The sequence below is a fragment of the Halichoerus grypus genome, chromosome 6 (genome assembly GCF_964656455.1).
Source record: "Halichoerus grypus chromosome 6, mHalGry1.hap1.1, whole genome shotgun sequence".
In the NCBI taxonomy this organism is placed as follows: domain Eukaryota; kingdom Metazoa; phylum Chordata; class Mammalia; order Carnivora; family Phocidae; genus Halichoerus; species Halichoerus grypus.
The window spans coordinates 6,469,000-6,757,357 of NC_135717.1; the positions used below are offsets into that span (position 1 = coordinate 6,469,000).

General features: G+C 42.1%; 7 protein-coding genes, 2 long non-coding RNA genes and 1 other non-coding gene across 25 annotated transcripts in view; 4 read left to right on the top strand and 6 right to left on the bottom strand.

Annotated features, from left to right (window-relative positions):
* The first annotated feature begins 24,057 nt into the window (after positions 1 to 24,057).
* LOC118518203 (cytochrome P450 3A12) lies at positions 24,058 to 58,846 on the top strand. Its single transcript, XM_036064786.2, has 13 exons — positions 24,058 to 24,202; positions 28,204 to 28,297; positions 30,638 to 30,690; positions 32,790 to 32,889; positions 39,676 to 39,789; positions 40,043 to 40,131; positions 41,652 to 41,800; positions 45,750 to 45,877; positions 47,533 to 47,599; positions 50,897 to 51,057; positions 52,920 to 53,146; positions 54,440 to 54,602; positions 55,762 to 58,846. The coding sequence occupies exons 1-13, from the start codon at positions 24,132 to 24,134 to the stop codon at positions 55,855 to 55,857; spliced, it is 1,512 nt and encodes a 503-aa protein (XP_035920679.1). The 5' UTR covers positions 24,058 to 24,131; the 3' UTR covers positions 55,858 to 58,846.
* Positions 58,847 to 73,764: 14,918 nt separating this feature from the next.
* On the top strand, positions 73,765 to 137,152 carry LOC118527105 (cytochrome P450 3A12-like). Of its 8 annotated transcripts, none has more exons than XR_013448687.1 (16): positions 73,765 to 73,909; positions 74,781 to 74,853; positions 75,714 to 75,796; positions 77,494 to 77,587; positions 79,487 to 79,539; positions 82,554 to 82,653; positions 88,485 to 88,598; positions 88,860 to 88,948; positions 90,265 to 90,413; positions 103,416 to 103,543; positions 106,087 to 106,153; positions 109,283 to 109,443; positions 111,308 to 111,534; positions 116,841 to 117,003; positions 118,198 to 118,365; positions 137,112 to 137,152. XR_013448687.1 is itself a non-coding variant. In XM_078074364.1 (15 exons), the coding sequence occupies exons 1-15, from the start codon at positions 73,839 to 73,841 to the stop codon at positions 118,291 to 118,293; spliced, it is 1,668 nt and encodes a 555-aa protein (XP_077930490.1). In that variant the 5' UTR covers positions 73,765 to 73,838; the 3' UTR covers positions 118,294 to 119,062. The 8 variants fall into 8 exon arrangements, 4 of the variants coding, with proteins under 4 accessions (XP_077930490.1, XP_077930491.1, XP_035934625.1 ...); XR_013448685.1 differs by lacking the exon at positions 137,112 to 137,152 and adding an exon at positions 128,691 to 128,834; XR_013448688.1 differs by lacking the exon at positions 137,112 to 137,152 and adding an exon at positions 122,030 to 122,048.
* On the top strand, positions 118,342 to 172,549 carry LOC118527106 (cytochrome P450 3A12-like). Of its 4 annotated transcripts, XR_013448691.1 has the most exons (14): positions 133,261 to 133,413; positions 137,112 to 137,205; positions 139,628 to 139,680; positions 142,607 to 142,706; positions 150,298 to 150,411; positions 151,110 to 151,198; positions 152,528 to 152,676; positions 157,743 to 157,870; positions 158,132 to 158,198; positions 161,439 to 161,599; positions 162,994 to 163,220; positions 164,535 to 164,697; positions 171,306 to 171,473; positions 172,399 to 172,549. XR_013448691.1 is itself a non-coding variant. In XM_078074376.1 (13 exons), exons 4-13 carry the CDS (start codon positions 142,653 to 142,655, stop codon positions 171,399 to 171,401), a joined length of 1,248 nt encoding a protein of 415 aa, XP_077930502.1. In that variant the 5' UTR covers positions 118,342 to 118,365; positions 137,112 to 137,205; positions 139,628 to 139,680; positions 142,607 to 142,652; the 3' UTR covers positions 171,402 to 172,094. The 4 variants fall into 4 exon arrangements, 3 of the variants coding, with proteins under 3 accessions (XP_077930502.1, XP_035934630.2, XP_077930501.1); XM_078074376.1 differs by lacking the exons at positions 133,261 to 133,413; positions 172,399 to 172,549 and adding an exon at positions 118,342 to 118,365 and having other exon boundaries at positions 171,306 to 172,094; XM_036078737.2 differs by lacking the exon at positions 172,399 to 172,549 and having other exon boundaries at positions 171,306 to 172,094.
* Positions 136,554 to 136,660, bottom strand: LOC118527131 (U6 spliceosomal RNA). Its single transcript, XR_004912977.1, has one exon. It is a non-coding gene; the product is annotated as a U6 spliceosomal RNA (small nuclear RNA).
* Positions 172,550 to 209,600: 37,051 nt separating the features above from the next.
* On the bottom strand, positions 209,601 to 246,985 carry TRIM4 (tripartite motif containing 4). Of its 3 annotated transcripts, XM_078074377.1 has the most exons (7): positions 246,348 to 246,985; positions 239,671 to 239,766; positions 238,818 to 239,048; positions 234,446 to 234,468; positions 234,112 to 234,209; positions 224,750 to 224,806; positions 209,601 to 211,187 (listed from the first exon to the last, which is right to left on the bottom strand). In XM_078074377.1, the coding sequence occupies exons 1-7, from the start codon at positions 246,738 to 246,740 to the stop codon at positions 211,174 to 211,176; spliced, it is 912 nt and encodes a 303-aa protein (XP_077930503.1). In that variant the 5' UTR covers positions 246,741 to 246,985; the 3' UTR covers positions 209,601 to 211,173. The 3 variants fall into 3 exon arrangements, with proteins under 3 accessions (XP_077930503.1, XP_035934656.1, XP_035934657.1); XM_036078763.2 differs by lacking the exons at positions 209,601 to 211,187; positions 224,750 to 224,806 and adding an exon at positions 228,918 to 230,477 and having other exon boundaries at positions 246,348 to 246,977; XM_036078764.2 differs by lacking the exons at positions 209,601 to 211,187; positions 224,750 to 224,806 and adding an exon at positions 230,486 to 233,508 and having other exon boundaries at positions 246,348 to 246,984.
* Positions 214,315 to 218,502, bottom strand: OR2AE1 (olfactory receptor family 2 subfamily AE member 1). Its single transcript, XM_036078739.2, has one exon. It carries the CDS (start codon positions 215,995 to 215,997, stop codon positions 215,044 to 215,046), a length of 954 nt encoding a protein of 317 aa, XP_035934632.1. The 5' UTR covers positions 215,998 to 218,502; the 3' UTR covers positions 214,315 to 215,043.
* Positions 246,986 to 251,057: 4,072 nt separating the features above from the next.
* Positions 251,058 to 257,868, bottom strand: GJC3 (gap junction protein gamma 3). 3 transcript variants are annotated; one of them, XM_036078782.2, is made up of 4 exons: positions 257,767 to 257,868; positions 251,835 to 252,423; positions 251,645 to 251,725; positions 251,058 to 251,360 (listed from the first exon to the last, which is right to left on the bottom strand). In XM_036078782.2, exons 2-4 carry the CDS (start codon positions 252,420 to 252,422, stop codon positions 251,265 to 251,267), a joined length of 765 nt encoding a protein of 254 aa, XP_035934675.2. In that variant the 5' UTR covers position 252,423; positions 257,767 to 257,868; the 3' UTR covers positions 251,058 to 251,264. The 3 variants fall into 3 exon arrangements, with proteins under 3 accessions (XP_035934675.2, XP_035934673.2, XP_035934674.2); XM_036078780.2 differs by having other exon boundaries at positions 251,645 to 252,423; XM_036078781.2 differs by having other exon boundaries at positions 251,645 to 252,426; positions 257,767 to 257,865.
* Positions 257,869 to 279,289: 21,421 nt separating this feature from the next.
* LOC144382212 (uncharacterized) lies at positions 279,290 to 282,170 on the bottom strand. Its single transcript, XR_013448697.1, has 2 exons — positions 281,775 to 282,170; positions 279,290 to 279,486 (listed from the first exon to the last, which is right to left on the bottom strand). It is a non-coding gene; the product is annotated as an uncharacterized LOC144382212 (long non-coding RNA).
* Positions 282,171 to 282,551: 381 nt separating this feature from the next.
* AZGP1 (alpha-2-glycoprotein 1, zinc-binding) lies at positions 282,552 to 287,929 on the top strand. Its single transcript, XM_036078779.2, has 4 exons — positions 282,552 to 282,666; positions 284,451 to 284,711; positions 286,706 to 286,981; positions 287,604 to 287,929. The coding sequence occupies exons 1-4, from the start codon at positions 282,591 to 282,593 to the stop codon at positions 287,927 to 287,929; spliced, it is 939 nt and encodes a 312-aa protein (XP_035934672.2). The 5' UTR covers positions 282,552 to 282,590.
* Positions 283,261 to 288,358, bottom strand: part of LOC118527128 (uncharacterized) — a 7,850-nt gene continuing 2,752 nt past the window's right edge. The window contains exons 1-5 of one of the 2 annotated variants that reach the window (XR_013448695.1): positions 288,166 to 288,358; positions 287,774 to 288,068; positions 285,206 to 285,287; positions 283,796 to 284,039; positions 283,261 to 283,588 (exon numbers count right to left, since the gene is read on the bottom strand). The exon at positions 288,166 to 288,358 is cut by the window's right edge and continues 213 nt beyond it. This is a non-coding gene — a long non-coding RNA (uncharacterized LOC118527128). The remainder of the gene's footprint in view (positions 283,589 to 283,795; positions 284,040 to 285,205; positions 285,288 to 287,773; positions 288,069 to 288,165) is intronic. The other variant, XR_013448694.1, reaches the window with a different exon arrangement.

The window sequence follows — 288,358 nt, forward strand, 5'->3', positions numbered from 1 at the left end:
TAGTGTTAGCTGTGAACTTGTCATATATGGTTTTCAATATGTTGAGGTATATTCTTTCTGTACCTAAATTGTTGAGAGTTATTATCATGAAAAGATGTTGAATTTTGTCAAATGCTTTTTCTGCATCTATTGAGATGATCAAGCGATTATTTTCCCCATCATTCTGTTAATGTTATGTATCACATTGATTAATTTGCATATGTTGAACCGTTCTTGCATCCCAGGGATTAAATTCCACTTGATCATGTCATATAATCCTTTCAATATGCTCTTGAATTCAGTTTGCTAGTATTTTGTTGAGAATTTTTATATCTATGTTCATCAGGACTATTGGCTTGTAATTTTCTTGTAGTGTCTGGCTTTGATGTTGGGGGTAATGCTGGCCTCATAAAATGAGTTTTGAAGTGTTCCCTCCTCTTCATTTTTTGGGAGGAGAGTTTTAGGAGGATTGACATTAATTTCTCCTTAAACATTTCGTAGAGTTCACCAGGGAAGCCATCTGGTCCTGGACTTTTCTTTGCTGAGAGATTTTTGATTACTGATTCAATCTCTTTATTAGTTATAGGTCTATTCACATTTTCTGTTTCTTCATGATTCAGTCTTGGTAGATTGTATATATGCAGGAATTTATTCATTTTTTTCTAGGTTTTCCAATTTGTTGGTATATAATTGTTCACAGTAGTCTTTTATGAACCTTTGCATTTCTGTGGTATCATTTGTGATGTCTCCTCTTTCATTTATGATTTTGTTTATTTGAGATATTTTTCTTTTCTCTTAGTCTTGCTAAAGATTTGTCAATTTTGTTTATCTCTTCAAAAAAAGCCAGTTCTTAGTTTGTTGATTTTTCTTCTATTGTCCTTTCAGGCTCCACTTCATTTATTTTTGCTCTGATCTTTGTTATTTCCTTCATTCTGCAAAACATTGTGCTTAGTTTGTTGTTTTTCTATTTTCCTTGAGGAATAAAGTTAGGTTGTTTACTTGTGATTTACTTTCTTAATGCAGACAGTTATTCCTGTAAACATCCTGCTTATTACTGCTTTTGCAGCATCCCATAAGTTTTGGTATATTGTGTTTTCTGTTTATATTTGTCTCAAGATACTTTTTGATTTCCCTCATGATTTCTTCTTTGACCCATTGATTGTATAGAAATATGTTGTTTAATTTCCAAAAAATGTGAATTTTCTAGGTTTCCTTCTATTATTTATTTCTACTTTCATATCATTGTGGTTGTAAAAATGCTTGATATGACTTCAGTAGTCTTAGATTGGTTAAGATTTATTTTGTGATCTAACATATGATCTGTTCTGGAGAATGTTCTGTGTGCACTTGAGAGGAATGTTTATCCTACTACTGTTGAATGGAATGTTCTGTATATATGTATTTGGTTCATTTGGTCTAAAATCTAATTCATGTGCAATATTTCCTTTTGATTTTCTGCTTGGATGACCTACCCATTGTTGAAAGTGGGGTATTGAAGTCCCCTACTATTATTTATTGTTGGTTATACTTTCAGATTTGTTAATATTTACTTAATACATTTAGGTGCTCTGATGTTGGGTGCATGTGTAGTTACAATTGTATATCCTCTTGATGAATTGATCCTTTATCATTATATAATGACTGTCTTTGTCTATTATTACTGTTTTTGACTTAAAGTCTGTATTGTCTAAGTATAGCTTATGGTTCTATTTGCATGGAATATCTTTTTCCATTCCTTCACTTTTCATGAGTGTCCTTAAAGGTGAAAGGAGTCTCTTGTAAGCAGCATATATTGGGTCTTATCTTTTTGGTATGTGTGGGGATGTCTTATTTTTTATTCCATTCAACCTCTATATCTTTTGATTTGAGAACATAATCCATTTACACTTAAGTTAATTATTAATAGGTAAGGATTTACTTTTGTCATTTTGTTGACTATTACCTGGGTATTTCATAGATCCTTTGTTCCTTTCTTCCTCTCTTGCTGTTTTCCTTTGTGATTTGATGATTTTCTATAGTGGTGTGTTTTGATTTCTTTTTCTTTATCTTTTGTGTATCTACTGTAGGTTTTTTCTTTGTAGTTACCACGAGGCTTGCATAAACCATCTTATAGTTATAAGGGTCTATTTTAAGGGGCTAATAACTCAGCTTCTATTGCATACAAAAACTGTACTCTTTTACTCCCCTCTCCCCTACATTTTATGTTTTTATATCACAATTTCTGTATTATATTGTGTATCCATCAACCAATTATTGTAGCTATACTTTTTTAAAAAATACTTTTGACTTTTTTTATTTTAGGAGAGAGTGTGAGCATGAGCGGGGTGGGGGAGGGGCAGAGGGAGAGGGAGAGAGAGAGAATCTTAAGCAGGCTCCATGCCCAGCCTGGAGCCCAGCATGGGGCTTGATCTCATGATCCTGAGATCATGACCTGAGCTAAAATCAAGAGTTGGATGCTTATCCAACTGAGCCACCCAGGTGACCTAATACTTTTGTCTTTTAACATTTATGCTAGAGTGAAGTGATTTACACACACTATTCCAGTATTAGTTTTTTTTTTTTTTTTGAGAGAGAGAGAGCACACACACGGGGGGAGGGGCAGAGGGAGAGGGAGAGAAAGAATCTTTTTTTTTTTAAGATTTTATTTTAAAATTTATTTTAGAGAGCACATGAGCAGGGGGAGGGGCAGACGGGGAGGGAGAAGGAGAGGGAGAGAGAATCTCGAGCGACACCAAGCTGAGCAGGGCTCAATCCCATAACCCCAAGATTATGACCTGATCTGAAACCAAGAGTCAGACACCCAACCAACTGAGCCATCCAGGCACCCTGAAAGAGAACTTAAGCTCTACTGGGTGTGGAGTCTGAGTTGGGGCTTGATCTCATGACCCCGAGATCATGACCTGAGCTGAAATCAAGAGTTGGATGCTTAACTGACTGAGCCACCCAGGTGCCCCCAGTATTAATGTATTCTGAATTTGACTGTATAATTTCCTTTAACAATCTGTTTAAACCTTTGTATATTTTCCTGTTACTAATTAGCATCCTTTCATTTTCGCTTAAAGAACTCTCTTTAGATTTCCCTAAGGCAGGTCTAGTGGTGATGAATTCCCTCAGCTTTTGTTTGGGAAAGTCTTTATATTTTCTTCTTTTCTGAAGGACAGCTTTGCCATGTGAGGTATTCTTTTTAAAGATTTTTATTTACTTATTTGAGAGAGAGTGAGAGAGAGATCATGAGCAGGGAGAAAGGGTAGAGGGAGAAGCAGACTCCCCGATGAGCCAGGAGCCCGATGTGGGACCCAGTCCCAGGACCCTGGGATCATGACCTGAGCCGAAGGCAGACACTTAAACAAGTGAGCCACCCAGGCGTCCATCTTCACTCTTTTTCATTCTTTTTTTCTTTTTTATCCTCTGGATAATTTAAAATGGTTTGTTTTTGAGTTCACAGACTCTTCTTTTTAAAAAATTTTTATTTTATTTAATTTAAATTCAATTAAATAACATATAGTGCATTATTAGTTTCAGAGGTAGAATTCAGTGATTCATCAGTTGTATAAAACACTCAGTGCTCATTACATCAGGTGCCCTCCTTAATGCCCATCACCCCGTTACCCCATCCCCCCATTCCTCTCCCCTCTAACAACCCTCACAGATTCTTTCTTCTGCTTGGTCGTGTCTTCTGTTGATGCTCACCTCTTCAGTTTTCATTTCAGTCATTGTATTCTTCATCTCGAACATTTCCATTTGGTTCTTTAAAAAATGATTCATCTCTGTTGATTTGTCTCATGTACTCTTTAAGAGGTTTCATCAAATTGTTTACTTGTGTTCTCTTGTAGATGGTTAGTAATTATTTTAAATTCTTTGTATAGCAATTCACAGATACCAATTTCTTTGGGGTCAGTTACTGGGAAATTATTGTGTTCCTTTGGTGCTATCATGTTTCCTTGATTTTTTTTGTTTGTTTGTTTCTTGTAGCCTTGCATTGATATCTGTGCATTTTTAAAAAAGATTTTATTTATTTATTTGAGAGAGAGAGCACAAGCAGGGTTGAGGGGCAGGGGGAGAGAGAGAAGCAGACTCCCCAGTGAGCAGGGAGCCTGATGTGGGGCTCAATCCCAGAACCCTGAGATCATGACCTGAGCTGAAGGCAGATGCTTAACTGACTGAGCCACCCAGGTGCCCTGATATCTGTGCATTTGATAGAGCAATTACCTCTTAACAGATTTTACAGACTGGTTTCGATGGGGAATACCTTTACCTATGGGTAGGCGTGAGGGTGTTTGCTGGGCAGGATGTGGCAATTTCAGCTCCAGAGAAGGCCCAGCAGCATAGTCTTTGTGCAGCTCCATTAGCTGAGGTGAAGGTTGGTGAAGATAGCAAGGGGTTCTCAACAGTCAAGGCTGTAAATATCTGCAGCAGCTATTGGGGATCTTTCACTACTGGGAACCTCCTGATCTCTTTTTCTCTTACAGGTGTTATCATGGCTGGGAGGACCCCTTTTGGCACTGTATTCAGCTTGTGGGTGCCCTTGCAGTAGTGGTGAGATTGTGTTTAATGTGTGGATGACCATGTGGCCACCATGGAACAGGGGACTGGAATGCATGAGGACAGTGGCTCCAGGTTCAGGGACACTGGATAGTCCACATGGGGATGGCTCTGTTGCCCAGATGCTGGCACTTGCAGAGCAGCAACAGAGCCAGAGTCTGGAGTGCAGGTGCTTCCAGAATGACCGTGGCCGTGGAGTCCTGGCATTGGCTAGCCCACAGTGGCAAAGGCTCTGCTGCAGGAGATGTGAGTGCATACCAAGTGGCCACAGAGGCAGGGTCTAGAGCATGGGTGTGCGTGGAGCAGTGGTGGCTCTAGGGTCTGGGGCGCTAGCTAGCCCATAGCAGTGGTGTCTCTGGTACCTGAGAAGGGGATGTATGTGGAGCAGCCATGGATCTGGGATTTGGAGTGAGAGCACATGCAGAGTGGCTATGGAATCAGGGTCTGAAGTGTGGGCACAGGAAGAGCAGCCAGGGCTCTGGAGTCTGGGGGCATGCACGAGGTTAAGGGAGGCTGGCAGCCCTGCCCTGGTCCTAAGGTGGCATAAGAGCAGCTCCTTCTGGGGGATGTGCAGCAGCATATCCCTTTTTTTGGGGGGTCTTCTGTTGCAATGGCCATTAGTTACCACAGTGTCAAAAGCTTCCTCTGTCTCCTGCAAAGCAGGTCACTGGGGTCTGTACCAATGAACACTATGGAATCTTCCACTAAGAAAGCTGTGGGGAGTCTGCAGTTTTTGAATTAAAGTCTATTTTGTCTGATACTAGTATAGCCACCTGTGTTCTCTTTTGGCTATCATTTTCATGGAATAATCTTTTACATCCCTTAACTTTTAATCTATGCATGTCATTAGATCTAAAGCGAATCTCTTGGGGGGGCACCTGGGTGGCACAGTCAGTTAAGTGCCTGACTCTTGATCTTACTTAGCTCAGGTGTTGATCTTAGGGTTGTGAGTTCAAGCCCCATGTTGGATTCCATGCTGGGTGTGGAGCCTACTTAAAAAAAATAAAGTGAATGTCTTGGGGCAGCTGGCTAGCTCAGTTGGTGGAGGATGTGACTCTTGATCTCGGGGTCGTGAGTTCGAGCCCCAGGTTCGTTGTAGAAATTATTTTAAAAAATAAACTTCAAATAAATAAAATGAATCTCTTTTTTTAAGAGAAGGGGAGAGAGAAGGGGGTAGGGGCAGTGGGAAAGGGAGAGAGAGAATCTTAAGCAGGCTCCACGCCCATCTCACAACCCTGAGATCATGTCCTGAGCCGAAATCAAGAGTTGAACAATTAACTGACTGAGCCACCCAGGCACCCCTAAAGTGAATCTTTTATAGACACAATATAGCTGGATTCTATTTCTGACAATCTCTGTCTTTTGATTGGGTAGTTTAATTTATATTTGTATTTAAACTAATTACTGATAGGGAAGGACTTGCTATTATCATTTTGATATTTATTTTCTGTATGTCATATAGCCTTTTTGTCCCTCATTTCCTACCTTACTACCATCCTTTGTGTTTGGTTAGCTTTTTGTAGTGACATGTTTTGATTCTCTTCTCATTTGCTATTGTGTATATTCCATAGATATTTTCTTTGTGGTTACCCTGTAGATTATATAAAACATCCTGAAGTTATAACAATATTTTAAACTTAACTTCAATCACATAAAAAGAACTCTACTCCTTTATAGCTCTGCACTCCGCCCCCCCATTTTATGTTATTGATGTCATAAATTATATCTTTATATATTGTGTACCCATTAATATGATTTATAGTTCTTTTTTATGCTTTTGTCTTTTAAATCCTATAGTACAATAAAAAGTGGAGTTAAAGCCAAAATTACCATAATACATGTATAATACATGTTTTTATATTTGTTCATATATTTATCTTTACTGGAGAACTATATAGTTTGTACGGTTTTTGAGTTACTGTGTAGCAAAAAAAAAAAAAAAAGAAGAATCCATTTCTACCAGCCTGTCAGAATACTAAGGGAACATTACATACTTCTGGTTTCCCTCTTGAGAAGTATTTGAAAAATTCTGGCTTCTGTCTTTGCTAGAGTAACTTCATCAGCATTGGGGTTTGTTGATTTAAGCCCCCCAGTCCCCCAGATAATTTAATGGGTATGGACCTGTTATATTTCAGTCAACTTCCATAGGGCTTTTTCTTTGGTGAATATAATTCCTGGGCATGCACATAATAGCCTTTAGGTTCTACTTTAATGTATATATTCTGAGAGAATTGAAACTGTCAAAGAAATCTTGACTTTGAGTGGCAGGCATTAGAGCTGTTTCCTAATAGTGTGTTTCTTTGGTGAGCTGAGTTCATATTCTCAACCTGCTTGTACTAGTCTGATTATAATCTGAACTTCCTAAGGTTCATGTGCCAAGTTGAGGTCATTGTTTAATATTCAACAAGGATTATGCCAGCAAAGTAGTGCTGTGGGAAAACATCAGATATGTGTTGTAATTGGTGACTTGATTTGAGTTGCAACATATTCTATCTGGTTATTGATCTCAGCCACTACTCTTGCCTTCTATCTCTGTCTTCTAGGTCTGCAACCTTGGAAGTTTAAAACTTAGTTTATAGAATCCTAGTACCTGGGCACTGAGAACATATAGTACAACCTCCTTACATGATGGACAAGGAGTTGAGAGTGAAAGGGTCTTGCCCATGGTCAAGTGAATGAATAACAGATTGGAGTGGGACCCTCAGATCTAGACTCCTGTGACTTCTCCCCAACAATACTGTTCCAATTGTCCCTTCATTTCCTTTATAATGTCATATCTGGTCTAATCTGGCTGTTTCCCACTTTCCACTCTTTGCCTTCTTCAGTGCCCTGTTTGTAGGTCACTTTGTGACCCAGAGACCTTGACTGTATTCTTGGAAGGAATGCTAAGCCACAATTTACAAAGTTGCTCTGGGTGAAGCTGATGGGAGGCCTGGGCCTTGTCCACTTGGCATCGTTGTCTTCTGACATCTGTTTTCCACCTCCATAGGTAGCCCCCATTTAAAAAGAGCTGTTCCAGGAGGTCAGACTTGACCCTTTGGCTGATCTTGGAGTGCTCACTCAAGCTGCTGCCCAGTTCCTTCCTTTCCATCCTTTTCTCATCCTTTAGACATATACTCTGTTCCAACTCAGCAATTCTGTGTGTTGTCTCCCTGTGGGGACTTTGCTTTCCAGGACTATGCTGGACTCGATGGAGAGAGCTGCAAGTCCATGGGAGTGGCCTGTAGAGGCTCTGGAACAGGAGGTGAGACAGCATTAGCCGTTGACAGGCCAGGAGAGAATGGCTGAGCATAAAAAGGCTCTCACTGTCATCCACGGATAAGCATGTCTTCCCTAAGCTCTCTTGCCGGGCATGGTACTCGATGATGGAGAAATAAAAACAATTTTACTTTTTTAAAAAAAGATTTTATTTATTTATGAGAGAGAGAGAGAGAGAATGAGTCGGGGAAAGGGCAGAGAGTGAGGGAGAAGCAGACGCCCTGCTGAGCAGGGAGCCCAAAGTGGGGCTCAATCCCAAGACCTGAAGTTCGTGACCTGAGCCGGAGTCAGATGCTTAAGTGACTGAGCCACCCAGGCGCTCAAAACAGTTTTACTTCTATCAAGATTTCCAACTCATTAGCTATTAATTCCATTCTTCTGAAAACTTTGAGGGTATATGCTCCAGGCAAAAAGGGAAAGGAGAAGGAAGACTAACATTCAATTATATGCGTATTAGAGTGTGTGCTTTGGGTGTGCCATTCATATCCCTGAAGACAGTTTGCATGCTGAGGGCTTCCTGTGCCTCAGGGACTGGGGGTGCTCTCTGCTCACTGGCATGTGTTTGGCTCACTGAGCAACAAGCAGGAAGTGCCAGGCAGTTAATGCCCAAAGCAGCGATCTTTCACAAATAAGAGGTGGGAAAACATCCTAGCTTCCCTTTCCCTCAATATGGTTCTGAGGCACATTCTGCACAGTCATCAGAAGGTCCCCTGTGGGATGGGGCTCCAGTTTTCCACAGCAGTGACCTGCTCATGAACATACACTGTATTCACATTCCTACCTTCCTTGAGCCATGTCTCCATCCTTTTAGAATGCTTCCTGGGATCACCCCCTAAATTAACTACATACAAATATTTGTCTCAGGGTCTGCCTCTGGGGAAAATTCAAACTAAGAGCCCTCTTATGTACCAGGGGTTTTACATGCATTATCTCACTTACTTTTTGCACAAGCCATGAAATATGCACCAAATCCTTTTTAGAGATGAGGATGCTGAGGTTCAGAGAGGTTGAACAGATTCCTCAAGGTCACACAGCTAATACAGGTAGAACCAGGATTTGAAACTATGTCTGTGTGACTCCTAAGCTTGTCCCATTTCTGCCATCCCAGGATGCTTCGGGGGAAAGCCCATGAGTGAGGGTCAGCAGATCTAAGCTCTGGATTCAGTTTTTTCTCCACATCAACGTGTGACCTTGGGCAGACCCCTTGGTTGTTCTTGGTCTTAATCTCATTTGCATTCCTACCTCAGGGCTTTTGCACAAGCTGTTCTCTTTGTATGAGATGTCTTCCTCTCGTTTATCTCTATGTTAGGGGTCCTGAGGACCATACCCAAGTTCAGTGATTTGCGAGAAGGATACATAGAACTCAGTAAAGCTTTTATACTCATGGTTATGAGTTGCTACAGCAAAAGGGTATAAATTAAAATCGGCAAAGGTAAAAGGCACACAGGATCCAAACTTTCAGTTTTCCCCTCCCAATGAAGTTGTAGAGATAGCCCTGAATCCCCCCCAGCAATGATGTGTGACAGCATGTATGATGTGTTGCCAACAAGTGAAACTCACCCGAGCCTTGCTGCCCAGGGTTTTTGTTGAGGGTTGGTCACATAAGCAGGGAGTGCTCATTTGACTAACCTTAGTTATTCCGTTTCTAGCACTTCCAAAGGTCAAACTAATACAGCATGGCCCAAGACCCCTACCATAATTCACACTGCTGGCATAAACTATCTGGTACGCCGCAGGGCCCAGGTATGCAAAGACTCATAGTAGGCAGCATATTCCAAGGGCTTAAGCATTTTTTCCCTGGAGCTGGTCAGGATCCATCCTTTCTTTGGAATATGTAGGGTTTGGACAACTCAGGCCTGCTGAGTTAGCCCTTTACTATACGCTCTTGTTGCTTTTTTTTGTCACTCAAGACTTAAACATGATTTCCTCAGAGAGGCTTTTGTCAACCAACCATCCTGAACTACCCTCTATCACTTCCTATCATTTTGCCTGTTTGTTTTCATCATTGCTCTTCTGAACACCATATATTTCCTTGCTTATCATCTACCTCCTCCTTCTAGAATGCAAATTACTCAAGAGTAAGGACTTTATTTTATTCTGCACAGTCATCAGAAGCTCAAATGCCAAGAACAGAGAATGGCAAAAAATAGGCACTTAATAAACACTTTTTGACAAATGAAGGAATCTGGACAATGGACTGATTTCTAATATTTTTTCCTAGCTTTAAACTACCATTAATCAAGTGAATTGATTTATATTTTTCTTTTTTTTTTTTAAAGATTTTATTTATTTATTTGACAGAGAGAGACACAGCGAAAGAGGGAACACAAGCAGGGGGAGTGGGAGAGGGAGAAGCAGGCTTCCCGCGGAGCAGGGAGCCCAGTGCAGGGCTCAATCCCAGGACCCTGAGATCATGACCTGAACCGAAGGCAGACACTTAACCGACTGAGCCACTCAGGCGCCCCGATTTATATTTTTCTAGCTAGATTTTGAGTTCTTATAAGGAAAGACTATTTTTCCTATGATTAGGTTACCTGAAAGTTCCCACGTCTGTGTTGGGCAAGAGCAGGTGCCTGAGGAATGCTTGTTCATGCATCACTTCTCCTTTCCTTGAATGAACCACACCTCTCATGCTTTCCTGGGACTTTCTTTTCCCCTGCCTTCCCTCTTTTCCTGTTTTGCTATTATGATTTGTGAATCATGCTGCTTACCCCACCTTGGTTTCTCCCATTTTCTGGAGCTCTTTTGTAGTGAGCAGGCACTTCCTGAGATGACAAGTGTATCTCTCTTTTAAGAACTATGGCTGTCTGATGACCTAATTCTACCAGAAAGTTCAGAAGATGCCCACTGGAAGCGAGCCTTGAGGGGTTTTTTTTGTTTTTTTGTTTTTTGTTTTCTGTTTTTTGGTTTTGCCACAGCAGGCTAGAGATGACACTAGTATTAGTGCCCTAGGTTGCCATAGCAAATTTACCATAAGCTGGTGGCTTAAAATCCAGAAATTTTACTGGAGTGCCAAGGTCCATAGGAGATGGGTCATCAAAGCTAAATGTGGCCATCATCCCCTTTGCCAGTAATTGGTCTAGGAGTGGATGTATCTTTGCCATTCTAGCCAGTGAGACATAAAGGAAATTTTCTAGGGGCTTCTGGGAAACATCTTCCTCCATGATAAAAGAGAAGTGTGTGAAGAGAGAACTCCTTTTACCCCTACCTTCCCTTCCTATGTTTTCCCATATTTGTGTGAAGATGTGATGCTCAGAGCTGCAGCAGCCATTTTGCAGCCATGAGGGGGAAGGTGGGCACTCTGAGGATGACAGAGTTGAAAGATTAAAGGAGTTTTGTTTTGAATGACCCCATTGCACCAATCCTGGCACTACCTACCTCCAGAATCCTTTTTATGGGAGATAACTAAATGTCTTTGTCACTATTATTTGTCTATTACTTGAGGCCAGATGCCTCCTTTCCAATATAGTTGATATTCTGTGTCTCTTCACATTTCCATGTATCCTTGAAATAAACTACCATTACCTAGGACCACTTAAACATATCTCTGTTTTTTGCAATTTGAAAGAAACTACCACCTATTTTTCTCTTTGTGTGCTGGAGACCATGCTTGCATATTCACGTCCTTTCATAGGATTGAAAGGGAGAGGCTGTGTGTGGCCACATCTATTGCTCTTGCCTTCCAGCTTCTCTTCTCCCTTTTTTGGGAAACACCCCTCTCCTACTCCAAGTTCATTTCTTATCAATAGATTGACTCTATTCTTCTGTGCTGGGGTTGGGCAGGTGATCCAGGCCTGGCCAATCAGAGTCAGAGCAGTTGGTTTACGGGTGAGCATGTGCCTGATTCAGACCAATGAGAGTTAGACTTGCAACTTTTGCTAGAACAATTGAGGTAAGAGACATGTGTGTTTTTTTTGTTTGTTTGTTTTGTTTTGTTTTTGTCCATTTTTGGATTACTGAACTATTAGGATGTGAGCTTGGAGCTGCTGCTGGCCACCTTGCGCTGTCAGGGGGAAAATGTTGGGGAGGGAAGCCAACATGGTTACTAGAGCCAGAGAATTCTTTTTTCCATTTATATACATTTACATTGGGTTTTTCTTACTTATAAAAGAAAGAGGCCTCTCTGACACGTAATGTCTTATTTTTCCCTTGTCTGTGTCCTAGGAGCCCCCATTCTTTCTCCCTGCTGGATTATGTTAGTGTTTCAGGTTTACAAAAAAAGATATTACATCAAAAGGGTTTGCAGACTTGGCCCAGCATTTCATCCTCTGGTTTGGTGAGGGTAATTTTGTCTCTGGCCACATAGCTACCCCTTCTTTTCCTTATAAAGGATACTTTGGCTATGACAGTTTAAACCTGGCTGTTTGTGCAAATCACAGTGATGCCCTGAGGAAGCAGGAGAGTCTACAACAGTGTCTGACAGGAATATGATGAGATTCACATATGCATTTTAAATTTTCTGATAACCATATTGAAAACATAAAAAGGAAGAGATGAACTTGATTTTAATAGTATATATTATTTAATGCAATATATATCCCAAAGACTATCATTTTCAACATGTGACCAACATGCAACTTAATAATTAAATATGTTACTTTTTTTATACTAAATCTTCAAAATCCAGTAAATTCATATAATGCTTTATAGCAAATCTCGATCCAGGGCAGCCGCATTTTAAGTGCCCAATAACCCAGTGGCTGCTGTATTGGACAGTTTGCCTGGGGAAGGAAAAGAAGCCTGGAAGAGGTCAAGAATTGGGAAAAGAAAAGTAATGGTCAGTGGATCAATAGGCCCCCCAGACTTAATTTCAAGGGTTTTTTGTGCAACAGTTGAAACCAACTTGAGAAAGAGCCTTGAGTCCAGATTTTTGCCATGGTAAGGACTGTCATGAGGAACATCTTCATGCAGATTCGAGCACTTGCCCTGGAGTTCAACGGCCTGGGTTTAAACCGCACTCCAACAGACCAGCTGTGTAATGTGGGGCAGGCACCTCCTTTGTTGTGTGGGGAGGGCAAGGTCACAGGGAAGGTCACATTAGTTTCAGGTCCAGAGGTTCTGTTTTTGAAGGCTCCAAACTTTTCACCTCCTGTTAAGTTGTCCTCCTAATGGAGTGATGGGTACCAAATCAGCAGAAAAATGTTTCCATTTCCTGCAAAGACACAAAACTTTGGGGACAGCTGAATAGCCCACTCATTTGGAGTGAAGAGAGGAAATGCCCTCACAGGGGAACTGGCGATGCTGGGTATCAGTCTCAGAAACAGTAGTTCTGTGAAAGGAGCTTGGAGCCATCTGGAATATCTTGCATTATGTTCCATAGAATTCCCGGGACTCCAGGATCATGACCTGAGCCGAAGGCAGACGCTTAACGACTGAGCCACCCAGGTGCCCCTCTTCTGCCCAATTTTTAATAGCATTACTTGTTTTTTGGGTGTTGAGTTTTATAAGTTCTTTAGAGATTTTGGATACTATGTTCTTTCAGATTCTTAACCATTTTGGTTGCACAAAATCAAAAAGCCCAGAAATCTTATTACTTCATAACCACTTGGATAGCTATAAAAAATTAAAAAAGAAAATAACAAGTATTGGTGGGGTTGTGGAGAAATTGGAACCCCCATACATTTTTGGTGGCAATGTAAAATGGTGCAACCACTGTGGAAAACAGTTTGGCAGTTCCTCAAAAAGTTAATCATAGAACTACCATATGACCCACCAGTTCCATTCCTAGTTAAGTACCTAAGAAAACTGACAAGTTTCCCAAAGAAACACATCTACCTGCATGTTCATAGCAGCAGCATTCACAATAGCCAAAACGTGGAAACAATGGAAATTAATGGATGGATGTGATGCAGGCTGGTTGGGTCTGAGGACCAGGGGCGAGGTGGGGGGGGGGGAGTCCCTCAAGACAAACAAGGAGGGTCCTTGGCTTTGCACAGGATAGAAATAAAACACAAGCCAACAGGAAATGAGAGCAAAGTTTATTAAAGATATAGAGAGCGTGTAGGTATGGACAGAGTGTCTGGGAGACTCAGAAAGGAAAGAAGAGTGAGTCTCATTGTTGCTGGGGGCCTGGGGTTTTTATTGAGGCTGATGGTCTGGTGCACAGTGTCTTCTCAGTAATCCAGGAGCAAAGATGAGTGTTTAGGTGTTCTCCATAAGTCACTCATGCCCTGGAACCAGGGGTCTTGATGAGTTAGTGGTCTTGGAAAACATTCATGATGACCTGCCCAGTCATTCCTTAGGTGTTATCTATTGTGCTGGAAGACTCCAAAGGAATCATTAACTCCTTGACCTTTACAAGGAGAACAGACATTATCTGTTCTATAAGGCGTATGTAAGATGCGGTGTCAGTGCTAGTGAGAACAGAAGCAGGAAAAGGGGCTAAGAAGCAGTTTTTCATGGAGTCCCCTTAGTTTCCCTGTCTCAAATGGATAAACAATTGTGGTATATATGGTGAAAAATTGATGTGACTGGAGTTGTTTGAAAATAGAGCTGGAGCATTTTTTCATGTGTCTACAACCCATTTATTTGTATGTCTTCTTCGGAGAAATGTCTGTTCATGCCTTCTGCCCATTTCTTGACTGGATTATTTGTTTTTTTGGGTGTTGAGTTTCATAAGTTCTTTATAGATTTTGTACTACTAGGTATTTACCCAAAAGATACAAATGTAGTGATCCGAAGGGGCACCTGCACCACAATGTTTATAGCAGCAATCTCCACAATAGGCAAACTATGGAAAGAGCCCAGATGTCCATTGACAGATGAATGGATAAAGAAGATGTGATATATATACACAATGGAATATTACTCAGCCATGAAAAAATGAAATCTTACCATTTGCAACAATGTGGATGGGACTAGAGGTTATTATTCTAAGCAAAATAAGTTAAGCAGAGAAAGCCAATTATCATATGATTTCACTCATGTGGAATTTAAGAAACAAAACAGAGGATCATCGGGGAAGGGAGGGAAAAATAAAATAAGAGGAAATCAGGGGTGCCTAGGTGGCTCAGTCAGTTGAGCGTCTGCCTTCGGCTCCGGTCATGATCTCGGGGTCCTGGGATCAAGCCCTGCATCGGGCTCCGTGCTCAGCAGGAAGCCTGCTTCTCCCTCTCTCTCTCCCTCTGCCTGCTGCTCCCCCTGATTGTGCTCTCTCTGTCAAATAAATAAATAAAATCTTTAAAAATAAATAAATAAAATAAGTTGAAACCAGAGAGGGAGACAAACCCTAAGAGACACTTAACTATAGGAAACAAACTGAGGGTTGCTGGAGGGGAGGGGGTGAGGGGTGGGGTGATGGGCAGTAAGGAGGGCACGTGATATATAATGAGCACTGGTTGTTATATGCAACTGATGAATCACTGAACCCTAACTCTGAAACTAATAATGTACTATATGTTAATTAATTGAATTTAAATAAAATTTTATTATTTATTTATTTATTTATTTATTTAATTATGTTATGTTAGTCACCATAAAATACATCATTAGTTTTTGATGTGGTGATCCACGATCCATTGTTTTCGTATAACACCCAGCGCTCTATGCAGTACGTGCCCTCCTTCATACCCATCACCGGGTTAACCCATCCCCCCACCCCCTTCCCCTCTAAAATCCCGTTTGTTTCTCAGAGTCCATAGTCTCTCATGGTTCATCTCTCCCTCCAATTTCCCCCCCTTCATTTTTCCCTTCCTTCTCCTAATGTCCTCCATGCTATTCCTTATGTTCCACAAATAAGTGAAACCATATGATAAGTGATTTTCTTTCTCTTGACTTATTTCACTTAGCATAATCTCCTCCAGTCCCATCCATGTTGATGTAAAAGTTGGGTATTCATCCTTTCTGATGGCTGAGTAATATTCCATTGTATATATGGACCACATCTTCTTCTTTTTTTTTTTTTTTTTAGATTTTTATTTATTTGACAGAGAGAGCACAAGCAGAGGGAGAGAGAGGGAGAAGCAGGCTCCCTGCTGAGCAAGGAGCCTGATGTGGGACTCGATCCCAGGACCCCGGGATCATGACCTGAGCCGAAGGCAGACACTTAACAACTGAGCCACCCAGGCGTCCCTGGACCACATCTTCTTTATCCATTCATCTGTTAAAGGGCATCTCGGCTCTTTCCACAGTTTGGCTATTGCGGACATTGCTGCTATGAACATTGGAGTGCATATGGCCCTTCTTTTCACTACATCTGTGTCTTTGGGGTAAATACCCAGGAGTGCAATTGCTGGGTCATAGGGTAGCTCTATTTTTAATTTTTTGAGGAACCTCCACACTGTTTTCCAAAGTGGCTGTACCAACTTGCATTCCCACCAACAGTGTAAGAGGGTTCTCCTTTCTCCACAACCTCTCCAACATTTGTTGTTTCTTTCCCTGTCCATTTTTGCCATTCTAACTGGTGTAAGGTGGTATCTCAATGTGGTTTTGATTTGAATTTCCCTGATGGCTAATGATGATGAACATTTTTTCATGTGTCTGTTAGCCATTTGTATGTCTTCTTCAGAGAAGTGTCTTTTCATGTCTTCTGCGCATTTTTGACTTGATTATTTGTTTTTTGGGTGTTGAGTTTGAGAAGTTCTTTATAGATCTTGGATACCAGCCCTTTATCTGTAGTGTCATTTGCAAATATCTTCTCCCATTCTGTGGGTTGCCTCTTTGTTTTGTTGACTGTTTCCTTTGCTGTGCAGAAGCTTTTTATCTTGATCAAGTCCCAAAAGTTCATTTTTGCTTTTGTTTCACTAGCTTTTGGAGATGTATCTTGAAAAAAGTTGCTGTGGCTGATGTCAAAGAGGTTACTGTCTATGTTCTTCTCTAGGGTTTTGATGGATTCCTGTCTTACATTGAGGTCTTTCATCCATTTTGAGTTTATCTTTTAAAAAATTAAAAAAAAAAAAGGAAAGAAAATAGAGCTGGAGCAGGCACTATGGAGAAACTGTCTTACCAGCCTAGTTTGAACTGGGCCAAAAGCTTTGGACCAGGCAAAATGGCAGTTGCTTTAAGCAATTGCTTGAGAAGTCAGGGGAATCATAAGACTGACAGTTACAAACTTTCTGAAAATAAAACCATCAGTCAGAGTAGCTTAGCTTGTAAAAACCTCCATAGAAAGCCCTGTTTTTCTTTTCTTCAATGCATGTCATTGCCCCCTCCCCTTGTCTCATAAACCCCCTGCTTTCATACTAGAATGGAACCGTGTTTGGGTTTCTACCTGAATCTGCACCCCTTGGGTTACAGTTATTATTTTTTAAAATTATGTTATATTAATCACCATACATCATTAGTTTTTGATGTAGTGTTCCATGATTCATTGTTTGTGCACAACACCCAGTGCTCCATGCAGAACGTGCCCTCTTTAATACCCATCACCAGGCTATCCCATCCCCCCACCCCCCTCCCCTCTAGAACCCTCAGTTTGTTTCTCAGAGTCCATAGTCTCTCATGTTTCGTCTCCCCCTCCGATTCCCCCCCCTTCCTTTTTCCCTTCCTGCTATCTTCTTCTTCTTTTTTTTTTTTTAACATATAATGTATTAGTTGTTTCAGAGGTACAGGTCTATGATTCAAAAGTCTTACACAATTCACAGCACTCACCATAGCGCATACCCTCCCCAATGTCTATCACCCAGCCACCCCATCCCTCCTATCCCCCACCACTCCAGCAACCCTCAGTTTGTTTCCTGAGATTAAGAATTCCTCATATCAGTGAGGTCATATGATACATGTCTTTCTCTGATTGGCTTATTTCGCTCAGCATAAATACCCTCCAGTTCCATCCACGTCATTGCAAATGGCAAGATTTCATTCCTTTTGATGGCTGCATAATGTTCCATTGTATATCTATACCACCTCTTCTTCATCCATTCATCTGTCGATGGACATCTTAGCTCTTTCCATAGGTTGGCTGTTGTGTTATTTGATCCCAAATAAGCACTGGTTTGCCTCTCTTTATGGCTTTTTATTTTCAGGTTGACAGTACATATCATAGGATGTTATTCGGCCATGAAAGGAATGAAGTACTGATACATGCCAGAGCAGGAATGAACCTCAAAAACATTATCCTAAGTGAAGGAAGTGTTCAAAAGAAATAAGTCCCAAATGGAGTCACTTACGTTAAGCCCCACCAACACTTAACACCTAACCCAATTGCAGTTTCTGCCTCTCCCAGGATTGCAGTTTTATACCAGTCAATCAGGAATTTCCTGATCAGCACCAGTGAGAATATATCTGCATGATAAAACCCCTTGCCTTCCTTAAAGGGAAGGTAATTTTGCCTGAAATAATACATTCTTTTTTTTTTTTTCCTGAAATAATACACTCTTAAATTCCTGTCCCACTTCCTTCTATCTGTAAAATCCTTCCATTTCATATAGTTCCTGGGAACTCGCTTCTGTTTACTAGGTGGGATGCTGCTGATTCATGAATTGTTGGATAAAACCATTTAAATCTTCAAATTTAAATTAATAGGGGCCAGACACAAGAGATCATATATTACATGACTCCATTTACATGAAACATCTAGAGTGGGTAAATCCCTAAAGACAGAATGCAGATTGGCGATTTCCAGGGGCCGGGGAAAGGAGAGAGTGGGGAGAACCTGCTTAACAGGTACAGGATTTTATTTTGGAATAATGGAAATGTTTTGGAACTAGATAGAGGTCGTGGTTGCACAACATTGTGACTGTATTGTTAAAAAATGAAATTCAACTGAGTAAATTTGGAGATCTCATTGTCTTTATGAAGCAGTTCATGAATCTTCAGGCCACATCCTCTGTAGCAAGTGAGAGGCTTTGAAGAGTTGTACAAAATGGAAGATTTTTATAGGCAGGAGGGTGGGGCAAGGAAGTTGTTGACAAAGAAAGATTGTTTCAGCAAGATCATCCTCCCTAGGGAGAAGGGCAGGGATCCTATTAGGTGGATTACCTCCTTTTCCTTTGAAGGTTGGAGAAGGGTCCATGTGACAGGTTACCTCATTGGCGCTGACCGGAAGATTCCTGACTGACTGGTTAAGACAACATTTCTGGGAGAGGTTGAAATTGCAATTAGATTAGGTACTAAGCCCTGGTTTGGTGACTCTATATTGGGATTGTGGTTTTTCCCTTGAACAGTACTAAGTGACACTGAATTATTCACTTTAATACGGTTAGTTTTGCTGCTGTGAACATTATTGTTTATAGCAGCAATGTCCACAATAGTCAAACTATGGAAAGAGCCCAGATGTCCATCGACAAATGAATGGATAAAGAGGCTGTGGTATCTATGTACAATGGAATATTACACAGCCATCAAAAATGAAATCTTGCCATTTGCAACAACGTGGATGGAACTAGAGGATATTATGCTCAGCAAAATAAGTCAATCAGAGAAAGCCAATTATCATATGATTTCACTCATATGTGGAATCTAAGAAACAAAACAGGATCATAGGGGAAGGGAGGGAAAAATAAAACAAGATGAAATCAGAAAGGAAGATAAACCATAAGAGACTCTTAATCATAGGAAACAAACTGAGGGTTGCTGGAGGGGAGATGGGTGGGGAGATGGGGTGACTGGGTGATGGGCATTAAGGAGCACTGGGTGTTAAATAAGACTGATGAATCACTGACCTCTACCTCTGAAACTAATAATATACTATATGTTAATTAATTGAATTTAAAATAAAAATTTTTTAAAATGGTTAATTTTATGTTATGTGAATTTTACCTCAATAAATGTCTTAAAATCCAGAAATTACCCTGACAAGTGTTAAGACAGGTTGCTATGGTCATTTTTTCTAGAGGCCCTGCCCAGTCTCCAGCCCCCTGCTGACCAGTGTAGGCCTTAACCTTGGCCTAGAAGCAGAGGATCCTTATCTGGGGCTGTGATCTGATTACTTCTTTATTAGCAGCAGTAAAAATCAGCTTGACTTAGACACTGTACTTTGCAACCAAGAAATGATAAACATACTCAGCAATGATAATGATGGTAAACTGGCCATTCCCACAGCCCAAAATGCCCTTTCTCCTCTTCTTCTGGCCAAACACCCCTCTGTCCATGGTACAACCCATGTCACCCTCCTATGGGAAATACCTTCCCCCCACCCCATGTAGGGTGGCTCCACATCCCACATTTCTCTGCCTTCCCTAAGCTCCTGATACCTTTGGAGGTGTCTGCGTGCAGCAGAGCACCCCACCAGGTCCTCTGTGTAAGTGCCCTTTGTAATAGTCTTTTTTTTTTCTTTTTTTTTTTTTAAAGGTTTTTTTTTTATTTATTTGACAGAGAGAAGGACAGCCAGAGAGGGAACACAAGCAGGGGGAGCGGGAGAGGGAGAAGCAGGCTTCCCGAGGAGCAGGGAGCCTGATGCGGGGCTCGATCCCAGGACGCTGGGATCATGACCTGAGCCGAAGGCAGACGCTTAACGACTGAGCCACCCAGGCGCCCCTGTTTTTTTTTTTTTTTTTTCTTTTTTTAAGTAGGCTCCACGTCCAGCTTGGAACCCAACATGGGGCTTGAACTTATGTCTCTGAGAGCAAGACCTGAACTGAGATCCAGAGCCTGATGCTTCACTGACTCAGCCACCCAGGTGCCCCTCCCTTGGTAATAGTCTTGTTCACACTTTGCCTCCAGGGTGCGTCCTAGCACGGGGCACAGTGAAGACTGATTCAGATGGATAGAGAGGTCCCCCTGGTCCAGGAAATAACCATGTCACCAAGAGAATCTCCTGCTGGAGCTTGGGAGTAGGCCCCAGTTGGCAAGGCAGGGTGTCTGGAAAAAATCAGTGGGCTTGGCAGCTACCATTGTGCCATGTCTCTTTGGGAATCCCTTGGAACTGCGTGCAAAAATGTTTGATGAGTGTTTGTGTGTTTTCTAGGGAGAGATTACATTACTTTTGTCTGATTATCAAAGAAGCCTGTGTTCTAACTAAAGGTCAAGAACTCAAGCTCGTGAACCTAGATAATCTTGGCCAAATGAACCCTCTGGCCTTTTCCTTTCCCCTCTGCCCCTTGCTGAACAGTTCAGGAAGTCTTTCAAGGTAGAAAAATATGTAGTTTTTTCAGTGATTTTTGAACTTTTCACCCTAGGATCCCCAGGCTGGGTTCCTGACAAGAACAAGTAATGATGTTCTTCCCATGTACAGCAAAAAGTTAATTGATGAGATTTTATTATTTTAAAAAAGTTACTATTTTTGAAAAGGCTCTATGTACATAAGGCAAAACATTAAAGTGGTATAAGAGGAAAGTACTTTTATACTATGAAGAATGATATTTCCTGTAGGTTTTTTGGTAGATACTTTTATCATGTTAAGAAAATTCCCTATTAGTACTTTAAGACTTGTTTTATGTCATAAATGGGAATTGAATATTATCAAATGCTTTTTCTTAAAGTATTTTGATGATAGGGCTTTTCTTAATTGGTTAGTGTGATAACTGATATTTCTATTTTTCTTGTTAACCACCTTGAGTTCTAGAGTCAAATCCAACATGGTCAGGGTGTATTATCACAGCTGTATTAGGTTTGCCAGGCGAGGGTCAGGCAAAACACACTAGGAGGTCAACACTAAGGATAACTTCTTTTTGACCCATGAACTGGCCCAGGCAATTGGAGGGTACTCACCCTCTCCTCATCCTTGGAATGTGTGTTTTGCTGCCTTCTGCATCCCAGAAATTGTCCCACAGGCACAGCTTCGACATAGTGATGTGGTATTGAGACTATCTGGATAGTACATGTGACTGAGCCAAGTTAAGGCCTCTCTATAAACTTTTAAGATGTGGCAGTCGGATGTGGAGATCTACTTGTCTTGCAGCTGCCCAAGACAAGACTTGTGAGTAAATTCCCTTTGCTTATTAAAACTGCTGATCTGGGGTGGTATTCTATTACTTGGATCTCTTCCTGCCTTCTGCATATAGGAACCAGTTTCAGATTACACCTGAGTAGGTTGTGAACTCAAGCTTCCTTGAATGTTATTTGAGATTCAACTTGACCAATATCTAAGGAAACAGAGAAAGCAGATAAGCTGTTCCCTGTTGAAGAGAATGCATAGTTACTTTTCTTTGGCTGTACTATAATTGTCTGTTAGTTTTCAGTAGCTACAGCTGAATGATGTCTGGGTCTTAGTTATATTTTTACCTCAGGCATTTAGAGTTTGGAAAGTACATGATGAACATAGTACAGGAAGGAGTAGATGAGAGCCACGGGGTGTGTGGGGTGTTCTTCCAACACACAGTGTCTTCCTTCACACCTCTGTACAACTCTGAGGATGCGAGTCTCCTCGTGTCAGGTGTTCCTTCTGGGGAAGGATGGGGAGCAAAGTTCATGCCTCTATTACTTCCCCTTGCAGACAAGGCCATTTGCACTGGGTCAGTGCTGGCTGCATTTCAGGCCCCAGCAATGACTAGCCTGTCATTGTTGGGATAGATTCCAACCAGCTGGAGCAGGCCCTGAGGTGAATAGGGCAGGTGGGTGCTCACATTAGGCTTAGTTACGAGTCATCGTAGCCAAGCATGAGATTTGGAGAAGTATGAAAGCATATTAGTTTCCACAGGGACTGGTTTCTAAGTAAAATAAGAAAGGCTTTGTGTTTAGGTGAGAGAATTAAATTGTCCAGATTATCAGATGACAGGAATCTTCCTTGTTTGTGTGTATTCTGTGTATCTCTCTGCTGGGGAACATAGGGAGGGAGATCCTACCTAACAATACCCCCTTTTTAAAAAAAGATTTTATTTATTTAATTGACACAGAGAGAGAGAGACAGTGAGAGAGGGAACACAGCAGGGGGAGTGGGAGAGGGAGAAGCAGGCTTCCTGCAGAGCAGGGAGCCCGATGCAGGGCTAGATCCCAGGACCCCGAGACCATTAGGCAGGCGTCTAATGACTGAGCCACCAGGTGCCCCCCCTAACAATACCCTTACTACCATCTTGACCAGTATCTGTCTTCCCTGCTTTCCCTGCTGAGATGTGGTGGAGTCCTTTGTTCTGGAAGACCCACAAGGAAGCTGCTGTGTAGGTCACCATGGAGTTAGGAACAGAATTTTAACCAATTTGTTGTTGCAGCCTGGATCTCACTATTTCCTATAGTGACCCTTATCAGGGAACGGCAAGCATTGAATACTGATGTTGCAGAGCACAGACTTTCAGTCTCTCTTCATGTTCACTTATTTAAAATATGTTCTTGTGATCAATGGCTGTTGGAAAGCCCAATGCAGTCATGAGTCTCAGTTTCTACATCTGTAAACAGGGATAATAGCATGAACGGTGCCCAGTGAAGGCACCAAAAGGGGGCAGAAATATTTCAGAATTCCTGGGTCTTTTTCCCCTATTACCTGGGGATCATCTTCCAGCTTCCTATGTCTGTCCATTGTTGCTATTCAAACTTGCAGCCACTTCTTTCTTAATTATCTCTTTGCAGGGCTCCATTGTCCCAGAGATTCCAGCGGTAGCCACATAATCCACAGCTTTAGGGTATGCAGACACAGAACATGGGTCAGAATGATGATAATGAGCAGTGTAATTTCCAGACAGTATGTGCTTAGATCTCTCCCAGCAGGTATATGGCCGGATCACCAACGATCCACCCAGAATAGACACACAGGAAGGCCAGCAATTTCACCACTACCAACTCAACTCCACCAACCTTTCTGGATGCCCCTCTGAGCATATAGCTCTTGGCTGGGGACTAGGGACATAATATTGACAAGTACTCAGATGGCACCCTTGAGAAGCTCTCTATCTGTAAGGCAAATAGGTGTGTAGGCCAACTGTGGGACTGGAGGGTAGAAAGGATGATAATAGAACTGGGGCTGGGGGGACAGAAATTTCCCAGAGGACGAAGTGGTTATATTTGTTCAAGGAGGTTGAGGAGGAAAGACTCTAACAGAGGAGATTCTGTTGGAGCTGGGTTTGAAGGATGAGTAGGATCCTTGTAGGCGGCACAGGGGTATTTCTAGGCAGAGGAAACTACATGGGTAAAGATGTGCAGACCTAGCTTGTTTGAAGGATTTCAAGTATTTAGGGTACAGGGAGCCATGGTGACCAGGACAGGTTAGAGATTTAAGGAGAGTGGTTTTACATGAGTTTCTGTAACCTTTGAGATTACTGATAACACTGAGTTGTTTATTGATTTCCCACAGAGTATGAACTCATTGGAGGTCAAACTGGGAGTATGCAGGATGCCTTGCCAGCACACATGACGGGGGCCACCTGCGGGTGGAGCTCGGGGGGGCCCTGCTACTGGCTGTAGCTCCAGCCCCGCCCCCTTTTCAGTATATACATTCCAGACTCACTGAATCACCACTAGTGGGAAGGGAAGCTCCGCACACACAGGCAAGCAAAGACTAGCACACACTGCTGAACGACAGTAGAATTCATAGAGGAAAAGTGGCCATGGACCTGATCCCAAGCTTTTCCATGGAAACCTGGCTTCTCCTGGCTATCAGCCTGGTGTTCCTCTATCTGTGAGTAACCGTCCAGGCTCATTGCCTCTGGAACCCTGGACTTGGGTTGCTAATCAGCATCTACCCCCTTTTCCTTGTCTGTTTTGAGAATCAAAAAAGTTAACAAAGGGGAAGCTGCTTAAGTGTTGGGTGCTTCAAATATGCTAGGAACACATAAAGGGTTATTATTGACCTCACCAGATCTGCTGATCTGCTGAAGCCCCCACACCCCAACTCCCAATTTCTGTAGCTAGGAGGTAGAGTGACATTATTTGCTCCTAGGGATGATCTGATTGACTACCAGCTGGGACCTAGACTAATCAAGCAGAATTCAGCAGAGGCAGAGTAAAATCAACAGGTCTGGTGCTCTGGGGTCCTCACCGCTTTCCAAGCTGTGGAGATTCTGGAGGCAGAGGGAGCAGCTTGGGTTTTTATCTCATTATCTTGACCTCCCTGGTCTGTGTCCGCTGCAGGAGACATGTAGACGTCACTCAGGTGGTCCTGTTCCCCTCCCTCCACCACCAGGCATCATGTACACAAGGCACCTGGTGTACCCAGACTTCCAGGGGAGCTGGAGATACCTCATTTTCCTCTTCTGACCGGGCTCTTCCCTCTTTTCTGTGCCCTTCTCCTAGCCATCCCCGACCCTGTAATATGCAGAGCTCTTGAACTCTAAATGAGCATCTTTAGAGCTGAGGAGACTTTGCAGATTTCTTAAAATTTTATTCATATCACTTTTTCCTTCCAGTCTCTGGGAGGGTTAGTATCAGTATAGAGATTCCCCGCCCGCCCCCCCTCCCCCATATGAAATCTTCCAGCAGCCACAAAGACAGATCCTGAAAGCCAATTTGGATTTGATTTTATTTTATTTTTAATTTTTAAAAAGATTTTACTTATTTATTTGTCAGAGAGAGAGAGCACAAGCGGGGGAGTGGCAGGAGAGGGAGCCCGGTGTGGGGCTTGATCCCTGGACCCTGGGATCATGACCTGAGCTGAAGGCAGATGCTTAACCGACTGAGCTACCCAGGTGCCCCCCAATTTGGATTTTAAATATTTTTTTGCCTTTACCTTACAGTACAGGAGAAGCAATCAAAACATCTAGCAGAGGAATTCCTTTCAGTTGTGAGATTCCCAGCATCATGGAGGAGGTTGGGAAAGGACTTAGTTTCACAGTGTGGGTAGGGACAGACCCTCCATGTCACATTTGACCTCTGTCTCAGTATCACTTTCTTTAGGGGCGCCTGGGTGGCTCAGTCGTTAAGCGTCTGCCTTCGGCTCAGGTCATGATGCCAGGGTCCTGGGATCGAGCCCCACATCGGGCTCCCTGCTCGGCGGGGAGCCTGCTTCTCCCTCTCCCACTCCCCCTGCTTGTGTTCTTGCTCTCGCTGTGTCTCTCTCTGTCAAATAAATAAATAAAATCTTTAAAAAATATATCACTTTCTTTAAGAGTGGGAAATCATGAGGATGTAAACATAGAACATGGAAACCTCATTTTCATTTTCTGAGAGAAAGGTTAGGAATGCTGGGTATTGTGGCAACACATTTTCTGTGTGATGACATTTAAGAGTAATTGATGTGGTTTAATTTCATTCTATTTAATAATAGGTTTTTTGCTGAGATAAGACTATTTCCAGTATGTTCTTTCTGAACGATACAAGAGGGCTGTTGGCTCAGCCTTTGTGACTATAAAGGTGCATAAAAAACCTCAGCCTTCTAGAGTAATGTTGGCAGTATGAATTTAGTGTACACATACATGCTTCTATGATACATGTTGTATATGTTTTTAAATACATGTGCCCAGCAGGTTATTTTAACCTCTCAGCACAGGTGAGTAGTGAGACTGTGAGCTCGTACTGATGTGAGAGGCATCCAGGTAGGACTCGGGGATGGAGTGGGAGAATATTCCTCCCTCAGAGCAGACCTCTGAGAGATACTCCTTGATCCTTTTCCTACAGAAGGTTGTCATGGGACTGCAGGGTTAGCATCTCCTCTGCTAGAAGTGAGGGGACAGGACCACCATGTAAGCCACGCTGTGTGTAGTCTGTCTGGTAGTGGGACTGTCACTGGATATTGTCACCACCAGGCAAACAGCTCTGTAGACTTAGAAGACACTGGTGTAGCTAAGAGTCATGTAGACAGTGCCCTCTGCATGCCAGTGCAATGTAATGGCAATAAAAATGAGTGGCTTTATCATTAGCCTCTTCATTTGTACCAAAAGCAGCATGACTCTACCAAGAAGAGGGAAGCTGGAAAGAATCAGAAAAATTCACCCAGCCCACCCTCTGCCTTCTTATGGAGCCATGTGAGTTTAGACACTAGACCAGATCTTTCCACGGGACCAGGGTTGCTGACACATTCACTCACTTGCTTGGCTTCACTTGGGAGTTCATGTAGCACGTTGAATGTTCAGAAACAGGAATTGATTTGTTGTGGTGGTGATGGCAAGGAAGGAATGGAGGTGGGACTAACCGAGGCCACCCTGGCTTCTGGCAGTTGGTACTCATATGTCCAACTGTTCTGGAGGATGGATCCAGACACTCAGCTGGGCCTTGCTAGGTCCCTCTGCTGGTCCCTCAATACATGTCCTTTCATGCAATTTTGTGGGTTTATTTAACTATATAATAATACAAAATTTGCTGGATTTGTACAGAATATTTGGAAACTGTATTGTCTTGAAGGCTAGCCTCCAGAGATGAGGAGACACGGTCTTCATTCCATTCTATGGCACATTTTATCATGACTCATTTTATGTTGCATAATATGTATTCTGCTGTCAATTGGAGATATCTGGACTTTGGAAGGCCCCCTATCTGTTAGCTGAAAGACTTTTGGGGCATGTAACCATTTCTACCTAGCATCCTTTCCTACCATACTTTCCTAATCTGCCTCTATGTGGTTAGCCTTGTAGGCCTAACAAGTTATGGTTAAAATGGTTGCTGGCAGCCTCTTTCCTCATCCTCTCTTTTCACTCCACTCTGCCATCTCCCAGCAACACCTAAGTGGAAGTCTTGCAAGGATGCAGTTGTGGGTTTCCATACATGATACATGAAAGATGAGTGAAGGCAGGCCTACCATAGGGAGCACCATCCATAATGGGTTTCTGAGAAAGTTGAGGCACAGAGTTGGTAAACTAACTGCTTTGTGAGTGACCATCTTGAAGAAAATAAGTGTACTTGGTGGTGTGCTGAGCAGGTGAGTATCTCAGGTTGAAGGACCAGATGCCATGAGGGGAAGAATGGTCTGGAAATGGATTGGTTCCTTACTGATTCTTTTATATGGTATCATTTAGGGCACATATGGGTCAGTCCCCTTTCTCTGCAGCTCAAGAGAACCAGAGTGCCTGACAACAGAGACTTGGGTGGAGCTGAAAACATCTCACTTTTCAGTGAGGCCAGTGGAGCCTTGAACACAGTTTTCATTGTATAGCAATGAGAATACTGTCTTGCTCAAACCCTCCCAATGAAGATAGATATAAGAAGGACCATATCCCACAATGAACAGGGTCTACAAGGAAGAAAAAACACAAAAGTCTCTGAGCAAACCATATGAACATTTTCATTCTAAGTTATCCATAACCCTCAGCTCTTGAGTGGATGCAATTAAGCAAAATCTCTTCATCATAGGAGAGAAACAACCTTTCATCTTTCCACCTAGAATGAGAATCTCCAAAATCATGGAAGAGTCATTTACTAAATAGGCATGAGTGAATTTCCTGGAAGAAATCAGCATGAACCTTTCAGGAGCTCTCAAGTGTGGAAACACTTATCAAGTCTTCATTTTAGGATTGGGACCGTGAGGATTTCAGCTGCTCTTAACTAATCATGCTTACTTTTTGTGAGTCCTAGTGGAGGTGGAAAAGCGGATAATGAGTGAATGTAATTATTGCCGTTGGAATTGCTCTTACTATTTCTTGCCTACATGTTACCTCCCTTCTTACCTGTTCCAATTTTGTGTCAGTGACTGACCAGCCCCAGCACTTATTCCATCATCCCTGTGACCTGGCTTTCTCTTTCACTTTGTAGATATGGGACCTCCACACATGGACTTTTTAAGAAGCTGGGAATTCCTGGGCCAACACCTCTGCCTTTTGTGGGAACTGCTCTGTGTTACTATAAGGTGAGTGTTGCTTGAGCTCCCTCTTTTGCTTCTTATGATTGTCAATCCCAGCTTAGTTTCATTGTAAATATGCTCGTCCTCAGGAGGAAGTGCTTAGGTTTCAGACTTCCCAGAAGTGGTGTCACAGGCCCCACCCAGCATATGGCCAGGTCTACCCCAGGGCTCTATTGTCTGCTGTTAGGAGCCTCAGGGTTTGCCTCAGTGGGCAGCCCAGCTCTCTGGCTGCTTCAACCCAGGACCTGATGTTCTAGCTTGTGAGCATTGAGAAGAGGCTTTTGTTTCTGGCAGGTGCAGATTCCCAGGAAGGCATCATTGTATTTGGTATTAGGAGAAGAGCATCAAGGGGGTCCACGCTAGAGGTCCATTAAGCTGTGTATGCTAGAGTCAGACTTTTCTGTTCATAGTACAAGCTCTGGGTAGCCTTTTGTTTTGCTGGATAGCTCTGGAACTTCAGTTTATTGGGCAGCTCAAATTCACCTTTGGGGAATGCGCACATACTTGAATTCTCTCAAGAATTGCCAACCCACTGCATTTATTTCCAAGCTCTAACTCACCCTTTGCTAATGGTGACATCTCTTGGGATTTGAGAGGTTGACCCAGAGCTCTCTGCTTTACTTCTCTACCTTCGTTGTAGGCACCTTCTGGGTGAGTTGAGCAGGGAGGGAGTTTTGCTGAGGGGAGATGGTGCTTGTCTATTAACTTCAGATTTTAATCTTTGAACGAGTTGTGTGTATGTGTGTGTTGTTTTTCACACAAAGGTAGAACCGCTCATACAAAATCCCTAGAAAAGAGATACTTTGACAAAATTATTAAGAAATTAATGTACTGGGCGCCTGGGTGGCTCAGTTGGTTAAGCGACTGCCTTTGGCTCAGGTCATGATCCTGGAGTCTCGGGATCGAGTCCTGCATCGGGCTCCCTGCTCAGCAGGGAGTCTGCTTCTCCCTCTCCTGCTCCCCCCCTCTTGTGCTCTCTCTCTCTCTCACTCTCTCTCTCAAATAAATAAAAATAAAATCTTTTAAAAAAAAAAAGAAGAAATTAATGTACTGGGGCACATTGCTGGCTCAGTTGTTAGGTGTCTGCCTTTGGCTCGGGTCATGATCCCAGGGTCCTGGGATCGAGCCCCACATCAGGATCCCTGCTCCGCAGGAAGCCTGCTTCTCCCTCTGCTCACCTCCTGCTTGTGTTCCCTCTCTCGCTGTGTCTCTCTTTGTCAAATAAATAAATAAAATCTTAAAAAAAAAAGAAATTAATGTACCGAGTGGAATGTATTAGCGACACACAGACTGATGTTGGTGGAGCCGTTGTGGCTCATCCAGCTCTGATGGCTTGTCTGAGGCCCAGCCGCCCCTGGACAGAAGGTTAGGAGCTCACATCAGAAGGCCAGCAGACAGAGTCTCACGTGCAGGCTGCTCTCTGCTGTGGAGTCCTTTCCCCCAAATCTGAGGCTTGTTTCTTAGATCCCACTTCTCCCCGCTGAGACCCTCGGTGTCCAATTACCACCTAAGAACTTCCTGGACTTTTTCTCTCCAAAAAAGCAATAATTTCCTTTCCTCTTTTCCCAGATCAACTCCTTAGTACCAGCACCCCAAGATCCACATTTCTGGGACCCTGTTTTGCACAGTTAGAACATCAAAATCACAGCTAAAACTTAGGGACAGGAAGTTTTGTTGTTTTTTTCTTAAGTGAAAACTCGTATCAAGTATTTTAATTTGTTCTGCCCTTTGTGGAGTGGTGGCATGGTCCCCTCTTCCTGTGTTTGCTGGATGATTGGAAGGCGAGTCCACCTTGTCATTCATTCACTCATCTCTCACTTACTCACTCAACAAACATGTTTTAGACTTCTGTAAATCTGCTAGACTAAACGAGGTCACTGGTGTCTTAATTTCCTAAATCCCCTGGAATTCTAGTAGGGCTCCTGAGATCAATGAACAGGATGCTGACTGGGGGTTCAGAGAGTGCAGGCCACGCTGACTTTCCCTCAGCTCCAGTTTTCCCACGTGGCCCTGAGGTAATAATTCAGAGGATTCTGAGATTTAGAGAAAACACAGGCACAAGCCAAATAGGCCAGAAATACAGATGTTCTGTAGTCCTCACAGACAGGGTAAGTTGTTCAGTATCTGCAATACTTGGAGAGGATTCAAGAGGGACTTGAATTTCTCCATTTCAATATCCTCTTGTTTTCTCTCCTTTCCAGTAAGACACCTGTGAATAAGAGCTTCCCTCTGACTGCCAGTGAGAGGTAGTAAGCTGCATTTCATGTGATCTGAGTCCTTTTCGTCCCTATAGGAGGTAGGGCTCAGGACATTTAGATTAGTAATATGTTTTGTTTCTTCTTGCAGGGTTTTTCTGTTTTTGACGAGAAATGTTTTAGAAAGTATGGAAGATTTTGGGGGTGAGTATTCTGGAAACTTCCATTGGATAGACTTATTATGATGAAGCCCCCATGGTGTGAACAGTCTCAATCGAGAGCCCCTTGGATTGAAGCCTGCTGTAGTGAAGCTTCTGGAACCTCTGCTTCCTGGGATCCCATGTGTCACCAGGTGTGCAGGTCTAAGTGTGAATCAGGCCTGGAGAGGTATAGTGTGGTGCTGGGCTGCTCACAGCCAGTGTTGTACCTCTCCATACCTCTTTCTTTTCTCTGGTCATGTCCTCAGAAACCATCATCTCTGAGTGGCATTGGCCATAAGCAATATGATGGCATAGAAAGAACCCAGATCTCTGGATCACCACTGATTCAGCTCCACTGCCCTTTCCTACATTCAGTACTGGTCAGCTCTGGATAAAGCCAGTCTTACATCGTGGGCCCCAGTTCTGTCCTTAGTACATGGTTCCCATGCTTGGCTGTGGGTAAGAATCACCTGGGAGAGCTTGTTAAAAATGCAGATTCTTGGTTTCCATCCCCCGGAATGCTGAATGTGGAGGATATGGGGTGGGTCCCAAGAATCTGAATTTAACTGGCAGTGGAAGCAATATTAGGACTGTGTGAGATCATGAATATGTATGGTAACCCAAAAGCACTGTCCTTTGTCCACCCACATGTTTTTGAACAAACATGATGGGATGAGGGGAATCATCCAAGAAATATGATCAGGCTGCTGGGAGAGCAGACCTAAGTGCCACCTCAGTAACTTCTATCACTGCATCAACACTAAATGTACTCATCTCCCACTAAAAACTTCTGAGTGTTAGAATACTTTTTGGAGATGGGTAGCATTTAGTGTAGTGGTCTCATCCATTTTTAGATGTGATGGAAACCATTTGAAATTCCTCTATGAGATCAAAGGAGGAATAGAGGACTTGTGGGAAATCTTTCATTTTGTTCTAGTAAATGCAAATGATTTATTGTGGAAAACAAAATGCCAAAGGGTGGTGTGATTAAGCTTAAAGTAAACCTCATGCTGGTGACAGATTCCCATTAACAGGCCATATTGTCAGTCAAGTCAGGCTGGATAGGAATGAATCACACATGAAGAGTCAACTTTGTGTGAGACGTGCAAAAGTGGGCATGCCCTGCTGCTAGGGGATATCACCTACAGGAAGTCCAGGGAACTCACACTTGGGACCCACATATAAGAACAAATATATGTAATGGAAAGAAAATATGTCCAAAATGAATTATACATGTTCCTCTGTATTTCTTTATTCTCTTTGGTTTTTTGTTTCAAATTTTTCTGACCTAATGCTATCAAGGACCTCTATAATATTTAAAATAATATTTCTTTTAGAATGTAACTAGGAAGTTTATTTTAGTAAATAGGGCAAAGAAATAATTCATAATTTTGCCATCATTTTTGAGCATTCCAAGTCTTTTTATTTGTAGGCACCTCTTACGTATTTCTGATTACTCTGTCTATAATTTTGTCTAATATTCTCTCCGATGCATTTAATGTGTTTGAGGTATTTTTAAAATTATAATTTTTAGTGACTAAGTAGGCGGACTCTCCATTATTGTTTTGTTCTTAGATAAGTTACTTGCCTTCAGTTATTTACCACCCTAACTTCCTTTTTGATAATATACATAAATTGTTTGCAATGTTTGAAATACTTCTAAAAGGGACGCCTGGGTGGCTCAGTCGTTAAGCGTCTGCCTTCAGCTCAGGTCATGATCCCAGAGTCCTGGGATTGAGCCCAGCATTGGGCTCCCTGCTCTGCGGGAAGCCTGCTTCTCCCTCTCCCACTCCCCCTGCTTGTGTTCCCTCTCTCGCTGTCTCTCTCTCTGTCAAAAAAATAAATAAAAAAAACTCTAAAAAAAAAAAAAAAGAAATACTTCTAAAATATTTAAGTATTTTAAACATACAAAAAATTATGGAGAATGGTCCAGGAAATACCCATGTACACACCTAGACTTAATAAATGTTCGAATGTTTTTTCTAACCACGATCTCAGAGAATGGATTAGGTACCATCAGGATGAAAGTCTAGACTTCCAGGCATGGCTGCAACTGCAGAAACTGTCACATTAAGTGTAATCAGGTCTATTTTCCCCACACAGGTTTTATGATGGGCGACAGCCTGTGTTGGCTATCACGGATCCGGACATGATCAAAACAGTACTAGTGAAAGAATGTTATTCTGTCTTCACAAACCGGCGGGTAGGCATGGATTTATTTTAAATTTACATAGTTACTTATAAAACTTTTATTTTGAAATAAGAATAGATTCACAGGAAGTTGTCACAGGAGGTCCCATGTCATGTGACCTTCAAGCTGTTTCCTCTAAGGTTGTATCTTGCTTAACTATAGTGCCGCGTCCAAGCTGAGTTTGACATTGGTTCTAGTCACAGAACTTAAACAGATTTGAGCAGTTTTATATGCACTTGTGTGCGTGTGTGTGTGTGTTGTTCTCTGAACATTTATCTCACATATAGATTTGTGTATCCACCACCCCAATGACGTTACAGGGCTGTTCCATCACCAAAACGTCTCCCTCTTACTATTCTTTTATAGGCACAGTGTGTAGCTTGTCTCTTATTATCTCAGGGTTTTCAGCAGAGCACACAGTTTTGGGTTTCTTTTTTTTGAATTTTGACAAGGCCAGTTTATCCTTTTATCCTTTTATGGGTTGTGACTTTGGCATCAAGTTTGAAAAATCTTCACCTAGCCCTAAGTCCCTAGGATTTTCTCCAAGTATTTACTTTTTTGTTTTACATTTAACTATATAGTTTTATGTTTTATATTTATAATGTAAATCCTATATGGTTTTATGTTTCGCATTTAAGTCTGTGATCCATTTTGTGTCAATTTTTAGTGTTAATTGTGAGGTGTGAAGTGTAGGTCAAAGATCTTTGTTTTTGGCCTATGGATGTCTAATTGCTCCAGCACCATTTGTGAAAAGGCTATGCGTCCTCCATTGAATTGCTTTTGTAGCAGTATCAAAATTGAGTTGGGCTTATACGTGTGTATGTGTGTTTCTCATTCTCTGTTCTGTTCATTGATCTCTCCCTCCACCAATGCCAGGCTCTCTTGATTACTGTAGCCATATAGTAAGTCTCAGCATCATGAACAGTGATTCCTCCCATTTGTTGTTGTTGTTGTTGTTGAAAGTGTTTTAGGTATTCTAGCTCCTTTGCCTTTCCATACCACTTTAGAATTAGCTTATCTAGGGCGCCTGGGTGGCTCAGTTGGTTAAGCGACTGCCTTCAGCTCAGGTCGTGATCCTGGAGTCCCGGGATCGAGTCCCACATCGGGCTCCCTGCTCAGCAGGGGGTCTGCTTCTCCCTCTGACCCTCTTCCCTCTCGTGCTCTCTGTCTCTCATTCTCTCTCAAATAAATAAATAAAAAATCTTTAAAAAAAAAAAAAAGAATTAGCTTATCTATGTTTACATAATATTTGCTGGGATTTTGTAATACATGACTTAAACCTATCCATCAATATGCGGAAAATCTGTATTTTTCCTAAGTCATGTCTTTCAATCTATGAATGCAATGTGTGCTTATTTAGGTTTTCTTTTATTCTTTTCACCAACATTTAGTTCTCAGCACAGGAAAGCCATATATGTTTCATTAAATATACATCTAAAGTATTTCACTTTCTTTGTGTGATTATAGTTGTTCTTGTGTTTTTACTGTGCTTTGACATATTCTTGTTATTATATAGAAACGGGGTTGATTTTTCTGTTGATCTTGTTTCCTACAACCTAGCTTAGCTTGTTTATGAGAATCAGAGGTGTTCTTTTTTATATTCCTTAAGATTTTCTACATTAACAATTATGTCACCTGAACTAGAAATAGGGACACTCCTATTTTTATTTTTCCAATCTTATGCCTTTATTTCTTTGTTTTGTCTTATTCCACTAGCTAGGATTTCTAGTAAGACGTTAAATAAGAGTGGTGAGAGTACACATTTAGTCTTGTTCCTGATGTTAAGGGCAAGTATTCAGTCTTTTACCATTTAAATATTTATTTATATATATATATATATAGTGAAAACTGTATATATTTAACTGTGATGTTTTGATTTGTGTATACATTGTGAAGTGATTATGACAAATGAATTAACATATCTATCACCACCCAGAGTTTCTTTGTATATGTGTGTATTTTTTTTTTTTTAGATATTTATTTATTTATTTGACAGAGAGAGAGAGAGCAAGAGAGGGATCACAAGCAGGGGGAGTGGGAGAGGGAGAAGCAGGCTCCCTGCTGAGCAGGGAGCCTGATGCTGGGCTTGATTCTAGGACCCTGGGATCATGACCTGAGCCAAACGCAGAGCTTAATGACAGCCACCTAGGCGCCCCGATGTGTGTGTGTATTAAAACATGTAAAATCTACTTTTAAATTTTAAATATATAGTACATTATTAATAATTATAATCACCAGGGGCGCCTGGGTGGCTCAGTCATTAAGTGTCTGCCTTCGGTTCAGGTCATGATCCCAGGGTCCTTGGATCGAGCCCCACATCGGGCTCCCTGCTCAGCGGGAAGCCGGCTTCTCCCTCTCCCACTCCCCCTGCTTGCATTCCCTCTCTCGCTGTGTCTTTCTCTGTCAAATAAATAAAATCTTTTTAAAAAATAATTATAATCACCATGCAGTATATTCAGTCTCCAGAACTTTTTCATCTCATTACCGAAATTTTGTACCATTTGATTTCTATCTGCCATTTGCCTCTAATAACTATCATTCTAGCATTTGTTCCTGAGCTTGACTTTATTTTTCTAGATTCCACTTATAATTGAGATCATGCAAATCCTGTCCTTCTGTGTCTGGTTTAGTCCCCTTAGAGTGTTGTCCATGTTGTCCAGGTTCATCCATGCTTAAAATGGCAAGATTTCCTTCCTTTTTAAGGCTTAGTAATATTTCATTTTCTCTATCCATTCATCTTTCCCTTTACATTTGAAGTAATTATTGATAAGGATTTACTATTGTCATTTTGTTAGTCCAGGTGTTTCATAGGTCAATTTTTCGTCCTTCTCATCTTTCTTTGTGATTTCATGGGTTGGTTTTTTTTTTTTTTTTACAGTGATATGCTTTGATTTTTTTTCTCTTTATCTTTTCTGTATCTACTCTATGTTTTTGCTTTGCAGTTACCAGGAGGCTTACATAACATATCTCCTAGATATAGCAGTCTGCTTTAAGCTGATAAGAACTTAACTTCGTTTACATCCAAACTCAATGCTTTTATTCCTTCTCCACCAATTTTATGTTTTTGATGTCACAATTTACATATTTGTATATTGTATATTTAACAAATTATTTTAGCTGTAGTTTTTAAAATTATTTGTGTTTTAAGCTTTCACTAGAGTTATAAGTAATTTGTGAATCACCAGTTTACAATATCACTGTGTCTGAATTTATACATTTATATTTACCGTGAGATTTATACTTTCATGTGATTTCATGTTCCTAGTGAGTGCCCTTTTTGTTTTTCAGCTTGAAGGACTCCCTTTAGTATTTCTTGTAAGGCAGGCTTAGTGGTAATGAATTCTGTCCGCTTTTGTTTGTCCGGAAATGTCTTTATCTCTCTCTCATTTCTGAAAGCCTTGTTTTTCTGGGTAAGGTATTCTTCGTTGGTATTTTTTTTTCAGCACGTCAAATAAATCACCCACTGTCTTCTGCCTTTCACGATTTCTGCTGAGGAATCCACTGACAGCCCACGATGTTCCCTTGTATGTGATGAGCTCCTTTTCTCTTGCTGCTTTCAAGACTTTTTCTTTGGGGTTAATTTTTGAGTTTTATTATAATGTCTCTTGGAGAAGTCTTTTTCAGATTCAATGTTATTGGGGACTTTAAGCTTCATGTCCCAAGATTTCCATACATTTCGCTAGGTTTGAGAAGTTTTCAGCCATTGTTTCTTTCAGTAAGCATTCTGTCCACTTCTCTCTTCACCTACTGGGACTCCCATCATATGAATATTGTTTCACTTGTTGGTATCCTATAAGTCCTGTAGGCTTTTTCCCCCCAGTTCTTTTCATTTTTGTACCTCACTCTGACTGGATAATTTAAACTAATCAGGAGGGCATGATTGGTTCAGGCAGTTGGGGGCCACAACTTCAGCAGCTGCATGATCCTTGGCAGCAAGAGCCGTGGAGGGTTCTTTGTGGCTGCAGTGGCTGTTGGGGTCTTCAGCAGCACCACCAGATCCAGTGCCAGGAGGCTGGGGAAGGAGAATGGTGGCAAGAGTTGGTGCTATGCACACACTCATCTGTAGTGGCTGAAAGTAGGCTCATGCCCAAAACAGAGCTAGTGCCAGTGGTGGGGACTGTCCGCCTGTGGGCACACAGGGAGCCTTGAGTGTCTGGGCTGTCTGTGTGCACTCATGTGGCTTCAGGGCTAGCCAGTAGTGCGTGCGCGGCAGCTGGGGGCTTGTGAGTGGAGTTCAGGCCGGCCGTGTGAAGGTGCACAGCTTCAGGGTAGCTGTGGTCTCATGTGGCAGTGCAGTGACAGGAGTCAGGCCTGGCCTCAGGCACCTGAAAGCTGCTGGGGCCTGGGCTGGTGTTGTACATGTGCTGAGTTACAGAGGCCAGACTGGCTGGTGGTGTCGATTCTGGGGCTCACAGTGTTGGTGGTGGCACGGGCTGAGGCAACTCCAGTGAGTACAGATGGGACACAGCAGGACTGAGGCAGCTGGAGTCTGCAAATGTGAAAACCTGGGGGACTATCAGCAGCAAAATCTTAGAGGGTGCACAGTGCTCGGCTGGCTATTGGTGCCTCAGCAGCTGAGGCTGCTAGGGTCTTCTGCAGAGCAGGACACAGAGAAACAGGGTCACTCCTGCCCGGTGGCTGATACTGGTAGTCCTGCCCTTCTTTGTTCCTAGCTGTGTCTAGATGTCAGCCATGCCAGTCTCTGGGAGGTTTGGAACCAAAACAGGTCATTTGTGCTGTGCCCTGAAGGGCTGGGGCTAACAGTTGTTCACCCTTCTGCTGTTTCCCAGGAAGGGGAACTGTCTCAGTCAGGGAGTGTCCTCTTGGTGCTGAGCAGTGCTGGCCTGGGTCATGGGGTGATGCGGGCAAAATGAAGTTATTTTCCTTGCACAGTTATTCTCAGGAGTTTTCTCCACTCTGTTGTTGAAACTTCTTAAATGGACTCCTAAGCTCTTGGGCCTATTTTTGTTTGTGGATAGCTGTCTAATTGTTGTTCTTTGTGGGGTGACAGAGGCTGGAGTGTCCTGTTCCATCATCTTAGTGACATAATATCAGTCTTTCCTCACTGAGGTGATGTTAGCTGTAGGGTATTTAGATGCTCATTATTAAGTCGAGGAACTTTCCTTCTCTTCCTAGTTTGTGAGTTTTTATCATGAAATGGTGTTGGAGGTATCCATTTTATTTTTTGTTTTGAGGAGGGCACGTGCTGTGGTGAGCACTGGGTGTTATAGTTAACTAATGAATCACTGAACACTGCAGCAAGGACTAATTATGTACTATACCGTGGCTAACTGAGCATAATAAAAAAAGTAAAAAGCTATGTGGGAAAAAATAAAAACAAAACACACATATGACAAAAAAATTTTTATAATTTAAATTTAATTTAATTAACATGTTCTGTATTATTAGTTTCACAGGTAGAATTCAGTGATTCATCAGTTACATACAACATCCAGTGCTCATTACTTCATTACTAAATGCCCATCATCCAGTTACCCCATTCCTCCAGCCATCTCCCTGGGAGCAACTTTCAGTTTGTTCCCTATAGTTAAGCATGTCTTATGGTTTGCCTCCCTCTCTGTTTTCATCTTATTTTATTTTTCCTTCCCTTCTCCTATGTTCATCTGTTTTGTTTCTTAAATTCCACATATGAGTGAAATCATATGATAATTGGATTTCTCTGATTAACTTATTTTGCTTAGCATGATACCCTCTAGTTCCAACCATGTTGTTGCAAATGGCAAGATATCATTCTTTTTGATGGCTAAGTAATATTCCATTATATATATACCATGTCTTAATTATCCATTCATCTGTCAATGGACATCTGGGCTCTTTCCATATTTTGGCAATTGTGGACATTGCTGCTATAATCATTGGGGTGTATGTGCCCCTTAAAATCACTATGTTTGTATCCTTCTGATAAATACCTAGTAGTCCAATTGCTGGATTGTAGGGTAGCTCTATTTTTAAGTTTTTGAGGAACCTCCATACTGTTTTCCAGAGTGGCTGCACCAGTTTGCATTTCCACCAACAGTGTATGAGGGTTCCCTTTCTCTGCATCCTGGTCAACATCTGTTGTTCCCTGAGTTGTTAACTTTAGCCATGGAGATATCCATTTTAAAACAAACTATAGTTTTGGAAAATGGAAGAAATATTCAAACTGGTTGACTTGCTAGGCCAGTCCCAAGATGATATATTGACGAGAGAATTATTTCTCTCTTTTTCCTTATGTCCCTTTGGGGAAAATACAGGGACAAGAGATTTCCATATTACTGTATCATTTCTTCACAAGAACAAATAGATTCCTCATCTTTTTAGTGTTAACTACAATTTTTTTTTAAAAAAATCACATATCAAGACATCCATTTCTCATGCTGTGGATATATGTAAAGGCAGAACTGGTCTGAGGCAACATGCAGTTTTCCAGGCTATCTGGCTGCCTTCTACCAATCCAATTCTACTCTGCACAGCTTAGGAGAATGTACTAGGTGTTAATCCTCCGTATTCCCCTGGAGGAGTAGTTTCCCTGCCAAATTTTCCCATACCACATTTATGTTGAAAAGAGATGGAATATAAAGGCTGGAAAACACATCAGGTGGCTGGATGTGTCCTCAACCTTGCGGGAGGCTAGGCATTTGGGGTAAGTATCTGTTAATCACCTACCATAGGGCCTACTACTAAGTTGATAATCACTAAATATTTGTTGAATAATTTCTGCCTGTTTAACAAAATTTCCACAACCTTTGAGACCTCCAAAACTTATGTAGGGCAAATTGTGTTTTTCTTTGATTCTAGTCTTTTGGTCCAGTGGGATTTATGAAAAGTGCAATCTCTTTGTCTGAGGATGAAGAATGGAAGAGAATGCGAACATTGCTGTCTCCAACCTTCACTAGCGGAAAGCTCAAGGAGGTAAGAAAAGAAGAGGACTTTCAGTGAGAAAGTTAAGGAATGCATCTGGGGGCAGGTAGGAAATAAAATCACAGTCCATCTCTAAAGGGTAGTCTGCTGAATTTGGGCTTCCTAAAAATGGTCTTTTCATGTCCTACAAGAGACATGATAAGATTTGTTATTACAAATCACTGCTCCATGCTTGTGAAAGCCATGTCATCCTAGGACTTGATTCTCAGATTTAACTTCAGGTGGTGTTGTATTTTGTGTGTAGATGTTCTCCATCATTGGCCAGTATGGAGATGTGTTGGTGAGGAACCTGAGGAAGGAGGCAGAGAAAGGCAAGACCATCATCTTGAAAGAGTAAGTAGGAGTGCAGCTGCTGGGATTCTGACTCTGTCACAACATTTCCCAGCTGCTGCCACAGAGCCAAATTCCCACTGTTGAGTTACTCAGTGAACAAGCTGAGGTAGGTGTATGATGTTACAACCCCAGTGGGCCAGCCAAGAAGAGGTAGCTCACCTAAAAAGGCAGAGCAGCCAGGAGAGAAAGGGTTTTCTTTTGTGTACATGAGGGAGGATTAATTTATCTGCTTAGTTGTCACCTTGGATATTCTGGAAGACAAAAATACATTATTTGAAAAGAAGACACATGATTGTACCAAATCTTTGAATGTAGAGAGTATGGAATGGTGGGAGGGAAAGGCACTTGGTACATATTGGTGCGGGGGGAAGGAACATTAACATGTGGAACTTGGAACAACTTAACCCCCTTCCTGATTTTGTTGAGGATATTAGCAAAACACTAAATATTAATTCTTTTTTTTTTTTTTAAGATTTTTTTATTTATTTGCGAGAGAGAGAATGAGAGACAGAGAGCATGAGAGGGAGGAGGGTCAGAGGGAGAAGCAGACTCCCTGCTGAGCAGGGAGCCCGATGCGGGACTCGATCCCGGGACTCCAGAATCATGACCTGAGCCGAAGGCAGTCGCTTAACCAACTGAGCCACCCAGGCGCCCCTAAATATTAATTCTTATGACCAGCTGTCCTTCTTTCAATCTCAAAAGAGAGAAGGCCCTGCTCATGGGATGGGTAAGGTGACCATTTTTTTCCCCTACCTGGAATATATTTTAATAATGTAGGATGAACAGATGTACATTGGGACTGTCCTAGGAAACTAGTGGCATATGGTATCTTAGCTATGGCATCCCCTAAGTCAATTTTGGTGTAATTTAATACATATTTTTACACTAGGAACATTCTTGTTCTTACATTTTCCAGAAATGAGTGAGTCCGAAGGATAATCTCAGATTGATGGAGATGAGACAGAGTGGGTCTTTCAGGAGCCTTAGCAGGGGTGTAGAGAAGAAGGGATGGTGTTCTTGGCAGCACAGAACAGGGTGTTGGTGTTCTATCATGTGCTGAAGAGGAATCAGCTCTGAGTGTAGATACTGTGGTATCCCGGTCAATTTCACCTACTTGGCCCTGAGGAAGGGTTAATTATTCCACCATTTGTCCTTCTCAGACACAGTGCTAATCCACCTTCTACTGCCCATACTCAAAACACACTACTGTAATATGTCCAGCTCTTGGTCTCTAACCCTCCATGACTGAGCTCCTTGCGCTCAGAGGTGTGTCTAACATGTTACAGTGTCCCCATGACCCCTAGCGCAAGGCCAGCTGCATCAGTGGCACCTCCTGAGCACCTCGTGAGTGAGTGTGATGTCATAGAGACTCTTCAGATGATGTAGCAGGTGGTTCTGGAAGTGTGGCTCTTGTCTTGCCTGGTCATTGGAATCTACATGTACTTCCTGTTTCACGTGTTTGATAAGAACAGTAAAAAGGTATCGCTTTTAATTATCTACATCTTTCTTTCTCTACTAAGCATCTTTGGGGCCTACAGCATGGATGTGATTACCAGCACATCGTTTGGAGTGAACATTGATTCCCTCAACAACCCACAGGATCCCTTTGTGGAAAATACTAAGAAGCTCTTAAAATTTGATTTCCTTGATCCATTTTTCTTCTCAATATGTACGTACAGTACTAGTTTTCTCTTTTTCCTTCCTTCCCCTTTTCTCCCCTTCCTTCCTTCCTCTCTCACTTCTTCCCTTACTACCTTTCTACAACAATTTTACTGAGATATAACTTCATATAACATATATTGTCCCCCTTTTTTAAAACTTATTTTTTCTTATGTTAGTCACCAAACAGTACATCATTAGTTTTTGAGGTAGTGTTCCATGATTTCATTGTTTGTGTATAGGACCCAGTGCCCCATGCAATACATGCCCTCCTTAATACCCATCACGTGAAATAAGTCAAGCAGAGAAAGTCAATTATCATATGGTTTCACTTATTTGTGGAACATAAGGAATAGCACGGAAGACATTAGGAGAAGGAGGGGAAAAATGAAGAGGGGGAAATCAGAGGGAGAGACAAACCATGAGAGACTATGTCCTCCTTTTAAAATGTACAATTTAATTTTTACAGTCTGAGTGTTCATCGTCCAAGGAATGGATAATGAAAATGTGGTATGTATATACCATGGAATCTTATTCAGCCATAAAAATGGAAGGAAATTCTGTATTTAGACAACATGGATGGATCCTGAGGGCATTATTAAATGAAATGAGTCAGGCAGGGAAAGACAAATATTGTATGACTTCAATTACACGTGGAATAAAAAAACAATACAAGAAACGAAGTCATACAAAAAGGAGATCAGATGTGGTTCTCAGAGGCAGGGATTGGGGGGTGGGACTTGAATGAAGGTGACCAAAGGTACACACTTACAGTTATAAGATATATGAGTCCTGGACTGGTAAATACAACATGATGACTATAGTTAACACTACTGTATGATGTATTTGTAAATTGTCATCATAATGGCAGAAAATTTTGTTTTTATAACTATATGAGATGATGCATGTTAACTAATCTTATTGTGGTAATCATTTTTATATATGTATGTCAAATATATGCAGTACACCTTATCTTATATAATACTGTATGTCTGTTATAACTCAAGGAAACTGAAAACTCTTCTTGGTGCATTCAAAGATATGTGTAACGTTTACTACAGTTAATTGTTGGAATATTGTTGTCAACACAGAAATCCTGTACTTTTTTACTATCACTACCTACTTTCCTTAGCCCTAAGCAACCACTAATCTGCTTTCTGTCTGATAGATTTGCCTCTTCTGGACTCTTCATACAGATAGAATCATATAACATGTGATTTTTGTGGCTGCCTTCCTTCATTAGCATAATGTTTTCAAGGTTCATCCATGTTGCAGCATGCATCAGAACTTTCTTTTTATGGCAGAACAATATTCCATTGTATGGACATACTGCATTTTGTTTATCCTTCCATCTTTTGAGGGACATTTGGGTTGTTTCCAACTCTTGGCTATTGTGAATAGTACTGCTATCCACATTCATGCACAAGTTTTTGTTTGAATACCTGTTTTTAATTCTTTTGGGTGTGTATTCTGAGATGGAATTGTGAAGCAACTTTGCTGTTTGTACAATGCTTTGCATTGTAACTTACTATGTTGCTAAGGTAAAGTGTGTTTAATTTAATAAGGAACTGCCAAACTGTTTTCCACAATAATGACATCATTTTACATTCCCACCAGTTAAACATGAGGGTTCTGGTTTCTGCTCATCCTTGCCAACAGTTGGTCTACATTTGTCTATCTTTTTGGTGATGGCCATCTTAATGAGTGTGAAGGGTATCCCATTGTGGTTTTGTTTTGCATTTCCAATGACTAGTGAGGTTGAGCAACTTTTTATATGCTTGTCACCTATTTCATAACTTCTTTTTTAAATTTAATTTTTTATTTAAATTCAGTTATCCAAGGTATAGTGCATCATTTGTTTTTGATATAATATTCAGTGATTCATTAGTTGAGTATATCACCCAATTCTCGTCATATCAGGTGCCCTCTTTAATGCCCATCACCCAGTTACCCCATCCCCCCACCCACATTCCTTTCCACAACCCTCAGTTTGTTTCCTGGAATGAAGAGTCTCATATGGTTTGTCTCCTTCTCTGATTTATTTCCATTCAGTTCCCCCCCCACCCTTATTGTTCTCTGTACTATTTCTTATGTTCCACATTTGAGTGAAACCATATGATAATTGTGTTTCTCTGATTGACTTATTTCACTTAGCATAATACCCTCCACTTGCATCCATGTCAATGTAAATGGTAGATATTCATCCTTTCTGATGGCTGAGTAATATTCCATTGTATATATGAACCACATCTTCTTTATCCATTCATCTGTTGAAGGACATCTTGGCTCCTTCCACAGTTTGGCTGTTGTGGACATTGCTGCTTTGAGCATTGGGGTGCACAACTTCTTTAGCTAAATATGTATTCAAATTCTTGCCCATTTCTGGGTCAGTTGTTTGTCTGTTTTTGAGTTTTAAGAGTTGTCTGCATCTTCTAGATAAAAGACCCTTAAGATATATGATTTGAAAATTTTTTCTCCCATTCTGTAGGTGTCTTTTCACTTTCTTCAAAGTGTTCTTTGTAGCAAAAAATTTTTAATTTTGACGATGTACAATTTATGTATTTTTCCATTTTTATCTGTGATTTTAGTGTCATATTTAAGAATTTATTGTAATTTCTGAGGTCATGTGACTTGTCCCAGTAACATTTATTGAAAAGACTATTTTATTCCATTGAATGGTATTGGAAACCTTCTCAAAATTCAGTTGACCATAAACACATGGGTATAATTTTGAACTCCAAATTCAATTCCATTGATATATATGTCTCTCCTTATGCCTGGACCACATTGTCTTGATCATTATAGCTTTGTGGTAAGTTTTGAAACTGGAAGTTGGAGTTCTACAGTTTTATTCTTTTTTTTTTCTCCAAGATTGTTTTGGTCATTCTGGGTCCCTTAGATTCCATATGAATTTTATTTTTTTTAAAGATTTTATTTATTTATTTGACAGAGAGACACAGTGAGAGAGGGAACACAAATGGGGGAGTGGGAGAGGGAGAAGCAGGCTTCCCGCTGAGCAGGGAGCCCAATGTGGGGCTCCATCCCAGGATCCTGGGATCAGGACCTGAGCCGAAGGCAGATGCTTAATGACTGAGCCACCCAGGCGCCCCTCCATATGAATTTTAATTTCAGTGTGTCAATTTCTACACAGAAGCCGGCTAGGATTCTTATAGGGAGTACATTCATCTGTAGATCAGTTTGAGGAGTATTGCCGTCTTGACAATATTAAGTTCTAATCCATGATCATTGGATGTTTTTCCATTTACATAGATCTTCTTTAATTTATTTCAACAATATTTGTGGTTTTCAGAGCATAAGCACTTCTTTTGTTAAAGCTATTCCTAAGTATTCTGTTCTTCTTGGTGTTAGTGTAAAGGAGTTATAGTCCTAATTTCACTTTTGGATTTTTTATCACAATGTATGAAATATAATTGATTTTATTGAGGCTCTAGTCCAAAATAAAAGGCTAAGAGATCCAGGAATGTAATCTTGTTCCTTTGGTCACTCCAAAGATGTGGCAGGAGACACTGATCTGACTGTTCTAGTGGTGGCCCATATGTGTGACTTGCTCTGGCTCAGCCATTGGCTTGAAAGTTCAAGTAAAGGTCATAGAGGGAATAACTCTGATATGAATGAATCCTGGTGTCTTTTTTTTTTTTTTTTTTTTTTTTAAAGATTTTATTTATTTATTTGAGAGAGAGAATGAGAGAGAGAGAGCATGAGAGCAGGGAGGGTCAGAGGGAGAAGCAGACTCCCTGCCGAGCAGGGAGCCCGATGCGGGACTCAATCCCGGGACTCCAGGATCATGACCTGAGCTGAAGGCAGTCGCTTAACCAACTGAGCCACCCAGGCGCCCAATCCTGGTGTCTTTTAATCCTCAGGTTGGTAGACCAAATTATAATTGCTCCAGGGCAATTTTTCATTTTCACTGATATTTCCATTGCTTTTTTTCCTTATAGTACTGTTTCCATTCCTTATCCCAGTTTTTGAAATATTAAATATCTGGCTATTTCCAAAACGTGTTACTGATTTTTTCACAAAATCTGTAAAAAGGATGAAGGAAAGTCGCCTCAAAGATAAACAAAAGGTAAATCTGGTGGTGGTTACATGTGCATGTTCACTTTTGATCTGTTATTGAACTGTATACATCTGATGTACATACTTCTAAGTAGGTTTTTACGGTAGGTAGAGAACTATAGGGTTTAGAGCAGGAGACTTCTAACATTTTAGAGAGAATGAAGAAGGAGGTCAGGGAAGGAGATAAAAAGATGAGTCAGAGAGACAATGTTTAAAATTTAAGAATAAGCTTGCCAACGAGTGTGTCACTGCATAATCTTCAGTGAGAGGAAAAACTATCACTTCCTTTCAATAAATTGTCAAAACTTAAAAATTACTGTGTAAAATATTTTTCCTGGTAGTATGATTTTTCCAGATCTTACAGTGACAAAGAATCCCTTCAATGCTAAGCCTCTTTTCTTACACATTCTCCAGTGGAAGTTCCCCTCAGGCACCTGGTTATGTTAATAACATAATAATAATAATAATAATATCATAATGTGGAGTGGGCAAGTGTCTTCTTTGGACACTGAGGCTGCAAGCTGGCCGAGTAGGCTTTGCCTTCCTGAGACTTGGCGGCCAGCACTAAGATGTGTGTAGGACAAGGAGACAGGGCTGGTTCCCCAGGATGTCTCTGAAGATTGTGCAGAGTTCTGGGAGGGTGGGGCATTGGAAGATGCTGACACAGAAGCTGCCCGTGGACTCTGCAGAGGTCAGGGAATTGGTCTATGTGACCATTCATTAAGAATTAAGGCTGGAAAAACAAAAGGACTGAAGTCAGGGACTCTCTCCCCAGCTAGTAGGTGTGACAGGAGAGGGAGCAGGAAACACTTGGGCCAGGAAGCTGTGTTCAAAAGCCAGAGAAGCTGAGGATCAGAGAGAGCAAGAACCAAAAAGCAATGGGACATAATGGCTGGATTCCTGTCAGGGAAATATCATGCTCTCCAAGATTTGTAGCTGGACATTTTTGTTCACTGATGACTCTGGAAACACTAGTTAAACTTCTGGATGTACAAAAGGAATGAGATCTTGCCATTTGCAATGACGTGGTTGGAACTGGAGGGTATTATGCTGAGCGAAATAAGTCAAACAGAGAAAGACATGTATCATATGACCTCACTGATATGAGGAATTCTTAATCTCAGAGAACAAACAGGGTTGCTGGAGTGGGGGGTGGGGTGGGAGGGATGGGGTGACTGGGTGATAGACACTGGGGAGGGTATGTGCTCTGGTAAGTGCTGTGAATTGTGCAAGACTGTTGAATCTCAGATCTGTACCTCTGAAACGATGCAATATATGTTAAGAAAAAAAAAAAGAAGATAGCAGGAGGGGAAGAATGAAGGGGGGGAAATCGGAGGGGGAGATGAACCATGAGAGACGATGGACTCTGAAAAACAAACTGAGGGTTCTAGAGGGAAGGGGGGTGGGAGGATGGGTTAGCCTGGTGATGGGTATTAAAGAGGGCACGTTCTGCATGGAGCACTGGGTGTTATGCACAAACAATGAATCATGGAACAGTACATCTAAAACTAATGATGTAATGTATGGTGATTAACATAACAATAAAAAACCTTCTGGATGTAAAGGGGCCATATTCTCAGGAAAGAAGTTAGGTACTGCATCCCTGTTTTATTTCTGACATCACAAGTGACTTTTTGTCATTGAAATGTCTCTTTCTGTTTCCAGCACCGAGTGGATTTTCTTCAGCTGATGATTAACTCCCAGAATTCCAAAGAAATAGACACCCATAAAGGTAAGCAAGGAGAGCTCCAGATGGCTCTTGATGGGGTGGCTCAGAGACAGGGGGTGGTTCTGAGATATGGAGGAAGATTTTTAGCAGATGGAATATCAGAATATCAAAGAAAGACACATGTTCAGATACAAATGGTAGCCAGAGAATTTTCCAGAAGAACACAGCCACAGTTTTTTCAAAGCTTGAAGGGCAATGATAGACAAAGCAGTCAGTGGTCTGCCACATGGGAGCGTGTTTCCAATGTCAGTCCTCCAGCCTAATCCAGACCCATTTAATCAGACCCTCAGCCTGGAAATTCACATCAAGGCTCATCACGTCAGGAGGCACCTGGCGCCAGTATTGGCAACCTTCTTTTGGAACACTTGGTTAAACTTGTGTTCACTGGCTTAATCTACTCCCAAGTTTTTTTCCTTTTGTAATTAAGAAGTAACTAGTGCAGGATGACTTTGCGACTGTGTACATGTGGTGTTTGTCTTTAAACCATCACCTACTACTTTTACCATCCGTGGATGGTATTTGACTAAAACTATTATTACTATGATGGTTGCAAAATGATGGCTTTCTACTTCTACCATTTCTTCTACATTTGGAGTGATAGTCCATTGTTAGGGTGGGCTTTCCATTCATCATCATTATTGTATTAGTTTATTTATATATGTCAGTATGATCTTAATATTACTTAGTCTCTTACATCATTTTTTAAAATTTAGGTTGTCAATTCTTTCAGATTTGTCCTCTAGAAGCCATTTTAAGTGGGCTCCTGTGTCCTTTTTTTTCTCTTTCTTCTTCTTTATGGGTTCTATAGACTTTATTTTTTTTTAAGATTTTATTTATTTATTTGACAGAGAGAGACACGTGAGAGAGGGAACACAAGCAGGGGGAATGGGAGAGGGAGAAGCAGGCTTCCCGCTGAGCAGGGAACCTGATGCGGGGCTCGATCCCAGGACCCTGGGATCATGACCTGAGCTGAAGACAGATGCTTAACAACTGAGCCACCCAGGCGCCCCTAGACTTTATTTTTTTATAGCAGTTTTATGTTCGCTGCAAAATTGAGTGAAAGACACAGAGACTTATCCCATATTCCTTCTGCCCCACCTACATACTGCATCTCCCACTATCAAAATCCCTCACGATGTGGTAATTTTGTTACAATCAATGCCCCTACAATGACAGATTATTACCACCCCAAATCAATAGTTTATATTACAGTTCACCCTTGGTGTTGTACATGCTATGGGTTTAGACATATGTATAATGATGTATATCCACCATTATAGCACATAGAGTATTCTGTGTCTTTTTCCCATTTATCTTATGAGCATTTCCTTGCATTCTGGTATGAGACATTCCAGGTTTCTCTTCTGTTTCCCCTGATGAGCCCTGGAATCATCCACTTCTCCAAGAAGCTCTGTTTCCTTTTAGTGAGAAATGGTATTTAGAAAGCAAAATCTGGGATCTAGGAGTGCTCGTTGCTACAAGGATTTCTTTGTTTCTATTTCCTCTCAATGGGCCAAACAAAGAACATCAAATATATTTACACAGAACTGATGAAGATAAATATTTCTATATCCATAACCAGTGATGTAATTATGGTCTCTGCATCTGAAAGAAAAAAGGAATCTTGACTTATTATTGTTTCTATGACTGAAATATTCCCATTGTGGTTAATTTCAAGCTATCTATGGTTTGACAACCATCGCACAAAATTCTTGAATATATAACAGCTGATTCTAGAGAAAAACGATGGGCTTACTCTATGACACCACTCTCTCTCTCTCTACATATATATCTATATATCTATAACTATGCCTACTTCTATTTTTTCTATCATCTATCTATTTATCTCTATCTATCTAGTTCTACTACTTTCTGTGATAAAGGAAAGATTCTATATATGCTTGGTTCTATGAACCACTACACACATGTGGTTATTGAGCACTTGACATGTGGCTAGTGTCACTGAAGATCTGAATCTTATATTCTATTTAATATAACTAAGTAAAACTTAAATATAAATAGCTACATCTGGCAAGTGGCTACCTTATTGGACAGCACAGCTCTAAAGTTTGATTATCATGGGGTTCATGGTAATCGAGAGCAAGAATTTGATAGTTGAATTTATCCACAGCAGCATCACAGAAAGTATGACTGGGAAATCAGAACTCTATAGACCTTTCTTACACTTTTTTATTGTTTTTAGTTGTGAATTATGTGTTTGTGGCAAGTGCCAAGTTCATTTCAGTGCTCTATGTATCCAAATGTCCTGATACAGTTCTGATCAAAGAGATTAGAGCATGACCATGCTATGTTTCTGCCAGGAGAAAATCAAAGGAGATGCCAACTTATATTCAGAGTGGAGCCATTCACTAAGGAATGTGACTGATTCAGGCCATGATTGAATAGGCATTGCTAATTCCATTCACTGCATTCAGTTTGTCTATATTTCTTGCCAGCCAGTACCCCGCTATTGACACATTCTTTCTTCTGCTCCTTTAAGGGCATGGATTATCCTAGTTCTATCCCACTCTTCTCACTTTGTCTGTGTCATAGTTTCTGTACATATTGGAGATCATCCACTTGAGAAGTTGTGTGCCAGGTCTTCTATTAGCTGAGACCTCAGAAAGGTATAATCTGTGCTTCTCAAGGTAGGTTGTGCACACAAATCACCACATCTCATGAAAGGTCAGATTTTGATTTGATACTTTTAGGGTGAAGTTTGAGATTCTGCATTTCTAATAAGCTCCCAGATGCTGCAGATCCCACACTTTGAGCAGCAAGAGTTTATCTGTAGCTCAATTGTGTTCTCTCAAGTTCCTGCAAATATGTTTAGATGAAAGATCATTCATTTTTTCCTGACAATTAAGCCTTAGCATTGCAAACTCTCTAAAGAAATTTAAGTTCTGTTTTAGCTGGAAGGATTTAAATTTTCCTAGGGGAGAATGCTATCCCATGTGACTTAGGACTGAAGTCCTTTTCAGATTCTCCGAAGGACATACAGAAAACTCTGTGTACATTAGACAGAAATGCCAGCTCCTGAAATTGGTGGGGAGGGTGGCATGAGCAGGAGCAGATGGCCAAGAATAGTATAGACCATGGGAATAAGCAGATCAAGACAATTTCTTGGTTTTCTGGCTCTGTAGGTAGACATCAGAGTGCAAACCACTGTGAGTTTGATTCTGAATTGCTTTTACATTTTACCCCAAGGGAATTGGGAGTTTCCAATAGATTTCTCATCATCTAAACTGTGATGTTTTATATTCACCTGCTCTAGCTAAAATGTCTTTCCTCTTCTTTTAGCTCTGTCTGATCTGGAGCTTGTGGCCCAATCTATTATCTTTATTTTTGCTGGCTATGAGACCACTAGCACTTCTCTTTCCTTCCTTGTGTATGAATTGGCCACTCACCCTGATGTCCAGCAGAAACTGCAGGAGGAGATTGACGCGACTTTCCCCAATAAGGTGAGCGGTACCTACCTGAAGAGGGAGTCAGGATAGGCTTGGTTATGTCTCAGTAACACATTAGCCCTCAAACCAAGTGGGTTTTCATAAAAAGGTTTACTTCTAACTCATTAGCATGTCCAACATGGGGATGAGTCTCTGCTTCATATAGTTATTCAGTGATACTGGGGAAAGAGGCTCCACTTTCTTATACTTGCATTATCTGGAACTTGGGGACTAATTGTTGGCTGGGGAACAAGGAACTAGAGTGTTGCTCACTTGCTTTTTAAATGTTTGGCCCCGAACTGACATCCATCTCATCAGTTCACAGCCGATTTGCAAAGTAGTTTCCCCTAAGTTCCCATGGGCTGGGAACTATGGGGGTCTTCATGGTTATTGGGTGGACAGTGAATGTCTCTGCCACACACCCTATGAAATGGCAACCCTGTTATCTCCATGTAACAACTCAGGAAACTGGGCTACAGAGAGACATCATAACGTTTTAAATTATCATATAACTAGTGGTGAAGAAGCCAAGCTAGGAGCCAGGGTGCCTAGATCCTGATCGACCTCTAACCTCTACAGTGTTGGCTCTTAAATATAACACCAGGGCTCCTGGGTGGCTCTGTCGGTTAAGGGTCTTCCTTCGGGTTGGATCATGATCCCAGGGTCCTGGGATCGAGTCCCACATCGGGCTCCCTGCTTAGTGGGGAGTCTGCCCCCCCGCCCCCACCCCTGCTCGTGATCTCTCTCTCTCTCTCTCTCACTCTCTCCCTCTCTCAAATAAATAAAAAATATGTATATAACACCAAGTGATAGGCACATATTGACCACACTGTTTACCGATCCCTGCCCAACTTGGAGTTCCCTACTTATGAAGAGACCTGGCCTCTGGGGATGGAGTGGCTTATTTGGCAAACAGTGAAACCCTGAAGCAACAACAAGGAGACCCTTCCAGCAACAGAGCGTGGGACTGAGAGTAGGGTTCTGATCCTCTATAGAACTTTCCATAGGACTGAAATTGTGTGTCCACATTTGGTAGCATCCAATCTTACCCTCCTCTTGCCCTATTTGGGTTGAAAGGAAGTAGTGTCTCCCCCAATTATTTATAGTTTTTATATAATAGAGTGTTTCTCTCTAAATACTGTAAATATAATTGAAAATGTAGGGAGCAGGATATTTCTGCTAGAAGAGTTTATGTGGAAGAGGGAATATTTTCTGTTGCACATTCTTCTTCCATGGTGCAGATGTGTGACCCCTGTTTTGAAAGGGAACGGTGACTTCAACATATTTCACTTAAGACTAAGGGTCATAGGGAAGGAAAAATAAAATAAGAGAAAAACAGAGAGGGAGGCAAACCATAAAAGACTCTTAAGTATAGGAAACAAACTGAGGGTTGCTGGAGGGGAGGGGGTGAGGGGATGAGGTAACTGGATGATGGGCATTAAGGAGGGCACCTGATGTAATGACCACTGCGTGTTATATGCAACCAATGAATCACTGAATTCTACCCCTGAAATTCATAATACACTCTATGTTAACTAAATTGAATTTAAATGAAAATTTAAATAAAGATTAAGGTTCACAATCTATTAGTCACTTTAGTTCACATGAGGAAGAAAAACCATACCTGGTATTGGGAAGGATTTCAGGCCCTGTTTAGGGGATTGTCCCTGCAGCCTCCCCTTGTCATTACTATTGCACACATGTCAGTGGGCCATTGAGCAGGTCAAAGGACATGGTAGACATTAAAATGTCCATAAATGCCCTTTACCAAAACAAATGATTCTTAGGTGTTCCTAACTCTTCAGTAGTAGTGTGTAGAGTGAGTTGAACGTTGATCCCAAATCTCAATGTATCAAAATCTGTTTCTTTCCTTCCAGGCACTGCCCACTTATGATGCCCTTCTACAGATGGAGTATCTGGACATGGTGTTGAATGAGACTCTCAGATTATACCCAATCGGTGGTAGACTTGAGAGGGTCTGTAAGAAAGATGTGGAAATCAGTGGTGTGTTCATTCCCAAAGGGACAGTGGTGATGGTGCCGGTCTTTACTCTTCACCGAGACCTGGATCTCTGGCCAGAGCCTGAGGAGTTCCGTCCTGAAAGGTACAGGGAACCCTGGAAAGGGGAACCCACCCTCATGTTGGAGGATATTCTGATATTTCCTTAGTATAGATGACAAGCATGTGGTTGTATGTGTGTCAGGGACTGTGCCAGGCAGTATGAAATCCATGTATTAAAAATGCCTATTATGGATAATTTTATTAAAGGTTTTATTTATTTGAGAGAGAGAAACAGAGAGAGAGAAAGACGGGGGAGGGGTAGAAAGAGCACAAGTGGGGGGAGGGGCAGAGGACCAGAGAGAAGCAGACTCCCCGCTGAGCGGGGAGCTCAACGTGGGACTTGATCCCAAGACCCTAAGATCATGACCTGAGCCAAAGGCAGACCCTTAACCAACTAAGCCACCCAGGTGCCCCTACTGTGGAGAATTTTTGACATATGCACAAGCATATTCTACAGAGACAAGTCTATGAAATACTTTTAATGAATCTCTATGTGCCCATCACCTGCCCAACAACCACTAACCCATATCAGCTGCCCCATCCACACACCATTATAATTCCTTATCTGTTTTCCATATTACTTTAAGGCATATCATCTGTAAACATTTCAGTATCTTCTGCATAATATAACGAGTTTTAAATAATACCTCACCACAATGCCATTATCACTTTCCCCAAAAACACGTGTTTCCTTGATATAAATATGGAGGAATGAATTTGGAATAAAGTGTAAGTCTAACCTTCAAGGAATTTATAGCTTTGTGGAACAGATAGACAAAAACTCAGTAATTATAGTGATTATTCATATCCGTGAGTGTGATTATAGTGGAATAGCATCACGTGCCTGTGTAAATCATCTGAAAATCTGATCTGTTTAAGTGGTTGGGGGTGGTCCTAGCAGGGAGGGTAGGGAAGTCAAGGGAAAAAATAACAATGTAAATCATGGGAGGCATTTCTCCTGCTTCCTTTTTCCATGGATAGATGACCAATGTCAATCAGTGTAGGCAGAATCCTACCTCTCCTTCAGTCAGGCTCATTTCTTGCTTGCCTTTCAGAGTGTGAACATCTCACCACCCTAAATATAATTCTAGTGTTTAAGATAAATCTTTTCAAAAGCATTCATCTCTCATCTCTTCAACAAGACTGAATGCTCCCATAGGGGAAGGGGTATCCAACGACCTGCAGCTTATAATTGTCACAGCAGATAAGCATAGCAGGACTTCAGTAACCAGCCTATCAAAGTTTCCTATGTACCCCTGGTTGAGAACCCTGAATATGTAGCTCTTGTGGTTTTTATGTTTCACTAACTTGTTTCCAACCTGTAATGTGGAACCAGGTTCAGTAAGAAGAACAAGGACAACATAAATCCTTATACATACCTGCCTTTTGGAACCGGACCCCGAAACTGCCTTGGGATGAGGTTTGCGATCATGAACATGAAACTTGCCCTGGTCAGAGTCCTGCAGAACTTCTCCTTCAAACCTTGTAAAGAAACACAGGTCAGAGAGAGAATTTTCTTCAAAAGGAATATTTTATTGTTTTTTTTTTTTAAACTAACAGATATGGAATAGGTGTCATGTGTGTGTGTGGTGGGGGGGGCTTGTTTATCCTTAGTAATTTGTTCTATCAACTAGAGAATCTATTCGGAGCCATCTGTGACCTTGAAGGGAACTTCAGCTCTTGAGTGCCACATCTGTGGTTTATGACCACCCAATCATAAGGGTCATGTAGTCAGTACCATTCATGTGACATCATTATGCACAGACCTATGATCCTGAGCAGTATTTTAAATTTCTTTCAAGTCCACTGAAAGGAAGGGAACATGTTGTGCATAGCCATGACGTGCAGTGATAACCACGATGTGACTTTTGAAGGATTCTCTTCTTCACCATAACTTACAGATACTCTGGTGACCGAGGTTCTCAAACCCTCATTGTACATGGGAATCAGTGGGTTTGTTAAAAATCTGGATGCCCAGGTCATCTCAGAAACTCTAATGTAATTCTCCCAGAGTGTGGCTTTAAAAGTGCCCCCATGATTCTCAAGGGCAAGCAAGGTTGAGACTCAATGGTGTGAAGCATGTCTGCCTGATGTGAAGGACTTCCAGGGTCCAGGCCATCCTGGCTACTTGGCTCCACCTTCCGCAAGCCTGGCTCCGGTCAGGCTGTGCTCCCATCCCATCCCAATCTGTCATCATGAATGGATGTTTCCATGGCAGAGGTGACAGGATGTTTAGCAGTGTGGATGTCCACACAATAAAATGTGTAATAAACACTCAAGATTCAACATATGAAAATTAACTCTGGCACTTTTCAGAATTGTTTGCCACAATGGCTAAGAACCTGTTTTAAATTTTAAACACTCACCCTTTTTTCTTAAAATTAAAATCAAAAAAGAACACCAGCCAATATGAGTGTGTCTCCAGCCTGGTACAGAGTAAGTATTCAATAGATATTCTGTTGAAAGAGTGATAGATGAATGCTTCCATGCTCCATCTTGGCAGCTTACAGAGTAATTTTAAAGAATCAGAGATAGATGAATCTAAAAATAGTATTTATATGTTTGTAATGCATTATTGTCCTTCATGTATCTTGCCTGCTTTGCTTCTGTTGTTGGCAGGGTTTCATTTGTTGGTTCTCTTATGCTTAACTGTTGCAGATCCCCCTGAAATTAAGTGCTCAAGGGTTGATTCAACCAGAAAAACCCATTGTTCTCAAGATTGAGCCAAGAGATGGGAGTGTGAGTGGAGTCTGACTTTCTCTAAAGACTTCCCCTTCGTTCTTCAAGAAGCTGTGTCCCAGATCACCAGAGACTTCAATTTTCTTTGTGAGTAAAACCCAGAAATGAAGATGGCCTTCATGTACTGCCTGTGACGGATGACTAGGGATTCTGTGCATTCATTTAGCTTTTGTGGTGTCTGTGTGGAGCATTATATATTGTGGAGAGTAAAGGAGGTGGTAATAGTTGCCGGAGATGTAGACTCAGCCTGTCTGGTTCACACAGACTACCCCCAGTTAGTGCCAGCTACTCCCCTGAGCACCGATCAAGAATAAAACTTTCTCAACAATTTTATCAACAAACTTTAATGAAAACAAGAATTAGTGTCATGACTGTGGTAGTGACATTTATATCACATGTCTTATTTTGAATATTTTACATTAAATATACACTGAGCCAATCAATCAACATCTCTTTACAAAAGTACTAACTGATGGTTTCGTGCACATTAAGGGGGAATCCGTAGAACTGATGAGTGAGAGCCAATGACTGAGTATTTTGACCATATAGTTACTGGGTGGGTGGAGCTTGTTCAGAACTCCAATGTGATATGCTAAGATAGGTGAGAGTTGGGGCACCTGGGTGGCTCAGTCAGTTAAGCGTCTGCCTTCAGCTCAGGTAATGATCCCAAGGTCCTGGGATGGAGTTCCACGTTGGACTCTGTGCTCAGCAGGGAGTCTGCTTCTTCCTCTCCCTCTGTCCCTCCTCCTGCCTCTGTCTCTCAAATAAATTAAAAAAAAAAAAAAAGATAGGTGAAAGTTAATCCACTGTGACTTTGCCCATGGCTCAGAAAGTGTGTTCAGAGTTTAATTCTACAGGTTTTGGAGCACATGTTTTTTATAACTCTCTATTGAGACACTTAGTATTATATGATTCATTTTCATCTCATCTGCCCTTATGTTCTGGTAGGCAGGGAACATGTTTTCTCTTTGTGTTCCAGCCTCAGCTCCCAACTGTCCCGACACAATGAACATGGTTTCAGAGATAGTTGATTGGCCAGTTGATTGGACAGAAAGGCTAAAAGCATTTGCCCATTTCAGCTGGTATCAGAAGCTGCACAGGATTCTTCCTTTTCCTTCCCTCCCCTCCCCACCCCTTCTTTCCCTTCTCCTCTCTTCTCTTCCTTTGCCTTCCTTCCTGGATAATTCAGTCCTAAAGCCATAGGTGGGGCACAGCCAGGTGAGCAGCCCCACATTGAGGGTCAGGGGCAGAGAAGGGAGTCACAGTGACTCCAAATTAGAGACTGAGTAGGATGAAGAGGGTGTCCACATGAAAGAGCAGCCTGGCATGGGTGTGGAAGCCCAAGCTTGGTGAGAAGGGTCCCCACACAGAGGGTTGGTCTGGCGAGAACCCCCGGAGCCTAACTACAGTGTGGAAAACCCAAGTAGCATGGTGGGGGCATACATGAGTGTGAAGGGATGGAGTGAGGGTTAGTTACATGAAAGGGGATTGATCAAATAAGTAAATATATTAAAGCTACATGGTTTCAGGAGTTTCTCAATGTTGGAGAAGTGTCATGCTTTCCTATGGATACATGATAGATTGGTAGAGAGAGATAGAAATGTGTGTGTTTGTCTTTGTGTAAAAACACATATCCCCTACCTCTCTCCACAGACAGTTCTTAGAAACATGACATTATAAGAGCAATGAGCATACCTTGTGCCCATTTTTGGCTTATAAATGTCATTTTCGACTGCAAGGAACTAGGGCTTTTCAGAGAAATGGCTGATTCCAGGCTGGGAGAGCACATGATGAGCCTGGAGCATCTTGTGCTACACAGTGATGGGGACACATCCACAGGACACAGAGCTAATGTGAGGGGTTTCAGCCACCCGTCAGGCACGATTTGGGCATCATGGACACTAACGATAGGAAGAGATTATAACCCATTGAATAAAACTGGAAAATCGAGTACATACATGTGGAAAGAAATACAGGGATAGATTACAATTAAAGAGGACACTCACACAGTTTTAAAGTACTACAGCTGAGACAGCCATGAGTTACTGAGGAAAGAGCAGCTCACAGAGCGGAGACCTGGCAGACCAGTGAGCCTCATCAGGAACAGGAGGAAGTGATGGAGCATCACCTGACAGGATGTGGTGAAAGGAACCCAGCGTCACCTCGGGGATATTCTTGCCAAGGAGGCAAACCTGAAAAGAAATCCCAAGAATTGTCAGACAAACCAAAATAAAGGACTATCTACTCCTAATCTGTAACTGGTGTGTAATCTTCTACAAAGTCACAGTCCTGAAAATGATAAAAAAGAAAAAAACAAGCCAGGATTGGAGTCACTTGCCCCCCCAACCCCACCACACAGCAAACAATGCCTAATTACCTCGATTGAATATCTCAGGAATCATGGAATACTACATCAAAAACTAATGATGTAATGTATGGTGATTAACATAACATAATAAAATAAAATAAAATAAAATAAATGATTATAAAAAATAGAAAAAACCCAAAATAAATCAAGCAAACAAAAAGTATTTATTGCCAGATCTAAGTGAAATACTGGAGAGAATTGTTCAGGTAGAAGAAAAACCTAGATGGAAAGATTGAAATGATGAAAAGAGGAACTGTGTAGGTAAATCCAATGAATGTTGAGTGATTAAGACAGTAACAGTGTCTTTTGGGTGTTTATAATATATGTATAATTAAAGTCTACAAAAATAAAAAATAAAAAAAAAGGATCCCAGGAAGATGACCATTTAAAGGTCGTTTGAAATTCCCTGTTGGCACTAATGAGTTATCTGCAGGATAGAAACCCTGCAAGTCCATCCCCCAGAATGAAGGTGTCCTGGCCTGAAGCAATGCTTTCTTTTCCCTCTGTGTTCTTCCTGCCCCACCCTCCTCCCTAGAAAACCCTGCATTTTGTACACCTCCTGGGAGCATCTGTCTACCTGGCAGGTGGGATGGTGCCGATTCATGAATCACTTAATAAAGCCAATTAGATGTTCAACTTGAGTTGCTGGAATTTTGTTTTTTAACAAAAGCCAGAGACAAACTAAGGAAGCGGTCCAGATTGAAGTAAAGAGACAAAGGAGGGGTGACATGTAACCTCAATGTGTGAGAGGGGTCCTTCTGTTATAAAGGACATTGTGGGGACAGTTTGGGGAATTGAGGGCTCTGATTGTTACTTGGAGTAATGTGTCAGTGTCCACTTCCTGACTTTGTGGGAGAATGTCTTTGTAGGAATTACAGGGGATTATGAAATAGCAGGTCAGCATTTACTCTGGGATGTGTCAGTAACATAGTTCTTGGAAGAGACCCTTCTAGAAAGTTGTGATTGTTTTGGGGAGAAGTGGGTCACAAAAACAGCTTGAGCCTACACAGATCTCCCCGTCCCTTGCCTTAGTCTGACTTGTATTATTTAATACAACGAGGCAGCACCACACAGTGATTGAGAGATGGGGTGCTCTGAAGCTGAAGCTCCTGTGGTTTGAATCCCAGCTCAGTCCAGGGCTGAGTCTAGATCAATCAGTAGCTTTGGGTAAATGAGGCAAAGGTGTTCCCTTTGCATAGCTGGACCCACAGAACTTGGGCCACATTTCAGCACCTGTATGCCCCTTAGCTGAATGCCACTGTGCACAAATTAGCTTGGGCTTTGTCACTGTCTCAGGTCAGGTCCCTAAAAGTAGAGCCTGAGGTGGGGGCTCTGGAGCAAATGGTCTGCTGCGAGAGTGCTCTCAGGAGAAAGGATTGAGGGGAGCTGGGTAGGGAAAGAGGACAAGCTGAGCAAAGCTGTGGTCAGGGTAGCCCGATCTCATGGGGAGCTCTGGAGCCAGAATTGTATTACAGAGTGGATATGACTGTGCAGCAGGGGCTGGCATTTTGTACCCCATCAGTGGGTCATAGACTGCCCTCCCAACCCCAGGAGGCACAAACTCCTAGGTGAAGTGGATTCAGTTTGGCCAAGAGTGATTCTCCAGAGAGTGGGGTAGCTGTGAGCTTGTAAGAGTGAATACTGCCAGCAACTGGGGGATGAGTATGCTGCCCAGCGACAGGAGTCTGGTATCTTCCTCCTCTACGTGGGACCTCGAGCTAATTAGTTAACACTTCCCGCCTTGGTACTTAATGCCTCAGGTTGTGTAAAATAGGGGCATAATGCCAGTGCCTATCTGACATGACAATGAAACCAGATGATGTATGTGTGAGGTGTTTAGGACACAGACCTCGCAGCACGCAGCGAGCACGTAATCAATGTCAGCTATTACTTTCATAGCTGTATTATCCTCTGTCCTCAGGAGGCCACGTTCGTTTGGACATTTGGGTTCCATCCCTGTCGAGTCCAGCTTCAATCTGCCATTTGAGAAAGTAATTGCGGACATCTTTCACAAAGGTTTAACTATGAAGATATTAATGTCTCAGCTGATGTTGTCCAGGAATTTTCCAAGAACAATATAAACATCCCCCTTCTAGAAGGGCCTTTGTCAGATGATAATCAATATGTGAACCTCACTGAGATGGAGTGGGGAGGTTTCAGCAGGGGGCGCCCTCACGCCCTACCAGCCAGACCCAACAGGAAGTGATGGACTTGACCTCACAGGGATTTGACCTGGCTCTACCTTACTATCCCAGCTGGAGGAAGAAGGGCTCTCCTTGTCACCACAATCCACCACCTCTTCTCCCCAAGAAGAGCTCTGCCAATGAGAAGCCACCACACTTCTCACTCCCGGGTTCTCCAATGGGCTCCAGTTTGTAACAGCCTTCCCAGCTTCCCCTTTTCTCCTGAAAAACATACCTCCCCTTTGTTCTTTAGACTTGGCTATGGTTGCTGCAGCCTGTTTGTTCTGGATTGCAATTCTCATTTATTCCTGATTAACCCCCCCTTTTGGCTGATAAAACAACGGGCAGTTTTTAGTTTTATGGTTCATAGTCATCACAACTAGGAGTGGGCAGTCTTGGGGGCAGGGATGCACTGCAGTAAAAGCTCCACTGCGTTCAGATGGGCTCTCTCCAGCCCTGTCTTAGAATTGTTTTTCTGGTGCCAGAGTTCTGCTCAGTGTGTCTGGTCATGTCCAGGCTGTGCAGTGTCCAGGATGCATGAAAACCTCGGATGAGAGCTGCTTAAATCTTTGGGGGTCAAACATAGGCAGGACCAGAGAAATGTCGAGTCAAAACTAGCTAACTCAAGGGTTTGTTTCCTCTCCTGTGACAGACTGGCTTCTGCAGAGTAGGTGACTGTCCATGGGGCTGGAAGGCCCTGTTGGGTATGTGAACTTCCATATTCACTTCTTTTAGCCAAGAATTGCCCTCTCTGTGGAATCTTGTTTGAAGATGCAAATTCTTGTTTGTAAGTGTTGTACTGTAAGTTTGTATGTAAGTGTATAGGATTCTATTTATCATCTACTTACCTGTCTCTATCTCTTTATCATCTAATCATATTTACCTATTTACCTACCTGTCATCTATATCGATATCTATATCTATCTATTATCTATCTATCTATCTATCTATCTATCTATCTATCTATCATCATACGTATCTACAAAGGCAGAAGAGCCTCAGGAGCCCCAGGCATTCCAAGCCCAGCTGTTTGAGTGTCTCCAACCCAGACATATGAAGAGAGCCTTCAGGATGATCCCAGCCTCAGCCTGTCTGCATCCACATGAGACTCCCAGCAAGGGCTGGCCAGCTGAGTCCAGTCCATTATTTCATGGGTAAAATAAAAGATTGTCCAATCCTTTTGGGTGGTCTGTCATGCCACATTAAATCATTGCAATACCCCTCTTTCACTTCAGTGGAGTCAGAAGAGAGGTGACAATTGGGGTAAACTGGAGGAAGCCATCAGCTTTCAGTTCCTGTGAATCAAGGAGGCAGCAGTGTGGTTGTGGGTGAGCGCAGAGAAAGGAGTGTTGGTGTCTAAGAAGTTGGTGTCCAAGTAGGTGTCTTGGAGTCCCATGGATCAGGACAAAATGGAAGAAGGGAGAGGACTGATTTTATTGAAACCTGTCACATGCTGGGCCTCCTTGACACCAAGGCTTTGTGCCCCTAGCATGCTGTAGCTGGAGGGGTAGCCAACTTTGAAGAGCACCCCAGTGTCTCTCCTCCTGGTGTGTAGTCTCCACCCCATGAACAGGGCTGGCCTGAGAAGCCAGGAGGATATTGTGGACATGTCGGTGTGTGACTCTCAGCCGAGTCATAAGAGAAAAAGATGCCTCCACCTTGCCCCTCTTGGTCACTTGACTGGGGGAAGTCGGCTGCTATGTTGTGAAGACAGTTAAGTGGCCACATGGCATGCACCTGAGACCTCCTGCTACAGTTGGTGCTGACCTGCCAGGTCCATGAGTGAGCTACCTGTGATGTAGCTTCCAGCTCAGTCCAGCGTGCAGATGATGGCAGCCCCAGCCAGTAGCTTGGCCACAGCCTCATGAGAGTAAGGTCAGAGCCACTCAGCTGAGTCACTTCTGAATTGCTCACTCACAGATTCTGAGTTAATAAAATCATTGTTTTATGCCACTGTGTTCTAGGGTAATTTGTTACAGAGTAATAACTAATCCAGAGACAGGGGAGCTGGGCTATCTTGGATGCCACAGCAGGGAACTCAGCAGACTCTCCGGAGGTTGACTGTCAGCTGGGCTTGCCAGGCAGGGAGGGAAGTGGTGGTGGTGGTGTGTCTGTGTCCAGGGGTGTGTGTGTCTAGGGGTGTGTGTGTGTGTGTGTGTGTCTGTTTCTGTACAAGGGTGTGTGTGTTTAGATATGTGTTTGAATGTACAGGGGAGTGTGTGTGTCTAGAAGTTGTGTGTTTGTGTGTACAGGATGTGTGTACATGGGGGCATGTGTGTTTGTGTGTACAGGGGTTTGGGTACAAGGGAGTGTGTGTGTGGGGTAGGTATACACATATGTAGAGAGGTAGGGTCCCAGCAATTGCTCTGTTGGAAGGCTGAATATTACTGCCACCACTAGGCTGTGCTGGTTGAGGGGTGGACTCTGCCTGGATCCCAAACCACCTGTGCCAAAAAGAGATGGGGGATCTAGTTATTCAACCCTAAGGGCCTCAGTTTCCCCATCTGTGATGCAGGGATGATAGTAGTGGGCCTGCACATGCCTGTCAGAGGTGGGCTAGAGAACACACAGCAGTGACCGTACACTCTCAGCAAAGTTGGGGGGACGGTGAGGCTGGGACCCGGGGACCAGTGAGAAAGGCCCAGGTCAGTAGGGGCAATTCCCAGTCCTTATAGAGCCATGAACACAGCCACAGACCATCAAGGACCTCTGTAGAACCAGGGCAGAGAGCAGGTGTCACTTGTAAGGTCCAGGGCAGAGAGAGGGTCTGAGGCCCACTTTCCCAGCCCAGAAGTCACATCCCCAGACATCCTGAGCTCATTCTGGGAGGAGCAGGGAAAGGGAAATGGCAGGTGAGGATCAGAGAGACTGAACTCAGAGATGCTCGTTACCTAAATGAGACCAAGAAGTTGTTTTATGATAATAAGAAATCCTCGTCATACAAAGAAATGGAAAAACGTTCCATGCTCATGGATTGGAAGAACAAATATTGTGAAAATGTCTATGCTACCTAGAGCAATCTACACATTTAAAGCAATCCCTATCAAAATACCATCAACTTTTCTCAATGAAATGGAACAAATAATCCTAAAATTTGATGGAACCAGAAAAGACCCCGAATAGCCAGAGGAATGTTGAAAAAGAAAGGCAAAGCTGGTGGCATCACAATTCCAGACTTCAAGCTCTATTACAAAGCTATAATCATCAAGACAGTATGGTACTGGCACAAAAACAAACACATAGATCAATGGAACAGAATAGAGAGCCCAGAAATGGACCCTCAACTCTATGGTCAACTAATCTTCAACAAAGCAGGAAAAAATGTCCAGTGGAAAAAAGACAATCGCTTCAACAAATGGTGTTGGGAAAATTGACAGCCCCATGCAGAAGAATGAAACTGGACCATTTCCTTACACCACAAACAAAAATAGACTCCAAATGGATGAAAGACCTAAATGTGAAACAGGAATCCATCAAAATCCTTGAGGAGAACACAGGCAGCAACCTCTTCGACCTCAGCCACACAACTTCTTCCTAGACACATCGCCAAAGGCAAGGGAAGCAAGGGCAAAAATGAACTATTGGGACTTCATCAAGATAAAAAGCTTTTGCACAGCAAAGGAAACAGTCAACAAAACCAAAAGACAACCGACAGGATGGGAGAAGATATTTACAAATGACATATCAGATAAATGGCTAGTATCCAAAATCTATAAAGAACTTATCAAACTCAACACCCCACAGAACAACTAATCCAATCAAGAAATGGGCAGAAGACATGAACAGACATTTCTGCAAAGAAGACATCCAAATGGCCAACAGACACATGAAAAAGTGCTCAACATCACTCGGCATCAGGGAAATCCAAAACCTCAATGAGATACCACCTCACACCAGTCAGAATGGCTAAAATTAACAAGTCAGGAAACGACAGATGTTGGCGGGGATGTGGAGAAAGGGGAACCCTCCTACACTGTTGGTGGGAATACAAGCTGGTGCAGTCACTCTGGAAAACAGTATGGAGGTTCCGCAAAAAGTTGAAAATAGAGCTACCGTACGACCCAGGAATTGCACTACTGGGTATTTCCCCAAAGATACAAATGTAGTGATCTGAAGGGTTACGTGCACCCCAATGTTTATAGCAGCAATGTTCACAATAGCCAAACTATGGAAAGAGCCAAGATGTCCATCAACAGATGAATGGATAAAGAAGATGTGGTATATATATACAATAGAATATTATGCAGCCATCAAAAAAATGAAATCTTGCCATTTGCAATGACGTGGATGGAACTAGAGGGTATTATGCTAAGTGAAGTAAGTCAATCAGAGAAAGACAAGTATCATATGATCTCACTGATATGAGGAATTTGAGAAACAAGGCAGAGGATCATAGGGGAAGGGAGGAATAAATGAAACAAGATGAAACCAGAGAGGGAGACAAACCATAAGAGACTCTTAATCTCAGGAAACAAATTGAGGGTTGCTGGAGTGGTAGGGGGTGGGAGGGATTGGGTGGCTGGGTGATGGACATTGGGAAGGGTAGGTGCTATGGTGAGTGCTGTGAATTGTGTAAGACTGATGAATCACAGACCTGTACCTCTGAAACAAATAATACATTATATGTCAAAAAAAAGAAGAAGGAGGAGGAGGAGGAGGAGGGGAAGGAGAAGGAGAAGAAGCAGAAGCAGAAGCAGAAAGAAGAAGAAGAAGAAGCAGAAGAAGAAGAAGCAGCAGAAGAAGAAGAAGCAGAAGCAGAAGAAGAAGCAGAAGCAGAAGAAGCAGAAGAAGAAGAAGCAGAAGAAGAAGCAGAAGAAGAAGAAGAAGAAGCAGAAGAAGAAGAAGAAGAAGAAGAAGAAGAAGAAGAAGAAGAAGAAGAAGAAGAAGAAGAAGAAGAAGAAGAAGAAGAGGAGAAGAAGCAGAAGCAGAAGAAGGAAGAAGAAGAAGAAGAAGAAGAAGAAGAAGAAGAAGAAGAAGAAGAAGAAGAAGAAGAAGAAGAAGAAGAAGAAAGGAGGAGGAGGAGGGGAGGAGGATAGTAGGAAGGGAAAAATGAAGGGGGGGAAATCGGAGGGGGAGAAAAACCATGAGAGACTATGGACTCTGAGAAACAAATTGAGGGTTTTAGAGGGGAGGGGATGGGGGGATGGGTTAGCCTGGTGATGGATATTAAGCAGGGCACATATTGCATGGAGTACTGGGTGTTATACGTAAACAAGGAATCATGGAACACTACATCAAAAACTAATGATGTAATGTATGGTGACTAACATAACATAATTAAAAAAAAAAAAAAGAAATCCTCGTCGTGTTCCTGATCTTTTCCCCATTCAGAATGATATTTGCTGTGGGCTTTTCATAGATGGTTTTTATGATTTTGAAGAATGTTCCTTTTACCCCTACACTCTGAAGAGTTTTAATCAGGAAAGAATGCAGTATTTTGTCAAATGCTTTTTCTGCATCAATTGAGAGGATCATATGGTTCTTGTCTCTTCTCTCATTAATGTGTTCTATCACATTGATTGATTTGCAAATGTTGAACCACCCTTGCATCCCAGGAATAAATCCCACCTGGTTGTGATGGATAATCCTTTTATTTAATGTACTGTTGGATCCTCTTGGCTGGGATCTTGTTGACTATTTTGGCATCCATATTCATCAGGGATATTGGTCTTAATTCTCCTTTTTGATGGGGTCTTTGCCTGGTTTTGGGATCAAGATAGTGCTGGTCTCATAGAAGGAGTTTGGAAGTTTCCCTTCTGTTTCTGTTTTTTGAAACAGCTTCAGAAGAAAAGGTATTATTTCTTCTTTGAATGTTTGGTAGAATTCCCCTGGGAATCTGTCAGGCCCTGGACTCTTGTTTTTTGGGAGGTTTTCGATCACTGCTTCACTCTTGTTACTGGTTATTGGTCTATTCAGATTGTCAATTACTTCTTGTTTCAGTCTTGGAAGTTTATAGGTTTCCAGGAAGGCATCCATTTCTTCCAGGTTGCTTAATTTATTGGCATATAATTGTTGATAATAATTTCTAATAATTGTTTCTATTTCCTTGGTGTTAGTTGCGATCTCTCCCCTTTCACTCATAATTTTATTAATTTGGGTCCTTTCTCTTTTCTTTTGGATAAGTCTGGCCAGTGGTTTATCGATCTTATTAATTCTTTCACAGAACCAGCTTCTAGTTTCATTGACCTGCTCTACTGTATTTCTTGTTTCTAATTCACTGATCTCTGCTCTAATCTTTATTATTTCTCTTCTCCTGCTTGGCTTAGGCTTTATTTGTCGTTCTTTCTCCAGTTCTTTAAGGTGTAAAGTTAGCTTGTGTTTTCAAGGTTTTTCTATTTTTTTGAGTGAGGCTTGGATGGCTATGTATTTCCCCCTTAGGACCGCCTTTGCAGTATCCCATAGGTTTTGGACCAATGTGTTTTCATTCTCCTTGGTTTCCATGAATTGTTTAAGTTCTTCTTTAATTTCCTGGTTGACCCAAACATTTTTAAGCAGGATGGTCTTTAGCTTCCAAGTGTTTGAATTCCTTCCAAATTTTTTCTTGTGATTGAGTTCTACTTTCAAAGCATTGTGGTCTGAGAATATTCAGGGGATAATCTCAGTCTTTTGGTATCTGCTGAGACCTGATTTGTAGCCCAGTATGTGGTCTATTCTGGAGAAAGTTCCAGGTGCGTTCGAGGAGAATGAGTATTCTGTTGTTTTAGGGTGGAATGTTCTGTATATATCTACAAAGCCCATCTGGTCCAGTGTGTCATTCAAAGCTCTTGTTTCTTTGTTGATCTTCTGCTTAGATGATCTGTCTATTGCTGAGAGTAGAGTGTTGAGGTCTCCTACTATTAAAGTATTATTATCAATATGTCTATTTTGGCTAACAGTTGGCTTATGTAGTGGTCTGCTCCCATGTTGGGGGCATCGATATTTACAATTGTTAGATCTTCTTGTTGGATAGACCCTTTAAGAATGATATAGTGTCCCTCTGTACCTCTTACTACAGTCTTTAGTTTAAAATCTAATTTGTCTGATATGAGAATTGCTACCCCAGCTTTCTTTTGAGGTCTGTTGGCATGAAAAATGTTCTCCATCCCCTCATTTTCAGTCTGGATGCATCTTTAGGTTCTCTTGCATGTGAGTCTCTTGTAGACAGCATATGGATGGGTCATGTCTTCCTCTCCAATCTGCAACCCTGTGCCATTTCATGGGAGCATTTAGGCCGTTCATATTGAGAGTGACTATTGAAAGATATGATTTTAGTGCCACCATGTTGCCTGTGAAGTCCCTCTTTCTATAGATTGTCTCTGTAAATTTCTGGTGTATATTACTCTTGGGGTCTTTCTTCTTTTATAGAATCTCCCTCAATATTTCTTGCATAGCCAGCTTGGTGGTCACATATATTTTCAGTTTCTGCCAGTCCTGGAAGCTCCTTGTCTCTCTGTCAATTCTGAATGACAGCCTTGCTGGATAAAGTATCCTTGGCTGCATGTTCTTCTCATTTAGTACCCTGAATATGTCTTGCCAGTCCTTTCTGGCTTGCCAGGTCTCTGTGGACAGGTCTGACGTTATTCTGATGTTCCTCCCTCTGTATGTAAATCTCTTCCCCCAGCAGGTCTCAGGATAGCTTCCTTGGCTCTAAGATTTGCAAGTTTTACTATTATATGCTGGGGCATTGGTCTATTCTCACTGATCTTGGGAGGGGTCCTCTCTGCCTCTTGGACGTGAATGCTTGTTTCCTTCCCCAGATTAGTGTAGTTCTCAGCTACGATTTGCTCAAATGTACCTTCTAGTCCTCTCTCTCTCTCCACCCCCTTAGGGATCCCAATAATTCTGACATTGGAATGTTTCATGGCATCATTGATCTCTCTTAGTCTGATCTCATGGGCTTTTAGCTGTTTATCCCAGGCCTCCTCAACTTCCTTCTTTTCTCGCATCTTATCTTCTAGCTCACTAATTCATTCTTCTGCCTCATTTACCCTGGCTGTCAGGGTATCCAGTTTAGATGGCATCTCATTCATAGCAGAAGTCTGCTGAGTGCAGAGCTTGACCCTGAGATCATGACCCTGAGATCATGACTGAGCTGAAACCAAGAGTCAGACACTCAACTGACTCTGCCACCCAGGTGCCCGCAAGAGACCTTTCTGCTGTGACCCAGGTGCCCGCAAGAGACCTTTCTGCTGCTGTGAACAAATGTTCTGTATCTGTGTTGTGCAATATGGTTGCCTCCAGCCACATGAGACTATCACACACTTGAAATGTGGCTGGTGTGGCTGAGGAATTCCATTTCTAATTTTATCTATTTTTAATAAATGTATATTTAAATATAACTTGCCATATGTGTGTCCAGGGGCTGTATATTGGACAGTGCAGTGTATTGGCTTTTCACTCTGGAGACCGTTGTTCTTCAGTCCTGGGAAATTTTTTTGTATTATTTCTCTCAGTTTTAATTTTTTGTTTGTTTGTTTGTTTGTTTGTTTTTGAGAGAGAGAGAGCGCACATGTGAGTGGTGGGGGGAGGGCCAGAGGGAGGGAGAGAGATAATCCCAAGCAGGGTCCATGCCCAGTGTGAAGCCTGATGCAGGGCTCGATCTCACAACCCTGAGATCATGACCTAAGCCAAAATCAAGTCTGACAGTTAACCAACCAAGTCACCCAGGTGCCCCATGTGTCTCATTTTTTTCTATTCTTTCTTTGGAAACCCCTGTTAGTCAAATGATGGAACTCCTGGAATTATTCTCTAGTTTTCTCCTTCCCATTGTTTTTTGTAGCAAATTACATATCTATCTATCTATCTATCTATCTATCTATCTATCTATATATAGAGAGAGAGAGAGAGAAAGAGAGAGAGAGGTTATAAATGGTCAGAGACTTTGTGTCTTTATTTATTTATTTTTTAGTTTATTTATTTAGTTTTTTTAATTATGTTTAGTTAGCCAGCATATAGTACATCATAAGTTTTTGATGTAGTGTTCAGTGATTCATTAGTTGCATATAACACCCACTGCTCATCACAACATGTGCCCTCCTTAATACCCATCACCCAGTTATCCTATCCCCCACCCCCCTCCCTTCTGTAACCCTCATTTTGTTTCCCAGAGTCCAGAGTCTCTCATGGTTTGTCTTCCTCTCTGACTTCTTCCCATTCAGTTTTCCCTCCCTTCCCCTGTGGTCCTCCATGCTATTTGTAATGTTCCACATATGAGTGAAACCATATGATAAATGTATTTCTCTGCTTCACTTATTTCACTTAGCATAATCACCTCTAGTTCCATCCATGTCAAAGCAAATGATGGGTATTCATCCTTTCTGATGGCCAGGTAATATTCCATTGTATATATGGACCACATCTTCTGTATCCATTCATCTGTTGAAGGGCATCTTGGTTTCTTTCACAGTTTGGCTATTGTGGACATTGCTGCTATGAACATTGGGGTGCATGTGCCCCTTCTTTTCACTACATCTGTATCTTTGGGGTAAATTCCTAGTAGTGTAATTTCTGTGTTGTAGGGTAGCTCTATTTTTAACAGCTTGAGGAACCTCCATACTGTTTTCCAGAGTGGCTGTACCAACTTGCATTCCCACCAAAAGTGTAAGAGGGTTTTTTATTTAAAATTTTGATATTTTATCCCTTATTGTTTTAATATTGACTTTTTAAAATATTATATTCAAATAAAGTATATCATTTATATGACTACTGAGATTTTGGCAATTTTGCCCTCAAGTGAAATGTTTCACTCTCCTCTCTGGTCCCGGCTCTGCCTAGAAATCCTAACTGAATTTTATAAAAACACTGTATTGGTAAAGAGAGAATGAGCTCTCCTTACTCCTGTGGTTGGTTCTTTTGGGTTTTAGCTATTATTGACCCACAAGGTACTCTACTTGGGGAACTGTTTAGAGACAAATTCTGCCCACTAGGAGGAGGAGGAGAAGTGCATTCTCATCCTATGGGTGGTTTAAGTCCTAGGGGAGTGGGGAGAAGTGAGGTGTCATGGTCCTGCTCCCCACCATGTATTTACACTGCTGGACAGACATGGCAGGCTCCAATTAGAATCCACGATGAAGTCTCTGATCATGTATAACCTTAGTGCCTCCCCATAGAGCAAGAGGTAGAAAGAGCCATTTAAGCATAATCCATAAGAAGAAAAAAAGTAAGCAGTCCACATCCAGCAAACTCCAAACCTTTACATATGTTTGAACTAAAACTTGAACTTATGTCTCCTCCTCCTGCTAAAAGAAACTACATTGCATCATTTGGGGTTACTCTATAACTCTTGTCCTCTCTTAGCCACCAGTTGAACTGTTTATGAGTTCATATTGAGTGAACATTTCTAAAGGGCTTGTGAGGGTCAGCTATCTGGCTGGGCAAAGTCACCAGATATACCAAAACCATTACTTTATAGATTTTTTTTTTAAGATTTTATTTGAGAGAGAGCAAGAGAGAGAGCACAAGCGGGGTGAGGGCAGAGGGAGAAGCAGACTCCCTGCTGAGCAGATGCAGGGCTCCATCCCAGGACTCGATCCCGGGATTCTGGAATCATGACCTGAGCAGAGGCTTAGCCGACTAAGCCACCCAGGTGCCCCTATAGCAGGTCTTGATTTATAGCTCCATAGTTGTGTGGTTATTTGTTTAGTGTCTCTCATCCCTTTAGAGTGTCAGGTTCATAACGCAAGGATTTTGACTTTTTAATATTTAGTGCTTGGCCCATGGACTGAATGCAGCAGGTAGAGAGACCAACCAATATCGAATGACAATGGGAGAGGGGCCCACCTCCTCCAATGGCAGGAATGTCACTTACCTCACCACTGCCACACCAACCACAGGGCCCAGCCACCAACACTTAGATACCACCTGGTTATCCAGAATTGGCAAGATCAAGTTTGGCCTTACTGAGAAGAATGGGAGCTTGACAGCTTAGGAACAATAATCCTCCTTTCATTTTTGCACACTTGAGATTGTGACCTGTGAAATTTGAATGTGATGCACAAATCATTCCAAAGCAACACTGGCTCTCCTACTGTGAGCAGTTCTCTTGGCCAGTAGAAATCAGGCCCAGCTTCTGAGAAGGGGCACCATGTAGGCTCACGATACAAAGAGATGGAACTATTAGACAGCCAGGGCTCCTTGCATCACTGAGTTTCTGCCAACCTGTCCACCTACACTGATATCTGAGCCTAAGGCTTCCCTGAATGGTATTTGAGATTCAGTTTTGACCAGTAGCTAGGGAGACTGAGAAAGCAGATAAATCCTTCACTGTTGAGGAGGAAGCAGTTACTTTTCCTTGGCTGTGCTATAATTATGTTAGATTCCTCTATCTTCAACCGGAATGATGTCTGGGTCTTAGTTATATTTTTATCCCACATATTTAGAGTAGAGTATGGAAAGTACATGATGAGCATGTTAGTACAGGAAGGAGTAGATGAGAGCCATGGGGTGTTTGACACAGTGTCTTCCTTCACACCTTCTGTACAACTCTGAGGATGCGAGTCTCCTCGTGTCAGGTGTTCCTTCTGGGGAAGGATGGGGAGCAAAATTCATGCCTCTATTACTTCCCCTTGCAGACAAGGCCATCTGTATTGGTCTGGTGCCAGCTGCATTTTAGTCCCCAGCATTGACTAGCCTGTCACTGTTAGGATAGATTCCAACCAGCTGGAGCAGATCCTCAGGTGAATAGGGCAGGTGGATGCTCATATTAGACTTAGTTATGAAATCATCATAGCTGAGCATGCATTTTGGAGAAGGATGAAACCACATTAGTTCCCACAGAGGCCTGATTTCCAAGTAAAATAAGAAAAGCTTTGTCTTTAGGTGAGAGAATAAAATTGTCCAGATTGTCAGATGACAGGAATCTTCCTTGTTTGTGTGTATTCTGTGTACTTCTCTGCTGGGGAACATATGGAGGCAATCCCATACAATACCCTTACTATCATCTTGACTAGCATCTGTCTTCCCTGCTGAGATGAGGTGGAGTCTTTGTTCTGGAAGACCCACAGGGAAGCTGCTGTGCAGATCGCCATGGAGTTAGGGACAGAATTTTAACCAGTTTGCTGTTGCAGCCTGGGTCTCACTATTTCCTGTAGGGACCCTTATCAGGGAAGGGCAAGCATTGAATACTGGTGTTGTTGAGCACAGACTTTTCAGTCTCTCTTCATGTTTGCTTATTTACAATTTGTTCTTGTGATCAGTGGCTGTTGGAAACCCAATGCAGTCACTGAGTATCAGTTTCTACATCTGTAAACAGGGATAATAGCATGACCCCACTGAACGGTGCCCAGTGAAGGCACCAAAAGGGGGCAGAAATATTTCAGAATTCCTGGTCTCTCTCTCCTACTTTACCTGGGGATCATCTTCCTGCTTCCTATGTCTGTCCATTGTTGCTCTTCAAGATTGCAGCCACTTCTTTCTTAATTATCTATTTTTTAAAAGATTTTACTTATTTATTTGAGAGAGAGAGAGCACACACAAGAGTACAGGTAGGTGGAGCAGCAGAGGAAGAGAGAGAAGCAGACACCCTGCTGAGCAGGGAACTTGACATGGGGCTTGATCCCAGGACCCCAGGGCCACGACCTGAGTCAAAGGCAGATGCTTATCCAGCTGAGCCACCCAGGAGGCATTAATTATCTATTTGCAGGGCTCCATTGTCCCATGGATTCCATAGGTATGCTATATAATCCACAGTTTCTCAGGCCATGCAGACACAATTTCACCTATACCAACTCAACTCCACCAACCTTTCTGGATACCCCCTGAGCATATAGTGCTTTGTGAGGGACTAGGTTCATAATGTTGATGAGTACACAGACTGTGCCCTTGAGAAGCTCTCTATCTAAGGCTAATAGGTGTCCAGGGCTGGAGGGTAGAAAGGGTAATAATAGAACTGGGGCTGGGGGGACAGAAGTTTCCCAGAGGATGAAGTGGTTATATCTGTTCAAGGAGGTTGGTGAGGGAAGACTCTGTCGGAGCTGGGTTTGAACGATGAGTAGGATTCTTGTAGGGGGCACAGGGACATTTTTAGGCAGAGGAAACTACATGGGTAAAGATGTGTAGGTCTACACGTTCTTGTTTGAAGAGTTTGAAGTATTTAGGGGTGCAGGGAGCCATGCTGACAAGGATGGGTTAGAGATTTAAGGACAGTGACTTTAATGAGTTTCTGTAACCTTTGAGATTACTGATAACACTGAGTTGTTTATTGATTTCCCACAGAGTATGAACTCATTGGAGGTCAAACTGGGAGTATGCAGGATGCCTTGCCAGCACACATGACTGGGGGCCACCTGCGGGTGGAGCTCGGGGGGGCCCTGCTACTGGCTGTAGCTCCAGCCCCGCCCCCTTTTCAGTATATACATTCCAACCTCACTGAATCACCACTAGTGGGAAGGGAAGCTCCGCACACACAGGCAAGCAAAGACTAGCACACACTGCTGAACGACAGTAGAATTCATAGAGGAAAAGTGGCCATGGACCTGATCCCAAGCTTTTCCATGGAAACCTGGCTTCTCCTGGCTATCAGCCTGGTGTTCCTCTATCTGTGAGTAACCGTCCAGGCTCATTGCCTCTGGAACCCTGGACTTGGGTTGCTAATCAGCATCTACCCCCTTTTCCTTGTCTGTTTTGAGGATCAAAAAAGTTAACAAAGGGGAAGCTGCTTAAGTGTTGGGTGCTTCAAATATGCTAGGAACACATAAAGGGTTATTATTGACCTCACCAGATCTGCTGATCTGCTGAAGCCCCCACAACCCAACTCCAGTTTCTGTAGCTAGGAGGTAGAGTGACATTATTTGCTCCTGGGGATGATCTGATTGACTACCAGCTGGGACCTAGACTAATCAAGCAGAATTCAGCAGAGGCAGAGTAAAATAAACAGGCCCCAGTGCTCTGGGGTCCTCACCCTCTTACAAGCTGTGGGGATTCTGGAGGCAGAGGGAATGGCTTGGGTCTTTGTCTCATTATCTTCACCTTCTCCTCTCTGTCCGCTGCAGGAGACGTGTAGAAGGACTGGGCCTGTGTCACTCAGGTGGCTCTTACTCCCCTCTCTCCACCACCAGGCATCATGTACACAGAGCACCTGGTGCACCCAGACTTCCAGGGGAGTTGGAGATACCTCGCCTTCCTCTCCTGACTGGGCTCTTCCCTCTTTTCTGCCCTTCTCCTGGCCATTACCACCCTGCCCCCCATAATATACAGAACACTTTACCCCTAAATGAGCATCTTTAGAGCTGAGGAGACTTTGCAGATTGCTTAAAATTTTATTCATTTCACCTTTTCTTTCCAGTCTCTAGGTGGGTTAGCATCAGTATAGAGATTTCTTTACCCATGATATGAAATCTTCCAGCAGCCACAAAGACAGAGCCCTGAAAGCCAATTTGGATTTTAAATATGTTTTTGCCTTTATGTTACAGTACAATAGGAAGACTCAACCCGTCTAGCAGAGGAATTCCTTTCAGTGGTGAGATTTCCGGCATCATGGAACAGGTTGGGAAAGACTTAGTTTCACAGTGTGGGTAGGGACAGACCCTCCATGTCACATTTAACCTCTGTCTCAATTTCACTTTCTTTAAGTGTAGGAAATCATGAGGACATGAGCATAAACATAGAGACCTCATTTTCATTTTCTGAGAAAAAGGTTAGGAATGCCAAGTATTGTGGCAACACGTTTTCTGTGTGATGACATTTAAGATGAATTGATATGGTTTAATTTCATTCTATTTAATAATAGGTTTTCTACTGAGATAAGACTATTTCCAGCATGTTCTTTCTGAACGATACAACAGGGCTGTTGGTTCAGCTTTTGTGACTATAAAGGTACATAGATAACCTCAGCCTTCTAGAGTGATGTTGGCAATATGAATTTGGTGTACCCATACATACTTTTATGACACAGATTGTCTATTTTTTAAATACATGGGCCCAGCAGATTATTTTAACCTCTCAGCACAGGTGAGTAGTGAGACTGTGAGCCAGTACTGATGTGAGAGGCATCCAGGTAGGACTCGGGGATGGAGTGGGAGAATATTCCTCCCTCAGAGCAGATCTCTGAGAGATACTCCTTGATCCTTTTCCTACAGAAGGTTGTCATGGGACTGCAGGGTTAGCATCTCATCTGCTAGAAGCCAGGGGACAGGACCACCATATAAGCCACACTGTGTGTAGTCTGTCTCGCAGTGGGGCTGTCACTGGATATTGTCACCACCAGGCAAACAACCCTGTAGACCTAGAAGACACTGGTGTAGCCAGGCGTCATTGCCTGTAGACAGTGCCCTCTGCATGCCAGTGCAATGGAAAGGCAAGAAAAATGAGTGGCTTTATTTTAACCCCTTCATTTGTACCAAAAGCAACATGACTCTACCAAGAAGAGGGAAGCTGGGAAGAATCAGAAAAATTCACCCACCCATCCTCTGCCTTCTTATGGAGCCATGTGAGTTTAGACCAGATCTTTCCTTGGGTCACATCACTAGTTGCTTGGCCTCACTTGGGAGTTCATGGAGCATGTCAAATGTTCAGAAACAGGAATTGATATGTTGTGCTGGTGATGGCAAGGAAGGAATGGAGGTGGGACTAGGCCACCCCAGCTTCTGGCAGTAGGTGCTCCTGCGTCCACTGTTCTGGAAAAAGGATCCAAACACCCAGCTGGGCCAGGCTGAGGTGCCTCTGCTGGTCCCTCAAACCCAGGTCCTTTTATGCAATTTTGGGGGATTATTTGATTACATAATATACAATTTGCTGGATTTGTACAGAATATCTGGAACCTGTACTATCTTAAAGGCTCGCCTCCAGAGAAGAGGAGACAAGGTCTTAATCCCAGTCTTGGAACATTTTATCATTACTCATTTTATGTTGCATAACATGTATTCCTCTGTTGACTGGAGGTATCTGGACTTTGGAAGACCCCCTATCAGTTAGCTGAAAACACCTATAGGGCTTGTTGAGCCATTTCTACCTAGCATCCTTTCCCACCATACTTTCCTAATTTACCTCTATGGGGTTAGCCTTGTAGGCCTAGCAAGTTCATGGGTAAAATGGTTTCTGGCAGCTTCTTCCTTCAGCCTGTCTTCTTCCTCCACTCTGCCATCTCTCAGCAACACCTAAGTGGAAGGCTTGCAAGGATCCAGAACCCCAGTTGTGGGATTCCGCACATGACCCATGAAAGATGATTGTAGACAAGCCTGCCATAGGGAGCACCATCTGTAATGGATTTCTGAGACAGTTGATGCACAGAGTTGGTAAACTAACTGCTTTGTGAGTGACCATCTTGGAAAAAAAAAAAAAAGTGTACCTGGCAGTGTGCTGAGCAGGTGAGTATCACAGGTTGAGGGACCAGATGCCATGAGGGGAAGAATGGTCTGGAAATGGATTGTTTCCTTACTGATTCTTTTATATGGTATCATTTAGGGCACATATGGGTCAGTCCCCCTTCTCTGCAGCTCAGGAGAACCAGAGTACCTGACAACAGAGACTTGGGTGGAGCTGAAAGCATCTCACTTTTCAGTGAGGCCAGTGGAGCCTTGGACACAGTTTTCATTGTACAGAAATGAGAACACTGTCATTGCTCAAAGTGTCTCAATGAACATAGATTTAAGAAGGACCAGATCTCACATAGCGATAGGTCCTACAAGGAAGAAAAAACACAAAAGTCTCTGAGCAAACTGCAACACACTTTCATGGTAGGCTCTCACAAACCCTCTATTATCGAGTGGATATAATTAAGCAAAATCTCATCATTGGAGCAGAAAGAAATTTTTTCTCTTTCTCCCTAGAGAAAGTTACGGAAGAGTCATTTACTAAATGGGCATGAGTGGATTTCCTGGAAGAGATCAGCATGACCCTTTTAGGAGCACTCAAGTGTGGAAACACTTATCAAGTCTTCATTTTAGGATTGGGACCGTGAAGATTTCAGCTGCCCTTAGCTAATCATCATTACGTTTTGTGGGTCTCACAGTGGAGGTGGGAAAGGAGATGATGAATGAATGTAATTATTGTCGTTGGAATTGCTCTTATTATTTCTGGCCTACATGTTACCTCCCTCCTTTGCCTGTCCAGTTCTGTGTCAGTGACTGCCAGCCTCAGCACTTATTCCACCATCCCTGTGACCTGGCTTTCTCTTTCACTTTATAGATATGGGACCTCCACACATGGACTTTTTAAGAAGCTGGGAATTCCTGGGCCAACACCTCGGCCTTTTGTGGGAACTGCTCTGGCCTACCGTAAGGTGAGTTGCTTGAGCTCCCTCTTTTGCTTCTTATGATTGTCAATCCCAGCTTAGTTTCATTGTAAATATGCTCGTCCTCAGGAGGAAGTGCTTAGGTTTCAGACTTCCCAGAAATCATGTCACAGGCCCCACCCAGCACATGGCCAGGTCTACCCCAGGGCTCTATTGTCTGCTGTTAGGAGCCTCAGGGTTTGCCTCAGTGGGCAGCCCAGCTCTCTGGCTGCTTCAACCCAGGACCTGATGTTCTAGCTTGTGAGCATCGAGAAGAGGCTTTTGTTTCTGGCAGGTGCAGATTCCCAGGAAGGCATCATTGTATTTGGTATTAGGAGAAGAGCATCAAGGGGGTCCACGCTAGTGGTCCATTAAGCTGTGTATGCTAGAGTCAGACTTTTCTGTTCATAGTACAAGCTCTGGGTAGCCTTTTGTTTTGCTGGATAGCTCTGGAACTTCAGTTTATTGGGCAGCTCAAATTCACCTTTGGGGAATGCGCACATACTTGAATTCTCTCAAGAATTGCCAACCCACTGCATTTATTTCCAAGCTCTAACTCACCCTTTGCTAATGGTGATATCTCTTGGGATTTGAGAGGTTGACCCAGAGCTCTCTGCTTTACTTCTCTACCTTCATTGTAGGCACCTTCTGGGTGAGTTGAGCAGGGAGGAAGTTTTGCTGAGGGGAGGTGGTGCTTCTCTATTGACTTCAGATTTTAACCTTTGATCGAGTTTTGTGTATATGTGTGTTGTTTTTCACATAAGGTACAACTGCTCATGCAAAATCCCTAGAAAAGAGATGCTTTGACAAAATTATTAAGAAATTAATGTACTGAGTGGAATGTACTAGCAGACACACAGACTGATGTTGGTGGAGCCGTTGTGGCTCATCCAGCTCTGATGGCTTGTCCGAGGCCCCCCCTGGACAGAAGGTTAGGAGCTCACATCAGAAGGCCAGCAGACAGAGTCTCACGTGCAGGCTGCTCTCTGCTGTGGAGTCCTTTCCCCCAAATCTGAGGCTTGTTTCTCAGATCCCACTTCTCCCCGCTGAGACCCTCGGTGTCCAATTACCACCTAAGAACTTCCTGGACTTTTTCTCTCCAAAAAAGCAATAATTTCCTTTCTTCTTTTCCCAGATCAACTCCTTAGTACCAGCACCCCAAGATCCACATTTCTGGGACCCTGTTTTGCACAGTTAGAACATCAAAATCACAGCTAAAACTTAGGGACAGGAAGTTTTGTTGTTTTTTTCTTAAGTGAAAACTCGTATCAAGTATTTTAATTTGTTCTGCCCTTTGTGGAGTGGTGGCATGGTCCCCTCTTCCTGTGTTTGTTGGATGATTGGAAGGCGAGTCCACCTTGTCATTCATTCACTCATCTCTCACTCACTCAACAAACATGTTTTAGACTTCTGTAAATCTGCTAGACTAAACGAGGTCACTGGTGTCTTAATTTCCTAAATCCCCTGGAATTCTAGTAGGGCTCCTGAGATCAATGAACAGGATGCTGACTGGGGGTTCAGAGAGTGCAGGCCACGCTGACTTTCCCTCAGCTCCAGTTTTCCCACATGGCCCTGAGGTAATAATTCAGAGGATTCTGAGATTTAGAGAAAACACAGGCACAAGCCAAACAGGCCAGAAATACAGATGTTCTGTAGTCCTCACAGACAGGGTAAGTTGTTCAGTATCTGCAATACTTGGAGAGGATTCAAGAGGGACTTGAATTTCTCCATTTCAATATCCTCTTGTTTTCTCTCCTTTCCAGTAAGACACCTGTGAATAAGAGCTTCCCTCTGACTGCCAGTGAGAGGTAGTAAGCTGCATTTCATGTGATCTGAGTCCTTTTCATCCCTATAGGAGGTAGGGCTCAGGACATTTAGATTAGTAATACGTTTTGTTTCTTCTTGCAGGGTTTTTCTGGTTTTGACGAGAAATGTTTTAGAAAGTATGGAAGATTTTGGGGGTGAGTATTCTGGAAACTTCCATTGGATAGACTTATTATGATGAAGCCCCTGTGGTGTGAACAGTCTCAATCGAGAGCCCCTTGGGTTGAAGCCTGCTGTAGTGAAGCTTCTGGAACCTCTGCTTCCTGGGATCCCATGTGTCACCAGGTGTGCAGGTCTAAGTGTGAATCAGGCCTGGAGAGGTATAGTGTGGTGCTGGGCTGCTCACAGCCAGTGTTGTACCTCTCCATACCTCTTTCTTTTCTCTGGTCACGTCCTCAGAAACCATCGTCTCTGAGTGGCATTGGCCATAAGCAATATGATGGCATAGAAAGAACCCAGATCTCTGGATCACCACTGATTCAGCTCCACTGCCCCTTCCCACATTCAGTACTGGTCAGCTCTGGATAAAGCCAGTCTTACATCGTGGGCCCCAGTTCTGTCCTTAGTACATGGTTCTCATGCTTGGCTGTAGATAAGAACCACCTGGGAGAGCTTGTTAAAAATGCAGATTCTTGGTTTCCATCCCCCGGAATGCTGAATGTGGAGGATATGGGGTGGGTCCCAAGAATCTGAATTTAACTGGTAGTGGAAGCAATATTAGGGCTGTGTGAGATCATGAATATAAAGGGTTAGTGCAGAGGATCATAGGGGAGGGGAGGGAAAACTGAATGGGAAGAAATCAGAGAGGGAGCCAAACCATGAGACTCTTGACTCCAGGAAACAAACAGAGTTGTGGAAAGGGAGGTGGGTGGGGGGATGGGGTAACTGGATGATAGGCATTAAGGAGGGCACGTGATGTGATGAGTACTGGGTGTTATATGCAACTAATGAATCATTGAATACTACATCAAAAACTAATGATGTACTATATGTTGGCTAATTGAATTTAAAGAAAACAAAGCTAAGGTAAAAGATGTCCTAAAAAAAGGGGTTACCCTAAAGCACTGTCCCTTGTCCACCCACATGTTTTTGAACAAACATGATGGGACAAGGGGAATCTTCCAATAAATATGATCAGGCTGCTGGGAAAGCAGACCTAAGTGCCACCTCAGTAATTTCTATCACCACTTCAATACTAAATCTACTCGACCCCCACTAAAACCTTCTGAGTTTTAGAATACTTTTTGGAGATGGGTAGTATTTAGTGTAGTGGTCTCATCTATTTTTTGATGTGATCATTAAACCATTTAAAATTCCCCTATGACATCAAAGAAAGAATAAGGTCATTAGCCATCAGGGAATTCAAGTCAAAACCACATTGAGATATCACCTTACACCAGTTAGAATGGCAAAAATTGATAAGGCAAGAAACAACAAACGTTGGAGAGGTTGTGGAGAAAGGGGAACCCTCTTACACTGTCGGTTGGAACGCAAGTTGGTACAGCCACTTTGGAAAACAGTGTGGAGGTTCCTAAAGAATTAAAAATAGAGCTACCCTATGACCCAGCAATTGCACTACTGGGTATTTACCCCAAAGACACAGATATAGTGAAAAGAAGGGCCATATGCACCCCAATGTTCATAGCAGCAATGTCCGCAATAGCCAAACTGTGGAAAGAGCCAAGATGCCCTTCAACAGATGAATGGATAAAGAAGATGTGGTCCATATATACAGTGGAATATTACTCAGCCACCAGAAAGGATGAATACCCAACTTTTACATCAACGTGGATGGGACTGGAGGAGATTATGCTTATTATGTGAAATAAGTCAAGCAGAGAAAGTCACTTATCATATGGTTTCACTTATTTGTGGAACATAAGGAATAGCATGAAGGACATTAGGAGAAGGAAGGGAAAAATGAAGGGGGGAAATCAGAGGGAGAGATGAACCATGAGAGACTATTGACTCCAAGAAACAAACTGAGGGTTTTAGAGGGGAGGGGGGTGGGGGGATGGGTTAGCCAGGTGATGGGTATTTAGGAGGGCACGTATTGCATGGAGCACTGGGTGTTATATGCAAACAATGAATCATGGAACACTACATCAAAAACTAATGATGTACTGTATGGTGACTAACATAATAAAAGGAAAAAAAGAATAGGGGACTTGTGGAAAATCTTTCATTTTTTTCTAGTAAATGCAAATGATGTATAGTGGAAACAAAATAAATTTTATTTATTTATGGTATAATTAAGCTTAAAGTAAAACCTCATGCTGGGGACAGATTCCCATTAAAGGCCATAGGGGCAGTCAAGTCAGGCTGGATAGGGATGGATCACATATAAAGAGTCAGCTTTGTGTGAGACATGTGCAAAAGTGGGCTTGCCCCGCTGCTTAGGGATGTCACACGAAGCCCAAGGAACTCACACCTGGGACCCACATATAAGAATAAATATAAGTAATAAAAAGGAAATATATGTAGAAAGAGTTATATATATTTTTCTGTATTTCTTTTTTCTCTTTCCTTTTGTTTCAAAATTTTCTGACTTAATGCTATCAAGGACCTCTCTCGATATTAAAAATAATATTTCCTTTCACATGTAACTGGGAAGCATAATTTAGTAAATAGGGTAAAGAAATAATTCATAATTTTGCCATCACTTTTTGAGCATTCCAAGTCTTTTCATTTGCAGACACATCTTACATATATGTGATCAGTGTATGCACAATTTTCATCTAATATTCTCTCCTATGCCTTTCATGTGTTTGATATATCTTCAAAATTATAATTTTTAGTGACTGGGTAGACAGACTCTCCTTCATTATTTTTTTTTGTTCCTAGATGATTTACTTGCCTTCAGTTATTTACCACCCTAACTTCCTTTTTGTTAATATAGATAAATTATTTGAAATGTTTGACCTACTTCTAAAATATTTGAAGCATTTTAAACATACAAAAAATTATGGAGAATGGTCCAGGAAATACCCATGTACACACCTAGACTTAATAAATGTTCGAATGTTTTTTCTAACCACGATCTCAGAGAATGGATTAGGTACCATCAGGATAAAAGTCTAGACTTCCAGGCATGGCTGCAACTGCAGAAACTGTCATGTTAAGTGTAATCAGGTCTATTTTCCCCACACAGGTTTTATGATGGGCGACAGCCTGTGTTGGCTATCATGGATCCGGACATGATCAAAACAGTACTAGTGAAAGAATGTTATTCTGTCTTCACAAACCGGCGGGTAGGCATGGATTTATTTTAAATTTACATAGTTACTTATAAAACTTTTATTTTGAAATAAGAATAGATTCACAGGAAGTTGTCACAGGAGGTCCCATGTCATGTGACCTTCAAGCTGTTTCCTCTAAGGTTGTATCTTGCTTAATTATAGTGCCGCGTCCAAGCTGAGTTTGACATTGGTTCTAGTCACAGAACTTAAACAGATTTGAGCAGTTTTATATGCACTTGTGTGCGTGTGTGTGTGTGTTGTTCTCTGAACATTTATCTCACATGTAGATTTGTGTATCCACCACCCCAATGATGTTACAGGGCTGTTCCATCACCAAAACGTCTCCCTCTTACTATTCTTTTATAGGCACAGTGTGTAGCTTGTCTTTTATTATCTCAGGGTTTTCAGCAGAGCACACAGTTTTGGGTTTCTTTTTTTTGAATTTTGACAAGGCCAGTTTATCCTTTTATCCTTTTATGGGTTGTGACTTTGGCATCAAGTTTGAAAAATCTTCACCTAGCCCTAAGTCCCTAGGATTTTCTCCAAGTATTTACTTTTTTGTTTTACATTTAACTATATAGTTTTATGTTTTATATTTATAATGTAAATCCTATATGGTTTTATGTTTCGCATTTAAGTCTGTGATCCATTTTGTGTCAATTTTTAGTGTTAATTGTGAGGTGTGAAGTGTAGGTCAAAGATCTTTGTTTCTGGCCTATGGATGTCTAATTGCTCCAGCACCATTTGTGAAAAGGCTATGCGTCTTCCATTGAATTGCTTTTGTAGCAGTATCAAAATTGAGTTGGGCTTATATGTGTGTTTGTGTGTTTCTCATTCTCTGTTCTGTTCATTGATCTCTCCCTCCACCAATGCCAGGCTCTCTTGATTACTGTAGCCATATAGTAAGTCTCAGCATCATGAACAGTGATTCCTCCCATTTGTTGTTGTTGTTGTTGTTGAAATTGTTTTAGGTATTCTAGCTCCTTTGCCTTTCCATACAAATTTAGAATTACCTTCTCTGTGTTTGCATAATATTTGCCCCCCTCTTTTCATTTTTTTTATTGTGTTATGTTAGTCAGAGGCAATCCACAAAATGGGGGAAGATATTTGCAAATGACATTACAGATAAAGGACTGGTCTCCAAGGTCTATAAAGAACTTAGCTATAGTTTTTAAAATTATTTGTTTTAAGCTTTCACTAGAGTTATAAGTAATTTGTATGTCACCAGTTTATATCACTGTGTTCTGAATTTATACATTTATATTTACCAGTGAGATTTATACTTTCATGTGATTTCATGTTCCTAGTGAGTGCCCTTTTTGTTTTTCAGCTTGAAGGACTCCCTTTAGTATTTCTTGTAAGGCAGGCTTAGTGATAATGAATTCTGTCCACTTTTTTTTTTTTTGAGATTTTATTTTATTTTTTATTGTTATGTTAATCCCCATACATTACATCATTAGTTTTAGATGTAGTGTTCCATGATTCATTGTTTGTGCATAACACCCAGTGCTCCGTGCAGAATGTGCCCTCCTCAAAACCCATCACCAGGCTAACCCATCCTCCCACCCCTCTCCCCTCTAGAACCCTCAGTTTGTTTTTCAGAGTCCATGATCTCTCATAGTTCGTCTACCCCTCCGATTTCCCCCCCTTCATTCTTCCCCTCCTGCTATCTTCTTCTTTTTTTTTTTTTCCTTAACATATATTGCATTATTTGTTTCAGAGGTACAGATCTGAGATTCAACAGTCTTGCACAATTCACAGCGCTTACCAGAGCACATACCCTCCCCAGTGTCTATCACCCAGTCACCCCATCCCTCCCACCCCACCCCCCACTCTAGCAACCCTCAGTTTGTTTCCTGAGATTAAGAATTCCTCATATCAGTGAGGTCATATGATACATGTCTTTCTCTGTTTGACTTATTTCACTCAGCATAATACCCTCCAGTTCCATCCACGTCATTGCAAATGGCAAGATCTCATTCCTTTTGATGGCTGTATAATATTCCATTGTATATATATACCACATCTTCTTTATCCATTCATCTGTCGATGGACATCTTGGCTCTTTCCACAGTTTGGCTATTGTGGAATTCTATCCACTTTTGTTTGTCCGGAAATGTCTTTATCTCTCTCTCATTTCTGAAAGCCTTGTTTTTCTGGGTAAGGTATTCTTCATTGGTATTTTTTTTTCAGCACGTCAAATAAATCACCCACTGTCTTCTGCCTTTCACGATTTCTGCTGAGGAATCCACTGACAGCCCACGATGTTCCCTTGTATGTGATGAGCTCCTTTTCTCTTGCTGCTTTCAAGACTTTTTCTTTGGGGTTAATTTTTGAGTTTTATTATAATGTCTCTTGGAGAAGTCTTTTTCAGATTCAATGTTATTGGGGACTTTAAGCTTCATGTCCCAAGATTTCCATACATTTCGCTAGGTTTGAGAAGTTTTCAGCCATTGTTTCTTTCAGTAAGCATTCTGTCCACTTCTCTCTTCACCTACTGGGACTCCCATCATATGAATATTGTTTCACTTGTTGGTATCCTATAAGTCCTGTAGGCTTTTTCCCCCCAGTTCTTTTCATTTTTGTACCTCACTCTGACTGGATAATTTAAACTAATCAGGAGGGCATGATTGGTTCAGGCAGTTGGGGGCCACAACTTCAGCAGCTGCATGATCCTTGGCAGCAAGAGCCGTGGAGGGTTCTTTGTGGCTGCAGTGGCTGTTGGGGTCTTCAGCAGCACCACCAGATCCAGCGCCAGGAGGCTGGGGAAGGAGAATGGTGGCAAGAGTTGGTGCTATGCACACACTCATCTGTAGTGGCTGAAAGCAGGCTCATGCCCAAAACAGAGCTAGTGCCAGTGGTGGGGACTGTCCGCCTGTGGGCACACAGGGAGCCTTGAGTGTCTGGGCTGTCTGTGTGCACTCACGTGGCTTCACGGCTAGCCAGTAGTGCGTGCACGGCAGCTGGGGGCTTGTGAGTGGAGTTCAGGCCGGCCGTGTGAAGGTGCACAGCTTCAGGGTAGCTGTGGTCTCATGTGGCAGTGCAGTGACAGGAGTCAGGCCTGGCCTCAGGCACCTGAAAGCTGCTGGGGCCTGGGCTGGTGTTGTACATGTGCTGAGTTACAGAGGCCAGACTGGCTGGTGGTGTCGATTCTGGGGCTCACAGTGTTGGTGGTAGCACGGGCTGAGACAACTCCAGTGAGTACAGATGGGACACAGCAGGACTGAGGCAGCTGGAGTCTGCAAATGTGAAAACCTGGGGGACTATCAGCAGCAAAATCTTAGAGGGTGCACAGTGCTCGGCTGGCTATTGGTGCCTCAGCAGCTGAGGCTGCTAGGGTCTTCTGCAGAGCAGGACACAGAGAAACATGGTCACTCCTGCCCGGTGGCTGATACTGGTAGTCCTGCCCTTCTTTGTTCCTAGCTGTGTCTAGATGTCAGCCATGCCAGTCTCTGGGAGGTTTGGAACCAAAACAGGTCATTTGTGCTGTGCCCTGAAGGGCTGGGGCTAACAGTCGTTCACCCTTCTGCTGTTTCCCAGGAAGGGGAACTGTCTCAGTCAGGGAGTGTCCTCTTGGTGCTGAGCAGTGCTGGCCTGGGTCATGGGGTGATGCGGGCAAAATGAAGTTATTTTCCTTGCACAGTTATTCTCAGTTTTCTCCACTCTGTTGTTGAAACTTCTTAAATGGACTCCTAAGCTCTTGGGCCTATTTTTGTTTGTGGATAGCTGTCTAATTGTTGTTCTTTGTGGGGTGACAGAGGCTGGAGTGTCCTGTTCCATCATCTTAGTGACATAATATCAGTCTTTCCTCATTGAGGTGATGTTAGCTGTAAGGTTTTTAGATGCTCATTATTAAATCGAGAAATTTTTCCTCTCTTCCTAGTTTGTGAGTTTTTATCATGAAATGGTGTTGGAGATATCCATTTTATTTTTTATTTTCATTTTATTGTAATTAAAATTTTTGGGGGGTGGATGCCTGGGTGGCTCAGTCGGTTGAGCATCTGCCTTTGGCTCACATCATGATCCTGGAGTCCTGGGATCCAGTTCTGCGTTGGGCTCCTTGCTCAGTGTGGAGGCTGCCTTTCCTTCTGCCTGCCACTCCCCCTGCTTTTGCTCTCTCTCTCTGACAAATAAATAAATAAAATCTTGGGTCACCTGGGTGGCTCAGTTGGTTAAGCAACTGCCTTCAGCTCAGGTCATGATCCCAGGGTCCTGGGATCGAGCCCCACATCGGGCTCCCTGCTTGGCAGGAAGCCTGCTTTTCCCTCTCCCAGTTATGTTCCCTCTCTCACTGTCTCTCTCAATCAAATACATTAAAAAAAACAAACAAATAAAATCTTAAAAACTTTTTAAAATTTAAATTCAATTTAATTGATATATATTATATTATTAGTTTCAGAGGTAGAATTCAGTGATTCATCAGTTGCATACAACATCCAGTGCTCATTACATCAAGTGCCCTCCTTAATCCCCATCATCCAGTTAGCCCAGCCCCCCAACCCCCTCCCCACCAGCAACTTTGTTTGTTCCCTATAGTTAAGAGTGTCTGAGGGTTTGCCTCTGTGTTTCCCTCTTATTTTATTTTTCCTTCCCTTCTCCTATGTTCATCTGTTTTTTCTTTTTTTTAATTTTATTATGTTATGTTAGTCACCATACAGTACATCATTAGTTTTTGATATAGTGTTTCTTTTTTTTAAGATTTTATATTATATCATATAAATATTATATATAATATAAATATACAATATAATAATTATGTAATATTATATTATATAAATATATATTTAAGATTTTATATTGTATATAATATAAGACTTTATATATACCAAGTCTTTGTTATCCATTCATCTGTCATGGACATCTGGACTCTTTCTGTATTTCGACAATTGTGGACATTGCTGCTATAAACATTGGGGTGCATGTGCCCCTTCAAATCACTATGTTTGTATCCTGATAAATACCTAGTAGTCCAGTTGCTGGGTTGTAGGGCAGCTCTATTTTTAAGTTTTTGAAGAACCTCCATACTGTTTTCCAGAGTGGCTGCACCAGTTTGCATTTCCACCAAGAGTTTCCGTTTCTCAGCATCCTTACCAACATCTGTTGTTGCCTGAGTTGTTAATCTTAGCCATGAAGATATCCATTTTAAAACAAAATATAGTTTTGGAAAATGGAAGAAATATTCAAACTGTTTGGCTTGCTAGGCCAATCCCAAGATGGGAAATAGAATTATTTCTCTCTTTTTCCTTATTATTTCCTTATATATATATTTTTCCTTTGGGGAAAATATAGAGGGAAGAGATTTCCATGTTACTGCACCATTTCTTCACAAGAGCAAATAGATTCCTAATCTTTTTAGTGTTAACTATAATGTTTTTTAAAAAAATCACCATATCAAGATATCCATTTTTCGAGTTTCTCATGCTGTGGATATATGCAAAGGCAGAACTGGTCTGAGGCAACATGCAGTTTTCCAGGCTATCTGGCTGTCTTCCACCAATCCAATTCTACTCTGCACAGCTTAGGAGACTATACTAGGTGTTAATCCTCTGTATTCCCCTGGAGGAGTAGTTTCCCTGCCAAATTTTCCCATACCACATTTACATTGAAAAGGAGGTGGACTATAAAGGCTGGAAAACACATCAGGTGGCTGGATGTGTCCTCAATCTTGCAGAAGGCTAGGCATTGGGGATAAATATCTGTTGCTCACCTACCATAGTACCTACTATTAAGTTGATAATCACTAAATATTTGTTGAGTAATTTCTGCCTGTTTAACAAATTTTCCACAACCTTAGAGACCTCCAAAACTTATGTAGGGCAAATTGTGTTTTTCTTTGACTCTAGTGTTTTGGTCCAGTGGGATTTATGAAAAGTTCAGTTTCTTTGTCTGAGGATGAAGAATGGAAGAGAATGCGAACATTGCTGTCTCCAACCTTCACTAGCGGAAAGCTCAAGGAGGTAAGAAAAGAAGAGGACTTTCAATGAGAAAGTTAAGGAATACATCTGGGGGCTGGTAGGAAATAAGATCATATTCCATCTTTAAGAGGTAGTATGCTAAATTTGGGCTTCCTAAAAATGGTCTTTATCTTCATGTCCTAGGAAAGACATGATAAGGTTTGTTATTAAATGTCCCTTACTGCCACATGCTTATGAAAGCCACATCATTCTTGGACTTCATTTTCCAATTTAACTTCAGGTGGTGGTATATTTTGTGTGTAGATGTTCTCCATAATTGGCCACTATGGAGATGTGTTGGTGAGGAACCTGAGGAAGGAGACAGAGAAAAGCAAGTCCATCACCTTGAAAGAGTAAGTAGGAGTACAGCTGCTGGGATTCCAACTCTGTCACAACTTTCTAGCTGTTGCCACAGAGCCAAATCCCCACTGTTGAGTTACTCCAGCAAAGAAACATGTGGTATCACAATGCCAGTAGGTCATCCAAGAAGAGGTAGCTCACCTAAAAAGGTAGGGCCACCAGAAAAGAAAGAGTCTTCTTTTGTGTACACGAGGCAGGATTCATTGATCTGCTTAGTTGTCACCTAGGATATTCTGGAAGATAAAAATACGTGGTTGAAAAGAAGACACATGATTGTATCAAATCTTTGAGTGTAGAGGGTATGGAATGGTGGAAGGGGAAGGCACTTGGTACATATTGGTGGGCACTGGGTGGGGCAGGAACATTAACATGTGGAACTTGGAATGATGTAAACCCCTTCCCAGTTTTGTTGAGGGTATTAGCAAAATACTAAATATTAACTTTTATGACCACTTGTCCTTCTTTCAATCTCAAAAGAGAGAAAGTCCTGCCCATGGGATGGGTAGGGCGACCATATTTTTTTTGTGTAAACTGAGATATTTTTTAATTTTACTAAATGAAGAGATGTATGTTGGTACTCTCCTGGAAAAACTAGTGGCATATGATCACATATGTCATCCCCTAAATCAATTTTGGATTGATTTATTTAATGTATATTTTTTAAGTAGGAATGTTTTAGGTTCTTACATTTTCTAGAAATGAGTGAGCCCTCAGAGTGAGCTCAGATCACTGGAGTTGAGACAGAGTGGGTCTTTCAGGAGACTTAGCAGGGGTGTAGAGAAGAAGGGATGGTGTTCCTGGCATTACAGAACAGGGTGTTGGTGTTCTGTCATGTGCTGAAGAGGAATCAGCTCTGAGCGTAGATACTGTGGTGAGAGAAGATCCAGATCAGTTTCACCTTTCTTGACTCCCTGAGGAAAGGTTAATTATTCCACCCTTGGTCCTGCTCAGACACAGTGCTTACTCACCTTCTACTGCCCATACGCAAAAGACACTACTGTAATTTGTCACACTTTGGGTCTCTATCACTCCATGACTGAGCTCTTTGAGCTCAGAAATGTGTCTGATTTGCTCTAGTGTCCCCATCACCCTAGCACAAGGCCAGCTCTATCACTGCCACCTCATGAACACCACATGAGTGAGTGTGATGGCATATAGACTTTTCAGATGATGCAGTAGGTGGTTCTGAAAGTGTGGCTCTTGTCTTGCCTGAGCATGGGTATCTACATGCACTTCTTGCTGCATGTGTTGGATAAGGATAGTAAAGAGGTGTTGATCTTAATTATCCATGTCTTTGTTTCTCTCACAGCATCTTTGGGGCCTACAGCATGGATGTGATTACCAGCACATCATTTGGAGTGAACATTGATTCCCTCAACAACCCACAAGATCCCTTCGTGGAAAATATTAAGAATTTCTTAAAATTTGATTTCCTTGATCCATTATTCTTCTCAATGTGTATGTACAGTACCATTTTTCTTTTTATCGTCCCATCCCTTTTTTTCCCTTCCTTCCTTCCTCCCTCATTTCTTCCCTTCCTACCTTTCTACAATTTTACTGAGCTATAACTTCATATAACATATATGTCCCCCTTTTATTTATTTATTTATTTATTTATTTATTTATTTATTTATTTATTATGTTAGTCACCATACAGTACATCACTGGGTTTTGATGTAGTGTTCCATGATTCATTGTTTGTGTATAACACCCAGTGCTCCATGCAATACGTGCCCTCTTTAATACCCATCATGTGAAATAAGTCAAGCAGAGAAAGTCAATTATCATATGGTTTCACTTATTTGTGGAACATAAGGAATAACATGGAGGACATTAGGAGAAGGAAGGAAAAAATGAAGGGAGGGAAATCAGGGAGATGAACCATGAGAGACTATGTCCCCCTTTTAAAATGTACAGTTCAATTTTTACAGTCTGAGTGTTCATTGTCCAAGGAATGGATAATGAAAATGTGGTATGTATATACCATGAAATCTTATTCAACCATAAAAATGGAAGGAAATTCTGTATTTGGGCAACATGGATGGATCCTGAGGGCATTATGATAAATGAAATGAGTCAGACAGGGAAAGACACATATTGTATGACCTCGATTACATGTGGAATAAAAAAAAACAATATAAGAAACCAAGTCATACAAAAAGGAGATCAGATTTGTGGTTATCAGAGGCAGGGGTTGTGGGGTGGTACTTGAATGAAGGTGACCAAAGGCATAACTGCCAAACTTTTCTCTGCAATAGTGATACAATTGAAAGTACACACTTTCAATTACAAGATAGATGAGTCCTGGACTGGTAAATACAACATGATGACTATAGTTAACACCACTGTATGATGTATTCATAAGTTGCTAAGAGAGTAGATTGTAGAAGTTCTCATCATAATGGCAGAAAATTTTGTTTTTATGACTATATGAGATGATGGATGATAACTAATCTTATTGTGGTAATCATTTTTTTTTCTCATTGCTGTCAGTGGGAGAAATTCTTTTTTTTATTTTATTATGTTACGTTAGTAATCATTTTTTATATATGTATGTCAAGTACATGAAGTACACCTTATCTTACACAATACTGTATTACTGTATGTCAGTTATAACTCAATGAAACTGAACTCTGCTTGGTGCATTCAAAGATATGTGTAACATTTAGTGCAGTCAACTGTTGGAATATTGTTATCAACACAGAAATCCTGTACTTTTTTACTATCACTTCCCACTTTCTTTAGCCCTAAGCAGCCACCAATCCTCTTTCTGTCTTAATAGATTTGCCTCTTCTGGACTCTTCATACAGATACAATCATATAACGTGTGATCTTTGTGGCTGCCTCCCTTCATTAGCATGATGTTTTCAAGTTTCATCCATATTGCACCATGCATCAGAATTCTCTTTTTATGGCCAATTAATACTCCATTATATGGACATATTGCATTTTATTTATCCTTCCATCATTTGATGGACATTTGGGCTGTTTCCAACTCTTGGCTATTGTGAATAGTGCTACTATCCACATTCATGCACAAGGTTTTTTTTTTTAATTTTTTATTGTTATGTTAATCACCATACATTACATCATTAGTTTTTGATGTAGTGTTCCATGATTCATTGTTTGTGCATAACACCCAGTGCTCCATGCAGAATGTGCCTTCTTTAATACCCATCACCAGGCTAACCCAGCCTCCCACCCCCCTCCCCTCTAGAACCCTCAGTTTGTTTTTCAGAGTCCATCGTCTCTCATGGTTCGTCTCCCCCTCCGATTTCCCCCCTTCATTCTTCCCCTCCTGCTATCTTCTTCTTCCTTTTTTTTTTCTTAACATATATTGCATTATTTGTTTCAGAGGTACAGATCTGTGATTCAGCAGTCTTGCACAATTCACAGCGCTCACCATAGCACATACCCTCCCCAATGTCTATCATCCAGCCACCCCATCCCTCCCCCCCTCCCCCCCTCCAGCAACCCTCAGTTTGTTTCCTGAGATTAAGAATTCCTCATATCAGTGAGGTCATATGATACATGTCTTTCTCTGATTGACTTATTTTGCTCAGCATAACACCCTCCAGTTCCATCCACGTCGTTGCAAATGGCAAGATCTCATTCCTTTTGGTGGCTGCATAATATTCCGTTGTATATATACCCCAATCTTCTTTATCCATTCATCTGTCGATGGACATCTTGGCTCTTTCCACAGTTTGGCTATTGTGGACATTGCTGCTATAAACATCAGGGTGCACATACCCCTTCGGATCCCTACATTTGTATCTTTGGGTTAAATACCCAGTAGCATGCACAAGTTTTTGTTAGAATACTTGTTTTCAATTCTTTTGGGTGTGTATTCAGAGGTGGAGTTGTGAAGTAACTTTGCTATGTTTGTACAATGCTTTGCATTGTAACTTGCTATGTTGCTAATATATAGTGTGTTTAATTTATTAAGGAACTGCCAAACTTTTCTCTGCAATAGTGATACAATTTTACATTCCCACCAGAAAGTATGAAGGTTCCAGTTTCTGTCCATCCTTGGCACATTTGGTCTACACTTGTCTACCTTTTTAATGATGGCCACCTTAATGGGTGTGAAGGGTATCTTATTATGGTTTTGTTTTGCATTTCTCTAATGGCTAATGGGGTTGAGCAACTTTTTGTTTTTATTATGTTGCATTAATCACCATACATGACATCATTAGTTTTTGATGTAGTGTTCCATGATTCATTCATTATTTGCGGATAACACCCAGTGCTCCATTCAATATGTGCCCTCTTTAATACCCATCACCAGGCTAACCCATCCCGCCACTTCCCTCCCCTCTAGAACCCTCAGTTTGTTTCTCAGAGTCCATAGTCTCTCATGGTTCATCTCCCCCTCCGATTTTCCTTCCTTCATTTTTCCCTTCCTACTATCTTCTTCTTTTTTTTTTTTTAACATATAATGTATTATTTGTTTCAGAGGTATGGGTCTGTGATTCAACAGTCTTACACAATTCACAGCGCTCACCATAGCACATACCCTCCCCAATGTCTATCACCCAGCCACCCAATCCCTCCCACACCCCACCACTCCAGCAACCCTCAGTTTGTTTCCTGAGATTAAGAATTCCTCATATCAGTGAGATCATATGATACATGTCTTTCTCTGATTGACTTACTTTTCTCAGCATAAATACCCTCCAGTTCCATCCACGTCGTTGCAAATGGCAAGATCTCATTCCTTTTGATGGCTGCATAATATTCCATTGTATATATATACCACATCTTCTTTATCCATTCATCTGTCGATGGACATCTTGGCTCTTTCCATAGTTTGGCTATCGTGGACATTGCTGCTATAAATACTAGGGTGCACGTACTCCTTCGGATCACTACATTTGTATCTTTGGGGTAAATACCCAGTAGTGCAATTGCTGGGTCATATGGTAGCTCTATTTTCAACTTTTTGCGGAACCTCCATACTGTTTTCCAGAGTGGCTTCACCAGCTTGCATTCCCACCAACAGTGTAGGAGGGTTCCCCTTTCTCTGCATCCCCGCCAACATCTGTCGTTTCCTGACTTGTTAATTTTAGCCATTCTGACTGGTGTGAGGTGGTATCTCATTGAGGTTTTGATTTGGATTTCCCTGATGTCGAGCGATGTTGAGCACTTTTTCATGTGTCTGTTGGCCATTTGGATGTCTTCTTTGGAAAAATGTCTGTTCATGCCTTCTGCCCATTTCTTGATTGGGTCATTTGTTCTTTGGGTGTTGAGTTTGATAAGTTCTTTATAGATTTTGGATACTAGCCCTTTATCTGATATGTCATTTGTAAATATCTTCTCCCACCCTGTCGGTTGTCTTTTGGTTTTGTTGACTGTTTCCTTTGCTATGCAGAAGCTTTTTATCTTGATGAAGTCCCAATAGTTCATTTTTGCCCTTGCTTCCCTTGCCTTTGGCGATGTTTCTAGGAAGAAGTTGCTGCGGCTGAGGTCGAAGAGGTTGCTGCCTGTGTTCTCCTCAAGGATTTTGATGGACTCCTGTCTCACACTTAGGTCTTCCAACCATTTTGAGTCTATTTTTGTGTGTGGTGTAAGGAAATGGTCCAGTTTCATTCTTCTGCATGTGGCTGTCCAATTTTCCCAACACCATTTGTTGAAGAGACTGTCTTTTTTCCATTGGACATTCTTTCCTGCTTTGTCAAAGATTAGATGACCATAGAGTTGAGGGTCCATTTCTGGGCTCTCTGTTCTGTTCCATTGATATATGTGTCTGTTTTTGTGCCAGTACCATACTGTCTTGATGATTACAGCTTTGTAATAGAGCTTGAAGTCCGGAATTGTAATGCCACTAGCTTTGCTTTTCTTTTTCAACATTCCTCTGGCTATTCAGGGTCTTTTCTGGTTCCATACAAATTTTAGGATTATTTGTTCCATTTCTTTGAAAAAAGTTGATGGTATTTTGATAGAGATTGCATTAAATCTGTAGATTGCTCTAGGTAGCATTGACATCTTCACAATATTTGTTCTTCCAGTCCATGAGCATGGAATGTTTTTCCATTTCTTTGTGTCTTCCTCAATTTCTTTCATGAGTATTATAGTTTTCTGAGTACAGATTCTTTGTCTCTTTGGTTAGATTTATTCCTAGGTATCTTATGGTTTTGGGTGCAATTGTAAATGGGATCGACTCCTTAATTTCTCGTTCTTCTGTCTTGGTGGTGGTGTATAGGAATGCCACTGATTTCTGTGCATTGATTTTATATCCTGCCACTTTACTGAATTCCTGTATGAGTTCTAGCAGTTTTGGGGTGGAGTCTTTGGGGTTTTCCACATAAAGTATCATATCATCTGCAAAGAGTGAGAGTTTGACTTCTTCTTTGCCAATTCGGATGCCTTTTATTTCTTTTTGTTGCCTGATTGCTGTGGCTAGGACTTCTAATACTATGTTGAATAGCAGTGGTGATAGTGGACATCCCTGCCGTGTTCCTGACCTTAGGGGGAAAGCTCTCAGTTTTTCCCCATTGAGAATGATATTCGCTGTGGGTTTTTCATAGATGGCTTTTATGATATTGAGGTATGTACCCTCTATCCCTATACTCTGAAGAGTTTTGATCAAGAAAGGATGCTGTACTTTGTCAAATGCTTTTTCTGCATCTATTGAGAGGATCGTGTGGTTCTTCTTCTTTCTTTTATTAATGTATTGTATCACATTGATTGATTTGCGGATGTTAAACCAACCTTGCAGCCCAGGGATAAATCCCACTTGGTCGTGGTGAATAATCCTTTTAATGTACTGTTGGATCCTATTGGCTAGTATTTTGGTGAGAATTTTTGCATCCATGTTCATCAGCGATATTGGTCTGTAATTCCTTTTGATGGGGTCTTTGTCTGGTTTTGGGATCAAGGTAATGGTGGCCTCATAAAACGAGTTTGGAAGTTTTCCTTCCATTTCTATTTTTTGGAACACTTTCAGAAGAATAGGTATTAATTCTTCTTTAAATGTTTGGTAGAATTCCCCTGGGAAGCCATCTGGCCCTGGGCTTTTGTTTCTTGGGAGATTTTTGATGACTGCTTCAATTTCCTTAGTGGTTATAGGTCTGTTCAGGTTTTCTATTTCTTCCTTGTTCAGCTTTGGTAGTTTATACATCTCTAGGAATGCATCCATTTCTTCCAGATTATCTAATTTGCTGGCATATAGTTGCTCATAATATGTTCTTATAACTGTTTGTATTTCTTTGGTGTTGGTTGTGATCTCTCCTCTTTCATTCATGATTTTATTTATTTGGGTCATTTCTCTTTTCTTTTTTACAAGCCTGGCCAGGGGTTTATCAATCTTATTAATTCTTTCAAAGAACCAGTTCCTAGTTTTGTTGATCTGTTCTACTGTTCTTTTGGTTTCTATTTCATTGATTTCTGCTCTGATCTTTATTATTTCTCTTCTCCTGCTGGGTTTAGGCTTTATTTGCTGTTCTTTCTCCAGCTCCTTTAGGTGTAGGGTTAGGTTGTGTATTTGAGACCTTTCTTGTTTCTTGAGAAAGGCTTGTATTGCTATATACTTTCCTCTTAGGACTGCCTTTGCTGCATCCCAAAGATTTTGAACAGTTGTGTTCTCATTTTCATTTGTTTCCATGAATTTTTTTAATTCTTCTTTAATTTCCTGGTTGACCCATTCATTCTTTAGTAGGATGCTCTTTAGCCTCCATGTGTTTGAGTTCTTTCCGACTTTCCTCTTGTGATTGAGTTCTAGTTTCAAAGCATTGTGGTCTGAAAATATGTAGGGAATGATCCCAATCTTTTGGTACTGGTTGAGACCTGATTTGTGACCTAGGATGTGATCTATTCTGGAGAATGTTCCATGGGCACTAGAGAAGAATGTGTATTCTGTTGCTTTGGGATGGAATGTTCTGAATATATCTGTGAAGTCCATTTGGTCCAGTGTGTCATTTAAAGTCTTTATTTCCTTGTTGATCTTTTGCTTAGATGATCTGTCCATTTCAGTGAGGGGGGTGTTAAAGTCCCCTATTATTATTGTATTGTTGTCCATGTGTTTCTTTTCTTTGTTATTAATTGGCTTATATAATTGGCTGCTCCCATGTTAGGGGCATAGATATTTACAATTGTTAGATCTTCTTGTTGGATAGACCCTTTAAGTATGATATAGTGTCCTTCCTCATCTCTTATTATAGTCTTTGGCTTAAAATCTAATTTGTCTGATATAAGGATTGCCACCCCAGCTTTCTTTTGGTGTCCATTAGCATGGTAAATGGTTTTCCACCCCCTCACTTTCAATCTGGAGGTGCCTTTGGGTCTAAAATGAGTCTCTTGCAGATAGCATATTGATGGGTCTTGTTTTTTTATCCAATCTGATAGCCTGTGTCTTTTGATTGGGGCATTTGGCCCATTTACATTCAGGATAACTATTGAAAGATATGAATTTAGCGCCATTGTATTGCCTGTAAGGTGACTGTTACTGTATATTGTCTGTGTTCCTTACTGGTCTATGTTACTTTTGGGCTCTCTCTTTGCTTAGAGGACCCCTTTCAATTTTTCTTGTAGGGCTGGTTTCGTGTTTGCAAATTCCTTTAGTTTTTGTTTGTCCTGGAAGCTTTTTATCTCTCCTTCTATTTTCAATGACAGCCTAGCTGAATATAGTATTCTTGGCTGCATATTTTTCTCATTTAGTGCTCTGAATATATCATGCCAGTCCTTTCTGGCCTGCCAGGCCTCTGTGGATAGGTCTGTTGCCAATCTAATGTTTCTACCATTGTAGGTTACAGATCTCTTGTCCCGAGCTGCTTTCAGGATTTTCTCTTTGTCTCTGAGACTCATAAGTTTTACGATTAGATGTTGGGGTGTTGACCTATTTTTACTGATTTTGAGGGGGGTTCTCTGTGCCTCCTGGATTGTGATGCCTGTTTCCTTCCCCAAATTAGGGAAGTTCTCTGCTATAATTTGCTCCAATATACCTTCTGCCCCTCTCTCTCTTTCTTCTTCTGGGATCCCAATTATTCTAATATTGTTTTGTCTTATGGTATCACTTATCTCTCAAATTCTGCCCTCATGATCCAGTAGTTGTTTATCTCTCTTTTTCTCAGCTTCTTTATTTTCCATCATTTGGTCTTCTATATCACTAATTCTCTCTTCTGCCTCATTTATCCTAGCAGTTAGAGCCTCCATTTTTTTTTTTAAGATTTTATTTATTTATTTGACAGAGAGAAACACAACGAGAGAGGGAACACAAGCAGGGGGAGAGGGAGAAGCAGGCCTCCTGCAGAGCAGGGAGCCCGAGTGGGACTCGATCCCAGGACCCTGGGATCATGACCTGAGCCAAAGGCAGACGCTTAATAACTGAGCCACCTAGGTGCCCCTAGAGCCTCCATTTTTGATTGCACCTCATTAATATCCTTTTTGATTTCGACTTGGTTAGATTTTAATTCTTTTATTTCTCCAGAAAGGGTTTCTCTAATATCTTCCATACTTTTTTCAAGCCCAGCTAGTATCTTTAAAATCGTCATTCTGAACTCTAGTTCCAACATCTTCCTAATGTCCATATTGATTAGGTCCCTGGCAGTCGGTACTGCCTCTTGTTCTTTTTTTTGAGGTGATTTTTTCCTTCTTGTCATTTTGTCCAGAGGACAATAGGTGAATGAGAGAACAAAATGTTAACAGGGTAACAACGACCCCAGAAGAATATACACTAAACAAATCAGAAGAGACATGAAACGAGGGGAAAAGAAAGGGAAAGAAAGAAAAAAGAAAAAAAAAGATTAAAAAAAAAGGAATATGATCAAATATGATCAGGCTGGTGCATAGATCAGTGCCACACACTAGATTTTGGGCATATTTTGGTCTGTTAGAAGAAAGTGCCTCCCAAAATTTTAAAGAAAGAAAAACTTATACATGTACAAAAATAAGGCTAAATACGATGAAGGGATGGACTATGACTGTAAAGATGAAAATTATAAAAGATTTTATAAAAGGAATTGATAAGATAAGAAGTTGGTTGAAAAAAGAAAGAAGAGGAATTAAAAAAAAAGGGGGGAGAGAACGTGATCAGGCGGGAGACTAGAACAAAGCCATACACTAGAGATTTAGGGTATATTTTGGTCTGTTAGAAGAAAGTGTATCCCAAAATTTTAAAGAGAGAACAACTTATATATATACACCAAAAATAAGGGTAACTACTATGAAGGGATAGAATATGACTCTAAAAATGAAAAATAAAAAAGATTTAAAAAAAAATTTTTTTTTTTTTTAAGATTTTATTTATTTGCGAGAGAGAGAATGAGAGACAGAGAGCATGAGAGGGAGGAGGGTCAGAGGGAGAAGCAGACTCCCCGCTGAGCAGGGAGCCCGATGCGGGACTCGATCCCGGGACTCCAGGATCATGACCTGAGCCGAAGGCAGTCGCTTAACCAACTGAGCCACCCAGGCGCCCAAAAAAGATTTTTAAAAAAGGGATTGATAAGATGTTGGTTGAAAAAGGGAAAAAGAAAAATTCAGAAAAAGAAAAAAGAAAGAAAATTTTAAAAATTAACTTTGAAATACTAAAGAATAATAGGGGAAAAAGCCATGAATTCTACGTGCTGTATTCCCCTAGTGCTGGAGTTCTGCCGTTCTCATTGATCAGTAAACTTGGTCTTGGCTGGCTGTTCTTGCTGATCTTCTGGGGGGAGGGGACTGTTGCTATGGTTCCCAAATGTCTTTGCTGGAGACAATTGCCCGGCCGGACTAAGTAATCTGTTCGGGTTTGCTCTTGGGAGCTTTTGTTCCCTGCAAGCTTTCTGTACAGCTTTGGAGGATGTGAGTCAAAATGGTGGCCTCCCAATCTCTGCCCCGGAGGAGCCGAGAACTTGGGACCCTGCTCCTCAGTGAGCCCCCAGAGAAAAGCAGTCAGTCACTCCCATCTCCCGGGTCTCCGGCCACACTCCATGCTCACCTGGCCTGTGACCGAGCGTTTCTATCTCTGGCCCCCGACCCCGTGTGGAGTCTCCAAACCAGCAGATTCCTGCGGTGCGGTCTCACACCACTTCTCCTGGGGGAGGAAGGGGAGTCTCCCCGGATCTGTCGCTTGTTGGGTCACTGCTGGAAGAGCAGTGGCCTGACTGTGCTGCGGATCCTGGTTTATGGCAACCCCGGGCTGAAAGCCCGCTCCTCACCTCCGTCTCTGCTGCCGGCTTCCCTGCTCTGATACCTGGGAGCTCTGCCGCACTCAGGCACCCCCGGTCTTTCTGTGACCCCGAGGGTCCCGAGACCAGAGTGTCCCAGAGAGGGTTCCACCCGCTGCTTAGCCACTGGAGTGAAGTCCCTCAGCAGAGCAGACTTCTAAAAGTTCTGATTTTGTGCTCCCCGGCTCTATCACTTGCCAGTAGCCGGTGACGGACGCTCCCTCCCCCCGCCGTCTATCTTCCTGAATATCACCTGGGATTCACTTCTCCGCACATCCTACGTTCCAGAAAGTGGTCGCTTTTCTGTTCAGAGAGTTGCTGCTATTCTTTTCTTCGATCTCCTGTTGAGTTCATAGGTGTTCAGAAAGGTTTGATCCCTATCTAGCTGAATTCCTGGGACCAAACGAAATTTAGGTCTCCTACTCCTCCGCCCTCTTCCTCCTCCCCACCCCAGCAACTTTTTATATGCTTCTTGTCTATTTCATAACTTCTTCAGATAGATGTGTGTTCAAATTCTTGCTCATTTATAGTTCAGTCTTTGCTCTGTTTGTTTTTGGGTTGTAAGAGTTCTCTGTATCTTCTAGATAAAAGTCCCTTATCAGATATATGACTCGCAAATTTATTCCCCCATTCTGTAGGTGTCTTTTCACTTTCTTCATAGTGTTCTTTGTAGCATGAAATTTTTAATTTTGATGATGTACAATGTACGTATTTTTCCTTTTATTGTCTGTGACTTTAGTGTCATATTTAAGAATTTATTGTAAAATCTGAGGTCATTGATTTGTCCCAGCACCATTTATTGACAAGACCATTTTTATTCCATTGAATGGTATTGGAAGCCTTCTCAAAATTCAGTTGACTGTAAACACATGGGTGTAATTTTGGACTCCAAATTCAATTCCATTGATCTTTATGTCTCTCCTTATGCCTGGACCACAACGTCTTGATCATTATAGCTTTGTGGTAAGTTTTGAAACTGGAAGTTGGAGTTCTACAGTTTTATTCTTTTTTCTTTCAAGATTGTTTGGCCATTCTGGGTCCCTTACGATTCCATATGAATTTTAAATTCAGTATGTCAATTTCTACAAAGAAGCCTGCTAGGATTCAGATAGGGAATGCATTAATCTATCTGTAGATCAGCTTGAGGAGTATTGCCATCTTGACAATATTAAGTTCTAATCCATGACCATTAGATGTTTTTCCATTTACATAGATCTTTGTTAATTTATTTCAACAATATTTGTGGTTTTCAGAGTACAGCACTTCTTTTGTTAAAGCTATTCCAAATTTCCCAATTAAACCATTTGGCTCTCAGCTTATATTTATGGAGAGATACCAATAAATACATTTCCTTGTTATAAGAAAAAGCTACTCCTAAGTATTCTGTTCTTCTTGATGCTTTGTAAAGGAGTATATTCCTAATTTCACTTTTGGATTTTTTATTGCAGTGTGTGAAATGCAATTGATTTTGTATGTTGATCTTGTATCCTGAAACCCTGCTAAACTGGTTTATTAGTTCCAATAGACTTCTATTGCATTCCTTTGGATTTTCTATGTACAACATTATGTTCTCTAGTAACAGAGATGCTTTTACTTCTTTATTTCCTCTATGAATAACTTTTGTTTCTTCTTTCTTTCTTACCTTTTTTTTTTTTTCCACACATTTCCTGGCTAGAACTTCTAGTACAATGTTGAATAGAAGTGGTGATAGAGACATCCTTGTTTTGTTTAATCTTAGGGGAAATTGTCCAGTCTATATCCATGAAGTGTGGTGTTAGCTCTGAGTTTTTCATAGATGCCCTTTATCAGGTTGAGGATATTCCTTTCTGTTCCTAGTTTGTTGAGTGCTTTTATTGTTAAATATTGTTGGATTTTTGTCAAATACTTTCTCTGCCTGTATTGAGATTACCTTGTGGTTTTTAAAAAATGTTGTTGTTCTATTGTATTATATGACCTGGAGTTGCTGGGATAAACCCCTCTTGGTTATGGTATAACCTTCTTTTGATATGTTGCTGGGTTCAATTTGCCAGTATTTTGTTGAGGATTTGTGCATCTGTGTCATAAGATACATTGGTCTGTAGTTTTCTTGTTCTGTGATATCATTGCCTGGTTTTAGTATCAAGGTAACACTGGCCAGGTAGAATGAGTTTGGAAGTGTTCCTACCTCTTCTACTTTTTGGAAGAACTTGTGCAAAATCGGTGTTGACTGCACTTTAAATATTTGCTAGAACTCACCTGTGAAACCGTCTGGAGCTGAGCTTCTTTTTCTCAGTAGTGTCTTCACTACTAACGGTCTTTTTATTTGTCTTTCAGATTGCCTGTGTTTTTTGTATGTCATTTTCTAATTTATCTTTTTCTAGGAATTCTTCCATTTCATCTAATTTATTGGCATTCAATTGTTCATAGTATTCCCTGTAGTCTTTTTTATTTTTATAATGTCCTCTTTCACTTCTGATGATAGTAATTGGAATCTCTTCTCCTTTTTGCTTGGTCAGTCTAGCTAAAGTTCTTTTGAAAGAATCAGCTTTTCTTTGTTTGAATTTTCTCTTGTTTTTATTCTCTATTTCCTAAGTTTCTGCTCTTGTCTGTATTATGTGCTTCATTCTGCTTGCTTTTGGTTTAGTGTACTCTTCTATTTTTGGCATGTTTTTGAAAGAAAGCTGGGTCATTGATTTGAAATCTTGGTTCTTTTTAAAGGTAGGCATATATAGTAATAAATTTCTTCCTGGTCATTGCTTTTGCTACATCCCATGAGTTTTGGTATGTGGATTCTTCATTTTTTGTATTCTCCAAGTAACTCTAAAGTGCCCTTTTGATTTCTTCTTTGCCAACTGGCTGTAATAGGAGTGTATGATGTAATTTCCACAGATTCATGAGTTTCCATGTTGTTTGTGTTCTTGTTTTCTAATTTTATTCCATTGTAGTTGAAGGGCATACTATGTATTATTTCCATCCTGACACAATTTCTTAAAAAGAGTGATTAATTAAAGTAGCTTATTATGGTCTGGTGTTTCCAAAGAGGCTCTAGTCCAAAAATAAAAGGCTAAGAGATCCAGGAATGTAATCCTGTTCCTTTGGTCACTCCAAAGATGTGGCAGGAGACACTGATCTGACTGTTCTAGTGGTGGCCCATATGTGTGACTTGCTCTGGCTCAGCCATTGGCTTGAAAGTTCAAGTAAAGGTCATAGAGGGAATAACTCCTGATATGAATGAATCCTGGTGTCTTTTAATCCTCAGATTAGTAGACCAAATTATAATTGCTCCAGGGCAATTTTGCATTTTCACTGATATTTCCATTGTTTTTTTTCCTTATAGTACTGTTTCCATTCCTTATCCCAGTTTTTGAAAAATTAAATATCTCACTATTTCCAAAAAGTGTTACTGATTTTTTCATGAAATCTGTAAAAAGGATGAAGGAAAGTCGCCTCAAAGATAAACAAAAGGTAAATCTGGTGGTGGTTACATGTGCATGTTCACTTTTGATCTTTTATTGAGCTGTATTCATCTGATGCGCACACTACTAAGTATGTTTTTATAGTAGGTAGAGAACTATAGGGTTTAGAGCAGGAGACTTCTAACATTTTAGAGAGAATGAAGAAGGTGGCGGTCAGGGAAGGAGATAAGAAGATGAGTCAGAGAGACAATGTTTAAAATTTAAGAATAAGCATGGCAATGAGTATGTCAGTGCATAAACTTTGGTGAGAGAAAAACTACCACTTATCTTCAGTAAATTGTCAAATCATAAAAATTACTGTGTACAGTCATTTTCCTGGTAGTATGATTTTGCCAGATCTTACATTGGCAAAGGATCCCTTCAATTCTAAGCCTCGTTTCTTACACATTCTCTAGTGGAAGTTCCCCTCAGGCACCTAGTTATGTTAAATTTGAGGATATCATAGTGTGGAGTGAGCAGGTGTCTTCTTTGGACCCTGAGGCTGCAAGCTAGCCAAGTAGGCTTTGCCTTCCTGAGGCCTGGCAGCCAGCACTAGGATGGATGTAGGACAGGAAGACAGGGTTGGTACTCCAGCATGTCTCTGAAGATTGTACAGTGTTCTGGGAGGGTGGGGCATTGGAAGATGTTGACATGGAAGCTGCCCGTGGACTCTGCAGAGGTCAGGGGATTGGTCTATGTGGCCATTCATTAAGAATTAAGGCTGGAAAAACAAAAGGACTGAAGTCGGGCACTTTCTCCTGAGCTAGTAGGTATGACAGGAGAGGGAGCAGGCAACTCTTGGGCCAGTGAGCTGTGTTCAAAAGCCAGAGAAGCTGAGGATCAGAGAGAGCAAGAACCAAAAAGCAATGGGACATAATGGCTGGATTCCTGTAAGGGAAATATTGTGCTCTCCAAGATTTGTAGCTGGATGTAATCATCAAGACAGTATGGCACTGGCACAAAAACAGACACATAGATCAATGGAACAAAATAGAGAGCCCAGAAATGGACCCTCAACTCTATGGTCATCTAATCTTCAACAAAGCAGGAAAGAATGTCCAATGGAAAAAAGACAGTCTCTTCAACAAATGGTGTTGGGAAAATTGGACAGCCACATGCAGAAGAACAGAACTGGACCATTTCCTTACACCACAAACAAAAATAGACTCCAAATGGATGAAAGACCTAAATGTGAAACAGGAATCCATCAAAATCCTTGAGGAGAACACAGGCAGCAACCTCTTTGACCTCAGCCGCAGCAACTTCTTCCTAGACACAGAGCCAAAGGCAAGGGAAACAAGGGCAAAAATGAACTATTGAGACTTCATCAAGATAAAAAGCTTTTGCATAGCAAAGGAAACAGTCAACAAAACCAAAAGACAACCGACAGGATGGGAGAAGATATTTACAAATGACATATCAGATAAAGGGCTAGTATCCAAAATCTATAAAGAACTTATCAAACTCAACACCCCAAAGAACAACTAACCCAATCAAGAAATGGGCAGAAGTCATGAACAGACATTTCTGCAAAGAAGACATCCAAATGGCCAACAGACACATGAAAAAGTGCTCAACATCGCTCGACATCAGGGAAATCCAAATCAAAACCTCAATGAGATACCACCTCACACCAGTCAGAATGGCTAAAATTAACAAGTCAGGAAACGACAGATGTTGGCGGGGATGTGGAGAAAGGGGAACCCTCCTACACTGTTGGTGGGAATGCAAGCTGGTGCAGCCACTCTGGAAAACAGTATGGCGGTTCCTCAAAAAGTTGAAAATAGAGCTACCATATGACCCAGCAATTGCACTACTGGGTATTTACCCCAAAGATACAAATGTAGTGATCCGAAGGGGCATATGCACCCCGATGTTTATAGCAGCAATGTCCACAATAGCCAAACTATGGAAAGAGCCAAGATGTCCATCAACAGATGAATGGATAAAGAAGATATGGTATATATATACAATGGAATATTATGCAGCCATCAAAAAATGAAATCTTGCCATTTGCAATGACATGGATGGAATTAGAGGGTATTATGGTAAGTGAAGTAAGTCAATCAGAGAAAGACAAGTATCATATGATCTCACTGATACGAGGATTTTGAGAAACAAGACAGAGGATCATAGGGGAAGGGAGGGAAAAGTGAAACAAGACGAAGCCAGAGAGGGAGACAAACCATAAGAGACTCTTAATCTCAGGAAACAAACTGAGGGTTGCTGGAGGGGAGGGGGGTGGGAGGGATGGGGTGGCTGGGTGCTGGACATTGGGGGCGGTATGTACTATGGTGAGCGTTGTGAATTGTGTAAGACTGATGAATCACAGACCTTACCTCTGAAACAAATAATACATTGTATGTTAATAAAAAATTAAAAAAAAAGATTTGTAGCTGGACATTTTTGTTCACTGATGCCTCTGGCAACACTAGTAACTTCTGGATGTAAAGGGGCCATATTCTCAGGAAAGAATTTAGGTACTGCGCCCCTGTTTTATTTTTGACTTCACAAGTGACTTTTTGTCATTGAAATATCTCGTTCTGTTTCTAGCACCGAGTAGATTTTCTTCAGCTGATGATTAATTCCCAGAATTCCAAAGAAATAGACACCTATAAAGGTAAGTAAAAAGGGGTTCAGATGGCTCTTGATGGGGCGATTCAGAGAAAGGGGGTGGTTCTGAGGTATATGGAAGATTTTTAGCAGATGGAATATCAGAATATCAAAGAAAGACACATGTTCAGATACAAATGGTAGCCAGAGAATTTTCCAGAAGAACACAGCCGCAGTTTGTTCATAGCTTGAAGGGCAATGATAGACAAAGCTGTCAGTGGTCTGCCACATGGGAGCTTGTTTCCAATGTCAGTCCTCCAGCCTAATCCAGATCCACTGAATCAGACCCTCAGCCTGAAAATTCATATCAAGGCTCATCACATCAGGAGGTACCTGACCCCAGTGTTGGTGACCTTCACTTGGAACACTTGGGTAAACATGTGTTCACTGGCTTAATCTATTCCAATTTTTTTTTCCTTTTGTAATTAAGAAGTAACTTGTGCAGGATGCCTTTGTGACTGTGCACATAACGGTGTTTGTCTTTAAACCATCACGTACTACTTTTACCATCCATGGATGGTATTTGACTAAAACCATTATTACTATGATGGTTGCAAAATGATGACTTTCTACTTCCACCATTTCTTCTACATTTGGAGTGATAGTCCATTGTTAGGGTGAGCTTTCCATTCATCATCATTATTATATTTGTTTATTTATATATGCCAGTATGATCTTAATATTACTAACTTAGTCTCTTACATCATTTTTAAAATTTAGATTGTCAATTCTCTCAGATTTGTCCTCTAGAAGCCATTTTAAGTGGGCTCCTATACCCCTTTTTTTCGTTCTTCTTCTTTTTTTATGTTTTCTATAGACTTTGTTTTTTTATAGCAGTTTTATGTTCACTGCAAAATTGAGTGAAAGACACAGAGATTTATCCCATATTCCTTCTGCCCCACCTACATATAGCATCTCCCACTATCAAAATCCCTCACGATGTGGTAATTTTGTTACAATCAATGCCCCTACAATGACATTATTACCACCCAAAATCCATAGTTTAAATTACAGTTCACCCTCGGTGTTGTACATGCTGTGGGTTTAGACATACTTATAATGATGTATATCCACCATTACAGCACATAGAGTATTCTGTATCCTTTGCCCATTTATTTTCTGAGCATTTCCTTGCATTCTGGTGTGAGACATTCCAGGTTTCTCTTCTGTTTCCCCTGATGAGCCCTGGAATCAGCCATTTCTCCAAGAAGCTCTGTTTCCTTTTAGTGAGAAGTGGTATTTAGAAAGCAAAATCTGGGATCTAGGAGTGCTCATTGCTACGAGGGTTTCTTTGTTTCTATTTCCTCTCAGTGGGCCAAGCAAAGAACATCAAATATATTTACACAAGACTGATGAACATAAATATTTCTATATCCATAACCAGTGATGTAATTATGGTCTCTGCATCTGAAAGAAAAAAGGAGTCTTGATTTATAGTTGTTTCTATGACCGAAATATTCCCATTGTGGTCAATTTCAAGCTATCTATGGTTTGACAACCATCTCACAAAATTCTTGAATATATAACAGTTGATTCTAGAGAAAAATGATGGGGTTACTCTATCACACCACTAGTATATAATAGATAGATAGATAGATAGATAGATAGATAGATAGATAGATAGATATAGATAGATAGATATAACTATGTCTACTTTTATTCCATCTAACCATCTCTCCATCTATCTAGTTCTACTACTTTCTGTGATGAAGGAAATATTCTATATATGCTTGGTTCTGTACAGAACCACTACACACATGTGGTTATTGAGCACGTGACATGTGGCTAGTGTCACTGAAGATCTGAATGTTATATTCTATTTAATGTAACTAAGTAAAACTTAAATATAAATAGCTACATCTGGCAAGTGGCTACCTTATTGGACAGCACAGCTCTAAAGTTTGATTATCATGGGGTTCATGGTAATCGAGAGCAAGAATTTGATAGTTGAATTTATCCACAGCAGCATCACAGAAAGTATGACTGGGAAATCAGAACTCTATAGACCTTTCTTACACTTTTTTATTGTTTTTAGTTGTAAATTATGTGTTTGTGGCAAGTGCCATGTTCATTTCAGTGCTCTACGTATCCAAATGTCCTGATACAGTTCTGATCAAAGAGATTAGAGCATGACCATGCTATGTTTCTGCCAGGAGAAAATCAAAGGAGATGCCAACTTATATTCAGAGTGGGGCCGTTCACTAAGGAAGGTGACTGATTCAGGCCAGGATTGAATAGGCATTGCTAATTCCATTCACTGCATTCAGTTTGTCTATATTTCTTGCCAGCCAGTACCCTGCTATTGACACATTCTTTCTTCTGCTCCTTTAAGGGCATGGATTATCCTAGTTCTGTCCCACTCTTCTCACTTTGTCTGTGTCATAGTTTCTGTACATATTGGAGATCATCCACTTGAGAAGTTGTGTGCCAGGTCTTCTATTAGCTGAGACTTCAGAAAGGTATAATCTGTGCTTCTCAAGGTAGGTTGTGCACACAAATCACCACATCTCATGAAAGGTCAGATTTTGATTTGATACTTTTAGGGTGAAGTTTGAGATTCTGCATTTCTAATAAGCTCCCAGATGCTGCAGATCCCACACTTTGAGCAGCAAGAGTTTATCTGTAGCTCAATTGTGTTCTCTTAAGTTCCCACAAATATGTTTAGATGAAAGATCATTCATTTTTCCTGACAATTAAGCCTTAGCATTGCAAACTCTCTAATGAGATTTAAGTTCTGTTTAGGCTGGAAGGATTTAAATTTTCCTGGGGGAGAATGTTATCCCATGTGACTTAGGACTGAAGTCCTTTTAGGATTCTGGATACTGAAAACTCTGTGTACATTAGACAGAAATGCCAGCTCCTGAAATTACCTATCTGTGTTGGTGGGGAGGGTGGCATAAGCAGGAGCAGATGGCCAAGAATAGTATAGACCATGGGAATAACCAGATCAAGACAATTTCTGGCTTTTCTGGCTCTGAAAGGTAGACATCAGAGTGCAAACCACTGTGAGTTTGATTCTGAATTGCTTTTACATTTTTCCCCAAGGGAATTGGGAGTTTCCAATAGATTTCTCATCATCTAAACTGTGATGTTTTATATTCACCTGCTCTAGCTAAAATGTCTTTGCTTCTTTTAGCTCTCTCTGATCTGGAGCTCGTGGCCCAATCTATTATCTTTATTATTGCTGGCTATGAGACCACTAGCACTTCTCTTTCCTTCCTTGTGTATGAATTGGCCACTCACCCTGATGTCCAGCAGAAACTGCAGGAGGAGATTGACGCGACTTTCCCCAATAAGGTGAGCGGTACCTACCTGAAGAGGGAGTCAGGATAGGCTTGGTTATGTCTCAGTAACACATTAGCCCTCAAACCAAGTGGGTTTTCATAAAAAGGTTTACTTCTAACTCATTAGCATGTCCAACATGGGGGTGAGTCTGCTTCATGTAGTATTCAGTGATACTGGGGAAAGAGACTCCACTTTCTTATACCTGCATTATCTGGAACTTGGGGACTAATTGTTAGCTGGGGAACAAGGAACTAGAGTGTTGCTCACTTGCTTTTCAAATGTTTGGCCCCGAACTGACATCCATCTCACCAGTTCACAGCCGATTTGCAAAGTAGTTTCCCCTAAGTTCCCATGGGCTGGGAACTATGGGGGTCTTCATGGTTATTGGGTGGACAGTGAGTGTCTCTGCCACACACCCTATGAAATGGCAACCCTATAATCTCCATGTAACAATTCAGGAAACTGGGCTACAGAGAGACATCATAACGTTTTAAATTATCATATAACTAGTGGTGAAGAAGCCAAGCTAGGAGCCAGGGTGCCTAGATCCTGATCAACCTCTAACCTCTACAATGCTGGCTCTTAAATATAACACCAGGGCTCCTGGGTGGCTCTCTCGGTTAAGGGTCTTCCTTCAGGTTGGATCATGATCCCAGGGTCCTAGGATCAAGTCCCACATCGGGTTCCCTGTGTAGTGGGGAGTCTGCCCTCCCTCTGCCCCCCGCCCCTGCTTGTGATCTCTCTCTCTCACTCTCTCCCTCTCTCAAGTAAATAAAAAAATATATATATATTTTATATCACCAAGTGATAGGCACATATTGACCACACTGTTTACCAATCCCTGCCCAACCTGGAGTTCCCTACTTATGAAGAGACCTGGCCTCTCAGGCTGGAGTGGCTTATTTGGCAAACAGTGAAACCCTGAAGCAACAACAAGGAGACCCTTCCGGCAACAGAGGGTGGACTGAGAGTAGGGTTCTGATCCTCTATATAACGTTCCATAGAACTGAAATTGTGTGTCCACATTTGGTAGCATCCAATCCTACCCTTCTCTTGCCCTACTTGGGTTGAAAGGAAGTAGTGTCTCCCCCAATTATTTATACTTTTTATATAATAGAGTGTTTTTCTCTAAATACTGTAAATATAATTGAAAAGCTAGGAAGCAGGATATTTCCGCTAGAAGAGTTGATGTGAAAGGGGATATTTTGTGTTGCATGTTCTTCTTCCATGGTGCAGATGTGTGACCCCTGTTTTGAAAGGGAACGGTGACTTCAACATATTTCACTCAATACTAAGGGTCATAGGGAAGGAAAAATAAAATAAGAGAAAAACAGAGAGGGAGGCAAACCATAAAAGACTCTTAAGTATAGGAAACAAACTGAGGGTTGCTGGAGAGGACGGGAGGGGATGGGGGGATGGGGTAACTAGATGATGGGCATTAAGGAGGGCACCGGATGTAATGAACACTGGGTGTTATATGCAACTAATGAATCACTGAATTCTACCCCTGAAATTCATAATACACTCTATGTTAACTAAATTGAATTTTTAAAAAATTTTTAAAAAGATTAAGGTTCACAATCTATTAGTCACTTTAGTTCACATGAGGAAGAAAAACCATACCTGGTATTGGGAAGGATTTCAGGCCCTGTTTAGGGGATTGTCCCTGCAGTCTCCCCTTGTCATTACTATTGCACACATGTCAGTGGGCCATTGAGCAGGTCAAAGGACATGGTAGACATTAAAATGTCCATAAATGCCCTTTATCAAAGCAAATTATTCTTAGGTGTTCCTAACTCTTCAGTAGTAGTGTGTAGAGTGAGTTGAACGTTGATCCCAAATCTCAATGTATCAAAATCTGTTTCTTTCCTTCCAGGCACTGCCCACTTATGATGCCCTTCTACAGATGGAGTATCTGGACATGGTGTTGAATGAAAGTCTCAGATTATACCCAATCAGTGGTAGACTTGAGAGGGTCTGTAAGAAAGATGTGGAAATCAGTGGTGTGTTCATTCCCAAAGGGACAGTGGTGATGGTGCCGGTCTTTACTCTTCACCGAGACCTGGATCTCTGGCCAGAGCCTGAGGAGTTCCGTCCTGAAAGGTACAGGGAACCCTGGAAAGGGGAACCCACCCTCATGTTGGAGGATATTCTGATATTTCCTTAGTATAGATGACAAGCATGTGGTTGTACAATTATTTATTTGTACATCTTTTTATTTTTAGAAGTATTTTTCTTATTACAAAATGATCATTGTCAAAATTTTGCAAACTGTAGTTGAGAAAAAAGAAAATTAATGTCATCACCAGTCACATACATCATTATTAATCATGTGATATATGTCCTTGTGGATATTTTTCTATGCATACATAGATTACTAAAAGTTAGGATGGCATTATATATTTTTTGAACTACTTACTTAATGTAACAGTAAGCTATAAAAACATACTATATTTGTGTTTGTGATTATATGCATATACTTAACCATTATCTCATTTAAGAAAATGGGGCTTTTTTCCCCTTTAAGTTTTTCTGCTCTCTCTAGCTCTCTGAATTTACTCCTCACATTCTCACATTCCATTTTTGTAACCCTGGACCACAGATTCTGATAGCTGTAGGGTGAGAGCAGAGGCTGTTGAGCTGAGTTCACATCGCCGGCAGGAGGAACAGCCTCCTGAGGACGGAGGTGTGCAAAGGTCCTGTGCTGTCTGTGGCTGCAGTCCTGTGTCAGCTCCCACCTCTGTCAGGATCAGGGGTTCATCCAAAGCAAGCTCATCTGCTCTCTAGCTGTCTGAGACATCCTCCTTGGAGGGTTCTTGAGCTTTCTGTTCTGATCATTCAGAGCAGAGTGTGGCTTTGGGTACAGCTTGAATTCTGCTAAAGTCCGTGCTTTCCTGTTTATTGTATTGGTGAGCAAAATTTGGATGAACTTTTTAGGGATCTAGACGTTTAGCCCCTACCCCTAACTCCCTGCTGGCAGAGCCCTTCTCCTGTTGCATGATGTCCCTAGTGCTAGCAATGCATCTACACATAGTACTTGCTGAAAGAACTCAAGAATGACCAAGTCATCCGTTTTCTAGACCAGGAGACCTGATGGTTCCCATAAGCTCAGGAGTTCCCTCTCCTGTAGCTTCTCGAATGGAAACCAGAGAGCACTCCTGGTACTTGTCTGTGATTGATTCAGCCATGAGAGGAAGTGCTTACCTATGTGTGTCAGGGACTGTGCCAGGCAGTATGAAATCCATGTATTAAAAATGCCTATTATGGATAATTTTATTAAAGATTTTATTTATTTGAGAGAGAGAGAGAGAGAGAGAGACGGGGGAGGGGTAGAAAGAGCACAAGTGGGGGGAGGGGCAGAGGACCAGAGAGAAGCAGACTCCCCGCTGAGCGGGGAGCTCAACGTGGGACTTGATCCCAAGACCCTAAGATCATGACCTGAGCCAAAGGCAGACCCTTAACCAACTAAGCCACCCAGGTGCCCCTACTGTGGAGAATTTTTGACATATGCACAAGCATATTCTACAGAGACAAGTCTATGAAATACTTTTAATGAATCTCTATGTGCCCATCACCTGCCCAACAACCACTAACCCATATCAGCTGCCCCATCCACACACCATTATAATTCCTTATCTGTTTTCCATATTACTTTAAGGCATATCATCTGTAAACATTTCAGTATCTTCTCCATAATATAACTAGTTTTTTTTTCTTTTCATTCATCTCCTTTTTTAAAAATTTTTTTATTATGTTAGTCACCATACAGTACATCATTAGTTTTTGATGTGTTCCATGATTCATTGTTTGCATATAACAGCCAGTGCTCTGTGCAATACTTGCCCACCTTAATACCCATCACCAGGCTAACCCATCCCCCGACTCCCCTCCCCTCTAAAACCCTCGGTTTGTTTCCCAGAGTCCATAGTCTCTCATGGTTCATTTCCCCCTCCAATTTCCCCCCCTTCATTTTCCCCTTCCTTCTCCTAATGTCTTCCATGCTATTTCTTATGTTCCACAAATAAGTGAATCCATATAATAATTGACTTTCTCTGCTTGACTTATTTCACTTAGCATAATCTCCTCCACTCCCATCCATGTCGATGCAAAAGTTGGGTATTCATTCTATCCGATGGCTGAGCAATATTCCATTGTATATATGGACCACATCTTCTTTATCCATTCGTCTGTTGAAAGGCATCTCGGCTCTTTCTACAGTTTGGCTATTGCAGACATTGCTGCTATGAACATTGGGGTGCATATGGCCCTTCTTTTCACCACATCTGTGTCTTTGGCGTAAATACCCAGGAGTGCAATTGCTGGATCATATGGTAGCTCTATTTTAATTTTTTGAGGAGCCGCTACACTATTTTCCAAAGTGGCTGTACCAACTTGCATTCCCACCAACAGTGTAAGAGGGTTCTCCTTTCTCCACAACCTCTCCAACATTTGTTGTTTCTTGCCTTGTCAATTTTTGCCATTCTAACTGGTGTAAGGTGGCATCTCAATGTGGTTTTGAGAATAGACCACATACTGGGTCACAAATCAGGTCTCAACCGATACCAACAGATTGAGATTATTCCCTGCATATTCTCAGACTATAATGCTTTAAAACTGGAACTCAATCATAAGAGAAAATTTGGAATAAATTCAAACACTTGGAAGCTAAAGACCACTCTGCTTAAGAATGTTTGGGTTAACGAGGAAATCAAAGACAAACTTAAACATTTCATGGAAACCAATGAGAATGAAAACACATCGGTCCACAACCTATGGGATACTGCAAAGGCAGTCCTAAGGGGGAAATACATAGCCATCCAAGCCTCACTCAAGTAAAATAGAAAGTCCCGAATTCACCAACTATCTTTACACCTTAAAGAACTGGAGAAAAAACAACAAATGATGCCTAAGCCATGCATTAGAAAAGAAATAATTAAGATTAGGGGCGCCTGGGTGGCTCAGTTGTTAAGCATCTGCCTTCGGCTCAGGTCATGATCCCAGGGTTCTGGGATCGAGCCCTGCATCAGGCTCCCTGCTCAGCGGGAAGCCTGCTTCTCCCTCTCCCTCTCCCCCTGCTTGTGTTCTCTCTCTTGCTGTCTCTCTCTCTCTCTCTGTCAAATAAATAAATAAAATCTTTAAAAAAAAAAGCCCTACTATTAAAAAAAGAAAAGAAAGAATTAAGATTAGAGGAGAGATCAATGAATTAGAAACCAGAAATACAGTAGAGCAGATCAACAAAACTAGAAGCTTGTTCTTTGAAAGAATTAATAAGATCGATAAACCACTGGCCAGACTTATCCAAAAGAAAAGAGAAAGGACCCAAATTAATAAAATTATGATGAAAGGGAGAGATCATAACTAACACCAAAGAAATAGAAACAATTATTAGAAATTATTATCAACAACTATATGCCAATAAATTAAGCAACCTGAAAGAAATGGATGCCTTCCTGGAAACCTATAAACTACCAAGACTGGAACAGGAAGAAATTGACAACCTGAATAGGCCAATAATCCAGTAATAAAATTGAAGCTGTGTTCAAAAACCTCCCAAAAAACAAGAGTCCAGGGCCTGATGGATTCCCTGGGGAATTCTACCAAACATTCAAGAAGAAATAATACCTTTTCTTCTGAAGCTGTTTCAAAAAATAGAAACAGAAGGAAAGCTTCCAGACTCATTCTAAGAGGCCAGCATTACACTGATCCCCAAATCAGGCAAAAACCCCATCAAAAAGGAGAATTTCAGACCAATATCCCTGATAAATATGGTTTCCAAAATTCTCAACAAAATCCTAGCTAATAGGATCCAACTGTACATTAAAAGGCTCATCCACCATGACCAAGTGGGATTTATCCCCAGGATGCAAGGGTGGTTCAACATTTGCAAATCAACAAGGTGATAGAACACATTTATAAGAGGAGAGAGAACCATATGGTCCTCTGAATTGATGCAGAAAAAGCACTTGACAAAATACAGCATCCTTTCCTGATTAAAACTCTTCAGAGTGTAGGGACAGAGGGAACATTCCTCAAGTTCATAAAATCCATCTATGAAAAACCCACAGCGAATATCATCCTCAATGGGGAAAAGCTGAGAGCCTTTCCCTTAAGATCAGGAACATGTCAAGGATGCCCACTCTCACCACTATTGTTCAACATAGTACTAGAAGTCCTAGCAACAACAATCAGACTACAAAAAGAAATAAAAGGTATTCAAATTGGCAAAGAAGAAGTCAAACTCTCTCTCTTCACAGATGACATGATACTTTATGTGGAAAACCCAAAAGACTCCACCCCCAAATTACTTGAACTCATACAGCAATTCAGTAATGTGGCAGGATACAAAATCAATGCACAGAAATCAGTTGCCTTCTTATACACTAACAATGCAACTGTAGAAAGAGAAATTAGAGAATCGATTCCATTTACAAGCACCAAAAACCATAAGATACCTTGGAATAAACCTAACCAAAGAGGTAAAGGATCTATGCCTAAGGAACTACAGAACACTCATGAAATAAATTGAAGAAGACACAAAAAGATGGAAAAACATTCCAAGCTCATACATCAGAAGATTGAACATTGTTAAAATGTCTGTGCTGCCCAGAGCATTCTATACCTTCAGTGCCATCCCGATCAAAATACCAATGGCATTTTTCAAAGAGCTGGAACAAACAATCCTAAAATTTGTATGGAATCAAATATAATGAGTTTTAAATAATACCTCACTACAGTGCCATTATCACTTTCCCCAAATACACATGTTTCCTTGATATACATATGGAGGAATGAATTTGGAATAAAGTGTAAGTCTAACCTTCAAGGAATTTATAGCTTTGTGGAACAGATAGACAAAAACTCAGTAATTATAGTGATTATTCATATCCGTGAGTGTGATTATAGTGGAATAGCATCACGTGCCTATGTAAATCATCTGAAAATCTGATCTGTTTAAGTGGTTGGGGGTGGTCCTAGCAGGGAGGGTAGGGAAGTCGAGGGAAAAAATAACAATGTAAATCATGGGAGGCATTTCTCCTGCTTCCCTTTTCCATGGATAGATGACCAGTGTCAGTCAGTGGAGGCAGGATCCTACCTTCAATCAGGCTCATTTCTTGCTTGCCTTTCAGAGTGTGAACATCTCATCACCCTGAATATAATTCTAGTGTTTAAGATAAATCTTTTCAAAAGCATTCATCTCTCATCTCTTCAACAAGACTGAATGCTCTCATAGGGGAAGGGGTATCCAACGACCTGTAGCTTATAATTGTCACAAGAGAATAAGCATACCAGGGTTTCAGTAACCAGCCCATCAAAATTTCCTATGTACCCCTGGTTGAGAACCCTGAATATGTAGGTCTCGCGGTTTTTATGTTTCACTGACTTGTTTCCAACTTGTATTGTGGAGCCAGGTTCAGTAAGAAGAACAAGGACAACATAAATCCTTATACATACCTGCCTTTTGGAACTGGACCCCGAAGCTGCCTTGGGATGAGGTTTGCGATCATGAACATGAAACTTGCCCTGGTCAGAGTCCTGCAGAACTTCTCCTTCAAACCTTGTAAAGAAACACAGGTCAGAGAGAGAACTTTCTGCAAAAAGAATGTTTTTTGTTTTTTTTTTAAACTAAGAGATATGGAATAAAGGTCTGTGTGTGTGTGGTGGGGGGGGCTCATTTATCCTTAGTAATTTGTTCTATCAGCCAGAGAATCTATCTGGAGTCATCTGTGACCTTGAAAGTTACTTCAGCTCTTGAGTGCCACATCTGTGGTTTATGACCACCCAATAATAAGGGTCATGTAGTCAGTACAATTCATGTGACATCATTATGCACAGACCTATGATCCTGAGCAGTATTTTAAATTTCTTTCAAGTCCACTGAAAGGAAGGGAACATGTTGTGCATAGTCATGACGTGCAGTGATAACCACGATGTGACTTTTGAAGGATCCTCTTCTCCACCATAACTTACAGATACTCTGGTGACCGAGGTTCTCAAACCCTCATTGTACATGGGAATCAGTGGGTTTGTTAAAAATCTGGATGCCCAGGTCATCTCAGAAACTCTAATGTAATTCTCCCAGAGTGTGGCTTTAAAAGTGCCCGCATGATTCTCAAGGGCAAGGAAGGTTGAGAGTCAGTGGTGTGAAGCATGTCTGCCTGATGTGAAGAACTCCCAGGGTCCAGGCCATCCTGGCTACTTGGCTCCACCTTCCGCAAGCCTGGCTCCGGTCAGGCTGCGCTCCCATCCCATCCCAATCTGTCATCATGAATGGATGTTTCCATGGCAGAGGTGACAGGATGTTTAGCAGTGTGGATGTCCACACAATAAAATGTGTAATAAACACTCAGTATTCAACATATGAAAATTAACATAATAAAATAAAATTTAAAAAAAAGAAAGAAAATTAACTCTGGCACTTTTCAAAATTGTTTGCCATAATGGCTAAGAATCTGTTTTAAATTTTAAACACTCATCCTTTTTCCTTAAAATTAAAATAAAAAAGAACACAAGCCAATATGGGTGTGTTCTCAGGCTGGTACAGAGTAAGTATTCAATAGATATTCTGTTGAAAGAGTGATGGATGAATGCTTCCATGCTCCAGTCTTGACAGCTTACAGAGTAATTTTAAAGAATCAGAGATAGATGAATCTAAAAATAGTATTTATATGTTTGTAATGCATTATTGTCCTTCATGTATCTTGCTTGCTTTGCTTCTGTTGTCGGCAGGGTTTCACTTGTTGGTTCTCATATGCTTAACTGTTGCAGATCCCCCTGAAATTAAATTCACAACGGTTACTTCGACCAGAAACACCCATTGTTCTCAAGGTTGAGCCAAGAGATGGGAGTGTGAGTGGAGCTTGACAATCCCTGAGGACTTCCCCTTTGTTCTTCAAGAAGCTGTATCCCAGATCACCAGAGACCTCAATTTCCTTTGTGAGTAAAACCCAGAAATGAAGATGGCCTTCATGCACTGCCTGTGACGGATGACTAGGGATTCCATACATTCATTTAGCTTTTGTGGTGTCTGTGTGGAGCATTATAGATTGTGGAGAGTAAAGGAGGTGGTAATAATTGCCAGAGATGTAGACTCAGCCTGTCTGGTTCACACAGACTACCCCCAGTTAGTACCAAAATCTCCCCTGAGCACCGATCAAGAATAAAACTTTCTCAACAATTTTATCAACAAACTTTAATGAAAACAAGAATTAGTGTCATGACTGTGGTGGTGACATTTATATCACATGTCTTATTTTGAATATTTTACATTAAATATACACTGAGCCAGTCAATCAACATCTCTTTACAAAAGTACTAACTGATGGTTTCCTGCACATTAAGGGGGAATCCGTAGAACTGATGAGTGAGAGCCAGCGACTGAATGTTTTGACCATCACAGTCACTGGGTGGGTGGAGCTTGTTCAGAACTCCAATGTGATAAATTAAGATAGGTGAGAGTTAACCCACTGTGACTTTGCCCATTGCTCAGAAAGTATATTCATAGTTTAACTCTACAGGTTTTGGAGCACATGTTTTTTATAACTCTCGACTGAGACACTTAGTATTATATGATTCATTTTCATCTCATCTGCCCTGCTGTTCCGGGAGGCAGGGAACATGCTTTCTCTTTGTGTTCCAGCCTCAGCTCCCAACTGTCCCGACACAATGAACATGGAATCAGAGGTGGTTGATTGGCCAGTTGATTAGACAGAAAGGCTAAAAGCATTTGTCCATTTCAGCTGGTATCAGAAACTGCACAGGATTCTTCCTTTACCTTCCCTCCCCTCCCCACCCCTTCTTTCCCTTCTCCTCTCTTCTCTTCCTTTGCCTTCCTTCCTGGATAATTCAGTCCTAAAGCCATAGGTGGGGCACAGCCAGGTGAGCAGCCCCACATTGAGGGTCAGGGGCAGAGAAGGGAGTCACAGTGACTCCAAATTAGAGACTGAGTAGGATGAAGAGGGTGTCCACATGAAAGAACAGCCTGGCATGGGTATAGAAGCCCAAGCTTGGTGAGAAGGGTCCCCACACAGAGGGTTGGTCTGGCGAGAACCCCCAGAGCCTAACTACAGTGTGGAAAACCCAAGTAGCATGGTGGGGGCATACATGAGTGTGAAGGGATGGAATGAGGGTTAGTTACATGAAAGGGGATTGATCAAATAAGTAAATATATTAAAGCTACATGGTTTCAGGGGTTTCTCGATGTTGGAGAAGTGTCATGCTTTCCTATGGATACATGATAGATTGGTAGAGAGATAGAAATGTGTGTGTTTGTCTTTGTGTAAAAACACATATCCCCTACCTCTCTCCACAGACAGTTCTTAGAAACATGACATTGTAAGAGCAATGAGCATACCTTGTGCCCATTTTTGGCTTATAAATGTCATTTTCGACTGCAAGGAACTAGGGCTTTTCAGAGAAATGGCTGATTCCAGGCTGGGAAAGCACATGATGAGCCTGGAGCATCTTGTGCTACACAGTGATGGGGACACATCCACAGGACACAGAGCTAATGTGAGGGGTTTCAGCCACCCGTCATGCACGATTTGGGCATCATGGTCACTAACGATAGGAAGAGATTATAACCCATTGAATAAAACTGGAAAATCGAGTACATACATGTGGAAAGAAATACAGGGATAGATTATAATTGAAGAGGACACTCACACAGTTTTAAAGTACTACAGCTGAGACAGCCATGAGTTACTGAGGAAAGAGCAGCTCACAGAGTGGAGACCTGGCAGACCAGTGAGCCTCATCGGGAACAGGAGGAAGTGATGGAGCATCACCTGACAGGATGTGGTGAAAGGAACCCAGCGTCACCTCGGGGTATTCTTGCCAAGGAGGCAAACCTGAAAAGAAATCCCAAGAATTGTCAGACAAACCAAAATAAAGGACTATCTACTCCTAATCTGTAACTGGTGTGTAATCTTCTACAAAGTCACAGTCCTGAAAATGATAAAAAAGAAAAAAACAAGCCAGGATTGGAGCCACTTGCCCCCCCAACCCCACCACACAGCAAACAATGCCTAATTACCTCGATCAAATATCCCAGGCAGATGATAATTTAAAGGTCGTCTGAAATTTCCTGTTGGCACTAATGAGTCATCTGCAGGATAGAAACCCTGCAAGTCCATCCCCCAGAATGAAGGTGTCCTGGCCTGAAGCAATGCTTTCTTTTCCCTCTGTGCTCTTTCTGCCCTACCCTCCTCCCTAGAAAACCCTGCATTTTGTACACCTCCTGGGAGCATCTGTCTACCTGGCAGGTGGGATGGTGCCGATTCATGAATCACTTAATAAAGCCAATTAGATGTTCAACTTGAGTTGCTGGAATTTTGTTTTTTAACAAAAGCCAGAGACAAACTAAGGAAGTGGTCCAGATTGAAGTAAAGAGACAAAGGAGGGGTGACATGTAACCTCAATGTGTGAGAGGGGTCCTTCTGTTATAAAGGACATTGTGGGGACAGTTTGGGGAATTGAGGGCTCTGATTGTTACTTGGAGTAATGTGTCAGTGTCCACTTCCTGACTTTGTGGGAGAATGTCTTTGTAGGAATTACAGGGGATTATGAAATAGCAGGTCAGCATTTACTCTGGGATGTGTCAGTAACATAGTTCTTGGAAGAGACCCTTCTAGAAGGTTGTGATTGTTTTGGGGAGAAGTGGGTCACAAAAACAGCTTGAGCCTACACAGATCTCCCCGTCCCTTGCCTTAGTCTGACTTGTATTATTTAATACAACGAGGCAGCACCACACAGTGATTGAGAGATGGGGTGCTCTGAAGCTAGAGTTCCTGTGGTTTGAATCCCAGCTCAGTCTAAGGCTGAGTCTAGATCAATCAGCAGCTTTGGGTAAATGAGGCAAAGGTGTTCCCTTTGCATAGCTGGACCCACAGAACTTGGGCCACATTTCAGCACCTGTATGCCCCTTAGCTGAATGCCACTGTGCACAAATTAGCTTGGGCTTTGTCATTGTCTCAGGTCAGGTCCCTAAAAGTAGAGCCTGAGGTGGGGGCTCTGGAGCAAATGGTCTGCTGCGAGAGTGCTCTCAGGAGAAAGGATTGAGGGGAGCTGGGTAGGGCAAGAGGACAAGCTGAACAAAGCTGTGGTCAGGGTAGCCCGATCTCATGGGGAGCTCTGGAGCCAGAATTGTATTACAGAGTGGATATGACTGTGCGGCAGGGGCTGGCATTTTGTACCCCATCAGTGGGTCATAGACTGCCCTCCCAACCCCAGGAGGCACAAACTCCTAGGTGAAGTGGATTCAGTTTGGCCAAGAGTAATTCTCCAGAGAGTGGGGCAGCTGTGAGCTCGTAAGAGTGAATACTGCCAGCAACTGGGGGATGAGTATGCTGCCCAGCGACAGGAGTCTGGTACCTTCCTCCTCTACGTGGGACCTCGAGCTAATTAGTTAACGCTTCCTGCCTTGGTACTTAGTGCCTCAGGTTGTGTAAAATAGGGGCATAATGCCAGTGCCTATCTGACATGACAATGAAACCAGATGATGTATGTGTGAGGTGTTTAGGACACAGACCTCGGAGCATGCAGCGAGCACGTAATCAATGTCAGCTATTACTTTCATAGCTGTATTATCCTCTGTCCTCAGGAGGCCACGTTCGTTCGGACATTTGGGTTCCATCCCTGTCGAGTCCAGCTTCAATCTGCCATTTGAGAAAGTAATTGCAGACATCTTTCACAAAGGTTTAACTATGAAGATATTAATGTCTCAGCTGATGTTGTCCAGGAATTTTCCAAGAACAATATAAACATCCCCCTTCTAGAAGGGCCTTTGTCAGATGATAATCAATATGTGAACCTCACTGAGATGGAGTGGGGAGGTTTCAGCAGGGGGCGCCCTCACGCCCTACCAACCAGACCCAACAGGAAGTGATGGACTTGACCTCACAGGGATTTGACCTGGCTCTACCTTACTATCCCAGCTGGAGGAAGAAGGGCTCTCCTTGTCACCACAATCCACCACCTCTTCTCCCCAAGAAGAGCTCTGCCAGTGAGAAGCCACCACACTTCTCACTCCCGGGTTCTCCAATGGGCTCCAGTTTGTAACAGCCTTCCCAGCTTCCCCTTTTCTCCTGAAAAACATACCTCCCCTTTGTTCTTTAGACTTGGCTATGGTTGCTGCAGCCTGTTTGTTCTGGATTGCAATTCTCATTAATTCCTGATTAACCCCCCCTTTTGGCTGATAAAACAACGGGCAGTTTTTAGTTTTATGGTTCATAGTCATCACAACTAGGAGTGGGCAGTCTTGGGGGCAGGGATGCACTGCAGTAAAAGCTCCACTGCGTTCAGATGGGCTCTCTCCAGCCCTGTCTTAGAATTGTTTTTCTGGTGCCAGAGTTCTGCTCAGTGTGTCTGGTCATGTCCAGGCTGTGCAGTGTCCAGGATGCATGAAAACCTCGGATGAGAGCTGCTTAAATCTTTGGGGGTCAAACATAGGCAGGACCAGAGAAATGTCGAGTCAAAACTAGCTAACTCAGGGGTTTGTTTCCTCTCCTGTGACAGACTGGCTTCTGCAGAGTAGGTGACTGTCCATGGGGCTGGAAGGCCCTGTTGGGTATGTGAACTTCCATATTCACTTCTTTTAGCCAAGAATTGCCCTCTCTGTGGAATCTTGTTTGAAGATGCAAATTCTTGTTTGTAAGTGTTGTACTGTAAGTTTGTATGTAAGTGTATAGGATTCTATTTATCATCTACTTACCTGTCTCTATCTCTTTATCATCTAATCATATTTACCTATTTACCTACCTGTCATCTATATCTATCTCTATCTCTCTGTCTGTCTATCTATCTATCTATCTATCTATCTATCTACTATCAATCTATCTATCTATCATCGTGGTATGTATCTACAAAGTGCCTCAGGAGCCCCAGGCATTCCAAGCCCAGCTGTTTGAGTGTCTCCAACCCAGACCTATGAAGAGAGCCTTCAGGATGACTCCAGCCCCAGCCTGTCTGCAACCACATGAGACTCCAAGCAGGGGCTGGCCATCTGAGTCCAGTCCATTATTTCATGGGTAAAATAAAAGATTGTCCAATCCTTTCGGGTGGTCTGTCATGCCACATTAAATCAGTGGAGTCAGATGTATAGGATCCAGAAGAGAGGTGACAATTGGGGTAAACTGGAGGAAGCCAACAGCTTTCAGTTCCTGTGAATCAAGGAGGCAGCAGTGTGGTTGTGGGTGAGCTCAGAGAAAGGAGTGTTGGTGTCTAAGCACGGGTGGTTCTTGGAGTCCCATGGATCAGGACAAAGGGGAAGAAGGGAGAGGACTGGTTTTATTGAGCACGTGTCACATGCTGGGCCTCCTTGACACCAAGGCTTTGTGCCCCTAGCATGCCTCTCAGTAGGGCAACATTGTGGCTATAGGGGTAGCCAGCTTTGAAGAGCACCCCAGTGTCTCTCCTCCTGGTGTGTAGTCTCCACCCCATGAACAGGGCTGGCCTGGGAAGCCAGGAGGATATTGTGGACATGTCGGTGTGTGACTCTCAGCCGAGTCATAAGAGAAAAAGATGTCTCCCCCTTGCCCCTCTTGGTTACTTGACTGGGGGAAGTCGGCTGCTATGTTGTGAGGACAGTTAAGTGGCCACGTGGCATGCACCTGAGACCTCCTGCTACAGTTGGTGCTGACCTGCCAGGTCCATGAGTGAGCTACCTGTGATGTAGCTTCCAGCTCAGTCCAGCGTGCAGATGATGGCAGCCCCAGCCAGTAGCTTGGCCACAGCCTCATGAGAGTAAGGTCAGAGCCACTCAGCTGAGTCACTTCTGAATTGCTCACCCACAGATTCTGAGATAATAAAATCATTGTTTTATGCCACTGTGTTCTAGGGTAATTTGTTACAGAGTAATAACTAATCCAGAGACAGAGGAGCTGGGCTATCTTGGATGCCACAGCAGGGAACTCAGCAGACTGTCCGGAGGTTGACTGTCAGCTGGGCTTGCCAGGCAGGGAGGGAAGTGGTGGTGGTGGTGGTGGTGTGTGTGTGTTCAGGTGAGTGTTCATGTACAGGGGTGTGTTTGTATAGATTTGTGTGTCTGTGTACAGGGGAGTGTGTATGTATTTGTGTGTACAAGATGTGCATGTCTGTGGGTACAGGGGTGTGTGTTCAGGGGAGTGTGTTGGGTGTATGTGTGTGTTTGTGTGTGTGTATATGTATGGGGTTTTTGTACACACATGTAAAGGATTAGGGTCCCAGCAGTTGTTCTGTGGGAGGATGAAGATTACTGCCACCAGTTGGCCGTGGTGGTTGAGGGGCAGACTCTCCCTGGATTCATTAGCCAGCTCTGCCAAAAACTGCTGCGGGATCTAGTTATTCAACCCAAAAGCCTCAGTTTCCCCATCCATGATGCAGGGATAATACTAGCATCTACTGGGGGATTTTGTGAGGATTGAGGGTGTTAATACAGATGATGTTCTGATAGGATTTCAGGCATGAGGCAAGCCCCCCAACACTGCTGGCCGTGATCACTGAGATTCATACTTCCTGAGCAGGCTCTCATGAGCTACAGAAGGGATAGAAGTCACCCAGTTTAGCACAGATCAATTTGCTGAAGAGCCAGAATGACTCAGTCACTGGATTCCTAAGGATACTTTCTGAGGTTTCAGTTCTTCCCCTACCTCTTACCTTTGTGATATGAAGTATTTTTCTGTAAGTACACTTTACTGTTTTATATGAGGTCTTATGTCCTGCCTTGGCACCTGACAAACCCCTGCACTGTCCTTTCTTTGGCCCACCCCACTGCCCCCGTTCTGTGGGCACAATTGATGCTTTGGTGGGCTTTCCCATAAGCCCACTTTATGGTTTTCTCAATTTTTATGGAGTTATGCCTCTGTTTTGGTGAATTCACTCATCTTGAATTAAGAGCGAGAAGGAAGTACTGGCTTGGAGCCATCTACCCTCTGGTGTCAATGTTGTCATGGCCGTGGTCACATTGGCCAAACTTGACCTGCTGTACTCCAGTGACTTGCAAGGGCTTACATCTTTAAGCCTCATGACCCTTTCTGTTATGCAACCAGAACTGGTACTGATGATTAATTAATTGGTCTATTTACAGAGTATGTGACTTCTGCACTCTCCATCTTACTGATATTTGAAGGTGGTTGTGCAAAAAGGAGATTATTCCATCATTCCTGTATGCCTTCAAATCACCATACGTTATGGCACTCTTAGACCCAAGAATATAGAAAGGAGGAAGTTGTGGCTCCTACCCAGGAGGATCTCATGAATTAATTTGAGAGACAGAAACATAATTATTGTACAGCCAGTGAGCCCCAGGCCTCCTGCTCCAACCCATGAGAGAAGAATGGATCAGTATTAGTTTGCTGGGCTCCTGTAACAAAGAACCACTGATAGGGGAGCTTCAACAACAGAAATATATTCTCTCACATTTCTGGAGGCTGGAAGTCCAAGATCATGGGGTCAGTAAGGTTGGTTCCTTCTGAGGTCTCTCTTCATGGCTTGCAGATGGCCATCCCCTCCCTGTGTCTTCATATGGTCTTCCCTCTGTGGATGTCTGTGTCCTGATCTCCTCTTCTCATAAGGGCACCAGTCATGTTGGATTAGGGCCCATGCTAGTGACCTCATTTAACTTTCCTTTCCTTCTTAAAGGTCACATCTCCAACTGCAGTCACACTTTGAATTGCTGGGAGTTAGGACATCAACATACAGATTTGGAGGGGACACAATTCAGCCTATGCCAGGATCTGTGGAGAGAACCCATGAGCCTGCACATGGCTGTCACAGGAGGGCTAGGGGATCCACAGCAATGACCGTGCACTCTCAGCAAAACTGGGTGGAGGGTGGGGCTGGGTCCTGGGTGCCAGTAAGAAAGGCCCAGGTCCGCAGGGGCAACTCCCAGTCCTTATAGAGCCATGGACACAGCCACAGACCATCAAGGACCTTCTGTGGAACCAGGCCAGAGAGCAGGTGTCACTTGTAAGGTCCAGGGCAGAGAGAGGGTCTCAGGCCCACTTTTCCCAGCCCAGAAGTCACACCCCCAAACATCCTGAGCTCATTCTGGGAGGAGCAGGGAAAAGGCTGTGGGGGATGGGATCAGAAAGCCTGAACTCAGAAAAGCTCATTACCTAAGTGAGACCAGGAAGTTGTTTTATGGTAGCAAGGAATTCTCCCTCCCCAATGTCACCTCAGAAAAGGTCTCATGGGGATGATGATGTCAAGGATGAAAAGTTAAAAAGTAACATTTTCTTTAGGCATCTGTTTTCAAAAGTAGTGTGTCTCTCATTTCTGCAGTTGGGACCATAACAGTTGATTGATTAACAAAGAAGAAATGGAACAATCAGAGAGCTGGAAAGAGTCTCACTGTTTGAATCGAGGCTTTCATTTTACAGATTTCACATTTAATCCTCCTAACAACCCTCTGAAGAAACTGAGGCACAGAGAGGTTAATGACTTGCTCATGGTGAGAGAGTAGAAAAGGTAGAGCCCTCTGACCTGTGGCCTTGCTCATTATGCTGAGCTGCTTCCAGACAAGCTCATTAGTCCCAGTGCTGGGCTGGAGCCCACTGGCCCCCAAAGGACAGGGATGGCTTTGTGGCTAATGTTGACCCCACAGCTGTCCTCTCAGAGCCTACATACTACTGAACGCACCGTAGGCCTTCAGTAAAATATTGTGGCTCTTTGTGAAACACATCTTGGAAACAGCACATGGACTCCACCAGTACTTCTATTGTTTTGTCACTTGGGCATTTCCCAACACCTGCTATCTGAGGTTCATCCGAACCTCAAAAATACGTAGAGGTCAGCAGGAAGGTTCTTGTTCTGGTTTTTGTTTAGATCCACAAACATTTCCTAGTTACCACTCTGGATCAGGTCCAAATGTGCCCTGTAGATAGGGAAAAGTCAGACCCATAGATAGACAGATTCAATATGGCAGAAGGCCAGCTGCGGTGCTTTGAGAGCACAGAGAATGAACACTTGTCTCCAGAGGGGGTTGGGAGGAGCTGATACCTGGTCTGAGGCTTCTAAGAATCTATCTTTAAGAACGAATGTATAGATGTACATGCTTTAGAAAGTTGAACAGTACTACAGTAGTTATAACGAAGCTAGTGACACCTTACTCCACCTGATCTCTTTCTTGGTTTTCTCTCTCATTTTGGCAGAGGCCATCTCCTTGTAGCTTTCAGAATAGTGATGCAGAGGAGTAAATTTTTCTTAAGAATGTGTGTGTCTGAATATATCTCTACTCTACTGTCTTACTTGATGGCTGATTTGAGCATAGACTTCTAGGTGGGCTAGAATTTTCTCTGTGAACTTGAAGACCTAGAGACTTGTCTCTAGTATCACTGTTGAGAAGATTAGTGGCCTTCTGGTTTCTGATTCCTTGTATGTGACCTGTGTCTTGCTCCCCTCACTCTCTGTGCAAGCATTTGGGATCTTCTTTTTGTCCCTGCTGTTCTGAAAGTTGATTACAGTGTGCCTTCGTGGATCTGCTATCATCCATTATGCTAGGCAGGAGTGTCTAAGAGGCCTTTCTGCAGTGATGCAAATGTTCTGTATCTGTGTTGTCCAACATGGTTACCTTCAGCCACATGAGACTATTGCACACTTGAAATGTGGCCGGTATGGCGGAGGAACTGCATTTCTGATTTTATCTATTTTTAATAAATGTGTATCTAATTGTAACTTGCCACATGTGTCCAGGGGCTGTGTATTGGACAGTGCAGTGTATTGGCCTTTCATTCTGGAGACTTGCTCTTCAGTCCTGGGAAATTTTCTTGAATTATTTCTTTCATTTTATCTTTACTTTGTTCAGCAACCGCTATAGTCAGATAATGGAACTCCTTGAATTATTCTCTAGTTTTCCTATTTTTTCCCCACCCATTTTTTGGAGTGAATTACTTACATAAAGTTAACTTAGTAAACATATCTTTATCTAAAATTTTGATATTTTACTCCTCATTTATATTTTTCTGATTGACTTATTTTTATTTATTTTAGTTTCAGATGTAGAGTTCAGTTATTTGTTAATTGCATATAACACCCATTGCTCATTACATCAAGTGCCCTCCTTAATGCCCATCACCTAGTTACCCCATCCCTCACCCACCTCCCCTCCAGCAACCCTGTTTGTTTCCTATAGTTAAGAGTCTCTTATGGTTTGTCTCCCTCTCTGATTTCATCTTATTTTATTTTTCCTTCCCTTCCCCTATGATCCTCTGTTTTGTTTCTTAAGTTCCACATATAAGTGAAACCATATGATAATTGCCTTTCTCTGATTGATTTATTTTTCTTAGCATAACTATACCCTCCAGTTCCATCGAAGCTCAGATGTCCATTGACAGATGAATGGATAAAGGAGATGTAGTATATATACACAATGGAATATTACTCAGCCATCAAAAGGATGAAATCTAACCATTTCCCTCATTGATTTCTTTGTATGAATATTGATTTTTTAAAATATTGTGTTCAAATAAAGTGTGTTATTTATATGATTATTAAGAATTTGGCAATTTTGGTGGCGCCTGGGTGGCTCAGTCGTTAAGCGTCTGCCTTCGGCTCAGGTCATGATCCCAGGGTCCTGGGATCGAGCCCCACATCGGGCTCCCTGCTCAGCGGGAAGCCTGCTTCTCCGTCTCCCACTCCCCCTGCTTGTGTTCCCTCTCTCGCTGTGTCTCTCTCTGTCAAATAAATAAACAAAATCTTTAAAAAATAAAAAAATAATAATAATAAATAAATTAAAAAAAAAAAAAAAGAATTTGGCAATTTTGCCCTTAGGTGGAATGCCTCACTCTCTTCGCTGGTTCCAGGCCTGCTTAGAAGTCCCAACTGAATTTTCTAAAACACTGTGTTGGTAAAGAGAGAATGAGTTCTCCTTACTCCTGCTGTTTGGTTCTTTTGGAGTTTAACTTTTCTTGACCTACAAGGCACTCCACTCAGGGAACTGTTTAGAGACAAATTCTGCCCACTAGGAAAGGAGGACAAGTGGGTTCTCATCCTAGAGTTTCTTTAGATCCTACAGAGGTGGGGAAAAAGTGAAGTGTGGTGGTCCTGCTCTCTGTCTGCTCTGTGTTTACACAGCTGGACAGACACTGCAGGCTCCAATTAGAATCCAGGAAATAAAGTCTCTAAACATTTATGTCCTCAGTGGCTCCTCACACAGCAGATGGTGAAAAGAGCCATTTACACATAATCAATAAGAAGGAAAAAGGTCAGTAGTCCACATCCAGCAAACTCTCACCTTTTAAATTATGTTTCATTTAAAACTTGAACTCACCTCTCCTCCTCCTGCTAAAAGAAACTACATTGCATCATTTGGGGTTACTCTATAACTCTTGTCCTCTTTCAGCCACCATTTGAACTGTTATTGAGTTCATATTCAGTAAACATTTGTAAAGGGCTGTGAGGGTCAGGTATCTGGCTGGGCAAAGTCAACAGATATACCAAATGCCATTAATTTATTTTATTTTATTTTTTAAATTTTATTATGTTATGTTATTCGTTTTTGATGTGGTGATCCACGATCCATTGTTTTTGTATAACACCCAGTGCTCCATGCAGTACGTGCCCTCCTTAATACCCATCACCGGGCTAACCAATCCCCCCCCCCCCCCTCTAAAACCCTGTTTGTTTCTCAGAGTCCATAGTCTCTTATGGTTCATCTCTCCTCCAATTCCCGCCCCCCCCCATTTTTCCCTTCCTTCTCCTAATGTCCATTAATTTATACCAGGTCTTGATTTATAGCTCCATAGTTGTGTGGTTATTTGTTTAGTGTCTCTCATCCCTTTAGAGTGTCAGGTTCATAACGCAAGGATTTTGACTTTTTAATATTTAGTGCTTGGCCCATGGACTGAATGCAGCAGGTAGAGAGACCAACCAATATCGAATGACAATGGGAGAGGGGCCCACCTCCTCCAATGGCAGGAATGTCCATGGACCTGTCACTTACCTCACCACTGCCACACCAACCACAGGGCCCAGCCACCAACACTTAGATACCACCTGGTTATCCAGAATTGGCAAGATCAAGTTTGGCCTTACTGAGAAGAATGGGAGCTTGACAGCTTAGGAACAATAATCCTCCTTTCATTTTTGCACACTTGAGATTGTGACCTGTGAAATTTGAATGTGATGCACAAATCATTCCAAAGCAACACTGGCTCTCCTACTGTGAGCAGTTCTCTTGGCCAGTAGAAATCAGGCCCAGCTTCTGAGAAGAGGTGCCATATGGGCTCACGATACAAAGGGATGAGACTATTAGACAGCCAGGGCTCCTTGCATCACTGAGTTTCTGCCAACCTGTCCACCTACACTGATATCTGAGCCTAAGGCTTCCCTGAATGGTATTTGAGATTCAGTTTTGACCAATAGCTAGGGAGACTGAGAAAGCAGATAAATCCTTCACTGTTGAGGAGGATGCATAGTTACTTTCACTTGGCTGTGCTATAATTATCTGTCAGTTTCTCTATCTTCAACCTGAATGATGTCTGTGTCTTAGATATATTTTTACCTCATGCATTTAGATCAGAGTTTGGAAACTTCATGATGAGCATAGTACAGGAAGGAGTAGATGAGAGCCACGGGGTGTGTGAGGTGTTCTTCTGGCACACAGTGTCTCCCTTCACACCTCTGTACAACTCTGAGGATGTGAGTCCCCTCGCATCAGGTGTTCCCTTCTGAGGAAGGATGGGGTACAAAGCTCACACTTCTAATGTGTCCCTTTGCTGACAGGTCATCTGCATTAGTTCAGTGCTGGCTGCATTTTAGTCCCCAGTAACAACTAGACTATCACTATCAGGATAGATTCCAACCAGCTGGAGCAAGCCCTGAGGTGAATAGAGCAGGCAGATGCTCATATTAGGCTTACTTATGAAATCATCATAGATAAGTTTGCGTTTTGGAGAAGGATGAAAGCATATAAGTTGCCATAGAGGCTTAGTTTCAAATAAAATAAGAAAGGCTTTATGTTTAGGTGACAGAATTAAGTTGTCAAGAGTTATCACATGAGGGGTGCCCGGGTGGCTCAGTCGTTGGGCATCTGCCTTCGGCTCAGGTCATGATCTCAGGGTCCTGGGATCGAGCCCCGCATCGGGCTCCCTGCTCCGCGGGAAGCCTGCTTCTCCCTCTCCCACTCCCCCTGCTTGTGTTCCCTCTCTTGTTGTGTCTCTCTCTGTCAAATAAATAAAAAATCTTAAAAAAAAAAAAAAAAAAGAATTATCAGATGAGACCGCCTGGGTGGCTCAGTGGGTTGAGCAACCGACTCTTGGTTTTTGGCTCAGGTCCAGCCCCACACTGGGCTCTGAACTCAGCAGGGAGTCTGCTTCAACAGTCTCTCCTTCTGCCTCTCCCCCCACTCATGCTTACTCTCTCTCTGTCTCTGTCTCAAAAAAAAAAGTTATCAGATGACACACATCTTTCCTTGTTTGCACATATTCTCTGTAGCCCTCTGCTGAGGAATATAGGGAGGGAGAGCCTACCCAACAATATCCTTAGTATCATCTTGATTAACATCTGTCTTCCCTGCTGAGATGAGGCGGACCTTTATCCTGGAAGACCCATGATGATGCTGCTGTGCAGGTTGCCATGTAGATGGGAACAGATTTTTAACCAGTTTGCTCTGTAGCCTGGATCTCACTATTTCCCATAGTGTCCCTTCTCAGGGAAGGGCAAACATTGAATATCAATACTGCAGAGCGCAGAGGACTTTTCAATCTCACTTCATGTTTGCTTATTTACAATATGTTCTTGTGATCAATGGCTGTTGGAAAGCCCATTGCAGGCACTGAGTCTCAGTCTCTACATCTGTAAACAGGGATAATAGCGTGACCCTATTGAATGGTGCCCAGTGAAGGCACCAAAAGGGGGCAGAAATATTTCGGAATTCCTGGGTCTTTTTCCCCTACTTTTACTGGGGATTATCTTCCAGCTTCCTATGTCTTTCCATTTTTTGGTATTCAAGCATGGAGCCACTTCTCTCTTAATACCTCCACTGTCCCAGAGATTCCAGAGGTATGCTACATAATCCACAGTTTCTCAGGCCATGCAGACACAGAACATGGGTCAGAGTGATGATATCGAGCAGGTGTAATTTCCAGATACTCTGTCCCTGGATCTCCCAGCAGGTATGTGGCATGGTTCGAGAAAGTTCCACAGAAAGGACACACAAGAAGCCCAGCAATTTCACTGCAAAAACTCAAATCCACTAACCTTTCTGGATGCCCACTGAGGGCATAATTCTAGGGACTAGGGACTAGGAACATAATGTTGACAAGTACTCAGACTGCACCCTTGAGAAGCTCTCTATTTAAGACTAATAGGTGTGGAGACCAACAATAGGGCTGGAGGGTGGAGAGGACAATAACAGAACTGGGGCTGGGGTGGGGGCATAAATTTCCCAGAGGAGGAAGTTGTTGGTTATATTTGTTCAAGGAGGTTGGTGAGGAAAGGACCTAACACAGGATTCTGTCAGAGCTGGGTTTGAAGGATGAGTAGGATCCTTCTAAGGGGCACAGGGGCATTTCTAGGCAGATGAAACTACATGGGTAAAGAGGTGCAGACCTAGCTTGTTTGAAGGATTTCATGTATTTAAAGATAGAGGCAGCCATGGTGACAAGGTGACAAGTTAGAGATTTAAGGACAGTGACTTTACCGGAGTTTCTGTAACCTTTGAGATTACTGATAACACTGACTGTGTTGTTTATTGATTTTGGATAGAAGATGAACTCAAAGGTCAGTCTGAGGAGTGTCCACGATGCTTTACCAACACTCATGGCTGGGGGGCACCTGCTAGTGACTGCACTCCAGTCCCGCCCCCTTTTCAGTATATACACTCCAACCTCACTGAATCACCGCTTGGTGGGAAGGGAAGCTCTGCACACACAGGCAAGCAAAGACTAGCACACACTGCTGAACGACAGTAGAGGAGAGTCACAGAGAGAAAGTGGCCATGGACCTGATTCCAAGCTTTTCCATGGAAACCTGGCTTCTCCTGGCTACCAGCCTGGTGCTGTTCTATCTGTAAGTAACTGTCCAGGTTCATTGCCTCTGGAACCCTGGACTTGGGTTGCTAATCAGCATCCACCCCCTTTTCCTTGTCTGTTTTGAGGATCAAGAGTTAACAAAGGGGAAGTTGCTTAAGTGTTGGGTGCTTCAAACAAGCTAGGAACACATAAGGGGTTATTATTGACCTCACCCAAACCTACTGAAGGAGTAACTCCATCCTCCAATCCCTTTTCTGTAGCTAGCAGGATTGTGTGACATTATTTGCTCCTAGGGATGATCTTCTGATTGGCCACCAGTTGGGACCTAGACTAATCAAGCAGAATTCAGCAGAGGCAGAGTAAAATCAACAGACCCCAGTGCTCTGGGGTTTTCACCACCTTCCCAAGCTGTGGGGATTCTAGTGGCTGAGGGATTGGGTTGCATCTTTGTCTCATTATCTTCACCTTCTGATCTGTGTCTGCTGCAGGAGACATGTAGAAGGATTGGGCCTGGATCACTCAGGTGGTCCTGCTCCCCTCCCTCTGCCACCAGGCCCCATGTACACAAGGCACCTGGTGCATCCAGACTTCCAAGGGGGCTGGAGATATCTCATCTTCCTCTTCTGACCGGGCTCTTCCCTCTTTTCTGTGCCCCTCTCCTAGCCATCTCCCCACCCTATAATATGCAGAACTCCTTACCCCTAAGTGAGCATCTTTAGAGCTGAGGAGACTTGGCAGAAATCTTCAAATTTTATTCATTTTACCTTTTCCTTCCAGTCTCTGAGATGGTTAGCATCAGTATAGAGATTTCTTCCCCCGCCCCCCAATATGAAATCTGCTAGCAGCCTGCAAAGGCAGGCCCTGAAAGCCAATGTGGATTTTAAATGTTATTTTTCCCCTTATGTTATAGTACAGGAGGAGGAATTAAAACATCTAGCAGAGGAATTCCTTTCGGTGGTGGGATTTCTGGCATCATGGAGGAGGTTGGGAAAGGACTTAGTTTCACAGTGTGGGTAGGGGTGGACCCTCCATCACATTTGACCTCTGTGTCAATTTCATTTTCTTTAAGAGTAGGAAATCATGAGGACATGGACATAGAATATGGAAACCTCATTTTCATTTTCTGAGAAAATGAGTAGGAATGCCAAGTATTGTGGCAACATATTTTTTGTGTGATGACATTTAAGGTTAATTGATGTGGTTTAATTTCATTGTATTTAATAATGGATTTTTTGCTGAGTTAAGACTATTTCCAGCATGTTCTTCCGAAGGATAAAAGAGGGCTGTTGGTTCAGCCTTTTGACAGTAAAGGTACACAGATAACCTCAGCCTTCTAGAATAATGTTGAGAATATGAATTTAGTGTACACATGCATTCTTCTATGATATAGGCTGTGTATATTTTTAAGTACATGGGCCCAGCAAGTTATTTTAACCTCTCAGTACAGGCAAGTGGGGGAACTGAGCCAGTACTGATGTGAGAAGTATCCAGATAGGACTGGGGATAGAGTGGGAGAATATTCTTCCCTCAAGCAGACCTCCCAGAGATACTCCTCGATCCTGGTCCCACAGGAGGTCATCACAGAACTGCAGGGTTAGCATCTCATCTGCTTGAAGCCAGGGGACAGGATCACCATGTAAACCATACTGTGTGTAGTCTGTCTGGCAGTGGGACTGTCACTGGATCCTGTCACCACCAGGCAAACAACCCTGTAGATTTAGCCAAGAGTGTAGCCAAGAGTCAGTAGCTGTAGACAGTGCTGTCTGCGTGCAATACAATGTAATGGCAATAAAAATGAATGGCTTCATTGTTAGCCCCTTCATTTGTGCCAACAGCAGCAGGACTCTACCAAGAAGAGGGAAGCTGGAAAGAATCAGAAAAATTCACCCAGCCCACCCTCTGCCTTCTTATGGAGCCATGTGAGTTTAGACACTAGACCAGATCTTTCCTTGGGACCAGTGTTGCTGACATGTTCACTCGCTTGGCCTCACTTGGAAGCTCACGTAACATGTTGAATGTTCAGAAACAGAAATTGATTTGTTGTGGCGGTGATGGCAAAGAAGGAACAGAAGTGGGACTAACCGAGGCCACCCCAACTTCTGGCAGTTGGTGCTCATGCACCCATGAACTGTTCTGGAGGAAGTACCAAACACCCACCTGGGCCCAGCTGTGATCTCTCTGGTGGTCCCTCAAGCACATGTCCTTTCATGCAATTCTGTAGGTTTATTTGATTACATAATACAAGATTTGCTGAATTTCTACAGAATATTTGGAACCTGTACTGCCATAAAGGCTAACCTCCAAAGAGGAGGAAACAAAGTCTTAATTCAACTCTGTGGAACATTTTATAGTCAATCATTTTACGTTTTGTAACATGTTAATCTGCTGTCAATTGGAGGTGTCTGAACTTTGGAAGGTCCCCTATCTGTTAGCTAAAAGCACCTACAGGGCTTGTTGAACCATTTCTACCTAGCATTCTTTCCCACCATACTTTCCTAATTTGCCACTGTGGGGTTAGCCTTGTAGGCCTGGCAAGTTCACGGTTGAAATGGTTTTTGGCAGCCTTTTCCCTCAGCCTCCCTTTTCCTCCACTCTGCCATCTCTCAGCAACACCTAAGAGGAAGGCTTGCGAAGATCCAGAACACCAAGTTGTGAGATTCCTCTTAAATCTCATGAAAGATGAAGTATAGGCAGTTCTGTCATAGGGGGCACCATCCATAATGGGTTTCTGAGATAGTTGATGCACAGAGTCAATAACCTGACAGCTCTGTGAATGATCATCTTGAAAAAATTGAGCGTGCCTGGCAGTGTGCTGAACACATGAGTATCACAGGTTGGAAAATCAGATGTCACACAGGGAGGAATGGTCTGGAAATGGATTGTTTAATCACTGATTCCTTAATATGGTATCATTAAGGGGACATATGGGTCAGTTCCCCTTCTCTGCAGCTCAAGAGAACCAGAGTACCTGACAACAGAGACAAGTGGAGCTGAAAGCATCTAACTTTTCTATGAGCCAGTGGAGCCTTGGACACAGTCCTCATTTTACAGAATAAGAACACTGTGGTTGTTCAGAGCCTCTCTATGAAGATAGATTTAAGAAGGACCAGATCCCAAACAGCAACAGGGCCTACAAGGAAGGAAAACCTCTGAGGAAACTATAAGAACATTTTCATGGTAGGCTCAGTAACCCTCAACTATTTGCGTGTCATCCTTGCGCAGGGGCCATGCTAATCTTCTCTGTATCGTTCCAATTTTAGTATATGTGCTGCCGAAGCGAGCACAGTAACCCTTAACTATTGAGTGGATACAATTAAGCAAAATCTCATCATCGGAGGAGAGAAACAATTTTTCCCCTTTCCACCTAAAATGAGAATCTCCAAAATCATGGAAGAGTCATTTACTAAATAGGCATGAGTGAATTTCCTGGAAGAAATCAGCATGAAACTTTGAGGAGCTCTCAAGTGTGGACACATTTCTCAGGTGTTCATTCCAGGATTGAGACCATGACTTTTTCAGCTGCTCCTATCTAATCATTACTTTTGTGGGTCTCACAGTAGAGGTGGGAAAGGAGATGATGAGTGAATGTAATTATTGTTGTTGGAATTGCTGTTATTATTTCTCGCCTACCTGTTACCTCCCACCCTTGCCTGTTCCAGTTCTGCATCAGTGACTGACCAGCCCCAGCACCTATTCCATCATCCCTGTGACCTGGCTTTCTCTTTCACTTTATAGATATGGGACCTACACACATGGACTTTTTAAGAAGCTGGGAATTCCTGGGCCAACACCTCTGCCTTTTTTGGGAAATATTCTGGACTACCATAAGGTGAGTGTTGTTTGAGCTCCCTCTTCTGCATCTTATATTTGCTAATCCCAGCTTAATTCCATAGTGAATATGCTCCTCCTCAGGAGAAAGTGCTTAGGTTTCAGACTTTCCAGAAATGGTGTCACAGGCCCCACCCAGCACATGGCCAGGTCTACCCCAGGGCTCTATTGTCTGCTGTTAGGAGCCTCACGGTTTCCCTCAGTGGGCAACCCAGCTCTCTGATTCTGTACAGGACTTGATGTTCTAGCTTGTGAGCATTGTGAAGAGGCTTTTGTTTCTGGCAGGTGCAGATTCCCAGGAAGGCATAATCGTACTTGGTATGAGAAGAGCATCAAGGGGGTCCATGCTAGTGGTCCATTAAGCTGTGTACCCTAGAGTCAGACTTTTAAGTTCATAGCACGATCTCTGGGTAACCTTCTCATTTTCCTGGATAGCTTGGAACTTCAGTTTATTGGGAAGCCCAAGATTCATTTTTGGGGAATTTGTACATACTTGACTTCCCTCAAGAACTGGCCAACCCCCTGCAGTTATTTCCATGGCTCTAAGTCACCCTTTGTCACCTGTGACATCTTTTGGGATTTGTGAGGTTGAACCAGAGTTCTCTGCTTTACTTTTCTACCTTCCAAGGAGGCACCTTCTGGGTGAGTTGGGCAGGGAGGGAATCTAACTGAGAGTAGATGGTGCTTGTCTATTGACTTCAGATTTTAACTTTTGAACAAGTTGTGCATGTGTGTTGTTTTGCACACAATGGTAGAACCACTCATAAAAAATCACTAGAAAAGAGACGCTTTGACAAAATTATTGAGAAATTAATGTAACTCAGTGGAATGTACTATCTGACACACACACTAAATGTTGGTGGAGCCTTTGTGGCTAATCCAGGGCTGATACCTCACCTGAGGCTGGGCCTCTGGACAGAATGTTAGGAGCTCACATCTAGAAGGCCAGCAGGCAGTCTGCAGGCTGCTCTCTGCTGTAGAGTTCCTTTTCCACAGACCTGAGGCTTGTTTCTCAGATCCCACTCCTCCCCACTGAGGCTTGCAGTGCCCAGTACTGCCTAAGAACTCCTAGAGTTTTTCCCTCCAAAACAATAATTTCCTTTCCACTTTTCCCAGATCGACTACTTAGTAGATGCACCCAAGACCCATATTTCTTTGTGTAGTTGAAACATCAAATATCCCAACAAAACTTAGCAACAGGAAGTTTTGTTGTTGTTTTTTTCAAGTGACAGAAGTGAAAACACAGAGCAAATGTTTTTTTATTTTTATTTTTATTTTTTTATCATTGTGTTCAGTTAGCCAACATATAGCACATCATTAGTTTTTGATGTAGTGTTCAACGATTCATTAGTTGCATATAACACACCCAGTGCTCATCACATGTGCCCTCCTTAATACCCATCACCCGGTTACCCCATCCCCCTACCCCACCTCCCTTCTGTAACCCTCAGTTTGTTTCCTGGAATCCAGAGTCTCTCATGGTTTGTCTCCCACTCTGATTTCTTCCCATTCAGTTTTCCCTCCCTTCCCCTATGGTCCTCTGCACTATTCCTTATGTTTCACATATGAGTGAAACCATATGATAATTATCTTTCTCCGCTTGACTTATTTCACTTAGCATAATCCCCTCCAGTTCCATCCATGCCAATGCAAATGGTGGGTATTCATCCTTTTTGATAGCTGAGTAATATTCCATTGTATATATGAACCACATCTTCTTTATCCATTCATCTGTTGAAGGGCATCTCAGCTCCTTCCACAGTTTGGCTATTGTGGACACAAGCAAGTGTTTTGTCTTGCTCTGTCCTCTGTGGAGTGGTGGCACCATCCCTTCTTTTCCATGTTGAGGTGGACAACTGGAAGGCGAGTCCACCTTGTCATTCATTCACTCATCTCTCACTTTCACACTCAACAAACATGTCTTAGACTTCTGTAATTCTGCTAGACTAAAAGAGGTCACTGGTGTCTTAATTTCCTAAATCCCCTGGAATTCTAGTAGGGCTCCTGAGATCAATGAGCGGGATGCTGACTGCTGGTTCAGAGGGTGCAGGCCATGCTTACTTTCCCTCAGCTCCAGTTTTCCCACATGGCCCTGAGGTAATAATTCAGAGGATTCTGAGATTTAGAGAAAACACAGGCACAAGCCAAACAGGCCAGAAATTCAGAGGTTCTGTAGTCCTCACAGACAAGGTAAGTTGTTCAGTATCTGCAATACTCGGAGAGGATTCAAGAGGGACTTGAATTTCTCCATTTCAATATCCTCTTGTTTCCTCTCCTTTCCGGTAAGACACCTGTGATAAGAGCTTCCCTCTGACTGCCAGTGAGAGTAAGCTGCATTTCATGTGATCTGAGTCCTTTTCATCCCTGTAGGAGGTAGGGCTCAGGACATTTAGATTAGTAATATGTTTTGTTTCTTCTTGCAGGGCTTTTGGAATATTGACAAGGCATATTTTAAGAAATATGGAAGATTTTGGGGGTGAGTATTCTGGAAACTTCCACTGGACAGGCTTGTTATGATGAGGCTCCCAGCTGTCTAGAGAGTCTTAGTCAAGAGCCTCTTGGGATGAAGCCCGCTGTAGTAAAGTTTCTGGTGTCTCTCCTTCCTGGGATCCCATGTATCACCAGGTGTGCAGATCTAAATGTGATCGGACCTGGAGAGCTGCAGGTCATCACTGATCTCCAGACATTGGTGCCCGCGGAGTCCTAGCATCGCTTTCTACCCTGTCTTGTGATTACCGTCTTCTCCCCTTGCCCTCCTTATGTCCCCTTTAATTGCAAAAATGCATTATTTCAAGCCTTTCTAATATGTGCCTATCAGTGCATCTCATTACCTCTTTCCCACATGATTCACTTTTCATTAAAAGCCAAAGATCCCTTATTTAAAGTTTGGATTAAATATGTCCTTTTGAAAGGTGGGCTGTGGGGGTATTGGTGGACAGAATGGGAAGCCTTTCTGCTCAGTTTTTTCTTAACCAACTGAGCCACCCAGGCGCCCGCTGCTCAGTTTTTTCTTACTTTCTTTGCAAGTGTGGAGTTTGTTTTGTTTTTAATATGAGGCCAAGACTTTTCTTTCAATACAAGTATATACAAGTGTTTCTTTATTCTACAGACATGAAGAGATGTAGAATATTTCTTTTTTTTTTTAAGATTTTATTTATTTATTTATTTGATAGAGAGAGCGAGAGAGCACAAGCAGGGGGAACAGTAGAGGGAGAGGGAGAAGCAGGCTCCCCGCCAAGCAGGGAGCCTGATGCGGGGCTCGATCCCAGGACCCTGGGATCATGACCTGAGCCGAAGGCAGACGTTTAACCATCTGAGCCACCCAGGCGCCCCAATGTAGAATATTTCTTTTTTTTTTTTTTTAAGATTTTATTTATTTATTTGAAGAGAGAGACACAGCGAGAGAGGGAACACAAGCAGGGGGAGTGGCAGAGGGAGAAGCAGGCCTCCCGCAGAGCAGGGAGCCCGATGTGGGGCTCGATCCCAGGACCCCGGGATCATGACCTGAGCCGAAGGCAGACGCTTAACGACTGAGCCACCCAGGCGCCCCCCGATGTAGAATATTTCTAAACCACGGTGTTTCTTGGTGCACTGATGGACTTGGTGATTTTGTGGAGTGGCCACTGCTGCTTGCAGTGGATGCTCCCATTCAGAGCGGCTGGAGGTTTGGTGAAGTAGAGGGAGAGGTATAGTGTGCGTCTGGGATGCTCACAGCCAGTGTTGGACTTTCTTACACCTCTTTATCTTCTCTCATCAAGTCCTAAGACACCGTAGGGTCCTGCTGAATTGGTGTGGCCCATAAGGAACATGATAGAATAGAAAGAACACAGATCTCTGGATCACTACTGGTTCAGCTCCACTGCCCCTTTCTATATGCAGTACTGATCAGCTCTGGATGGAGTCAGTCTTACATCATTGGCCCCAGTTCTGTCCTTAATATATGGTTCTCAAGCTTAGCTATAGAAAAGAACCACATGGGAGAGCTTGCTAAAAATGGAGATTCTTGGTATCCATCCATCCCTCAGCAACACCGAGTCTGGAGGATGTGGGGTGGGACCCAAGAATCTGAATTTAACTGGCAATGGAAACATTAGGACTGGATGAGATCATGAATATAAAGGGTTACGCCAAACCACTGTCCCTTGTCCATCCAGGTGTTTTTGAACAAACAGGATGGGACGAGGGGAATCATCCAAGAAATATGATCAGGCTGCTGGGAGAGCAGACCTAAGTGCCACCTCAGTAACTTCTATCACTGCTTCAACGCAAAATATACTCAACTCCCACTTCAACTTTCTGAGTTTTACTTTTTGGACATGGGTAGCATTTAGTACAGTGGTTCTCATCCATTTTAAATGTGATCACAAAGCCATTTGAAATTCCCCTGTGACATCAAAGAAAGACTATGGGACTTGTGGAAAATCTCCCATTTTGTTTTGGCAAATGCAAATGATTTATAATGGAAAACAAAAATGCCAGAGGGTGGGGTAATTAAGCTTAAAATAAACCTCATGCCAGTTGCCCCTTGCCTTTAACAGGCATATTGACAGTCAAGTCAGGCTGGATAGGGATGGAGCACATATAAAGAGTCAGCTTTGTGTGAGACATGTGTCAAAAGTGGGCGTGCCCCGCTGCTCTGGGATGTCACCTACATGGAGCCCAAGGGACTCACACTTGGGACCCACATATAAGAATAAATACAAGTAATGAAAAGAAAATATTTTGAAAATGAATTATGCATGTTTCTCTGTATTTCTTTATTCTCTTTGTCCTTTTGTTTCAAATTTTTCTGATTTTGATCTTACCAAGGACCTCTCTTTAATAGTTAAAATAATATTTTCTTTAAAATGTTATAAACTAGGAAGGAAATTTTAGAAAATAGGGCAAAGAAATTTTTCATAATCCTACCATCACTTTTTGAGCATTCCAAGATTTTGTCATTTGCAGATACATCTTTACATGTTTGTGATCAGTGTATCTACAATTTTCATCTAATATTGTATCATATGTTTTCCATGTGTTTGATATTTCTTTAAAATTATAATTTTTCTTGTCTAACAGGCAGACTCCCTCATTAATTTTTTATTCCTAGATAATTTACTTGCCTTCAGTTATTTACTAACACAACTTTCTTTTTGATAATATAGATAAATTATTTGAAATGTTTGAAATACTTCTAAGATACTTGAAATACTCTAAACATGCAGAAAATTATGGAGAATGATCCAGGAAATACCGATGTACACATCACCTAGAGTTAACAAATGTTCTAATGTTATTTCTAATTATGATGTCAGAGTTTGGATTATGTAATGTCAAGATAAAAGTCTGGACTTCCAGGCATGGCTGCAACTGCAGAAACTGTCATGTTAAGTGTAATCAGCTCTGTTTTCCCAACACAGGTTTTATGATGGGCGACAGCCTGTGTTGGCTATCACGGATCCGGACATGATCAAAACAGTACTAGTGAAAGAATGTTATTCTGTCTTCACAAACCGGCGGGTAGGCATTGGTTTAGTCTTAATTCACAGATTGACTGATTGATTGATTGATTTATATAGCTTTTATTTTGAAATATTTTTAGATTCATAGGAAGTTGTCTCGGGAGGTTCCATGTCCTGTGGCCTTCAGGCTATTTCCCCTTAGGTAATATCCTGCATAACTATAATATAGTATGGAAATGGAAACTGACATTGGTTCTAGCCACAGAGCTTATTCAGATTTCAAGTTTTATGTGCACTCTTTTGTGTGTGTGTGTTGCTCTCTGAATATTTATCTTACATGTAGATTTGTGTATCCACCACCCCAGTCATGTTAGAGAGCTGTTCCATCACCAAAAATCTCCCTCTTACTATTCTTTTATAGGCACGGTGTGTAGCTTGTCTCTTCCTTGTCTCAAGGTTTTCAGCAGAGCAAACGTTTTTTGTTTTTTAGGGTTTTTTTTTTTTTTTAGAAGGCCAATTTATCCTTTATCCTTTTATGGGTTGTGAGTTTGGCATCAAGTTAGAAAACTCTTTACCTAGCCCTAAGTCCTAAGATTTTCCCAAGTATTTAGTTTTACGTTTTATATATATATTTTTTTAATTTTATTATGTTATGTTAGTCACCATACAATACATCATTAGTTTTTGATGTGGTGATCCATGATCCATTGTTTTCATATAACACCCAGTGCTCTATGCAGTACGTGCCCTCCTTCATACCCATCACCAGGCTAACCAATCCCCCCTCCCCCCTCCCCTTTAAAACCCTGTTTGTTTCTCAGAGTCCATAGTCTCTCATGGTTCATCTCTCCCTCTGATTTCCCTCCCTTCATTTTTCCCTTCCTTCTCCTAATGTCCTTCATGCTATTCCTTATGTTCCACAAATAAGTGAAACCATATGATAATTGACTTTCTCTGCTTGACTTATTTCACTTAGCATAATCTCCTCCAGTCCCATCCATGTTGATGTAAAAGTTGGGTATTCATCCTTTCTGATGGCTGAGTAATATTCCATTGTATATATGAACCACATCTTCTTTATCCATTCATCTGTTGAAGGGCATCTCAGCTCTTTCCACAGTTTGGCTATTGCAGACACTGCTGCTATGAACATTGGGGTGCATATGGCCCTTCTTTTCACTACATTTGTGTCTTTGGGGTAAATACCCAGGAGAGCAATTGCTGGGTCATAGGGTAGCTCTATTTTTAAATTTTTGAGGAACCTCCACACTATTTTCCAAAGTGGCTGTACCAACTTGCATTCCCACCAACAGTGTAAGAGGGTTCCCCTTTCTCCACAACCTCTCCAACATTTGTTGTTTCTTTCCCTGTCCATTTTTGCCATTCTAACTGGTGTAAGGTGGTATCTCAATGTGGTTATACACTAACAACACAACTGTAGAAAGAGAAATTAGAGAAAAGATTCCATTTACAATAGCACCAAAAACCATAAGATACCTCGGAATAAACTTAACCAAAAAGGTAAAGGATCTATACTCTAGGAACTACAGAACACTCATGAAAGAAATTGAAGAAGACACAAAAAGATGGAAAAATATTCCATGCTCATGGATCGGAAGATTAAACATTGTTAAAATGTCTATGCTACCCAGAGCAACCTATACCTTCAATGCCATCCCGATCAAAATTCCAATGACATATTTCAAAGTGCTGGAACAAACAATCCTAAAATTTGTATGGAATCAGAAAAGACCCCGAATCGCCAAGGAAATGTTGAAAAAGAAAAACAAAGCTGGGGGTATCACATTGCCCGATTTCAAGCTATATTACAAAGCTGTGATCACCAAGACAGCATGGTACTGGCACAAAAACAGACATATAGACCAATGGAACAGAAGAGAGAACCCAGATATGGACCCTCAACTCTATGGTCAAATAATCTTTGACAAAGCAGGAAAAAACATGCAATGGAAAAAAGACAGTCTATTCAATAAATGGTGCTGGGAAAATTGGACAGCCACATGCAGAAGAATGAAACTCGACCATTCTCTAACACCATTCACAAAGATAAACTCAAAATGGATGAAAGACCTCAATGTGAGACAGAAATCCATCAAAATCCTGGAGGAGAACATAGGCAGTAACCTCTTTGACATCAGCCACAGCAACTTCTTTCAAGATACATCTCCAAAAGCTAGTGAAACAAAAGCAAAAATGAACTTTTGGGACTTGATCAAGATAAAAAGCTTCTGCACAGCAAAGGAAACAGTCAACAAAACAAAGAGGCAACCCACAGAATGGGAGAAGATATTTGCAAATGACACTACAAATAAAGGGCTGGTATCCAAGATCTATAAAGAACTTCTCAAACTCAACACCCAAAAAACAAATAATCAAGTCAAAAGTGGGCAGAAGACATGAACAGACACTTCTCCAAAGAAGACATACAAATGGCTAACAGACACATGAAAAAATACGTTTTATATTTAAGATATTGTCTTATGTACTTTTTTTATTATGTTCAGTTAGCCATTGTATAGTACATCATTAGTTTTTGATGTAGTGTTCAATGATTCATTACTTATGTATAACACCCAGTGCACATCATAACACGTGCCCTCCTTACTTTTATGTTTTACATTTATAATGTAAATCTCATATAGTTTTATGTTTTACATGTAGGTCTGTGATACATTTTGTGTAATTTTTTAAATTTTATTTATATTTAAATTCAATTAATTAACATACTGTTATTATAGTGTTTTATTAGTTTCAGAGGTAGAGTTTAGTGATTCATCAGTTGCATAGAACACCCAGTGCTCAATACATCAAGTGCCTTACTTAATGCCCATCATCCAATTACCCGATCCCTCCACCCACCTCCCCTCCAGCAACCCTCAGGTTGTTTCCTATAGTTAAGAGTCCTGTTAGTTATGAGGTGTGAAGATCTTTCTTTTTGGTCTGTGGATGTCTAATTGCTCCAGCACCATTTGTGGAAAGGCTATGCGTCCTCCATTGAATTGCTTTTGTACCAGTATCAAAATTGAGTTGGACCTACTTATGAGTGTCTGTTTCTCATTCTCTGTTCTGTTCATTGATCTCTGTAATCTCCCTCCACCAATGCCAGGCTCTCTTGATTACTGTAACCATATAGTAAGTCTTAGCATCATTGTGTTAACTATTCTAGCTCCTTTGCCTTTCTATACAAATTTAGAATTAGCTTATCTGTATTTACAATTTGCTGAGATTTTGATAAGAACTGATTTAAACCCATAGATCAGTTTGGGGGAAATCTATATCTTTAAGTCCTATCTTTCAAGGCATGGATGCAGTATGTTCATTCATTTATTTAGGTTTTCTTTGATTCTTTTCACCAACATTTAGTTCGCGTAGAGATCTCATACATATCTTGTTAAATGAGCACCTAAAGTATTTCACCTTCTTTGAGTGATTATGATTGTTACTGTGTTTTTAGTGTGTTTTGACATATTCATTGTTATATAGAAGTGTGGTTGATTTTTGTGTGTTGATCTTGTTTTCTACAAATAGCTTAGCTCATTTATTAGATGCAGAGGTGTTCTTTTTTATGTTCCTTAGGATTTTCTACATTGACAATTATGTCACCTGAAATAGGATCACTATGATTTTTATCTTCCCAATCTGTATACCTTTTTTTCTTTGTTTTGCCTGTTGCACTAGCTAGGATTTCTAGTAAGATGTTAAATAAGAGTTGTGAGAGTGGACATTTTGTCTTGTTCCTGATCTTAGGAGAAAGCATTCAGTCTTTCACTAATTAAAATTTTTTTTGTTTATTTATTACAACTAAAAGTGTATATTTTTAAGGTGCACTATGTGATGTTGTAATGTATGTGTATATACATTTTGAAATGATGAACACAAATGAATTAATATAACCATTACCACCCAGAGTTACCTTTACTCTGGTGTGTGTGGTAAGAATATGTAAGATCTACTTTTTTAGCAAATTCAAGTATACAGTTCAGTATTAACTATAATGCAGTACATTTAGTCTTCAGATCTTATTCATCTTATAATCAGAAGTTTGTACCATTTGATTAACATCTGCCCTTCACCCCCCTCTCTAGGTTCTCATAACTATCATTCTACCCTCCATTACTGAGCTTGATTTTATTTTTAGATTTCACTTATAAGTGAGATCATGTGCTACCTACCTGTCCTTTTGTGTCTGGTTAAGTTGACTTAGCATGTTGTCTTCCAGGTTTATCCATGTTTTTTGGAGAGCATACGATTTCTTTCTTTTTAAGGCTGAATGATATTCCATTTTCTTTATGCATTCATCTGTCCACTTACATTAAAGTATATAATGATAGGTAAGGATTTACTATTGCATTTCATTAGTCCAAGTTTTTCATAGATCACTTGTTCCTTCTTCCTGTCTTCCCTTGTGATTTCATGGTTTGTTTGTTTTTTATGCAGGAATGCTTTCATTCCTTTCTTTGTCTTTTCCGTATCTACTCTAGGTTTTTTCAGTTACCAGGAGGCTTACATAAAACTTTTTATTTTTATTTTTTTAAAAGAATTTATTTATTTATTTGACAGAGAGGGACACAGCGAGGGAGGGAACACAAGCAGGGGGAGTGGGAGAGGGAGAAGCAGGCCTCCCACGGAGCAAGGAGCCTGATGCTGGGCTCGATCCCAGGACCCTGGGATCGTGACCTGTGCCAAAGGCAGACGCTTAATGACTGAGCCACCCAGGTGCCCCAAAACATTTTATAGTCTTATAAATATAGCAGTCTATTTTAAGCTCATAAGAACTTAACTTTGTTCTCATTCAAAACCTCAGTGCTTTTACTCCCCCTCCATTTTATGTATTTGAACTCACAATTTACATATATTGTGTACCCATAAACAATTCTTATAGTTATAGGTATTTTTAATTGTTTTATCTTTTATCCTTTACACTTGAGTTATAAGTGATTTGTATATCACCATTACAATATTACTGTATGCTGAATTTGAGTATATATTTACATTTACCAGTGAGTTTTGTACTTTCATATGATTTCATGTTAGTAGTAAGTGTCCTCTCTTTTCACCTTGAAGAACTCCCTTTAGTATTTCTTGTAAGGCAGCTTTAGTGGTGATGAAATTTTCCACTTGTGTTTGTCTGGAAATGTCTTTCTCTCTCCCTCATTACTTGCTTTTCCAGGTAAATTATTTGTGGTTGCAAATGTTTGCTTTTTGCTTTTTTGTTTCTTTTACCACTTCGAATATATTATCCACTCTCTTCTGGCTTTCAAGATTGCTGCTGGTAAAGCCACTGAATAGCTTTGTAGGTGTTCCCTTGTATGGGACGAGTTCCTTTTTTCTTGCTGCTTTCAAGATTCTCTTTGATTTTTGACAGTTTTATTATAAAGTGTCTTGGTGAAGTCTTTTTGGGATTCAATTTGATTGGGGACCTTTAACTTCATATCCCAAGATTTCCATATATTTCCCTAGGTTTGGGAAGTTTTCAGCCATTGTTCCTTTAAGTAAGCATTCTGCCCACTTCTCTTTTGTCCTACTAGGACTCCCCTAATGTGAATATTGTTTCACTTGATGGTGTCCTATAAGTCCTGTAGGCCTTTTTTCCCTGTTCTTTTCATTTTTTTCCTGACTCTGAGTGCATAATTCCAAATGCAGAGCAGTGTGGTTGGCTCAGGAAGTTGGGGACCACAACATCAGCAACTGCATGATCCATGGGAGCAAGAGCTGTGGGGGGTTCATTGAGGCTGTGTTGCTATTTGGGTCTTCAGTAGCACCTCCAGATATAGCGTGACTGTGGCAGGCAGAGTGGTGGCCAGAGTTGGTGCTATGCACACATTCATCTGTGGGCACTGAATGGAGGCACCTGCCCAAAATGAGGGCTAGGCCCAGTAGCAGGGGCCAAGGACAAATGGGGGCACATAGGTAGCATTGAGTGACCGGGCTGTCTCTGTGCACTCACGTGGCTTCAGGGCTAGCCGCTGTTGCATGCATGGCATTGGGGCTTATGACCGGAGTTCAGCCTGGCAAAATACAGGGTTTAGCTGTGGACGCATGTGGCAGTGCAGTCCAATGACAGGAGTCAGGCCTGGCCTCAAGCACCTGAGAAGCTGCTGGGACCTGGGCTGGTGTTGTATATATGACCAGTCACAGAGGCCAGGGCTGGCTTCTGGTGCAATTTCCAGGGCTCGGCGTGCTGATGGTGGCACTGGCTGAGGCACGTCCAGTAGGGGCAAAGGGAGCAGAGCTGGACTCAGGCAGCTAGAGTCTGCAAATGTGAAAACCTGGGGGACTATCAGCAGTAAAATCTTAGAGGGTGCACGGTGCTGTACCCGCTGTTGGTTCCTCAGCAGCTAAGGCTGCTGGGGTCTTCTGCAGAGCAGGACACAGAGAAACATGGTCACTCCTGCCACTTGACTGATACTGGTAATCTGGCCCTTCTTTGTTCCTAGCTGTGTCTAGATGTGCCACCCATGCCAGTCTCTGGGTGGGGTGAAACCAAAGTGGGTCATTTGTACCATGCCTTGAAGGGTGGGGCTAATGGTCGCTCATCCTTCTGCCCATTATCCAGGAAGGGAAAATATCTCAGGTCAGAGGGTGTCCTCTTGGTGCTGAGCAGTGCTGGTCTGGGGCATGGGGTGATGCAGGCAAAACGAAGCTAATCTCCCTACTTTTCTTGTACAGTTATTCTCAAGAGTTTTGCTCCACTGTTGTCAAAACTTCTTAAATGGACTCCTAAGCTCTTGGCCCTATTTTTGTTTGTGGATAGCTGTCTAATTGTTGTTCTTTGTAGGGTGACAGAAGCTGGAGTGTCCTGTTCCATCATCCTGGTGATATCACATCAGTCTTTCCTCACTGAGGTGATGTTAGGTGTAGGGTTTTTAGATGCTCTTTACTAAGTTGAGAAAGTTCCTTCTGTTCCTCGTTTGTGAGTTTTTAATCATGAATGCATATTGGAGATACCCATTTTAAAACAAAATATAGTTTTGGAAGATGGAAGAAAGATTCAAGCTAGTTAGCTTGATAGGCCAGTCCCAAGCTGAGAAATAGAATGATCTCTCTTTCCTTCTGTTCCTTTGGGGAAATACTGGGGGAAAAGATTTCCATGTAACTGTACCATTTCTTCACAGTAACAAATAGATTCCTAATGTTTTTAGTCTTAAGTACTATTTTTTAAAAAATCACCATATCAAGACAGCTGTTTTTCCAGATGCTCATGCTGTACATATATGTAAAGACTGAACTGCTCTGAGGCAACATGCAGTTTGCCAGTCTATCTGGCTACCTTCCACCATTCCAATTCTATTCTGCACAGCTTAGGAGAATGTACTAGGTGTTAATTGTGTGTATTCCCCTGAAGGTGTAGCTTCCCTACCAAATTATTTCATACCATATTTACACTGAAAAGGAGATTGGAATATAAAGGCTGGAAAGCATATCAGGTGGCTGGATGCCTCCTTCAGCCTTGCAGGAAGCTAGGCATTTGGGATAAATATCTATTGAGCATCTAGCATATGGCCTGCTACTAAGTAGACAGCCACTAAATATTTGTTGAGTAATTCATACCTATTTAACACATTTTCCACAAACTTTGAGACCTCCAAAACTTATGTAGGGCAAAATGTGTTTTTCTTTGACTCTAGTTTCTTGGTCCAGTGGGATTTATGAAAAATTCCATTGCTCTGTCTGAGGATGAAGAATGGAAGAGAATACGAACATTGCTGTCTCCAACCTTCACCAGTGGAAAGATGAAAGAGGTAAGAAAGAAGAGGATTTCAATTAAAAAGTTAAGGAATACATCTGGGGCCAGGTAAAAAAATAGGAACATATTCCATTTCTAGGGAGTAGTCTGCTATATTTGGCTTCCTAAAAATGGTCTTTTCTCTTCCTGTCCTAGAAAAGACGTAAGATTTGTCATTAAATGTCCCTTACTCTGACTGACTTATTTCACTCTAGCTCCATCCACATTGTTGCAAATAGCAAGATTTCATTCTTTTTGAAGGCTGAATAATATTCCATTTTGTATATATGCCACATTCCTTTTTTTTTTTTTTTTTTTAGGATCTCACTCATCTGTGGAATTTAAGAAAGAAAACAGATAAACATATGGGAAGAGGGGAAAGGGAATTAAAAAAAGGAGAGAGGGAAACAAGCCATAACTGACTCTTAATGACAGAGAACAAACTGAGGGTTGATGGAGGGAGGTGGCTGGGAGATGGGCTAGATGGGTGATAGTTACTAAAGAGGGTACTTGTTGTGATGAGCACTGGATGTTGTATGAAAGTGATGAATCACTGAATTCTACTCCAGAAACCAATATTGCACTACATATTAAGTAACACAATTTAAATTAAAAAAAAAAATGTCCCTTACTGCTCCATGCTTGTGAAAGCCAGGTCATTCTAGCACTTGATTTCCCAATTTAACTTCAGGTGGTGTTGTATTTTGTGTGTAGATGTTCCCCATCATTGGCCAGTATGGAGATGTGTTGGTGAGGAACCTGAGGAAGGAGGCAGAGAAAGGCAAACCTATCAACTTGAAAGAGTAAGTAGGAGTGCAGCTGCTGGGATTCCAACTCTGTCACAACACTTCCTAGCTGCTGCCACAGAGCCCAGTTCCCACTATTGAGTTGCTGTAGTGAAGCAGCTGAAGTAGGCGTGTGGTGTTCCAACTCCAGTGGGCCAGCCAAGAAGAGGTAGCTCACCTAAAAAGGCAGGGCAGCCAGGAGAGAAAGGATCGATCGGCTCCTGCTTACAGGAGCGAGGAATAAATTATCTACTTAATTGTGACTTTGGTTATTCTGGAAGACCAAAATACATTCTTGAGAAGAAGAAACAGAATTGTACCAAAGTTTTTGAGAGTAGAATGTACGCAATGGTGGGAGGGGAGGATACTTGGTACAAACTGGCAGGCACTGGGTGGGGCAGGAAAGTTACAAGGTAGAATGGGAACAACTTAAAAACTTTCATGATTTTTTGTAGATATTCGCAAAATGTGAAATATTAACTTTTACTACCACTTTTCCTTCCTTCAATCTCAAAAGAGCAAAAGTCCTACACAGGGTATGGGTAGGCTGACCATGTCATTTATTGTCTAAATTTGGGAATTTTTTAATCATGCAGGAATAACAAGTGTACACTGGGTTGTCCTGTGAAAACTAGGGGCATATGATAACTTAGTTATGGGCTTCCATGAATCAATTTTGGAGCGATGTACTATTTTTTTTTTCTGAGAACATTCTTAGTTCTTACATTTTCCAGAAATGAGTGAGTCCGAAGGACAATCTCAGATCACTGGAGTTGAGACAGAGTGGGTCTTTCAGGAGCCTTAGCAGGGGTGTAGAGAAGAAGGGATGGTGTTCCTGGCAGCACAGAACAGGGTGTTGGTGTTCTGTCATGTGCTGAAGAGGAATCAGCTCTGAGCGTAGATACTGTGGTGAGAGAAGATCCAGATCAGTTTCACCTTTCTTGACTCCCTGAGAAAGGGTTAATTATTCCACTCTTGGTCCTGCTCAGACACAGTGCTTATCTACCTTCTATTGCCTATATTCAAAAGATACTACTGAAATTTGTCACACTTTGGGTCTCTATCCCTCCATGACTGAGCTCCTTGAACTCAGAAGTATGTCTAATTTGCCGTAGTGTCCCCATCACCCTAGCACAGGGCCAGCTGTATCACTGGCACCTCATGAGCACCTTGGGAGTGAGTGTGATGGCATATAGACTCTTCAGATGATGCAGTAGGTGGTTCTGAAAGTGTGGCTCTTGTCTTGCCTGAGCATGGGTATCTACATGCACTTCTTGCTGCATGTGCTGGATAAGGGTAGTAAAGAGGTGCTGGTTTTAATTATCCATGTCTTTGTTTCTCTCATAGCATCTTTGGGGCCTACAGCATGGATGTGATTACCAGCACATCATTTGGAGTGAACACTGATTCCCTCAACAACCCACAGGATCCCTTTGTGGAAAATGCCAAGAAGCTCTTCAGATTTGAGTTCTTTGATCCACTTTTGTTCTTAATAGGTATGTACACTATTGTTTTTTCTTTTCTCTTTCTCTTCCCTTCCTTTTTTTCCTTCCTTCCTCCCTCCCTTCCTTCACTTTTTCCTTTCTTTCTACAACAGCTTTATTGAGCTATAATTCACTTACTATATATGTTACCCATTTAGAATGTAAAATTCAATGGTTTTTATGGCCTCAGTGTCTATCAACAAATGAATGTAGAAAATGTGTATACACACAGATACACACACACACACACATACATATATATATTCATACACACACAATGAAATCTAGTCAGCCATAAAAGGAAAGGGATCCTGTATTTGTGACAACATGGATGGAACTTGAGGGCATTATGCTAAGAGAAATAAGTTAGAGGAAGACAAATACTGTATGATCTTACTTCCATATGGAATCAACCCCCCCCCAAAAACAAGAGCAGATTTGTGGTTACTAGAGACAGGAGTTGGGGGGTGGGAATTGAATGAAGGTGATGAAAAGGTACAAAGTTTCAGTTATAAAATAAACAAGTACTGGCTTGTAATATATAACAGGATGAGTATAGTTAACACTGCTGTATGATTGAGGATGAGTATAGTTAACACTGCTGTATGAAAGTTGCTAAGAGAGTAGATCCCAGAAGTTCTCATCACAAGGATTAAAAAATTTTGTTTTTGTAAATACATGAGATGATGGACATCTTACTGTGGTAATTATCTCTTGATATATGTATGTCAAAGCATTATTCAGTACACCTTAACTTGTACAATACTGTATGTTTGTAAACTCAAACTGAAAAAAAAATGGTTTTGGTGCATTCAAAAATACTTGCAACCATTACTATAGTCAATTGTTAGACCATTGTTGTCAACTCAGAAATCTGTACTTTTTTTGCTATCACTGCCCACTTTCCTTAGTCCTAAGCGACCAGTAATCTACTTTCTGTCTTAATAGATTTGCCTCTTCTGGACTCTTCATACAGATGGAACCATAGAACATCTGATCTTTGTGGCTGCCTTCCTTCATTTAGCATAATGTTTTCAAGATTCATCCTTGTTGTAGCATGCATCAGTACTTTATTTCTTTTTATGGCCAAAAATATTCCATTATATGGACATACTGCATTTTATTTATCTTTTCATCATTTGATGGACATTTGGGTTGTTTCCCACTCTTGGCTATTGTGAATATTGCTGCTATTAACATTCATGTACAAGTTTTTGTTTGAATACCTGTTTTCAAGTCTCTTGGGTATGTACTTGGGGTTGGAATTGCTAAGGTATGTAGTAATTCTGTGTTTAAGTTAATAAGGAACTGCCAAACTGTTTTCCATAATAGCTACACCATTTTACTTTCCCAGTAGTAAAGTATGAAGGTTCCGATTTCTCCCCATCCCTTCCAACACTTGGTCTACCCTTTTCTGTCTTCTTAATGATGGCCACCTTAATGGATGTGAAGAGTATCCCATTGTGGTTTTGTTTTGCATTTTCTAATGGCTAGTGAGGTTGAACCACTTTTTATATGTTCGTTGGCCAATTTTGGTGTCATATCTAAGAATTCATTGCCAAATCTGAGGTCATGAACATTTACCCCTGAGTTTTCTTCTAAGAATTTGTAGTTTTAGCTCTCATATTTGGGTCTTTGATTCCTTTTGAGTTTATTTTTGTATGAGGTAAGAGTTCAGCTTCATTCCTTTGCATGTGACTATCCTTTTGTCTCAGCACCATTTTTTGAAAAGACTGTTTTTCTCCATTGAATGGTCTTAGAACCCTTCTCAAAATTCCATTGACCATAAACACATGGGTATCTTTTTGGAGTCTAAATTCAATTCCACTGATCTGTATTCCTATCTCTATGCCAGTATCACGTTGCCTTGATCATTATAGCTTTGTGGTAAGTTTTGAAACTGAAGTTGGAGTTCTACAACATTATTCTTTTTATTTTTCAAGATTGTTTTTGGTTGTTCTGGGTCCTTACAATTACATATGAATTTTAAATTTAGAATACAACTTTCTACAAAGTAGCCAGCTAGGATTCTGATACAGAATGCATTAATCTGTAGATCAGTTCAGGGAGTATTGCCATCTTGACCATGTTAAGGTTTCTGATCCATGAACATGTGATGTTTCTCCATTTACATATCTTCTGTAATTTTTTTCAACGATGTTTGTAGTCTCCAGAACATAAGTTTTGCACTTCTTTTGTGAAAGTTATCCCTAAGTATTTTATTGTTCTTGATGTTACTCTAAATGGAGTTTTATTCTTAATTTCACTGTGGATTGTTTATTGCAGGATATAGACATACAATTGATTTTGTATGTGGATCTTGTATCCTGAAACCCTGCTAAGCTTTAGTAGTTCTAAAGATTTTTAGTTCATTCCTTCGGATTTTCTATATACAACGTCATGTTATCTGACAATACAGCTGGTTTTACTTCTTTATTTCTTTTTTTTCTTTATTTCTTATATGAATGTCTTTTATTGTTTTTCTTGCCTACTTCCCCAGCTAGAACCTCTAGTACAATGTTGAATAAAAGTGGCAATAGAGACATCCTTGGTTTATTTTTAATCTTAGGTGAAAATGTTCAGTCTGTCACCGTTAAGTATGGTTTTAGCTATGAGCTTTTCATAGATGCCCTTTAACAGATTGAGAATATTCCTTTCTATTCCTAGTTTGATGAGTGTAATTATTGCAAAAGGGTATTGCATTTTTATCAAATACTTTTCCACATTACTGAGATGATTATGTTGTTTTTGTTCTTTATTCTGTTGATATAGTGTATTATACAAACACATTGCTGGGATAAATCCTTCTTGGTTATGGTGTATCCTTCTTTTGATACATTGCTGGGTTCAGTTTGCTAGTATTTTGTTGAGGATTTGTGCATCCATGTTGTGAGATACGTTGGTCCATAGTTTTCTTTTGCTATGATATCTTTGTCTGTTTTTAGTATCTGGATAATACCGCCCTCTTAGAATATGTCTGGAAATATTACATCCTCTTCTGTTTTGGGAAGAATTTGTTCACAATTGATGTTGATTCTACTTTCAATATTTGGTAGAGTTCACCTATGAAATCATCTTGATTTGAGCTTCTTTTTTAGGGTAGTTTCTTCACTACTAACTCAATTTTTTACTTGTCTTTAAGATTGTCTACTTTTTAGGTCAGTTTCCTGTTTGTGTCTCTCTGGGAATTTTTCTGTTTTGTCTAAGTTACCTAATTTATTGGCATGCTCTTGATAGTATTATGAGATACCACCATATTATTATGAGATACCACCTCACACCAGTCAGAATGGCTAAAATTAACAAATCAGGAAATAACAAATGTTGGCGAGGATGTGGAGAAAGGGGAATCCTCTTACACTGTTGGTGGGAATGCAAGCTGGTACAGACACTCCGGAAAACAGTATGGAGGTTCCTCAAGAAGTCGAAAATAGAGCTACCCTATGACCCAGCAATTGCACTACTACATATTTACCCAAAGGATACAAAACAGAGCACCTGCACCCCAGTGTTCATAGCAACAATGTCCACAATAACCAAACTGTGGAAAGAGTTGAGATGATGTCCACTGACAGATGAATGGATAAAGAAACACACACACACACACAATGGAATATTATCTAGCCATCAAAAAGGATGAATACTTACCATTTACATCAACATGGATGGAACTGGAGGGTATTATGCTGAGCAAAATAAGTCAGTCACAGAAAGACAATTATATGGTTTCATGCATATGTGGAATATAAGGAACAGCACAGAGGATCATAGAAGGGAGGGAAAACTGAATGGGAAGTCATCAGAGAGGGAGAAAAACCATGAGAGACCCTTATCTGTAAGGAAACAAACTGAGGGTTGCTGAAGGGAAAGGGGTGGTGGGATGGGGTAATTGGGTGAAGGGCATTAAGGGGGACATGTGATGTAATGAGCACTGGGTGTTATATGCCATTGATGAATCACTGAACTCTACTTCTGAAACTAATAATACACTATATGTTAATTAATTGAATTTAAATAAAATAAAATTTTTAAAAATGAAAAAACCTTTTTAATGTCAGTACGAATCTCCCCTTTTATTTCAAATGATAGAATTTGAATCTTCTCATGGGCATGTATTGCATGGAGCACTGGGTGTTATATGCAAACAATGAACCATGGAACGCTACATCAAAAACTAATGATGTACTGTATGTTGACTAACATAACATAATTTTAAAAAATTATAAAAAGAATTTGAATCTTCTCTCCTTTTCTCTTGATCATCTAGCTAAAGGTCTTTTAAAAGATCAACCTTGGTTTAATTGATTTTTTTCTATTGTTTTTCTTCATTTCATGAGTTTCTGCTCTTGTCTCTATTATTTGCTTCCATCTGGTTGCTTAATGTGCAGTTTGGTCTTGTTAGTCCAGCATGTTTAAGATGGAAAGTTAGGTCATTGATTTGAGATCTTGATTCATTTGAATGCAGACACTTATGGCAATATTTCTCTCTGGTGACTGCTTTTGCTATATCCCATTAGTTTTGGTATATCATGTCTTCCTTTTTATCAGTCTCCAAGTAATTCCTAGTGCCCTTTTGATTTCTTCTTTGAACCATTGCTATATAGGAGTGTATTGTTTAATTTCCCCATATTTGTGAATTTCCTAATGTTCTTTGTGTTCTTGATTTCTAATTTTATTCCATTGTGGTTGAAGGGCATACTGTGTATTATTTGCATCCTAACAACAATTTCTTAAATGACACAATTAATTAAAGTAGCATATTATGGTCTGGTTTATCCAAAAAGGCTCTGGTCCAAAAGATAAAAGGCTAAGAGGTCCAGGAATGTCCTCCTGTTCCTTTGGTCACTCCAGAGATGTCCAAGAGGCCACTGATTTCACTGCTGTAGTGGTGGCCCTTATGTATGACTTGCTGTGTCTTAGTCCTTGCCTTGAAAGTTGGAGGAAAGGTCATAGAGGGAATGACTCCTGGTTTGAAAGACTCCTGTTCTTTTACTCTTCTAATTGGTAGAGCAAATTATTATTGCTCCAAGTAAATTTTGCATTTTCACTGTGCTTTCCATTGTTCTTTTTCCTTACAGTACTCTTTCCATTCCTTACCCCAGTTTTTGAAATATTAAATATCTGTGTGTTCCCGAAGAGTGTTACTGATTTTTTCACAAAATCTGTAAAAAGGATGAAGGAATGTCGCCTCAAAGATGAACAAAAGGTAAATCCGTTGATGGTTACATGCAGTTTTTCACTTTTTGATAATTGAGCTGTATACATCTGATGTGTGCACTTCTATGTATTTTTTAAGGTAGTTTCATAACTGGATGTTTTTGTTCACTGATGACTCAGGCAACACCATTCAGACTTCTGGCCACAAAGGAGCTATATTCTCAGGAAAAAAGTTAGGTACTGCATCCCTGATTTATTTCTGACTTCACAAGTGACATTTTATCATTGAAACTTCTCTTTCCACTTCCAGCACCGATTGGATTTTCTCCAACTGATGATTAACTCCCAGAATTCTAAAGAAACAGACACCCATAAAGGTAAGCAAGGAGACTTCAGAGGGCCACAATGCGGAGGTTCAGAGGCAGGGGATGGTTCTGAGATGCGGAGGAAGATTTTTAGCAGATGGGATTTCTGCAAATTGAAGAAAGACACATGTTTAGATACAAATGGTAGCCAGAACCACTTTCCAGAAGCATGCAGCCACAACTTTGTTCAGTACTTGAAGGGCAGCCCTAAACAAGGCAGTCAGTGGTCTGTGGATCACCTACATCAGAACTTCTGGGGAGCTTGCTTCCAATGTCAATTCTCTGGTCAAATCAGACCCTCTGAATCGGAACCTCTACCTGGAAATTTGCATCAAGTCTTCATCACATCAGGAGGCACTTGGCCCCAGTGTTGGTGACCTTCACCTGGAACACTTGGTTGAACTTGTGTTCACTGGCTTAATGTACTATAAAGTTTTATTTTTCGTTTTGTAATTAAGAAGTAACTGGTGCAAGATTCCTCTGCGACTGTGTAAATACTGTGTTTTTCTTCAAATATTCATCTACTACTTTTATCGTCCATGGATGGTATTTAACTGAAACCATTATTACTATAATGGCTTCAAAATGGTGACTTTCTAATTCCATCAATTCTTCTACATTTATGGGAGATAGTCCATTATAAGGGAGCTTTACATTCTCTCTCATTAATTTATTTATGTCAATATGATCTCATATATTGCTAACTTAGTCTCTTAAATCATTCTTTTTTTTTATGTTATGTTAGTCACCATACAGTACATCATTAGTTTTTGATGTAGTGTTCCATGATTCATTGTTTGCGTATACTTTTTATAGCAGTTTTAGGTTCACAGCAATATTGAGTGAAAGGCACAGAGATTTCCAATATTCCCCACCTACACAAAGCCACCCCCACTTTCAAAATCCCTCCCCATGTGGTAGTTTTGTTACAATCAGTGTACATACAATGACACATTATTACCATTTAAGTCCAGAGTTTAAATTAGGATTTATTCTTGATGTAGTTATTTCTATGGGTTTTGACAAGTGTATAATGGTGTATATCCACCACTATAGTACATAGAGTCTCCTGTATCCTTTCCACGAATTATTTTATGACCACTTCCTTGCTTCTGACATAAGATATTCCAGGTCTCCCTTCTACTTCCCCTGATGAGCCTTTAAATCAGCCATTACTTCAAGGAGTTCTGTTTCCTTTTAGTGAGAATGGTATTTAGAAACGAAACTCTGGGGTGCCTGGGTTGAGCATCTGACTCTTGGTTTCGACAAAGGTCATGATCTCATGGGTCTTGGGGTCAAGCCCCACATCCAGCTTTGTGCTCAGCGGGGAATCTGCTTGGAGATTCTCTCCCTCTGTCCCTACCCCCACTGGCATGCACATGTGCATGCTTTCTCTTTCTCTAAAATGAATTTTTACAAAAAAAAAAGAAAGAAAGAAACCAAAACCTGGGATCTAGGAGTGCTCGTTGCAGTTAGGGTTGCTTTTTTTCTAGATCCTCTCAGTGGGCCTGGCTAATCACATCAAATATTTACACAGAACTGATAAACCTAAATATTTCTTTATAGCTCCATAACCAATGGTGTAGACATGGTCTCTGTCTCCCAAATAAAAGCCTTGATTTATAGTTTCTTTCAATGACAGAAACATTCCCATCATGGTTAACTTCAACGTGTCAAGGTTTAACAGCCATCTCACAAAATTCCTATATATTTAACAACTGATTCCAGAGAAAAAGGACAGCCTTACTCCATTATATCACTAAAATATATCTATACCTATGTACACGTCTACCTCTATCTATCTTTGTTTGGTTCAAGAAATTTTTGTGATGAAGGAAATATTCTATATCTGTCCTGTTCTCTACAGTGACCACTGCACACATGTGGCTATTAAGCACTTGACATGTGGTTAGTGCCACTGAAGAGCTGAATCTTATATTGTATTTAATGTAATAAATTAAAATTTATATTTAAATAGCCACATCTGGCAAATGGCTACCATATTGAACAGTACAGATCTAAACTTTGAATGTCACTGGGTCCATGCTAAAGGAGGAAAGGTTGGGTAGTTGAATTTATCCACAGTGAGGTCACTGAAAGTATCACTTGAAAATCTGAAATTTGTAGACCTTTCTTACACTTATGCTGTATTGTTTCTAGTTGTGAATTACATGTCTGTTTGCAGGTACCTTGTTCATTTCAGTGCTCCAAGTATCTAAAGGTCCTAATCCAGTTCCAATCAAATAGATTAGAGCCTGGGTATGCTTATTTTCTGTCAGGAGAAAATCAAAGAGAGGCCAATTTATATTCAGGGTGGAGCCATTTGCTAAGGAAGGTGACATTCAGGATATGATTGAATGAGCATTGCTATATCCACTCACTGGATTCTGTTTGTCTGTATTTCATGCTGGCCAGTCCCCTTCTACTGACGCACTTTCTTATGCTCTTTTAGTGACATTAATTACCCTAGTATCAGTCTCCCCTCTTCTAGCTTCTTGTCTGTGTTATAGTTTCTGTATATATCTGAGATCATCCACTTGAAGAGTAGTGCCCCAGGTCTTCTATTACTAGATACCTAGTAATAGAAGGTATAATCTACACATCTCATCACATTTTGTGAAAGCTCAGATTTTGATTCCATAGTTCTAGGATGAGGTTTGAGATTCTGCATTTCTAATAAGCTCCCAGACACTGTAGGTGCTGCTGGTCCATGGATCACACATTGAACAAGAGTTTATCTGGAGCCCAATATTGTTCTCTTAAGTTCTGCCAAAATGTTTAGATAAAAGATCATTGAATTTTCCTGACAATTAAACCTTAGCATTGCAAACTCTCTCTCTCAAAAAAAAATTAAGCTGTGGAAGAATGTAAATTTTTCCTGGGGAAGAATACTAGCCTGTGTTACTTGTACTTTTAGGACTCTTCAGGGACAGACTGATAACACTGTGTATGTGAGACAGAAATGCCATCTCCTGAAATGACCCACCTGTGTTGGTGGGGAGGGTGGCATAAGCAGGAGCAGATGGCCAAGAATAGTATAGACCTTGGGAATAAGCAGATCAAGACAACTTTTGCCTCTTTCTGGCTCTGTAGGTTAGACATCAGACTACAAACCACTCCTTGTCTGATTCTGAATTGCTTTTACATATTTTCCCCAAGGGATTTAGGAGTTTCATTTGGATTTCTTGTCATCTAAACTGTGATGTTTTGCATTCACCAGCTTTAGCTAAAATGTCTTTTTTCTCCTCTTAGCTCTGTCTGATCTGGAGCTCGTGGCCCAATCTATGACCTTTCTTTTTGCTGGCTATGAGCCCACTAGCACTGCTCTTTCCTTCTTTGCATATGCATTGGCCACTCACCCTGATGTCCAGCAGAAACTGCAGGAGGAGATTGATGCAACTTTCCCCAATAAGGTGAGCAGGTCATACCTGAGGACAAAGGTCAGGATGAGCTCTGTTATGCCTTAGTAACAGATTAGTCCTCAAATCTAGTGGGTTTACATAGCAAAACTTTACTTCTGACTCACATTCGCATGTCCAAGATGGGTATTAGTTGAGGATGGGAGTCTCTGCTCTACATACATATTCGGTGATATAGGGTAAAATGGCTCTGCTTTCTTATATACCTGCATTATCTAGAATGTGAGGACTTTATGTTGGCCAGGGAATAAAGAACTAGAGTGTTGCTCACTTGCTTTTCCAGTATTTGGCCCCGAACTGACATACAGCTCTTCAGATCATACCCCATTTGCAAAGTAGTTTCCCCTAAGTTCAGGTGGGCTGGGAACGATGGGGGCCTACATGGATCCTGGTGAGTAGTGAGTGTCTCTGCCACATACCCTATGAAGGGTCGACTCTAATTATCTCAGTGTAACAAGTCAGAAACTGAACTACAGAGACATAACTTTCTTTCACTATCACATACCTAGTGGTGAAAAAGCCAAGCTATGAACCAGGATGCTTGGATCCTGATGGAACTCGTAACCTCTACAATGTTGGCTCTTAAATATAACACCAAGTGATAGACACAATTGCCCACAGTTTTCAGACCTGCGCAAACTGGAATTCTCTGCTTATGAAAACACCTGGCCTCTGGGGCTGGAGTGGCTTATTTGGTTTATTGTTAACCTTGAAGCAACAACTATGAGACCCTTCCAGCAACAGAGGGTGGGGTTAAGGATAGGGTTCTTACTCCCTTTACCTCCTTCCCTAGAACTGAAATTGTGTACCATGGTACCATCTAATCTTAATCTTCTTTTCTTATATTTATGTTAGAGAAGAACTAGTTTCTCCCCAAATTATTTATAGAATTTTTACATAATATAGTGCTTCTCTCCAAACTTTCTATATATCATTAAAACCTAGGAAGCAGGATATTTCAACTAGAAGACTTTACATGGAATAGAGGATTTTTTTCTGTTGCCTTTTCTCTTTCCTTGGTACAGATGTGTGGGCCCTCTTTTGAAAGGAAACAGTGACTTCAGCTTATTCCAAGTAAGAGTAAGGGTTGTAGGCTTTTAGTCACTTTTGTTTATACAAGGAAGAATAACCACTACATGGTGGTGAGAGGGATTTCAGGCCCTGTTTAGGGAGTTGTCCCAGCAGTCTCCCCTTGTGACATGTGTCACTACTCTGCACATGTCATTGGGCCACTGAGCAGGTCAAAGGACATGGTAGAGATTAAAATGCACTTAAATGCTAAGATCCTTTACCGAAATAAATGACTGAAGTGATTCCTGACACTTCCGTAGTAGTGCTGAGAATGAGTTGAAATTGATCCCAATGTATCAAAATCTGTTTCCTTCCAGGCACTGCCCACTTACAATGCCCTTGTACAGATGGAGTATCTGGACATGGTGTTGAATGAAAGTTTCAGATTATACCCAGTCACTGGTAGACTTGAGAGGATATGTAAGAAAGATGTGGAAATCGGTGGTGTGTTAATTCCCAAAGGGACAGTGGTGATGGTGCCGGTCTTTACTCTTCACCAAGACCTGGATCTCTGGCCAGAGCCTGAGGAGTTCCGTCCTGAAAGGTACAGGGAACACTCAAAAGGGGAACCCACCCTCATATTGGAGGATATTCTGACATCTCTTAGTATAGATGACAAGCATGTGGTTGTACAATTACTTATTTGGACATCTTTTTGCTCTTAGAAGTTTTTTTCTTATTACAAAATTATCATTCTTTGTTGTCAATATTTTATACACTATTGACTAGAAATAAAGAAAATTATAGTCATCTACAGACCCAATATGTTAAGATTATCAATAATGTCATGTATCTCCTTATGGACATTTTTCTGTGTATATATAGATTACTAAAAATTAGAATGGTATTATAATTTTTGGTTTTGAACTGCTTACTTAATGTAACATTAGACTACAAACAACATGCTATATTTCTGTGTGTGATTATATGTATATGACTTATTTTTTTTTAACTTACCATCTTTCAGTAAATAGGTCTTTTTTCCTTTTAAGTTTTTCTGTCCTCTCTAGCTCTCTGAATTCACCCCCTAGCCCCCACATTCCATGTTTGTAAACCTTGGCCACTGTTTCTGTTAGCCTTAGCATGAGAGCAGATGCTGTGGACCTGAGTCCTCATCCCTGGCAGGAGGAGCAGCCTCAGGAGGACAGGAGCACACAAAGGTCCCGTGCTATATGTGGCTGCAGTCCTGTACAAGCTCCCACCTCTGTTGGTATCTGGGGTTCATCATAAGAAAGTCATCTGCTCTCTAGCCGTCTGAGACATCCTCCTTAGAGGGGTCTTGAGCTTTCTCTTCTGGGAATTCAGAGCAGAGTCTGGCTTTGGGCAAAGCCTGAATTCTGCAAAGAGTTGGTGCTTTCCTGTTTATTGTATTGGTGAACAAAATTTGGAGTGAACTTTTCAGAGATCTAGACTTCTAGTCCCTGACTCTAAGCTCCCTTATGGCAGAGGCCTTATCTTGTTGTATGGTGTCCCTAGTGCTAGAATCACATTTACGCATAGTACTTGCTGAAAGAAGTCAGAATTGACCAAGTAGTCCATTTTTTGGACCAGGAGTCCTGGTGGTTCCCACAAGCTCAGCAGTTCCTAGGCCTATAGCTTCTTCAACAGAAACCAGAGACCATTCCCAGTACTTCTCTGTGATTCATTCAGTCATGAGAGGAAGTGCTTATCTATGTGTGTCAGGGACTGGGCCAGGGAGTAAGAAATCCACATGTTAAAAATGGCTATTATGGAGAATTTTTGACACATCACAAGCCCCCAAAAGTGTCCTGTGTAGTTTTGGTGAGAATCCCAAGCATGTAGCTCTTACGGTTTTTATGTTTCACTAATGTATTCCCAACTTGTATTGTGGAACCAGGTTCAGTAAGAAGAACAAGGACAGCATAAATCCTTATACATACCTACCTTTTGGAACTGGACCCCGAAACTGCATTGGAATGAGGTTTGCGATCATGAACATGAAACTTGCCCTGGTCAGAGTCTTGCAGAACTTCTCCTTCAAACCTTGTAAAGAAACACAGGTCAGACAGATTACTTTCTGCATAAATAGTGTTTTATTGCTTTTTTCAAACTAAGAGATAAGTAATGGATATGTGTGTTGGGGGGCTCATTTATCCTTAATAATTTGTTCTATCAGCCAAAAGAATCTATTTGGAGTCATGTGTGACCATTCTTCAGCTCTTGAGTGCCATGTCTGTGGCTTATGACCACTCAACCATGAGGGTCATGTAGTCAGTTAGTTAGCTTGACATGATTAACACAGACCTTTGAACTTGAGCAATGTTTTAAATTTCTCTCAAGTCCACTGAAAGGAAGGAAACATGTTGTGCATAGTCTTGACGTGCAGTGATTATCATGACATGACTTTTGAAGGATGCTCTTCTCCACCACAACTTACAGAAGCTCTCATGACCATGGTTCTCAACCCATTTGTACATTAGAATCAGTGGGTTCTTTTGGAAATCCTGACTGAAGAACACCTGGGACACACAGAGGGGAGATTATTCCCTCTTCTAGGAGTGCGTCCCTGAGAGGCAGTGTTCACAGAGATGCCTCTCCAGGAACAAATGAGCTGGCTGGCACCTTTTACTCCCCCGCCCCTCAGCACAAACACAGAGTCACCTGTAGGAGGCAGCACACTGCCTGTACTGGCTGCCTAACTTGCTTACACCAAGCCCCACCTCCCTGTGCTCTGGTGGGACTGCCCTTCTCAGTCAGGCTTGCCTCCCAGCATAGCAGACCCCTTCCCCAGAAGACTAGCACAAACCCCTCCCCACACCATGTCTCCTGACCAGAGAGTTCTACAGGCCTCAGTTCTGGTGAAGGTGGTGTCAGGTCTCATTTCCTAAGCAGACCAGAGCACACCTAGTTAAAACTCGCCACATTCAGGCCAGGGACCAAACATTGCCCACAGCAAGCAAGGAGAGCCTCTGCAGACAACTGGCCTGAAGGATAGAGCAGCCAAAACACAACAGCAGAGCATATGCACCACACACCAATGACTCTGTGAAGCTCCAGGCCTTGGGTGCTACATGACCTCAATTCATAAGGCCATTACTTTCAGGAGCAGGAGACATAACTGGCTTTTCTAACACAGAGAAGAAGGCAGAGACTTAGACAAAATACCAAGATGGAGGAATTTATCCCAAATGAAAGATCAAGATAAGGCCACAGCCAGAGATTTAAGCAAAACAGATATAAGTAACAGGCCTAATGGAGAATTTAAAGCAACAATCATAAGAACACTCACTGGGCTTGAGAAAAGAAGAGAGACATCAGTGAGACCCTTACCACAGAGATAAAAAAGTTAAAAAAGAATCAATCAGAGATGAAGAATGCAATAAATGAGATTGAAAACAGGCTTGATGCAGTGAACAGCAGCTGGAGGAAGCAGAGGAATGAATTAGTGACCTAGAAGATAATGGAAATAACAGAAAATAATGAAGCTGAACGAAAGAGACAAAGAAGAATTATGCAACACGAATAGATTTAGGGAACTCTGTGACTCCATCAAACATAATAACATTTGTATTATATGAATCGCAGAAGAAGAGAGAGAAAAGGGGACAGAAAATTTATTTGAAGAAATAATATCTGAAAACTTCCCTACTCTGGGGAAGGAAACATACATCCTGATTCCAGGAGGCACAGATAACTCCACCAAAATCAACAAAATCAGGCCAACACCAAGACATGTAATTAAATTTGCAAAATAGGATTGCCTGACTGGCTCAGTCAGTAGGGCATGCAACTCTAGATCTCAGAGCATGAGTTCAAGCCCCACATTGGGCATGGAGTCTACTTAAAATTTAAAAAAAAAATAATAATAATATAGAAAAATAAAAAAATCTTTTTAAAAAATTTGCGAAATATAGTGATAAAGAAAAAATCTTAAAAGCACCAAGACCAAAGTAGTCTTTACCTTACGAGGGAAAACCCATAAGGCTAGCTGGGGATTTCATTTTAGAGCTAAAGAAACCTGTAGATTGAAAGTGATGTGATGAAGAAACATTTATCATGCAAATGGATGTCAAAAGAGAGCTGGAGTAGCAATGCTTATATCAGACAAACTAGACTTTAAAACAAAGACTATAAAAAGAGACAAGGGCATTATATAATCATAAAGGGGACAATCCAACAAGAAGATCTAATAGTTGTAAATATTTATGCACCAACATAGGAGCACCCAAATACATTAAACATAATAACGAACATAAAGGAACTGATTGATAATAACACAAGAACAGTGGGGGACTTTAATACCCCACTGACAGCAATGCACAGATCATCTAAACAGAAAATCAGCAAGAAAACAATGGCTTTGAATGACGCCTTAGACCAGATGGACTTAACAGATATATTGAGAACATTCCATCCAAAGCAGCAGAATACACATTCTATTTAAGTGCACATGGAATATTCTCCAGAAGATACATATTAGGTTACAAAACAAGCCTCAAGAAATACAATAAGATTGGAATCATGCCATGCACCTTTGCCGACCACAACGCTGTGAAAATAGAAGTCAACCACAATAACAAATTTGGACAGATCCTCTGGGGCGCCTGGGTGGCTCAGTCGTTAAGCATCTGCCTTCGGCTCAGGTCATGATCCCAGGGTCCTGGGATCGAGCCCCGCATCAGGCTCCCTGCTCAGCGGGAAGCCTGCTTCTCCCTCTCCCACTCCCCCTGCTTGTGTTCCCTCTCTCTCGCTGTGTCTCTCTCTGTCAAATAAATAAATAAAACCTTTAAAAAAAAAATTTGGACAGATCACAAATACATGGAAACTAAACAATGCTACTAACAATATATGGGTCCACCAGGAAATCAAAGAAGACATAAAAAAAATACATGGAAACAAATGAAAACACAATGACCCAAAACCTTTGGGATGTAGCAAAAGCAGTCCTAAGAGGGAAGTATATAGCATACAGGCGTACCTCAAGAAGCAAGAAAAATCTCAAACAACCTAACCTTACACTAAAGGAGCTAGAAAAAGAACAACAAATGAAGCCTAAAGCCAGCAGAAGGAAGGAAAGAATAAAGATTAGATCAGGAATAAATGATATAGAAACTACAAAAACAATAGAACAGATCAATGAAACCAGGAGGTGGTTCTTTGAAAAAATTGATAAGATCGATAAACCTCCAGCCAGACTTATCAAAAAGAAAAGAGAAAGGACCCCAATAAATAAAATCACAAACGAGAGATGGGAAATAACAACCAACACCACAGAAATACAAAAAATTATAAGAGAATATTATGAAAACCTGTATGCCAACAAATTGGACAACCTGGAAGAAATGGATAGATTCCTAGCAACATATAAACTACTGAAACTGAAACAGGAAGAAATAGAAAACTTGAACAGATCAATAATCAACAAAGAAATTGAATTAGTAATCAAAAAACTCCTAACAAACCAAAGTCCAGGGCCAGATGGCTTTCACAGGCAAATTCTACCAAACATTTAAAGAGTTAATGCTTATTCTTGTCAAACTATTCAAGAATAGAAAAGGAAGGAAAACTTTCAAATCCCTTCTATGAGACCAGCATTGCCCTGATACCAGCACCAGATAAAGACTCCACTAAAGAAGAGAACTACAGGCCAATATCCCTGATGAACATGGGTGCAAAAATTCTCAACAGATACTAGCAAATTGAATCCAACAAAACATTAAAAAAAAAATCATTCACCATGATCAAGTGGGATTTATTCCTGGCTTGCAAGGACTGTGCAATATTCACAAATTAATCAATGTGATACACCACATTAATAAAAGAAAGGATAGGAAAGATATGATTATTTCTATAGATGCAGATAAAGTATTTGACAGAGTAGAACATCCATTCATGATAAAAATCCTCAAAAAGGTACATTTTGAGGGAACATACCTCAACATAATAAAGGCCACATATGAAAAACCCACAGCTAATATCATCCTCAATGGGGAAAAACTGAGAGTTTTTCCTTTATGGTCAGGAAGAAGACAGAGATGTCCACACTCACCACTGTTATTTAACATAGTACTAGAAGTCCTAGCCACACAAATCAGACAACACAAAGAAAGAAAAGCCATCCAAGTCAGCAAGGAAGAAATCAGACTCTCACTACATGCAGATGACATGATACTCTATATAGAAAACCCAAAAAACTCCACTAAAAAATTGCTAGAACTGATCAATGAATTGAGTAAAATTGCAGGACACAAAATCAATGCCAGAAATTTGCTGCATTTCTATACACCAATAATATAGCAGCAGAAAGAGAAATCCTGGAATCAATCCCATTTAAAATTGTGCCAAAAACAATAAGATATCTAGGAATAAGCCTAACCAAAGAAGTGAAAGACCTGTACTCTGAAAACTATAAAACAGTGATGAAAGAAATTGAAGAGGACACAAAGAATTGGAAAGATCTTCCATGCTCATGGATTGAAAGAACAAATATTGTTAAAATGTCCATACTACCCAAAGCAATGTACATGTTTAATGCAATCCTTATCAAATACCAACAGCATTTTTCATGAAGCTGGAACAAATAATCCTGATATTTGAATGATATTTGACCAGAGAGGTCTATAGGGCCTCAGTTCTAGTGGAGGTGGTGTCAGGTCTCATTTCAGAAGCAGACCAGAGCACAGGATGTTATACACAAACAATGAACCATGGAACACTACATCAAAAACTAATGAAGTACTGTATGGTGACTGACAAAACATAATAAAAAGAAAGAAAGAACAACAACAGCAAAAAATCCTAATGCCCGGTCATCTGAGATTTTCTAACATAATTCACCCAGAGTGTGGCTTTAAAAGTGTCCCGTGAGGGGTGCCTGGGTGGCTCAGTCGTTGGGCGTCTGCCTTCGGCTCAGGTCATGATCCCAGGGTCCTGGGACCGAGCCCCACATCAGGCTCCCTGCTCAGTGGGGAGCCTGCTTCTTCCTCTCCCACTCCGCCTGCTTGTGTTCCCTCTCTCGCTGTCTCTCTCTGTCAAATAAATGAATAAATAAAATCTTAAAAAATAAATAAATAAATAAATAAATAAATAAATAAATAAATAAATAAAATAAAAGTGCCCCGTGATTCTCAAGGGCAAGCAAGGTTGAGAATCAGTGGTGTGAAGCATGTCTGCCTGATGTGAAGGACTCCCAGGGTCCAGGCCATCCTGGGTACCTGGCCCCACCTTCTGCAAGCTTGGCTCCATTCAGGCTGTGCTCCCTTTCCATCCCTCTTTGAGCTCTGTGAAGGCTCTGCATGCTCTCCTCCCATCTGTTCTTATCCTTCCAGGCTTGGTCAGTCCCCAGGCCCCTCCCTGGTGCCTCCCCATGCACCAGATCCCATTCCCTCCTCTGCTACATGTTCTAGGTTACTATAGGCCTCTGTCATTATTCCTTTCTTAAACTCCCACCAGTGGCTTATAGTCATCCAGGGAAGTTCACAAGTGATTTGAAGTTGATTTAGAGCCCCAGGATGCAAATTGTAAAGAATTTTAATTTTAATAATTTAAGAAATGACATTTGTGTATAGGCTTGTTGTGTGTGTGTGTCTGTCTTTCTGCAGGGGAAATATATGCATCCCATGTAAGATTTAAAAAATAACAAGGTGTTACATTTTTAGAAGGATCTGGAATCTGTCCTCTGAAAAACATAAAGAATCGTGGCCACTGAATCATTTCAAGCAAGGCTGTACAATACGGCCTACTTTTAGGACTTGTGCATTTATTATACAGCTCATCCCTTTATTAGACTATCAGAGAAGAGGAGGAAGATGGAGGTGGTCTCCATCTTATTTGTGGCTTTAGGGCAGCTGCATAGCAGTAACTGACTACAAACAGGGGTCTCAGCCCTGAGAGAAAGTGGGGCTCTGGCACACCTGGGCTGGGGCAGACACTCCCTGCAAGCTCCTGCTCACCCACAGGCTGGCAGTTCTCACCTTCTAAGGCATTTGCTTACCCTTCAGTCAACTGAGATTAGAAGGTGACTCTGCTGGTGGCTGCCCCACACTTTAGGATAGTCACTAGGGGAGAATGGGGTTAAAGATTCACTCAGAATACTGTAGGGTCTTCAGAAGCTCACCATTTGCACCACATTCTGGAGCAGGAGATGGTAGAAAACAACCATCATGCTTCACAAAGAACTCCTGCCATCAAGAATGGATGGTTCCACCGGGAGAGGTGACAGGATCTTTAGCAGGGAGGATGGCCATACATTAAAATGCATAATACCCACTCAGGTTTACTTTGCAAGCTTGAACATAACACAAAATACATTCTGTATTACTTTTGAAAATACTTTGACATGATGCCTAAGAACCTGGTTTAAAATTTAAAAGTTTATGCCTTTTACTTAAAATTAAAGCAAAAGGAACACAAGCCAACAAAATTTTATCCCCAGCCTGGTACAGAGAAGGTGCTCAATAGATATTTGTTGAATGAGTAGTGGATGAATACTCCCACCCTCCAGTCTTGACAGCTTACAGAGTAAGAGTAAGATCCCAGATATATGCATCTAAAAGTAGTATTTATGTGTTTGTAAATCATTATTGTCCTTCATGTTTCTTGTCTCCTTTGTTTTTGTTGTCAGTAAGGCTTCATTCCTGGTTCTCATATGCTTGTGTAACTGTTGCAGATCCACCTGAGAATGAGCACTCAAGGGATTATTCAAACAGAAAAACCCATTATTCTCAAGGTTGAGCCAAGAGATGGGAGTGTGGACAGAGCCTGACTTTCTCTAAGGACTTCCCCTTTGTTCTTCAAGAAGCTGTATCCCAGATCACCAGAGACCTCAATTTCTTTTGTGAGTAAAACCCAGAAATGAAGATGGCCTTCACATACTGCCCATGATGGATGACTAGGGATTCTGTACATTCATTTAGCTTTCCCAGTGTCTGTGTGGAGCATTATATATTGTGGAGAGTAAAGGAGGTGATAATAATTGCCAGAGATGTAGACTCAGCTTGTCTGGTTCATACAGACTACCCCCAGTTAGTGCCAGCTACTCCCCTGAGCACTGATCAAGATTAAAACTTCCTTAACAATTTTTTTTTTAAGATTTTTTATTTATTTATTTGACAAAGAGAGACACAGCGAGAGAGAGAACACAAGCAGGGGGAGTGGGAGAGGGAGAAGCAGGCCTCCAGTGGAACAGGAAGCCCGATGCGGGGCTCGATCCCAGGACCCCGGGATCATGACCTGAGCCGAAGGCAGACGCTCAACGACTGAGCCACCCAGGCACCCCTTCCTTAACAATTTTATCAACAAACTTTAATGAAAACAAGAATTAGTGTCATGACTGTGGTAGCGACATTTATATCACATGTATTATTTTGAATATTCTACATTAACTATCACACTGAGCCAGTCAAGCAACACCTCTTTACAAAAGTATTAACTGATGGTTTTGTGCACATTAAGGGGAATCCATAGAACTGATGAGTGAGAGCCAGCGACTGAATGTTTTGACCATCACAGTCACTGGGTGGGTGGAGCTTGTTCAGAACTCCAATGTGATATGTTAAGATAGGTGAGAGTTAATCCACTGTGACTTTGCCCATTGCTCAGAAAGTATATTCATAGTTTAACTCTACAGGTTTTGGAGCACATGTTTTTTATAACTCGATGGAGGCACTTAGTATTATATGATTAGTTTTGATTTAAAGTTTTCATCTCATCTGCCCGGCTGTTCTGGTAGGCAGGGAACATACTTTCTCTTTGTGTTCCAGCCTCAGCTCCCAACTGTCCCGACACAATGAACATGGAATCAGAGGTGGTTGATTGGACAGCAAGGCTAAAACCATTTGTCCATTTGCACAGGATTCTTCCTTTTCCTTCCCCTCCCCACTCCTTCTTTCTCTTCTCCTCTCTTCTCTTCCTTTGCCTTTCTTCCTGGATAATTCAGTCCTAAAACCATAGGTGGGGCACAGCCAGGTGGGCAGCCCCACATTGAGGGTCAGGGGCAGAGAAAGAGTCACAGTGACTCCAAGTTAGAAACTGAGTAGGGTGGGGAGGGTGTCCATGTGGAAGAGCAGCCTGGCATGGGTGTGGGAGCCCAAGCTAGGTGAGAAAGATGTCCTCACAGAGGGGTGGTCTGGTGAGAGTCCACAATAGGACAGGGTAAAATCTCAACATCACCTCTGGAATATTCTTACCAGGGAGGCAAACCTTCAAGAAATCCTCAAAAAATCAGACAAAACCAAATAAAGGAATATCTACTCCTAATCTGTAACTGGTGTGTCATCTTCAATAAAGTCAAGGTCCTGAAAGTGATAAAAAAAAGAAAAAAAGAAAAAACAAGCCCAGATTGGAGCCATTTGCCCCCCAACCCCACCTCACAGCAAACTAAGACTAATCACAGTTTCAACTTATCCCAGGAAGGTGAACTTTTAACAGTCCATCTGAAATTTCCTGATGGGCACTAGTGAATCATCTTCAGGATAGAAACCCTGCAAGTCCATCCCCCAGAAAGAAGGTGTCTTGGCCTGAAACAATCCTTTCTTTTCCCTCTATGCACTTCTTGCTCCACCCTCCTTCCTAGAAAACCCTGCATTTTGTACACCTCCTGGGAGCATCTGTCTACTTGCCAGGTGTGATGGTGCTGATTCATTAATCCCTTAATAAAGCCAATTAGCTCTTCAACTTGATTGTTGGAATTCTGTTCTTTAACAAAAGGCTCAACTTAGACTAAGTAAGTGTTCCAGACTGAAGTAAAGAGACTAAAGAGGGGTGAAATGTAAAATCAGTGACCGAATCAGAAGTCCTTCTGCTATAAAGGACATTGGGGAAACAGGCTCTGATGGTTACTTGGCAGTAATGTGTCAGCGTCCACTTCCTGACTTTGAGGGAGAATGTCTTTGTAGGAATTACAGGGGATTATGAAACATCAGGTCAGCAATTTACTCTGAGATGGATCGGGAACATAGTTCATGGAAGAGACTCTTCTGGAAGCTTGTGACTGTTCCCAGGAGAAGAGGGTCACAGAAGCAGCTCGAGCCTACACAGCTCTCCATGTCCCTACCTTAGTCTGACTTGTATTATTTAATGCAACAAGGCAGGACCACACAGTGATGAGAGATGGGGATCTCTGAGCCTGGAGCCCCTGGGCTTTGAATGCCAGCTCAGTCCAGGGCTGAGTCTAGACCAATCAGTGGTTTTGGGTAAAAGAAGAAAAGGTGCCCCTTTTGCATAGCTGGACCCACAGGGCTTGGGCCACCCTCCACTACAGACATGGGACCTTGAACAATTCCTTAATACCTCATTGCTCAGGACTTAGTGCCTCAGATTGTTAAAATAAGGGGATGATGCCAGGGCCTATGTGACAGGACGATTAAACTAGATGATGTGTGTGAGGTGTTTAGGACACAGACTTCAGAGCACGCAGTGAGCACGTAATCAATGTCAGCTATTACTTTCATAGCTGTATTATCCTCAGTCCTCAGGAAGCCATGTTGGTTTGGACATTTGGGCTCCAGCCTAGTCAAGTCCAGCTTCAATCTGCCATTTGAGAAAGTAATTGCATACATCTTTCATGGAGGTTTAACTATGAAGGTATTGATGTCTCAGCTGATGTTCTTCAGGAATTTTCCAAAAAACAATATAAACATCCCCCTTCTAGAAGTGCCTTTGTGAAGTGAGAATAATGTGAACCTCACGGAGTTGGAGTGGGGAGGTGTCAGCAGGGGGCGCCCTCACGCCCTACCACACAGACGCAACAAGAAGAGATAGACTTGACCTTGCTCTACCCTACTATCCCAACTGGAGGAAGAAGGGCTCTCCTTGTACAACCCACCACCCCTTCTGCCTCAGAAGAGCTCAGCCAATGAGAAGCCACCACACTTCTAACTCCAGGGTTACTCCAGTGGACTTCAGTTTATAACAGCCTTCCCAGCTTCTCTTTTTCTCCTGAAAAGAGCATACTATAGAAGCCACTTTTAGGCAAACAGGCTTGAGTGATGGATTGTAGAAAGGGCCCACAGCGACCCCCTGGCTGGATACAGACAGGCCCATCAGGTGACCCATCTCAAAATATCCATAGACCCAAACCTACCAATGGGCTACTTACAACCGGGCACCGTTGCCAAAAAGGAGAAAATGCCCTTTGTCACCATACCTCATCTTCCCCAAACAGTCCCCACCCACTGTGTCCTTGCAGTGTATCCAATAAACTTCTATCTCCTTTGTTCTGCCTCAGGTGAATTCTTTCACAGCCTGTGCGCAGGCTTCCACTGGATCGTCGCCCCGTATTTGGGGGGCCCCATCCGATTGGGACAGACACTCCATTTAGATACCACATTTGATAGCCTCACATGGGGAGCCTGCCCCCCCACCCCCCACACACACATTTGGTGGCCACTGATGAGGGCCTTTATCAGTCCCGGGACGCTCCCCGGATTCTCCAGGAATTTCTGGGGACTTTCCCTCAGTGCACCCAGTCTAGTACTCCTCGGGGAACTGACAACCTCCGCGGAGGTGACTCCTTGCGGAGGGTCCCAAGCCCCAGGGGGAACCAGGCCGACGCCACTGCCCAGAAGGGTGAGGGGTTTCCCCCTCTGCCCTTCGGGGAGGCCCTTCCCTCTCTCTCTCTTTGCGGTCCTTCCGCAGCCTAACCCCAGTACTTCTGAGACACGGAAGGTGCCCTGCTGGGGCGGCTCTCCCGCGCCGTCTGAAGGGCTGAGGCCGAGCAGGTCAGACTGCCCGCACCTGTGAGGGCGCAGGACCCCTGGCCTCTGCTCTCTCACTGCAGCCGGGAGGTGTGGTCCCAGCGTCCCGCGCAACTGCGAATCCGCACACGTCCGGGCTCGGGTGGGATCCCTTGCGGCCTCTGGCGTCTGGGCCGCCGAGCTTCCTGCGGCCTCCGGCCCTGTCCCTCTCGGCCCGCGCCTCCAGCCGCCGTCTGGATCTGCGGGCAAAGCCGAGCGCGCTCCTGTGCCCTCCTTTTCCCCGCCGAACTGGTGTGCGGCTCTCCCTGCTGCCAGGGCACGTGCCCACAGGAAGCGCCAGGCCAGTTGCCGTGACCCTCTCCGTGGTGGGATGCTACCGGGACGCCGCCACCACAGCAGTCTGCCGCCTCCCGTGGGTCCTGTCCTTTTTCAGGTCAGCGGGTCACCCTGAGTGAAATCGCGACCTCCAGCCGGAGCTCCATTCCGGATGCAGTTTCGGAATATAGGTGAGGTTCAGTGGGGTGGAGTCCGGAGCCGAGGACCAAGAAGGAATTCTTGAGGCGTCTTCGGTGCGAAATGGTGGTTTATCACAGCACGGGGACAGGACCCGTGGGCAGAAAGAGCTGCTGCCCTGTGGTCTTGAGGAGTGGCTGATTATATATACTCAGGAGTTGGGGAGGAGAGGACAAAGGGGGTGTCCAGAAGGACTGTCATAGCTAAAGACTCTCCGGATACTGGAGGCCTGGTTATTGTCAAGCCAAGGTTGTTTTCCCCTCTAATGGGACACTAACATGAAGACAGTTGGGAGTTTCCTGGAGGGATGTTACATTCTTCCTATCACACCTCCTTGTCAATGGGCTTCAGGTTCAAAAGAAATTCAGTTTTATTTACATTTCCTTCTGCCTCAGCCTCCCTCAATTTCATGTAGGGGAGGGTGATGTTAGGGCTTCAGGAAACTGAGTTGTGGGTCTCTGGAAGTTAGGTTATTGATAAGAAAGCTTCTTCCTTGTAAATCACTAGGACATTTGTAAACTAAGGGAGACTCCTGTCCTGCAGGACTGTGATCTCTATCAGTTAACCATTTGTTTTTCCTTTAGGGCAGCCAGGAGTGCCTGAGGAATGTCCCATATATCCCCCGGGGGGGGGGGGGGGAGGAGTTGGAGGGTACCAGCTTCTGCTTTGTCCTCAGCTTGCCTTCTGTTCCCTCATCATTCCCTTTGGCCGGATGCCCCTTGGGAATCAGCAGCTGGTCTTTCCCACCTATGGGAGCCTGTCTCCTCCTTTGGACTCACCCTTAGGCTGTAATTTTTTTTTAAGATTTTGTTTATTTATTTGACAGAGAGACACAGCCAGAGAGGGAACACAAGCAGGGGGAGTGGGAGAGGGAGAAGCAGGCTTCCCGCTGAGCAGGGAGCCCGATGTGGGGCTCGATCCCAGGACCCTGGGATCATGACCTGAGCCGAAGGTAGATCCTTAACGACTGAGCCACCCAGACGCCCCTTTAGGCTGTATTCTTTTTTTTTTTTTTTAAAGATTTTATTTATTTATTTGACAGAGAGAGAGAGAGAGAGAGAGAGAGCGCACAAGCAGGGGGAGAGGCAGAGGGAGAAGCAGGCTTCCCGCTGAGCAGAGAACCTGACGTGGGGCTCGATCCCAGGATCCTGGGATCATGATCTGAGCCGAAGGCAGACGCTTAACGACTGAGCCACCCAGGTGCCCCCTAGGCTGTATTCTTAAAAGCTAGAACAATCTGACCCCCCGAGGCCTGAGGAAAAACATATCTTTTTATGTTTCCTGGCCTCCCTACAAACTCCCAGATGAAGACATATGGCCCATCCATGGAACTCTCTCTTAAGATACTGTTTTCCAGCTTGTTCAGCTTTGCTGGAATTCCTCCCCATGATCATAAGTCCCATATGTGTCTTGCTCAGTGTCCTGGCCCTAAATCGGGACCCTGACCTAAGAGCCTTTTACAGAATGTCTTTGGCCGCTAACCAGGCTAACCAGCTGCCTCCAGAGGTACTGGATGGGGACTCTCTTGCTGTTCCACCTCCAAATAGATACAGGGGCTTCTCCCTCATTCATTTCCAGGGTTAATGGCTATAATCATTGGAACCAACTGTCTCTGCTTAGTCTACCTCAGGATGGGGACTTGAAGGAATATTCCCAAGCAGGGGTGCCTGGGTAGCTCAGGTTAAGCGTCTGCCTTCGGCTCAGGTCATGATCCCAGGGTTTTGGGCTCCAGCTCTGATTCGACTCTCTGCTCAGCAGGAAGCCTGCTTCTGCCTGCCACTCTGTCTACTTGTGCGCTCACGCTCTCTCTCTCTCTGTCAAACAAACAGATAGATAGATAGATAGATAGATAGATAAATACATAAATAAATAAATAAAATCTTTTTTTAAAAAAAGAAGGAGATTCCCAAGCAGCTGCCGAAACTCCTTTTGTTTCAGGGTAGTTCCCTGTCTTCTCCCACCCAACATGGATTTATTTCCACTTGATGGTGGAAAGAAAACATGGCACCTGCTCATTTGTCCGAGTTGATGAGCTTTAGAACCGGGAATCCTCTTTCTCTGCCCTCTGGCAGCACTTCACCTCTTCGGCCTCCCCCTTCCCCTCCTATACCATCCTGGGTGCCTCTGGCACCATTGGTTCCTCTTCCTACCTTTTCTGTGAAGTAGCTAGGAGCACCCATTGAACTTAACACAGCCACTTCAGATTTCCGTGCCACTGTCCCCAGGTAAAATTTGACAAAGCGGAACAAATTGATTGACTTTTAAGTGGACCCAAGTGGAACATAATTTGGTATTTAAACTAGTTGAAACTTTTATTCTACCAAGGTTTACTCAAGGTCAAATAAGCTTGCAAGTTATTCACAAAAAGATGACTTAAAAAGAATGGTTAGTTTTGTCCATCTTAATGTTTTCCAGGGTAATTGTTACCATAGCTTTCAAAGTGTTTGGTAACCTGAAACTTTGAAGTTTTGCTTGAGTGATAAATTGGCTTGAATTCATTGGACATCTAAATCTTTTCCAAATGAGGTAAGATACTAAAGCGTTGATTACTGAACTTAGGTTTGTCTTTTGGCTTCTTACTGCACACAAACCAAGGATATTTGAGTCTCTTGGTAAACCTGCTTTGTGTTTAATTGATTCATAAATCTGCCATCTAAAGAATTCCAGTGTATAGTCAGAATGGCTAAAATTAACAAGACAGGAAACAACAGATATTGGCGAGTATGCAGAGAAAGGGGAACTCTCTTACACTGCTGCTGGGAATGCAAGCTGGTACAGACACTCTGGAAAACAGTATGGAGGGTCCTCAAGAAGTTGAAAATAGAGCTACCATATGACCCAGCAATTGCAGTACTAGATATTTACCCCAAAGATACAAATGTAGTGATCCAAAGGGGCACCTGCACCCCAGTGTTCATAGCAGCGATGTCCACAATAGCCAAACTATGGAAAGGGCCGAGATGTCCATCGACAGATGAATGGGTAAAGAAGATGTGGTGTATACATACAATGGAATATTACCTAGCCATCAAAAAGGATGAATACTTACCATTTATATTGACGTGGATGGAACTGGAGGGTATTATGCTGAGTGAAATAAGTCAATCAGAGAAAGATAATTATCATATGGTTTCACTCATATGTGAAATTTAACAAACAAAACAGAGGATCATAGGGGAAGGGAGGGAAAACTGAATGGGAAGTCCTCAGAGAGGGAGAAAAACCGTGAGAGACTCTTATCTATAGGAAACAAACAGGATTGCTGGAGGGGAGGTGGGTAGGCTGATGGGGTAACTGGGTGATGGGCATTAAAGAGGGCACTTGATGTAATGACCACTGGGTGTTATACGCAACTGATGAATTATTGAACATTACATCTGAAACTAATGATGTACTATATGTTGGCTAATTGATTTTAAATTAAAAAAATAAAATAAGAATTCTGGTGTAACAATTCACAATTGATTACTACTGAGTTTTGAGTGGAAGACTAAGGTTTCTAAGGGTTAAAATTCTGCTAAATGTAATTAAGACTGATGGAAGTAAGGGAAGCAACTCTGTATGTGGGGAAATAGGAGATGTGTAAGAAAGGTATAAGGAGTGGGAATACATTTTTGTTGAAGGAAAAAGAAAGTAACTTTGTCCTAAAATGAGACCGGTTGTTTGGAGAGAAATGGTTTGGGACAAAATATGAATGCAAAAGAAAATTGTAGAAGGTTGTGAAGGGAAATCTTTGGAAAGGAATTTTTTGTGTGGTCAGGATGGACTGGACTAAGATTGAAATGAATAGGTAAAATATGCTGGTATAAGATTGAAATTCTGCTTTCTGTCTGTTAAAGAGACAAGATTTTCTTGGATTATTTATTGCTGCTCTTGGTAAGAAAATGTAAACAAAGTTGCTTTTTCTTTGTCTGCCCGGAAAAACCAGTTTCTATGTTTTGTCTTTATCAGGTCTTTTTGATTATCTATAATCCTATTTAGGCATGTTCTTTATTTTATTTTATTTTTTTATTATGTTAGTCACCATACAGTACATCATTAGTTTTTGATGTAGTGTTCCATGATTCATTATTTGCATATAACACCCAGTGCTCATTACAACACGTACCCTCCTTAATGTGCTTTAAAACTTTCTAAGGTTTTTAACAAACTTCGCCAAGATTTAAAATCGCAAATGAGGTCTTTTTGACGAATTAGGAATGTTGATTTGGTATGGTATGTTCTGGTATAAGGTCATCACACTATATTATGATTATGAAAGTGTTGTGTGTTATGTGTCACAGAAATAACTGAATTTCCTTATCAGCTACATCACAATGAACTCTCAGATCATTAACAATGTCCATTTGTGATTTTTTTAGTCATTTATACTTACTGTTCAGATGCTCTTGCAAAATGTGTTTCATCTTCCAGGAGATTCATAAAATGGACTTTTGACAAAACACATATTTGATATCTCTAAGAATCAGAAAACAAATGGGGAAGAATTTCCAGAACTGACTAAAAAGCTCCATTCAAATGGAGTAAGAATTAATAACATGGAACTAAATGAACTGAAGAAGATGATTATGGTTTTGTGACTCGTTTGAAACATTGCTGGTTCTCTAATGTTTGCTCTTCCAGATTAAGGAAACTTTCTCCTAAGATATATCTAGGATTGGGGTGCCTGGGTGGCTCAGATGGTTAAGCGTCTGCCTTCGGCTCAGGTCATGATCCTAGGGTCCTGGGATCGAGTCCCGCGTCGGGCTCCCTGCTGGGCGGGGAGCCTGCTTCTCCCTCTGCCTCTGCCTCTCTCTCTCTCTCTCTGACTCTCATGAATAAATAAATAAAAAAACATTAAAAAAAAAGATATATCTAGGATTTACAGAAATGTGATAAAATATTCATTTGTGAACAAATGGAAGCATTTAACTTTTCTCTCTATTCAAAACTTTTCAGTGAGTACTTCTTCTTTCATGACAATCATAGTTGTTTGCATAAGTTCAATAAGAATCTGTTCTCCTTGTAACAGGACACCACTGGGAACATTGGTTATTTTAGCAAGGCTTTGACTGGAATGTCATAGTTGAGAGACATGCATAGACTCAGATATGCCCAGACAGCTTTAAGGAACTAAGGTTGACTTTATGGAGCCAATAAAGCCCCCTTAGAACTGTTGGCCTGATACCTTGCTTCCAGAGTTCCCAGCAGCCTTACCAGGTGAGTAAACAATGTCACTTCCTGGCAGGTGCAGGAACCTCGGGATATGTTGGGGACCTCAAGAAGAGGAATTTGCCCAAATCTACAGGTATTGCAGGCATGTTTGATGGCAAGTATTTGGCTTGGCTTCTGCCCTAGAGAGGCTACTGAAAGTTCAATTGAGATTCCTTTTGAATAGTTCTATCAAAGCAGATTTTAGATCTATAGGGTCAATCACTATTCTTGCTGAGCTAATGAAAATAATTCAGCCAAGTTTATTAAATTGGTCTTGTATTGCAAATGAATTAGTCTTGATTTGGCTATCTCTAGAAATAAGGGTGAATTTAGAGAAAAATTATGTTTCAGTAATACACATTTGTGGATGTTAAATTCTAGTTCTGATTGTCTTTGAATATTTGTTGTTTTCCTAAGCTAGACAACTTGAGGTAAAGTTCTGAAAAATTGCCACAATAGCACATGTATAGATACTCTTTGTTCTTGTTTTTTTTTTTTTTTTTTTTTTTTTTTTTTTTAAAGATTTTATTTATTTATTTGACAGAGAGAGAGACAGAGAGGGAACACAAGCAGGGGGAGTGGGAGAGGGAGAAGCAGGCTTCCCGCCGAGCAGGGAGCCCGATGTGGGGCTCGATCCCAGGACCCTGGGATCATGACCTGAGCCGAAGGCAGACGCTCAACGCCTGAGCCACCCAGGCGCCCCACTCTTTGTTCTTGTTATCCTGTGGGGATAATAACAGGACCCCTGGACATAAGATTATTGGAACAGCTGGAAAATGGAATGGGTTCTCCAACATCTGTGTAAGTTAACTAGCACCTTGACCAGTTCTCTGTGGCTGGGATGACAAAATTGTTCCTTAAAAGCCAGAGTGTACCCCACTCCATGGGGTTAACTATGGACTTGTAGAGATAATGGATGACCCCACTTTTCTTATGTTTGGATTGGATGATACACTTGGGGATGCCCATATTCCCAGATAAATCCTCTCCCACTTGTCAGTGATTCCTTGTAATTAGGATATTGTTAAGACTAGACATCAAACAAAGAGGGCTTCTTGGTGGTTTTATCCCTTAGCCATGTTCCTCCCCAATAGAGGAGTCACCTCTATTGATATAAAATTGCAAGTAGAGGCTTGAGCCAAGCATACAGTAATCACCTTTAACTGAACTCAATATGCAGGTCACCCACAAATTCAAAAGATGGCCCTCCAAAACCCAATGGCCTTTGATATCCTGACTGGAGCTCAAGGAGGAACCTATGGTTTATTAAAACAGAGTGTTATAAAGGGGCGCCTGCATGGCTCAGTTGGTTAAGTGTCTGCCTTCGGCTCAGGTCGTGATCTCAGGATCCTGGAATTGAGCCCCATATTGGGCTCCCACTCAGCGGGGAGTCTGCTTCTCCCTCTCCCTCTGCCCCTCCCACCTGTTCATGTGCTCGCTCGCTCTCTCTCTCTCTGGAATAAATAATAAATTTTTAAAAAACACTGTTATGTATACTCCAGATTACCACAAAAATATTCTGGGTTTCTAACTGACATGGGTACTGAAGGCCAGTGAGAAGGGCCCAGGTCTGCAGGGGCAAGTCCCAGGCCTTATAGAGCTATGGACACAGCCACACACCATCAAGGACCCTCTGTGGAACCAGGGCAGGGAGGTGTCACTTTTAAGACCCGGGGCAGAGAGAGGGTCTGAGGCACAATATCCCACCCTGAAGTCACCCCAAAAATCCTGAGCTCATTCTGGGAGGAGCAGGGAAAGGCAGTGGGGGCGGGGGGAAGTATGATCAGAAAGACTGAACTCAGAAAAGCTCTTTACCCAAGTCAGACCAAGAAGTTGTTTTAGGAAATGAAATATTTAGGCAGATGAAATTCTGCCTCCCCAGTCTTACCCGAGGAAGTGTCTCAAGGAGGTGATGATGTTAAAGATGAAAAGTTTAAAAAGCTACCTTTTCTTTGGCATCTGTGTGTTTTCAAAAGCAGTGTGTCTCATTCCTGCAATTGGAACCATAACACGATTGATTACCAAGATGAAATGGAAAAATCAGAGAACTGCAAAGGTCTCAAGTCAAAGCCTTTAATTTTACAGATTTCTCATTTAGTGCTAAGAGGCCTTGGAAGAAACTGAAACACAGAGAGGTTAATGACTTGTTCAAGGTGAGAGATTGGGAATGGTGGAGCCCTCTGACCTGTGGCCTCATTCACTATGCTGAGCTGCTTCCAGACAAGTTCATTAGTCCCACTGCTGGGATGGACCCCACAGGCCCCCAAGGGACAGGGATGGCTTTGAGGCCAATTTTGGCCCCACTGGTGTTTTCTTAGGGCCCAGCACTCTGCTGAGCACACAGAAGGCCTTCAGTAAAAACATCTTGAGGCTGTTTGTGAAACACATATTGGAAAAACACCTAGACTCTCACCAGTAGCAGTCATCCTTTATCATTTGGGGATTTCCCAACACCTGCCCTCAGGGTTCATCTGAACTTCAAACATGCCTAAAAGATCAGCAGGAAGGTTCTTGTCCTGGCTTTTGCTTAGATCCACAGACATTTCCTTGGCACCGCTCTGGATCAGGTCCAGATGTGCCCCATTTCTGGAGAAAAGTCACATCCCTGAATAGACAGATTCAATATGGCAGAAGGTCAGCCTCGGCATGTTGAGAGCACACAGAAGGAGCACTTGTCCACAAAGGGGGTTGGGAGGGGCTCATACCTGGTCTGAGGCTTCTAAAATTTTATTTTAAAAATCAAATATATAAATGTATATGCTTTATAAAGTTGAACAGTACTACAGTGGCTATAGGAAAACTAGTGGTCCCTTGCTCCGCCTGATCTCCATTCCCATTTTCCTCTAAGTCCAGTTTCAACCAGTTCTGTAGTTTCTTCTCATGTTTACTGCTGTGTCATTAAATGACATGCTCTTACTGCTACTTGTTGATTACTTGGAAGCTAAGAGTTTAGGTTGCTAATATCCTCTTGCCTCCCACTCACTTCCCACCCTCCCCAAACTGGGATGGGTATTGAGTCCTAGTTGGTGAATGACAAACTTCTCTTTATTCACAAGTCTATGCTTCCATTTCTAGGCAAGTTTTCATATTCCTTGGAATCAAGAGTTCCTTTTTATAATTTGATGAGTTTTCTATGGCCCATTAGTCTATTTCCACCAGAAGCATCACTCGCCTCTGCATGGTCAAGCCCTCCTGAGGCTCTCTCCTTGCCTTGGCCTAGTCTGTTTGCTCCCTGTAGCGTGTGCAGGGCTATCATCCTGGGCATTCCGCTCGCCTCTCTGCTGCACTGAATTACCTGTTTGAAGACTCTGAGGTGCTTTCTTTCTTGGTTTTCTCCCTCATTTTGGCAAAGGCCATCTTCTTACAGCTTTCAGGAGAATGATGCAGAGGAGTAAATTTTTTTTTTAAGAATGTGAATGTCTGAATATATCTCTGCTCTACTGCCATTCTTGATGGATGATTTGAACTTAGACTTCTAGGTGGGCTAGAATTTTCTCTGTGAACTTGAAGACATAGAGACTTGTCTCTAGTATCACTGTTGAGAAGATTAGTGCCCTTCTGATTTCTGAGTCCTTGTATATGAACTGTGTCTTGATCCGCTCACTCTCTCTTCAAGCATTTGGGATCTTTTTGTCTCTGGTGTTCTGTAAGTTCATGGCAGTGTGCCTTCAGAGATCTGTTTTCATCCATCATTTTTTTTTTCTAAGATTTTATTTATTTGTCAGAGAGAGAGAGAATGTGCACAAGCCAGCAGAGGGGGAAGCAGGCTCCCCAGTGAGCAAGGAGACTGATGTGGGACTTGATCCCAGGACCTGGGATCATGACCTGAGCTGAAGGCAGGCATTTAACTGATTGAGCCACCCAGGTGCCCTCATCCATCATTCTGAGCAGAGCTGTCCAAGAGACCTTTCTGCAGTGATGCAAATGTTGTGTATCTGTGCTGTCCAATATGGTTGCCTCCAGCGACATGAGGCTATTACACACTTGAAATGTGGCCGGTGTGGCTGAGGAATGGCATTTTTTATTTTAGCTATTTTTAATAAATTTATATTTAACATAACTAGTCACATGTGTCCAGGGACTGTGTATTGGACAGTGCACTCTAATGGCCTTTCACTCTTTAGACTGTTGCTTTTCAGTCCTGGGAATTTTTGTTAAATTATTTCTTTAATGTTTCTAATTGTTTGGAAACCCCTATTGGTCAGATGATGGAACTCCTGCAATTATTCTCTAGTTTTCTTGGTTTTCCCTTTTCATTTTTTTTTTGGGGGGGCGGTGAATTACTTACATAAAGTTAACCTAGTGAACATATCTTTATTTAAAATTTTGATATTTTATCCGTTATTGCACCTTGTCTACCTTTCCATTCCTTTCTAGGTATTTATCTAATATTTTTTTCATTCTATGACCCTCTCTTGGTCTTCCTGTTTTTCTCTCCTTAATTTTTCAAAATGTGGTTCAGGCATTTTTATCGTTGTATTTGGTTTATGTATATTCAGTTTCCTAGGTTTGGATAGAGCTGCTGACGTTGACATTCAACCAGGGTGAGTGAAGGCTCAGGAAATTTCAGGCTCGCCTAGTCTGCTCACTTACCTTCATACTGTCTCCCTCTCTCTTTCTCTGCTCATTTATACTACTATTTTCTACTGTTTTCCCATTCTAGTCTTAGTTTACTCTCTGACCCAAAGTGACCATTAAACTGCAAGTGATTTGATGTGTTTCCTACTTTTTGGTACTGGATGAAATATCCTTTGTGGGCCTACTAACCAGATCCCAAATCTGACCACGTCCTTGCTAAGCTACTGAATTAAACTCTTCACATTAGGAAGTACAATCTATTCAACTATTCATCTTGTCAAAGACATAGCAAGTGTGTTACATTTTTTATTATTTCATTGGACCCCTCTGCTCAATTCTAATACTTGTAGAAATAATACAGGTCTTAAAAACCTTTTAAGTATATCACACTTCCAGAGAAGTGAGCAGATCATAAGGGCACAGCATGATGAAGTTTCACAAAGCTAACATATCATGTAGCCGGTACACAGATCAAGAAACAGAACATTGCTTTGCCCCCCTGAGAGGGTCTCCCTGTGCCACTTTCAGTCACTGTCCCACAAGGGCAACCACTATTTTCACTTTTAATACCAGAGACAAATTTAGCCTACTTTTGAACTGTGTAAGTTTGGGATCACATAGGGCATAACTCTTTTTTGTCTAATTTATTTTGCTCAATATTTTGTTTTGCTCAACTTAGTCATGTTGTTGGGCCTAGTCATGTGTTCTCATTACTGGATAGATTTGCATTGTGTCCCTATACCACAGTGTATCCACTCTAATATTGATGGGCATTCAGGTAGCTTCCAGTTTGGTGTGTTACAGATAATACCAGTATGAACATTCTTGTACATAAATCTTGATGGCTGTACATTAGCATTCCTCTATTATTATTATTTTTATTATTATGTTATGTTAGTCACCATACAGTACATCATTAGTTTTTGATATAGAGTTCCATGATTCATTGTTTGCGTATAACACCCAGTGCTCCATGCAGTAGTCCCCTCCTTAATACCCATCACTGGGCTAACCCATCCCCCCACTCCCTCCCCTCTAAAACCCTCAGTTTGTTTTCCAGAGTCCATAGTCTCTCATGGTTCGTCTCCCCCTCTGATTTCCCCCCCTTCATTTTTCCCTTCCTTCTGCTAATGTCCTCCATGCTATTCCTTATGTTCCACCAATAAGTGAAACCATATGATAATTGACTTTCTCTGCTTGACTTATTTCACTTAGCATAATCTCCTCCAGTCCCATCCATGTTGATGCAAAAGTTGGGTATTCATTCTTTCTGATGGCTGAGTAATATTCCATTGTATATATGGACCACATCTTCTTTTCTTTTTTCTTTTTACTCTTTTTTTTTTTATTTTATGTATTTGACACAGAGAGAGACAGCTAGTGAGGGAACACAAGCAGGGGGAGTGGGAGAGAGAGAAGGCTCCTGGCTGAGCAGGGAGCCCGATGCGGGGCTCGATCCCAGGACCCTGGGATCATGACCTGAGGCGAAGGCAGATGCTTAACTACTGAGCCACCCAGACGCCCCTGGACCACATCTTCTTTATCCATTCGTCTGTTAAAGGGTATCTCGGCTCTTTCCACAGTTTGGCTATTGCAGACATTGCTGCTATGAACATTGGGGTGCATGTGGCCCTTCTTTTCACTACATCTATATCTTTGGGGTAAATGCCCAGTAGTGCAATTGCTGGGTCATAGGGTAGCTCTATTTTTAACTTTTTGAGGAACCTCCACACTATTTTCCAAAGTGGCTGTACCAACTTGCATTCCTACCAACAGTGTAAGAGGGTTTCCCTTTCTCCACAACCTCTCCAACATTTGTTGTTTCTTTCCCTGTCCATTTTTGCCATTATAACTGGTGTAAGGTGGTATCTCAATGTGGTTTTGATTTAAATTTCTTGATGGTTAATGATGATGAACATTTTTTCATGTGTCTGTTAGCCATTTGTATGTCTTCTTTGGAGAAGTGTCTGTTCATGTCTTCTGCCCATTTTTTGACTTGATTATTTGTTTTTTGGTGTTGAGTTTGAGAAGTTCTTTATAGATCTTGGATACCAGCCCTTTATCTGTAGTGTCATTTGCAAATAACTTCTCCCATTCCGTGGATTGCCTCTTTGTTTTGTTGACTGTTTCCTTTGCTGTGCAGAAGCTTTTTATCTTGATCAAGTCCCAAAAGTTCATTTTTGCTTTTGTTTCCCTTGCCTTTGGAGATGTGTCTTGAAAGAAGTTGCTGTGGCCAATGTCGAAGAGGTTACTGCCTATGTTCTTCTCTAGGATTTTGATGAATTCCTGTCTCACATTGAGGTCTTTCGTCCATTTTGAGTTTATCTTTGTGTATGGTGTAAGAGAATGGCCGAGTTTCATTCTTCTGTATATAGCTGTCCAATTTTCCCAGCACCATTTCTTGAAGAGACTGTCTTTTTTCCATTGCATATTTTTTCCTGCTTTGTTGAAGAGTAGTTGACCATAGAGTTGAGGGTCCATATCCGGGCTCTCTGTTCTGTTCCATTGATCTATGTGTCTGTTTTTGTGCCAGTACCATGCTGTCTTGGTGATCACAGCTTTGTAATATAGCATATGTTAGCATTCCTGTTGACTACATACTCAAGAACTCATGCTCAGCTTTAGTAGATACCAACAAGTCTTCCAAAGTGGCTGTTGTACTAATCAACTCTCTGACCTGCAGTGTATGAGAATTCCATTTGTTCCTGTTCTACATCTTCACCAACATTTGGTGTGCCTGTATTTTTCATTTTAGCCATCATAGGACATAGGTAGCTATATTTAAAACATGGGTTCAGGGGCACCTGGGTGGCTCAGTTGGTTAAGCGTCTGCCTTCGGCTCAGGTCATGATCCCAGGGTCCTGGGATCAAGTCCCACATCTGGTTCCCTGTTCAGCAGGGAGTTTCCTTCGCTTTCTGCTCATCCTCTCTCTCTCCCACCTTCTCTCTCTCTCTCTCACTCTATTGCAAAAATAAATCAATAAATAAGATTTTAAAACATAGGTTCAATTTTCATTTTCCTGGTGACTAATCATATTTTAAAAAAACTTTTCCTGGGGCGCCTGGGTGGCTCAATCATTAAGCGTTTGCCTTCGGCGCAGGTCATGATCCCAGGGTCCTGGGGTCGAGCCCTGTATCGGGCTCCCTGCTCGGCGGGAAGCCTGCTTTTCCCTCTCCCACTCCCCCTGCTTGTGTTCCCTCTCTCGCTGTCTCTCTCTCTGTCACATAATAAATAAAATCCTTAAAAAAAAACTTTTACTATGTTTATCAGCCATTTGGATGTTCTCTGTTATGAGTGCCTGTTCAAATCTTTGCCTGTTTTCTCTTGAATTGTCTGCCTTTTCTTTGGTGATTTTGTAAGGGTTTTTTTAATATATTCTGGTTATGAGTTCTTTGTTCAACATAAGTGATATTCTCTTTATACTCTGTAATTTGCCTTTTTATTCTTTTGATGGTGACTTTTGATAACTGGAAGTTCTTAATCTTAATATAGTCCAATTTTTCCATTTCTATCCTGTATAGTGTTTTTATGTTCTGTTTAAGAAATCCGAAGTCATCAATATTTTCCTATTTTTTCTTCTAAAGGATTCTTTATTGTTTAACCTTTCATATTTATTTTTTTTAAGATTTTATTTATTTATTTGACAGAGAGAAAGAGGGGGAGAGAGAGAGAGCTCAAGCAGGGGAAGCGGCAGGCTGAGAGGGAGGGAGAAGCAGGCTCTCTGCTAGCAGAGAGCCTGATGCGGGGCTCGAACCTACGACCCTGGGATCATGACCTGAGCCGAAGGCAGACCCTTAACTGACTGAGCCACCCAGGCGCCCCTACCTTTCATATTTAAATGACGTTTGTATGTTGTGTGAGACTGGGATCAAAATGTACTCTTTCCCAGTTGAAATTGATACCTAATTTGCCCAGCATTATTTATTGAAAAGACCATCCTTTCCCCTCTGCATTGTAATGTCATTTTGTCATATGTGTAGATATGTTTCTGGACTATTATGTTCCATTGGTCCATTTATATTACCTTGCGCCAATAGCACAGTGAATTATTATGACTTAAGTCTTGATACCTAGTAGTATAGCTCCACCTGTTTTATTTGTCTTCTTCAAGATTATCTTAGCTATTCTTAGTTCATTATGTAAGCCCCACCCCCCAAACTGCTTTTATTTTGATTGGCATTGTGCTTACTCTATAGATTGTTCTGACTCTATAGATAAATTAGGAGAAAATTGACATCTTTATTTTTTTTTTTTTTAAGATTTTATTTATTTATTTGAGACAGAGAGAATGAGAGAGAGAGAGCACATGAGAGGGGTGAGGGTCATAGGGAGAAGCAGGCTCCCTGCCGAGCAGGGAGCCCGATGCGGGACTTGATCCAGGGACTCCAGGATCATGACCTGAGCCGAAGGCAGTCACTTAACCAACTGAGCCACCCAGGCGCCCTGAAAATTGACATCTTTAAATACAGAGTCTTCCAATCCATGAACATGTTATATTCCTTCTTTTATTTAAATCTTTTACATTTTTCTTAAAAATATTCCGTTGCTTGTAAATGTACAGGTCTTGCACATATTTCATTAAATTTAATCTTTGTTATTTGAAGCTTTGGGTGCTATAATTAAAGGCACAATTCATAAAGTTTTATTTTCAATTTGTTTATTATTTCCCTTTTTTGTATTGTCCTTGTAAAGTTTTTTTTTTTTTTTTAAAGATTTTATTTATTTATTTGACAGAGAGGGAGACAGCAAGAGAGGGAACACAAACAGGGGGAGTGGGAGAGGGAGAAGCAGGCTTCCCGCTGAGTAGGGAGCCCAATGTGGGGCTTGATCCCAGGACCCGGGGATCATGACCTGAGCCGAAGGCAGACGTTTAACAACTGAGCCACCCAGGCGCCCCATGTCCTTGGAAAGTTTTAATATCAAGATTTTGTAGGCCTGGGGCGCCTCGTTGTGTTCCCTCTCTCGCTGTGTTGTGTCTCTCTCTGTCAAATAAATAAATAAAATCTTCAAAAAAAAAAATTTTTGTAGGTCTTATAAAGCAGTTGAGAAGTTTTCCCTCTTCTTTTTTTTTAAGATTTTATTTATTTGAGAGAGAGCGAGCACAAGTGAAGGTGCGGAGGGACTGAGCCACCCAGGCATCCTGAAGTTTTCCCTCTTATTTAGTTTTCTGGATATATTTATTTAAGATTCATGTTAAATATCGGAGTTTTGATCTAGATTATAATTCTAAATTTTTGTGTCTTACTTACAGAAAATGATTTGTCATTTGTATTTTTTCCTAACCATGCCAACGAAATTATTTCAGCATTAAATCTAAGTTTTATTCCTTTCTATGTGAAAAATTGTTTCTTTGAAGTCATGACTTTCTCATATGTGTTCTTCATTTTGGCTCAAGCAAGAGTACTATTTTCAGTGATTGTTTTTAGGAAGAATATACCATTTTTAGAAAGTATATACTACTTCTTTCTTTTATTTTTATATTCTTTTGATTTTTTTCCACAACTCTTGCCTACCAGTTTTGTCCACAGAATTTGCTGCTATAACATAGGGAAATTTATGGGACTTCTGCTGGAGGAATCCTTTTATCTACCACTCAATGTCATTTTTTCCTTGAGTATTAGATACTGGTGGATACGCCAACATTTATTATACTTCAGCTAGTCGAAGCAGTCATTAAGAAATTGATGGGTACTTTCATCTAGAAATGCTGTATCACAAGTTGGGTTTCCAGAGAAACAGATTCTGAGATGGAGTTTAGCATGTAGGATGTTTGTTAGGAGGGAGGAATAGGAAGCAGGAGTGGAAAGAGGGAGGAGTGGAAGCCAGGCTGCAATGCAGACTGAATGACAGCCTCAGCTGACCCCTTTGATGCTTGGAAGCTAGAATGGCCCTTTAGCAACATGCTGAGTTGGGCCAAAATGGCCAGGCCTTTGTACTCCTTCATCAGTCAGTCCTTGAATTGGGCTCCCCTGGTAAAAGGTGTGATCTTGGGCAAGGCAGCCACAGACTACCTTCCTAAACTAGCAGGCATTTATGTCACCTTGTATATGGGTTGAAGCTGAATCCCAGATGTGGAATATGTTGCTGATAAAACAGAAAGAGCCTTACTTGGCACTGTACTTTCTTATTTATTGTGGGAGATGTAAGATGTAATGATTTATCTTTTACTTTGGATGTGATGTCGCAACATGATCCTAACAAGTAGACATAAATAACTTTATTGAAAATCAAACAGGCCCCTGAAACTTAGTAGGGTTTATCTGCCATCCTTTGGAGTCATGTGTTTTACCAAGGTCCCCAGTGTGTATTGTTCTGTGTTCTTTTATGTTATCATTAGTCAGGTGGTACCACAAGTGGAGATACCAGAAAGGTTCAGGAAAACAAAGTTTATTATATTCACAGGCCCTAGAGACAGGAGAGACAGCACACTGCCCAGAGACACATGACAAAGCACTGGTGATTACAGGAGGCAGAAGGGTCATGAACAAAGGGAGAGACTAAGCCATGGCCTTTATTGGAGTTTCCTAGGAAAAGGCAAGGCAGGGCAGGGTAAAAAATTTAGGATTGGCTAGTTTGAATAATTTTAGGGGGCTCTAAACGATAAGGGTGGTCCCCAGCTGCCTGGTACCTGGCCCTGGGATGCTTAAAAGAGAGGAATGTTGCTTCCTGGGGTGTACCAGCAGATAGAGGAGGTATGGCTCTGGATGGGGTATGCTCCTTGCTGAACTCTTTGCTGTCTCCTGGTTGTCTGCAGGAGATTAGAGTATCACTGTATACTACCTTGTAGACCTTTTCCTTTCATACTTATTTTACAATTGCCAACTAATCGCTCTCACCTTTTCATTATTTTTTTTCCACACCATCAATCTAGTTACCAATTCCATTGTACTCATAGTTACTATTTCTCATATGTTTCTCAAATGCCTAATAATTCACATAAGCATGAGAATCCCCTTCCATCATTTTACCATCATACTTCATCACTGTTTGAAGGTTTAACAATTGGATCTCCATCTTGTGCCAGAGATTATCTGTGTTCACCACTAATGATGGGGTCTTCTTTGCCATCTGACCAGAAAGTAGAGAATGATTCCATTTTGAAACCCCATATTAATGGCTGTTTTCATTTTTTTGTTTGTTTTTGTTTGGGGGTTTTGTTTTGTTTTTGGATTACCCCCTAATGCCAAACATTACATATTGAGTTTCGTGGAAAGCAAACTCCAAGACAGGGTTTATCATGCAGGATGTTTACTTAAAGAAGTACATGTAGAAGTGAAGAGGAAAAACCAAGAGTGGACAGAGGAGTAAGTTGAGCTGTAATGCACAACTAATGACAGTTTGGACCAACACCACAGGGAGCTCTGGAGCTGGGATGTCCCTTCAGAAATGTCTTGTTGGGCTGATGTGGCCAAGCTTTTATATTCTTACTTCAATCTTTTAATGAACATGGGCCGCCCCAGGAAGGGGCACAACCTTGAATAAGGAGGGCACATGATGTAATGACCACTGGGTGTTATGTAAGACTGATGAGTCACTCACCTCTACCTTTGAAACCAATAATACATTATATGTTAATTAATTGAATTTAAGTTTTAAAAAGGAAGAATGTTAAAGCTTAAAGCATGCCCAAGGAGAACTTACCACCAAGCCCTCTGACCTCTGTGTTCATTGGAATATAAACTCCTGACCACACTTAGTAACAGATCATCAGAGTGTGGTTAGCCCACCCACCAGAACACCTCACTGTGGGTTTGTTCTGATAGATTTTAATTGTCTTTTCTGACCTGCTAATTAGCTGTCCTCGCTCATTAGGATGTGGCAGCTCCTCATTTTTAATTAGAATTAGCAGAGTTGGGTTGGCTTTACATGGCTCACTTGCTCCTAAGACTCTTCAAAAAATCCTCTCCAGAAACTCCAGAGTGGAGATGTTCAAACCTAAGAATTTGACTTAAAAATCTGGATTAAAGAAGTTCCACTAGAATAAAAATAAAATAAAATAAAATAAAAAAATAAAACTTGCTGATTTTCCTTGAAGTGCTCTGGTTACACAGGACTAGATCATATTTGCAGATTTTAACAAGACTTCCCTCTGATTTCTTCAGCCTACTCACTCTGTGTGCAGTAAGCGAGAGCTGTTGCCATGGATCCAGGCAAATTCCACAATGGGGAAAGGCTGCCTACTGCTTTGACTGGGAAGGAGATTTCCAATGACATAGGTATAGACCTGGAAGGATTTCCCCTTCTCGTCGTTTCATTTATATCCCCACTTGTCCCCCCAAATTGGAAGGATCTAGAATAGGACTGGAATCTCAAAGTTGTTCTTTTTCATTTATTCAGTAATTTCATTCTTGAAGTTAGTAATCCTTCCTATGAAAAGATACTTTTCTCTTTGACCTGATTTATTCCTACTCATCTTTTTGACCGTTAGCCTTACCTACTCAAGGAGATATTTTTATGGGCCATCCCAGAATCTTCTGTTAGTTTCTTCCATGGAACTTGATACATGGTATTGTGAATATCTTGGTTTAATCATATGTGTTTCTTTCAACCAAACCCTGACCATATTGAAGTTTGCAGAAGCTTGATTTCCCAAGTGCCTAGCACCATTCATGACACAAAGTAAGTGTTCAGAGATAAATTTCATGATTAAAAGTATCCTCTAATACTGCTCTGAGCCAGCCACTGTGCACTGTGCATGTTCTACCATGTCTGTGCTCCAGTTCAGAGGCAGGGAGAGGAGATGAGCGTGATGAGTAATCATAAGGAGCATGTGCAGTAAGTACAAAGACGTGGGGAGTAGGGGGTAATCTAACCTTACTTTGGAACGTCAGGGAATTTTCCACAAAGGATGCAGTTTTGTTTTGTTTTGTTTGAGTTCTAAAAGATGAATAGGATTATATTGGCTGAATAAAGGGAGAAAAAAAATTCTTGTCAGAAATAATTAAAATGGCACATTTCCATTCCCTCTCCCCCCACTATTCAGGGACCTGCAAAAAAAAAAAGTCTAGAAAAAGTGGCTAGAAAACAGCAAGTCTAGGATGGGATGGTGAGACCCCATGATGAGAAGTGACAATAGACTGGTTGGTAAGACTTTTCACACCATAGCTAACATTTGGGATTGCCAACAGACAATGGAAAACTGGAAACACCCTCCAGCAATTAAATTTGTAGACAAGACAAAATGTCCACTTTCATTCCTATTATTTAACGTTGCTCTGAAGTTTTGAGCAGTACAGCAATTCATGAAACAAAAAGGGTCATATTAATGGAAAAGGAAGACACAAGAGATTAAAATATATCATTTTATACCAAAAATGCTCCAAAAAATCAACTGAAACAGTATAAATTGTGAAGTAAAACATAGGGGAAGGGAAGAAAAAATAAGATAAAAACAGAGAGGGAGACACACCGTAAGAGACTCTTAACTCTAGCAAACAAACTGAGGTTTGCTGGAGGGAAGGAGGGTGGGAGGTTGGGGTAACTGGGTGATGGGCATTGAGGAGGGCACATAATGGAATGAGCACTGGGTGTTATATGCAACTGATGAATATCCCCCTGAAACGAATAATCCACCATATGTTAACTAAATTGAATTTAAATAATTTTTTTTTTTTTTAAATAAAGTAAGGGTCACCTGGGTGGCTCAGTCGTTAAGCGTCTGCCTTCGACTCAGGTCATGATCCCGGGGTCCTGCATCGGGCTCCCCGCTCGGCAGGAAGCCTGCTTCTCTCTCTCCCACTTCCTCTGCTTGTGTTCCCTCTCTTGCTGTCTCTCTCTCTGTCAAATAAATAAATAAAATCTTTTTTAAAAAAAATAAAATAAAAGCAGCAGGTGGCCTAGCTTCCTCCATTCTGGCAAATTTATGCAGAATTCCTCATTGTCCCAGTCCACGCACCTTGGAGTTAGCCTGCAGGCCGTGATGGCAGTATAAAATAGAGAATGCCCATGAGTGTGATTTATTATTAGGGTAGCTGACTGTTACAGGGTCTCTCAGGAGCATACAAGGCTTTTAAGTTCATCCTCTAGGTAAACTCAAATTTTTCCTTCCCTTATCCCTGTCACCATAAAACCTTTGCAAAGCTGGCTGCTGAATAGCTCATTTTGAATTAGTGTTGGCTTTAGGTGCATGTTTTTTCTCATTGGAATCTCCTTGTCATCAGTTGGGGTCTCATTGCCAGGCAGCTTGCAGTATATCATGTGCCCTGAGAGAGAACCTTTATTTTTCTTGATCGTCTGTTTTTGCTGTTCTTGGCCTCCCATCTTTGGCATCAAAGGTGCACAGACCTCTGCAAAGTTCCACCAGTTTTCTCTCTGTATGCACGAATCTGACTCTGAAGTATAATATCTCCTGAATTCACTAATTAAGTCCTCTTATTTCTATCTGCTATATTCGATGAACTTCCTTTTTCCTATATAATAGATTCCTCCAACTGTCCATATGATATATGCTTATTTTACAGAATAAGAATTGGGGATATTGTAAACATCTTAATCTACTCAGAATTAATTGGTAGTCTTAAAGAAATTATAAATAACAATGCCAGAACCCGTATTTTGAAACCAGGCAAAATTATCCTAAATTTCAATCTATAAGAAAAGTCAATTCAAAGAAAATAATTATATAGGAAAGTAATTAGGGAGAAAACCCCATTTAAGATATTAAAGATTATTAAAAAGGTAAACTTTTTTTCAGTGTGGTTCTAGCACTCTTATTTAAAAACAAGAACAAGACAAAAATGACCATTTTTGCCATAATTTGGTAAGAAGGTCAGTCTCCAAACACGTACACAATACAGTAACTTTTCTATGCACAAGTAATAACCATATTAAATATATAGCATAAAAATATTCCAATAATGTAACAACACGTTTAAAATATTTATGAATAAACCACAAGAAGTGTGCAAATCTAATATAAAGAAAAATTCAAAAATTTGATTATGAATATAAAGCAGTTTTTGAATAAACAAAGGGCTCACATTATTTATCGATAGGAAAACTCAGAATTGGAAAGATATCAAAACTAAATTAATTTGCAAGTTGAATACATTTCATATTGAAATTTCATTGAAAATGCAGACCTTTGCATAATATATTATAATGTTGAAATAGACAATAATTTGGAGAAAATACTGGAAGAGAATTTTGACAGATGGGAGACTTTTATTGCCAGATATTAAAACGTGTTTTAAAACTCTAACAATAAAGGGGTGCCTGGGTGGCTCAGTCAGCTAAGTGTCTGCCTTTGGCTCAGGTCATGATCCCAGGGTCCTGGGATCTAGCCCTGTGTCGGGCTCCCTGCTCAGCAGGGAGTCTGCTTCTCTCTCCCCCTCTGCCTTCTACCGCTCCCCACCACCACCGCTCATGCTCTGTCTCTCGCTTTCTCTCTCAAATAAATAAATAAATAATGAAACTCTAATAATAGAGAAATGAGATACCATACAAAAATACACATTTAATATGGAATGGGCCATATAGTTGAGAATTATGTCTAATAATAAATCTATAGGCAAGTGACTAATAATATCAAACATTTTTATCATAATTATTAGGTGGTAGGCATAGTTCCAAATGCTTTTCATATATTAAATCACTTAACAACAATCTTATAAAGTAGGTACTGGTAACATCCCCATTTATTTTTTCTTTCATTATGTTCAGTTAGCCAACATATAGAAAAGTAAGTTTTTGTTGTAGTGTTCAACGATTCATTAGTTGCATATAACACCCAGTGCTCATCCCAATAACATCCCCATTTAAAGATGAGAATACACTGGCGTAGAAACTCACCCAAAGTCACACTGCTAGTAACTGTGGAACCAAAATGTAAACCTGATCATATGGCTCCACCATCCATGCATTTAGCCAATGCAGTATGCTGTCTCCTTGACTAATTAAATCTTCTGAGACCAAACTTCAACAACACTATCAACTACATTTTTCTGTTTTTTTCTTCCATAGCCCAATTTTCATTTTTTTCTGGGGCACCTGGGTGGCTCAGTTGGTTAAGCATCCAACTCTTGGTCTCGGATCAGGTCATGATCTCAGGGTTGTTAGATCAAGCCCCGCGTGGGTGTGGAGTCTGCTTGGGATTCTCTTTCTTCCCCTCCCTTCCTGCTCTCTCTCTCTCTCTCAAAAAGAAAAAAAATATATCTCAAGGAACAGGATCACATAAGAGGTTAGTGGAAATAAAAAATGAAACACAATAGATTTTCCTAAGCTTTCTCATGCTCAGAATGAGCATAAACCTTAGTGTTTCCTTAGCAGACTTCCACCTCTGGGAAGATGGAATAAACATACTTTTCCCTATATCTCCCCTAAGTACAACTAAACAGCAGGGCATATGTATACAACCAACCTAAGACAACTCAGAAAGGTGGGGAGAAGAAAGCAGACTTGTAGAACAACATAATGGGGTGGGTTTCCTGGGTTTTCTTTTGCTTCGTATGTCCTAGACTTGAACCTGAAGGAACCAACAACCAGAGAGGCCAGTGGGCATTTACAACATTAAAAAGCCCCAACAAAAGCCTGCTCTGTCTAGCCAAAGGACCAGGAAAAGGACACCCTGGCAAGACAGAAATCTTTAAGACAGTAACTACTCTACTCCAGCGACACATCACGGTAAAAAATACTATGGCCCATCCCCACCAGGAAGGGCCAAGTGGGGAGTCTACATTTGCACCCTCTTTGGGTTACAAGGCACCCCACCCTCCACCCCCCATCTCTAGCCAGAGTGGTATCAGAGAAGGTCAAGTGGGGAGGCAGGATATTCATCATCACTGAGCAGTAACCAGGCCCCCTCCTGCAAAGTACAGTGCCCAGACTTCCATCCCCACTTGGCCGTGATGAGGTGCCCCCCCTGTTCCCTACTAGTCTTAAAGGAGGCCAGGTGGTGAATCGGGGCTTTCATCATGGCCCATGGTTACAGGACGCCACCCCTTCCCCCACAGTATGCTGGGGGCCTCATGGGAAGAAGTAAGGAGGCACTCCTACTCCTTCCAACCAAGAGGATTCAGTGGAGGCCTTGTGGGGAGTCAGAACACCTACCCCCACCCAGAAGTGAGGAGAACTCCCCTCATCATATGTCAGCGGAGGCTAAGTGGAAAACTTGGACTTCTGCCCACCCTGGCAGTAAAAAGACCGTCTCCCCCAGCCTTTCCCAGCCACAGCAATGTCAGAGGAAGCCAGATAAAACAGAAGGTTGAAATAAAATCCAGAGCCTCATATCACAATACCTGAAATGTTCTGGTTTCCATCAAAAATTATTCATCATAACAAGCACCAGGAAGATCCCAAACTGAATGAATAAAGAACACCAACAGAGAGTTAATTTGTGAAATCACAGCGATGTCAGAACTATCATAAAAATGCTCCAGTGAGCAATTATGAACACGCTTGAGACAAACAAAAAAATAGAAAGCCTTAGCAAAGAAATAGAAAGCTTCAGCAATGAATGAACATTAATATCAATACTCTGGTTGTGATATTGTACTGTGGTTTTGTGCAATGTTACCATTGGAGGAAGCTAGCTAAAGGGCATCCAAAATCTCCCTGTATTATTTCTCACAACTGCATGTGAATCTACAGTTCTCTTAAAATTTAAAAATTAAAAAACTACACAGCTCAGATTTAGGAAGGCTGATGGAAATAGCATTTTTAGTGTCAATTAACACCTAGAAATTTGTGCTTATTGAAGATGGATGCACTGCTGTTTTGTCTCATGTCATTGTTGATAATCCAGTCATCCACTCAACAAATAACTGTATTTGTATTCAACAACACATGGATTCAACAAATATATATTGAGTGCCTATTAGGTGCGATAGACCTATACAATATACATATGTAATATAAAGTATACCTATATAAGAGGAAGTAGTGTTAACTACAAATACCATTTATTGAAAGACTGTTACAGGTACATACAGACATACTCTTTTTTTTTTTTTTTTTCATAAAAACCTATGGGGGTTGGTGTTATCATCATTACCATTTTACTATGAGTGAGTTTACTGTGAGTATTAAAAGTTAAGCCCATGACTTTCAAAAATAGAGAGTAAACATGTATCAAAGCTTTTATTCAGCTGTTAAGTAATATGGAGATCAATAAGAGAAAACTGCTTCCAAGGGCTTTTGTAAAACAAAGGTTTATAAGAGTTCACCAGTAAAGGCATTTTGACAACACATCAACAAAGAATGTGAGAATAAGATTTCTAGGTCAGATAGAAAAATGGATAATGTCCTACAGGGCAATAAAACCATAATCTTTGGGTTTGTCTTTCTCCCAGACAGAAATCACGCTAACAGGTGATTGCACAATGGCTCTAGTCAAATAGTAAATCACAAAGTCAAACAGGTACTTTCTGCTAGATAAATAAATAAGCCATGGGTTGGCTTGTTAAGAAATGCTGCAGTATGCCATTAAAAGTGTATTCAGCCATCCTCTTAGGTTGTTTCCAAGTTTTTAATAATTTTTTATTAACAAAATTGATTAGTAAGATCAGACCCCTAGTAAATAGACAAGCCCAAATTTGAATACTGTTTTAACTACTAAACTATGTCTCTTCCACATAAGCCACACTGCCATTGAACGTCTCCAGTTTAGTGATATAAGCAAGGAAGAAACGAAAAAGTGCAATAGAGTGTAAAAAGTAATTCTAGAAATATAAATAGGAAGGGCTGTCTGGCTGGCTCAGCTGGAGGAGCATGCGGCGCTTGATCTCATGAGTTCAAGCCCTGCGATGGGTATAGAGATTATTGAAATAAATAAATAAACTTTTTTAAAAAAAGAAAATGCCATAAATAAGATGTGTTTGGGGGAAATAAGGAGTTAATAATCCTTAAATGGGCAAGGCATGCTTCCCAGGTGAAATAATTCAAGCTCAGTTAGAGACAGGTGTTTATAGTTAGTTAGTCTGGTATACAAGGGAAGAAATGGTGTCCCAGGAAGAAGAGAAAGCATGGTTATATGCACAGATAAGAGGATACTGGAGCATTTTGAGATTTATTTTTTTTAATTTAAGTAATTTTTTGAAAATTTTATTTATTTATTTGACAAATAGAGAGAGCACGAGCAGGGGGAGGGGCAGAGGGAGAAGCAGGCTCCCCGCCGAGCAGGGAGCCAGATGCAGGACTCGATCCCAGGACCCTGGGATCATGACCTAAGCCGAAGGCAGATGCTTAACTGACTGAGCCACCCAGGCGTCCCGGAGCGTTTTGAGATTTAAAGATAGATTTCTTCTAAGATTTTGATATAGCACTGAAAGACACAGACTCTTAACTATAGAGAACAAACTGATGGTTCCCAGAGGGGAGGGGATGGGGAGATGGGGGAAATAGGTGATGAGGATTAAGGAGTGCACTTGTTGTGATGAGCACTGGGTGATGAATGGAAGTGTTGAATCACTACATTGTACACTTGAAACTAATATAACACTGCATGTTAACTATACTAAAACTTAAGAAAGATATTGAGGGGCTACCCACCCCAAAATGCGCTAGGTCCAGACATGTTCACATGGGAATTCCATCAAACCTCCAGGAAACATAATTTTCACTCAATTTGAATGATATCACAAAATTGAAAGAAAGCTTCAGGAATTTTATTGTTTTTATTTATTATAATTCAATATAAAACTGATGCTGGGGCATCTGGCTGGCTCAGTAGAGCATGTGATTCTTGATCTTGGGGTCGTGAGTTCGAGCCCCACGTTGTGTGTAGAGATTACTAAAAAGAATAATAAAAAAACCTGTTTTAAAAATAAAAAATAAAATTGATGCCAATATTTGAACTACTTTGAACTCCTACCTGACTCTGAGTTAAATGTTCTTTCAAGTTCTGGCATTTAAAAACATTTAAAAAGCCCCAGTTGGCTGTGGTGGGCTATTTCTTTAATGTACTTGATGAGATTTTTCTAATATTTAAAATTAATTTATAGCATTTTATAAATGAGATTGGCCTGCAGTTTTCCTTTTAATGATAAATCTAGGAAGTTAAATCTTGAGAAATTCCTCTTGAGAAAAAAAAATGCAGAGACTTCTCTAAGCCCTCTAAGAAAATCACAGCTTTTTAAGAGAAAGCATTGTGAATATTAAAGTTAACAAAAGGTGTGCAATGGAAAAATGGCAGGCTTTGGAGTCAGATAGTCCTGAATAGGGCCAGGACTAGGGTAAGGTGAGGTGCCTGGGATACAAAATTTAAGGAGGCACTCACTCTCTGGGTCCCACAAGGCCACAGGTAGCGCCTGAAAGTGAGTGCTTCCTTAAATTTTGCCCCCTTGTGTCTCATTTGCTTCACCCTAGTCTAGCCCCCTGGTCTTGAGTCTGCCTGGATCTTAGCCCTGCCTTCACTACCTCCAAGATCTTAGGTGAGTTACTTGAGCTCTTCAAGCCTCAATTATTTCTTTCTGCAAAATGGATTGATAGTCTACCTGCCTCACAAGATTGTAGAAGTGAGATATAAGACATATCAAGCAGAGAGCCTGGAATATCGCAGGTGTACATTCAATTTAGTTTCTTTGTCCTCTCTACCTTACCACCTCAAAAAAGGCGCTGCAGGGGAAGTTAGGCAGAACCTGGATAATAATGAACCTTGTGTGCATTGCTAGCAGTTGAGACTCTATCTAGAACAGTGGCTCTCGAACTTGTACCAACAGCATCAGCATTACTTGGGAATTTATTAGAAATGTAAATTTCAGGGGTGCCTGGGTGGCTCAGTCAGTTTAGCGTCTGCCTTCGGCTCAGGTCATGATCCCAGGGTCCTGGGATCCAGCCCCACATCAGGCTCCCTGCTCAGCGGGGAGTCTGCTTCTCTCTTTCCCTCTGCCCTCCCCCTGCTCATGCTCTCTCTTTCTCTCTCTCTCGCTTTCTCTCTCGCAAATAAATAAAATCTTTACTAGGAAAAAGAAATGTGAATTTCAAGTTTCTGAATCAGAAACTCTGGTGGTAAGTTCTAGCAAACTGCTTTAACGAGCCCTCCAGATGATTCTAATGCTCACTTAACGTTTGAGAATCGCTGCTCTAGCCGAGCAGGAATGATTGTGGGATTTTAAGCAAAAAAAGTAATATGAAAGAAACATTAATAGGTGTGATTGAATGGATGAGAGATGAGACATATTCAAGACAGAAGACAGGGAGACTCATTAGGGAGTTATTTTGTTAAAATAGAAGTTATTCAAATCTGAACAAATTAGTGGAAATGATGAATAGGAGATAGGTTTGCAATTACTTGGATAGCAGAAATAATGTAAATTTGAAGCTTCTTAAGTGAGAGTTTTTGTCTTGTCATCTCTATCTGCAGAACTTAGGATATTATCTGTGTCACTGCAGGTTATCGATAAATGCTTGCTTTTAAGTGACTGAATCCAGGATATGTCCTACTCTACCTATATTTAAGTGATATGGTTGGGTATTATTTTTGCTTATAGGAAAAAAAACTTATTTCCTTGCCTATGGAGGTTGAACAAAAGAGGTGATTATGGCTGCTTGGCCCTTGATATGCCAAGAAAAAATATACATCATTAACTTGAATTTTTTCTTTCTGTAACATTCCTTTATTTGGTGTCTAATTATAGCAATTTGGCCAAATGTGAGTATTTGGGGAGCTCATAAGATTCACTGAATCCAAGATAATGGCCCTTTGTTTTTATTGCCCAATGCTTTTTATACAAAGCCCAATGTATGAAGTGTCCAGACAATCAATACGCAAATGGTGGTCAAGATCATTGCCTCTTAAAGGTTGTGACTTTCTTGGGCTATGAAGATCTTTGGGGATGGTGCTTGCCTTTGCAGCCCTTGGTCTGTCTGTCCTTACAGCTGTGGTTCTTGAGATTTTTGTGAAATATAGGGAAACTCCCATGTCAAAGCTAATAACTGAGCTCTCAGCTACATCCTGTTCATCTCCCCTATCCTGTGCTTCCTTTGCTCCTTACTCTTCATTGGCCATCCCAACACTGCCACCTGCATTATCCAACAAATGACATTTGGAGTCATATTCACTGTGGCTGTTTCCGCCATTTTGGCAAAAAACCATCACTGTAGTTCTGGCTTTCAAAATCACACCACCAGGGAGAAAGGTGAGGCAGTGGTTACTACTAGGGGCACCTAATTCTGTCATCCCCATCTGCTCACTGATTCAGGTGACTTTCTGTGTAGTCTGGTTGGGATCTTCTCCTCCTTTAGTTGACCTAGATGCACATTCTGAGCGTGTCTTCCTTATCACTGTGTGCAGTAAGGGCTCTGTCATTACGTTCTATCTTTCCTTAGGATATTTGGGTTCCTTGGCTCTTGCAAGCTTCACCTTGGCTTTCTTGGCCTGCCTGACACTTTGACTGAAGCCAAGCTCCTGACATTCAGCATGTTGGTGTTCTCTAGTGCCTGGATCACATTCCTCCCTGTGTATAATAGCACCTAAGGGAAGGTCATGGCAGCTGTAGAGATCTTTTCTATCTTGGCTTCCAGTGCTGGGTTACTAGGATCCATCTTTGCCTCAAAGTGCTGGAATATTCTCCCAAAGCCAGATAAGAATACCTTGCCAGGATTAAGTGGTAAAACAAACTCTAGGGTAGGGGCATCTGGGTGGCTCAGTCAATCAGCTGACTCTTGATTTTGGCTGAAGTAGGGGCTCTGTGCTCAGCATGAAGTCTACTTGAGATTCTCCCTCTCCTGCCCCTCCCCCCACTTGCACTCACGCTCTAAAATAAGTAAATAAAATCTTTTTTTAAAAAACTCTAGAGGAATGTAAATATGCTAAGGCTGTACTTATGGGTTTCGTAAAATATTTAGAAAGGCTGAAAATTAAGCAATACTTGGGCATTCTCTCCCCACACGTTGCCAATGGATACATAAATGTTCTAACATTATTTTCCCCAATTTGAAATGTCATGGTTATTATAAACTAAATTCCTATATATAAATTTGCGTTCTGGATTCACTATTCTTTCATTGATTCTTTCCCTGAATGAAAACCGCACTACGTTAATTTCCTGGATTACACAGCATGTTCCGACAGCTGATAGCACCTGCTCTTCGTTGTTGCTCTTTTTCAGTTATTTTGTGCTTATTCTTACAGATTTTCTCTTTGATTTGACTTTTTGAATTGTCTTGGCAAATTCCATAATACATACTAAGAGATTTGGATTACAATCATTTTAAATTTAAAGATTAAGTTGTGGAAGAACTGACCCCTTTGCAATGAAGTTTCCCACTTGGGAATACACTTTATCTCCATTTTCATTTTCATTTTATTTATTAATGTTTTGTTATATTTTCTGACCAGTTATTTGGGTTGTTAAGTAATGTATTGTTTCTTGTACATTTCTTGAGCTTACTCGTTGGTTCCAATTAATTGTAAGTTGATTCTCTTGGACATGTAAGGTACAAAAATTAATATAATAAAATGTTTCTGCTTAAGTTTTATCCTTCAAATTGTATTGACAAGATTATATAATGCTTAATAGTAGTAGTATAGTAGTAGTAATTGTGGGCTTTGTATTGTTCTTGGCTTTAGGAGGAATGTTTCTGGTATTTTTTTCCATTAAAATTTATGTTTTGGTAGGTTTGGGGATCATACCTTTTTTAAATCCAAACGAATAGTTCATTAATGATGAAAGTGCTCTGTATTCAACCCAACCTAATTTTTTTACATAATTTTTTAAAATTATGAAATACACATAACAAAATTTACTATCTTAACTATTTTTAAGTGTTCAGTAGTGTTAAAGATCTTCACCCTGTGGGCAACCAATCTCTATAATGAATAGACATAATGATCTCCAGGTCCATCTGTGTTGCTGCAAATGGCAGGATTTCCTTCTTTTTATGGCTGAATGATACTCCTGTGTGTGTGTGTGTGTGTGTGTGTGTGTGTGTGTGTGTGTACATTTTCTTTATCCATTAATCAATCCATAGATGAACATTTAGGTCGTTTCCATGTCTTGACAATTATAAATAATGCTGCAATGAACATGGGGTGTAGATATCTTTTTGTGATATGATTTCACTTCCTTTGGATATATACCCAGAACTGGAATTGCTGGATCATATTGTAGTTCTATTTTTAATTTTTTGAGGAACCTCCATACTGTTTTCAGTAGTAGCTGTACCACTTTACACTCCCACCAACAGTGCACAAGGGTTCCCTTTGCTCCTTTTCTCCACATCCTTGCCAGCATTTATCTCTTGTCTTTTTGGTAACAGCCATTCAAACGGATGTGAGGGAGTATCTCATTGTGGTTTTGATTTGCATTTCCCTGATGCTTAAGGATGTTGAGCACCTTTTCATATACCTGTTGGCCATTTGCATGTCTTCTTTGGAAACTGTTTAGTTCCTCTGCCCATTTTTAAATCAGATTGGTTTTTTGCTAATAAGTTAGATGAGTTCCTTATACATTTTGGATATTAACCCCTTATCAGGTATATGATTTCCAAGTAATTTCTCCCATTCTGTAGGTTGCCTTTTCATTTGGTTGATAATTTTCTTTGTGCAGAAGTTTTATGGTTTGATATAGTCCCACTTGTTTGTCTTTGCTTTTATTGCCTTGGCTTTTGGTATCCAAATCCAAAAACTCATTGCCAAGACTGATGTCAAGGAGAACACCCTACAGTTTCTTCTAGTAGTTTTATGGTTTCAGGTCTTACTTTCAAGTCTTTAATCCAATGTTGATTTTTTCCTAATCATATCCCTAATGATTAGTGATCATGAGCATCTTTTCATGTGCTTGTTGGCCATTTGTATAACTTGTTTGGAGAAATGTCTATTCAAGCCCTTTGCTTATTTTTAAATCTGGTTATTTTATTGTTATTATTGTGTTGTAGTCATTCTTTATATGCCCTGGATATTAACCCCTTATCAGATATGGTTGATAAATACTTTCTCTCATTCCATAGGTTGCCTTTTCACTGTGTTGGTTGTGTCCTTTGATGAATAGACGTTTTAAATTTTGGGGTACCTGGGTGGCTCAGTCAGTTAAGCGTCTGCCTTTGGCTCAGGTCATGATCCCAGGATCCTAGGTTAGAGCCCTGCATCAGGCTCCCTGCTCAGTGGGGAGTCTGCCTCCCCCTCGGCCCCTCCCCCCCACTTGTGCTCTCTCTCTCTCTCCCTCTCTCAAATAAATATAGTTTCAAAGTCTTAAAAAAGGAAGTTTTAAATTTTGATGTAGCCCACTTATATATGTTTACTTTTGTTGACTGTGCTTTTTGTGTCATATCCAATATCACTGGCAAATCCAATGCCATGAAGCTTTCCCCCATGTTTATTCTAAGAGTTTTATAGTTTTAACTCTCACGTTAGGTTTTTGATACATTTTTAGCTAACTTTTGCATATGGTGTAACTTAAGGCTCCAACTTCATTCTGTTTACAATAGTAATCAAAAAGAATACCTAGGAATTAAACAAGAAAATGAAAGATTTATATACTGAACACCACAAAACACTGCTGAAAGACATTAAAGAGACATAAATAAATGAAAAGATAGCTTGTGTTCATGGACTGGAAGACAATATTTGAAGACATCCATATGACCCAAAGTGATCTACAGAGTCAATGCAATCCCTATCAAAATTCCAATGGCATTTTTTTTTCAGAAATAGAAAAACTTATCCTAAAATTCATATGAAATCAAGGGACTCCAAATAGCCAAAACAATCTTGAAAAGGAATAAAACTGGAGGAATCATACTTCCTGATTTCAAAAGTTTATTATAAAGTTACAGTAATCAAAATAGTGTGGTACTGGCATAAAGACAGACATATAGACCAATGGGACAGAATACAGAGCCCAGAAAGAAACCCTCACATATATGGTCAAATGATTTTCAGTAAGGGTACCAAGATCATTTAATGGGGAAAAGATAGTCTTCAATAAGTGATGCTGGGAAAACTGGATATCCACATGCAAAAGAATGAAGTTGGACCCTTACCTTACCCCATATACAAAATTTAACTGAAAATGTATCAAAAACCTTATGTAAGAATTAAAACTATAAACATAAGGGGAAATCCTCATGATGTTGGATTTGCCAATTATTTCTCGGATATGATGCAAAAAGCACACGCAACAAAAGTAAAAATAGGTAAGTTGGGCTACATCAAAATTTAAAACTTCTATTCATCAAGGGGCACCTGGGTGGCTCAGTCCATTGAGTGACTGACCCTTGATTTCAGCTCAGGTCATTGGCTTAGGCTCCATGCTCAGCAGGGAGTCTGCTTCAGGATTCTCTCTCCCTCTGCCCCACCCCCTCAAATAAATAAATAAATCTTAAAAAATACTTGTATTCATCAAAGGACACAATCAACAAAGTGAAAAGGCAACATATGGAATGAGAGAAAATATTTATAAACCATATATCTGATAAGGGATTAATATCTAGAATATATAAAGAATGATTATAATTAGTGTTATATCTCTTTTCAGGGGAAGCTCATATAACACTATATTATTTTTTTTTTGGCAGATGCTAGCATTATATGAATAACCATCCATATATTTGGCTTAGACTGTTTCATTCTCAAATAATCTTTTTTTTTTTTTTAATTTTTTTATTGTTATGTTAATCCCCATACATTACATCTTTAGTTTTAGATATAGTGTTCCATGATTCATTGTTTGTGCATAACACCCAGTGCTCCATGCAGAACGTGCCCTCCTCAATACCCATCACCAGGCTAACCCATCCTCCCACCCCCCTCCCCTCTAGAACCCTCAGTTTGTTTTTCAGAGTCCATTGTCTCTCATGGTTCTTCTCCCCCTCCGATTTCCCCCCCTTCATTCTTCCCCTCCTGCTACATTCTTCTTCTTTTTTTCTTTCTTAACATATATTGCATTATTTGTTTCAGAGGTACAGATCTGAGATTCAACAGTCCTGCACAATTCACAGCGCTTACCAGAACACATCATTCTCAAATAATCTTAAAGCATTCCTGACAAGGCCACAGTTGTATGTATAGAAAGAGGGGTAGCAGAAGAACCACCTCTGTCTATTTCGGACTGTGAGCTCGCTGTTTGTGCAAAGCCCTTGCACCTTTGGAAACAACCCAGGCACAGTTTCTATAAAAATCAATTCTACTTGATATTGGAGTGTTACATGGTAAATCTACCTTAGGGCTACATGGGTAAGATGGCACCCAACTGGTGGCTCATCTTATAGAATGCCAAAAAGCTATTTCTCAAAAGGGAAATACTTTCTTGTGAAAAGGGGCATAACTTGGCTCTCAAACTAATAGTCCTATTCTTCTGAAGATGGTCCCAGGGCTTCATGATTTTTTTTTTTTTTTTTTTTTTTAACTAATAGGGAAGCAAGATACAGAAATTTGTCCTCACTTTGGAATCCCTCAGACCATTAGACCCCAGAAAAGTTCACTGAGATGTCGGGCCTCTCTGCATTTGCATGGGGTTAACATCTGGCTGTCTTGAGACCAAGGATGTCTGCCAAGGCATTTACTATATTATTCATTTTTCTAATCTCTTCCCCTTTCTGAGTTAAATATCATTAATGTCATGTGGCATTGTTAAAACAATCTAGGTTCCTTTCGTTTATTGATCTATGCAACAAATAGCTGCTGAGTACTTATTTCATGTCAGGCTCTTTTCTTGGCTCTCATGAGATAATAGTAAACAAAGTAAAGTCTTTGCCCTCGGGAGCTCACATTCTAGTGAGACAGACATAATATAATATAATATAATATAATATAATATAATATAATATGCAACATCATGCAAAGTAGTATTATAAAACAGAAGCAGGGGACAGAAGATGCAGAGTGCAGTTTTATTTTTTATTTTATTTTATTATGTTAGTCACCATACAATACATCATTAGTTTTTTATGTAGTGATCCACGATTCATTGTTTTCATATAACACCCAGTGCTCCATGCAGTACATGCCCTCCTTAATACCCATCACCGGGCTAAACCATCCCCCCATCCCCCTCCCCTCTAAAACCCTCAGTTTGTTTCTTGGAGTCCATAGTCTCTCATGGTTCGTCTCTCCCTCCGATCTCCCCCCCTTCCTTTTTCCCTTCCTTCTCCTAATGTCCTCCATGCTATTCCATATATTCCACAAATAAGTGAAACCATGTGATAAGTGACTTTCTCTGCTTGACTTATTTCACTTAGCATAATCTCCTCAGTCCCATCCATGTTGATGGAAAAGTTGGGTATTCATCCTTTCTGATGGCTGAGTAATATTCCACTGTATATATGGACCACATCTTCTTTATCCATTCATCTGTTGAAGGGCATCTCAGCTCTTTCCACAGTTTGGCTATTGCGGACATTGCTGCTATGAACATTGGGGTGCATATGGCCCTTCTTTTCACTACATCTGTGTCTTTGGGGTAAATACCCAGTAGTGCAATTGCTGGGTCATAGGGTAGCTCTATTTTTAATTTTTTGAGGAACCTCCACACTGTTTTCCAAAGTGGCTATACCAACTTGCATTCCCACCGACAGTGTAAGAGGGTCCCCCTTTCTCCACAACCTCTCCAACATTTGTTGTTTCTTGCCTTGTCAATTTTTGCCATTCTCTCTGGTGTAAGGTGGTATCTCAACGTGGTTTTGATTTGAATTTCTCTGATGGCTAATGATGAACATTTTTTTCATGTGTCTGTTAGCCATTTGTATGTCTTCTTTGGAGAAGTGTCTGTTCATGTCTTCTGCCCATTTTTTGACTTATTTGTTTTTTGGGTGTTGAGTTTGAGAAGTTCTTTATAGATCTTGGATACCAGCCCTTTATCTGTAGTGTCATTTGCAAATATCGTCTCCCATTCTGTGGGTTGCCTCTTTGTTTTGTTGACTGTTTCCTTTGCTGTGCAGAAGCTTTTTATCTTGATCAAGTCCCAAAAGTTCATTTTTGCTTTTGTTTCACTAGCCTTTGGAGATGAATCTTGAAAGAAGTTGCTGTGGCCGATGCCGAAGAGGTTACTGCCTTTGTTCTTCTCTAGGATTTTGATGGATTCCTGTCTCACATTGAGGTCTTTCATCTGTTTTGAGTTTATCTTTGTGTATACTGTTAAAGAATGGTTGAGTTTCATTTTTCTGTATATAGCTGTCCAATTTTCCCAGCACCATTTCTTGAAGAGACTGTCTCTTTTCCATTGCATATTTTTTTCCTGCTTTGTTGAAAATTAGTTGACCATAGAGTTGAGGGTCCATATCTGGGCTCTCTAGTCTGTTCCATTGGTCTATATATCTGTTTTTGTGCCTGTACCATGCTGTCTTGGTGATCACTGCTTTGTAATATAGCTTGAAATCAGGCAACGTGATGCCCCCAGCTTTGTTTTTCTTTTTCAACATTTCCTTGGTGATTCGGGGTCTTTTCTGATTCCATACAAATTTTAGGATTGTTTGTTCCAGGACCTTGAAAAATGTCATTGGAATTTTGATCGGGATGGCGTTGAAGGTATAGATTGCTCTGGGTAGCATAGACATTTTAACAATGTTTAATCTTCCGATCCATGAGCATGGAATGTTTTTCCATCTTTTTGTGTCTTCTTCAATTTTTTTCATGAGTGTTCTGTAGTTCCTAGAGTATAGATCCTTTACCTCTTTGGTTAGGTTTATTCCGAGGTATCTTAATAGACAAGAAGGAAAAAGAGGAGGCCAAGGAAAAACAACTCAAAATACATGAAAATAGAATCAGAGAAATAAGTGACACCATGAAACGTTCCAATGTCAGAATTATTGGGATCTCTGAGGAGGTGGAGAGAGAGAGAAGACGAAGATATATTTGAGCAAATCGTAGCTGAGAACTGCCCTAATCTGGGGAATGAAACAAACATTCATGTCCTAGAGGCAGAAAGGACCCCTCCCAAGATCAAGGAAAACAGGCCAACGTCCCGGCATGTAATAGTAAAATTCGCAAATCTTAGAACCAAGGAAACCATCTTAAGGGCAGTTAGAGGGAAGAGATTCCTTACGTACAGAGGAAGGAACAACAGAATAACGTCAGACCTATCCACAGAGACCTGGCAAGCCAGAAAGGGCTGGCAAGACCTATTCAGAGTACTAAACAAGAAGAACATGCAGCCAAGAATACTTTATCCGGCAAGGCTTTCATTTAGAACAGATGGAGAGATGCAGATCTTCCAAGACCAGCAGAAACTGAAAGAATATGTGACCACTAAGCCGGCCCTGCAAGAAATATTAAGGGGGGGTTCTATAAAAAGAGAAAGACCCCAAGAGTGATATAGAACAGAAATTTACAGGGACAATCTATAAAAACAAGGTCTTCACAGGCAGCATGATGACAATAAATTCATATCTTTCAATAATCACTCTCAATGTGAATGGCCTAAATGCTCCCATAAAACAGCAAGGGTTGCAGATTGGATAAAAAGACAGGACCCTTCCATATGCTGTCTACAAGAGACTAATTTTGAGCCTAAAGATACATCCAGACTGAAAGTGAAGGGATGGAGATCCATCTTCCATGCCAACGGACCTCAAAAGAAGGCTGGGGTAGCAATTCTTATATCAGACAAATTAGATTTTAAACTAAAGACTGTAGTTAGAAACGCAGAAGGACACTATATCATTCTTAAAGGGTCTATCCAACAAGAAGATCTAACAATTGTAAATATTGATGCCCCCAACATGGGAGCAGCCATCTACATAAGCCAACTGTTAACCAAAATAGTCATATTGATAACAATACATTAATTGTAGGAGACCTCAATACTCCACTCTCAGCAATAGACAGATCATCTAAGCAGAAAATCAACAAAGAAAACAGAGCTTTGAATGACACACTGGACCAGATGGGCTTTGTAGATATATACAGAACATTCCACCCTAAAACAACAGAATACTCATTCTTCTCAAGTGCACATGGAACTTTCTCCAGAATAGACCACATACTGGGTCACAAATGAGGTCTCAACTGATACCAAAAGATTGAGATTATTCCCTGCATATTCTCAGACCATAATGCTTTAAAACTGGAACTCAATCACAAGAAAAAATTTGGAAGAAATTCAAACACTTGGAAGCTAAAGACCACTCTGCTCAAGAATGTCTGGGTCAGGGCGCCTGGGTGGCTCAGTCATTAAGCGTCTGCCTTCGGCTCAGGTCATGATCCCAGGGTCCTGAGATCGAGCCCCGCATCGGGCTCCCTGCTCAGCAGGAAGCCTGCTTCTCCCTCTCCCACTCCCCCTGCTTGTGTTCCCTCTCTCGCTGTGTCTCTCTCTGCCAAATAAATAAAATCTTTAAAAAAAAAAAAAAAAGAATGTTTGGGTCAACCAGGAAATCAAAGAAGAACTTAAACAATTCATGGAAACCAATAAGAATGAAAACACATCGGTTCAAAACCTATAGGATACTGCAAAGGTGGTCCTAAGGGGGAAATACATAGCCATCCAAGCCTCACTCAAAAAAGTAGAAAAATCCTGAATTCACCAACTAACTTTACACCTCAAAGAACTAGAGAAAAAGCAACAAACGATGCCTAAGCCACACATTAGAAGAGAAATAATTAAGATTAGAGCAGAGATCAATGAATTAGAAACCAGAAACAGAGTAGATCAGATCAACGAAACTAGAAGCTGGTTCTTTGAAATAATTAATAAGATCGATAAGCCAAAATTAAAAAAAAAAGATCAATAAACCACTGGCCAGACTTATCCAAAAGAAAAGAGAAAGGACCCAAATTAATAAAATTATGAATGAAAGGAGAGAGATCACGACTAACACCAAGGAAATAGAAACAATTATTAGAAATTATTATCAACAACTATATGCCAATAAATTGAGCAACCTGGATGAAATGGATGCCTTCCTGGAAACCTATAAACTCCCAAGACTGAAACAGGAAGAAATTGACAACCTGAATAGGCCAATAACCAGTAACGAGATTGAAGCAGTGATCAAAAGCCTCCCAAAAAACAGGAGTCCAGGGCCTAATGGATTCCCTGGGGAATTCTACCAAACATTCAAGAAGAAATAATACCTATTCTTCTGAAGCTGTTTCAAAAAATATAAACAGGAGGAAAGCTTCCAGACTCATTCTATGAGGCCAGCATTACCTTAATCTCCAAACCAGGCAAAGACCCCATCAAAAAGGAGAATTTCAGACCGATATCCCTGATAAATATGGTTTCCAAAATTCTCAACAAAATCCTAGCTAATAGGATCCAACTGTACATTAAAAGGATCATCCATCACCACCAAGTGGGATTTATCCCCGGGATGCAAGGGTGGTTCAACATTCGCAAATCAATCAATGTGATAGAACACATTTATAAGAGGAGAGAGAAGAACCATATGGTCCTCTCAATCGATGCAGAAAAAGCATTTGACAAAATACAGCATCCTTTCCTGATTAAAACTCTTTAGAGTATAGGGATAGAGGGAATATTCCTCAAGTTCATAAAATCCATCTATGAAAAACCCACAGCAAATATCATTCTCAATGGAGAAAAGCTGAGAGCTTTTCCCTTAAGATCAGGAACACGACAAGGATGCCCACTCTCGCCGCTATTGTTCAACATAGTACCAGAAGTCCTAGCAACAGCAATCAGACAACAAAAAGAAATAAAAGGTATTCAAATTGGCAAAGAAGAAGTCACACTCTCTCTCTTCACAGATGACATGACACTTTATGTGAAAATCCAAAATACTCCACCCCCAAATTACTAGAACTCATACAGCAATTCAGTAATGTGGCAGGATACAAAATCAATGCACAGAAATCAGTTGCTTTCTTATACACTAACAATGCAACTGTAGAAAGAGAAATTAGAGAAATGATTCCATTTTTTTTTCTTTTTTCAAATTTTTATTTAAATTCTAGTTAGTATACAGTGCAATATTAGTTTCAGGAGTAGAATTCAGTGATTCATCACTTATACAACACCTGGTGCTCATTACAACAAGTGCCCTCCTTAATGCCCATCACCCATCTAGCCCATCCCCACCCACTACCCTCCATCAACCCTGAGTTTGTTCTCTATCGTTAAGTCTCTTATGATTTGTTTCCTTCTATTTATTTCCCCCCTCCCATATGTTCATCTGTTTTGTTTCTTAAATTCCACATATGAGTGAAATCATATGGTATTTGTCTTTCTCTACCTGACTTATTTCACTTAGGGAAGCATGTTTTGGCAGGGTTACATTTTTAAAGAAATCAAAAGGAAATGAGAGAGTGTCTAGCAATTTCAAGGATTGGTCTTGGACTTTTCAGCCTCCAGAACTGTGAGAAAATAAAATGTTTGTTGTTTAAGCCACCTAGTCCATGGTATTTTTGTTATAGCAGCCCAAATGGACTAAGATAATATTCTACAGTACTCAGGTGCCTGAGAGCAAGTTAGAATACTGGCATTGTGTGTTAACTACTTCATTTTTGCAGTAGTCATCAGGGATCTGGACCCTTGAAAAGTCTTAGAGGTTTATGCTGATCACCTTAAGGAGCTTATCCCATTCCACTCTTATATTCAGGGCAACAGCAATTGCTGAGTGAGAAGATCTCTCCCCAGCACTCTTCTCAGAGCCTTAGCTACATCCTTATTCTGTAGAGTATAAATCAAAGGATTCAGCGTGGGTGTAATGATGCTATAGAACACAGAACCAACTTTATCTTGCAATGCAGTGTGCTGGGACCTGGGCCTCATATATGAGAAGATGCAGGCACCAAACCAGAAGGAAACCACAATGAGGTGAGAGCTACCAGTAGCAGAGGCATTTCTCTTACTCCCAGCTGAACGCATCTGAATGACACTTTGGAGGATAAAGGCATAGGATGTAGAAACCAGGAAAATGGGGAGGAGGAGAAGTAGGACGCTGCTGATGTACACTGTGGTCTCATAAACAGTGATGTCTCCACACACCAACTTCACAACAGCTGGAAACTCACAGTAGAAGTGGTGGATTTTTCGAGACCCACAGAAAGGGAAGTGCATCAAGATCACTGTGTGAATTAGAGAGTTTGTGGATGCTCCCAACCACAACATGACAGCCATCATCAGTCCCACCTTTCTGTTCATGAGAACAGTATAACGAAGTGGATGACAAATGGCAACATAGCGGTCGTAGGACATGAGAGCTAAGAGAAGACACTCAGCACCACCCAGAGACAAATAGAGGAAGTGCTGGGTGGCACAGCCCACAAAGGAGATGGTCTTCTTGCCAGATAGGTAGTTGGTAGCCATCTTCGGGATGGTTGTGGAGACATGCATCAGATCCATGAGGGAGAGCCGGCTGAGCAGGAAGTACGTGGGTGTATGAAGCTGGGCATCAGCACAGATGAGGAGAATAGTGAGCGTGTTGCCACTCACTGCAATAAGGAAGACCACTATGGTTAAGGAGAAAAGGAAAAGGTGGATGAGAGAGTCATCAAAGAGGCCTTCAAGGATGAAGTCTGCCAGAGAGGTCTGATTCCTCTGCCACATCTCCCCTTTCTCAGTGTCTGGGGAAAGAGGAAGTAGAGATGAAGTGTGATTTCAGAAAAAACGGAGTTTGGCACACCTGACAGTAAGTACCTTTTGATCTACCAAAGAATTTGTGAAGAGAGTTTTTTTCTATTTCTGATTCTTCAACAGTGCTAATTATTGAAATAACTTAAAAAAAAAAGATCTTCAAATCTCTCTGCACAAACATAACTCTGAAATTCCAGAATATCTAGATTCTATTCAGTGCCAAACTTCGAAACAAGAGTCTCTCCTCATTAAGGAAGAAATATATATATATATATATATATATATATATATATATATATATACACTAAATTTTATATATATTAGATATACACTATTTTATAAGTATATATGTGTATAATTTTATAAGTACAAATGTATATACCATATACACTTAATGGATTGTTCAGAAATTTGGCCTTACACAATTGTGAAGGCTGGTTAAGCAGTCTATATAAGGCTCTCACCTTTGTGTCTGATAGTGGAACTTGAAGTCCATAGGGCAAGTGGTAAGGAAGGGAAAATGGATATAAAGTGCGTTAGATCATGGGCAGGCTGGAACCCACAAGCATGAGCTATAATAACCCCACAAAGGCAGACTGAAACCCATGTTAGTTCTTGTTGACTCTGGAATTGGTGGTATGGTTATTTTGCAGAAACTGGGGTCCTTCCTAGTGAAGCTAACCACGCACACCTGGCCCAGAAGTCAGAGAAGCTAAAGGAGGATCCAGGGGGGAGGTAGAGCAACCGCAGGCCCAGTTGCTACTTCACACCAATGAGATAAGTCAGCAGATCAGCAACAACATATGTAAACTACAAAATGGCTGCTTCCCTTCTGCCCTCTTAATCTCCCTTGGAATCTCTCCTATGGCCTACTTTCTCCAGAAATGCACAAAAATGGAAATTCTGAGAAATGTAGTTCACTCTAGCCAAGCTGACACATTACAAGACCACCAGAGCCCATCCCCTGTTGGTTTGACATTCATACACATCTCCTTAAGCCAACAAACACAACAGTGTCATCCTTCTGCCTAACATAACTATCCTGCATACAACCAAAAATATGCAAAATATTCATATAATATTCATATAAAATATGATCATATACATATTTGTATAAAATATAATATTCATATAAAACAATACCCATTACACAAAGTAAGTCATCCTATCTAAGTGCCAACCCATTCTGTGGACATCAGCTAGCACTCTTTCAGTCACTCCTGTTCATGCCAATGGACTCACAAGCAAAGTGGCCAGAGCAGCAGGGATGGAGGCTACACATGAGCTCAGCAACATGGACCTCCACTCAACAAGACCAGTCTAGCTACAGCCAACTGGGTGCCCAGTCAGCCAACAACAGAGACCAACACAGAGTCCCTGATATGGCAGCATTCACCAGGGGATCAGCCAACTACTTGGTGGCAGACTGGTTATGATGGGCTGCTTCCATTGTGGGAGAGACATTACTTTGTTCTTACTGGAATAGACACTTACTTTGGATATGGTTTTGCTTTCCTTTCCTACAGTGCTACTGCCACGGCTGCCATCTGTGGACTTACAGAATGCTTTATTCAGCATAATGGTATTCCAAGAAGCATTGCTTCTGACTAGAACTTATTTCACAATACATGAAGTGTGGGATTGGGCCCATGCTCATGGAATCTAATAGTCTGACCACATTCTCCATCATCCTGAAACAACTGGCTTGATAGAACGGTAGAACGGCCTTTTGAAGACTCAGTTACAGCAACAGCTGGTTGACAATACCCCCCATTGCTGGAGCAATGTCTTCCAGAATGTGCTATATGCTCTAAATCTGTAGCTATGGTGCTGTTTCTCCCATCACAAGGGTTCACAGGACCAGGAATCAAGGGGTGGAAATGGGAGTGAGTCCTCTCACTATAATAACTATGATCCACCAGCAAAATTTTTGCTTCCTGTCCCTGCACTTTTAGCCTTTGCTGGTTTAGAGGTCTTAGGCCCAAAGGGAGTTCTTCCACCAGGTAACACAACAATGATTCCATTTACTGAGAGTTGAGACTGCCACCCTGCCACTTTGGGCTCCTCATATCACTGAATCAACAAGAAAAGGAGGTTATTCTGCTGGTTTGGTGTGATTGATCCTGACTGGTAAGGAGAAACTGAGTTGCTACTATACCATGGCGATAAGGATGAGCATGTCAGGAATGCAGGATATTTTCTAGGGTACCTCTCTGGACTCAAATGTCCTGTGATAAAAGTCAGTGGAAAGCTACAACAACCCAATTCAGACAGGACTGCTAATGGCCCAGATTCTTCAGGAATGAAGGTTTGGGTCACTCCACAGTCAAGGAACCAGGACCAACTGTGGACAAAGGGAATATGGAATGAAAAGTAAAAGAAGACAGTTATAAACACCTGCCATGACCATGAGAGCAGCTGCAGAAACAAAAAGTGTAAGAGTTATAGGCATTTCTTCCTTATTTTGATATGAACATTTTGTATATGTTATATTACCCATATGTTTTGGTTTTCTTCCCCTTGGTCATCCCTTTTTCTAACATCAGATATATTAATATAGTTAACTTCAATCTCAGTATTTAAATTATAGGATATAAAAGGAGTAGTATAAATGAGATAGTAGAATGAATTTCATATAAAGGTAAAAATGGAATTTTGTGTCCTCTTATGGGGAAATGCTTGGTGTGTTTTATATCCTCTTCTTAGGAAAAGGTTAATATGTTTTTGGTTGTACATGGGATAGGGGTATCATGTTAGGTGGAAGAGTAACTTGGTATTGCCTTTATCTGGAGATTAAATATGGTTTAAAGAGTTGTGTAAAGGTGCCAAGTGGACACATAACAAAGCCACCATATTTATATACCTGAACACAAATAAGAGATACGTCCTGCGTAGACCTGAGAGCCTTCAAATCAGAATGATAAAACTAGGATTATAACATTTAATCCGCCAGATTTTCCAGTCAGCCCTTTATCTAATTCTTATGTGAATACTGATCATAATGATAGCTTGGTCTCCATGGTGAAGCCCAACTCAATAATAGTCCAAATTGATCCCTAGAATATCCACACCATCCCTCTTTGTGTTTTTCCTCCTGAACATTTCCCTAGATTTTCATGCATTCCAGATTATCTACTTAAATTTTAAAGCAGATAACTCAGAACTCAGTGTGTTCTTCAGAGTATAATTTAACCAGTAAGAAAGAGGTCCCATTTATTATTCTCTCTCTCCATATTAATGCAGCCTAGGATTATCTTTTTGGGCCACCACCTCCTATTGCTATTGCAAACTTAGCCTCTTGTGGACTAAGAGCCCAACTTTCTCCATGCTCCCTCCAATCATTCCAACCCAGTCAAAACACCCATATTTTGCTTTTACTTAGGTGTCCATACTCTCCCCTATCTATCTCCTTCCTCCTCAGTTTCCAGCTTTCTCTGTAAGGCTCCACAGTGTAAGCTTTTCCATCACCTGATTCATATCTCTCTTCCTCTCTTAAGCAAATTTCCTGATAATTTCCCATTCTGATTTGTAGCCCTCTCGTGACTTTTTCTTCTGCCTTCTCTGGCAACTTTCTTCATGGACTGACTGAATATCACCCCGTGACTAAAGAGATGAGGAAATAAGCTGACAATGCCAGAGGATGCCCTAGTTTCTAGTAAAGGTTTCCTAGACACCTCAAGCCCCAGTATTAGCTTACCTGGCGTTCCCTCTGCAGAGACTTGTGGGCAGAACAAGTATAGAAGTGGAATGGAGAGGGCTGAATAGGTCCACACTGACTCACACACTGGCCACTGATCATTCAAACAGGTCTTTCCTGAGGTGCTCATCAGACTTCCTTGTCTGATTCTGAAAATCTCCATTTACTGGTGGAATGGCATAGAAGATACTTTCTTACACAGTCACCATTGTTGACACTAATTATCCTAGTGACTGAGTATCACCAGGAGCAATAGTAACTGTAATTCTGTAATGCTTTTGCAATCTGTGCTCAGATTTTGAACTCCAGTAGTACACATCAGGACAGATTAAGTAATTAAACTTCTTTAACCTCTACCAGTGGGCCTTTGAATCATGCATATGCTTCCTCTGCCTCTAAACATATATCTGAGCCACTGCTCATCCCAAAATGGCAATGCAAGCTTGGGCAATAAGAATTTGCATTAATGTGACCTGATTAAGAAGCTACATTAAGGGCGCCTGGGTGGCTCAGTCGTTAAGCGGCTGCCTTCGGCTCAGGTCATGATCCCAGAGTCCTGGGATCGAGTCCCACATTGGGCTCCCTGCTCAGCGGGAAGCCTGCTTCTCCCTCTCCCACTCCCCCTGCTTGTGTTCCTGCTCTTGCTGTCTCTGTCAAATAAATAAAATCTTTAAAAAAAAAAAAAAAAGCTACATTAAATACTAGTTTAATCATCAATGAGTCCAGAGTTGAAATAAAATCTGTTTTGGATTTTCTCCTATTTTTAATCACTTAAGGCACTCTCTTCTTAGCTTTATACCTTCTTTCCTGATTAATAAAATAAGAACTTTTTCTAGCACTGGCATTTTTAGGATAAGCCCCTTCTTAACTGCATGAATGATTCTTCAGCAGGAATCATAGGGGTTAGAATAAGGATAAACTTGACCTGACATGGACCAATCTTGAGGACAGAGGAGCACCATCTGTGAGAAATAGAACATCCCCCTAACCCAGGGGACCTATGATGTCAGCTGAGGCAAACTGAGGACACTAAATATATGGCATCAGGGATCCCAACCCAGAGGACACATCGTGAATCTCTTCTGGAAACCATTACTCAAGATGCCAATTAGACTTGTTATATGCATCGAGATAAGCATTCCCAAAGGGCTTTGCTTGAAGTTTGCTTGTAGGGGTCAGGGAAATGAGCTCTTTTGAGGAGTGTTAGTCTGAAGATAACATGGGAATATCTTCTCCAAGGGCCAATTAACCATGGAGTCAAATAATCCTTAGAGTCCTGGCTTGTTTTTCATCTTGGAACCCAGATCTCTCTAGCCCCTTTCCATCCAACCCTTTTGAGAGCACAGTCTGGGAAAGATCTAGTCCCTATTTGCCCACAACACACTTTAGAGGGTTTCCCCATGTGCCATATCATAGAAAAGAAGTCAAGGAATGGCGGCAGGCAGTTACCGCTAGTCTTTTCCACCCTGACTGTGGGCCAAACTCCAATTTTACAGACTACATTAATATGTGAAGGGATTTCAGATGCAGAAGTTAAAAGAGAAAATGACATATCTGTACATCTTCTCTTTCATTTACTACCATCTCATTCTCATACCCTGCTCTTCCTCTCCATTACAGGCGTATGTTGAGCTGTTCTTTCTCTATCTCAACTCAGACACTAAAATGTCTTACTTCACTGAGCTTAGCTTGTTGTTTATTCTTTGAGTAGATTCAGTATATCATTACTTTCTTCAAAACCTACTGTCGGGGCACCTGGCTGGCTCAGTCACTAGAACATGTGACTCTTGACCTCAGGGTTGTAAGTTTGAGCCCCACATTGGGTGTAGAGATTACTTAAAAATAATTTAAAAAAAAAAAAAACCTACTGTCCAATACTTTTACCTGGTACTCTCACTCACCAGAATGTAATCTCTAAGTAAAGCAGCTATACCATTTATATAATTCATAATTTATTTGAAGAATAATGATGAGCATCTGCTGTGTCCCAAGCACTGTACTGGGAAGCATGTGTACAGTGATTAACATGCAAGCATAGTCCGTTTCCCCATGGGACTTACAGATAAAGCAAATAAATAAATATATCATGTTGGACTAAGAGTTTGCACTAATCAATACTCTTGTGACAATACTCAAGTGACATAAAACAAAACTTATACTATCTTAAGGGAAGGGTATGGAATCATAGCAATGAATGGGATAGAACTGATCTCAGAATCAGCTAGATTCAGTAACATGAATACTGTGAGTGTCTTCTTTTCCCATCTTTCATCTTGGCTTGGCTCTCCGTGTTGCTATTCTCTCAGGCATTTGTATATAGAGGGTATACATACAGCTGGAAGCCCTGATGCCATCCTTACAGCTTCACATCCAATGCCCCACTACCTCCAAGTCAGAAAACTCCAGGGAAAAATCTGTTCAACAGTTTAGCCCAGTGGCCACCCCTGGGAGCAATCACTGTGTGCCAGAGCCTGAAGTAAAATAATGGACTTGCCTGGGACAGGTGCCCACCTCTTGCAGGGTTGGAGAAGTAGGGCGGTAATGAAACCACCAGAATCACATGGACTGGAGCAAAGTGGTATCGCAAAGAAACTGTGGTTGTGAAGGTGTGACTTTAACAGAAGTAGGGAAAGAGGCCATAAAGGACAAAACAGTGCATGCCCCCTACTGAAGTGTCATAAAGAAGAATTCACTATGCTAGAGTAAAGCAGGGAGGCCACTATATTAGACTGGGTCATAAGGGAAAGCCTCTTTAAAGAAGTGGCATCAGGGCAGCTTGGGTGGCTCAGTCAGTTAAGCATCCAACTTGTGATTTCGACTCTGGTTGTGATCTCATGGCTCATGAGATCCAGCCCCATGTGGGGCTCCGCACTCAGCGGGGAGTCTGCTTGAGATTCTCTCTCTCCCTCTGCCCCTCCCCCCACGCATGCACACTCACTCTGTGTCTCTTTCTCAAATACATAAATCTTAAAAAAAAAAAGTGGCCCCTAAGCTAAGATCTCTGAATCAGGGTAAGGGTTACCCAGGTAATCAAAAGCAAAAAGAGGTCCAGATAAAGGCAAAGACATGCAAAATCCACGAGTTGAGACAATTCATGCTGTACCTGAAGAGCTGAAAGGAAGCCAAAGTGACAGGAGCTACAGTGAGGAGAGAGGTAGGAAATGACATCAGGGAAGTAAGCACGAGTCCAAAAAGAGAAAAAGCAAGACCTAGAAGATTTTATTCAGAGTTTTTAGAAAGCTTCTTAACAAGATAAAACTTACCTGTTTTGAAGGTCACACTATATGATGCATAAGGGTGGACATATACCAGCGGATAAAGACAGAGGCAGGGTGGCCATTTATGAGGCTCTTGCTCTATTCCAAGGAGAAGCAATAGTGCTTTGGACTAAGATTGTAGCAGGGAATAATTTCAAGATATTTTAGGAGGATGCCATTAACATAACCTGATGATTTGTTTAATGTGGGAGTTGAGCATAAGGGACTCCCATGATAGAAGACTAATAAAACTGCTTTTTAAAACAAGTTTAAGGATATCATGTAAAATTATTAATGAGAGAAACTATTAGGACAAAAATATACAACTTTCAGGGCGCCTGGGTGGCTCAGTCGTTAAGCGTCTGCCTTCGGCTCAGGTCATGGTCCCAGGGTCCTGGGATCGAGCCCCTCATCGGGCTCCCTGCTCCGCGGGGAGCCTGCTTCTCCCTCTCCCGCTCCCCCCTCTTGTGCTCTCTCTTTCTCTCACTCTCTCTCTCAAATAAATAAATAAAATCTTTAAAAAAAAAAAAAGTAGATATATGTATAAAGATTTAAAAAATAAGAGCAGAAAACATACGAATACAATGTGACAGAATTCAGGACAAAGATAGCTCGGCTATTAATAAATGTAAACAGACTTCCCCAGTTATTCACAGAAGAGGATTTTTCAAATTAGGTCATAAAGCAAAATTGAACTCTATGTAATATATTTATTTTTTACTGTAACTCTAAAAAAAGCAGTTCATAAAGCTAAAAATAAAAGGAGGGCAGAGCTAAATGAAAATTTTAAAAACTAAGGATTCTGATCTTACCATCTGAAAAACTGGAATTCAATTCCAAAGGCATGAAAAGACAAAACACTGTAATGTTAAAGGGTATTCTCTGAAGTGTATATAACATCAAAATTTTAATCTGTAAGAGACTGTAAAAGTGGGTGCAATCTATAATGAAAATATGAGCAGTTATGAAATGTAAGCAACAACACTTAATAAAGCAAATTATAGGAACTAGAAGGAGATACAGAGTCACTGGAGGAAGAAAACTTTAATCCACCTCTCAGTCTAAGATTAGGGGGACAAAGACGTAAGTCAAGACTAGAGAAAAGAAAGATACTTAACCAACATAAGAAGATAGCTCGAACCTGGGTGGTGCAGTGATTAAGCAGAGAATTATAGGGTCACGGACCCTGAGTTCAAATCCCAATTCTACTACTTACTGGCTGTGTGGTCTCAGGCAAGTTACTTCAACAACTGTGCTTATTTCCTCTTGAAAAATGATGGTAAAAATAATACATACTTCACAGAATTTTATGAGAATTCAGTAAGTTAATATGTCTAAAACACATAGAATGGTGTCATGGTGCCTGTTACATAATAAGTGCTATGTGATTGTGAGCTATTATATCCACGAGAATAATGAATGTAAGCTCTATGAGGACAGTGATTTGTCTGTTTCCTTCATTGGTGTATTCTCAGTACCTAAAACAGAATTTGAGTTTTATGACCACAAATAATTTTATATAACCACATTACCAAGAGTGGTTAGGAAAAAAGCCAAAATTTAACTATGTTTGAATTTCTCTGCTCATACAGCCGCGTTATTTATGATAATGTATATTACACATTTAAGTTATACAATTTAGAATATGACAAGTTTTAAGGTACTCAAGAATTCCAATTAAGTAAAATCTGTTGTCTAGTGAAAATAGAACAAGAGGGAAAGAGATGGTTCAAGCATGAGAAAAACCCTTTTCTAATTGCTTAAAACATACTTGTAGGGACGTCTGCTTCTGAAGATGGAGTAACATGGGTGAGATTTTCTCTTCTGCCTGAAATAACAAAAAAAACCCACAAAATGTATGAAACCACAATTTAAGACACTGGACATCAGATTTTTAAAAAAAGGACAGTGATCCCTGCCTTAAGAGTTTCAGGCTTCAGTGCTGGAAGAAACCAGGTGGAACCAAACCAACTCCCTGATTTGAGGAGATAAGAGTAGATAGTCTGAAAATTCCAAGCTTACTGGAGTTTGTAGAGCAGAGTATGCTAGAGAGGAAAACTGCATAGAGCGTGAAACCCAGAGATGTGCAGGAGCTTTCCCTTGGGTATTTAGCAGATTATTGACCAGCATATGTGCTTGATGCAACTACCCAAGACTTGGAACAGTACTTGGACCTGGACCAGGCCAGGAGTAGTGCCTGTTCCCACCACCAAACCAGAAAACCATTTTCAGAGTATGGGTGTAATATGCAGAAGGGTCTTGAGGAATAATTAGACGTAGACTACACCCTGCTAAGGTTCTGCCCGACAAATCCTAAAAAAAAGATCCAAAAGGATTCAGTTCCCAATACCCTAATTGCGTTCCAGAACAAAGCTTGAGGGTAGATTCAGATTTTTCAAAAATGTACACTGTAAACCCTATAGCAATGACTAAAAATGTTTTTAAAAGAAGTATAAATAATAAGTAGAGGAAATAAAATGAATTTTATTTTTTAAATACATAATAAAACTAGAGGCAGAAAAAGGAAGAAACTAATAAAGAACTAGCAGAACGGTATTTTTTATCCAACTATATCAAACAGTAATTTTTTTTGCAGTTTTATACCTTTATTTGACAATCAGCGGTTAGTTCTCATACACATTATCTGTAGATTTTTGAAAGTGGTGACAAGTACATAGGTAAACAACATACAGCTTGTTGGTGAATCTTCATCCTGTTTTTTTTGGACAACCACACATGGATATGGTATGGAACATTCCTTATTCCTTTGGTCCAGACAGCTTTGTTGAGCCTGGTGTCAATGGGCACATCTTGAGTTCCCATCTCCTTCACGGAAAATTCCCAGATTTGAGTGCCCAAGGGGCACGCTTCTTGAAACCCACTCCGTGGATGCTTGTGAATGTTGATGGTGTAATCTCTACCTTGTTGATGACAGAACAGCCCTTCTTCTCACCACCCTTCTTTGAGAGAGTCATTCTGCCGGGCCCAGGTTGGAAAGAAACAATAACTTTCTTCTTTTTTCTCATCACAGCAAATGCGCTTTAATACCCATCACCCATCTAGCCCATCCCCCACCCACTCCCTCCATCAACCCTGAATTTGTTCTCTATCATTAAGAGTTATTTATGGCTTGTTTCCCTCTCTCCTCTTTTTCCTTACCCCCTTCCCAAATGTTCATCTGTTTTCTTTCTTAAATTCCTCATAGGAGTGAGATCAAATGGTGTCTGTCTTTCTCTGACTTATTTCTCTTAGCATTATACTCTCTAGTTCCATCCATGTTGTTGCAAATGGCATGATTTCATGCTTTTTGATGGCTGAATATTCATAATACAGATATATAGATACATACACACACACACACACAACACCACATCTTTATCCATTCATCAGTCGATGGACATTTGGGCTCTCTCCATAGTTTGCCTATTGTTGATAATGCTACTGTAAACATCAGGGTGCATGTACCCCAAAAACGATAACTTTATTTTATTTTAGTTTTTTAAATGATTTTATTTATTTATTTGACAGAGAGAGACACAGCGAGAGAGGGAACACAAGCAGGGGAAGTGGGAGAGGGAGAAGCGGGCTTCCCGCTGAGCAGGGAGCCCGATGCGGGGCTCGATCCCAGGACCCTGGGATCATGACCTGAGCCGAAGGCAGACGCTTAACCGACTGAGCCACCCAGGCACCCCTATGATAACTTTAAAGGTGAATAGTTCAACAGTTAAGAACGGAAAGACTAGATGATTTAAAGGGAAAAAAAAAAAAAAAAAGCAAGTGGTTCTCCAGAAAAATAGAACCAATAGGATGGATCAGTGGCCACTGGCTCACGTGACCATGGAGGCCAAAAAGTTCCATGGTGCTGTCTGCAAGCTGGAGATCCAGGGAAGCTGGTGTGTATGTAATTCAGTCTGAGTCCAAAGACCTGAAAACTAGAGGAACTAATGGTGTAAGTTCCAGTTCGGGTCCAAAGGCTCAAAAATCGGGTGGCAATGGTCTAAGTCCCAGTCCAAGTCTGAAGGCCCAAGAACCAGGGGTACCAATGTCCCAGGGCAGAAGATGGATGTCCCAGCTCAAGCAGAGGAGAAACTCGCCCTTCTGCTGCCTCTTTTTCTATTCAGGCTCACAGTTGATTGGATGATGTCTACCCACTTTGGTGAAAATGATCTTTTTTACTCAGTCTATCGGTTCAAATGCTAATCTCTCCTGGAAACACCTTCACAGACATACCCAGAAATGTTTTAACGGCTGTCTAGGCACCCCTTAGTGAAGTGGACACAACCATTACAGAGGTCTACAAGAAGCCTATTCTGATAGACTTGCAGCTTCAGCTCCTACATGTAAAGAATTTGGAAGTCATAACTCATATCCTTACAAGAAAAAGATGAGAAAACTGAAAATCAATGGCTTTTCTTGGACCTGTGGGAGAACTAAGGTTGCATGACAAATTGCCACCCCAAGATCTGGATAGACAGGCAAATCCACAGAGTCAAAGCTGAGATCTCCTTATCTGAAGCAAAATCCACCGGAGCCATAAACTTGTAGGAATACTTAAATAGTAATTTTGATGAATTGCTGGAGGTTGACTGTGGGCTAGCTTAAGGGTGAGAAACTTCTGGGAGCCGCAGTGTTGGAGGGGTGGAGAGCATATATTCATAGCAAGAGCCTAGTCTCCAGGGGAGATTTTAGCAGAGCCTTGTCCATGGTCACACAGTACACCCACCACCTTTATACAGTGCAAGTATAGGCTGAAATCAGAGATAGTCAAGATCATCTGGAGAAAGTGCAGGATAAACAGTCGTTGCCAAACTGTCTTCTGGGAAGTCTTAGTTGCTGCTTCCTGAGCTAGTTTCTGTGGTGAAATAAGCTTGAGAAATCCTATGTAATAAATACCTCTCCAAGTAAGTCATAATGTATTAACATAGTAAAGACTCAGAGAAATCCCTAAGTAACATTGAAAACTATTACAAGTTCATTTTCAATTCTGTTTGTACATCAGAGGCATCGTAAGAGTTTATTTCATTTTTAGTAAATACACCTGTGTCCCATCCCCTACTTGAAAGGGGCCAATATCAAGACTTAAAAGAGGCAAAAAAAATGTTAATAAAATAGAGCAAGAGAATAATATTTTTCTCAGTAAAAGATGCAAGTTCTTTAATAATAATGAAGGAAACCACAATGTGTCAGCCCAAAATAGGTCTCTTTGGCATAAAAATCATTTTGAGCTGAAGGCAATTAAGAGCAGCAAACCCAGAAAAAGCTCCCCTTTCCTGCCAAATGGAAGGATATAAATTCCCCTTTTACTGGAGACCGCACCAACAAGGAATCTGCAAAAAACATTTACTCCATTAGTTTCCTCACATGCATTTACCTTCCCACAGTCTGCCACCCTTTGCAGGCTGTTTTTCCTGTCATTTCTCCACAAATGTATTGTTCTTTTAAAGATACTATGTAAGCCACAATTCTAAGCCTCCACTTTGAGTTACTCTTCATTTTAGGTTTTTCCTGCTTGGTGTGTGCTGCGTGTGTTAATAAACTGTTTTTCTCTTATTAATCCGACATTTTGCTAGATCCCAGCTGAAAACCTAAGACTGGTAGAGGTAAAGTCTGCCTTCCCCACAGTATGCAGGTGGGCTCATGAAGCCTTGAGAAAGGAGGAAATGGTTTGGAATCACTGCCACCAGAGATGTAAAAGGAAGTCAAGGGATGAAAAAATGAAGTTGTTCACCAAGCAGCTCAAAGAACCCACCTGAAGTCAGAGAGCAAGACTTTGTAATAGAACCAGTCAACCTGGCTCAACAGCCCCAGAGGAGGATGGAGGAAAGGTAGTGATGAGTTTCCCAAGGACTGGAAATGAATAAGGCAGATACTGGAGGAAGTCCTGGTGGGCAAGTGTACTGGTTTCCTAAGACTCCGTAACAAACCATAAACTGGGTGGCTTGACATAACAGAAGTTTATTGTCTCACAGTTTATTGTCTTCCTTGTAGAAAGAGGATTTTAATTTCCCTCTCCCACACCGAACTCCTGCAGGAGTCAGAGCGCATTACCAAAGAGGCCAGCAGCACAGTCTGAACACTTAGCAAGTGTGTCCCAACGTTTTAGGTGTGATGTTAACAGCCTGCGTAAACAACGTAAGAATCTGACAGATGGGTAACAAAATGCACACTTGAGGGCACAGACATGGCCAGGTGAAGAAGAGTCACAGCGCAGAGTAAGGGAAGATTTCCTTAACTTTCTGATCCAGAAAAGTGAGAGGTCTCACTACTTCCTGGAGAGAAGAGGAATTACATGACTGCACAGAAACAGAGTCTACAAAGCTGTCCAATTTCAGGGAAAGTGAGGCAATCCTATACCACAAGGCAACCTGAACTGCCTTATACAATAAGGGAGCAGTCATCTCCTGTAATAAGGAATGTCAGATTAAGGAAATTCCAAGAGCCCAGCGATGCCAGCGAAGACCATGTTTCTTCGGCCTGTGCACTGTCACTGTGCTCTCCTCAGCTCCGAGACAGCTGCTGGCATCAGAAGAGGGGCTGTGTCTCCTCAAACACCTCTTTCTTAAAGCTACAGAATCTTTCCCCAGAAGCGCCTTAGAAAATGTCTCCTCCCAGCTCAGTGGCCAGCACTGCCTCACGTGGGGCTGCTTCTCCTGAAGCCCAAGGACGGTGCTCCCCCGACAGTTCCATCAGAAGAACTAGAAGAGGAGGAGGGAAGTGCAGCAAGTGGCTGCTGGAAAGGCAACCAATGGGTCCGCCATCCCTGTGTGCATACAGCACGCGCAGGGAGCTGAGCGAATGGACGGTACGGACGTGCCGCCTGGACCAGTATGTATGAAGAGAGAAGAGGGCCGAGGCATGCACGTCCCTGCGCTGGGGTACACGGAGAGGTTCTCGGGCAGGGGAGGAACAGCCTCATTTCCCACCCGTCACTGCCGGGATGACTAAAGATGCTAATGGACTCAACCAAAAAAATGGCCGGAGGCGGGAGACGAGAGGACAAGAGAAGGTGTGTAGATGCGTGCCATCCACAGCGCTATAGAAGGAGATGTTCCCAGCCCCAGAATCGAGGAAAACTCCCACCCGGTTAAGAACAAGCTCTTGCTTGGTAGGACTTACAGAATTGCTTGTCAGGGGCCAATAGCCAGCGGAACCCCAAAAGATAGCCCAGATGCCCACACTGGGGCCCATTTCTGAAGCATTAGCAAGCCCCATGACGTCCTCCCGACACACCCCGACAGCAATCTCCAGGTTATCCCGGGTCTCAACTTCCCAGTAATGTTTCCCTGAAGTGAAAACATTTTTTCCCAAAACACAGGGTAAGTGCTGAAATCTTCCCACAAACTGTGCAGTCCTCTGAGAGTTCCTCCATCCACTGATGTAGCTCCATGCTGAAGAAAACAACGGCCAAGAACTGGCCGATGCTCCATTTTTCATGTATCTCCCATCCTGGGAGAAGACAAGCTTGGGATGAGCCGTGTCTTCAGCTGCACTTACAGCCACTGCAGAGAAAATGAGAGTGGCGATTTATAATGTGACAGCTTACCACCAACCGTCCTCCAGAAACGCCCCTCTTTTCCAGCTTCAGTTCCGTGTGTCTCCTAATAAGAACTGTTAGGGATGAGACTCCCCACTGCCTCTCAACTGATCCTCGGCTGGGCCTGGCAGGCCATAGTGCGGCCTCAAGCACAGTGAAATCTTCATTTCCCTTCTGCTCTAAACGACTAAGACCTAAAAACAGGGAGCTCATTGTTTCATGGCCCCAGGTCTTCACAATCAGCATCAAATTGGAAGAAACACTACCAGATTCTGACTTGTTCAATCAGGACCAGACCAGGACGGCGGACAGGATGGTGCTTTGCACTGGGACACGGAGGTGGCACTGTTAACAAGTTTTCTCTTCACTGGTTCCAGTTGTTCACTGGGCATCTCCACAGGCCCCTGACAGATCACTCAAAATTCAACTCACTATCCTAAGTCCCCTTGCATCCTCTTGGGACTCCTACCCCTTCCCATGCAGACGTCTTCTTGTCTTCTGCGTTCTCTGATCTGTAAGAGCACTAACTCCACCTGAACATGCACACCTTGAAATCTTAAGGTTATCTGACTCCTCTTTCCCTCTGACCCTGGATGGGTTATTTGTCACCAAGTCCTATCAATCCCACCTCTGAAATACCACTCAGGTTCTCTGCCTCTTCTCCATCCCACTGCCACCATCTTCACTCAGACCTCTGGCATCCCCCACTTTAACTGTCTGACTTCCTCCCCGGCCTCCCTGCCTCCCAATCCTCTTCCTCCCAGACTCTCCATGTCTCTCTAGTTTATTGAGCCCTATTTTTTTAATTGGGAATGGATGTTAGGTGCTGACGAATGCTTTTTCTGCATCTACTGAAGTGATCATATAGTTTTCCTTTTTTTAGTTTGCTAATGTGAATTACACTGATTTTTCAAATGTTAAACCAACCCTGCTTTTCTAGAATAAAACCCATTTGGTTGTGACGCATTATCTATAAATATGTTAGGTTCAATTTGCTAAAATTATCTTCAGAATTCTTCTGTGTCCATGAAGGACACTGTCTATAGCCCTTTTCTCTTGTAATGTCTTTGTCTGATTTGGGTATCATGATAATGCAGGCTGCGTTAGACTGAATCGGGCATTGTTCCCTCTTTAGTTTTTTGTTAAGAGTTCATGTAGAATGGAGATTTATTTCTGAAAAGTTTGGTAAATTCAGAGAAATGGGACATCATCTTTTTTTTCCATCTTAAGTAACATGTCCTTTGTCTCTTCTTGCATCAAAAATGTCCTCTTTACACTGGTGTTTGGTGTAGTTCCTCTCATATTTCTTGTGCTTAGGGCTTGTCGAGCTTATTGGATCTGTGGACTAATGGTCTTCACCAAATGTGGAAAATTTGGGGACATTCTTTTTTTATTTTTTTTAAGATTTTATTTATTTGAGAGAGAGAAAAAAAAAAATGAGTGGGGGAGGGAGGAGCAGAGGGAAAAGCAGACTTCCTGCTGAGGAGGGAGCCCAACACAGGGCTTGAACCCAGGACCGACCCTGAGATGAAGACCTGAGCCGAAGGCAGACGCTTAACCCAATGAGCCACCCTTGCACCCTGGGGCCATTATTCCTTCAGATGTTTTTCCTGTCTCATCCGCATCCTACTCATCTCCTCAGGGATCCCACGTACCACACATAAGACTGCATGAGATTGTCCCCCAGCTCACCAAGGCTCTTTTCATGGTTTAAGGTTTTTTCCTGTGTGTTTCATTTTGTAGTTTCCGCTGCTGCATCTTCAAATTCGATAATCTTTTTTCCTGCAACATCTAATCATCTATTAATCCCAACCAGTGTATTCCTCTCAATCACTGTAGTTTTATCTCCAGAGGTTTGACCAGGGACTTTTTTAGATCTTCCATGTCTCCAAATGCTTCTTTATAGGATAGCTGTATTAAAGTCCTTCTGTGCTTATTCTAACATCTGGTCAATCCTGGGTCAGTACCAATCAATTATTCTCATTATGGGTCATGCTTTCCTACCTCTTTGCATGCCTAGTTATCTTTGACTGGATGCCAGACATTGTGAATTTACATGGTTAGGTACTCATTTTTTAAAATCTTAAGCTTTGTCCTGGGATGCAGTTACTTGGAAATAATTTGATCCTTTTGGATCTGGTGTTCATGATTTATAAGGTGGGTCCAAAGCAGTGCTCAGTGTAGGGTTAATTATTCCCCACTAATGAGGCAAGATTTTCCCAGGAATTGAGAGTTTTCTAGTCTGGCTGCTAGGAACAGGCATTGTTTGGGCCCTGTGGGAGCACCAGGAACTATTCTTTCTAATCATTTTGGAAACGTCCTTCCTCAGTCTAAGGTAGTTTTTCACAAGCATTTGCTGGTCAGTACTCTGCTAAATACTCAGGGGGCGCCTCTGTAGATCATTGCCCTCTGGATGGCTCTCTCCTCGCCAGTACCCTGCAAGCTCTCACTGCTTAGTCCTCCCTGGACTCCGCTCCATTCCTCAACCTGGCTCCACCTCCACTACCCTCCCCGCCCCCCACAGTGGCCTGGAAGCTCTTTTCAGGCTGGAGGCTGGAGCCATCATAGAGCTCACGTCATTGTCTCACATTTCCTTGTCCTGTACTGCCTGAGATCCAGGGTTGGGAAAACGGTTATTTCATGTACCGTGTCTGTTTTATTTTAGTTTTTTTAGTTAGCTAAGTTTCAGGCTGAAGAGTAAATCCAGTCCCCAATACTTCATCCACCACATGGTTCTTCATCAGGTGTGTGCACGAGAGAATTGCCTGTGTAGCATTTACAACACCTACATGCCTTGGCAATTCCCTGGAGATCCAGTAAATTTATCTTCAGACTTTCCTATATTCACCATCTCAACCTCAGCTCCTGCCTTTTCCCACAAAGTACCTTATGGTTTAGTTACATTGGATACCTACCCCTCCATTTTCTCCACAGCTTAGCTCATGCTGCTCCTTCTGCTTACACGAGTACACCTCCGTTTTCCACTTGGCAAACTCCTATTCATCCATCAAATCCCAGAACAATGTCACCTCTGTGTGGAAACTTCCCCACTTCACCCCCAACAGAGCTCTTTCTCTGACATTCCATAATATTTTACTCATACATTGATAAACAGTAGATCCCACTATGTTACAGTAAGCGATCGGAGTCTGTCTCTCCAGTTTACTTGAATTCTTAGAAATAGGTCTTTTTCGGGCGCCTGGGTGGCTCAGTTGGTTGGGCGACTGCCTTCGGCTCAGGTCATGATCCTGGAGTCCCTGGATCGAGTCCCGCATTGGGCTCCCTGCTCAGTGGGGAGTCTGCTTCTCCCTCTGACCCTCCCCCCTCTCATGTACTTGCTCTCTCATTCTCTCTCTCTCAAATAAATAAATAAAATCTTTAAAAAAAAAAAAAAAAAAGAAATAGGTCTTTTTCTTTCTGTATAACTAGCACTTTATACACACGGTGTGTGTTAAGTAAATGCTTCTTGAATGAAGCATATATCCATGTATTCTAGTTATCACCATTTTTCCTGACCCTCCCGCTAGCTGCATGTTCTGTTTCCTCTTTCCTTTCTAAAGTTTTCTCAGTGCTTATTCTCTTAAAGATTTCTTGCTTACCTTGGAATCGCTTCAGCATTTCCTTCATCATTGGTATCTGGCACACAGTGTTCACCGTTAGAACTTCAAGGGAATAGCTCACATCCTGGTTCTCACTCCTAAGGAAAGTACAGAAGGCTGCTCTTCTTAGGAGACAACTCAGGCAGCCAAGGCCCCCAACTCCCACTGAAGGTTCCAAGCCCAAAGCTCAGACCACCACTCGCCCATTCCCCCTTGCGAAAGTGAGCAGTGGAATTCCTTCCCCACTGACTCTCAGGTGTGCCCAGACTGTTCTCTGGAGCCCAGGCCTGTTTCCCCTCCACTCAGGCCCCCATGAAAAAGCAGCAGCTCATACCTGGTCAACACATCTTTTGGATTCTGTGAAGAGAAGAAAAACATAAGCGAGTTACGTCCCCTCCTCCCGAGATCTGGTACTCAACTTTGTGAGCAGGTATTTCTCTGTCGATCGCTTTTGTTAATGTCACGTATGATCTCATGCTGCCAAAGCCAATGGATTGAACACACGGTGTCTTTTTCTCCACATGACCCCTCTGCACTGTTTGACAATGGTAACCAATCCCTTTCTTGAAACCCTACTCTTTCTCCTTTGGCACTCTGACACTAACTCTCTCCTGGCTTTTTGCCTACTTGTCCATCTATTGTCTTTCACCCACAGACAGTAACAAGTGTTGGTGAGGATGTGGTGGGAATACAAAATGGTTCGGCCACTTTGGAAAACAGTTTGGCAGTTTCTAAAAAAACTAAATATAAATATACGATACAGCCCAGCAATTCTGCTCCTACTATCTACCCGAGAGAAATGAGTGTATGTCCAGACGAAGAATGGCAGGCGAATGTTCACATCAGCATCATCATTCATAAGAGCCAAAAGGTGGAGATAACCCAAATGTCCATCAATTGGTGAACCGATAAACAAAATGTGACATATTCTATAATAAAATACTCTTTAGGAATAAAAAAGGAATATAAATACAATACTAATGAATGCTACAACATGAATGAGCCTCAGAAACATTATAAATGAAAGATTCCATGCACAAAAGATCACGTACTGTATGACTCTGTTTATAGATATATTTAGAAAAGAAAATCTATAAGGGACGCCTGGGTGGCTCAGTCGGTTAAGTCTCTGCCTTCGGCTCAGGTCATGATCCCAGGGTCCTGGGATCGAGTCCCGCATCGGGCTCCCTGCTCCGCGGGGAGCCTGCTTCTCCCTCTGCCTCTGTCTCTCTCTCTGTCTCTCATGAATAAATAAATAAAATCTTTAAAAAAAAAAAAAAAAAGAAGAAAAGGAAATCTATGGAGTCAGAAAGTAGGTTGTCTGGGGCTGGAAGCAGCAACAGAGATTAACTATAAACAAGCACCAAGTGATCTTACTGGGGTGATGGAAATGCTCTAAAACTGGACTTCGGTAAGGTTTCCACAACTTGGTAAAATCGCTTATTTAGTTATAAAAAAAGTACACTTAAAATGGGTGAATTATAAGATATGTACATTATACTTCAAGAAAGCTAAAAAAAAAAATATCAAAATGGTTCATTGCCACATGAAACAGTACTCAACCTCATCAGTCATTAGGGAAAGAATCTACCTTTTGGGAGGAGGGCAGGGGTGCCGACTGAGGGCCTAAGAGAACATTCCGTACCATCCGGGACGGCTGCAGCTACAGAACTGACCACGGGTACGACTGAGCATACAGAGCGACTGGATCCCTCACACACTGCACGTAACAGCGGCAACTGATGCAACCACTTTGGAAAATAGTTTGGAATCATCTACTAAAGCTGACCCAACGTACGCGCTGGGACTAGGAAATGCTTTTGCAGATACACAACTGACAGAAAGGTGGACATAAGTGCACCAAAAAAGACATGCTCATAACTGCTTTTTTAGTAACAGTAAAAAGTAGAAACAACCCACATTTTGCTACCAGTAGAGTAAATAGTATGTTTTGGTAATAGTAATACAATGGAATACTCTACATTGGGGTTTTTCAACCTCGGCAATGTTAACATTTGGGGCTGGACAGGTCTTTGCTGGGAGCTGGAGGCGAGGCGTGTCTGCGCATCATAGGATGTTTAGCAGCGTCCACGGCCTCCACCCACTAGATGCTGGTAGAAGCCACCCCCAAGTGGTGACAACCAAAAAGGTCTCCAACACTGCCCCCTGGGGGAGCAAAATCGCTCCAGGTTGGGACGTGCTACTCAGTGATCGGAACAAACTGCCATCTACAACGACATGGGCTAATCTCACAACATAATGTTGAGGAAAAGCAGCACATACTGCAAGACTCTTACTCAAAAACAGGCAAGATGAAACTGTGTGAAAAGTCTGGAGGGAGAACAGCCTCGCAGAAAAGGGAAGGGGTGTTGACTGGGCCACGCGGAGGGTGTCTGGCAGGCTACACATGTTCTATTACTTGACTTGGCTGGTGGTTTCATGGATGGGTCCCTTGGGGATAATCTGTCAAGTTTATGATTTATACATTTTTCTCTACGGACGTTACACTTAAAATGTTTTTAAACATGTTTATTGTGTTATGACAATAAAAGTGATGCTGTCTGAATCCGTGCACACAAATAATATTTAAAGGGGAAAGTATAGCTTAAAAACATTTACCAGCAAAAAAAAAGGGTCAATGTAGATGACTAAGCATGCAAGCTCCAGAGGCCGAGAAAGAGCGAGAGCTACAGAGCAAACCCACGAACTAATAAAAAATAACAATAATAAAAACAAGAAGAGCAGATATCAATGATGTCACTGCAGCATTACTTCTAGTGGTAGTGGTATTAGGGCAACCTGGATTTCCATCACCGGAAGAAGGAACTGGCAAAATGTTGTGGATGGACACATGGGTCCAACATATATGGCAACAGGAATGGATCTTAAAAACATAGTGAGTGCCTAAGGAAAAAAGTGAGAGACGGAATGCAACATGATGAAATCACTACATAAATTAAAAATACATAAACCAAAGCAATACTTTGTATTGCGCAAGAACACATTCAAATAAAAAGATAAAAATTAGGAATAACAGTATTTTTTTTTTATGTTCCTATTTTTTTTTTTTTTTGGATGTGTCTATAGTTCCAAGAATGGAAGTGACTTACAGACTAAAAATGAAGGAATAAAGGAAAAAATAGATGGACAAGGGAACAGATCAGTAAAATAAGTTCTCTTAGACCCTGAGACTCTATGATCCAGTTCTATCTTCTTTAAACATTTACCTACCTTTGCCCTTATATTGGCTGATAGACTTTTTTGTAAGCATTCTGCTAGCTCATGTGTCTCCTTGAAGTTTGAAATTCTAAGCAGATATTAAACCTGTATTGAACAAAACTGTTTAAATGTGTAATTTCAAAGATTCTGCTAGAGTTTACATTTGGATATGTAACTGGAACTTCATGGCTCAAGCAAGTTGAGAAAGTTCTAGACAATGCTTGGAAATCATTACACTTCGATGGCATGTAACACCCTGCTAGAAATTTCCTGCTGAAAATAACTGGTAAGTGGGTTCCTGTGTCTCTCTTCTTTAAAGGTAGAAGAGAATATTGTCTCCTGATAAGGAAAAAAAAAAAATCATAGATTGAAGGACCCTTCAATGGTTCTTTCCTCTCCAGTCACATCATATGGAAGAAAGAGAGGTTCTGAGGAATCTAAGACCAAAGGGATTATCTCAGCAGAAAAAAAAGATGGTCACAAATGTTGGATTCTATCCAAAAACTGAAATAGCTATAAAGACACTTACCTGCTGAGCATATAAAGGTAAAGATTAACTCCAAGGAAGGATAATAAACTGGCTTAAAAGTCCCAAATCTAAGTGCTAATGAATTACTTTTTTTTCTTTTTTTACTTTTTCTTTTTTAGTAGGCTCCACGCCCAATGTGGGGCTTGAACTCTCAACCCTAAGATCAAAAGTCACATGCTCTACTGAATGAGTCAGCCAGACACTCCTAAGTGCTAATGAATTAGAATTACAACCTTTTAAAGGCTGCTGGATATTAGAAATTATTTAAATGAATATACCAATCAAAATCTGGGGCTAAGAGCAAAGTTATTATCAAGGTATGATTGTAATGATTAAAAATTAGTAAGAGGGCGCCTGGGTGGCTCAGTCAGTTAAGCGTCTGCCTTCGGCGCAGATCATGATCCCAGAGTCCTGGGATCGAGTCCCATGTCAGGCTCCCTGCTCACCGGGGAGTCTGCTTCTCCCTCTGCCTCTGTACCTTTCCCTGCTCATTTTCTCTCTGTCTCTCTCTCTCAAATAAATAAAATCTTTAATAAAATAAAATAAAATCTTTAAAAAATAATAAATAAATTAGTAAGAAAGATAAATTTATCTTAAAAACTGTTGATACACTTACCTACTTTGTGATTTTAGGTTGCTTTGTTTTACTATTTTAACAAATTATAAATGTACAAATAAGATGAATGGAAAAGTCTTAGATGTGCTTCAGATCCTATGCAAACGATTAGCCCAAGTGAACCTAGGTATCTCATAATACCTGAGCTCAGCATACCTAACTTTCACATTCATTTCCTTTGAAAGGTTAATCTTTGATTCTTTAATGACAGTAGTATCATAATTATCAACAGAGAGAAAACATTTCTTCTATGAAACCCACTCACCAGGAAAGACATGCAGCTCTAAAGACACGCGGAGTTTAGTGAGTGGTGCTAACCCATCCCTCCCCAGCTTGTCTCACCTGAAGCAGCTCCAGGGTGGAGCTCTCGCTCTTCTCCTTGACCTCTAAGATGAGCTGCTTCAAGGAAGTGATTTTCTGATGGAGCTTTAATTTGTTCTCATTCTGTTTCTTCTTCGCCTCTTCTTCTTCTTTGCTCAGTCTCTGAAGAAACAGCTGCTCTTCTTCTGCCAAGAAGTGGTGCAGCTTTGCAAACTCTGCGCTGATCGTCATTCGCTGATTCTTCATCTTCTCCTAGAGCCACAGGGGATTTGCTCAGTCTTTGTTCTGCCTTGTTCTTGCTCCTCAGTTCCGTGCATGAGACTCCCCAGCAACCCATGGTGCTTCCACCCTAATCCCCTCCCCCAGAAAGCTCCTGCCTACCCTCCCCAGATTTCTGCTAATCTCTTTGTATCAGCCTGTGTAGTATTAGTTCATTCTTTGTAACGTTTCAGTCTCTACTACTGATGGCAATGCCTTGTTTGTATATTTTTTAAACTAAAATACACTTTCACATTTATTATTTAGTTTAGCCTCCAGAACACCTACAGTTTAGTTTCGTTAAACCTTTAGATGGGCACGCGTGCGCATCATGCCTCCCAACTAAACTAGTCTCTCTGAAAGCAAAGCCCATTTACTTTCCACAATGCCGTGGACCCAAACCAACAACAATGTATATTTAGGAAAAAGTAGGAAGGAGATGGGCACTACCTTACAGACATGGGGATAAAGTATGTGAAACTCCCATCCCCCAAAACCACAGGTCAAAAGAGACACTTCCTGTTCTATCACCTTATCTGCAAGGAGCCTGACAACTATTCCCAACAACACCAAAGGGTCCCAGGGGCAAGAAATGCCCAACGGCTTCTGCTGTTACCTCCCACTTGGTAGCATTTTTCATTTCCATGTCCTGAAAATATACGGCTTTCATCATCTTGTCCTTCAGACTAGACTGAGTCTTAAGAAGCTTTTCCTGCCGGGAGAAATACATATCAGAGAAACCCTCTTCCCCAGCATCCTGCTTGTTCAAGAGCTAAAAGTCACCTAATCCAAACGGAACAACATTGAGAAAATGTTGAAAATAGTTACAGACCTAGGCATAAAAAGTATTCTGGTCTGAAATTTCATAACACTATATAGAGTCTGCCTATTAAGTTGGCAAAAAATGAAAACTGTTAAAGGATTAATAAATACCTAATATTGGCAAGGGAGGCCTCTGACGCTGCAACAGTAAGAGATTTTTGTAAAGAGGTGCCATCTTCAGTTAGACAACATACAGTACATTAGTAATAAAAAAATAATAAATTAAATAAATAAATTCTCATACAAGAAAAAGACAAGAAACAAAAGAAAGGTGCCATCTTTCTGAAGGGCAACTGAAAGGATTTAGAACCATTTAAAATGTACATAATCCTACTTCCAATAATCTGTGCAAAGAAACACTGGCAAAAATAGTATGTATAGTAATGGTCACTGCAGCATGATTCACTATCCATCAATGGGGAATTATGAAATAAATTATGGTGTATTGCCACTCTATACCAATCTCAGGTAGCTCTCAATATACTGACATGTTATATTAAGTAAAAAAACTAAGCTGTTAGACAATAATATTGCATAATTCTGTTTTGAAAAGAATAAATACATACGTACTTGTGTGTGTTTGTATTTTTTTTAAGATTTATTTATTTTAGAGAGAAAGAGAGAGAGAGTGGGCACATGTGAGCAGGGAGAGGAGCAGAGGGAAAGAAGAGTGAGCAGACACCCCGCTGAGCGCAGAGCCCTCCACCAGGCTCAATCCTACCACCCCAAGACCATGACTTGAAATGAAATCAGGAGCCAGATGCTCAACAAACTGAGCCACCCAGGTGCCCCGGGTATGTGTTTGTATTTAAATCGAAAAATCTGGAAGAATATATACCTAAGTAGTATTAACACTGGTTATTTCTGGGGAATAGAAATGTCTTAGAAGTTGGGGCAGGAGGGACTAAAAATTTTATAAATTTCTGTTTTGTTTGATTTTCTACAAGAGGCATATACCATTGTGTAATTTAAAAACCTGAATGGGTGGCGCCTGGGTGGCTTAGTTGTTAAGCGTCTGCCTTCGGCTCAGGTCATGATCCCAGGGTCCTGGGATCAAGCCCCACATCGGGCTCCCCGCTCTGCGGGAAGCCTGCTTCACCCTCTCCCACTCCCCCTGCTTGTGTTCCCCTCTCGCTGTGTCTCTGTCAAATAAATAAACAAAATCTTTAAAAAATAAAATTAAAAAAATAAAATAAAAACCTGAATGATGGGGCGCCTGGGTGGCTCAGTCAGGTAAGCATCTGCCTTCAGCTCAGGTCATGATCCCAGGTTCCTGAGATCGAGTCCCACATCGGGCTCCCTGCTCACTGGGGAGCCTGCTTCGCCCTCTCCCACTCCCCCTACTTGTGCTCTCTCTGACAAATAAATAAAATCTTTATAAATATATACATACATACCTGAATGAGCTATTAAAAAATAAAAGGAGTCAATTAGCATTAACAACATGGGCTGTGGAGGGGCAGCACCTGGTAGCAGAAGGTCAGACGTGACCTCAGACGTATCAGGCAGGTTAGAGGCACACACACAAGAGGAAAACCAGCAGGTGGGGCGCCTGGGTGGCTCAGGGGGTTTGGCGTCTGCCTTCAGCTCAGGTCATGATCCCGGAGTCCCGGGATGGAGCCCCGCGCATTGGGCTACCTGCTCAGTGGGGAGTCTGCTTCTCCCTTTGCTGCCCAACCCCCACCCTGATCATGCTCTCACTCTCTCTCTCAAATAAATAAATAAAATCTTAAAAAAAAAAAAAAGGAAAACCAGCAGGAACTGGTAACCAAATGGCTGCAGGAGGAAGGAGTCCAGATTTAGCCCCTGGGTTCTGGCTTGACAACTAGAAGGACTGTGGGCTATTTACCAAATTAGGAAATACAGGGAAATGAGCGGTATGTAAATGGAAGGTGGGAAATTATATTCGACTTGAATAAATTGAGTTTGAGCTGTGTTGGGGACATCCCAATGGGTACAGTTAGCAGTTAAGGGTCAAGAAAGAGATCTAAGGGGCGCCTGGGTGGGTCAGTTGGTGAAGCGTCTGCCTTCGGCTCAGGTCATGATCTCAAGGTCCTGAGACTGAGCCCACGTCAGGCTCCCTGCTCAGCGGGGGAGTCTGCTTCTCCCTCTCCCTCTGCCTCTCCCCCCACCCTCATGTGCGCTCTCTCTCTCTCTCAAATAAAATCTTTAAAAAAAAAAAAAGAAAGAAAGAAAGAAAGAGATCTGAGCTGCAGAAGCAGACTGGGGGGTTAGAGCACCGGCAGCAGGTGAAGCCAGGGTATGAGTAAAATCCCCCAGTAAGAGTCTACCAAGAAGGGGATCCAGGCTGGAACTGGGAACAACTGCATTTAAGGGGGATGCAGAGGATGAACATCCTGCCAAGAAGCTAAGATGAGTGGTGGCTGGTGAAAAACCAAGAAAGGATGGTTTCTTCTACACCAAAGCAAGAGAAAATTTAAATAAAAACTGGTGAAGACTGTCAAATGCTGCAGAGTGGCCGAGGGCGGCTTTCTGAAGTGTGAATGTATGTCAAAATAAAAAGCTGAAAGAAAGACAGAAATGAACAGAACTAAGAAATAAGCATGACTTTTTTTTTTTAATTCTTCCCTAGGAGAATAATGAACACTAGTAGGTATCATTTTTCTTCTGATCATCTACAAATGACAATGGCTAAAACAAAGCGAGATCACTGAAGAGAGTGACAGCTCCAAAGCTGGCGGGGGTGTGCAGCAACTAGGGCTCGAATACGATGCCGGTGGCTGTGCGAAGGGCAACCACCACTCTGGGTAACGGTCTGGCATCAGGGGAGGGGGTGGGAGGATGGGTTGGCCTGGTGATGGGTATTGAGGAGGGCACGTTCTGCATGGAGCACTGGGTGTTATGCACAAACAATGAATCATGGAACACTATATCTAAAACTAATGATGTAATGTATGGGGATTAACATAACAATAAAAAAATTAAAAAAAAAAAAAAAAAAAAAAAGGTCTGGCATCAAACTAAACATACATCAATCCCAGCCCCAGTGGTTCTACTCCTAGATGTGCATCCACAAAAAGACCCGTATGAGAATACATCAGTTTTGTTCCTAAGAGCCAAAAACTGGACACAGCCCAGGTACACAGTGATGGAAAGATGGATAAACAAACTGTGGTACAGTCATAGAACGGAATACGACGCAGCAGTGAAAAGTAACAGACTACTGATACGCACCAAAAAATGGGTCAATCTCAAAATATGCTGAGCAAAAGGAACCTGTACAGAGGAGCACAGACTATATGAAGTTCCAGAACAGGCAAAACTAATCTTCAGTGGAAAAAAATTAGAACAGTGGTCGGGTGGGGGGAGGGAGCAGAGATTAACGGAGAAAAAGAGGGTGGAGGAACTTTCTGGGGTGATGATAATTTTTTTTTTCTTTTTAAGATTTTAAGTAATCTCCACACCCAATGTGGAGCTTGAACTTGCAACTCCAAGATCAAGAGTCACGTGCTCCACCGACTGAGCCAGTCAGGCGCCCAGGTAATGTTGTTTATCTTGAGAAGGACTTAGGGTGCCCAGGTGTACGCATTTGCCAAAGGTCAGCAAATGTACACTAAAGATGTGTATATTTAATTGTATTAAATGTTACGTCAGAAAATATCACAAATGTTAAGTGTGATTGATGGTATGCATGCTAAAGTATAGGAGGAAGTCTGCAATTAACTTTAAATGCCTCAAAAGGAAGTAATTGATGAGAAAAGGCGGATAGGTAGGTGATAAATAGAGTAAAATGCAAATGGCAGAATCTAGATGAGGGTCTACTGGTGTTAATAAAATTCTTCCAATTTTCACGTTTGCTTGGAAACTGCATATTAAAATGTTGGGCGGGGGTTTGAAATTAGGTTGTACATCACAAAACCACCTGTGCTATTTTCTTTCTAATACAATGTTGTCTAACATTATGTAATCTACTTATTACCCCTAATTGTTAACTTAAATAGGTATATAATCCTGCTACTTGGGAAGCTATTTCAAGTAATTTTATTCCTTTATCACTGATATAACTGCTACTTTGTGATCACTGTCAAATTTGACATATATGGGAGGCCTGTAATCAGATAGCTGTTTTGAATGTGACCAAGATTTCTTTTAAAGTTTTCACTTTTACTTAATAATGAAAAGATAACCGGGGCACCTGGGTGGCTCAGTCCGTTAAGCGGCTGCCTTCGGCTCAGGTCATGATCCTGGGGTCTTGGGATTGAGCCCCACATCCAGCTCCCTGCTCAGCGCAGAGCCTGCTTCTCCCTCTCCATCTGCCTGCCACTCTGCCTACTTGTGCTCTCTCTCTCTCTGTCAAATAAATAAATAAAATCTTTAAAAATAATAATAATAATGAAAAGATAATAATCTTTTAAATAGAATTTTTCAATTTTTTAAAAGCCCTTAACTGGGGCGCCTGGGTGGCTCAGTCGTTGGGCATCTGCCTTCGGCTCAGGTCATGGTCCCAGGGTCCTGGGATCGAGCCCCGCATCGGGCTCCCTGCTCCGCGGGAAGCCTGATTCTCTCTCTCCCGCTCCCCCTTCTTGTGTTCCCTCTCTCGCTGTGTCTCTCTCTGTCAGATAAATAAATAAAATCTTCAAAAAAAAAAAAAAAGCCCTTAACAATTCCAGTATGGAAAAAAAAAAATTCCAGTATGCATGAAATATCCTGTATTGACTCTCCTAAGACTTTTGGAATCCTGCCACAGTTGGAATCTGAATAGGGCCCCCGAATAGGGCCCCTGAATAAAAATGGGAATTCTGGGGACATTAGAAAACTCGTTCCCTGCAATAACAGAAACTGCCACGAGATGGCAGGAGGGCAACACCAAGCAGTTCTTCAACCCTACCTAATTCCCATGCTCTTCCTCCCTCTACACTCCGGAAGTATTGAGCAACTTCCAGTCCTCTAACATTTATCACCTGCCATTCCAAGCCACCACACTGCAGAATATGCTGTTCCCTTGACCCGAATATCCTCTCCCTACCTATTGTACTCACCCTTCAAGAGTGAGTTCACATTTAGAACCATGAGAGACGATGGACTCTGAAAAACAAACTGAGGGTTCTAGAGGGGAGGGGGGTGGGAGGATGGGTTAGCCTGGTGATGGGTATTGAGGAGGGCACGTTCTGCATGGAGCACTGGGTGTTATGCACAAACAATGAATCATGGAACACTAAATCTAAAACTAATGATGTAATGTATGGGGATTAACATAACAATAAAAAAATTAAAAAAAAAAAAAAAAAAGAGTGAGTTCACATTCAACTCTGTGAAACCATTTCTCACTCCTCACTGATCAACCTCAGACCTGCTATGTACTCCATACAAACTTGGATAATTCACTCACACACTGAAATTTTTTGCCTACATGCTTATGTCTCCTACAAGATAAGACCTATGTCTTTCTTATCCGTTTATGTCCAGACCCTAGAACAATGCCTGGCAGACAGTAGTGAGTTACTGAGTGGATGTATACTTTGTAGTGCCACTTTGCATATCTCCTGTTTGTGATCAATTGATAAAACTGTACAGCATTTTATAGTTTACAAAACACTTTAACTTGTATCATTAAACTCGTATATTCAACCAGTACTTACTAGAAACCAATTCTGTCGGAGACCACTGGAGTTACACCATAGAAGGGGGTAGGACTACTCTGGAAAGGATGATCAAGGAAGGTCTTCAAGCTAAAAGCCAAAAAGATGTAAAGGATGGAAGGTGGGGGTAGAGAAAGAAATCAGGCTTGAAACAAAAGCAAGAAAGCAGTGTGGCTGGAGCAGAGTAAGATAAACTGATTTATTCAACTGAAACTCCTTAACCCATAAAATAGGCAGGACAGATAATCTCCAAATTCAAACATTAAGTGGTTTTTCCCAACTGCTGAAGGAAGCTGGTAACAAACCCCAGCCTCGTCACTCCAAGCCCGGCTTTTCCCAAATCCTCAGTTGTCTGTTACACCTGTAGGTATATACCTGCGCTGTCCAATACAGCACCATTAGCCAGGTGAGCACCTAAAATGTGGATGGTCCCACCTGACACGTGCTGTAAACGTAAACACAGATTTCAAAGGCCCATTATGAAAAACAAGAGGAAAATATCTCACTGATAACTTTTCATAGCGATTTACTGTTGAATGATAAGTTTGGATAACTGGGTTCAATAAAATATAGTATTAAAGTTAGCATCACCCGTTTCTTTTTACCACTAGGAAAGTTTTATCATATACGTGGTTCGCATCCTGTTTCTATTGGACAGCACTGGGATACACGCTCTCGGTTTGACGGTCTTAAACTAGGAGCTCCCAGGGCCAGTACCATGAAAATTCTATGCAGACCCTCCCCATCCCAGTTTTAAGCCCAGCTCTGAGGTCTGTGTGACGCTTAACTTCTTTGCTGGGTACTTTCATGAGAATGAGGTAAACAGGACACGTTCCCGGGAGCAGCGGCAGCCCCGCTACGGCCCGCTCACCCGGTAGCTGCAGAAGGCCTCGTCGATGGGCGCCAGGGTGTGCGCCTGGTGCTCCCGGGACTCCCTGCACACCAAGCACACGGGCCGCTGGTCCTCCTCGCAGAAGAGCCGCAGCGCTTCCCGGTGGCGGCCGCACTGGCCGGGGGGCACGGAGCCCTGGGGCCGGCGCCGCGTCCTCTCCGTCAGCCGGGCCAGGGCCCAGTTGGGCCGCAGCGCGGCGGGCAGCGAAGGCTGCCGGCACTCGGGGCAGGGGAACGAGCCGCCGCCCGGCGCCCAGCTGCGGTGCAGGCAGGCGCGGCAGAAGTTGTGGCCGCACTCGATGGACACCGGGTCCTCGAAATAGTCCAGGCAGATGGAGCAGGTCAGGTCCTCCCGCAGGTCCTCGGCTTCCATGCCGCTTCTCTGCCCCGGGTTCGGGTCCGACGCTGGGCGCTGGCGCGGCCGGCGGCCGGGAGGGGAAAGTGTGGCCCCTCCCTCGGGGACTCCGGACCCAGTCTGGGCGCGCGCCGGCGGAGCAGCGACCCCCGCTCGTGAGCGCGCTGCGGGGCCTGAGCGCGAGCCCGGCGGCAGCAGGATTTCCGCGACGCGAGGGCGGGGCGCGGCGGCCCGGGCCTGGCCGCGGGGCACGATGGGACGTGGGCTGCCCCTCGGGCCGACAATAGAGATGCGGAACTTGCTCCGGAACGCCTAGAGAGGACGCGAGGAGCCCTCGCGTGCAGCCGCTGGAGGAGCAAAGCGGGGAGGCGCTAACGAGTCTGGCTTGTCCTTCACGCGGAGGAGGTGAGGTCCGCGTTCGCTCGCAGCTCGGGGCGACTTATGTTCTGGCGTCCTCGGCGAGCTGCCACCCGGGCGGGCGTTCTGGGCGTGCTGCAGCCCCAGGGCCTGGAGGGCCACGAGGACCAGAGGGATCTGTGCAGCAGGGCCAAAGTGGGTGCCAAAGAAGGCGCTGGGCCCGTTAAGCTCGCTCTCCCTGAAGTCCGTTCTTTTCATTCAGCCTTCGTTCTCGGTCTCCAACCCCAAGGGCTAGTTGAGTTCTTGGAAAGGCTGGATTTTCTCCTGCCCCCGCGAAGCCCACATATTCTCCTTGTGTTGGAGGAGTCGGGTGAATTGAAGAGCCAGTGTTCAGAGGCGAGCAGGAAAAGGGAGTGGTTAGCCCGCACGAGCTAGTGGGGGGATGGCTGTCCACCCTGCCACCTTGATTTCCCTCTCTTTCTTTCCAAGCACAGGAGACAAACACCAGGTAAAAGACGCTCATTCTTAGAGCATGGGACACACTCACCCAGCGCAGATAGGGCTTTCTAACAATTAAGTCAGGGTAAAGAATCTAGGGTTAGATGATCTTACCCGGATAGGAGACTTCCCACCCGTGTCTTAGATGGTTCAGCTCGCGGGAGGTCTGTGGGTATGGGATGCTCCAAGCCAGCTTGGGATGATCTAAGATGCTAGAAAGGAGCAGATCCTGTAGCTGCAGCCGCAGCTGCTGGAGCAGTTCCCGACCCTCCTACCTGAAGAGGTCCAGACCAGAGTGCCAGAACAAAGCCTGGGAGTGGAGCTGTAACTGTCAGAAGGAGGACATTATGAATAATCTGATGGGACCAGAGAGTGCGTGGAAAGGAAATCAATTTTTTTAAGTGGGAGTGGTTAAGATTCGGAAGGGTGGATACATCCTTTTTCGGTACCCAACTTGAACAGCAACCATTTTGCTATCTCAAGAAACATCGATTGAGACTTTCAACAAACAGTATGCTTGCCTATTTCAGGGAATTGTCTGTTTCCCTTCATTGGGTTTTTTATTTTATTCTTCTCACTCTATTCCTTTTCTTACGAATGAAAATTTTAAATTCTTCTTGTGCCCCAATATCAGATACTGCCTTTCCTATAATATGCTCAGTAAGTAGTTACTGAATGTCCGATTAAATGACTTGAAAAGGGGGTTCCTGTGATCTCTGTGTTGGGGTTTTTGACAGAAGTCCGACAGAATATCTACTTTTTTAGATGTTTATACAACTAACAAATGCATTTTCTTTGAAAATTGGAATGCTGTATTGAGAAGGAATCTGAGTCTTAATATGGACCAAGCAGGAAGAAGTGCTCTCCTCAGTTACTGATTTTTGCCATGAATGTGATGTAAGCGTGTATGTGTCTATATGTCTGCCTATGTATTGAGTGGCAAACATAAGGTCCCATGACACCTTAAGGTCCTTATGGCTTCTATCCTGCCATACTCCTGAGATGAACTTCCTTCTTTACTGAAAATATCGAGGACTGCTAAGTCACAATTTTATTCATATGGAATTTCAAGAGACCCCAAATAGCTGAACAACCTTGAGAAAGAAGAACAAAGTCAGAGGATTCACACTTCCCAATTTCAAACCTTATTACAAAGCTACAGCAATCAAAACATGTGGTACTGGGATAGGGATAAACATATAGATCAATGGAATAGAATTGAGAGTCCAGAAATAGTGCTATACATTGACAAGCAATGGATATGCAACAAGGATGCCGAAAATCATTATATGGAAGAAAAATGGGCTTTTCAGCAAATGGTGTTGGGACTAGATATCCACATGCAAAAGAATGAAGTTGAACCCTTATACCATATATAAAAATTAATTCAAAATCAATCAGACCTAAATATAAAGCTGAAACTGTAAAACTCCTGGAAGGAAACTTAGGTGTCAATCTTCACTGCCGTGGATTAGGTATCCATTTCTTAAATATAACACCAAACTCACAAGCAGCAAAAGAAAAACTGATTAATTGAATTTCCTCAAAATTAAAAACTTGTGCATCAAAGGACATGATCAGTGAAGTGAAAGACAACCCACTGAATGGGTGAAAATATTTGGAAATCTTATATTGGATAAGGACCTAGTATCCAGAATATGTAAAGAACTCAACAACAGAGGTACAAACAACCCAATTAAAAAATGGGCAAAGGATCTGAGTAGACATTTCTCCAAAGAAAATGTACTAATAGTCAATAAGCACATAAAAAGATACTCAACATCATTAGGGAAATGTGAATCATTCCATAATGAGATACCACTTCACACCCCTAGGATGGCTACAATTTTAAAAAAAGAAAAGGAAGAGAAGAAAGAAGGAAGGGAGGAAGGAAAGAAAAGAGAAAAGAAGGAAGGGAGGAAGGAGATAACCAAGTGTTGGCGAGGATGTGGATACATTTGGAACCCATTTATACATTGCTGCTGGGAATGTAAATAGTACAGCTTCTGTGGAAAACAGTTAAAAAAGAGTTAGCATAGGCCCCAGCAATTCCACTCCTAGGTATTTACCCAAGAGAGTTGAAGACATATATCCACACAAAAACTAGTACATGAGTGTTCATAGCACCATTATTCATAATAGCCAACAAGTAGAAACAGTTCAAATGTCCATCAACTGAAAAATGGACCAAAATGTGTAGTAAGCCATACAATGAAATCATTAAACCATAAACAGGAATGAAGTACTGATACGTGCTACAACATAGATAGACTTCAAAAACATGCTAAGTGAAAGAAGTCAGTCGCAAAGACCACATATTGTATGATTGATTCCATTTGTATGAAAGGTCCAGAATAGAAAAATCTATAAAAGAGAAATATATATATGTAGAGAGAGAGAGAAAGTATATCAGTGGCTGCTTATGTTTGGAGGGGGGCATGGAGGTTTGGGGGTAAAAACTAAGTGTTGGGTTTCTTTTTGAGTTGATGAAAATGTCCTAAAATTGTATTAATAAATGCACAACTCTGTGATTATACTAAAAGCCGTTGAATTGTATGCTTTCAGTGGGTGAATTATGTGATATGTGAACTCTAGCTCAATAAAGCTGTTTAAAAAGGATTATCAAGAGGGAATTCCGAATGATGACATTTCCTTTTTTTTCCATTCTTGGTCACTTGGCTGGACTCTGGTTACAGTAGATGAGAGATTCTTTATAAAAACACTTGCGTAGCAGAAAGAAAAATTATTAATTTTCTAGTTGTTGATCCCTTGGGGGACCAAATGTCTTCCCTTAGGAGTGAGCCTTCCTGACTTACCCTGGTATAATTTGGGATTCAGAAGGAGAAAACAAAACCAGGTAGTTGCTCTTTGTTGAGAATTTGAGGGCAAGGAAGAACTGAGGGGGGAAGATGTTTCTGCAGGAAGGTGGGGGGCTGGAATACCCTCAGGCAGATGGGACGGAGAGACTCAGAAAAGAGAAGCTTGATATTTAGCTTTAAATTACCTGCCGAATCATACTGTGATGTAATCATACTCCCTTCCTGTTACCCCTGAATCAGCAGCAAAACTCTCCTGTCTTTTCTGGGTGGAAACGAGGGGTATGGGTTTAAAAAGTAGGAATTTGGCCCTTCGTGTGAGTTGCTGCTGGGCTGGAGACAAGAGGACAGCTGCTGTGCACCAAGTGGAAAACAAGAATTGAGCAGAAGTTGGAGCTAGCGTGGCCCCAGGTCCATAAGCCTCCAAGCTGCCAGTAATCGGCCTACAGGATGTGGCTGGGTGTTTGACTAAACCAAATCTGAATGTTAAAGGACACTGGGTTATAGATGCATGGAGGGCCAGTCTGAATATGACAAACACCGTGGGGCTGGGGACATCCAGAGGTTACGGGACTTTGAAGCTGGGGGGAGCAGAGACCGTGGAACCACAGAGGAGAGGTAAGTAGAGTCACCGTGGCAGGAAGATTGTATTCAGCAACAGGAATGCCAACAGCAGCAGCATTTATTGCGCAGGACAGGGGAGAAGCACAGTTTTACGGAGGCTTCTGCCGGCCGACTCTGGAACCAAGCCCGTGAAAATGGTGCCTCTGATACCAGGAGATTCTGGAGGGAAGGCACGAGCAGGAGTTCTCCCGGGAAATGCCTCAGGCAGCGTGGCCCGCCATGGCCCTGGGAGATGCTTCAACAGCCTCTAATCTGTCACGGAAGTAAATCCCCACTCAGGATGCGCGGAAGAAGATCCAGTCATAGGGTTCCCTTCAGAGGTGAGGCAGGTGGCTTCATAACTCTGCAAAGTAGAGAATCAAGCGGGAGCTGAGACTTTCTAAGTAGGAAGAGGCCTAAGTGGAAAGGCAGGAGGTACTGACTGAGCGCCCTGGTCCTGGTTCACTGGAAGGAATCGTCAAAGTCATGGGGATGGGGGTTGGGGGGGGGCTGGGAGCAGGGGTCAGAAGACATCTGCCTAGAACCTGGTTTTCTGTTTTGTAACACGCGGGAGGGACCTGCCGTGGGAGAGCATGAGGACAGAGACATCAGAAGCACGAAGAAGGAGGGACATCAGTGCCTTCTCACCTGCTTCTCGGAACTGCTCTTTGGCTTCCACCGCTGGGAAGCTATCAGTCGGTTCCTTGTGTTTTTTGGTGCTCTCTGCAGCTGGGGAGTAGTTAGAAGGAGGAGATTTGTGCTTCCAGGTCCTCCACCATCTCACCAGGCCCAGGAGTACAAGCTCCAAAAGAGTAAACAAGAGACAGAGCCCACTGACCCCAAACATGGTCTTCAGGAAGATGGTCTTCTCAGAAGGGCGGGACAGGTAACAGGTTATACTACCGAGGCAAGGCTCCCGACGACATGCAAAGGAGCTAGGCATCTTGAAGCCATACAGATGGTACTGCACCCCCAAGGCGGCCCCCTCAAGGACCAGCCGCACCCCCAGCTGTGCCACATAGGCCCAGAGCAGCCTGGGGCTCCCCGGCCCTGAGCCGTCTCTGCTCTTCTCCCCTTGGTGGAGCAGAGTCTCCTCCTTCACCTTTCCTGATTCTTCCCGATGCCAGATCAGATGATACAGAGTAAAACCCATGTAGAGGGCGCTGGGCACAGCCACCAAGATGACCTGGAAGGCCCAGAAGCGCAGGGGGGAGAAGGGATGGAAGGTATCGTAGCAGGCGGCCTTGCAGCCCGCCTGCTGAGTGTGACACACGAATTCACTCTGCTCATCGCCGTAGATCCCGGTCCCACTGGCAGCCAGCAGCACGAGGCGGAATCCCAGGAGCACGGGGAGCAGGAGGTGTCCCACGACGGTGGAATGCCTGCTCTCTTCAGCCAACAGCTGCCTCACGAACCTGCCGCACATCCTGCTAGGGAGCAGAGGACAGGCATGAGGGTGGGTGTGTTGCTCCCTGTCCTTCGGGAGGAGGGCAAGGCCACCCCTTCACTGTGAATCCAAGGATGGATAAAGCAAACCTTCTTGCTCCTCTCCAGGGTTCTGGTTGATTTATTACCAACACTGATGGCTCCTAATTCTAGGTAACGGAGTCATCTCTGTAAATTAGTGAGTGGATGTGGGAATGGCTCTCTGTTCTGCCCCGTTCTGTACCGTGTGGTAGAAGACCAGGCCCTGTCTGTGTCTCTCTCTTTCCCTCCCTCCCTCTGTCCCTTTCCCAAAGGCTAGTCAGAGTCCAGAGCCCTCTGAAAACGGTTTCTTCCCCAGTTGATGGCCGCCAGGCCTGGGGCTCCCCCCAGGGGCACCTGGACACAATCAGGGCTGACCCTGGGGGAAACATGCATTCTCATGCCCTCTGCTTTCCTCTGGCGCCAACCCTCAGCTGCTCACAGGTGTGAGGGTCTGGCCTCCGCTCCCAGTGCGGTGGTAAGATTGAGATGTGGTTAGGGTAGGGGGCTTGCTGTGGATCAAGTGAACAGAGTGTCAAGGCCCTCTTGAGTCTGGTGTTCTTTAGGCCCAACCAGCTTTGGAAAAGGAGAACGTTTTAAAGAAAACCCAGCAGAATCTACTAAGTGAATGTAATGAGGTGTGGGGCCAAAGCCAGAGCTGACTGGATAAAAATTCGAAATTCCACCCTGCTTTGTACATTGTTCCTTGGGCTCATCTCTCCCGCGTGGCGAGAGGTCACCATGGTCAGGAGCAGACTTCAGAAATCCCTTACTCCCCCGGACAGAAGAGCATCCTGCTGCAAGCCCGTGCACCATCTTTATCTTTGTCACAACACGGAGCCCTCCTCAATGCCCAGCCGCTGTGTCTCACCATCCCTATTCAGCCCAAACTTTATTCCACAGGGAAAATAGAGACTCTTTGGCGGGGAACCAGGCGGCCCCCCTCTTGTGCGGCTCCCTTCTGTCGTAGAGAAGTAGCTCTGCACTTGCCCAAGGCCACTGTCCCTCCCAGACCTGCGTCCTTGAGCCCCTCCAGTTGCATCAAGGACTTACCACCCTTGTTTCCTCTCTGCACTTGCTTAGGCGTCGCCCTTTCCTTCTTTTTTTTTTTTTAGATTTTATTTATTCATTAGTCAGAGAGACAGAGAGAGCACAAGCAGGAGGAGAAGCAGGCAGAGGGAGAAGCAGGCTCCCCACTGAGCAAGGAGCCCATTTCGGGACTCGATCCCCGGACCTGGGACATGGCCTGAGCCAAAGGCAGACGCTTAACCGACGGAGCCACCCAGGTATCCTGAGGCGTCTCCCTTTCAACTCTGGTAATAATAATCTGGATTTCTAACTTTATGACATGGCAGCAAATGGGACATGCCTATCTTGCCTCATATCAGCAAGGCAAGACGCACAAGGCCATTCAAATGGGCACTCATGTTATAAACTGCAGTTGACCCTTGAACAGCATGGGGGTTAGGGGCGCTTACCCCTCTGCAGTCAAAACTCCACATGTAACTTTTGGCTCCTCCCCAAAACTTAACTACTTATGCCTTCCATTGAGCAAAAGCCTTACCAACAACATAAATAATCAATTCACACATGTTTTGTATGTCATGGGTACTATATACTGCATTCTTACAGGAAAAGTTAGCTACAGAAAAGAAAATGTTACTGAGAAAATCATAAGGAACAGAAAATGCGTTCACAGTAGTGTATGTATATTGGAAAAAAAAAACCATGTATAGGCAGGAGGGTAGGGACGGGGGCAGCTGCAGCCCCTGGCCTCGCCCCAGGACAGTGACATTCCACGGCATGGTGGCCTCAGCTCAACAGAGGCAACTGCCAAGTGGCTCCTCAGGCAGGAACAGCCGCCCCATCTGCCTGGCGGTGCGCCACCAGCCAGTGGCCATCAGCAGATGCAGCCACTCGTGAAGGTGCCCGCCTCCAAGAAGCGGCCTTGAGGAGGGATCTGTGCCCGGCAGGGAGGAGCCCAAGGCCCACAGCTGCCCTGGCGCAGTCCCAAAACCCAGGTGTCCGACCTGACCAACAGCACACGGGACGATCTGCAGCCCTGCCTGTCCCAGGGCCCCCGGGGGCTGCCAACGTCCTCGGCAGTCCTCCCTGGGGAACTCGGCAGCAGGCTCAACTCCTGCCCCAGTAGCCTTGCATTCGATCCCGTGAAGATGGGATGGGCAGTTGTAAATAAATGCCTTGTGGCGCTTGCTGTCAACTCCTTTAAAAAAAAAAAAAAAATCCCCTGGGGCACCTGGCTGGTTAGGTCCGTGGAGCATGCTACTCTTGATCTCAGCGTCATGAGTTTGAGCCCCATATTGGGCGTAGAGATTACTTAAAAAAAAAAAAAAAAATGGACCAACAGGGCTCAAATCCATGTTGTTCAGGGGTCACCTATGTAGATAAGAACAAGCCAGTATGCCAGAGCTTGGGCAGAGAACCACATCACCATCCACCAACTGTGAGAAACTATATTTGCGGCCAGTAGCAATCAGAGTTTGAACCTCTTCTACCTGCCTCTCAGGCCCTATGTTTCTACCTCCATCATAGACTATGAAGAATCAGAAGTATTTCAGGCCACGGAAAATTCTTCTCCATAAAATTGGGTTAAAATTTTTAGAAGAAATCTATTTTCAGTCCTTAGAAAGAGGCAAAATTGGCCTCATGATTAAAGATGGCAGATTGAAGATAGAGGTCAATCCCCTCTCATTCCCGAGACTCCTCGAAAACGAGAGTAGATGGATCTTTAAGTGTTTAAACCCACTACAAATGGAGGAGAAAGATTACCAGTAGCACAATGAAAACCCACTTTGAAGGCAAATCAGATTGTGTACTGGCCAGCACACTGGGTGATTCCAGAATTCAGAGGAAGAAAACAAATCATTGAAAATAAGAAAAGGTAGGGGTGCCTGGGGGGCTCAGCCGTTAAGCATCCGCCTTCGGCTCAGGCCATGATCCCAGGGTTCTGGGATCGAGCCCCACATCGGGCTCCCTGCTCAGCGGGAAGCCTGCTTCTCCCTCTCCCACTCCCCCTGCTTGTGTTCCCTCTCTCACTGTGTCTCTCTCTGTCAAATAAATAAATAAAATCTTTAAAAAAAAAAAAGGAAAAAATAAGAAAAGGTAAATAGATAAGGGAAATCTGTTTCCTAATTTGAAAAATCATGACCACAGTAAAGCAAAATCACTAGCTTATTTATTGGATGAGAAAACACTTGGTGACGTGCCTGGGAAAAAGAGCAGTTTCTCCATAAATGTTTAACTGAGTTTTGTTTGGAGAGATCCTGAGTTCCAGAGGACCAGAAGGAAGGTCAGCTTCCAGTGTTGGCCCTGGGTCTCAGCCTTGGCACCAGTCATATCTGGGGCCTGATCATTTTGTTGGGGTGAGATGTTTAATAGCATTCCTGTCCTCGGTCCACTGGATGCCAGTAGCACACTTCTCCCCTCCAACCCCTAGATGTCTCCAGACACTGCTAAATGTCCCCTGGGGTCAGACTCCCCCCTGGTTGAGAACCACCGCCTTAGGAGGACAATGGCCCATCACCACTCCAGCTCTGTAAAGCAAGACATCTGTACTGGAGCATCTCAGAGGGTTTTTATTTGATGGGACATGATGATCGGCCCTTTTCCAGGCTGCTTGCACATCCTCCCTCCACAAACCCTGTCTGTGAGGAAGCCTGCAGCCCCTCCCTGCCTGATGAGTCTGTGGGGTCCTTGCACTTAGGAGAGGCAGCCCCAGGCTCTGGGGGCTTCTGCCCTGGTCCTCCTGGAGCGTTGCCAGCCTAAAGACTAATTTGGTAAATTCTCAAGTCTGGCTCTCAGCCTCAACCTCATTTCAAAGTGCAGGCCCAGCACGCTCTAAACGCGTTTCCAGCACATTCCCAGTAGGCCTGGGATTTAACACAGCAGGCTTGGCGTATTCCAATGTTGGGAATTTGAGTAATTCCTTTTTTTTTTTAAGGTTTTATTTATTTGAGAGAGAGAGCACAAGCAGGGGGAGGCAGAGGGGCAGAGGGAGAGGAAGAAGCAGGCCCCCTGCTGAGCAGGGAGTCCAACTTGGGGCTCGATCCCAGGACCCTGGGATCATGACCTGAGCCACCCAGGCACCCCGGGAATTTGAATAATTCCTGGAGGCCCTATCTCTGGTTCTTCTCTCTCTCCTGTGCCCACCCCAGACCTGTAGCCAGGCACCTAACGTCCTCTGAGAGACTCTAGGAACTGAACTGGGGTCTCCAGAGCTCACCAGAGAGCTTTAGAGATTTGGGAGGGAGAGAGAGGAAAAAGCAGGACAAAAGGACTTGGTTTGGAGCTCCCATATCTAATGCTGAGCACCCATCTGATCCTCTGCCCTGTAGCTGTTACCACCAAAACAACACAAATTCCAGGACCTCCTGTAAGGTTCACACAAAATCATGCTCCATCTCCCAAAATCTTCAGACCAAAGGCAATTTCTTAAAAACAAAAACAAAAACAGGGCCTAAACACAGGCCTTCCTCCTCCCTCATCCCCTGCTTTCTTGGGAGCCTGTGGTCTCCCCCATCTGTTTCAGCCATCCCCAGCGCTCTTGTTTCATTCTCTGAGACCCACATCCACCTCCCACAAGCATATCTGCAGCTTTGCCCACGGGGCCAGAGCCCCCAAGCTCGAGTCGGACCAGGCTAGCTGAGGGCCCAGCATTGTTTTCAAAGCTCAGCTCAAGGGACACCACTCTGTTTCTAGGAGTGGAGAAATAGTTTGAAAATAAATCTTTGGGGAAGGAGATGGCAGGATCTGAACCCTGTCGAGATTTTAGTTGATGAAGCAATACCCGTGAGCTCAAGATTTGGGGGAGGGTAGAAAGCCCAGAGTGTGAGGGGATTTTCAAATATGTAAATAGATTTTTTTTTTTAATTCCATCATGATTTTGCTAAGAATTTTTCTAAGCATCTCTATTCTTTGGGAGAAAAATTTCAGGATTCCATTGGTGTCAGAAGCCCTCTCAGCCAAGTACCGCATGAGGAAGGGATGTCCCCCGAGGGCCGTGCTGGACCTGGCTCACTGCTCCCGTGTCACCCCATCTGGCCTGGAAAACGTTCTAGATTCTTTTACCCAAAATGTGATCCCTGGATGCACTGGCATCACCAGGAATGCAGAATCCCAGGCAGCATCCCAGGCTTAACAAATCAAATCTGAATTGTAATAATACCCCCCAGGTCCCTGGCATATGCATTTGAGTTAGAGAAACCCAGTCTAGCACCCAGGCAGCCCCCACCCCCATTACCCCCAGGGCCTTGCGCCAGCCCAGCTGCTCTCTGCCCAGCACTCACCTGGCAGCACCGAGCGGGAGCACCAACACCGGGGAAAGAGGCAGGGCAGAGTCCTCAGGCTGGAGCCAGCAGGGTCCCAGCTCTCCCCCAGGCCCTGCCTCCCGCCACCACCCACATCCCCCCCTCCCCTCTTCATTCCTGGCAGCCTTAGTGAAGGGTACGAGAAGGGCAGCTGGAGGAGAGGGCAGCCCTGCTAGTAAAGAATGGGCTCTGGAGAATAACCTTCTGTTGTTGGGGGTGAGGGGGACCTCTTTTAAGTGCACTGAAACAGAGATTTTGGAAATCATCTGAAAGGAGAACAATGGCATCAGCATGTTGGGGGGTGAGGGGCAGTGCTCCTAGGCAACAACAGAATTTCTATAGGTTTAAATCTCTATGAAGCCCCCCCCACTGTCCTGGGCAAAGTACCCAAAACATAAGTTTACCCACAAAAGAACGTGCGTGTGTGTGTGTGTTTGTGTGTGTTCTTGGCTGGGAGAAATAGCACAGGCTTCCCCGCAGCGTGACGGGCATCTGCTCCATGTTCCTCAGCAACTCAGGGAGCCCAGCCGCTCTCCACCAGGCCCAGCGACAACTGTGACACCTGCCTGCACCCATTCCTGTCCCCATTGCCAGAGCCAGGAGCCCCTCCAGAGGAAGGAAGGGGCAAGGCTGGGTCAGCAGGTGGTGGGTGAGAGAGTAACCCTTGACCAGAGCCAACCCTGCACTCTTCAAGGAAGAGAGTTGGAGGGCCCCTCAGTTCCAAATGCTGCCCCTGTGGGCCTTTGGGGCATCGTTCCACCATCTTCTAGCATTTAACATTGTTATGGTGAAGTTTAAGTCCAATTTGGTAGTCTTCATATTTTAAGTGATTTGATCTTGACAGTTTGCCAGATGGATTTTTTTTAACCCTTGGGGCTCGTTCACTCCTCCAAGGGATTCCATTAAGTAAGACATAAGTTGGCACCGGCTCTCCTTGGCATGTTCACATCTGGTCCACAGGATATATGTATGCGTCCTTAGGGCCAAAAAACTCTGGGCATGCAGGCCAGTTCCAGTGCAGCCACATCTCCTTCCATTCATTTGCCGGAGAGCCTATCTCTTGCCTTTTTGATTTTTCACGCAGGAGTCAGTAAACATGTTTGAGTCCCCCTCTCAAGGCTTGACATGCAGAGGTGGCACCCTCACCCCTTGCCCTTGAGGAGAACTAACAGCATATCTCTTTCCAAAGATATCCTCTCTCTAATTTCCAACAACTCTGATGTGAGCACAGGGCTTGAGAATGACATGACCATTTTTATTTATTTGTTTATTTATTTGGGGTTCTTTTTCCCCTTGAAATATTTTATCTCAGACTAGCGAATCACTTCAGAATGTCATACGTGTTGTATTTTCTAAAACACTTGAAATGCCAAGTTTTCCAACTTAAATCCTGTTACACTAACATTTATTCAGTACTTAAGTAAATGATGAATATTCTAAGTGCTAGATGGCTACTAATTTACTTATCCCCCATGACAACCTCATGATGTAAGTCTATTATCATCCTCTTTTACAGAGGAAAGAGGTGAAGAACAGAGAGGTTATGTAATTTATTCAAGGTTGACCAGCTAGTGAGTGGGAGAAGTTGGGATTTGAATAGGCAGTGTGGTTGCAGACGGCAAACCCTTAAACGCTACAGTATGGCTAGCTTCCCCATTATCCAAATCAGCACCTTTGAAAGAGCTTCTGATTGTAAACCCATTGTAATTTCATACCCTCGTGAAAATTAACATCCTTTGCTTACATGTTCTACACCTCAATGACTAACTTCACCATCCACCCTGATCCCAGCCAAAAACTTGGGCATCATCACTGACAACCTCTCCTTCATGGACCAACATCTTCTCAACTGACCAGTGGTACTAATTCTGAATTAAGAAGGTGGTTTACTTCAAGAGTGAATTACTGCAACACCATCCTATGTCCCCACTCCTAGATTTGTCCCCCTCTAATTCATTCTGTGCATTGCAAACAGAATACTTAACTCAATTCTTAGACTTACCAACATTTACCAGTTTCTTTGCTCAGTGTTGCTTCTTGAATCCCATACCTTCCATTTGGGTTCATTTTTCCTCTTCTTCTTTTTTTAAACCATCTTAATCATTTTAAGTGTGCAGTTTAGTAGTGTTAAGTGTACTCACATTGTTGTGCAACAGATCCCTGGAACTCTTTCATCTTGCAAAACTGAAACCTTGTAACCATTTCTCCCTCCCCTCAGCCCCTGTCCACATTATTTTACCTTCTGTTACCACGAATTCCAGGGCTTTAGATACCTCATGTCTAAATGCAGCATTTGTCTTTTTGTGACTGGCTTAGTTTAATGCCTTCAGGGATCATCCAAATTGTAGTTATCCCGTAGAACTTTATTACTTTTTAAGGTCAACTAATAGTCATTGTATATGTATATACCAAATTGTGCTCATTCATTCATCCACTGATGGACATCTGGATTGATTTCACCTCTTGGTGATTGTGAATAGTACTGCTGTGAACATGGGTATGCCAGGTTTTTTTATTCTGGAAACACAACCTTCTGTAATTTTTCTACCTGGGAACTGTCGGGGGTAAACTCTTTTCATCTTCTTTGGTCTTAAAGTGCTTTCATTTTCTCCTCAATCTTGAATTGTTATTTAGTTGGCTAGAGCATTCTTGATTGATGGTTATTTTCTTTCAGAACTTTAAAGATATTATTTAACTGCCTTCTCCTATCTAGTGGGCTTTATAAGTCTTTTCTGTAAAATGCCTACAGTAGACCACATGATGCCTCCCATGATATCCACATCGTAATCCCCAGAACCTGTGAATGTTGCCTTATGTTGGAAATGGGACTCTGCAGATGTGATGAGTTAAGGATCCTGAGATGGGGACACTCAGTTGTCTGAGTGGGCCTGATGACATCACAGGGTCCTTATAAGAAGGAGGCAGAAGGTCAAAGGGTACACAGTAGAAGATGTGAGGACAGAGGCAAGAGTCTGGAGTGATATTTGGAAGAGGCCATGAGCCAAAGAATGCAAATGGATGGGAAGGGCAAGAAAACCACTTCTCCCTGAAGCTTTCACAAGAAATGCAGCCAAAACCTTGATTTTAGACTTCCGACCTCCAGAACCGTAAGAGAATATATTTGTGTTGTTGTAAGCCACTAAGTCTGTGGTAATTTGTTATAGCAGTGATCGGAAACCAGTACAATGGCTATTCTTCACTTTTGCCCACATTTGTATTGGGTTGCTTTTCTTCTTCTTAAGGATTTGTAGGAGGCTTTTCTGTTTTGTATATGTTATTTTTTGGTCAGTTATATATTTTGCAAATATCTTATCCCAGGTAGTGATTTGATTTTTCACTCTTGTCATGGAGGCTTTCGATAACAAATGTTCTTCACACAGTCAAATCTTCCAATTCTTTTCTTAAATAATGTGTCCTTTTTGTCTTAAGATATTCTTCCCTATCCAGACATGATAGTTTTGAGGTGTAGAATTTTTATCATTCAGCTTTAATTTTTTTATTTTCCATCATTTCATCTCGATTGCATAAAATGTTTAAAAGTACGTTTTTAAATTTCTAAATGTATGAGACTTTTCTGCTTATCTTCTTTACATTAATTGCATCATGGTCTGAAAGAACATAATTTCTGTAGTTCCAGCCCTTTAATTTTGTTATTCTGTGGTCTAACATGCTCCGTTTTTTTAAATACTCCATATTTACGCTTGAAAATAATGCTTACCTTTGATTACTGAGTACAGTGTCCTCTGTAAGATCATTAGACTAGTCTTGTATTTTGCTCTATGTCTATACTATCCAGTATGGTAACCATAAGCCACATGGGGCTATTAAGCATCTGAAATGTGGCTGGGACAATTGAAGAAATCAATTTTTAAATTTATCTAAGTATAATTAATTTTTATTTAAATTTAAAAACTGAAACCCCATAAAATATTTTTCTGTTAAATACAACTTTGGGGTTTTTTTAAAGATTTATTTATTTATTTTAGAGAGAGAGAGAGCAAGGGGAGGGGCAGAGGGAGAGAGAAATCTCAAGCAGACTCCCCACTGAGCAGAGCCTGATGCGGGGCTCAATCTCACTAACCCAAAGGCATAACCCAAGCCACAATCAAGAATCAGACATCTAACTGACTGAGCCACCCAGGCATCCTGACAACTTTGTTCTTTCAGTAGAACAACATTGCCTTTAACCATGCATTGCGGAAGATATTATTGTTACATTTTAATGTAAGTATAAGCTCAAGCATGTGCATTGTTCCTGGTAATTCACCTAAACCTATTACTGATCTGGTTAATGCCAGTAGATTGATTCAGTTCAATGATTTAATTTCCTACTTACCAATGTAACATTACAATGCATTTATTAAATATTTTATGCAGACGGCATAAGTTACAGTGATACCTATGTAAATTACAGTGGTAATTAATTGAAGTACTTTTTTATTTTAATTATAACATAATTAAATTATTTTACTAGTTTAAAAAAAATTAAATAGGGAGATGCCTGACTGGCTCAGTCAATGGAGCATGATCTTGGGGTTGTGAGTTTGAGCCCCATGTTGGGCGTAGGGATTACCTAAAAATAAAATCAATCAATGAAAATAGGGATAAATTTTTAAATTTAAAATGAAGGCACACTACTGATACAGAAACAAGTGGAGATAAAGAACATAGCTAGCACTGTACTTAAATATAGGGAACCAACTGATGTTTACCAGAGCAGGGTATGGGGGAAACAGGTGATGGGGATGAAGGAGTGCACTTGTCTGTGAGGATGGGCACCAAGTGTTGTATGGAAGTGTTGAATCACTATATTGTACACCTGCAACTAACATAACACTGTATGTTAATTAACTGGAATTTAAATAAAGCCAAAAAAAGAGTAAAAAAAACTAGCATTGTGACCAGAAAAGAAAAGGAGAAAAAGAGACCGGAAAAAGGTATGTCTCAGTTTTACAATTATTGGCAGCTAGAATTCCCTGAGGTGAAGCAAAATTTAAAAGCTGTTTGTTCTAATAAAGAAATTAAGGTAATAGAGTTGACTATATTAAGAGACACTTTCAGCAAATAGTGAATTTGATAAGAAATTTCCTCATGGGTGGGCGCCTGGGGGGCTCAGTCGTTACGCGTCTGCCTTTGGCTCAGGTCATGATCCCAGGGTCCTGGGATCGAGTCCCACATCGGGCTCCCTGCTCGGCAAGAAGCCTGCTTCTCCTTCCCCCACTCCCCCTGTTTGTGTTCCTGCTCTCGCTCTCTCTCTGTCAAATAAATAAATAAAATCTTTAAAAAAAAAAAAAAAGAAAGAAAGAAATTTCCTCATGTGGAGCCTGGGTAGCACAGTTGGCTAAGCATCTGACTCTTGGTTTCAGCCCAGGTCATGATCTCAGGGTTGTGAGTTCAAACCCCACATTGGGTGTGGAGCCTACCTTAAAAAAAAAAAAAAAAAGTAAAATAGCCAGAGATGAATCTATGTTGAAATTTTAACTTTTTGGGGGTGACTGAGTGGTTAAGCATTTGCCTTCAGCTTAGGTTGTGATCCCAGGGTCCTGGGATTGGGACTGAGCCCTCTGTCCGGGTTCCTTGCTCAGCAGGGAGCCTGCTTCTCCCTCTCCCTCTGCCTGCTGCCCCTCCTGCTTGTGCTCTCTCTCTGTCAAATAAATAAATAAAATCTTTAAAAAAAAAAAAAAAGAAATTTGAACTTTCTGAAACACAAATCAATAATAATGATTTTAAACATTATATGTATATGCTTGATACATATAAATATATACAAAATTTTAACTCCAGGAGAGTTAACATATAGTTTTAGTTTCAGGTGTATAATATAGTGATTTGACAGTTCTATACATTATTCAGTGCTCGTTATGATAAGGATTTTACACATTTTTCTAACATTGAATCAGTATGTACACTAATCAGATCAATAGCTACTTACCACATAACTAAACTACGTTATTTTGCTCTGCTAAATATACTACATCTGACCCAGTGGTTAAAATTGGGGCTCCTACTTGGTTAATTCTTCAGTGGCCCACCGTCATCTGCCATTATCCGTTCTGTTATCCATTATCTAGGGCCCAGACTAGTGAATTCAGTGGGAATATGATCGAGACCACCCCCATGCATTTCGTAATTATTTGAAGATGCCACTGATTTCTGCTGTTTCTCCAATGTAACATTGTTTTCCATTTACTATCTTGCCCTAGTGTGAGTTTGTGGGGAAGAGGGTCCATTTGGCCTTTGCGACACACATTTGACCCTTGAACAATGCAAGGCTTAGGAACATTGACCCCTTGCAGTTGAAAATCCATGTACAACTTTTGACTCTCCAAAAACTTAACCACTAATATAACTGCAAGAGATCACTTTTTATTGCAATACGCAGTTTACTGGAGAGAGGAACTGCTCACTGGGAGATGATTAGCATCCGATGTTTTAAGCAGATGCCTCAGTACCGACAGGAAGTGGTTATGAAATCATGTACTACAATTAATTTTATGCAGTTAGGATTTAATATTGCATCTTTACATTTGTTTACATTTCTCTCGACTGCAAATAGCACCATGTACAGTCCGTAAGTGTGAGCATAAGTTTTGATAAATTTTAACTTTTTAAAATAAGATTTGTGGGGACACCTGGCTGGCTCACTAGGTGGAGTGTGTGACTCTTGATCTCAGGGTTGTGAACTCAAGCCCCATGTTGGGTGCAGAGATTACTTAAATATAAAATCTTTTAAAAAATAATAAAATAGGGCACCTGGGTGGCTCAGTTGGTTAAGCGACTGCCTTCGCCTCAGGTCATGATCCTGGAGTCCCGGGATCGAGTCCCGCATCAGGCTCCCTGCTCAGCAGGGAGTCTGCTTCTCCCTCTGACCCTCCTCCTCTCATGTGCTCTCTCTCTCTCTCTCATTCTCTCTCTCAAATAAATAAAATCTTTAAAAAATAATAATAAAAAAATAAAATAGATTCATGATTTTTATGGTAGTAATTGATAAAATAGATTGTATCTACATATGACATGCCTTTTACTTATTTTTTTCAATATTTCTAGGCTACATGGTTCATCTGTGACTTTTTTCAAATTGTTGCAAATCTCCCAAAAATTTTTCCAATATATTTTTTAAAAATCTTCATATAAGACTAAAGAGCATCCTACTAAAGGACGAATGGGTCAACCAGGAAATTAAAGAAGAATTGAAAAAATTCATGGAAACAAATGAAAATGAAAACACAAGTGTTCAAAACTTTTGGGATGCAACAAAGGCAGTCCTAAGGAGGAAGTATATAGCAATACAAGCCTTTCTCAAGAAAAAAGAAAGGTCTCAAATACACAACCTAACCTTACACCTAAAGGAGCTGGAGAAAGAAAAGCAAATAAAGCCTAAACCCAACAGGAGAAGAGAATTGATGAAGATTAAAGCAGAGATCAATGAAATAGAAACTGAAAGAACAGTAGAACAGATCAACGAAACTAGGAACTGGTTCTTTGAAAGAATAAGATTAATAAACCCCTGGCCAGACTTATCAAAAAGAAAAAAGAAAGGAGCCAAATAAATAAAATCATGAATGGAAGAGGACAGATCACAACCAACTCCAAAGAAATACAAACAATTACAAAAACATATTATGAGCAACTATATGCCAACAAATTAGACAATCTGGAAGAAATAGATGCATTCCTAGAAAAGTATAAATTACCAAAACTGAAACAGGAAGAAATAGAAAACCTGAACAGACCCATAACCAGTAAGGAAATTGAAGCAATAATCAAAAATTTCCCAACAAACAAGAGTCCAGGACCGGATGGCTTCCCAGGGTAATTCCACCAAACATTTAAAGAAATTAATACCTCTTCTTCTGAAGCTGTTTCAAAAAATAGAAATGGAAGGAAAACTTCCAAACTCTTTCTATGAGGCCAGCATTACCTCAATCCCAAAACCAGGCAAAGACCCCACCAAAAAGGAGAACTACAGACCAATATCCCTGATGAATATGGATGTAAAAATCCTCACCAAGATACTAGCCAATAGGATCCAACAGTACATTAAAAGGATTATTCACCATGACCAAGAGGGATTTATTCCTGGGCTGCAAGGGTGGTTCAACATCCACAAGTCAATCAGTGTGATTCAATTAATTAATGTGAATCAATTAATAAAAGAAAGGACAAGAACCATATAATCCTCTCAACAGATGCAGAAAAAGCATTTGACAAAGTACAGCATTCTTTCTTGATTAAACTCTTCACGGGGTAGGGATAGAGGGAACATACCTCAACATCATAAAAGCCATATATAAAAAGCCCACAGCAAATATCATTCTCAATGAGGAAAAACTGAAGGCTTTTCTCCCTAAGGTCGGGAACACGGCAGGGATGTCCACTATCACCACTGTTGTTCAACATAGTACTAGAAATCCTAGCCTCCGCAATCAGACAACAAAAAGAAATAAAAGGCATCTGAATTGGCAAAGAAGAAGTCAAACTCTCACTCTGCAGATGACATAATACTCTATGTGGACAACCCAAAAGACTCCACCCCCAAATTGCTAAAACTCATACAGGAATTCAGCAATATGGCAGGATATAAAATCAATGCAAAGAAATCAGTTGCATTTCTATGCACTAACAATGAGAGAGAAGAGAGAGAAATTAAGGAGTCGATCCCATTTACAATTACACCAAAACCTATAAGATACCTAGGAATAAACCTAATCAAAGAGGCAAAGGATCTGCACTCAGAAAACTATAGAACACTCATGAAAGAAATTAAGGAAGACACAAAGAAATGGAAAAACGTTCCATGCTCATGGATTGGAAGAACAAATACTGTTAAAATGTCTATGCTACCTAGAGCAATCTGTACATTCGATGCAGTCCCTATCAAAATACCATCAACTTTTTTCACAGAGCTGGAACAAATAATCCTAAATTTGTATGGAACCAGAAAAGACCCTGAATAGCCAAAGGAATGTTGGAAAAGAAAACGAAAGCTGGTGGTATCACAATGCCAGACTTCAAGCTGTATTACAAAGCTATAATCAACAAGACAGTATGGTACTGGCACAAAAACAGACACATAGATCAATAGAACAGAATAGAGAACCGAGAAATGGACCCTCAACTCTGTGGTCAACTAATCTTCAACAAAGCAGGAAAGAATGTCCAATGGGAAAAATGACAGTGTCTTCAACAAATGGTGTTGGAAAATTGGGCAGTCACATGCAGAAGAATAAAACTGGACTATTTCCTTACACCATACACAAAAATAGACTCAAAATGGATGAAAGACCTACATGTGAGACAGGAATCCATCAAAATCCTAGGGGAGAACAGGCAGCAACCTCTGTGACCTTGGCCAGAGCAACTTCTCACTAGACACATCTCCAAAGGCAAGGGAAACAAAGGCAAACATGAACTATTGGGACTTCATCAAGATGATCACAGAGGATCATAGGGAAAGAGAGGAACAAATAAAACAAGACGAAATCAGAGAAGGAGACAAACTGTAAGAGACTCTTAATCATAGAGGCAAAGAAATGGAAAAACATTCCATTTCTGTGGGGGGATAGGGTAACTGGGTGATAGACATTAAGGAAGGCAGGTGATGTAATGAGCACTGGGTATTATATAAGATTGATGAATTGCTGACCTCCACCTCTGAAACTAATAATACATTGTATGTTAATTAATTGAATTTAAATTTTAAAAAATAAAAAATATTGCAATTAAAGAAAGAAAAGAAAAAATCTTCATATAAGTGGACCCGCGCAGTTCAAACCCAAACAACATAGGCTTGAAGGCTCAACTGTAATAGTATTACTCCATTGGTCAAGGGATCTATGTTGGATTTAGCCACATGCTAAGCTTATCCATTCTAATTATACATTCTGGAACATGGGAAATGACTACCAGATGGGTTTGTAGAGCAGTGACTGTAAGATGTACTGGGAGAGAAAACTGGACCAGGGCTCCACTTATTGCCAAATTTCCATATACATTATGATGGAGTGTCCTCAGCTTGTCAGTGTCAAGTCAAATCATGTATCCAACTGTCCTTTCAGTATTCCCCTTCCCTGTTGTGTGGCTTCTTTGAGTAAATGGCTGTAGGTTACTATGGGGAAGAACTCAGGGAATCCCTACTACATACACCTGACATTGTGTTGCAGACTCCTTCCACATGGAGATCCAACTGCATCTTCATTCGGTAGGCTCTCAGTCTGACTTACTTAAAACTGACAGTGCTCAGAACTCACTTGGCTCAGATACCTGTTGAGAGCTTATGGATTGGCATTAAGGTGGCTTTTCTTAATCTCTTTTGATTGTATTTATTATACCACACCCAAAAGTAGGCTGTCCATCTACCTTTTTAATAACAGCTTTATTGAGATATGATTCACATGCCATAAAATCCACCCTTTAAGTCTACAGTTCAGTGGGTGGAGTATATTCAAAGTGTTGTGCATCACCACTATGTAATCTTAGAAAATCTCATCACACCAAAAAGAAACCCTGTACCCACTGATAGTAACTCCCTATCTCCTCTCCCTTACCCCCATCCAAAGGCAACCACTAACCTACTTTCCCTCTCTATAGATTTTCCTATTCTAGGCTTTACAACATGAATGGAATTATATGTGGCCTTTTGTGATTAGCCCTTTTCACTTAGGATAATGTTTTCAAGGTTCAACCAGGGTGTAGTATGTATCGGGACTTCATTCCTTTTTCTTGCTAAATAATATTCTATTGCATGGATATACCATTTTTATTTATTCATTCATCAGTTAGTGGACATTTTGGTTGTGCCCCTTTCTGGATAATACCACTGTGAATATTTGTGTACAAGCTTTTGTGTGGGCATATGTCTTCATTTATAGAAAATCGATGTTTAACTTTTTGAAGAATTGCCAGATTGTTTTCCAAAGTGGTGGCAACATTTTATATTCCCAATGACAATGTAGATGGTTCCATTTTCTCCATATACTTGCCAGCACTTTTTTTCCCCAAGTGTTGGGGTCTAATTGACATATAATAGTGTACAACTTTAAGGTATACAATGTGATGATTTAATACACATACATATTACAGAATGTTTACCGCAATAAGATTAGCCAACACATCCTTTACCTCACAATTAATAATTACCATTTTTGTTGTTGATTTATGGCAAGAACATTAAAGTTCTCCTCACAGCAACTTTCAAGTATACAATACAATATTGTTAACTATAGTCACTTACTCATCATATAACTGATGGTACCCTTTGACCAACATCTCCCCATGTCCCTCACCCCTCAGCCCCTGGCAGCCACCATTCTACTCTCTGTTTCTATGAGTTCAATGTTTTTAGATTCCACATATATGTGAAAGCATGCAATATTTGTCTTTTTCTGTCTGGCTCATTTCACTGAGCATAATGCCCTCAAAGTCCATCCATGTCGTCACAAACAGCAGGATGTCCTTCCTTTTTATGGCTGAATAATATTTCAGTGTGTGTGTGTGTGTCACATCTTCTTTATTCGTTCCTCCATAGATGGACATTTAAGTTGTTTCCACACTGTGGCTATTGTAAATAATCCTGCAGTGAACATGGGAGTTCAGATATCTCTTTGAGATCCTGATTTCATTTTCTTTGGATATATACCCGATGTGGAATTGCTAAATAATAATGTACTTCTGTTTTTCATTTTTTTGAGAAACCACCATACTCTTTTCCATAGTGGCTGTACCAATTTAAATTCCCACCAACAGTGCACCAGGGTTCTCTTTCTCTGCATCTAAACCAACATTTATTATCTCTTGTCTTTTTCATAACAGCCATCCTAACAGGTGCGAGGTGATATCTCACTGTGGTTTTTATGAGCATTTCCCTGATGATTAGTAATGTTGAGCACCTTTTGGTATATTTGTTGACCATTTGTATATCTTCTCTGGGAAAAAAGTCTATTCAAGTCCTCTGCACATTGTAAAGTTTTTGTTTTTTTTTTTAAGTAATCTCTACACCCAACATAGGCTTTAACTCATAACCCTGAGATCAAGAGTCACACACTCTTCTGACTGAGCCAGCCAGGTGCCTCCCTCTGCACATTTTTAAGTTGGATTGTTTGGGGGCTATTTTTGCTAGTAAGTTATATGAGTTGCTTATATATTTTGGATATTAACTTTTACTTTGATGTTCCCACTTACTTGTTTTGCTTTTGTTGCTTGTGCTTTTGGTGTCACATCCAAAAAATCATCGCCAAGATAAATGTCAAGGAGATTTTTCCCTATGTTTTCTCCTGGGAGTTCTATAATTTCAGGTCTTATGTTTAGGTCCTTAATTCATTTTCAGTTAATTTTTATGGGCAGTGTAGTAAGATAGAGGTCCAGTTTCATTCTTTTGCAAGTGCATATTCAGTTTTTCCAACACCATTTATTAAAGAGACTATCCTTTCCTCATTGAGTATGCTTGGTTTTCTTGTCAAATATTAGTTGGCAATACATGCATGGGTTTATTCCTGGACTCTTGATTCTGTTCCATTGATCGATGTGTGTGTTTTTAATGCCAGTTCTATACTCTTTTGATTACTATAAGCATTGTAATATGGCGTGAAATCAGGAAGTGTGAGGCCTCAAGCTTTGTTCTTTCTCAAGATTGCTTTGGCTGTTTGGGGGTCTTTTGTTGTTCCATACAAATCATAGCTTTGCTTTTTCTATTTCTATGAAAAATGCTGTTAGAATTTTGATAGGGATTACATTGAATCTATAGGTGGTTTTGGGTAGTATGGGCATTTTAACAATATTAACTCTCCCAATCCATGAACATGGAATATATTTCCAGTTATTCATGTTTTCAGTTTCACTTATCGAAGTCTTATAGTTTTTTATATATAGATCTTTCAGTTCCTTGGTTAAATTTACTTATAAGTATCTTATTGTTTTTTATGCTGTTATAAATGGAATTGTTTATTTCTTTTTCATCTAGTTCATTGTTAATATATAGAAACACAACTAATTTTTGTATGTTGATTTTGTATCCTACAACTTTACTGAACTTGTTGATTAGTTCTAACAGGTTTTTGGTGAAGTCTTTAGGCTTTTCTATACACAGGATCATGTCATCAGCAAATAGAAACAGTTTTACTTCCACCTTTCCGTTTGGATGCCTTTTATTTCTTTTTCTTGCCTAATTTCTCTGACTAGGATTTCCACTACTGTGCTGAATAGGAGTGGTGATACGGGCATCTTTTTCTTGTTTCCAGTCTTAGAGGGAAAGCATTCAACCCTATCACTGTTGAGTATGATGTTAGCCAAGAGTTTATCATATATGGCCTTTATTATGTTGAGATGTGTTCCTTCTATACCCAATTTGTTGAGAGTTTTTGTCATGCAAGGACCTTGAATTTTGTCTAATGTTTTTTCTGTATCTATTAAGATGATCATATGATTTTTGTCTTCCATTCTATTAATGCAATTGTATCACATTTATTGGTTTGTATATGTTGCACCAACCTTGCATCCCAGGGATAAATCCCATTTGGTCATGGTGTATAATCCTTTTAATTTGCTGTTGAATTTGGTTTGCTAGTATTTTGTTGAGAATTTTTGCATTTATATTCATTAGGGATGTTGGTCTATAGTTTCTTTTCTTGTAATATCCTTATCTGGTTTTGGTATCAAGGTAATGCTAACCTTGTCGAATGAGTTTGGAAGTATTTCCTCCTTTTCTATTTTTTGGAAGAGGTTGAGAAGGACTGGCATTAATTTTTTTCATTTTTGGTAGAATTCACCCGTGAAGCCATCTGGGCCTAGACTCTATTATTGGGGGTTTTTTGGTCACTAATTCAATCTCCTTACTTACCATTGGTCTGTTCAGATTTTCTATTCATGATTCAGATTTGGTAGGTTGTATGTTTCTTTTTTTTTTTTTTTTTTAGGTTGTATGTTTCTAGGAATTTATGCATTTCTCCTAGGTTGTCCAGTTTGTTGATGTATAATTGTTCATAATAGTCTCTTATGCTCCTTTGTATTTTTGTGGTATCAGTTATAATATCTCCTCTTTCATTCGTAATTTTATTTGAGTCCTCTCTTTTTTTCTTGGTAAGCCTAGCTAAAGGTTGTTAATTTGGTTTAGCTTTTCAAAAAAAAATGGCTCTTAGTTTCATTGATCTTTTCTATTGTGTTTCTGGTCTCTATTTCATTTACTTCTGCTCTGGAAGAGGCAGGATGGGAACTAAAGGTGGCTCTAGGGTCTGACTCTTCCCCCCTCTGCCAAACCGCTTCTCAAGGAGGAGCCACTGAGTTCGGTGCCTTTAGCACATCTTTGCTCATGGCATGTGATCATCTCCTTGGAAACCAAGAGCTATGACCCCACATTCAGGGCTATGCAAATGGTCCAGCCAGAGTGACCAAAGTCCTTGTCTAAATGTCTGAAGTGGGGGTGGAAAGTGGGGAGGTGCACAGAGCCTGGGGAATAGGGACACTTTTCAAAGTTGGATGAATTTCTCCAGATTCCTCAATGGCTCCATTTATAAATGTCCTCAGTGCCCGGGTCAGTGTGGGTATCAGGGGAGGAGGCTAAGTTTGGTGCCAGGGGTTGGGGAGAGGGGGTTTTTGCCTAGTTATTTCTAAGCTTCTGACAAGACCCTAAAGTACCCAGACAAGCTTCTCTTTCACAATAAGTTTCTGAGGATTGGTGCCAGGAAAGAAGCCCCTGAGGGTAAAGAGAGTTCTCATCCCACTCCTTTATTCCACCAAACAGTGCCCTCTTTGTCTCTCCTCTTCCCACCAAATGAGACAAGCATCCTCCCACAGTTATATGTTGATGGAATGTGTCACGACCTGGAGCAGCAGTGTGCAGGGATCACCCAAGGGTAAGGAGTAGAAAGAAGCATGGAGGCCTGGCATCTCTGTATCCACTGTGATGGGAGGAGAAACCTTTCTTCTCTCCCTCCCTCCTTTTCCACCTCTGGATGTATCTATCTGGTTTTGAGGAGAGTGAGAGATCACTAGGGACAAGGGTTGAGGAGGGGTCAGCAGATGGAAAGCATCAGAACAGAAGGAAAACATCTGCCCAGAGAATTGAATACAGCAGGACTGCACCTGGGATACTGCCCGACCTGGAGAAAAGAGAGCTAAGCCAGTCTGGCACCCACCATCACATGAAAATCTGGAGGAAACAAAAATATAAACTAATAATTTCTTTAGATTAAAAATCTGTAACATTTACAAATAGTCAACAAATGCATTTCTCACCAGTATGGCAAGAATTCAACTTAGCAGCAACTATACTCAAAGAACTGGTGATACAGAGGCAGCATCCTGGTTTTTATTCCATGCTGATCCCATCTGGCTCATCACTAGCATTTCTAGAAAATTCTCCTTCCTGCACTTTGTACCATATAAAGGCAAGCTCTTGCCCATGCAAGCATGCAGTGCTGGGAGGCTGACAGGAAGGAAAGCCTGGAGACCAGAGCCCATGAGCAGCTGTTGATCCCAAAGACCAAGTTTTTCCTTCTTGACCTCCTGCTGCCCCACAGTGGGACTCACAGTAGACCCATACCTCAAAGTCCTCTCCACTTTGACAGGTCCTTACACTGTGACTTTCTTTACACAAGATATTCCAGATCTAGTGAAGTCTTCCCCAGGTTTTAGGTCACTGCCCGCCCCCCAACAATCAGACCTTTATCCATGATTATAAAGGCAGAAAGCCCCTGGGGCCCTAGAGCCAGATAGTGGGGATGGAGGATGGGAGGAAAGCCAAGTTCGTAAGACCAGAAGGAACATCTTTGAAAGACATCATGGCCTATTCCAAGAACAGAGAGTGCTAGTAGACTGAGTGCTATGCTGTTTTCACAAGCTCAAGGGGCAATCCCTAGTAGGCATGAAAACGGGAGTTAGCGGGAAAGAAATATCAGAGCCCCGATGATTGACAAGAGACACAAGTAGAAACGTGCAGACACTCTGCACCCCTCACCCCACAATGCATCTCCTTTCCTCCTTCCCTATCTTATTCCCATCCTCACCTCCAGGCCTCAGCTCTCACACGGGAAGTGATGTCAGAGTCAGCACTTATCCAGCTACATCTAGCCACACGCCTTACCCATCTGAGGCTGATCCCACTTTAGAAAGCATCAGACTAACCCCTGCCCAGGATTAGTGGATAGAAAATGAGCTGACTTTGGGGTCATTCTGACCAGGGTTCATGTGGGGGCTCCGCTAGTCACTAGATATTTCACAGTGGCTTAATCAAGTGACTTAATCATCTGGGCTACTTTGCATCAACAACTCCTCTCATGGTTATTGTGAGAATTCCAATTTTAAAAACTAGCCTATGTAAGGTGCATGTGGCCAAGGGATGGCGAGTCTCTTAATCCACCCTGTTCCCCCATTGCCAAGGACATTGCTCCGCATTTAGAACTTTCTCAGTAAACACGGTCCAGAGTTCATAGTCCATTCAGAGTTTTCCCTTAATCAATTCCTTTCCATTGACTGTTACAGCCACATGGGACCCTAAGGATCCTCCAGGCCATTTTACATAAGAGGAAACAGACTCAGAATACATAATTTCTGTGCATCATTCAGACTGCAAGATGCAAAGCAAGACAAAGGGGCCAGTTCCTCAGACCCCATAAGTTGTTGATATGAAGGCACAAAATTAGGGGCAAAGAGTGGGATTAGAGAACAAAATGCCCCAGAAGCTGCAGAGAATCTCCAGGAGGACAAATCAGGAAAAGAACCTGGACCATGTCTCCTAAGTAGGAATGATTAAGGCACAGAGGACTGGGAAGGACGTTGCCTGGAACAGAAAAGTTGAGTTCAGAAGTCATTAGTAACAGAGGTGATGGATAAAGAGAGGAAGACGGGGACACTGGGTGATTATAATAGATGGCATTTATCAAGCAAGTACTATGTACCAGGTACCTGTGATCTTTTTTAATTCTCATAAAAAAACACCTCTGTGATAAAGCTATTACTATAATATCCATTTTAGCAATGAGGAAATTGAAGCACAGATTTGCTGAAGGTCACAAATTCAGCAGGTGGTGATGGAGTTGGAGGTCAAACCTATACATGCTGTCTGTGAAACCTGGGTCATTAACCAAAACTTTCACCATATTAGGAGTTACTTCTGAATAATCAGAAGGAGTGGAGAGACAGCCCTACGTAGGGATTATATTGACCCCAGAGAGTGGCTGTTCAGGGAGGATAGAATAATGGAGCATTATTGAAAATGGGTAGGGGTGATGAGGACCTCTGGAACTTAAGGAGGGATAGTAAAAGAATAAAGGAGCAGACATAATCACTCTACAACCCACAACTGGACAGTCGAATTCTTAAGTTGAATGGAAAGAAAAATTGCAAATAATATAAAGATTAAAAATAATTTTTTTTTTTTAAGATTTTATTTATTTATTTGAGAGAGAGAGAATGAGAGACAGAGAGCATGAGAGGGAGGAGGGTCAGAGGGAGAAGCAGACTCCCCGCTGAGCAGGGAGCCCGATGCGGGACTCGATCCCGGGACTCCAGGATCATGACCTGAGCCGAAGGCAGTTGCTTAACCAACTGAGCCACCCAGGCGCCCAAGATTAAAAATAATTTTTATTTGGTTTTGGAATACCTACAAACGTTGTTGCGTCTGGTTCCCTCAATATTCACAAGATATCCAAGGAAATAAATTCTGTTCAACTGACTCAGGAGTGTCTCAGGAGATCTGACTTCTCTCTCCCAGCCTACCGATAAGCTCCCTCTTGTGGCAAATGGGATATTAACTCTAAGACTCAAGAAACACCCATCCAAGGGGAAATGTCTGGCTTGGACCTTACCGAAGTGAGGGCATTAGGTGTACGGGTCCGCCACAGCTCCAGGAGGCCAGCAGTAAGGGCTGGATCATCCTGTTTGCCCTGCAGTGGTAGACCGGCTTTCCCAAAATTGCGCCAGCATATCAATGCAAGAGGGGCCTTCCGTGCTCAACGCCCCTCCACCAAGACTGGAGCACACAGGTGGGTTGATCACCTTGGCACACAAAATCCCCTCTGCCAGTGGGGATCCAAATGCAGACGGGAGGGGCATGGGACCACCCCCTGAGACAGTTGCTTGTCAGAGTTTGGAATTTAACCCTACTTGAGCCCACAAGTTAACCTGTTACTGTTTCGTGGACGCTGACAGAAGACAGGAGAGCTCTGGGACACAGACAAAGGACTGTTGGTCATGGCACAGCAAGCAGCATGAGCATCGTGTTGGCCAGGGTTACCCCGTGCCCCTAAATCCCAGACAGTAACTCTAAAGGATCCAAGTAGATGTTCTATAAGCAGTAGGCTTGCGGTACAGTCAAGGAACGCTGACCTTGAGGAATGCATGTTTTTCTAGTGAGCAGTCATGAGTCTGATCTTTTTCCAAAGGTCATCTCTTAAGGTTGCTCACTGCAAACACTATCCTGAGAAATGGCCCGGGTAAAGATCACATAAGGCTTGGCATTCTTGCCATGCCCAGTAAGAACATGCAGGAAGCTCAAGAAGCTCAAGGCCCATGGCAGATTGCCCTGCCCAACAGCACCCCTGACCACTCCCCTACCTCTGTGCTGGGTTAACCAGTTGTCCGTGTGAGCTCTGCAACTCACAAGACGATTGCTCCTACTGGTGAGGCAGGATTGAATCCAAAAGGTGCTAACACACTGATCTTTGGTGACTCTCTGCATGGGTTGAGACAAGATTAATATGATTTGTGAGGAGTTTGCCATTGAATAAGAACATAGAAAGGTAATGAATTTAGCTCCATTGGAAACAAAAGGTTGTGTGGAAAAGTAAAATAATTATAGTTGACTGCATAGCAGAGCTGTAAAGTTATTACATAGTCATAATAATGGAAACAATGAAAATAGATCTGACCTAAGTTCTCATATATAATATTTACATTAGGAGGATGGGTGATGGGAGATGGAAGTGTGTGATGGAGGCTGGCAAAGGGAAGAAAATAAATCCTCTCTTCCAGGATATCTATATAATGCCTAACACTGAAATATCAAGAAAGCATTTTATTCAGAGACATGGAGGTAAACATCTCCAAAATAACCAGCCAAAGTTTAAGCAAATCACTGCATAAAAAATGAAGAAAAATATTTTGGAAACCATATTACTTTTCATAAATTAGGCATTGAAAAAATACTTATCTTGGGGCACCTGGGTAAGTCAGTCATCTTAGTAAGTGTCCAACTCTTGATTTTGGTTCAGGTCACAATCTCAGGGTTGTGAGATCCATCCTCATGTTAGGGTCTGCAATGGGCATAGAGTCTGCTTAAGATTCTCTCTCTCCCTCTCCTTCTGCTCCTCCCCCTCCTGCTGCTCCTCCCCCTCCCTTTCTAAAAAGGAAGGAAGGAAGGAAGGAAGGAAGGAAGGAAGGAAGGAAGGAAGGAAGGAAGGAAGGAAGGAAGGAAGGAAAAAAGAAAGAAAAAGAAAGAAAGAAAGAGAAAGAAAGAAAGAAAAGAAAGAAAGAAAAAAGAAAAAGAAAGAAAGAAAGAAAGAAACTTCCTGTCTCACTGGAAAATGGTTAAGGGAAAAAGGGAGGAACTGCAGAAAGATCCTGTAATTGGAAGTAACAGTGTAGAAAATATCTTTTTAAAGATTTTATTTCTAAGTCATCTCTACACCCAATGTGGGGCTCAAACTTACAACCCTGAGATCAAGAGTCGCATGCTCTACTGACTGAGCCAGCCAGGCGCCCTGGAAATTTATTTTATTTTATTACTTTTTAAAGATTGATTGATTGATTGATTGATTGATTTAAGAGAGAGAGGGAGGGAGGGAGAGAGAGAGAATCTGAATCAGACTCTGAGCTAAAGCGCAGAGCCCAACGCAGGACTCAATCTCACGACCCTGAGATCATGATCTGAGCCGAAACCAAGAGTTGGATGCTCAACTGACTGAACCATCCAGGCGCCCCTGGAAATTTATTTTAAACAAAAAAATTGACTGAACCCTCAACTGCTTTTATGGCTTTATAGGATAAAATCAATAATAAAAAATTTTTAGAAACACAACAGAGATGGAAACGATGCTGTGAACAAAGCAGGAAATGAGGCCAGACTAGCTGGCTGTGGGGGGGGAGCCTACATTCAGGGTCTTGCACCTTCTGGGGAATGTTGGGTTGAGAGCTCTAGAGTAAAAACAAAGAAAAAAAGCAGGGTGGTGTTCTGGAGATATGCCTACCACAATGGACATATTCATCAAATTCAACAAAGAAATCCCAGCCTGAGTGCTCCTGGACCCTGTAGCCCTGGGCACCAATCAGAAGGGGGAATCAGAGAACATCCCAGTGAAGTGTCTGGGGCCTGCCTGGAGGAGGAGTGCCCTGACATGCTCAGAGGGATCACCTACTACCTGGACTAAGTCCAGTGCTTCCTATGTTCTACTCACCAGCAATGAGCAAGAGAAGGGCCAAGGAACCTTGAGAAGAGGAGACATGGCAGGTTGAAGACCCAGTGGAAGAGAAAGAGGGCTTAGAAGTATGGAATGGTGTTCCTCAGAATCCTACTTAACCCACTAAAAATAATTCTCAAAAGCTCTGGGTTCAGGATGAGAATAAGAACAGGGAGGGACATTGCCGGCTCACTCCTGAGCCTCAAGGAAGGTGCCTAAGTTCAGATTCTTTCCTTATCTTGAGCTTCCTAGGGAGAAACTGGCCTGGGTAAGCCCCATGGACCTTTGCTTCTCTCTCTCATTCGTAGTTTTTCTCATGCCGAATTGGGTGCACAATATGTGAAAATACTGTCTTTGATACTTGGTCATGGAAGAAAACCCAAATAACTCAGAAGGAAATAATTCAGCCAGTGATATTTCAAAGAAACTTCTGGCCCCTTGAACAAATTTGAAAAACCACGTGACAGGAGAAGAATTTCAGATCAATAAGGAAACCCAAAGTCCACAGGAACAAGCCAGGCTAAGGCAGACTGGAATGTGAGACCCCGCCCCACCACGGCAGGAGAGATGGGTTGGGGGTGGGCAGGGGGAGGGAACCTCAGAAGACCCCAGGACTGGCCAGCTGTGGGGGAAGAGAAGAGGGACACTGAGCCACTCAGACATCCAGAGGAAACTTCCTGGAGAGATTGAGATTTCAGAGGAGGAAGTGAAGGCCAAGACAGCTGGCCAGGAAGAGATGAAAGATTGTTCCTGACCAGTTGGGCGTGGAGATGGCTGATGTCACAGGGGCCTGACAAGGGACATGACTGAGGGTGAGGCTGGGCTGTGGGCATCACTGGGCACACCAGGGAGGATAGAGGGCCCAGAGGACCAAATGTGGATCCTTCCACGAGCCCCTCCTGCCCGCCCAACAGAGAACCAGCAGCAGATTCTCCTTCAGGCAGGACCAAGTTCAAGTGCACTCTGAGAATGCCCCACCCCAGGAGGACCTCATTGCTACAAACTGTCTCCTTCTTGGCAATTTCTCAGTCACTTTGGAATTGCATATTGCTCTATATCGGGGGACCACTCTGCAAACAGCCCATCAGCCCCAAGGGTACATGGGAAGACCTGTGTTTCCATGTAATTGGCTTCCTCTGTATCCTCCGTATTTTATTTTATGCATCAAAAATTATCTTGAGGGGAGCCTGGGTGGCTCGGTCGGTTAAGCGTCTGACTCTTGATTTCGGCTCAGGTCTTGATCTCGGCTCAGGTCTTGATCTCAGGGTCTTGAGTTCAAGTCCTGTGTTGGACTCCATGCTGGGTGTGGAGCCTACTTAAAACAAGAAAAAATTATCTTGAAAGAAAATAAATAAATTTTAAAATTAAAAAAATAAAAAGTATCTTGAGGATAACCAGCAAGGGAGGCGATGGCACAAAAGGCCAAGAACCACTGACCAAGAGGGATGACCACAGGCTGTGAGGGACAAGATGCAGGAGTGGGACGTGCCTCATTCGTTGGATGATATTGGATACTCGTTGGATTGGAGCCCTTCAGAACCTGATTCCAACCTCCCTTTTAAATTTATCATCCCACCTGCCCATCCCCTCAATCTTCATGAACCCAGTTTCCACCAAATTGGCCTTAATGACCCTCACATAGGTCTGGCACCATCTCTTTTTGTCTTTGCTCATGTATCCGTTGATGTATTTATTATTTATGTAAGTGTTATTTTATTGTCTTCTCTCTGTCAAGCCCTGGACTAAGCACTAGGGACAGAAAAATGAACATGACAGATACCATCCCTGTCCTTACAAAATTTGTCCTTTATCTGCCAACAGAAATTGGCATTTCTGGGGCACCTGGCTGGCTCAGTCAATGGAGCATGCAACTCTTGATTTCGGGGTTGTGAGTTCGAGCCCCATGTTGGGTGTAGAGATTACTTAAAAATAAATTTTTTTAAGTAGTCTCCACACCCAGCATGGAGCCCAACGTGGGTCTTGAACTCACAACCCCAAGATCAAGACCTGAGCAGAGGGCGCCTGGGTGGCTCAGTTGGTTAAGCGACTGCCTTCGGCCCAGGTCATGATCCTGGAGTCCCAGGATCGAGTCCCGCATCGGGCTCCCTGCTCAGCAGGGAGTCTGCTTCTCCCTCTGACCCTCCCCCCTCTCATGTGCTCTCTCTCTCTCTCAAATAAATAAAATCTTTAAAAAAAAAAAAAAAAAGACCTGAGCGGAGACCAAGAGTCAGACACTTAACTGACTGAGCCACCCAGGCATCCCTAAAAATAAAATTAAAAAATATATATATAATATATATATACATATATTATATATATATATAAATATATGTATATAAAGAAATTGGCATTTTTTTAAACTTTTTTTTTTAAGATTTTATTTATTTATTTGAGAGAGAAAGAATGAGACAGAGAGACAGCATGAGAGGGGGAGGGTCAGAGGGAGAGGCAGACTCCCTGCTGAGCAGGGAGCCTGATGTGGGACTCGATCCCGGGACTCCAGGATCATGACCTGAGCTGAAGGCAGTCACTAAACCACCTGACCCACCCAGGCACCCAGAAATTGGCATTTCTATCTCTGTTCCATGTCCTGTTCAACCACAGTATGTCCCATGCTGCCTTTTTCCTGACACCATTCCAGATTTGAATTCCTTCTCCGATAATTCCTTGTTGGCATCCATCATAGGAGATTGGCAGGAAACTCCTGACCACACTTGGTTTTTAGATTTCTTAGGTTTTCATAATTAGGTTACACAACCTAATTTTCTGTTGTTAGGTTGTAATCATTAATCAGTATTAGGTTTTCATCTGTTTCATCCTGGCAATTGCAAAAGACAAAAGATTCTTTCCACACTGTCACAGAAATTGCCTAATTTTTCAGGCTGTGCTTGAAGTCAGTAATTCCTGCTTCTGCGTTTACACTCTTTTTCTTTAGGCTCTCCAACACTTCTGGACTCCACATTCCCAGACTTGGGTCCCTGATTTCCTTAAGCCCTTCACACTGTCCTATGGTAGCAGCTGCTTAGGACCTAAAATTTTGCCTTCAATGAGCATTTCATCCTGGCGGACCACAAGAGATAACTCAGTCAGGTGTTGAACTCTCCACAGAGTAAAACCACAGCCTGCAAGAAAGTTCCCAAAACGTGTGTATCGTCTCTGCATTCAGCCCCAGTCTGGCCCTGTGATCAAGCCCGGTTACCCTCCCTCCATTTCCCTGTCCCAATTTCATTATCAGTCAGAATCTTCAGTTGCTGAAACAGAATCTAATTCTGACTTGAAGCAGAAAATAAACAGATTTATCGGTTAGCTGTCGGAATCAATGGAGAGACTGGAAAACCCCGCCTCAGAGTTAGGTCGGAGAAACACAGGGAAAAAATCACACCACTGAACAAGTCCTGTAAACACACACCGCTGCCCACAGTAGGGACCAACGACACCACCTCCCTGGACGCGGGGCACCCCCACAGCTTGCAGCCCCGCTGCTCCCAGGACATGGGCCCAGAAAGGGCCGCCCGCTTTGTCGCCTTCTGGGCTTCACCGACACCTGCCTCCGCGGCCAGGGCGCCGGCGTCTGCTCGACCGAGCCCAAGCCGGGCGCACCTGTTCTGTTGCAAGGAGGTTGCCAAAAGGGGAATCGGGCTACTTCTGCCTCCAGGGTAGAAAGGCCTGGATTCCCCAAGCATAGGAAGGGGCGCAGGGAGGCAGGGGCGCCTGGGTGGCTCCGTCGGGTGAGCGTCCAACTCTTGGTTTCAGCTCCGGTCGTGATCTCAGGGTCGTGCGATGGAGCCCCATGTCCGGGTCCTTCCTCTCCCGCTGCCCCTCCCCCACTCACGTAAGTGCGCGCGCGCTCGCTCTGAAATAAATAAATCAATCTTAAAAAAAAAAAAGAAAAGAAAGGGAGGGAGGCAGAGATGTGAATGTCCTCCACGCAGAACTCCAGTGTGCTGGGTGAGAGAGAGAGAGAGAGGGTCCCACCCTAGCTGGGGTCTGCCATGTGCAGAGCTTTTCCAGAGGTGATCTGACAACACCCCAACCCCCCCAGTGAGCCTAGGGTGATAGACTGGAAAGGCAACACACACCCCAGGCATCTGCCACTTAACACTCCCCCTTCCCTCCTCCCTCGTGCCCTGGCATTCTGTCACCTGGGGGAAACACAGTCCCAGCCCGTCTTGGCTCTCAGTCTGCACACCGTCTGTGAGCTGGCTGAGTGCAACCTCTGCCCGGGGTGGCTTGTGCATCCTTCGCTGTCACTGTCAGAGGAGGAGCCTGTCCTGAGTGCTTATTGGCTGTGGAGTCACCTTTCCCAGGCTGGGCTCACAGCCCAACCATTCCCAGAACTACACCTGGCTTTATTTCCAAGTAGTCTGCTCTGAGCTCCATGACCCAGGGCAGTCCAGAATCTTCCGGTCAGGCAAAATGGGCACAGTGGTGTCTGTCCTGCTGTCCCTGCTACTCCTTTTGGGTCCTGCAGTCCCTCAGGAGACCCAAGCTGGTGAGTGAGGAAGCCAGGGTGGCTCTGGGGGACAGATGGGCTGGAGAAAGGCCTTCTAATGCAGCTGGGATTCCCAGATATACTGTGGGAGTGAGTGTCCAAGGCTGTCACCTAACTCAGCTCACAAACGTCGAGAAGCCTTGAGGGAGCCTCTGAACTCATGCTCAATGAGGCCTTGAGAATCAGAAGCTAAAACCCTTAGTTTACAAATGAGCAAAACTGAGACCAGAGGTGAAGTGACCTGGCGAGGGTCACACAGCCAGGACAAAGCAGGAGCCACACAGGTAGAACTTTCTGTCCCTTGCTTTCTTACAGTGGCTGGGTGAATCTGTCTGGTTCTCAGAGAAAGAGGGAACAACCCTAAGGGGCAGATGTGAAGGCAGGTTAACTGGACGGTTGTACAAGGAAAATGGTCCCCTCCCCCCACAGTCAGACCACAGTGCTACCATTAGCCCTGAGGGCAAGTTAGGGGGAAAGAAGCCAGCTGGAATCTGGGAAGCTCCAGAGTCCACACTAGGGTAGGAAAATGAGGCTGTTTCTTGGCCACCAATTACATGAAGAAATGTAAGCTAAACTGTGCATGTCTGAAATTCGTTACATTTAAAAACTATGAGGATGCATGTTTTATTTTAAAATGTTAATCACATCCTACACCAAAATCTGTATTAGTCAGGGTTCTCCAGAGAAACAGAACAGACAAGATGTAAATACAGAAAAAGAGATTGATTTTAAGGAACTGGATGGCACAATTGAAATCTGCAGGCCGGAGACCCGGAGAAGAGTCAGTGTTGCCATCTTGAGTCCAAAGGCAGTGTGGAGGCAGAATTCCTTCTTCTTTGGGGGACTGGGCTTCTTTCTTGTGGCCTTCAACTGATTGGATGAGGCCCACCCACTGTGAAGGGTGATCTGCTTTACACGAGGTCTAAAGTTAATCACATTGAGAAACTAATTAGCAAGAATAATTTCAGTACTTGAACTAGGAATCATCCATAGAACCTCCAACATTATTAACCCCGATGTGAGTTATATCCTGAATTAATTGGAAATGTCCCCCCTCTCCAAGCCCCTGCCTTACACCAAAACGCAAGGTACAACCCTGGGAATTCTGAGATCCAGATCCTGGCCTTACCCTGTGCCAATCCATTCTAGGTCATCTCCTGAGTTTTCTGGTAAATTCTTCCTACACATTCGAATTCTATGTCTTAGATTAAGTTGTGCTCCAGTAACAAAGTTTTTAGTGGCTTAACCCAACAAGTGGTTTATTTCTTGCTTGTGTAAAGTGAATACAGATAAGGCAACGTTCCTGTCTTCCCTGGGGTGACTCAGGAATCTGGGCTATTTGCATCTTCGGACTCCTGGTTTCATCCTGAGGTCTCCACAGTCATCACATAAATAAAAGAAAGACAGAACAAACCAGTTCATAGGGCCTCAGACCAGAAGAAAGACATCACTCCCACTCACATCCCCAGAATGCACATCACTCCCACTCACATCCCCCGAATGCAGTCGCATGATCCCAAAATACATACAAGGAGGCTGAGAAGTATTACTTTCTTATGTGTCAAGAAGAAACAATGAAGTGAAAACACAGAATGGTGTCTGAAGTACCATACCCAGGATAGAGGTAGGGCCCTTTGCACTTGGGTGAGCCTCCAGAGTGGTGAGGCTGAGGGCTGGGGAGGACGAGGCCCAGTGGCCACAGCCCCCTTCCTGGCCCTCTGCTGCCCTACGTTGGGCATCCCTTGCATGGACCCCACACCTCAAAGTCTTCTCCTCTTTTTCAGGGCCTTACTCTCTGAGCTTCTTCTACACTGGGCTGTCCAAGCCCAGCGAAGGCTTCCCCAGCTTCCAGGCCACGGCCTACCTCAATGACCAGGATTTCTTTCACTATGACAGTGAAGATAGGAAGGCCATACCCTGGTACCCCTGGAGCCAGATGGAAGGAATAGAGGACTGGGAGAACGAGAGTGAACTTCAGAAGGCCAGGGAGGACATCTTCATGGTGACCCTGAAGGACATCATGGACTATTACAAGGATACAGAAGGTCAGTGGACCGTGGACTGCTGGGGTGGAGGGTCTTAGCTCAAGAGGCAGCCCTGCAGGGGTGAGTGGAAAGGGGTCAGCAGGATGGAAGTAATCCCCGTCCCGAAGGAGGAAGGGAGAGCAGGGTAGAAATACGCAGACACTCTGCATCCCCCCAACCCCACAGCGCATCCGCTCTCCTCCTGCCCCATCCCGTCCCATCCTCACTCCCAGGCCTCAGCTCTGACAGGAAGTGATGTCAGAGTCAGCTCTCCTCCCGGCATGCGTCACCTCTCAGCTGCCCAGCCCAACCTGTCTGAGGCTGATCCTACTTTAGAAGGCATCAGGCTCCCCTGCCCAGGGATGTTGGGAAGAGTGAGCTAACCCTAGGGTCCGTCAGACCTGGGTTCACATGGTGGCCCGGCCAGTCACTAGCTGTTTGACAATGAACATGTTCTTAATTATCTGGTCTGAATCTGTGAAATTGGAACCTTCAAAAGATTCCACAAAACTTACCTATGCAAATTCCATGAAAGCTAGAACATCGTTGGTCTTGATCTCCCCAATCGTCCCATCACCTGGGACAGCCACTAATAACCTGCTCAAATGAAATATGTTGAATGATTGAGAGAAAATGCCTCACACAAACCGTGGCCCATACTGGGAGCTCAGTAGGGACTGAATTCAAAGCCACACACTGTTAGAGTTACATGGAATCCTGAAGACCCTCCTGTCCATAAGGAGCAGACTCGGGAGGGCTCATCTGGAATTGTGTTAGGAGGAGGAGGAGGAGCCGGGACACCCCCACTCCCCCAACCCCCCATCCCCAACCCTGTGTCCCAAGTCAGCCAGTCACAGGCTGGTGAACTGCTAATGCTAAATCATCATAGGGTGAGTGTCGAAAGATGGGTTTCTGAGCACAAAAATGCCTAAGAAGCTACGTAGAATCTGAAAGTTTCCTATAGGAGGCCAGAGGTACGCAGACATCTGAAGGATAAGGAATGGGAAGCCCTGGTAAGGAAAAGGGCCCGCACTGTGCATCAGAAGTAGGAGAGGGTGAGGTACCCGGGTGCCCGGGAAGGACACCAGCAGACATCTGATGGGCTGGAATAAAAATGCTGAAGCAAGTAATTATGATAAAGAGGGTAAAGAGAGGAATGGAGGGTGTGAGAATAACATTTCCTGAGCACCTACTACGTGCCAGGCACAGGCGTGAAGACTGGGAACGCTCACAGCAACGCTCTAAAGCAGCACTGTGGCCGTTGCTGTTTCCAAGCCGAGAAGACCAAAGCACAGGGAGGGTAAACGCTCAAGTTCACGCCAGGTCGGGGTGGAGAGAGATCTGCCGTTTGCGCCCAGGGAGCTTGATATCAGAGCCTGGGCCCACAGCGCTCATCAGTATCGGGTCCACGCCAGTCGTGTCCCCCTCCCAGAGGAGGCCAGGTTCCAAGACTTGTTGCTCACTGGGCTGAGAGGGGGCTTCAGAGATTCGTAATGAAGATCTTAGGCCCCAGAATAGAGGGGAGCCGTGATCACATCATGTTTACTGAAGCAGTAACATCAGCTCCACTTAGAACAGCGAGAAAAAGGAGAGATTTGGTAATCTGTATGAAACTCCGAATAATTTCTATTTAACTTGGAGATGGCACTTCAGTGTGGTTCTGTCAGGTTCCTAAGAACTCCCAGGGTATTTGAAGTTCACTAGATGAGATGATGCCGGAGGGTGGGGGGCAGGAAGCTGGGAGCACGGTGCATGGTCCGTAATCCCTGACCCTCCCCAGCCGGGAAGGATGCATCGCAGCTCAGACGGGCCTAAAACACCAAACCAAAGCACCTTTCCCTCTTCTGCTGTATGTGTGACTCATAACCCATTTGCCAAGATAAAGGGACCACATGCTTAGATTTCCAAAACCTCGCTTCCTGTTGTTTCTGCAAACTGTGTAGGAGTCGAAGTTATTAAAACGGAGTCGATGCCAGGCTTGACTGACTTCCCCGGGGGGCCCGGGGCGGGTGCAGGGGCTCACACCTTTCAGGGAATGTTTGGCTGTGAGCTCCGGAATAACAAAAGCAGTGGAGCATTCTGGAGGTACGCCTATGATGGAAAGAACTTCATCGAGTTCAACAAAGAAATCCCAGCCTGGGTCCCCCAGGACCCAGCAGCTCTGAACACCAAGCAGAAGTGGGAGGCGGAAAAGGTCTACGTGCTGCGGGCCAAGGCCTTTCTGGAGGAGGAGTGCCCAGCAATGCTGCGGAGTTACCTACAGTACAGCAAGATCCACCTGGACCGACAAGGTACCCCCCGCTTCCTAGGTCCTGCTCCCCCCACGCTGAGCTGAGAAAGACCAAGGTGATCTCAGGCTGGGAGCCCGGGGAGCATCTCAGGCCCAGGTGGTGTCTCTCAGATGATGCCTCCCAGCTGGGCAGTGGATGAAGGCAGGTGTGGGAAATGCCTGCCTGTCAGAGCCTGGTTGTCACAAGCTGAGACTTCGGTTTGGGAAACAGTGAGAACGAGGGTCCTGTGGGACAGAGCAGGCATGGGTCTGACGGAGAGAGCCACAGGCAGAATTAAGGCACGGAGCTGAGACTGGGGGAGGAGGGAGCCCCAAAGCTCACTCAGAAGTTTGGGAAAAAATAGAAAAATGTATGGGGGGGTAGTCACAATTTCTTGCCATCAGATGTCAATATACGGTGGAGGGACAGGGGAGCCCGAGGGCTGTTGTGGTCATTCCACGATCCAACGGGGAGGCTCCTGGGAACCCTCGGCCTTGCCTGATCTTCGCAAAGGTTCCCTGGGGAGGCAGACACAGAGCTTGGAGTTCTGCTCATCACTGACGCCCAGACAGCGGGAGGGAAGGGACGTGAGCGGGAGCCATCGAGGGCAGACCCTCGATGTCCACGCTCTGTCCCTTCGCAGATCCCCCCACCGTGTCCATCACCAGCCACTGGACCCCAACAGAAACTCAGACACTCAAGTGCCAAGCCGATGGCTTCTACCCACGAGAAATTGAGCTGCACTGGATTCAGGGGGACGATACACAGGAGGCTGAGGGGGGAGATGTTGTTCCCAGCGGAAACAGCACTTACCGGTCCTGGGTGGTGATGTCAGTTTCCCCGCAGGACAGAGCCTCCCGCTCCGACTCCTACTCCTGCCGCGTGAAGAACAGCAGCCTGGCCCAGCCCCTCACTGTGCTGTGGGCGGGAGCGAGGGCTGAAGGCTCCGAGGGCACCCGGGGGCAGTAGCCACCCCTCCTGCGGGACAGGAGAGACGAGCTCTAGAGGCCAGGGGTCAGGTGGTGGATTCAGGGACACAGAAGCCTAGAATGCCGGCCACGGAGCTGACTCACGGCTCAGTTGTCTTGCAAAACCCCATTAATCTAATCTGTGAATCAAATCAACAGTAATCACCTTGCCTAGCACACAGTGTAGAAAAGTATTTTTTTAAACAGAGATGATATAAAAATGGGAGTAGATGTTACCCTTCATCCTGTGCTTCTAAGCCTTCAATTCATCTGAAATTCTTGGTATCCACTTAAAGCAACGTTTACAGGGCATCCTGCCCTGGGGGGTCCACTGTAGCGTGGCGTGGACCGTCTGGTCCCTTGCGCCTTGTTCAGGAGCCCACTGTGGATGTCCCCTCTGTTGTGAGGTCGTAGAACCTCTTTAATACAA

Bases quoted from the DNA above. Each gene is read 5' to 3' on its own strand.
- LOC118527106 (XM_036078737.2), top strand. From the start codon at position 133,343: ATGGACCTGATTCCAAGCTTTTCCATGGAAACCTGGCTTCTCCTGGCT. The intron at 142,707-150,297 runs GTAGGCATTGGT...CTTTGACTCTAG, and splicing joins CTGTCTTCACAAACCGGCGG to TTTCTTGGTCCAGTGGGATT. The intron at 158,199-161,438 runs GTAAGCAAGGAG...TTCTCCTCTTAG, and splicing joins AGAAACAGACACCCATAAAG to CTCTGTCTGATCTGGAGCTC.
- LOC118518203 (XM_036064786.2), top strand. From the start codon at position 24,132: ATGGACCTGATCCCAAGCTTTTCCATGGAAACCTGGCTTCTCCTGGCT. The intron at 39,790-40,042 runs GTAAGAAAAGAA...TTTTGTGTGTAG, and splicing joins CTAGCGGAAAGCTCAAGGAG to ATGTTCTCCATCATTGGCCA. The intron at 41,801-45,749 runs GTACGTACAGTA...TTTTCCTTATAG, and splicing joins TCCATTTTTCTTCTCAATAT to TACTGTTTCCATTCCTTATC.
- AZGP1 (XM_036078779.2), top strand. From the start codon at position 282,591: ATGGGCACAGTGGTGTCTGTCCTGCTGTCCCTGCTACTCCTTTTGGGT. The intron at 284,712-286,705 runs GTCAGTGGACCG...GGGCGGGTGCAG, and splicing joins CTATTACAAGGATACAGAAG to GGGCTCACACCTTTCAGGGA. The intron at 286,982-287,603 runs GTACCCCCCGCT...GTCCCTTCGCAG, and splicing joins GATCCACCTGGACCGACAAG to ATCCCCCCACCGTGTCCATC.
- TRIM4 (XM_036078763.2), bottom strand. From the start codon at position 246,740: ATGGAAGCCGAGGACCTGCGGGAGGACCTGACCTGCTCCATCTGCCTG. The intron at 239,049-239,670 runs GTAACAGCAGAA...CTGTGGCTCTAG, and splicing joins AAAATGCTACCAAGTGGGAG to GAGAAGATGAAGAATCAGCG. The intron at 234,469-238,817 runs GTGAGACAAGCT...TTCTCTTCACAG, and splicing joins CCACCCTGGAGCTGCTTCAG to AATCCAAAAGATGTGTTGAC.
- LOC118527105 (XM_078074364.1), top strand. From the start codon at position 73,839: ATGGACCTGATCCCAAGCTTTTCCATGGAAACCTGGCTTCTCCTGGCT. The intron at 75,797-77,493 runs GTGAGTTTAGAC...TTCACTTTATAG, and splicing joins CTGCCTTCTTATGGAGCCAT to ATATGGGACCTCCACACATG. The intron at 77,588-79,486 runs GTGAGTTGCTTG...TTCTTCTTGCAG, and splicing joins CTGCTCTGGCCTACCGTAAG to GGTTTTTCTGGTTTTGACGA.
- GJC3 (XM_036078780.2), bottom strand. From the start codon at position 252,422: ATGTGCGGCAGGTTCGTGAGGCAGCTGTTGGCTGAAGAGAGCAGGCAT.
- OR2AE1 (XM_036078739.2), bottom strand. From the start codon at position 215,997: ATGTGGCAGAGGAATCAGACCTCTCTGGCAGACTTCATCCTTGAAGGC.